This window comes from Bombina bombina, chromosome 4 (genome assembly GCF_027579735.1).
Source record: "Bombina bombina isolate aBomBom1 chromosome 4, aBomBom1.pri, whole genome shotgun sequence".
Lineage (NCBI taxonomy): Eukaryota > Metazoa > Chordata > Amphibia > Anura > Bombinatoridae > Bombina > Bombina bombina.
In genome coordinates, this window is record NC_069502.1 from 300,065,007 (window position 1) to 300,353,364 (window position 288,358).

Here is a 288,358-nt window from a genome sequence, read left to right on the forward strand (position 1 = left end):
TGACAGAAGGTCTGGTCTTAACGGAAGAGTCCACGGTTGGCAAGAGGCCATCCGGACAAGATCCGCATACCAAAACCTGTGAGGCCATGCCGGAGCTACCAGCAGAACAAACAAGCATTCCTTCAGAATCTTGGAGATTACTCTTGGAAGAAGAACTAGAGGCGGAAAGATATAGGCAGGATGATACTTCCAAGGAAGTGATAATGCATCCACTGCCTCCGCCTGAGGATCCCGGGATCTGGACAGATACCTGGGAAGTTTCTTGTTTAGATGGGACGCCATCAGATCTATTTCTGGAAGTTCCCATATTTGAACAATCTGAAGAAATACCTCTGGGTGAAGAGACCATTCGCCCGGATGCAACGTTTGGCGACTGAGATAATCCGCTTCCCAATTGTCTATACCTGGGATATGAACCGCAGAGATTAGACAGGAGCTGGATTCCGCCCAAACCAAAATTCGTAGCCAGAAGGACTTTCATAGCCAGAGGACTGTGAGTCCCTCCTTGATGATTGATGTATGCCACAGTTGTGACATTGTCTGTCTGAAAACAAATGAACGATTCTCTCTTCAGAAGAGGCCAAAACTGAAGAGCTCTGAAAATTGCACGGAGTTCCAAAATATTGATCGGTAATCTCACCTCCTGAGATTCCCAAACTCCTTGTGCCGTCAGAGATCCCCACACAGCTCCCCAACCTGTGAGACTTGCATCTGTTGAAATTACAGTCCAGGTCGGAAGCACAAAAGAAGCCCCCTGAATTAAACGATGGTGATCTGTCCACCATGTTAGAGAGTGTCGAACAATCGGTTTTAAAGATATTAATTGAGATATCTTTGTGTAATCCTTGCACCATTGATTCAGCATACAGAGCTGAAGAGGTCGCATGTGAAAACGAGCAAAGGGGATCGCGTCCGATGCAGCAGTCATAAGACCTAGAATTTCCATGCATAAGGCTACCGAAGGGAATGATTGTGACTGAAGGTTTCGACAAGCTGAAATCAATTTTAGACGTCTCTTGTCTGTAAAGACAGAGTCATGGACACTGAATCCATCTGGAAACCCAGAAAGGTTACCCTTGTCTGAGGAATCAATGAACTTTTTGGTAAATTGATCCTCCAACCATGATCTTGAAGAAACAACACAAGTCGATTCGTATGAGATTCTGCTAAATGTAAAGACTGAGCAAGTACCAAGATATCGTCCAAATAAGGAAATACCACAATACCCTGTTCTCTGATTACAGACAGAAGGGCACCGAGAACCTTTGTAAAAATTCTTGGAGCTGTAGCTAGGCCAAACGGCAGAGTCACAAACTGGTAATGCTTGTCCAGAAAAGAGAATCTCAGGAACTGATAATGATCTGGATGAATCGGAATATGCAGATATGCATCCTGTAAATCTATTGTGGACATATAATTCCCTTGCTGAACAAAAGGCAAGATAGTCCTTACAGTTACCATCTTGAACGTTGGTATCCTTACATAACGATTCAATATTTTTAGATCCAGAACTGGTCTGAAGGAATTCTCCTTCTTTGGTACAATGAAGAGATTTGAATAAAACCCCATCCCCTGTTCCGGAACTGGAACTGGCATAATTACTCCAGTCAACTCTAGATCTGAAACACAATTCAGAAATGCTTGAGCTTTTACTGGATTTACAGGGACAAGGGAAAGAAAAAATCTCTTTGCAGGAGGTCTCATCTTGAAACCAATTCTGTACCCTTCTGAAACAATGTTCTGAATCCAAAGATTGTGAACAGAATTGATCCAAATTTCCTTGAAAAAAACGTAACCTGCCCCCTACCAGCTGAGCTGGAATGAGGGCCGCACCTTCATGTGGACTTAGAAGCAGGCTTTGCCTTTCTAGCTGGCTTGGATTTATTCCAGACTGGAGATGGTTTCCAAACTGAAACTGCTCCTGAGGATGAAGGATCAGGCTTTTGTTCTTTGTTGAAACGAAAGGAACGAAAAACGATTATTAGCCCTGTTTTTACCTTTAGATTTTTTATCCTGTGGTAAAAAAGTTCCTTTCCCACCAGTAACAGTTGAAATAATAGAATCCAACTGAGAACCAAATAATTTGTTACCCTGGAAAGAAATAGAAAGTAGAGTTGATTTAGAAGCCATATCAGCATTCCAAGTTTTAAGCCATAAAGCTCTTCTAGCTAAGATAGCTAGAGACATAAACCTGACATCAACTCTGATAATATCAAAAATGGCATCACAGATAAAATTATTAGCATGCTGAAGAAGAATAATAATATCATGAGAATCATGATGTGTTACTTGTTGCGCTAAAGTTTCCAACCAAAAAGTTGAAGCTGCAGCAACATCAGCCAAAGATATAGCAGGTCTAAGAAGATTACCTGAACACAGATAAGCTTTTCTTAGAAAGGATTCAATTTTCCTATCTAAAGGATCCTTAAACGAAGTACCATCTGACGTAGGAATAGTAGTACGTTTAGCAAGGGTAGAAATAGCCCTATCAACTTTAGGGATTTTGTCCCAAAATTCTAATCTGTCAGACGGCACATGATATAATTGCTTAAAACGTTTAGAAGGAGTAAATGAATTACCCAATTTATCCCATTCTTTGGAAATTACTGCAGAAATAGCATTAGGAACAGGAAAAACTTCTGGAATAACCACAGGAGCTTTAAATACCTTTTCCAAACGTTTTGAATTAGTATCAAGAGGACCAGAATCCTCTATTTCTAAAGCAATTAGTACTTCTTTAAGTAAAGAACGAATAAATTCCATTTTAAATAAATATGAAGATTTATCAGCATCAACCTCTGAGACAGAATCCTCTGAACCAGAAGAGTCATCAGAATCAGAATGATGATGTTCATTTAAAAATTCATCTGTAGGGAGAGAAGTTTTAAAAGATTTTTTACGTTTACTAGAAGGAGAAATAACAGACATAGCCTTCTTTATGGATTCAGAAACAAAATCTCTTATGTTATCAGGAACATTCTGCACCTTAGATGTTGAAGGAACTGCAACAGGCAATGGTACTTTACTAAAGGAAATATTATCTGCTTTAACAAGTTTGTCATGACAATAAATACAAACAACAGCTGGAGGAATAGCTACCAAATGTTTACAGCAGATACACTTAGCTTTGGTAGATCCAGCACTAGACAGCGATTTTCCTGTAGTATCTTCTGACTCAGATGCAACGTGAGACATCTTGCAATATCTAAGAGAAAAAACAACATATATAAAGCAAAATTGATCAAATTCCTTAAATGACAGTTTCAGGAATGGGAAAAAATGCCAAAGAACAAGCTTCTAGCAACCAGAAGCAATGAAAAATGAGACTTAAATAATGTGGAGACAAAAGCGACGCCCATATTTTTTAGCGCCAAATAAAACGCCCACATTATTTGGCGCCTAAATGCTTTTGGCGCCAAAATGATGCCACATCCGGAACGCCGACACTTTTGGCGCAAAATAACGTCAAAAAAATGACGCAACTTCCGGCGACACGTATGACGCCGGAAACGGAAAAAGAATTTTTGCGCCAAAAAAGTCCAAGCCAAGAATGACGCAATAAAATGAAGCATTTTCAGCCCCCATGAGCCTAACAGCCCACAGGGAAGAGTCAAATTTTTGAAGGTAAGAAAAAATGATTAAATCAAATGCATTATCCCAAATATGAAACTGACTGTCTGAATAATAAGGAAAGTTGAACATTCTGAGTCAAGGCAAATAAATGTTTGAATACATATATTTAGAACTTTATAAACAAAGTGCGCAACCATAGCTTAGAGTGTCACAGAAAATAAGATTTACTTACCCCAGGACACTCATCTACATGTTTGTAGAAAGCCAAACCAGTACTGAAACGAGAATCAGCAGAGGTAATGGTATATATAAGAGTATATCGTCGATCTGAAAAGGGAGGTAAGAGATGAATCTCTACGACCGATAACAGAGAACCTATGAAATAGACCCCGTAGAAGGAGATCACTGCATTCAAATAGGCAATACTCTCCTCACATCCCTCTGACATTCACTGCACGCTGAGAGGAAAACCGGGCTCCAACTTGCTGCGGAGCGCATATCAACGTAGAATCTAGCACAAACTTACTTCACCACCTCCATCGGAGGCAAAGTTTGTAAAACTGAATTGTGGGTGTGGTGAGGGGTGTATTTATAGGCATTTTGAGGTTTGGGAAACTTTGCCCCTCCTGGTAGGAATGTATATCCCATACGTCACTAGCTCATGGACTCTTGCTAATTACATGAAAGAAATTGCTATGGGAATAATTTGGAAAAATAGGCACAACATCATCAGTTCATCCCTGATGATCTAGTTTCTTAAAATGTTTTTGCAATGTCAATTTTCTGATAAATTTATTGACATCTATTATGGTATTAAAAATGGTTAAACCCAGTATCAGGGCAAAATCCTAAACCATAATTCAAAACTTTTTCCTCAACAGGTGTCAATATATGTGATGACAGGTTGATTATACTGCCTAAGTGTGTCTTTTCCCATTTTTTATTTCCTTCAATGAGTATCTGTGTTTGCTGATGATATCTGTCCCTCCCCCTGTCTGTGGTTTTAGGACTGACCGAAAAACCTGCGTATTATCTTTGTTCCCATTGCTTGTTGCCATACTGGTAGAGGATATGTCTTTGTTAATAATAAGTATATCTTTAGACATATTACCTGGAGCATTAGGCCTAGCCCCCAGATTGTCACTAGTAGAACCATAACTATTGGTAGTAAATTGGTTCTCTTGTATAGGTGTATCTGCAGTAGAAGCAATGAAAGTTGTTTCATATTCTGAACCTGAATTTTCCTCACCAAAGGTGGAGGCTGCAAAAGATGTTAATTCTGCCTCTGATACATTAATGTCTACAAAGCTGACCTTTTTCTTGTGTTAATTCTTTCTCTGTTTACAATAAGAGTTATTAGGCTTGTCACTGATTGAGTTATCACTGCTTTCACTGATATCCGTATTAGTTTCATTACCCTTATTGGTTTTATTATTATTGTGATTTCTGGGATTTCTACCCCTGAACCTACCCAGTTTTTGCCAAATGAATAATTTGCCTTCCTGATAATCCCTTTGATCTCTTAAAAAAAGGGAATTTATTCTTACCTGATAAATTGATTTCTTCTACGATACGACGAGTCCACGTATTTCATCCTTACTTGTGGGATATTAACCTCCTGCTAACAGGAAGTGGCAAAGAGCACCACAGCAGAGCTGTATATATAGCTCCTCCCTTCCCTCCACCCCTAGTCATTCGACCGAAGGTTTAGGAAGAGAAAGGAAAAGCTAAAGGTGCAGAGGTGACTAAAGTTGAAAAAATAAAATATAATCTGTCTTAAAATGGCAGGGTGGGCCGTGGACTCGTCGTATCGTAGAAGAAATCAATTTATCAGGTAAGCATAAATTTCCCTTTCTTCTACAAGATACGACGAGTCCACGGATTTCATCCTTACTTGTGGGATATAATACCAAAGCTACAGGACACGGATGAAACGGGAGGGACAAGACAGAGACCTAAACGGAAAGCACCACTGCTTGAAGAACCTTTCTCCCAAAAACAGCCTCAGAAGAAGCAAAAGTATCAAATTTGGAAAATTTGGAAAAAGTATGAAGGGACGACAAAGTCGCAGCCTTACAAATCTGTTCAACAGAAGCATTGTTTTTAAAAACCCATGTGGAAGCCACAGCCCTAGTAGAATGAGCCGTAATTCTTTCAGGAGGCTGCTATCCAGCAGTCTCATATGCCAGGCGGATGATACTCCTTAGCCAAAAAGAAAGAGAGGTAGCCGTAGCTTTCTGACCCCTACGCTTTCCAGAATAAACAATGAATAATGAAGATTATTGACGGAAATCCTTGGTTGCCTGTAGGTAAAACTTCAAGGCACGGACCACGTCCAGATTATGTAACAGAAGCTCCTTCTTAGAAGGATTAGGACACAAGGAAGGAACAACAATTTCCTGATTAATATTCTTATTTGAAACAACCTTAGGAAGAAATCCAGGTTTGGTACGTAAAACCACCTTATCAGAATGAAATATAAGATAAGGCGAGTCACATTGTAATGCTGAAAGCTCAGAAACTCTTCGAGCAGAAGAAATAGCAACCAAAAACAGAACTTTCCAAGATAACAATTCAATATTTATGGAATGCATGGGTTCAAACGGAACCCCTTGAAGAACTTGAAGAACTAAATTCAAACTCCAGGGAGGAGTAATTGGTCTAAATACAAGCTTAATTCTGGTTAGAGCCTGACAAAAACATAATTTATGTAAGAACTTACTTGATAAATACATTTCTTTCATATTAGCAAGAGTCCATGAGCTAGTGACGTATGGGATATACATTCCTACCAGGAGGGGCAAAGTTTCCCAAACCTCAAAATGCCTATAAATATACCCCTCACCACACCCACAAATCAGTTTAACGAATAGCCAAGAAGTGGGGTGATAAGAAAAAAGTGTGAAAGCATAAAAAATAAGGAATTGGAATAATTGTGCTTTATACAAAAAAATCATAACCACCACAAAAAAAGGGTGGGCCTCATGGACTCTTGCTAATATGAAAGAAATGAATTTATCAGGTAAGTTCTTACATAAATTATGTTTTCTTTCATGTAATTAGCAAGAGTCCATGAGCTAGTGACGTATGGGATAATGAATACCCAAGATGTGGATCTTCCACGTAAGAGTCACTAGAGAGGGAGGGATAAAATAAAGACAGCCAATTCCGCTGAAAAATAATCCACACCCAAAACAAAGTTTAAATCTTATAATGAAAAAAACCCTGAAAATATAAGCAGAAGAATCAAACTGAAACAGCTGCCTGAAGTACTTTCCTACCAAAGACTGCTTCTGAGGAAGAAAACACATCAAAATGGTAGAATTTAGTAAAAGTATGCAAAGAAGACCAAGTTGCTGCTTTGCAAAGCTGATCAACCGAAGCTTCATTCCTAAATGCCCAGGAAGTAGAGACTGACCTAGTTGAATGAGCTGTAATGCTTTGAGGCGGAGTTCTATCTGACTCAACATAAACATGATGAATCAAAGACTTTAACCACGATGCCAAAGAAATGGCAGAAGCATTCTGACCTTTCCTTGAACCAGAAAAGATAACAAATAGACTAGAAGTCTTCCGGAAATCTTAGTAGCTTCAACATAATATTTCAAAGCTCTAACTACATTCAAAGAATGCAACGATCTTTCCTTAGAGATCTTAGGATTAGGACACAATGAAGGAACTACAATTTCTCTACTAATGTTGTTAGAATTCACAACCTTAGGTAAAAATTTAAATGAAGTTCGTAAAACCGCCTTATCCTGATAAAAAATCAGAAAAGGAGACTCACAAGAAAGAGCAGATAATTCAGAAACTCTTCTAGCAGAAGAGATGGCCAAAAGAAACAAAACTTTCCAAGAAAGTAATTTAATTTAACAGGTTTTATACGAACCAAAGCTTGTACAAAACAATAAATATCAGGAAGACTAGCAATCTTTCTGTGAAAAAGAACAGAAAGAGCAGAGATTTGTCCTTTCAAGGAACTTGCAGACAAACCTTAATCCAAACCATCCTGAAGAACTGTAAAATTCTAGGAATTCTAAAAGAATGCCAAGAAAAATGATGAGAAAAACACCTAGAAATGGAAGTCTTCCAGACTCGATAATATATCATCCTAGATACAGGTTTACGAGCCTGTAACATAGTATTAATTACGGAGTCAGAGAAACCTCTATGACTGAGAATCAAGTGTTCAATCTCCATACCTTCAAATTTAAGGATTTGAGATCTTGATGGAAAAAAGGACCTTACGATAGAAGGTCTGGTCTTAACGGAAGAGTACACGGTTGGCAAGTAGCCATCCGGACAAGATCCGCATACCAAAACCTGTGAGGCCATGCTGGAGCCACCAGCAGAATAAACGAACGCTCCTTTAGAATCTTGGAAATCACTCTTGGAAGAAAAACTAGAGGCGAAAAGATATAAGCAGGATGATACTTCCAAGGAAGTGACAATGCATCCACTGCTTCCGCCTGAGGATCCCTGGATCTGGACAGATACCTGGGAAGCTTCTTGTTTAGATGAGAAGCCATCAGATCTATTTCTGGAAGTCCCCATATTTGAACAATCTGAAGAAATACCTCTGGGTGAAGAGACCATTTGCCCGGATGTAGCGTTTGGCGACTGAGATAATCCGCTTCCCAATTGTCTATACCTGGGAAATGAACCGCAGAAATTAGACAGGAGCTGGATTCCGCCCATACAAGTATTCAAGAGACTTCTTTCATAGCCAGGGGACTGTGAGTCCCTCCTTGACGATTGACATATGCCACGGTTGTGACATTGTCCATCTGGAAACAAATGAACGACTCTCTCTTTAGAAGAGGCCACAACTGAAGAGCTCTGAAAATTGCACGGAGTTCCAAAATGTTGATTGGTAATCTCCTCCTGAGATTCCCAAACCCCTTGTGCTGTCAGAAACCCCCATACAGCTCCCCAACCTGTCAGACTGGCATCTGTTGAGATCACAGTCTAGGTTGGAAGAACAAAAGAAGCCCCCTGAACTAAACGATGGTGGTCTGTCCACCACGTCAGAGAGTGTCGAACAATAGGTTTTAAAGATATTAATTGAGATATCTTTGTATAATCCCTGCACCACTGGTTCAGCATACAGAGCTGAAGAGGTCGCATGTGAAAACGAGCAAAGGGGATCGCGTCCAATGCAGCAGTCATAAGACCTAGAATTTCCATGCATAAGGCTACCGAAGGGAAAGATTGAGACTGAAGGTTTCGACAAGCTGAAACCAATTTCAGACGTCTCTTGTCTGTCAGAGACAGAGTCATGGACACTGAATCTATCTGGAAACCTAAAAAGGTTACCCTTGTCTGAGGAATCAACTAACTTTTTGGTAAATTGATCCTCCAACCATGTTCTTGAAGAAACAACACTCATAAAAGACTGGAAAGGTTCTTTCTATTGAAAATGAGCAAAGGGAATTGAATCCAATGCTGTGGCCATAAGACCTAAAACTTCTATGCATACAGGGAGTGCAGAATTATTAGGCAAATGAGTATTTTGACCACATCATCCTCTTTATGCATGTTGTCGTACTCCAAGCTGTATAGGCTCGAAAGCCTACTACCAATTAAGCATATTAGGTGATGTGCATCTCTGTAATGAGAAGGGGTGTGGTCTAATGACATCAACACCCTATATCAGGTGTGCATAATTATTAGGCAACTTCCTTTCCTTTGGCAAAATGGGTCAAAAGAAGGACTTGACAGGCTCAGAAAAGTAAAAAATTGTGAGATATCTTGCAGAGGGATGCAGCACTCTTAAAATTGCAAAGCTTCTGAAGCGTGATCATCGAACAATCAAGCGTTTCATTCAAAATAGTCAACAGAGTCGCAAGAAGCGTGTGGAAAAACCAAGGCGCAAAATAACTGCCCATGAACTGAGAAAAGTCAAGCGTGCAGCTGCCAAGATGCCACTTGCCACCAGTTTGGCCGTATTTCAGAGCTGCAACATCACTGGAGTGCCCAAAAGCACAAGGTGTGCAATACTCAGAGACATGGCCAAGGTAAGAAAGGCTGAAAGACGACCACCACTGAACAAGACACACAAGCTGAAACGTCAAGACTGGGCCAAGAAATATCTCAAGACTGATTTTTCTAAGGTTTTATGGACTGATGAAATGAGAGTAAGTCTTGATGGGCCAGATGGATGGGCCCGTGGCTGGATTGGTAAAGGGCAGAGAGCTCCAGTCCGACTCAGAAGCCAGCAAGGTGGAGGTGGAGTACTGGTTTGGGCTGGTATCATCAAAGATGAGCTTGTGGGGCCTTTTCGGGTTGAGGATGGAGTCAAGCTCAACTCCCAGTCCTACTGCCAGTTTCTGGAAGACACCTTCTTCAAGCAGTGGTACAGGAAGAAGTCTGCATCCTTCAAGAAAAACATGATTTTCATGCAGGACAATGCTCCATCACACGCGTCCAAGTACTCCACAGCGTGGCTGGCAAGAAAGGGTATAAAAGAAGAAAATCTAATGACATGGCCTCCTTGTTCACCTGATCTGAACCCCATTGAGAACCTGTGGTCCATCATCAAATGTGATGATTTACAAGGAGGGAAAACAGTACACCTCTCTGAACAGTGTCTGGGAGGCTGTGGTTGCTGCTGCACGCAATGTTGATGGTGAACAGATCAAAACACTGACAGAATCCATGGATGGCAGGCTTTTGAGTGTCCTTGCAAAGAAAGGTGGCTATATTGGTCACTGATTTGTTTTTGTTTTGTTTTTGAATGTCAGAAATGTATATTTGTGAATGTTGAGATGTTATATTGGTTTCACTGGTAAAAATAAATAATTGAAATGGGTATATATTTGTTTTTTTGTTAAGTTGCCTAATAATTATGCACAGTAATAGTCACCTGCACACACAGATATCCCCCTAAAATAGCTATAACTAAAAACAAACTAAAAACTACTTCCAAAACTATTCAGCTTTGATATTAATGAGTTTTTTGGGTTCATTGAGAACATGGTTGTTGTTCAATAATAAAATTAATCCTCAAAAATACAACTTGCCTAATAATTCTGCACTACCTGTATATAGCAACTGAAGGAAATAATAGAGACTAAAGGTACCGACAGACGGAACCCAATAAAATTGTCCCTTGTCTGATAGAGACAAAGACAGTGAGATAAACTATCTGGAAACCTAAAAAAGGTGACCCTTGCGTGAGGAATCAAGAGCTTTTGAAAAAAAGATCCTCTAACTATGTCCTGAAGAGCAAAGTGAATCATATGAGATTCCGCATCCTTAGAAAATAATCTGAATGAAAACAGAAAAATGAAAATATGCATTTATTGTATCTAATGAAAACAAATAATGCTATCAATGACCATAAAAAGGCAGAATAGTTTGAATAAAACTCCAAAACCCAGTTCCTAAAAAAGGAACTGGAATTAATACCCCAGAAGATTCCAGGTCTGAGCAGCGCTTGAACCCCATGGGAGCCCAGCCATGCTTCAACAGTACCCAAAATATATAGGACAGAAACACACTTAAAGAAAGTGTTAGCCTTACTGGAATAAAATCAAAGAAATTTGGACCAAACAGAACCAAATAAATTTCAAAGAAGTCTTAACCTGCCCCTTACCAGCCAAGCTGGAATAAGGCATGTACATCGCAATATTAGGGAGCTGATTTCGAACTGAAAAATTTCCAATTATAAACATGTTACTTGGGAAGAACTCAGGAATTCGTTCCTTAATAAGAACAACCAAACTAGTATAAGATTAAAGTTTTAGTCTTAGAACTCAATCTTGAAGCCCAGAGTAACAGTTAAGAATTGAATCCAATTATAAAACAAATAATTGATTATCTTAGAACAAAAGAAATATGGATTTTTTTAAAAATCACAAAATTCTTCTAGCTAAAATAGCTAAAGACATAGATTAACCCTCATTTGCGAAAATATTCAATAAAATGAAGACACAAATGTAATTATTAGCATGATAGTGCAGTTTAAAGGACCAGTCAATACAGTGGACTTGCATAATCAATAAATGCAAAACAACAAGACAAATGCAACAGCACCTAGTCTAGTAAATGTTGTCCCTTTAACAATGCTAAAATAAATCATAATCTGATACTTGATCTTAAAGTAAACAGAAAAAATGAAGCAATTGCAATATCCAAATAAATCACAGACCAAGAAAAGTACCTGAAACTAAATAATTTTCCATAAATAAGATACAACTATCTAAAGGAAAATAAATACTATTTTGCTATAGAAACAATAGCATAATTAGTAGGAGAAGAGATAGCCCCAGTAAATTGGAGAACCCTCCAAATTGAATTTAACTGCTGGCAAAGAAAATAGTTTAAAACCTTTGAAGAAGGAATAAAAGAAAATTCTCAGCCTATTCCATTCCCTAGTATGGGGAATTGGAAAGAAAACCTCTGAAAACACAGAAGAATAAATAGGCAGAAATAGTGTCAGCTAGTCTTAAAGAACTAGTTACCTTAATATCCAAAATAATCAACACCTTTTCAACAAAGAACAAATGTACTTTAATAATAAAAAATAAAAAAAATAAAAAAAGATTTGTTAGTGTCAATATCTGATGAAGAGAATTTCTGAAAGAGAAAAAAAAACATCATCAGAGAAGGATAACTCAGTATGTTGTTGGTCATTTGAAACTTCAATAATTAAAAAAGAAGTGAAAAAGACCTAAAAATTTTATTAGAAGGCACGAAGTCAGACAAAGCCTTTAAAATAGATTCAGAAATTTTTTTCTTATAAATCTTCTAAACATTTCTTGTACATAAGATGTAAGAATGGATTCTGCATGTAAAAGTATATCATAATAACTTATTACAAACCATAGCTAAAGATAAACATTTATAACATTTAAAATAAATGAACTTAGCTTTGGTAGAACTGAAACTCAGTTAAGCGCTTTTCCAGAAGTGGCTTCTGATTCAGGGTCAATCTGAGACATCTTGCAATATGTAATAGAAAAAACAACATATAAAGCAAAATTGATCAAATTCCTTAAATGACAGTTTCAGGAATGGGAAAAAAAATGCCAATGAACAAGCTTCTAGCAACCAGAAGCAATAAACAATGAGACTTAAATATTGTGGAGACAATAATGACGCTCAAATTTTTTAGCGCCAAAAAAGCCGCCCACATTATTTGGCGCCTAAATGCTTTTGGCACCAAAAATGGCGCCACATCCGGTAACGCCGACATTTTTTGGCGCAAAAAAAATGACGCAACTTCCGGCGACACGTATGACGCCAAAAATGACAAGAAAATTTTTGCGCCAAGAAAGTCCGCGCCAAGAATGACGCAATAAAATGAAGCATTTTCAGCCCCCGCGAGCCTAACAGCCCACAGGAAAAAAGTAACATTTTAAGGTAAGAAAAAATTGATTGATTCATATGCATTATCCCAAATATGAAACTGACTGTCTGAAATAAGGAACGTTGAACATCCTGAATCAAGGCAAATAAATGTTTAAACACAAATATTTAGAATTTTTTATAAAAGTGCCCAACCATAGCTTAGAGTGTCACAGAAAATAAGACTTACTTACCCCAGGACACTCATCTACATGTAGTAGAAAGCCAAACCAGTACTGAAACGAGAATCAGTAGAGGTAATGGTATATATAAGAGTATATCGTCGATCTGAAAAGGGAGGTAAGAGATGAATCTCTACGACCGATAACAGAGAACCTATGAAATAGACCCCGTAGAAGGAGATAATTGAATTCAAATAGGCAATACTCTCTTCACATCCCTCTGACATTCACTGCACACTGAGAGGAAAACCGGGCTCCAGCCTGCTGCGAAGCGCATATCAACGTAGAATCTAGCACAAACTTACTTCACCACCTCCATGGGAGGCAAAGTTTGTAAAACTGATTTGTGGGTGTGGTGAGGGGTGTATTTATAGGCATTTTGAGGTTTGGGAAACTTTGCCCCTCCTGGTAGGAATGTATATCCCATACGTCACTAGCTCATGGACTCTTGCTAATTACATGAAAGAAAAACAGAATATCCACAACATTGATAACTCTTATTTATCAACAGTTCAATGCTCATTGCTCCGTACTTGACACAAGTGTTTTTGACAGACTTTTTAATAAATAATGCCGTTGTATCTAGATTCGGGTCAGCAATGTCTGGCGAGTCTATTGACTCCAGCGAATGTGCCAAGATTGACGCTTTGATAAAATCGGCCCCATAGTCTAGGATTAAAACCTGGTAAACAATAAACAATATAAACAAAATAAAATAAAAAAAAATATAAAAGAGGGAACACAAAATACAGAGGGGACAAATGACAGACACAAAGGACAAATTACACTGAGACCAGAAGGGGTTAACATAACGTTTGTTATAAAATCCACAGCATTATACAGACAAGTATATTTACTTCCTACTAATACATAGTGTCCTTATATTGGACTAGTGCTGAAATATAATACAATTAAATACATTTACTTATTTTCTTAAAACAAAATTATTTGAAAGAAGTAATTTATAATAATAATTTTCTACAACTGCACATCTGTCTCTATGGGTCCCATAAACTGACGTGACAGAATGAATCTTATCACAACAGTTTATTTGGTGCTGGTAAATGAAGCAGGTTTCATATTGCAAATTATATACTGCTAAATCTCTTAGTACATTTATGTAATAGTTATTTTATTATGAAAGAGGTTTGGTTACTGTATTCTTACACTTGATGCATTATTTTAAGGTTGCATGAGTTTGAGATTCAACTGCTTGCCATTACTACTGTGTTATGAATTCTGAGATTTCCAATACACTATTATTAATAATTTGTATTTCAATAATTTTTATGAATGTCTTTATCTTATCCCAATATAGGGCCAGATTATGAGTAGCACGTTAACAGTTAAACTTACACACTAGTGGCAAAGGGTTTATAGCAGCTGTTTGTGCCCGTCAGGTTTTTCGCTCACTAACAGTGGTAAAAGATTGAGTGTTCTGTTTCTGTTGAATCCCTCAGAAAGGGTATCACACCTAGTGGATTGGAATATACCATTGGAATATGATAAACTCAAGCCTTCAAGGCAGTGAAGAGTGCCGGAGTTCCAATCTATTGATCGGAAGGGAGGACTCCTCTGAGTCCACAGTCCTTGTGCCTTCTTGGTACCCCAAACGGCTACCCAGCCAGAAAGGCTTGCGTCCGTAGTCACAATCTTCCAGGAAGGTCTCAAGAACCACGTGCTTTGGAACAGATAATCTGGACATAGCAACCGAGAGCGAGTCTCTCGACAGGTTGTCCAGCACGATCTGTTGAGACAGATCTGAAAAGTCGCCATTCCATTGTCTCAGCATGCATAGTTGTAAGGGTCTGAAATGGAATCTGTCCATACAGGACACCATGAGTCCAATCACCTCCATACACTGAGCCACTGAAGGTCTCAAGGAGGCCTGGAGGGCAAGACTTGCAGAAGTTAGCTTGCAAAGTCTGATCTGTGAGGAATATCCTCATGGATATGGAGTCTATTATTGTCCCCAGGAAGTTCACCCTTGTATTTGGAGTAAGAACTTTTCCTAGTTTATCTTCCATCCATGTGATCGTAGATTGAGAAGGGACTCCGAATGTTCTTCCGCTAAATGAAGAGATGGTGCCTGTACCAATATATCGTCCAGGTAGGGCTCTACAGCAATACCTTGTGTTCTGGCAACAGCTAGTAAAGCCCCCAGAACCTTAGAACCTATCCTTGGAGCAATAGCTAGGCCAAACTGAAGAGCTATGAACTGGAAGTGCTGGTACAGAAAAGCAAACCTCAGGAACTGAAAATGTTCCCTGTGTATTGGGAGGTGAAGGTATGCATCCTTCAGGTCTATTGTGGTCAAACTGTCCTTCCTGAACCAGAGAAAGGATTAATCGTATTATCTCCATATTGAAAGAGAGAACACTCAGAAACTTGTTTAGGTACTTTAGGTCCAGAATTGGACGAAAAGTTCCCTCCTTCCGTAGAAATAAAGGAGTCCAGGTCTGGACTGAATACAATATTCCCCTTGAACAGAAGAGAAAGGAGTCTGGATTTAGAAGTCATATCCGCAGACCAAGACTTCAACCAGATCTGGTTAGGACCCCAAAACAATAGGCTTTGCATTTATGCGAATAATCTGCATATTCACATCACAGATGAAGGAGTTAGCAATTCTCAGAGCCTTCATTCTCTCCAGAATATCCTCGTGGTGAGTCTCCACCTCAATGAGCTCAGAGTGTCGCATCAGTAGGTAGCTGCTCCAGCAACCGCTGGTTGAAATTAAAACCCTGTATGTTGAAACTTCTTCCTTTAGAAAGGTTTCCATTTTCTCATCCATAGGCTCTCTAAAAGAAGAACCATCCTCTAGAGGGATAGTAGTGTGCTTAGCCAGCATAGAAATAACCATATACCTTAGGGATGGAACCCCACAAGTCTAATTAAGAGTCAGGTACAGGGAATAATTTTTTAAAAAGTAGGAGGAGGGTGAAAAAGAAGTTCCTATTCTTTCCCATTCATTACTAATGTTCACAATCTTAACTGGCACAGGAAAAGTTGGAGGCCCCTTCCTGTCCTCATAAACCCTGTCCTAATTTAGGGATCTTTGGTTCCTCAGGGAGTGTAGCCTCTGGAACCTCTAGCACAGACAGAACCTCCTTTAATAAAAAAACGCAGATGCTCAATATTAAATCTAAAGGAGGGTTCCTCCGCTGAAGGAGGTTTAGAAACTGAAGTCTCCGACTCAGAAAGTTCACCCTCTGAAGCTACAGAGGTTAACTCATCCTCGGATAGCTGGGACTTAATAGCTAAATCCAACGAATATTTAGAAGACTAAGTCAGGAGAACTATGTTTAACCTTTCTCTTGTGTTTGCTAGACCGAGGTAAGGCACTCAGGGCCGCAAACTCTGCCGATTGTAACTGCACGGTAAAGTCAGCAGGAAAAAAGCCCCTACAGATGGAGGATTAGATGAGCCACGGGGAAATGCATGTGGAGCAGGTACTGTAGAAAGGGTAGTAATCTCTCGGGACCCAGATTCCTGAGAGGTAGACTGCTCAGAGGGGCTAATAGTGCTATAAATATTAGCAGGCTTATTTCTCTTCTTAGACTTTAGAACAGTGTTTAGGCAAATGAAACAAAATTGAGCAGGCGGGCAAATCACGGCCTCCTCACAATATAAACAGGAATTATTAATCAGTACAGAAGGAGCGGAACCTTCTAATGTAATAGTCTTCCAGAGCTAGGATACATTCACAGGAGGACAAAAAAACAAAAACACCTTTATTAAAAAAAAAACTCACCTTTATAACCCCCACTTCCCTCATCCCCCATTCATTCTGCCGAGGGAACAAGGAACAGTAGGAGAAACATCAGGGTATAAATGGTGCCAGAAGATTAATTAAATTTAGGTCCGCCCATCAGAGATACGAGCCGTGGACTCTCCTCCCCTTGATGGAAATGAAATCAGGTAAGCATAATTTATGTTTTCCATCTAAAGGGGAGGAGAGTCCACGACATCATTCATTACTGTTGGGAACATATACCCAAGCTATAGAGGACACTGACTGAAACTGGGAGGGTAAAATGCGGACCCTAATCTGAGGGCACCACAGCCTGCAAAACCCCTCTCCCATAAACAGCTTACGCAGAAGTAAAAACATCAAATTTGTAAAACTTTGAAAAAGTGTGTAAGGAGGACCAGGAAGCTGCCTTACAAATTTGCTCCATAGAGGCCTCATTCTTGAAGGCCCAAGATAAAGCCACAGCTCTAGTTGAATGAGCCATGATCCTCTGAGGTGGCTTATGTCCCGCTGTCTCATAGGCCAAGCGAATCAAGCTCCTCAACCAAAAGGACAAAGAAGCAGAAGAGGCTTATTGCCCCTTGCGCTTCCCTGAATACACCACAAAAAGAGACGTAGACTGTCTGAAATACTTTGTAGCCTGAAAATAGAACTTTAAGGCACAAACTACATCCAGGTTATGAAGTAACCTCTCCTTAGAAGAAGGGGGGTTAGGACAAAGAAGGAACAACTATTTCCTGATTGAGGTTACGGTTAGACACCACCTTGGGAAGAAACCCCAAACCAGTGCGAAGCACAGCCTTATCCGCATGAAAAAACAGATAAGGATGTTCACATTGCAAGGCAGCCAGTTCAGAAACTCTGTGTGCCGATGCAATGGCCAACAGGAAAAGAACCTTCCAGGACAGAATCTTAATGTCAGTGGAGTGCATAGGCTCAAACTGAACCTTCTGCAATACCTTAAGGACCAAGTTTAAGCTCCATGGGGGAGCAGACCGTCTAAAGACAGGCCTGATCCTAGACAGAGCCTGAACAAAAGATTGTATGTCAGGGAGCTCAGCGAGTCTCCTATGCAACAAGACTGATAATGCCGAAATCTGTCCCTTTAAGGAACTGGCGACAAGACCCCTCTCCAAACCCTCTTGGAGAAAGGATAGAATCCTGGATACCTTCACCTTATGCCAAGGATATCCATGCTTCTCACACCAGGACAAGCAATTCCTCCACACCTTATGGTAGATGCGACGAGTGACTGGCTTCCTTGCCTGAATTAGCGCAATCAATCACACTTTCAGAAAAGCCTCTCTTGGCCAAGATTAGGCGTTCAATTGCGGAGAGGATGACAACCCCACCAGATCCGCAAACCATGTCCTCCGCAGCCATGATGAAGCAATCAGAATGGCCGAAGCTCGCTCCTGTTTGATGCGTGCCACTACACGAGGTAGAAGTTGTATCGGTGGAAAAATGTAAGCTAGGCTGAACCCCAAAGGCACCAACAAGGCATCTATCAGCTCTGCCTGGGGATCCCTGGACCTCGACCTGTATCGGGGTAGCTTGTAATTGAGTCTGGATGCCATGAGATCCATCTCTGGCGATCCCCATCGAGACAAATCTCCACAAACACTTCGTGGTGGAGAGACCATTTCCCAAGATGGAAGGATTGCCTGCTGAGAAAGTCCTCTTCCCAGTTGTAGTTGTCCACAACTGGAACGTGAATTGCTGAGAGCGAGCAGCTGTGGGACTTCGCCCACTCCAAGATCCTAGACACCTCCCTCATGGCTAGGGAGCTCCTCGTACCACTCTGATGGTTGATAATAGCCACCGAGGTAATGTTGTCAGTCTGGAATATGATGAAGTAGAATGACCCCAGAGGAGGCATGCCTTCAGAGCATTGTAGATTGCTCGGAGTTCAAGAATATTTATCGGAAGGAGAGACTCCTCCCGGGTCCATTTTCCTTGTGCCATCCTGGCACCCCAAAAAGCTCCCCATCCGGCCAGACTCAAGTCCGTGGTCACGATCTCCCAGGATGGTCTCAAGAAGGATGTTCCCATGGACAGTTGCTCCGGACGGATCCACCAAGAGAGGGAGATCCAAGTCCGAGCTTCCATGGATATCTGCTGTGATAGATCTGAATGATCGTCGTTCCACGGTCTCAACATGCACAATTGAAGAGGTTTGAGATGGAACCTGGTGAATGGAATGATGTCTATGCTGGAAACCATGAGTTCGATCACCTCCGTACACTGAGTCACCGAAGGGCTTGAGGAGGACTGAAGGGCAAGACAAGAGGACGCAATCTTCCTGCGTCGATGGTCTGTGAGAAATATTTTCATGGACAGAGTCTATTATCGTGCCCAGGAACTCCACCCATTGCTGGGAACCAGGGAACTTTTTCCTGAGTTGATCTTCCAACCGTGATATTGGAGCCAAAGAAGAGCAATCGAATGATGCTCTGCGAGACTGTGCGACAGCGCCTGAACTAGGATGTCGTCCAGATAGATTGCCACAGCAATGCCTCTGGCTTTGGCCACTGCAAGTAGCACCCCCAGAACCATCGTGAAGACTCTCGGGACCGTAGACAGACCAAAGGGGAGGGCCACAAACTGTTGGTCCAGAAACGCAAATCTTAGGAACTTGAAGTGGTCCCTGTGAATTTTCACATTAAGGTAAGCATCCTTCAAGTCTATAGTTGTCATGAACTGTCCCTCTTGAATTAGGGGCAGAATAGATCTGTTTCCATTTTGAACGATGGAACACTCAGAAATTTGTTTAAAAACTTTAGGGCCAGAATCAAGCGGAATGTGCCCTCCTTTGAAACCACAAAAAAATTTGAATAGTACCCTAGACCCCTTTCTGCTTGGGGTACTGGTACGATAACGCAGAGAGGAGAGATCCCTCACACACTAGAAAGGCTTCTCTCCTTTTCTGGTCTTGAAGACAGGTTTGACAGGAGGAATCTGCCCCCGGGCAGATGGGATCTGAACCCTATCCGGTAACCCTGGGCGACAACCTCCAGAATCCAAGGGTCCTGAACGTCCTGTAACCAGGCTTCTGAGAAGAGATAATCTGCCCCCTACTTGGTCCGGAGACTGGTCGGGGCCGCCCCTTCATGCAGATTTTGTGGCAGTCTTCTTGCTCTGCTTAGACTTGTTCCAAGAATGAGCCAACTTCCAAGTTCCCTTGGACTAGCCCACTTTCGCGGCGGGTTGCTGGCGCTGGGCTTTGTCTGCACGAAAGAAACGAAAAGTACATCCTTTAGGCTTAGCCTCCTTATTCTGCGCTAGGAAAGCTCCCTTGCCTCTCGTAACCGTGGATATGATCGAATCCAATCCTGGACCGAATCGAATCTTTCCTTGAAAAGGCAGGGACAATATATTCGATTTAAAGGTCATGTCAGCAGACTAAGACTTAAGCCACAGAGCCCTGCGAGCTAATAACGGAAAAACCTGACACCTTAGCGTTCAGGCGAATAGTTTGCATATTAGCATCCCAGATGAAAGAATTGGCGACCTTCAGCGTCTTAATCTTATCCTGTATCTTGTCGATGGAAGTCTCCCCCTCGACCATTTCACACAGGGATTATCACCAATATGTCGCAGCTCCGGTTACCGCGGCTACGGCCGCTGCCGGATGAAAAACAAACCCCATGTGTTGAAATATTTTCCTTAACATGTTTTCCAACTTTTTATCCATGGGCTCTTTAGACGACGAACTATCCTCAAGGGGAATAGTTGTCCGCTTCGCGAGCATGGAGATAGCACCATCCACCTTAGGGACAGTACCCCACAGCTCAAGCTGAGGGTCCGGAACGGGGAACAGTTTCTTAAAGGAAAAAGGGGAAAAGGAAGAACCTAATCGCTCCCATTCATTCTTAATAATATTAGCCATCTTAACAGGAACAGGGAAGACCTGAGGCACCACCCTGTCCTCATATACCTTATCAAACTTAGGATTGGCATGTTCCTCCGGAAGTTTTGGTTCCGGAACCTCCAGAGTAGCAAGCACTTGCTTCAGCAAAAATGGCAAATTCTCTATCCTAAACCTAAAGTCAGGCTCCTCCGCAGCCGGAGATTTAGATCAGTGTTTTTCAACCAGTGTGCCGTGGCACACTAGTGTGCCGTGAGAGATCCTCAGGTGTGCCACGGCAGACTGACAAAAGTGTGACATATTTTTTAAACTTTGCTGTTTTTTACTCCCAGTGCAGGGGTAGTTTGTAGGAGGCATGGCATAACAGCACAATACATACAGTATGTGTGTGTGTGTATATATATATGCTGTATTAGGCTACAATGTGTGATTTTTTTTTTTTATTTTGGGATGGTGGTGTGCCACAGGATTTTTTAATGTAAAAAAGTGTGCCACGGCAAAAAAAAGGTTAAAAATCACTGATTTAGATGACACGGACTCCGACCCAGAAGGGGCCTCCTCCAAAGAGTCGGAGTGGGCCTTGTCATCGTATAATGCCTCTGATATTTCCATAGGCGTAGACAACCCCTGGGCCGGGCCGCCATGATATGCCCTACGCTTGTGCTTAGCAGAACATGGTAAGGCATGGATAACTTTCGATACCGCCATTTGCAGTTGATCCGCAAAATCTGACGGCCAACGAATCTCTCCAACAGGAGTAATGGTTGGACCCTGGGGCACTGCATGTGCAATTGGAGATGAATGCAGGGAACACACCTCACGGAACGGGGATCCCTCAGAGGTGGACGGCTCAGTAGTACTAGACATCCGTTTACTTTTAGATGTCATAACTTTATTAAGGCATGCGGAACATAGTTGAACAGGCTGTTCTACCAGAACCTCCTCACAATAAACACAGGAAGGAGACCTTGTTAAAAAGAGGGAGAACCCGTTAATGCATCAGAGTCTTCCATAGCTTGTGCTGTTATTACAGACTAGATTAACTTAATAAAATAGGCACCTTTATTACCTTCAATGGCCCGGGCACTCACCACCGCCTATGACCCGGACTACAGAAACCGTTTTGTCTCCTGCGCCGCTGATCAGAGGAAGAGAGATAGCCACACCCGGTCATTGGAATGCCTGAAAGGACCGCCCATGCCTAAGGAGAAAACGTGCCAAAAAAGGGCCGCGCAATAGTCCTTAAGTCACCTGAAAGTTCCACACATTGCCAGAGCCTCATCTTGCACATTACGCAGCAATGACGCAATAAACATCATGTATAAACCCCCCTGTTCAATAATCCCCTTTCCAGGAATATTAACCCTTGATTCTTTAAAGATAAGAGGTGTCACACTGTGACCCTGTCTTCCGTGTTATCATTATGTAATAAAAAAGAAAATGATCTAACCAAAATCTACGCCGTGGAACAGGAACATGGCCCTTCAAGTGTGACAGGTTAGTAGCCTCTCTCCTGACATGGACTTAAGTGTAAAAAACAGGCAGCGAAACTCGTCAACGCTGACTGTTAGTGGAGCTGTTATTAGTCGGGATGGTTTCGCAGAAAGACTCTCCCTGCATCTCCAGACTAACTTTCGCCCAGGCTCTCACTGAGAGGCTGACAGGACTACTTAAAACTCCAGTCCCAATGCGAAGAGTACTACCCTCCATAAGAGGCTACTCCGATCTTCGGCACTTCTCTGTCATCCTCCTATGACGAAGGCAAAGAATGACTGGGGGATGAGGGAAGTGGGGGAGGTATTTAAGCCTTTGGCTGGGGTGTCTTTGCCTCCTCCCGGTGGCCAGGTTCTGTATTCCCAAAAGCAATTTATGAAGCCGTGGACTCTCCTCCCCTTTAGATGGAAAGGGACATGTAACCTAGAAGCTTAATTACTTGAAACGTATGCAGTATTACTGTCAAAAAAGACGGGAAAACGTCACAAAAACATTGCTATGTAAAAAAAAAAAAAAAAAAACACAAACAGAATTTATGCTTACCTGATAAATTTCTTTCTCCTACGGTGTGTCCGGTCCACGGTTTCATCCTTACTTGTGGGATATTCTCTTCCCCTACAGGAAATGGCAAAGAGAGCACACAGCAAAAGCTGTCCATATAGCCCCCCCTCTGGCTCCGCCCCCCAGTCATTCGACCGACGGTTAGGAGAAAAAGGAGAAACCATAGGGTGCCGTGGTGACTGTAGTGTATAGAAAGAAAAAATTTGAAACCTGACTAAAAGCCTGGGCGGGCCGTGGACCGGACACACTGTAGGAGAAAGAAATTTATCAGGTAAGCATAAATTCTGTTTTCTCCTACATTGGTGTGTCCGGTCCACGGCTTCATCCTTACTTGTGGGAACCAATACCAAAGCTTTAGGACACGGATGAAGGGAGGGAACAAGTCAGGTTACCTAAACGGCTTGCAAAACCTCTCCCCCAAAAATAGCCTCCGAAGAAGCATAAGTATCGAATTTGTAAAATTTGGCAAAAGTGTGCAGAGAAGACCAAGTCGCTGCCTTACATATCTGATCAACAGAAGCCTCGTTCTTGAAGGCCCATGTGGAAGCCACAGCTCTAGTAGAGTGAGCTGTAATTCGTTCAGGAAGCTGCCGTCCGGCAGTCTCATAAGCCAATCGGATGATGCTTTTCAGCCAAAAAGAAAGAGAGGTAGCAGTAGCTTTCTGTCCTCTCCTCTTACCAGAATAAACGACAAACAAAGATGAAGTCTGTCTAAAATCCTTTGTTGCATCTAAATAGAATTTTAAAGCACGGACCACATCTAAATGGTGTAACAAACGTTCCTTCTTCGAAACTGTATTCGGACACAGAGAAGGAACAACTATTTCCTGGTTAATATTCCTGTTGGAAACCACTTTTGGAAGAAAAACCATGTTTGGTACGCAAAACAATCTTATCTGCATGGAATACCAGATAGGGTGGATCACACTGCAAAGCAGACAATTCAGAAACTCTTCTAGCAGAAGAAATAGCAACCAAAAACAGAACTTCCCAAGATAGTAACTTAATATCTATGGAATGTAGAGGTTCAAACGGAACCCCTTGAAGAACTGAAAGAACTAAATTTAGACTCCATGAAGGAGTCATGGGTCTGTAAACAAGCTTGATTCTGACTAAGGCCTGTACAAAAGCTTGTACATCTGGCACAGCTGCCAGGCGTTTGTGTAACAAAACAGACAAAGCAGATATCTGTCCTTTTAGAGAACTCGCTGACAACCCTTTATCCAAACCCTCTTGGAGAAAGGAAAGAATCTTAGGAATTTTAATTTTCCTCCAAGAGAATCCCTTGGATTCACACCAACAGATATATTTTTTCCATATTTTATGGTAAATTTTCCTAGTCACAGGATTTCTGGCTTGGACCAGAGTATCTATAACTGAATCTGAAAACCCACGCTTAGATAAAATCAAGCGTTCAATTTCCAAACAGTCAGCTGCAGAGAGACTAGATTTGGATGTTCGAATGGACCTTGTACTAGAAGATCCTGTCTCAAAGGTAGCTTCCCTGGTGAAGCCGATGACATATTCACCAGGTCTGCATACCAAATCCTGAGTGGCCACGCAGGAGCTATCAGAATCACCGAGGCCTTCTCCTGTTTGATCCTGGCTACGAGCCTGGGAAGGAGAGGAAACGGTGGAAAAACATAAGCTAGGTTGAACGACCAAGGCGCCACTAATGCATCCACCAGTGTCGCCTTGGGATCCCTGGATCTGGACCCGTAGCAAGGAACCTTGAAGTTCTGACGAGACGCCATCAGATCCATGTCTGGAATGCCCCATAATTGAGTTAACTGAGCAAAGACCTCCGGGTGAAGATCCCACTCCCCCGGATGGAAAGTCTGACTCCTCAAATAATCCGCCTCCCAGTTGTCTACTCCTGGGATGTGAATTGCAGATAGATGGCAGGAGTGATCCTCCGCCCATTTGATAATCTTGGATACCTCTCTCATCGCCAAGGAACTCTTTGTTCCTCCCTGATGATTGATGTAAGCTACAGACGTCATGTTGTCCGACTGAAATCTTATGAATCCGGCCTTCGCTAGTTGAGGCCAAGCCCGGAGCGCATTGAATATCACTCTCAGTTCCAGGATGTTTATCGGGAGAAGAGACTCTTCCCGAGACCATAGACCCTGAGCTTTCAGGGAGTCCCAGACCGCGCCCCAGCCTAATAGACTGGCGTTGGTCGTGACAATGACCCACTCTGGTCTGCGGAAACCCATTCCCTGAGAAAGGTGATCCTGAGTCTTTAGAAGCTTTAATTTTCTGACCTCTGTCAGAAAAATCTTCATTTCTACAGAATCTATTATTGTTCCCAGAAAAGGAACTCTTGTAGACGGGGACAGGGAACTCTTTTCCATGTTCACCTTCCACCCGTGAGACCTGAGAAAAGCTAATACAATGTCTGTATGAGCCCTTGATCTGGAAAGGGACGACGCTTGGATTAGGATGTCGTCTAGGTAAGGTGCCACTGCAATGCCCCTCGGTCTTAGAAATGCTAGAAGGGACCCTTAGCACCTTTGTGAAAATTCTGGGAGCAGTGGCTAAACCGAACAGAAGAGCCACGAACTGGTAATGTTTGTCCAGAAAGACGAACCTTAGGAACTGATGATGATCTTTGTGGATAGGAATATGTAGGTACGCATCCTTTAAATGCACGGTAGTCATGTATTGACCCTCCTGGATTGTTGGTAAAATCGTTCGAATGGTTTCCATTTTGAACGATGGAACTCTGAGGAATTTGTTTAGAATTTTTAAATACAGAATTGGTCTGAAAGTTCCCTCTTTTTTGGGAACTACAAACAGGTTTGAGAAAAACCCCTGACCTTGTTCCACTGTTGGAACTGGGTGTATCACTCCCATCTTTAATAGATCTCCTACGCAATGTAAGAATGCCTGTCTCTTTATCTGTCTGAAGATAAGCGAGACATGTGGAACCTTCCCCTTGGAGGAAGTTCCTTGAATTCTAGAAGATAACCCTCAGAGACTATTTCAAGTGCCCAGGGATCCTGAACATCTCTTGCCCAAGCCTGAGCAAAGAGAGAAAGTCTGCCCCCTACTAGATCCGATCCCGGATCGGGGGCTACTCCTTCATGCTGTCTTGGTAGCAGCAGCAGGCTTCTTGGCCCGTTTACCCTTGTTCCAGCCTTGCATTGGTTTCCATGCTGGCTTAGCCTGGGAAGCGTTATCCTCTTGTCTAGAGGCTGCAGAGTTAGGAGACGGTCCGTTCCTGAAGTTGCGAAAGGAACGAAACTTAGATTTGTTCTTAGCCTTGAAAGGCCTATCCTGTGGGAGGGCATGGCCCTTTCCCCCAGTGATGTCTGAAATAATCTCCTTCAATTCTGGCCCAAATAGGGTCTTACCTTTGAAAGGAATATTAAGCAATTTTGTCTTGGATGACACATCCGCCGACCAAGATTTTAGCCAAAGCGCTATGCGCGCCACAATTGCAAAACCTGAATTTTTCGCCGCTAATTTCGGCAATTGCAAAGCGGCATCTAAAATAAAGGAATTAGCCAACTTTAGTGCGTGAATTCTGTCCATGACTTCCTCATATGGAGTCTCCTTATTGAGCAAATTTTCTAGTTCTTCGAACCAAAAAGACGCCGCCGTTGTGACAGGAATAATGCACGAAATTGGTTGGAGGAGGAAACCTTGCTGAACAAATATCTTTTTAAGCAATCCTTCCAATTTTTTATCCATAGGATCTTTGAAAGCACAACTGTCCTCAATGGGAATAGTCGTGCGCTTGGACAACGTAGAAACTGCTCCTTCAACCTTAGGGACTGTTTGCCATGCGTCCCTTCTGGGGTCGACAATAGGGAACATTTTCTTAAATATAGGAGGTGGGACAAAAGGTATACCTGCTTCTCCCACTCCTTGTTCACTATGTCCGCATCAGCGTGCACAGGGACCTCAAGGAATTTGTCCATTTTGCACAATTTCTCTGGAATAACCAAAGAGTCGCAATCGTCAAGAGTAGTTAGCACCTCCTTAAGCAGGGCGCGGAGACGTTCTAACTTATATTTAAACGTCACGATATCAGGTTCTGCCTGCTGAGAAACTTTTCCTGAATCAGAAATTTCTCCCTCAGACAGCCCCTCCCTCACTGCCAATTCAGACTGGTGTGAGGGTATTACAGATAAACTATCATCAGCGCCCACTTGCTCATCCTCTGTATTCAAAACTGAGCAATCACGCTTTCTGGGAAGTGTTGGCAGCTTGGATAAAAGATTTGCTATAGAATTATCCATTACTGCAGTTAATTGTTGCATAGTAACAAGCATTGGCGCGCTGGATGTACTAGGTGTTGCCTGCGCGGGCATAACTGGTGTTGACACAGAAGGAGAGGATGATGAACTATCCCCACTACCTTCATTAGAAGAATCATCTTGGGCAACCTTATTAAATGTGACATTACTGTCCTTACTTTGTTTGGAAGCCATGGCACAATTTTCACATACATTTAAAGGGGGAATCACCTTGGCCTCCATACACACAGAACATAATCTATCTGAAGGTACAGACATGTTAGACAGACTTAGTCAGGCTATTAATGCAAAAAAAATGTTTTTAAACAAAACCGTTACTGTCTCTTTAAATAATAAACAGAGTACACTTTATTTCTGAATGTTTGAAAAACTATGAAGGAATTATCCGATTATTGCACAAGAAATTTCAAGTCTTTAACCCCTTAAATGAGCAAACCGGAGCTAATTGTTCAATTTAGCAGTTTAAACCCACTACAGTCCCTGCCACAGCCTTTTGCTGCGGCTTTACCTTCCTTGGGGGTTATTCACCACAGAAATAAGCCTCTTAGAATCGTTTTTGTGGCCACAGGACCCTCTCACATGAAGCTGCATGCCCTGCTTCCAGAAGTAACTGCACAATTAAGGCGCAAAAATGAGGCTTCCTCCCTCTGCATACCAGAGTGAAGGGGACTTCCTGACTAGATTAGGTGTCTAACAAACTGCCAGGCGTAATAAAACGTTCCCAAAGGTGTTTCCAAGTCTCAAAACACTACAAAAATCATATAAATATTATATAAATCAATCGATTTAGCCCACAATAGTGTCAACCAGTATATAGCCCATTTATAAGCCTTCATTCTGTTATGAGTCTAAGAAAATGGCTTACCGATCCCAAAAGGGAAATGACAGTCTTCTAGCATTACTATGTCTTGTTAGAAAAGAGACTGGTCATACATGGAGCAGAAAAGTCTGCAAACTGTTCCCCCCAACTGAAGTTCTCTGGGCTCAACAGTCCTGCGTGGGAACAGCAATGGATTTTAGTTACTGTTGCTAAAATCATACTCTTTTAACAGAACTCTTCATCACTTTCTGTTGCAGAGTAAATAGTACAAACCGGCACTATTTTAAAATAACAAACTCTTGATAGAAGAAATAAAACTACAACTAACAACACATACTCTTTACCATCCCCGTGGAGATGCTACTTGTTCAGAGCGGCAAAGAGAATGACTGGGGGGCGGAGCCAGAGGGGGGGCTATATGGACAGCTTTTGCTGTTTGCTCTCTTTGCCATTTCCTGTAGGGGAAGAGAATATTCCACAAGTAAGGATGAAGCCGTGGACCGGACACACCAATGTAGGAGAAAATACTTCACCTCAAAATGTCCTCAGTAGAAACATCCTATTGCAAAAGGATGCTTGTTCTCCAACATTCATGTGTGTATGTAGCATGTTAGACAGTGACCATATTTCCCTAAGGCAACCCCCCCCCCCAAGAACTTACTATTGGTTATGTTAATTTGGCTGCTTATTTTTTCACCATGCAGATGACCATACAAACTGTAGCTCAGAGTCACAAAAAAAGGAAGTTTGAGGTAAAAGATCATGTAATATTTTCTAGTCAGCTTTTTACAGATATGCTGCATCACTGATAGATTGCATATACCCAAATAATTTATTTCATAAAGGATACTGTGAAAATGAAATACTTTTTTTTTTTTTTTAAAAGAATGTTACACTGATTGGCATTTGCCTTTAACGTTAAGTGACTAAAGCTGTGTTTTTTCCAGGGACTTTTAGACAGTTTACACCTAAAGGCATCTTTAACAATTAAGAAAAAAACTAAACACACACACATGTATCAAATTATTCTTTATTAAACGATTGCATTAAAAGTTGTAGAAACGGCTTTCTTTCAATATAAAGGCACAGGAAGGCCGCTCCAATGACAGTGACATGAAACAATAATTTACAATATAAAAGACACAATATGGGTGCACATACATTTTCTATAAAATAAAAACATTTGTGCCCAGCTACTACAAATCTGAACTGTCTTTCACCTTGTACATAAACTATATATAATCTGGCACAAACTGAACAAAAGATTTATTGCTTTTTCCATAAACTATTTTTCTCCCTGTAGGTATGTATTACTGTTCTAAATTGCTTGCAGAATTGGTTTTATTAGAATATTTCAGTTTACTGTATGAAGTACACATCAAATTTAGCAGGAAAATATTTGGCAGTAACAAACCTGCCATGAGTAGTAATCAGTGTTGGCAGTGTGTTCTCTTCAGTGGTTTAGTAATCGCACAAAATGCTCAACCTGTTCGTCATAAAAGGTGCACATTTAATTTTTCAATCATCTCTTTGATAAAGCAAGACGTTCAAGCATGCACATATATTGCTAGGTTGGTTAGAAATGCATCCTCTTTGCTTTGTGAACAGCTTTTCTCTTCTTTGAAAAATGCAGCTGCAGCAGTTCAACCTTCCTAAAGATTAATCGCTGCAAACTGTGGCACTGTATAAGGAGTTTTATGTTGTCATGGAAACTTATTTGTCATGACTGCAAGGCTAATTAAGCAGATTTAATTGTTAACCGATTTAAAGAATGCAGCACATTAGCAGGTTCATTTGACCATTTCCCATTTGCTGAATTGTAAAGAAAAAAACAAAACAAAAACACAACCCCAATAACCACAAAAAACACAACCTGCAGCTCCAGCAATAAAAGTTCTACTAGACACTTGTCCCTTTGGTTACTATTTTCTTGTACCTATATTATGGGAATGATTGTTCTCTGCTCCTGTAATTCAGGAATTCCAAGCAAAGGACTGAATGATCTTTCTATTTTAGCAAAGGTAAACCAGACTGGAAATCTGAGCGGAAACAGAAAGATCAATAAATTAAGGCTTGACAAATTCTTGTTTGTGAAGAAGCCACGGATCCTTGCAGTCCACCTTAAATCGTCTAGCACAAATTACAGATACAACCATTTTTTTAAGTGGGGCCTACCCAAAGAATTCAGGCAGAGAAATAACGACCATTACAGATGAGCAATGGCTCTAAGTCTTTCAATATATTTACATAGCTTATTTGTTATTTCTGTACACCCTGAAAAATGCACCCTCTAATTTGCACAGTAACACAGATCTACTCAATATATGTGTATGTATAAATCTGCGTGGTAATTTCTGCTGAAAAATCCAAACCAATTCTTACTAAATCAATAGTACTTACTGAAAAGGAATTCAAGGAGACCAGATCGTTGCTAGTTTAATGCAAATTAACAGTAACTCAAATGTAGTAACTTGGTGAAAGTGTTTAAACATTAAACACAATTTAAACCTGATATTTTAAAACATGGACAACTTGGTTTCAGTCAGTTTCAATGGTAGACTATACAACTGTAATGTGGGAATGTAAACAAATTATTAAGTGCTATCTAGTTACGCTACTTAGTACTTTTCATACAGTACTGGAGATACCAGTACACCTACTTGATTTGTCAAACAATCAATATTTGGACATAAGGACTTTTTAATTTATCTACATTTTCTGTTGAATTTAGAATTTGGGGAGGGGGGGGAGGACAAGAACGCAAGCACTATTTATAAATGTTCCAGAACAAGCTAGGCCAGGAAACACTGGTGCTTTATATTGACAGTAAACACAAAATAAATGCTAGATAGAATGATGCATTAAAAGAAAAGATTAGTTTGAGAACATGTAGATGCATTTTTTTTTTTTTAAATGTCATAAGCTGTTTAAATATTGACAAAATAAGTGTAAAGTCTTAGTGTCTATAAAACAATGGGAGCTGCCAAGTTGTAACTTAGGTTACTTTCTCTGCTGTGGCCAATTAGGGACAGTTATAAATAGGTCACTAGAGTGTGCAACCAATGGCTTTGTGGAATATAAAAGTGTTCTGAACTTCCATTTCTAACAGAAACTGAAAAACTCACAATTTAGAATGGAATTACAGGAAAGGGGGGGACAAAATAAATATTTAAATTATATTGCATACTTTTTAATATATGCAATTTATCATTTTATATTACTTACTATCTCAAAGTGTTTAATGTCCATTTAAGAATTTCATAAAAAGGCATTAAAATTGTAACATGAGAAATTCTCAATGGGAACATTTAATATTCTTTCCCCTTTAACAAAAAGATATATTCACCTCAGCGACCACTGTTCTAAGCTTCAACCAGGTTGTGTTGAGGAAGCAGAATTCAACCTCCTAATCCAATCCATGATTACAAACTATCAAAATGCAGTCCTGCCACTGAATTTTATAAAAACATAATTTATGTAAGAACTTACATGATAAATTAATATCTTTCATATTGGCAAGAGTCCATGAGCTAGAGACGTATGGAGTATACAATCCTACCAGGAGGGGGCAAAGTTTGCCAAACCTCAAAATGCCTATAAATACACCCCTCACCACACCCACAATTCAGTTTAACGAATAGCCAAGTAGTGGGGTGATAAAATAAGGAGAAGAAAATTATACAAAAAGAGGAACTGGAAAAATAATTGTGCTTTTATACAAATAAATCATAACCACCATAAAAAGTGTGGGCCTCATGGACTCTTGCCAATATGAAAGAAATTACATTTTTCAGGTAAGTTCTTACATAAATTATGTTTTCTTTTATGTAATTGGCAAGAGTCCATGAGCTAGTGACATATGGGATAGAAATACCCAAGATGTGGAAGTCCACAGAAGAGTCACTAGAGAGTGAGGGATAAAATAACTATTTCCACTGAGAAATTAAATTCACACAATAATTCTCTCAAATTCTCACACAATAATTTCTCAAAAAAACTAATCAAAAGCAGTAGAATCAAACTGAAACAGCTGCCTGAACAACTTTTTCTACCAAAGACTGCTTCAGAAGAAGCAAATACATAAAAATGGTAAAAACAAAAGTATGCAAAGAAGACCAAATTACTGATTTGTAAATTTGATCAACCTAAGCTTCATTTTGAAAAAGCCCAAGAAAAGGCAACTGAGCTTAGTAGAATGAGCTGTAAAACTCGGAGGTGGAAAGAAATCCAAAAAGAGTAGCAGCAAAAATTAGTGTTTATTAGGTACAACACAACATTATCAGCACCTAATAAACACTAATTTTTGCTGCTACTCTTTTTGGATTTCTTTGGACTGATGTTTCAGAGACTGGAGTGGGTCTCTTGAGTAGCTGGCAAAGGGGGCCATTGTGTGCTGGGTCATTGATTTTGAATTTTGGAAACTCGGAGGTGGAGCCTGCCCTGCCTCGAAATAAGCCTTGAAAAACAAAAGCTTCAATTAGGATGCCAAATAAATGGCAGAGGCTTCCTAACCTTTTCTGGAACCAGAAAAACAGCAGATAAACTATAAGTCTTCTGAAATCCTAGTAATCTCGATATAGAATTATAAAGTTCTTACCACATCCAAAGGATGTAAAGAACTCTCAAAGAATTCTTTAGGATTAGGACACAAAGAAGGGACAACAATTTCTCTAATGTTGTTCAAATTTACAACCTTACGAAAAAAAGAAGTCCACAAAACAACGTATCTAGATGAAAAAAAATCAGATAAGGAGACAAAAAAGAACTGATAAATCAGAAACTCTTGTAGCAGAAGAGATAGTCAAAAGAAACAACACTTTCCAAGAAAGAAGATAATCTTCAAAGAAAATATAGGCTCAAAAGAAGAGCCTGCAAAATCTTTAAACCAAATAAGACTCCAAAAAAGGAGAAATTAATAAATGAACAGGCTCGATACCAACCAAAGCCTGAACAAAACAGTGAATATCAGGAAGTTAACATTTGCAGACAAACCATCCTGAAAAACTGTAAAATCCTAGGAATTCTAAAAGAATACCAAGAGAATTTATGAGAACTACACTATAAAATATCGGTTTTCCAAACCTGATAATACATGTTCCTTGAAAGACTTATAAAGCCTGCAACATAGTGATAAAAACTGAGTCAGATAAACTTCAATGACTAAACAATCAATTTCCATACTCCCAAATAAGTCATTTGAGAGCCCGATGGAAAAATAGCCCCTAAAACAAGAGGGCTGGCCAAAGAGAAGCGGCCAATGAGGGCAACTGGACATCCAAACAAGATCCACATACCAAACCTGTGAGGCCATGCTTTTACAATCAGAAACACGACACTGTTCCAATATAATCTTGAAAATCACCTTTGGAAGAAAAAAAAAAAACAAAGGCGGAAAGATGTAGTCAGGTTGCAAAACCAAGACATTGCTAATACATTCACCATATCCACCTTAGGATCCCTGGACCTGAAAAGGTACCTGGGAAATTGAGAAAACACATCTGTATAGAGACGCCACTCTCCCGGATGTAAAGACTGATGGCTGAGATAATCCACCTCCCAAATGTCTAAAATCGTAGAAAATAGACAGAAGATGAATTCCATCTAAGAACTACGAGTCCCTATTGTCGATTGACATATACCACAGTTGTGATATTGAATGTCTGAAAGCAAAAAATGAAAAAAAGTTCTCTCATAAAAGAGGCCAAGCCTGAAAGAGCTCTGAAAAATAGCACAGAGTTCCAAAATATTGATTGGAAACCTCGCCTCTTGAAGTTTCCAAACCCCTTGTGCTGTCAAAAGGCCCTCAAACAGCTCCCCAACCTGTAAGACTTGCATCCATTAAGAATACCGTCCAGAAAGGACGAACAAAAATTAGGCCCCGTAAATAAAATGATGATAGACTAAATCGCCAAAACAGAGAGAGTAGTGTTATGATTTAAAAATATCAACTGTAATATTTAAAAACAAACCCTGTATCATTGATTCAGTATGCAAATCAAAAAGAGATCTCAGATGAAAAACGAGCAAAGGAAACCACGCCTGATGCTGCAGTTATGAGACCTAAAAACGTCCATGCACATAGCCTCTGAAAGAAATGTTCTAGACTGTTAGACAAGCGAACGTCAAAATTGACTTTTGTCCGATAAAGACATACACAAAATCTATCTAGAAACCCAAAAAGAAGTGATCCTTGTCTGAGGAAATACGAAACTTAGATAAATTAAATCCTCTAACCAAGTCTTGAAGAAACAAAACTTAGTTGATTCATGAGGGATTCCACAAAAAGAAAAGTCCATATATTTTTTAATAATGCTCTATTTCATATGTATGTATTGGGTACTTGTAAAGCACGTCTAAATCACCCGTAAGGGACTCAGAGCTCAGTCACAGTGCATTACCATGCTGAGCTATATGTCTGACTTTAGTAAAAGAAAAGTTTAAGCCAATAACAAGATACCATCCAAATAAGGAAGCCCCACAATACCCTACTGTCTGAAGACAGAAAGAAGGGTACCAAGAACCTTTAAAAAGATTCATAAAGCTGTCACTAAACCAAATGGAAAGCGACAAATTGGTAAAGCTTAAAAAGAAAATTTCAGAATCCACAAGTGGTCTGAATGAAATAAAATGTAAGGATAAACATCATAAAAAATGGAGTGGACATAAAATGACCTTAACAAAAAGGCATAATAGTCCTTAGATCCAAGAATGGACTGAATAAATCTTTCTTCTTAGAGACAAAGAATAGAATTGAAATAGAAACCCAAATCCTGTTCCTGCAAAAAGAACTGGCATAATCGCTCCTGAAAAAAATAAATTCACAGAGTGTACTGAGAAAGAAAAATTCTTCTCATATGAGGTCTCATTTTAGAAATCTATTCAAACTCAAAAAATAATATAGAATTTGGACCGAGTTCATCCAAAAGCAATTTAATCTGCTCCCCACCAGAAGCACTGGTTTGAGAACTGCACCTGCAGTCTAATAACTAGTAATTATATAGAGTTTTTCTCCCAGGAGGATACAAAAAAACGCTTCTTCAGTGCTTACACTCTGACTTAACCAAATTAGCAGCTGATAAAAACAGTAGTTATTACCCAAATAAATGGTATAAAATAAATTGACCTCAAAGGCAAAAAGGGCTGTATTAACCCTGCCGGGAAATTAATCTATGACCCTTGGGTCTAGAACAAGCGTTTGTAGTCAGGACATTCACCAACTGATCTACATCACCGGACTAAAAGTAAGGCAGAAAAAAACCCTCTAAACCTCCAGAAATAGTGGAGATAATAGAAATCAAATAAATAATCCTAACAAGAGAGAGATAAAATATATTTGAAATCATAATAATAGATATAGTAAACATAATTAAATACATACATCTAAAGTAAATAAACAGAGTTATATACTTAAGAATCTGAAAACTGCTTATGCGAACCGTTCATGGATGAGAGAACAGTAATGTCAGCCACAGATAAAGCTAAGCTGAGCTAAAAATATAAACAGTACATGAATATGCTCTACTAAGGTTATATTCAAATTCTAAAGAATCCTTAAAACAAGTACCAATTTCCATAGAAAGTAGTACAGTCCCAAGAGGGAATCAGAATAACAATTCTCTAGCATATAATACATTTAGTATAATGAATAGGAAAATACCTCAAAAGCAAAAAAAATTAAAATCCAGATTTGAAAAGGATTATTAACAGTTAATAGGACTAGACTATAAATAGAAAAATTCCCTTAAAGGGACAATCAACACCAGAATTTTTGTTGTTTAAAAAGAAAGATAATCCCTTTATTACCCATTCCCCAGTTTTGCACAACCAACAGTTATATTAATATACTTTTTACCTCTGTAATTATCTTGTATCTAAGCTTCTGCTGACTGCCCCCTTATTTCAGTTCTTTTGACAGACATGCAGTTTAGCCAATCAGTGCTCACTCCTAGGTCCCTTTACGTGCATGAGCTCAATGTTATCTATATGAAACATGTGAACTAATGCCCTCTAGTGGTCAAAATGTATTCAGATTAGAGGTAGTCTTCAAGGTCTAAGAAATTAGCATATGAACCTCCTAGTTTTAACTTTTAACTAAGAATACCAAGAGAACAAAGCAAAATTGGTGATAAAAGTAAATTGGGAAGTTGTTTAAAATTGCATGCCCTATTTAAATCATGAAAGTTTTTTTTGGACTTGACTGTCCCGTTAAAGAACAAAAAAATTTCAAATGAAAAATAGGACGAATTTTTCAACAAACTGATACGGGAGAATTTTTCAACAAACTGATACAGGAGCCTTTGAACCAAAAAACCTTAATCAGTAGAATAAACTTAAATATGCTGTTGGTCAGAACAAAATGAATTAAAACAATTTTGAAAAGACCTCATAAATTTACTTAAAGGCATAATAGCAGACATAACCTTTTATAATATAAGCAAGTACATGAACGGAATATGTAAAAAGCAGTAAATGTCATTGTACATGTAGACACATTGCTAGCATAAAACATGATAAATAAATGCCACACAATTGAGCTGAAGAAATAATAACAGCTTAATAATGAAAAGAACACAGCTTTGTAGAATTGTGTTCCAGGGCATCATAGTTTCTACAGTAACATCAGAGTCAGGATCAGAATAAGACATCTTGCAAAATGTAACAGAAAAAGAAAAACAACAGGCAAAAGATTAAATTTCCACAAAGTAACAGTTTCAGTAGAGAAAAACAAAAGCAGGCATAATAGCTTTCAAAGTTCATGAAAACAGCGAGCAATAGAGGGAGAGGGGTAAAATAACTAAATTTTGGCGCCAAGAATAGCACATTATACAAAAAGTTAAAAAAACACCAGGAAATGACAACCCGCCTCATAACAAACGCGATTTTGCGGCAAAACAACTAGCGTCAAATATGCAGGAAATTACGAAATTTGCATCAACAAAGGCGCAACTTCACAGCAAACATTTTTACACCAAAAATAATGCAATGAAAAACAGCATTTTGCGCCCAAGCAAGCCTAGATTTGCCCGCAAAAAAAAAGTCAAATTAGAAAAAGACTGAACCCCAGGTAAGAAAAAAAGTTTAAATAAACTTCCCAAACATTATTCCTATACTGAAACTGTTTAGCATGTAAAAGGGAAATACACAGACCTGACTCATGGCAAATATAAGTAGAATACATATACAGGTGGCCCTCGGTTTACAACGGTTCAATTTACACCGTTTCAGAATAACAACCTTTTTTTCCAGTCATGTGACTGCTATTGAAAAGCATTGAGAAGCAGTGCATTGATTAAAATAGCCAGTAGGTGGAGCTGTCCGCTTGTGTTGCAGCAAAGCCAAGCAAGCTGAAATGAATCAGTTTAACCAGACCTGAGCTATCGAGCAGATTTCAAAGGAACAAGATCTTCCTGTCTTTAAATCAGTCCAGATTGGAATACATAGAAAAGAACTGTTTGTAGAAAATTGCAAGTGACGTCTGTGTTGTGTGATTATTTTATTAGGTTGTTAATGCTGTTTAGCAAATGTTTTTGTTCATTTAACTTAGTTTAATTATATATTCTGTGTTGTTTGATTATTTTAGGTGTATAATGCTGTTTAACATTTAAAGTCTTCATTTCAAAGCTTTAAAAATAATGTATTAGGTGTTACTTATGACAATTTTGAGAGGGGCCTGGAACCTAACTCCCTCACTTCCTATTGACTTACATTATAAACTGGGTTTCAATTTACAACGGTTTCGTTTTACAACCATTCCTTCTGGAACCTAACCCTGGCGTAAACTGAGGGCTACCTGTATTTAAAACTTTATATTAATACATAAAGCGCCAAACCATAGCTGAGAGTGTCTTAAATAAAGATACATACTTACCGAAAGACACCCATCCACATATGCCAGATAGCCAAACCGGTACTGAAAACTATCAGCAGAGGTAATGGTATACAAGAGTATATCGTCGATCTTGAAAAGGGAGGTAGGAGATTAATCCCTACGACTGATAACAGAGAACCTTGAAAAGATTTCCCGCAAGGAAAACCATAAAATAAATAGGCGATACTCTCTTCACATCCCTCTGACAAAATACTCTGAGAGGAATTGGGCTTCAGAATGCTTGGAAGAGCTTATCATAGAAGAAATCATAAAAAAAAAAATCAAGCACAAACTTACTTCACCACCTCCATAGGAGCCAAAGTTTGTAAGACTGAATTGTGGGTATGGTGAGGGGTTGAGGTTTGGAAAACTTTGCCCCTCCTGGTAGGATTGTATATACCAAACGTCACTAGCTCATGGACTCTTGCCAATTAACCATCAGCAACAATTGATTTCTTTCATGTATACTTCCCAAGTGCTTCTATAAACCATTCTGAAGAATTACACACATTATCCACCCAGGATTTCTTATAGTAGCAATAACTAAAAAAAAAACAAAAAAAAAAAAACAAAAAAAAAAAAACAACTTTCTTCAAGATGGTAATTAATGCATATGCCCTGGTTATTTAACCAGTCACAATACAGGATTTCTATAATGAAGATTAGAGGTTTTAAAACAGTTTCTTTGGTGCGTGCTTTGCTATTGTGAATACTCCTTACAGTTGTCACAGAAATGTTCACTTTCTGCCTAGATACCATTGAATATTACTATTTAAGTGTTGCGATTAGTTTTTTTATATACATGCACTGGATCATGTAATTAATAATTGAAGAAACGGAAAGTAAATCAAACAATGTGTAATTGTATATGCTGTTAAAAAATGACTGAAATTTAATACAATGCTGATGGTATATCTAAAGATATATACAACACAGACTGGAGACTAAAGTAAACAGATATAGGGGAATCCTGCCCTTAAAAAATAAACATGTACCATACTCCATTTGTGAAAAGAACTGGAAAAAAAAAAGGATTCAACGCATTGACAAATGTTAAAACAAAAGATCAGAAATGTATATTTTTTAAAAAATACAAATATGAAATGACTTAAGAAAAAAAGCCTTTAAAACAGGCTAGAAGTCTTAACTTGATTTTCCAAGTAAAGGCATCAGCTTCACAAAAATTGTGATACTAATGTAATGTCATGTCAACTACTTTTTGACACATGAATAATTGATTAAGCTATAAAAAGTCTATTATCTCCAGCCATCTGGAGATCCTCACCTGATCCACCACTCAGGTAATCAGTGAGAAAAATCAATAGTAGTTTCAGTAGTTTTAATTAGATAAGAACACGTATGTTGCAAGATTGCAAAGGATTTTATACATCCTCTGTGCTATTTAAGCTGAATTTCATGGCAACCACAAAATATACTTATATTCATAACTGTATATACAGTAGTAAAAAAGTTGTACGTGTTCTACCTAATTAAATGTTTATTACCTAGCCGCCTTATAAAAATAAAATAAAAACGTATGGACTACCTCACATTATTGCTCAATTCTGCAAGATACTCTCTTAATTCCTTAGCAGCTTTATATCTGCCATATCTTTTCTTTGGATTAGCACATTCGTCCAACAATGCCTCAAGGCGTCCATTTTTGGCAATTTCTGCCGGGGGATCATGAAGAAGCCCTCCGGACGTCCCACGCCAAGTGGCATGTTTAGATAGGAGGTTCTGACAAATAGCATAATAATTGTGGTCCACAGTTGTACGGGAGCAAAGAATCTCTTTTGAGAAGGACAAGCATGCTTCCTTGTCGCAGTCATCAAACTTGCTTTCATACCATATGTCCCAGTTTTCTGGTTTATCTGAAAAAGGACAAAATGGAATAGTTTTACATATTAGGTAAGAATCATTTTAGCAAATGCACATTAATCTTAAAACAATTGTGCATACATTAAGAAAAATAAAACCTAGCAATACACATTATGTTGGCTTCTGCTATAAGAATGTGCTTCTGAGAGAGGCTGAAGCTAACATTCTGTACACATGTATGCAAGACATTTTTGAAAACTGAATTAAAGGGACACATGCGCAAAAAGAAAATGCTGTAATTATCTTATAATTGCACTGCTGCTTGCAGAGAGCTTAAACAGTTGAAGTCAGCTATGCACTACTGAGGGCTAACTGAACACATCGGGTGAGCCACTGAAAAAGAGATGTGCATAGCCACTAATCACCAGCTAGCTCACAGTACTGCATTGCTGCTGAGCCTACTAGCTATACTTCTCAACAAATGATACAAAAAGAATGAAGTTAAATAGGAGTAAGCTGAAAATTGCATGTGCCGCCTGAACCATAAAACTGTAATCTTAACTTTGATCTCCTTTTATAATAAAGTATTTCTCCAACATATAATTAATGATAGGTCATTTTACACTATTTTCAATTGTATTTATTTCTTAATTCTGACTGGTATTGCTTTACATTATTATAACTTCTATTAGTTCTGTTACAGGGACAATCAAGTTTAAAAAAAAAAAAAAACGATTCAGAGAGAGTATGCAGTTTAAGATACTTTCCAATTTATTTCAATTATCACATTTTGAGTTTTGTGTCCTTTTATTAAAAAGACAATAAGTTAACTCACAAAGCACTGTTCTACTACAAATATCCAATTAGTTCAAGCAGAAATTGCAAAGCCCACATACACAAAGCTATATTTCTTTAATAATCACAGTGCAAAGTTATACTTTATGTAGTTTTTTTTTTTTTAAAGGGACAGTCAAGTCGAAAAAAACCCTCATGATTCAGATAGGGCATGTAATTTTAAACAACTTTCCAATTTACTTTTATCACCAATTTTGCTATGTTCTATTGGTATTCACGTGTGTCATATAGATAACATTGAGCTCATGCACATTAATTTACCATGGAGACAGCTCTGATTGGCTAAAATGCAAGTCTGTCAAAAGAACTGAAATATGGGGGCAGGCTACTGAGGCTTAGATACAAGGTAATTACAGAGGTAAAGGTAAAACGTGTATAATTATAACTGTGTTGGTTATGCAAAACTAGGGAATTGGTAATTTTTTTCTTTCATGATTCAGATAGAGCATGCAATTTTAGGCAACTTTCTAACTTACTTTATTAATTTTTATTCGTTGTCTTGCTATCTTTATTTGAAAAAGAAGGCATCTAAGCTAAGGAGCCAGACAATTTTTGGTTTAGCACTCTGGACAGCACTTTAATGGTGGGTGCATTTAGCCACCAATCAGCAAGCACAACCAAGGTTGTGAACCAAAAATGGGCTGGCTTCAAAACTTACATTCTTGCTTTTCAAACAAAGATAGCAAGAGAATGAAGAATATGAGTAAATGAGAAAGTTGCTTAAAATTGCATGATCTATCTGAATCATTTAAGAAAAAATGTGGGTTCAGTATCCCTTTAAAGATTTTGTTTCCTTAATTATATATTTTGTTTGCGAATTAAGTCTATTTTTAATTTTGACCCTTGTAGCGGTCATTACATGTGTGAAAAGTCTCCATTATGATATTGCATACATAGTCATTTACATTGGAATTATATTCCCCAATCACACAATTTATCACGTGCATCAGCTCTAATTCAAGTGTGCTTGGGTTCATAGATAAATGGTGTAATAATCAGTACAAATGTATTCAAAGTTTATTCCGTTTTCAATACACTTTTTTAAATTAAGTACACTAAACTGAGAACTCATATTTAAATTATTTCATTTTGGATTACCGTTTCGTTGTCATACGGTTTTTATAAAATTTTAGTAAACTAGGAAGAATGTCTATGCTGTTCTTATATTGTCCTGGCAAGCCACTTTAAGAAAAAAAGCACCCTGTGATTTAGGGAAGTGCTTGATAAGTGTCAGGTTGCTATGGAAACAAAAAAGTTGTGACTTGGCACCTGTTATATTTCCATAGCATTCTGCCTCTTATTACGTGTATAGTGCGGGTGGGAAGGGAGAAGAGAAGCAGCCTTCTCAATGTGAGCTAAAAAAAAATAAATGAAGAGGGTGAGGAGTGACATCATTCACTTGTAGAGCGCCATCAGATAAGGCAGTGCTATAAACATAGGTATATACAAACGTAGAATTTAAGATACAAATTATGGACCAGATGAGTCGTTAGAGGGAAATGCAAAGAGTTGTTTTTAAGAAGTTGCTCTACAGGACTGCTGGGCTTGTAAACCTACAAGCTAAGGGGGTGCAAGGGACTGACAAAAGAAGAAAAAGGAACCGAGGTAAGAAGGGAAAGCAAAGATTGTATGCATCCCAGTAGAGTCTTTAGGGAATGCTTTAAACTTTGAAAGCTAGGGCAGTCTCTTATGGAGCAAGTTCCACAAGATTGGAGCCAATCTGAGTCCTGTATATCGGAATGTAAGGAGGTAAGGTGAGAAGGTGGTCATGGGTAAAGCGAAGGGGACAGGAGGAAGTGTATCTGGAGACAAAGGCAGAGATATAGACGATAGCAGTGTTAGAGGGCTTTGAATGTTGCATTTTATTCTGCAGGCTAAAGAAAGCCAGTGAAGGGATTGGTAGAGAAGAGCAGCAGATGATGAGCAATGTGTAAGAAAGATCAACCTGGATTATGGATTAATTATGGATTGTAAAAGGAAAGTTGCAATAGACAAAAAAATGATTTAATCTTAGTTGTGGGTTGTGTGAGAAAGCAGCGAATTCTGGAGATGTTTTACAGTTGAAATGGCAGGGAGTGGTCAAGGACTGGAAGTGAGGAGTGAATGAAAGATCTGCGTCAAGTGCAACTCTAAGGCATCCGGCATGATGGCCTGGAGGGTTGCTATTTTCTCCAGTAAGAGTTGGGGGTTACTAACTATTACTTAAACCCATGGGACTTTAATGAACCTAAGGACAAGAAAGTCAACAGTATAAAAGGATACAGAAAGCTTGAGGATTAATAGGGGGAAATGGTACTTAGATTTTGCTGTAAGTAGGTTATAATTAACCTTAATGATTCCTTTCTCTGGAGTGTTGGGGCCAAAATCCAGATTGCAATGGATCAAGGAAGGAATCCGTTGTGCGGAAATATGTTAAACATTTAAGTACAGCCCTTAGCAGTCTTTGTGAGTCAAGGGGAAGCAGGGATTAAGGGAGGAAGTTGGAAGAGAACGTTGAAGCGAGAAAAAACAATTTATGTAAGAATTTACCTGATAAATTTTCCATGAGCTAGTGACGTATGGGATATACAATCTTACCAGGAGGGGCAAAGTTTCCCAAACCTCAAAATGCCTATAAATATACCCCTCACCACACCCACAATTCAGTTTAACGAATAGCCAAGAAGAGAGGTGATAAAGAAAGGAGTAAAAAGCATCAACAAAGGAATTTGGAAGTAATTGTGCTTTATACAAAAAAATCATAACCACCATAAAAAGGGTGGGCCTCATGGACTCTTGCCAATATGAAAGAAATGAATTTATCAGGTAAATTCATACATAAAGTATGTTTTCTTTCATGTAATTGGCAAGAGTCCATGAGCTAGTGACGTATGGGATATCAATACCCAAGATGTGGAACTCCACTCAAGAGTCACTAGAGAGCGTGGGATAAAAATAAACAGCCATTTCTCGCTGAAAAAATAATCCACAACACAAAATATAAGTTATTCTCATAATGAAAAGAAAAACTTAAAACATCAGCAGACGAATCAAACTGAAACAGCTGCCTGAAGAACTTTAATACAAAAACGGCTTCTGACGAAGCAAATACATCAAAAAGGTAGAATTTTGTAAATGTATGCAAAGAAGACCAAGTTGCTGCTTTGCAAATCTGATCAACTGAAGCTTCATTCTTAAACACCCACAAAGTGGAGACTGATCTAGTAGAATGAGCTGTAATTCTCTGAGGCGGGGCCTGACCCGACTCCAAATAAGCTTGTTGAATCAAAAGCTTTAACCAAGAAGACAAGGAAATGGAGGCCTTCTGACCTTTCCTAGGACCAGAAAATCTAACAAATAGACTAGAAGTCTTCCTGAAATTTTTAGTAGCTTCAAAATAATATTTCAAAGATCTTACCACATACAAAGAATGTAAGGATCTTTCCATAGAATTCTTAGGATTAGGATACAAGGAAGGGAAAACAATTTCTCTACTAATGTTAGAATTCACAACTTAAGGCAAAATTTAAATGAAGTCCGCAAAACCGCCTTATCCTGATGAAAAATCAGAAAAGGAGATTCACAAGAAAGAACAGATAGCTTAGAAACTCTTCTAGCAGAAGAGATGGCCAAAAGGAACAACACTTTCCAAGAAAGTAGTTTAATGTCCAAAGAAGCAAAGGCTCAAACGGAGGAGCCTGTAACGCCTTCAAAACCAAATTAAGATTCCAAGGAGGAGAAATGGATTTAATGACGGGCTTAAAGGGACACCCAGGTTTTATAAAATTTTCATGATTCAGATACAGCATGTAATTTTAAACAACTTTCCAATTTACTTCCATTAAAAAAAATGTGCACAGTCTTTTATATTTACAATTTTTGAGTCAGCAGATCCTACTGAGCATGTGCAAGAATTCACAGACTATACGTATATGCATTTGTGATTGGCTGATTGCTATCACATGGTACAGGGGGAGTGGAAATAGACATAACTTTGAAATTTGTTATAACAAAATCTACTACTCATTTGAAGTTCAGACTAAGTGCTATTGCATTGTCTTGTTATCTTGCATTTGTTGATTATGCAAATCTAATGTGTTGACTGGTCCTTTAATACGAACTAAAGCCTGTACAAAACAGTGAATATCAGGAAGTTTAGCAATCTATGAAATAAAAAAAAAAAAAAGGGCAGAGATTTGTCCCTTCAAGGAACTTGCAGACAGACCCTTATCCAAACCATCCTGAAGAAACTGTAGAATTCTAGGAATTCTAAAAGAATGCCAAGAAAATTTATGAGAAGAACACCAGGAAATGTAGGTCTTCCAAACTCGATAATAAATCTTTCTAGAGACAGATTTACGAGCTTGTAACATAGTATTAATTACTGAATCAGAGAAACCTCTATGACTTAGAACTAAGCGTTTAATTTCCATACCTTCAAATTTAATAATTTGAGATCCTGATGGAAAAACGGACCTTGAGACAGAAGGTCCGGCCTTAACGGAAGTGGTCAAGGTTGGCAACTGGACATCCGAACAAGATCCGCATACCAAAACCTGTGTGGCCATGCTGGAGCCACCAGCAACACAAACGATTGTTCCATGATGATTTTGGATATCACTCTTGGAAGAACTAGAGGCGGAAAAATGTAAGCAGGATAACACCAAGGAAGTGTCAGTGCATCCACTGCTTCCGCCTGAACATCCCTGGAACTGGACAGGTATCTGGGAAGTTTCTTGTTTAGATGAGAGGCCAAAACTGAAGAGCTCTGAGAATTGCACGGAGTTCTAAAATATTCATTGGTAATCTCGCCTCTTGAGATTTCCAAACACCTTGTGCTGTCAGAGATACCCAAACAGCTCCCCAACCTGAAAGACTCGCATCTGTAGTGATCACAGTCCAGGTTGGCCGAACAAAGGAAGCCCCTTGAACTATACGCTGGTGATTTGACTACCCCGTCAGAGTGTCGAATATTGGGATTTAAGGATATTAACTATGATATCTTTGTATAATCCCTGCGCCATTGATTCAGCATACAAAGCTGGAGAGGTCTCGTGTGAAAACGAGCAAAAGGAATCGTGTCCGATGCTGCAGTCATGAGGCCTAAAACTTCCATGCACATAGCCACTGAAGGGAATGACTGAACCTTTAGGTGCCGACAGGCTGCAACCAATTTCAAACGTCTCTTGTCTGTTAGAGACAGAGTCATGAACACTGAATCTATCTGGAAACCTAAAAAGGTGACCCTTGTCTAAGGAATCAAGAAACTTTTTGGTAAATTGATCCTCCAACCATGTTTTTGAAGAAACACTAGTTGATTTGTGTGAGATTCTGCAGAACGTAAAGACTGAGCTAGTACCAAGATATCGTCCAAATAAGGAAACACTGCAATACCCTGCTCTCTGATTAGAGAGTAGGGCACCTAGAACCTTTGAAATGATTCTTGGAGCTGTTGCTAGGCCAAATGGAAGAGCAACAAATTGGTAATGCTTGTCAAGAAAATAGAATCTCAGGAACTGATAATGTTCTGGATGAATCGGAATATGAATGTATGCATCCTGCAAGTCAATTGTAGACATATAATGTCCTTGCTGAACAAAAGGCAGAATAGTCACCATCTTGAAAGTTGGTACTCTTACATAGCGATTCAAAAGTTTCAGATCCAGAACTGGTCTGAATGAATTTTCCTTCTTTGGGACAATGAATAGATTTGAATAAAACCCGAGACCCTGTTCCTGAAAAGGAACCGGCATGATTACCCCTGAAGACTCCAGGACTGAAACACACTTCAGGAAAGCCTGAGCTTTTACTGGATTTACTGGGATACGCGAGAGAAAAAATCTTCTCACAGGAGGTCTTACTCTGAATCCTATTCGATACCCTTGAGAGACAATGCTCTGAATCCATTGATTTTGGACAGAATTTATCCAAAAATCCTTGAAAAACCTTAATTTGCCCCCTACCAGCTGAGCTGGAATGAGGGCAGCACCTTCATGCGGACTTAGGGGCTGACTTTGGTTTCTTAAATGGTTTGGATTTATTCCAATTTGAGGAAGGTTTCCAATTAGAAACAGATTCCTTGGGGGAAGGATTTGATTTTTGTTCCTTATTTTGACGAAAGGAACGAAAACGGTTAGAAGCCTTAGATTTACCCTTAGGTTTTTTTATCCTGAGGCAGAAAAAAACCCTTTCCTCCAGTAACAGTTGAAATAATAGAATCCAACTGAGAACCAAATAAATTATTACCTTTGAAAGAAAGATAATAATCTGGACATAAATCTCATATCAGCATTCCAAGATTTAAGCCACAAAGCTCTTCCAACTAAAATAGCTAAAGACAGGGCTCGACAAACCCAGGAGCCTGGTAGCCACTGGCTCCTAGAATTTTACCCCTGGCTCCTAACTTTTTGGGTTATTCTCCATATGTCTATATACAAATCCAACGGTCTGGCTCCTAAATTTTCTATAATTTCTTACTGGCTCCTAATTTGTAAACTCATTTGTCAAGCACTGGCTAAAGACATGGATCTAACATCAATTTTGATAATACCAAAATTGGCATCACAAATAAAATGATTACCATGTTGCAGTAAACAAACAATGCTAGATATGTCAGAATCCAATACTTGTTGCGCTAAATTATCCAACCAAAAAGTTGATGCAGTCGCAACATCAGCCAAAGAAATTGCAGGCCTGAGAAGATGACCTGAATATAAATAGGCTTTCCTTAGATAGGATTCAAGTTTCCTATCTAAAGGATCTTTAAAAGAAGTACTGTCTTCTATAGGAATAGTGGTACGTTTAGCAAGAGTAGAAATAGCCCCATCAACTTTGGGGATCTTTTCCCAAAACTCTATAGAAATTGCTGGTAAAGGATACAATTTTTTAAACCTTGAAGAAGGAATAAAAAGGAGTACCTGGGCTTATTCTATTCCTTAGAAATCATATCAGAAATAGCATCAGGAATAGGGAAAACCTCTGGAGTAACCACAGGAGGTTTAAAAACACCTTTTAAACTCTTACTAGTCTTAATGTCAAGAGGACTAGCTTCCTCAATATCCAAAGTAATTAACACTTCTTTTAACAAAGAACGAATATACTCTATTTTAAACAAATAAGTAGATTTGTCAGTGTCAATATCTGAGGAAGGATCTTCCGAATCAGATAGATCCCCATCAGAGGAGGATAAATCATTATGTTGCCGGTCATTTGAAATTTCAACAACTTTATGAGAAGTTTTAAAAGACCTCTCACATTTATTAGAAGGCGGAAATGCAGACAAAGCCTTCTGAATAGAATCAGTAACAAATTCTTTAAAATTCATAGGTATATCATGTACATTAGAAGTTGAAGGAACTGCAACTGGCAATGTACTATTACTGATGGATACATTCTCTGCATGTAAAAGTTTATCATGACAACTATTACAAATGACATTCAGAGATATAATTTCCACAATCTTACAACAAATGCACTTAGCTTTAGTAAAACCGATGTCAGGCAGCAACGTTCCAACAGATACTTCTGAGGCAGGATCAGAATGAGAAATCTTGCAAAATGTAAAAGAAAGAACAACATCTAAAGCAAAATTATCAATTTCCTTATATGACAGTTTCAGGAATGGGAAAAAAAATGCAAACAGCATAGCCCTCTGACATAGAGAAAGGCAAGAAGCAAACAGCAATGGGGTATAAAACTACTGAAAAATTTGGCGCCAAGTATGACGCACAACGTGAGAGAAACATTTTTGGTGCCAACAACATCCGGAAATGACGAACTTGCCTCAACGGACGTACTTTTCGCGCCAAAAAGTCTTGCGCCAAGAATGACGCAATAAAGTCTAGCATTTGGCGCACCTGCGGGCCTAATGCTGTCCGCAATTTGAAAGAGTAAAAAGTAGTCAATTTGAAAAAAAGACTAAACCCCAGGTAAGAAAAAAATATTTAATATGTTTTATTTCCCAAATATGAAACTGATAGTCTGCACAAGGAAATACATGAACCTGACTAATAGCAAATATAAGTAAAATACATATATTTAGAACATCAAAAGAAATCCAGCAAACCTTCCAGGCATGTATATCTTCAAAACAAAGTTAATTGTGGAAAACCGAGTTGACAATAAAATAAGTATATAAACAAAAGTCCCAGCATCCTAGGATTAACAATACATGGATCTACGCGTTTCAGCAGTATAGTATATTGCCTTAATCATGGACATAACTGAACAAGAGAATACAAGCTATTTAAATAAAACTGGGGGTCCTCAGGTGCTACAAATCCGAGGTGAATGTCTTAAAGGGACAGGCCATTTCATACTTATACATTTCATGGACATTAACAGAGATATATACCCAACATGTTTAGAAAACTGGGTAATATATTAATCACACATAGTAAAAATGAGTTAAATAAATGAATAAATATAACATATGGGTAAGACAGCCGTTAATTGACAGAAAAATAAGACTCAAAATGGTCAGTACAAATCCATACTATTTAATATATGTGTATAAAAAAAGGACCCCAATGGTGGTATGTCCGATTCATGGGGAAGTCAGAATAATAAATCTCATAGTCATTTCCAGTCATTAAACAGATAAAATAAACACAATAAAACCAATCAGACATCTCTGTTAAGAACATCCAGCAACTTTTATCTAATGAGTATACAGGAATAGTATCCACCTAACTAGAAGGTAATATTGAATATAAATATATATATATAAGAATATAAATGTCTCATAGATGATTCAGGTATGCTTAATATTTAAGTTATAAATTATAGTATATATACACTAATCCATTGGAGAGATACCCAACATGAATATTAGTCTAAAATGACCTTAGGGGAAATTATTTTAAATCTCCTTAGAATAACTGAAATAACTTTAAAAATAATCTGTCATATTGAGGTATATGATACAAGGGTAAGATGGATACTTAAAAGGGACAGTTCACCCTAAAATGTTATACAGAAAAAATTAATACTGGAGTATAGGCTATTGAATAGCCTAAGTAAACACAGTCAGCAGAAGTAGTTACACTCTCAGTGGGATACAGGATAGTTAAATGGATATTATACACTCATTTTTTCTTTCAATACATTTTTTGAAGATGATCTATTTATATAGGCCATACATTTGTTTAATTTATATAAATATGTATACTTTTGATTATTTTTAAATAACATTGCTCTGATATTCAGACTCATAACCAAGCCCCAAAGTTTTATGAGAATACTGTCAGCTACCTTCTCCAGCTTGCTCCTGTTTGTGTAAAGAGTCTTTTCATATGCAAAAGAAGGGGGGGGGGGTGTCTTATTTCCCATCCCACTTGCAGTGGGCTTTCCAGCTACCTTGTCAATAGAGCTAAACAGAGAGCTTATAAGTAAGTTTTTAAACAGTTTTATACTGTATTTTTATATCAGTATCTGTGCATCTTATTCTTTATAGTAGTGTCTATTACTTGCAGTTATATAAAAGTTGTGTATACTGTCCCTTTAAGCTGGCATTAAAGGTTATCATGTTCAATTCTCCTTAGAATAAATGAGCTATAGCTACATAAGTAATCTGTCATGTTAACATTTGTGACTCCAGAAGTTAATTATGTCACTTACAATATTGAACCTTTTGGGAACCCTGGTCTGCATTTTGAATATCCAAAATGCCTCTTTGCACAAAAGTTTGGCTGATCTATCACCCCCACGAATGGAGGGTCTGATATGGTCAATTATTTGCCATATAAGGCTTGTCACTGTTTTATTGTGAACATAAATTAAATGTCTGGCTAGGTCAGAGCATTCAATAACATTTTCTATGTTCTTAAGATGCTCTCTGATCCTACTTCTACCTTCCCTAGAGGTACATCCAATATATTGTTTTTGACACTCACTGCAATTTATTAAATAAATCACAAAGGTGGAACGACAATTGGTATAGGAATCTAAATCAGACTTTTTGAGTGATGTATGACTGAAAATTCCGTGCGACATACGTAAAGCCAAACGAGATGCAGTTACTAAAATGGCATTTATAAAGCCCTGTTACTTCTAGCCAACTACTCTTTCTTGGTTGATGGTTACGTAGTAAGCTAGGAGACAGAGCATTACCTATCGTATAACCTCTACGTGAAACAAAATTGCAGCCTTTGGCTACAAAGTCTTTAAGGCTGTCTTCAGCCATAAGGATTGGAAGATGTCTGTTCACAATATCACATACTTCATTAAATTGGGTACTATAGGTAGTTATGAAGGTTGGCTTTGAAGCATTAAACTTTTGTTTGGTTGTGACTGAAAATTTTGTTCCATAAGTAGACTCTTCCTATCTAATCGACTAACTTCTAGAAGTGCCCAATTAACTGTTTTTTTTATTGTAGCCTCTTTCAAGTAAATTATTCGTAATTTTTACACTTTCTTTGACAAAATCCGCATCATCGGTACAGTTCCTTTTTATCCTGATGAACTGACCTTTAGCAACACCGAAGCCCATGTGTTTCAGATGGTTACTATGACCATGAAGAATGGCATTAGAGGCAATAGGTTTTCGATATAGGGTGGTTTTAACACTATGTGTATCTATATCACCTATAAGCAAGAAGTCTAGATATGGTATAGACACCAAATTACTTGCATATGTAAATTGAAGATTGGCATCATTAGTGTTCAAATAATGAACAAAATCTGTCATTCTCTGTAGACCTCCTGTCCAAATGAACAGGAGGTCATCAATGTATCTTTTATACATCTGAATATCATTTCTAAAGGGGTTTGTATCTCTAAAAACGTGGCACACCTCCCACCAACCCATAAAAAGGTTGGCGTAGGCAGGGGCAAACTTAGCCCCCATGGCTGTGCCACACTTTTGGAGATAGAAAATACCCTCAAACTGAAAGAAGTTGTGAGTGAGTAAAAAATCTAACATCTGCAACAAAAAAGATTTAAGGTTATCATCATAGTTACTGAAAGTATTTAACATATATGTTACTGCCTCTAAGCCTTTTGAATGTGGGATGGCTGAATAGAGGCCAACTACATCAACAGTTAGCCATTCTGATTGATCATTCCAAGTTATCTGTTGCAGGCAATTAAGGAGATGCTTGGTGTCCTTCAAATAAGAGGGGAGGTTATAGACAATAGGTTGTAACAAAGACTCAACCCAAAAGGACATATTTTCGAATAGGGATCCTATCCCTGCCACAATGGGCATCCCTTTCACCTCCTCCAAAGTTTTATTGACCATGGGGAGGTGATGTAAAAATGGGGTAATCGGATTCAGGACATAAAGAAAGTCAACTGTATCTTGGTCTAGGATCCCTAACCCGAGTCCATCATCAAGGAGGGACTCAAACTCTCTACTAAATTTCTCAGTGGGATTACATCTCAAGATTTCATACACTTCTGAGTCATTTAGCTGTCTATTAGCTTCTTGCAGATAAGCAGACATCTTGCACCACCACACAGCCGCCCTTATCTACTCTTTTAATAACAATGTCATCTCTTGACCTAAGAGTTTCAAGAGCCGTAGTTTGTGCACTATTGAGGTTAGGGCGGGGGTGTCTAGTTTCAGAGGAGAGTTTGATAAGATCTTCCTCTACCCTATGATGAAAAGCTTCAAGGAACGGGCCTTGTTATTTAGTGGGGTAAAATAATGGACTTTTGTTTATATCCCCCATGCGTAAATTTAAGAAATGCTTCATCAGTTAATGATTCTTTAGCAAGATCATGTATATTAAGTAAATCACATGCTTCATTAAAATCAAATAGATCGTATACCTTAGGTAGATCATCATTTATAGAATATCAATATCTCCATTAAGCTCAGCTCTTTCACTATTCCAAAAGAATTTCTTGAGTGTGAGGTCACGTATCATTTTATTGACATCCACTATTGTATTAAACAAATTAAATTTATTAGTGGGAACGAAACCTAGGCCTAGACTCAAGACTTCTTGTTATTCTTTTGTTAGTGAATGGCTTGAGATATTAATGACATTTAAATCGCATATTTCTTTCTGCTTCCTCTCCTGTACCTTCTTGCCCCTCTGCCTCTTCCTATATTTCCTCCCCCTTCTCTTAAGGTGGGGTCCCTGTGAAAAACCTGTGGTTCATTACTCATTCAAGTGGGAACTGAATCCTGAGTGATAGATCTAGAATCAATAGTATCACTGAGAAATTCCTGTCTCCTCGCATCTATCTGTGAGATAGCAGTATTTTCACTTGCTGATTTTTTTACTATTGTAATTCCTTGTGATAATAGGATCTAAGCGGATGCTACTTCCAGTTTTAGGTCTCACTACTTGGTCCCCCTGTGTATTGGGGTGTGCATAAGATATCTCTGTGGGGGCCCTGTTGTGTAGTTTTTTCCTCCGAAGTTTGTGTGTTACGTAACCATCAACCAAGAAAGAGCAGTTGGCTAGAAGTAAAAGGGCATTATAAATGCCATTTTAGTAACTGTATCTCGTGTGGCTTTACGTATGTCACATGGAATTTTCAGTCATATGTCACTCAAAAAGTCTATGATTTAGATTCCTATACCAATTGTCGTTCCAGCTTTGTGATTTATTTAATAAATTGCACTGAGTGTCAAAAAACATAATTTATGCTTACCTGATAAATTCCTTTCTTCTGTTGTGTGATCAGTCCACGGGTCATCATTACTTCTGGGATATAACTCCTCCCCAACAGGAAATGCAAGAGGATTCACCCAGCAGAGCTGCATATAGCTCCTCCCCTCTACGTCAGTCCCAGTCATTCGACCAAGAAACAACGAGAAAGGAGTAACCAAGGGTGAAGTGGTGACTGGAGTATAATTTAAAAGATATTTACCTGCCTTAAAACAGGGCGGGCCGTGGACTGATCACACAACAGAAGAAAGGAATTTATCAGGTAAGCATAAATTATGTTTTCTTCTGTTATGTGTGATCAGTCCACGGGTCATCATTACTTCTGGGATACCAATACCAAAGCAAAAGTACACGGATGACGGGAGGGATAGGCAGGCTCATTATACAGAAGGAACCACTGCCTGAAGAACCTTTCTCCCAAAAATAGCCTCCGAAGAAGCAAAAGTGTCAAATTTGTAAAATTTGGAAAAAGTATGAAGCGAAGACCAAGTTGCAGCCTTGCAAATCTGTTCAACAGAGGCCTCATTCTTAAAGGCCCAAGTGGAAGCCACAGCTCTAGTGGAGTGAGCTGTAATTCTTTCAGGAGGCTGCTGTCCAGCAGTCTCATAGGCTAAACGTATTATGCTACGAAGCCAAAAAGAGAGAGAGGTAGCAGAAGCTTTTTGACCTCTCCTCTGTCCAGAGTAAACGACAAACAAGGAAGAAGTTTGGCGAAAATCTTTAGTTGCCTGCAAGTAGAACTTGAGGGCACGAACTACATCCAGATTGTGTAAAAGACGTTCCTTCTTTGAAGAAGGATTTGGACACAAGGATGGGACAACAATCTCTTGATTGATGTTCCTGTTAGTGACTACCTTAGGTAAGAACCCAGGTTTAGTACGCAGAACTACCTTGTCTGAGTGAAAAATCAGATAAGGGGAATCACAATGTAAGGCTGATAACTCAGAGACTCTTCGAGCCGAGGAAATAGCCATTAAAAACAGAACTTTCCAAGATAACATTTTTATATCAATGGAATGAAGGGGTTCAAACGGAACACCCTGTAAAACGTTAAGAACTAAGTTTAAACTCCATGGTGGAGCAACAGCTTTAAACACAGGCTTGATCCTAGCTAAAGCCTGACAAAAGGACTGGACGTCTGGATTTTCTGACAGACGTCTGTGTAACAAGATGGACAGAGCTGAAATCTGTCCCTTTAATGAACTAGCTGATAAACCCTTTTCTAAACCTTCTTGTAGAAAAGACAATATCCTAGCGATCCTAACCTTACTCCAGGAGTAACCTTTGGATTCGCACCAGTATAGGTATTTCCGCCATATTTTATGGTAAATCCTTCTGGTAACAGGCTTCCTAGCCTGAATCAGGGTATCAATAACCGACTCAGAAAAACCACGTTTTGATAAAATCAAGCGTTCAATTTCCAAGCAGTCAGCTTCAGAGAAGTTAGATTTTGATGTTTGAATGGACCCTGTATCAGAAGGTCCTGTCTCAGAGGTAGAGACCAAGGCGGACAGGATGACATGTCCACTAGATCTGCATACCAAGTCCTGCGTGGCCAAGCAGGTGCTATTAGAATTACTGATGCTCTCTCCTGTTTGATTTTGGCAATCAATCGAGGAAGCAGCGGGAAGGGTGGAAACACATAAGCCATCCTGAAGTTCCAAGGTGCTGTCAAAGCATCTATCAGAACTGCTCCCGGATCCCTGGATCTGGACCCGTAGCGAGGAAGTTTGGCGTTCTGGCGAGACGCCATGAGATCTATCTCTGGTTTGCCCCAACGTCGAAGTATTTGGGCAAAGACCTCCGGATGAAGTTCCCACTCCCCCGGATGAAGAGTCTGGCGACTCAAGAAATCCGCCTCCCAGTTCTCCACTCCCGGGATGTGGATTGCTGACAGGTGGCAAGAGTGAGACTCTGCCCAGCGAATTATCTTTGATACTTCCATCATTGCTAGGGAGCTTCTTGTCCCTCCCTGATGGTTGATGTAAGCTACAGTCGTGATGTTGTCCGACTGAAACCTGATGAACCCCCGAGTTATTAACTGGGGCCAAGCCAGAAGGGCATTGAGAACTGCTCTCAATTCCAGAATGTTTATTGGAAGGAGACTCTCCTCCTGATTCCATAGTCCCTGAGCCTTCAGAGAATTCCAGACAGCGCCCCAACCTAGTAGGCTGGCGTCTGTTGTTACAATTGTCCAGTCTGGCCTGCTGAATGGCATTCCCCTGGACAGGTGTGGCCGATGAAGCCACCATAGAAGAGAATTTCTGGTCTCTTGATTCAGATTCAGAGTAGGGGACAAATCTGAGTAATCCCCATTCCACTGACTTAGCATGCATAGTTGCAGCGGTCTGAGGTGTAGGCGTGCAAAAGGTACTATGTCCATTGCCGCTACCATTAAGCCGATCACCTCCATGCATTGAGCTACTGACGGGTGTTGAATGGAATGAAGGACGCGGCATGCATTTTGAAGTTTTGTTAACCTGTCTTCTGTCAGGTAAATCTTCATTTCTACAGAATCTATAAGAGTCCCCAAGAATGGAACTCTTGTGAGAGGAAAGAGAGAACTCTTCTTTTCGTTCACTTTCCATCCATGCGACCTTAGAAATGCCAGAACTAACTCTGTATGAGACTTGGCAGTTTGAAAGCTTGAAGCTTGTATTAGAATGTCGTCTAGGTACGGAGCTACCGAAATCCCTCGCGGTCTTAGTACCGCTAGAAGGGCACCCAGAACCTTTGTGAAGATTCTTGGAGCCGTAGCCAATCCGAATGGAAGAGCTACAAACTGGTAGTGCCTGTCTAAGAAGGCAAACCTTAGATACCGGTGATGATCTATGTGGATCGGTATGTGAAGGTAAGCATCCTTTAAATCCACTGTGGTCATGAACTGACCCTCTTGGATCATGGGTAAAATAGTCCGAATAGTTTCCATTTTGAATGATGGAACTCTTAGGAATTTGTTTAGAGTCTTTAAATCTAAGATTGGCCTGAAAGTTCCCTCTTTTTTGGGAACCACAAACAGGTTTGAGTAGAACCCTTGTCCTTGTTCCGACCACGGAACCGGATGGATCACTCCCATTGTTAACAGATCTTGTACGCAGCGTAGAAACGCTTCTTTCTTTATCTGGTTTGTTGACAACCTTGACAGATGAAATCTCCCTCTTGGGGGAGATAATTTGAAGTCTAGAAGGTATCCCTGAGATATGATCTCTAGTGCCCAGGGATCCTGAACATCTCTTGCCCAGGCCTGGGCGAAGAGAGAGAGTCTGCCCCCTACTAGATCCGGTCCCGGATCGGGGGCTCTCGGTTCATGCTGTCTTTGGGGCAGCAGCAGGTTTCCTGGCCTGCTTGCTTTTGTTCCAGGACTGGTTAGGCTTCCAGCCTTGCCTGTAACGAGCAACAGCTCCTTCCTGTTTTGGTGCAGTGGAGGTTGATGCTGCTCCTGTTTTGAAATTCCGAAAGGGACGAAAATTAGACTGTCTAGCCTTAGCTTTGGCCTTGTCTTGAGGTAGGGCGTGGCCCTTACCTCCCGTAATGTCAGCGATAATTTCTTTCAAACCGGGCCCGAATAAGGACTGCCCCTTGAAAGGTATATTAAGTAATTTGGACTTAGAAGTAACATCAGCTGACCAGGATTTTAGCCACAGTGCCCTGCGTGCCTGTATGGCGAATCCTGAGTTCTTAGCCGTAAGTTTGGTTAAATGTACTACGGCCTCCGAAATGAAAGAATTAGCTAGTTTAAGGACTCTAAGCCTGTCCGTAATGTCGTCTAGCGTAGAGGAACTAAGGTTCTCTTCAAGCGACTCAATCCAAAATGCTGCCGCAGCCGTAATCGGCGCGATACATGCAAGGGGTTGTAATATAAAACCTTGTTGAACAAACATTTTCTTAAGGTAACCCTCTAATTTTTTATCCATTGGATCTGAGAAAGCACAGCTATCCTCCACCGGGATAGTGGTACGCTTAGCTAAAGTAGAAACTGCTCCCTCCACCTTGGGGACCGTTTGCCCTAAGTCCCGAGTGGTGGCGTCTATTGGAAACATCTTTCTAAATATTGGAGGGGGTGAGAACGGCACACCGGGTCTATCCCACTCCTTAGTAACAATTTCAGTTAGTCTCTTAGGTATAGGAAAAACGTCAGTACTCGCCGGTACCGCAAAGTATTTATCCAACCTACACAGTTTCTCTGGTATTGCAACAGTGTTACAATCGTTGAGAGCTGCTAAGACCTCCCCTAGTAGTACACGGAGGTTCTCCAATTTAAATTTAAAATTTGAAATATCTGAGTCCAATCTGTTTGGATCAGAACCGTCACCCACAGAATGAAGCTCTCCGTCCTCATGCTCTGCGAGCTGTGACGCAGTATCAGACATGGCCCTAGCATTGTCAGCGCACTCTGTTCTCACCCCAGAGTGATCACGCTTGCCTCTTAGTTCAGGTAATTTAGACAAAACTTCAGTCATAACAGTAGCCATATCTTGTAATGTTATCTGTAATGGCCGCCCAGATGTACTAGGCGCCAAAATATCACGCACCTCCCGGGCGGGAGATGCAGGTACTGTCGCGTGAGGCGAGTTAGTCGGCATAACTCTCCCCTCGCTGTTTGGTGAAATTTGTTCACATTGTACAGATTGACTTTTATTTAAAGTAGCATCAATACAGTTAGTACATAAATTTCTATTGGGCTCCACCTTGGCATTGGAACAAATGACACAGATATCTTCCTCTGAGTCAGACATGTTTAACACACTAGCAAAAAACTTACAACTTGGTTATAATCTTTTTTAGCAAAAAACGTACTGTGCCTCAAAGAGGTACTAACGATTAAATGACAGTTGAAATAATGAACTGAAAAACAGTTATTGCATCAAATTTTAAAACAACACAACTTTTAGCAAAGGTTTGTTCCCATTAGTAAAAAACAACACTAATTAAATTTGTACATAAGAAAACAAAACAACGTTTTTTTTTATACACAGTCACTATAAGAATTCTCACAGCTCTGCTGAGAGAATTTACCTCCCTTCAAAGAAGTTTGAAGACCCCTGAGATCTGTCAGAAATGAACCGGATCATGCAGGACATATAAAAGTAGCTGACTGGAATTTTTTGATGCGTAGCAAAGAGCGCCAAAAACGGCCCCTCCCTCTCCCACACAGCAGTGAAGAGAAACGAAACTGTCACAATTAAAGCAAAAAACTGCCAAGTGGAAAATAATGCCCAAACATTTATTCACACAGTACCTCAGCAATGTAAACGATTCTACATTCCAGCAAAAACGTTTAACATGAGAATAGTTATTAAAAGGATTAGTGACCTTAACACAGTAGTTCCGGTGAAATACCATCCCCAGAATACTGAAGTGTATACATACATGTCATTTTAACGGTATGGCAGGCTTTTCTCATCAATTCCATTCAGAAAATAAAAACTGCCACATACCTCAATGCAGATTCATCTGCCCGCTGTCCCCTGATCTGAAGCCTTTACCTCCCTCAGATGGTCGAGAACAGCAATATGATCTTAACGACTCCGGTTAAAATCATAGTAAAAAATCTCTGTCAGATTCTTCCTCAAACTCTGCCAGAGAAGTAATAACACGCTCCGGTGCTATTTTAAAATAACAAACTTTTGATTGAAGTCATAAAAAACTAAGTATAATCACCATAGTCCTCTCACACATCCTATCTAGTCGTTGGGTGCAAGAGAATGACTGGGACTGACGTAGAGGGGAGGAGCTATATGCAGCTCTGCTGGGTGAATCCTCTTGCATTTCCTGTTGGGGAGGAGTTATATCCCAGAAGTAATGATGACCCGTGGACTGATCACACATAACAGAAGAAACAATATATTGGAAGTACCTCTAGGGAAGGTAGAAGTAGGATCAGAGAGCATCTTAAGAACATAGAAAATGGTATTGAATGCTCTGACCTAGCCAGACATTTCATTTATGTTCACAATAAAACAGTGACAAGCCTTATATGGCAAATAATTTACCATATCAGACCCTCCATTCGTGGGGGTGATAGATTAGCCAAACTTTTGTAAAAAGAGGCATTTTGGATATTCAAAATGCAGACCAGGGTACCCAAAGGGTTCAATATTTTAAGTGACATAATTAACTTCTGGAGTCACAAATGTTAACATGACAGATTACTTATGTAACTATAGCTCATTTATTCTAAGGAGAATTGAACATGATAACCTTTAATGCCATCATAAGTATCCATCTTACCCTTGTATCATATACGTCAATATGACAGATTATTTTTAAAGTTATTTCAGTTATTCTAAGGAGATTTAAAATAATTTCCCCTAAGGTCAATTTAGACTAATATTCATGTTGGGTATCTCTCCAATGGATTAGTATATATACTCAAATTTATAACTGTTAAATATTAAGCATAATGAGACATACACACACACACACACATACACACATTATATATATATATATATATATATATATATATATATATATATATATATATATATATATATATATATATATATATATATATATTACCTTCTAGTTAGTTGGATACTATTCCTGTATACTCAGATAAAAGTTGCTGGATGTTCTTAACAGAGATGTCTGATTGGTTTTATTGTGTTATCTTATCTGTTTAATGACTGGAAATGACAGATTTATTATTCTGACTTCCCCATGAATCGGACATACCCCCATTGGGGTCCTTTTTTATACACATAGATTAAATAGTATGGGTTTGTACTGACCATTTTGAGTCTTATTTTTCTGTCAATTTATGGCTGTCTTACCCATATGTTATATTTATTCATTTATTTAACTAATTTTTACTGTGTGTGATTAATTTATTACCCAGTTTTCTAAACATGTTGGGTATATATATCTGTTAATGTCCATGAAATGTATAAGTATGAAATGGCCTGTCCCTTTAAGACATTCACCTGGGATTTGTAGCACCTGAGGACCCAGGTGTATTTAAATAGCTTGTATTCTCTTTTTCAGTTATGTCCATGACTGCTGAAACGCGTAGGACCATGTATTGTTAATCCTAGGATGCTGGGACTTATGTTTATATACTTATTTTATTGTCAACTCTGTTTTCCACAATAAACTTTGTTTTGAAGATATACATGTCTGGAAGGTTTGTTGGATTTATTTTGCTGCTCTATGGTTTATGGTCATTGTTCCAGCTCAAACCTTGGCGTTCCAAGGACCCAGCGTGTTTACGAATTTCACCTGTAGCACAGACTGCTGGATGACATCATCGGTACACGTCCCTGCAAAGATCTGCTTACCGCGTAGGCAGCAGGAGTGAGAACGGATACCTCCTGCACCCACCCAGAGTAAGAGCGTGGCGTTGAGGAGTTTGTCGGCCCAGGGAGGCTCACTGAGCGTTCCTGTGGTGAACTATCCGTTGGCCGCTCGCATCATTCGCTTGCCACAAAGTAATTCAGTGCTGGGGTGAGTGTTATCTCTGCAATTTCAACTTGACTGGTCACTTTGAACTTTGACGTGTATAAGGTCTGGAGCTGTAAAGGGGGAACTTTTGTATATATAATATTGCATTGACATATTTAGAACTTTATATAAATGCATAAAGTGACAGACCATAGCTGGGGTGTCTTAAGTAATAAAAAACACTTATCAAAAAGACACCCATCCACATATAGCAGATAGCCAAACCAGTACTGAAACAGTTATCAGTAGAGGTAATGGTATATGAGAGTATATCGTCAATCTGAAAAGGGAGGTAGGAGATGAATCTCTACGACCGATAACAGAGAACCTATGAAATAGACCCCCGTTAGGGACATCATTGCATTCAATAGGTTAAACTCCGTTCACATCCCTCTGACATTCGCTGTACTCAGAGGAATCGGGCTTAAAAATGCTGAGAAGCACATGTCAACGTGGAAATCTTAGCACAAACTTGCTTCACCACCTCCATAGGAGGCAAAGTTTGTAAAACTGAATTGTGGGTGTGGTGAGGGGTGTATTTATAGGCACTTTGGAGGTTTGGGAAACTTTGCCCCTCCTGGTAGGATTGTATATCCCATACGGCACTAGCTCATGGACTCTTGCCAATTACATGAAAGAAAGGCTTTTTTGAGGATAGTTGTGACTAGTGCATGTTTAAGAGATGAGGGAAAGATAGAAATGTGTGCGAGGATATGAGTAAGAGCAGGTTAGATGGAGGTCAGTAGTTTCGAGGGGATGGGATGAAGTTGATAGGTATTGTGGTGGCAGGAAGATTAAAGGCCAGAAACTTAATTCTCAGTAATAGGCTTTGATAAGGCCAAGCCCTTGCTACAGCTGTCTGCCATAAGTATGATGGTAGATAAGTATGAAGAGAGCTTGATTAATAAGCAAAGTACTGTATTGGAATAGCAGTTAATATACAAGATAAAAATCTGGTATTACATAACTAGTATCTGTGACTGTGTTCAGTATAATGATGGAGAGTTTACCCACAACAGTCGCATTCCAAGGGCGGGCGGCGGAGAGTGACCGATCGGCACCGGGTGCCGACAAGAAGAGGGGTGAACAAGGACATTTTCTTTTTATGCACCCTCACAATGCCTGATGTCAGCATGAAGAGGTCTCAGTATGTAAAGGGGAAGAGATCTCTTCATGCTGGTGACACCGAGCATGCATAGAAGCAGGTAATGATTACTTAGCAGTCTTCCAAGCATAGCACTGCGCTCGGCAGTAGTACAAGTAATTCTGTTCTGTACATATGAGCAGAGACACTAGTTGTCTATAAAACTTCTCATGGTCTCACAATTCCTGTACAGACAGAGAAAGTTGTTTTTTTCTGCTTGTTTAGTACAGTACTTGACGAACAAAGAGCGCTCATGTTTGTTTAGTACAGTACTTGAACAGAGTGATCATGCTTGTTTAGTACAGTACTTGATGAACATAGAGCTCATGCTTGTTTAGTACAGTACTAGATGAACACAGAGCGCTTATGCTTGTTTAGTACAGTACTAGATAAACAGAGAGCTCATGCTTGTTTAGTACAGTACTAGATGAACAGAGAGCTCATGCTTGTTTAGTACAGTACTAGATGAACAGAGAGCTCATGCTTGTTTAGTACAGTACTAGATGAACAGAGAGCTCTTGCTTGTTTAGTACAGTACTAGATGAACAGAGAGCTCTTGCTTGTTTAGTACAGTACTAGATGAACAGAGAGCTCTTGCTTGTTTAGTACAGTACTAGATGAACAGAGAGCTCTTGCTTGTTTAGTACAGTACTAGATGAACAGAGAGCTCCTGCTTGTTTAGTACAGTACTAGATGAACACAGAGCTCATGCTTGTTTAGTACAGTACTAGATGAACAGAGAGCTCCTGCTTGTTTAGTACAGTACTAGATGAATAGAGAGATCCTGCTTGTTTAGTACAGTACTAGATGAATAGAGAGCTCATGCCCGTTTAGTACAGTACTAGATGAACAGAGAGCTCATGCCCGTTTAGTACAGTACTTGATGAACAGAGAGCTCATGCTTGTTTAGTACAGTACTAGATAAACAGAAAGCTCATGCTTGTTTAGTACAGTACTTGATGAACAGAGAGCTCATGCCCGTTTAGTACAGTACTAGATAAACAGAAAGCTCATGCTTGTTTAGTACAGTACTAGATGAACAGAGAGCTCATGCTTGTTTAGTACAGTACTTGATGAACAGAGAGCTCATGCCCGTTTAGTACAGTACTAGATGAACAGAGAGCTCATGCTTGTTTAGTACAGTACTAAATAAACAGAAAGCTCATGCTTGTTTAGTACAGTACTAGATGAACAGAGAGCTCATGCTTGTTTAGTACAGTACTTGATGAACAGAGAGCTCATGCCCGTTTGGTACAGTACTAGATGAACAGAGAGCTCATGCTTGTTTAGTACAGTACTAGATGAACAGAAAGCTCATGCTTGTTTAGTACAGTACTTGATGAACACAGAGCTCATGCTTGTTTAGTACAGTACTTCAGAGTGATCATGCTTGTTTGGTACAGTACTAGATGAAGAGAGAGCTCATGCTTGTTTAGTACAGTACTAGATGAAGAGAGAGCTCATGCTTGTTTAGTACAGTACTAGATGAACAGAGAGCTCATGCTTGTTTAGTACAGTACTAGATAAACAGAAAGCTCATGCTTGATTAGTACAGTACTTCAGAGTGATCATGCTTGTTTGGTACAGTACTAGATGAAGAGAGCTCATGCTTGTTTAGTACAGTACTAGATGAAGAGAGAGCTCATGCTTGTTTAGTACAGTACTTGATGAACACAGAGCGCTTATGCTTGTTTAGTACAGTACTAGATAAACAGAAAGCTCATGCTTGTTTAGTACAGTACTAGATAAACAGAAACTTGATGAACACAGAGCTCATGCTTGTTAAGTACAGTACTTCAGAGTGATCATGCTTGTTTGGTACAGTACTAGATGAAGAGAGAGCTCATGCTTGTTTAGTACAGTACTAGATGAAGAGAGAGCTCATGCTTGTTTAGTACAGTACTTGATGAAGAGAGAGCTCATGCTTGTTTAGTACAGTACTTGATGAACACAGAGCTCATGCTTGATTAGTACAGTACTTCAGAGTGATCATGCTTGTTTAGTACAGTACTAGATGAAGAGAGAGCTCATGCTTGTTTAGTACAGTACTAGATGAAGAGAGAGCTCATGCTTGTTTAGTACAGTACTTGATGAAGAGAGAGCTCATGCTTGTTTAGTACAGTACTTGATGAACACAGAGCGCTTATGCTTGTTTAGTACAGTACTAGATGAACAGAAAGCTTATGCTTGTTTAGTACAGTACTAGATAAACAGAAAGCTCATGCTTGTTTAGTACAGTACTAGATGAACAGAGAGCTCATGCTTGTTTAGTACAGTACTAGATAAACAGAAAGCTCATGGTTGTTTAGTACAGTACTAGATGAACAGAAAGCTCATGCTTGTTTAGTACAGTATCAGATGAACAGAGAGTTCCTGCTTGTTTAGTACAGTACTTGATGAACTGAGAGCTCATGCCCGTTTAGTACAGTACTTGATGAACAGAGAGCTCATGCTTGTTTAGTACAGTACTTGATGAACACAGAGCTCATGGTTGTTTAGTACAGTACTTGATGAACACAGAGCTCATGCTTGTTTAGTACAGTACTTGATGAACAGAGAGCTCTTGCTTGTTTAGTACAGTACTAGATGAACAGAGAGCTCATGCTTGTTTAGTACAGTACTAGATGAACACAGAGCTCATGCTTGTTTAGTACAGTACTAGATGAACAGAGTGTTCATGCTTGTTTAGTACAGTACTTGATGAACAGAGAGCTCATGCCCGTTTAGTACAGTACTAGATGAACAGAGTGCTCATGCCCGTTTAGTACAGTACTAGATGAACAGAGAGCTCATGCCCGTTTAGTACAGTACTTGATGAACAGAGAGCTCATGCCCGTTTAGTACAGTACTAGATGAACAGAGAGCTCATGCTTGTTTAGTACAGTACTTGATGAACAGAGAGCTCATGCCCGTTTAGTACAGTACTAGATGAACAGAGAGCTCATGCTTGTTTAGTACAGTACTAGATGAACAGAGAGCTCATGGTTGTTTAGTACAGTACTTGAACAGAGTGATCATGCTTGTTTGGTACAGTACTAGATGAAGAGAGAGCTCATGCTTGTTTAGTACAGTACTAGATGAAGAGAGAGCTCATGCTTGTTTAGTACAGTACTCGAACAGAGAGTTCCTGCTTGTTTAGTACAGTACTTGATGAACTGAGAGCTCATGCCCGTTTAGTACAGTACTTGATGAACACAGAGCTCATGGTTGTTTAGTACAGTACTTGATGAACACAGAGCTCATGGTTGTTTAGTACAGTACTTGATGAACACAGAGCTCATGGTTGTTTAGTACAGTACTTGATGAACACAGAGCTCATGGTTGTTTAGTACAGTACTTGATGAACACAGAGCTCATGGTTGTTTAGTACAGTACTTGATGAACACAGAGCTCATGGTTGTTTAGTACAGTACTTGATGAACACAGAGCTCATGGTTGTTTAGTACAGTACTAGATGAACAGAGAGCTCATGCTTGTTTAGTACAGTACTTGATGAACACAGAGCTCATGGTTGTTTAGTACAGTACTAGATGAACAAAGAGCTCATGGTTGTTTAGTACAGTACTAGATGAACAGAGAGCTCATGCTTGTTTAGTACAGTACTTGATGAACACAGAGCTCATGGTTGTTTAGTACAGTACTTGATGAACACAGAGCTCATGGTTGTTTAGTACAGTACTTGATGAACACAGAGCCCATGGTTGTTTAGTACAGTACTAGATGAACAAAGAGCTCATGGCTGTTTAGTATAGTACTTGATGAACATAGAGCTCATGGTTGTTTAGTACAGTACTAGATGAACAAAGAGCTCAGGGTTGTTTAGTACAGTACTTGATGAACAGAGTAGTTTTTAAATATGAAGGATTTGTATTGCCACTAGTCAGGGCATGTGTGCCATTTTTCCTGCAATTGATTAACTCCTTAGCTGACAAGCCAAGAAGTTAAATATTTGACATGAATTGTGATTTTTTTTCCCCACTCTTGATAACATTTGTATGTATAGTGCCTTGCAGCATAATTATATACAGTCATGGGCAAAAATATTGGCACCCCTGCATTTGTCAGATAATGCACCACTTCGCCCAGAAAATTTTTGCAATTACAAATTTTTAGGCACTCTGTTTATTTTTTCTTGCATTGGTATGACACAAAAGTAGAGAGATATATTCAAATCAAACGAAGAAAAAGAATCAAGCAAAAGGTTTTCACTTTTACTTACACCGGAGGTTCCCTTTAGAAGCGATATCTTCCTCTTAAGGCGTATCCCAGTTGCAATTGGCAGCTGAATCAGTTTCCACAATTGTGATACGGTATTAGCAGCGGCTTTGGACAGATCCTTCTTAATACAGATGCATTTTACAAGAGCACCACAGAATACCTCCAAATAAGGAAAATGCTAGGTGGATTTTGGCTTATAGTGGTGCTGTAACCAGTTATAACTCTACTGCTTCTGTTGCCAGGGCTGAGACTATGCACTCTATAGATTAATTGTGAATACTGGATGTTGCCTGACAGTACTCTGCGAATTTAGAAATAACAGAATTATGATAATTCTGTTATTTCTAAATTTGCAGAGTACTGTCAGGCAACATCCAGTATTCACAATCTATAGAGCACATAGTCTCAGCCCTGACAACAGAAGCAGTAGAGTTGTAACTGGTTACAGAACCACTATAAGCCAAAATCCACCCAGCATTTTCCTTATTTGGAGGTATTCTGGGGTGCTCTTGTAAAATGTAATTTCATCCAGTGCTGCACTGATGTTTCTGGATTCTGGGGAAAGCAAAAGAATTGTCAAAGGATCTGCGGGAAAAGGTAGTTGAACTGTATAAAACAGGAAAGGGATATAAAAAGATATCCAAGGAATTGAGAAATGCAAATCAGCAGTGTTCAAACTCTCAAGAAGTGGAAAATGAGGGGTTCTGTTTGATAACATACTGCATTCATCTTGCCATCAATTCTGACCAAATTTCCTGTGCCTTTGTAGCTCACACATCCCCAAAACATCAGCGGATCCACCTCCGTGTTTCACAGTAGGAATGGTGTACCTTTCATCATAGGCCTTGTTGACTCCTCTCCAAATGTAGCGTTTATGGTTGTGGCCAAAAAGCTCAATTTTGGTCTCATCACTCCAAATGACTGTGCCAGAAGCTTTGAGGCTTGTCTCTGTGCTGTTTGGCATATTGTAAGCGGGATACTTTGTGGCATTTGCATAGTAATGGCTTTATTCTGGCGTCTCGACCATGCAACCCATCTTTCTTCAAGTGCCTCCTTATTGTGCATCTTGAAACAGTCACACCACATGTTTTCAGAGAGTCCTGTATTTCACCTGAAGTTCTTTGTGGGTTTGTCTTTGCATTCGGAACAATTTTCCTGGCAATTTTAGTTGGTCTTCCTGACCGTGGTTTGGTTTCAACAGAAGCCCTCATTTTCCACTTCTTAGAGTTTGAACACTGCCGATTTTAATTCTCAATTCCTTAGATATGTTTTTATATCCCTTTCCTGTTTTATACAGTTCAACTACCTTTTCCCGCAGATCCTTTGACAATTATTTTGCTTTCCCCATGATTCAGAATCCAGAATCGTCAGTGCAGCAACTGGATGAAAGATGCAAGGATCTGTCAGGAGTCCAGAAACTCATTGACCTTTTATACACACACACTAATTACAAGGAAACAGATCACAGGTGAGGATGGTTACCTTTAATAGCGATTCAAACCCCTTTGTGTCCACTTGGGTATATCACCAGGGTATATAAACTTTTGATCAGGGTCATTTGGGTAGTTTCTGTTGTCATTATGATTTAAAGAGAGTAAACAAAGTTGATTGATAATAAATGGCTTCAGCCAAACACTAACCATGAGTGAAAGTAAAGTGTTTGTGTTATTCATATTCTCTGAAAAATGGCCAAAAAATCATAAATTCTGCCTGGGTATGTAAACTTATGAGCACAACTGTATTTTACTCTGTTTTCTGCCTTTTATACATACGTCTGGTCAGCGTATTCCTTGTACCTTTTTTTAATAAATTGTGCTTTTTGATACATTTAACTTGAGAGTTAGCCGTATTTCTTGATTTGCAACATATTGCTACTATTTGATGTACCCAATTTGATTCATCTGATTGAAGCTTAGTGCTGCAGGTAGAGTTATCTATTACTTGGTAGTAGTTATCTCATTAGCATTTACGGTTAGACATAACCTTGGGAAGAAATTCCAAACCAGTGCGAAGAACAGCCTTATCAGCATGAAAAATCAGATACTCTGCGTGCCGATGCAAGAGCCAACAGGAAGAGAACCTTCAAAGAAAGAATCTTAATGTCAATAGAGTGCATGGGTTCAAACGGAAGCCTCTGCAACACCTTAAGAACCAGGTTCTAGCTCCAGGATGGAGCAGAATGTCTAAAGACAGACCTGATTACGGACAGAGGCTGAACAAAGCTCCACAAGCCTCTTGTGCAACAAAACAGATAACGCTGAAATATGTCCCTTCAAGGAACTGGCGGCAAGCCCCTCCTACAACCCATCCTAGAGAGAAGCTAAAATCCTGGATACCTTCACCTTGTTCCAAGGATATCCATGTTTTTCACACCAGGAGAAGTCCTCCACACCTTATGATAGATGCGACGAGAACAAGAGTATCAATCACTCTCTCAGAGAATCCTCTCTTGGGTAAGAACAAGCGTTCAATCTCCACAGTGTCAGCTTCAGAGAATCTAGATTTTGATGTTGGAAGGCACTCTGTACCAGCAGATCCCTGCGACAGGGTAAGCTCCATGGTGGAGAAGATGACACCACCAGATGTGCAAAAAAACGTCCTCCGCAGCCGTGCCGGAGCAATCAGAATAGCCAAAGCCAGCTCCTGCTTGATGCAGGCCACTACACGAAGTAGAAGTGGCAACTGTGGAAAAATGTAAACTAGGTTAAACCCCCAAGACATCGACCAGCTCTGCCTGGGGATGCCTGGACCACGACCCAAATTTGGGTAGCTTGCAATTGAGTCTGGACGCCTTGATGTTCCCCATCTGAGACAGATCTCTGCAAACACCTCGAGGTGGAGAGACCATTCGCCCAGATGAAAGGATTGTCTGCTGAGAAAACCCGCTTTACAGTTGTCCACACCCGGAATGTGGATTGCTAATAGCGAGCAGTTGGGGGACTCTGCACATACCAATATCCGAGATAGCTCTGCCATTGCTAGAGAGCTTCTCTCCCCCCCTCAATGGTTGATGTAGGCCATTGAGGTAATGTCTGTCTGGAATCTGATTAAGCTAAAATGACTCCAGGAGAGGCCAAGCTTCCAGAGCATTGTGGATCGCACGAAGTTCCAGAATATTGATTGGGAGGAGAGACTCCTCTCAAGTCCACCTTCCCTGTGCCATCCTGGCACCCCAAACAGCTAACCATCCTGCCAGACTTGCGTCTGTGGTCAAAATCTCCCAGGACTGTCTCAGAAAGGGTTTCCCTTGGGACAGTTGTTTTGGACGGATCCACCAAGAGAGGGATTCCCTCATCCGATCGTCCAGAGAAATCTGTTGGGATAGGTCTGAGTGATAGCCGTTCCACTGATTCAACATACACAGCTGAAGAGGGTCTGAGGTGGAACCTGGCGAATGGAATGACATTGATGCTGGATACCATGAGCCCAATCACCTCCATGCACTGAGCCACAGAGGGTCTTGAGGAGGACTGAAGGGCAAGACAGGTGGACGCAATTGTCCTATGTTGCTGGTCTGTGAGAAATATCTTCATGGATATAGTCTATTATCGTGCCCAGGAATTCCACCCTGTTGCTGGGAACCAGGAAACTCTTTCTTGAGTTGATCTTCCATTCGTGAGATTGGAGAAGAATCACCACCCTTGAGTGTTCCTCTGCAAGACTGAACGACAGCGCCTGGACTAGGATGTCGTCCAGATAGGGCGCCACAGCAATGCCTCTTGATCTTGCTACAGCAAGCAGCGCCCCCAAAACCTTTGTGAAGACTCTCTGGGCCGTTGCCAGGCTGAAGGGAAGGGCCACAAACTAAAAGTGCTAGTCGAGAAACGCAAATCTCAGGAACCTGAAGTGATCCCTGTCGATTGGCACATGAAGGTAGGCATCCTTCAAGTCTATTGTTGTTCTGAACTGTCTCTCTTGAACAAGGGGCAAAAAAGAGCTGATCATTTCCATCTGGAACGATGGAACGGCCAGAAACTTGTTTAAACATATTCGGTCCAGAATCAGGCGAACGTGCCCTCCTCCTTTGGGACCACGAAAAGGTTTGAATAGTACCCTAGACCTCTCTTTGCTGGAGGTACTGGTACAATTACTCAGAGAGAAGAGAGATTCCTCACACATTCTAGAAAGGCGTCCCTCTTCTCTGGTCTTGAAGACATGTTTGACAGGAGGAATCTGCCCCTGGGCGGATAAGATCTGAACCCTATCCTGTAACCCTGAGCGATAACCTCCAGAACTCAAGGGCCCTGAACATCCTGCAACCAGACTTCTGAGAAGAGAGATAATCTGCTCCCTACTCGGTCCATTGACCAGTTGGGGGCCGCCCCTTCATGTCTATTTTGTCTCGGCGGGCTTCTTGTTCTGCTTTGACTTGTTCAAAGACTGAGCTGGCTTCCAAGTTCCCTTGGACTGCTCTGCTTTCGCCGCAGGCTGCTGGCGATGGGCTTTGTTCGAACGAAAGGGATGAAAAGTAGATCCCTTAGGTTTAGCCTTCTTATCCTGTGGCAGGAAGGCACCCTTGCCTACCGTGATCGTGGATATGATAGAGTCCGGTCCTGAACCAAATAGGATCTTTCCCTGAAAAGGAAAGGATAGAAGCCTAGATTTAGAGGTCATGTACGCAGCCATGACTTCAGCCACAGAGCTCTACGGGCTAGGACGGAAAAAAGTAAATTTATGCTTACATGATAAATTACTTAATTTTTACGATATGACAAGTCCACGGATTTCATCTTTACTTGTGGGATATTAACCTCCTGCTAACAGGAAGTGGCAAAGAGCACCACAGCAGAGCTGTAAATATAGCCCCTCCCTTCCCCTCCAGTCATTCGGCCGAAGGTTATAGAAAGAGAAAAGGAAAGGCTAAAAGGTGCAGAGGTGACTAAAGTTTACAAAAAATAAAAACTGTCTTAAAAGAACAGGGTGGGCCGTGGACTTGTCATATCGTAAAAGAAATTAATTTATCAGGTAAGCATAAATGTAGTTTTCTTTTACAAAGATATGACGAGTCCACGGATTTCATCCTTACTTGTGAGAAACCAATATCAAAGCAATAGGACACGGCTGAAAGGGAGGGACAAGACAGGAACCTAAACGGAAGGCACCACTGCTTGAAGAACCTTTCTCCTAAAAATAGCCTCAGAAGAAGCAAAATTATCAAATTTGGAAAACGTAAGAAGGGACGACCAAGTCGCCGCCTTACAAATCTGTTCAACAGATGAATTGTTTTCAAAAGCCCATGTTGAAGGCACAGCCCTAGTAGAATGAGCCATAATTCTTTCAGGAGGCTGCTGTCCAGCAGTCTAATATGCCAGGCGGATGATACTTCTCAGCCAAAAAGAAAGAGGTAGCCGTAACTTTCTGACCCCTACACTTTCCAGAATAAACAAGGAACAATGAAGATGACTGACGGAAATCCTTAGTTGACTGTAAGTAAACCTTTAAGGCACGGAACCGTGTCCAAGTTATGTAACAGACGCTCCTTCTTGGAAGGATTAGGACACAATGAAGGAACAATAATTTTCTGATTAATATTCTTATTCGAAACAACCTTAGGAAGAAATCCAGGTTTGGTACGTAAAACTACCGTATCAGAATAAAAAATGAGATAAGGAGAATCACACTGTAGTGCTGAAAGCTCAGAAACTCTTCGAGCAGAAGAAATAGCAACTAAAAACAGAACTTTCCAAGATAACAATTTGATATCCATGGAATGCATAGGTTCAAACGGAACCCCTTGAAGAACATTAAGAACTAAATTCAAACTCCAGGGAGGAGTAATGGGTCTATATACAGGCTTAACTCTAGATAGAGCCTGACAAAAAGACTGAACATCTGGCATATTTGCCAAACGCTTGTGAAACAGAATTGACAAAGCTGAAATTTGTCCCTTTAAGGAAATCTCTGATAACCCTTTCTCCAATCCTTCTTGGTGAAAAGACAGAATCCTAGGAATCCTAACTTTACTCCATGAGTAACCCTTGGATTCACACCAATAAAGATATTTACGCCATATCTTATGATAGATCTTTCTAGTGACAGGCTTTCTGGCCTGTATCAAAGTACTGATGACTAAAACAGAGAATACTCGCTTCGAAAAAATCAAGCGTTCAATCTCCACGCAGTCAGCTGCAGAGAAATTAGATTTGGATGTTGGAAAGGACCTTGAATGAGAAGGTCCTGTCTCAATGGAAGTTTCCACGGTGGCAGAGAGGACATGTCCACTAGATCCGCATACCAAGTCCTGCGTGGCCACACAGGCACTATCAGGATCACTGATGCTCTCTCCTGTTTGATTCGAGCAATCAAGCGTGGGAGGAGAGGAAACGGTGGAAACACATAAGCTAGGCTGAACAACCAAGGCATCTATCAGTTCGGCCTGAGGATCCCTTGACCGGGATCCGTATCTTTTGTAGAGATGCCATCAAATCAAACTCTGATTTGCCCCATCTGAGAATCAATGAGGCAAATATCTCCGGGTGAAGTTCCCACTCCCCCGGATGAAAAGTCTGTCGACTTAGAAAATCCGCTTCCCAGTTCTCTACTCCTGGGATGTAGATCACTGACAGATGACAAGAGTGTGCCTCCGCCCAACGGATTATCTTGGATACTTCTATCATCGCTAAGGAACTCCTTGTTCCCCCCTGATGATTGATAAATGCCACAGTCGTAATATTGTCCGACTGGAATCTGATGAATTTGGCCAAAGCCAACTGAGGCCACGCCTGAAGCGCATTGAATATTGCTCTCAGTTCCAGAATATTGATTGGAAGAAGAGACTCCACTTGAGTCCAAACACCCTGAACCTTCAGGGAGTTCCAAACTGCACACAATCCCAGAAGGCTGGCATCTGTTGTCACTATCACCCACGAGGGTCTGCGGAAACAAGTCCCTTGGGACAGATGATCCGGCGACAAACACCAAAGAAGAGAGTTTCTGGTCTCTTGATCCAGATTTATCTGAGGAGATAAGTCTGCATAATCCCTATTCCACTGTCCGAGCATGCACAGCTGCAGTGGTCTGAGATGAAAGCGAGCAAACGGAACTATGTCCATTGCCGCTACCATTAATCCAATTACCTCCATACACTGAGCCACTGATGGCCCGAGGAATGGACTGAAGTGCTTGGCAAGTATTTAGAATCTTTGACCTCTGTCAGAAATATTTTCATGGCTACCGAGTCTATCAGAGTTCCCAAGAAAGAAACCCTTGTCTGTGGAACAAGTGAACTCTTCTCCATGTTCACCTTCCAGCCGTGAGTGCTCAGAAAAGACAAGTGTCCGTGTGAGATTTTGTCAGATGATATGTTGACGCCTGAATCAGAATATCGTCCAGATAAGACGCCACCACTATGCCTCGCGGTCTGAGAACCACCAAAAGAGACCCTAGAAACTTTGTGAAGATTCTGGGTGCTGTAGCCAACCCGAAAGGAAGAGCCACGAACTGATAATGTTTGTCCAAGAAGGCAAACTTTAGAAACCGATGATGATCCTTGTGAATTGGAATATGAAGGTAAGCATCCTTCAAGTCCACGGTAGTCATATATTGACCCTCCTGGATCATTGGTAAAATTGTTCGTATTGTCTCCATCTTGAATGATGGAACTCTTAGAAATTTGTTTAGACACTTGAGGTCTAAGATGGGTCTGAACGTTCCATCTTTTTTGGGAACCACAAATAGGTTTGAGTAAAACCCCTGTCCCAATTTTGGGACTGGACAAATTACACCCATAGTCGAAAGGTCTTTTACACAGCGTAAGAACGCCTCTCTTTTTATCTGGTTTGCAGATAACTTTGAAAGATGAAATCTCCCTCTTGGGAGAAAGTCCTTGAATTCCAATTGATAACCATGGGTCACTATTTCTAGTGCCCAGGGATCCTGAACATCTCTTACCCAAGCCTGAGCAAAGAAAGAGTCTGCCCCCTACTAGATCCGGTCCCGGATCAGGGGCCGCCCCTTCATGCTGTCTTAGGAGCTGCAGCGGGCTTTTTGGATTGTTTACCCTTATTCCAGTTCTGATTGGGTCTCTAGACTGACTTAGATTGGGTAAAATTCCCTTCCTGCTTTGAGGAAGAAGAAGCGGGGGTCCTCCTTTAAAGTTCCGAAAGGAACGAAAATTAAAAGGGACAGTCTAGGCCAAAATAAACTTTCATGATTCAGATAGAGCATGTAATTTTAAACAATTTTCCAATTTACTTTTATCACCAATTTTGCTTTGTTCTCTTGGTATTCTTAGTTGAAAACATAACCTAGGAGGTTCATATGCTAATTTCTTAGACCTTGAAGCCCACCTCTTTCAGATTGCATTTTAACAGTTTTTCACCACTAGAGGGTGTTAGTTCACGTATTTCATATAGATAACACTGTGCTCGTGCACGTGAAGTTATCTGGGAGCAGGCACTGATTGGCTAGACTGCAAGTCTGTCAAAAGAACCGAAAAAAGGGGCAGTTTGCAGAGGCTTAGATACAAGATAATCACAGAGGTTCAAAGTATATTATTATAACTGTGTTGGTTATGCAAAACTGGGAAATGGGTAATCTATCTTTTAAAACAATAAAAATTCTGATGTAGACTGTCCCTTTAATCTGTTTACCCCTCATTTTAACTGACTTATCCTGAGGTAGGGCATGGCCTTTACCTCCTGTAATATCAGAAATGATTTCCTTCAATTCTGGAACGAAAAGGGTCTTACCTTTAAAGGGAATAGCTAAAAGCTTATGCTTTGATGACACACCAGCAGACCAAGATTTGAGCCACAATGCTCAACGTGCTAAAATAGCAAATCCTGCATTCTTTGCCGCTAATTTAGCAATTTGAAAAGCAGCATCAGTAATAAAAGAATTAGCTAGCTTGAGAGCCTAAAATGTCATCTAATGGAGTCTCAACCTTAAGAGACTCTTATAGAGCCTCAAACCAAAAAGCTGCTGCAGTAGTTACTGGAACAATGCAAGCCGTAGGTTGTAAAAGAAACCCCTGATTAACAAATAATTTCTTTAGTAGAGCCTCTAATTTCTTATCCATATGGTCTTTAAAAGCACAACTATCCTCAATGGAAATAGTAGTACTAGGGTAGATATAGCTCCCTCTACCTTAGGGACCATTTGCCAAGAGTCCCGAATGGTATCTGATATGGGGAAAATTTTCTTAAAATTAGGAGGGGGAGAAAACTGTATACCTGGTCTATCCCATTCCTTTTTAATAATTTCTGAAATTCTTTTAGGAACCGGAAAAACATCAGTGTAAGTAGGTACTTCCAAATATTTATCGATTTTACACAATTTCTCTGGAGGAATCACAATAGGGTCACAATCATCCAGAGTCGCTAAAAACTCCCTAAGTAACAGGCAGAGGTGTTCAAGCTTAAATTTAAATGACCGTGTCTGAATCTGTCTGAGGTAAAACATTCCCTGAATCTGAAATTTCACCCTCAGACAGTAATTCCCTGATCCCCAACTCAGAGCACTGAGAGGGAACGTCGGAAATAGCTAATAAAGCATCAGAGGATTCAGTATTTACATTAAAATACCTGACCTACTGCGTTTACCCTGCAACACTGGTAATTTAGACAATACCTCTGTAAGGGTAGTTGACATAACTGCAGCCATCTCCTGCAGAGTAAAAGAATTAGACGCACTAGAAGTACTTGGCGTCGCTTGTGTGGGCGTTAAAGGTTGTGACACTTGAGGAGAATTGGATGGCATATCCGGATTCTCTTCAGACTGAGAATCATCCTTAGGCACACTTTCTTGACCCAATATATAGTCTTTACAATATAAGGCTCTTTCAGTACAAAGGTTACACAATGTTAGAGGGGGTTGCACAATAGCTTCTAAACACATAGAACAATTAGAATCCTCAATGTCAGACATGTTGAACAGACTAGTAATAAGCACAAAAGTCGTTGAAACACTTATTTATTGCATAAAATAAACTTTAGAAAAAGCGTGTACTGCGCCTTTAAGAAAAGAAAAAGTGAACAATTTTTCCACAATGCTCCAAAAAACGTTAAATTATCTCAAAATTTAACCTAAGATAGTTGGTTTATCCAAAAATTACTGCACCCTGAAGCAAGGGCAGAAAATAAGGTTCTAAAGTACTTATATCAATAATTAGTCATTTTAGAGACAAAAATACCCTCTGCACCCAGGGTAATAACTTTCCAATACTTAAGACCAGCTTGCACAGTCCAGGAGCCACCAGAGTTACTGCTTGCTGCTGCCTAGCCTGAAGGAAGTGCGCATCTGAGCGTGCAAAAATAGGCCACGCCCCTTGAGGTCAAATGCCGATCTAGGCCCAAACACAACCGCATGGAAAGCGGTTTCACACCTAAGTTTAAACAGCTAATGCCTACAACCCCTCAAATGCACCAGTAAACAAACATATGCATGACAGAAATAAAAAAAGTTATAAAAGGTTTTTCAGTGAATGCCCATAAGTCAACCATTAAATAAAATCAGGGACTCCAGTAATACCCTTTATATAAAATAGCAATACTGCTTACCCCATTCCCATTCAGGGAAATAAATGCCAGCCAGTTCTGATATATCAAGTCTCATCAGAATAAAAAAGGTTGCACATACCTTAATGCTGCTTGTAGCATGAAACTGGTCTCCACACTGAAGATGTCTCATGGTTACCTTCAGAAGTCTTGTGGGAACCAGCATGGATCTTAGTTACAACTGCTAAGATCATCAACCTCAGGGCAGAAATCTTCTTCCATATCCCCCTGATAAAAATAGTACTCACCGGTACCATTTAAAATAACAAACTTCTTGATTGAAGAAACTAAAACTAACACTTCACTTTACCACGTCTTCCTAGTATAAAAATGGCAAAGAGAATGACTGGGGGTGGAGGAGAAGGGAGGGGCTATATATATATATACAGCTCTGCTGTGGTGCTCTTTGCCACTTCCTGTTAGCAGGAGATTAATATCCCACAAGTAAGGATGAAATCCGTGGACTCGTCATATCTTTGTAAAAGAAACCTGATATTTTTGCATTCAGGGGAATAATCTGCATATTGGCATCATAAATAAAAGAATTAGCTACCCTCAAGGCCTTAATTCTATCCTGTATCTCGTCAAGAAGCGTCTACCTCTCGACCATATCACAAAGTGATTCGCACAAATATGTCGCAGCTCTGACTACCGCCGCTGCCAGCTGAAAAGCAAACCTTGTGTGCTGAAACATCTTTCTCAACATGTTTTTTTTTTAAACTTTTTATCCATGGGCTCCTTAAACGACAAACTATCCTCAAGAGGAATCGTCGTATGCCTCGCAAGCATTGTGATAGCACCATCCACCTTAGAGACGGTCCCCTATAGCTCAAGCTGAGAGTCTGGAATGGGGAACAGTTTCTTAAAAGAAGAGGAAGGGGAAAAGGATAAACCCAATTTATCCCATTCATTCTTAACAATGTTAGCCATCTTAACAAGAACCAGGAAGGTCTGAGGCACCACCCTGTCCTCATATACTTTATCAAGTTTAGGAATCGAAGGTTCCTCCGGTAGTTTCGGTTCCGGAACCTCCAGCGTATCAAGCACTTGCTTCAGTAGAAAGCATAAATTTTCCATCCTAAACCTAAAGTCTGGCTCCTCCGCAGCCGGAGGTTTAGATGACACAGACTCCGACCAAGAAGGAACGTCCTTCGAAGAGTCGGAGTTGTCCTCATCAGTGGATAATCTGTCCGAGATATCCATTGGAGTAGATGACCCCTGGGTCGGGTCGCAATGTTTTACCCTACGCTTACGCTTAGCAGAACGTGGTAAGGCACTAATCACCACAGACACCGCCGTTTGCAGTTGATCTGCAAAATCTGACGTGCCTTGGGGAGCTGCATGTGTAATCTGAGATGAATGTAGGGACTGCACCTCACGGGACGGAGAACCATCAGAGGTGGATGGCTCAGTAGTACTAAACATCTTATTCTTTCTAGCTGTGGTAATCTTATCAAGACATGTGGAACAGAGTTGAGCAGGCAGATCTACCAGGACCTCCTCACAATAAACACAGGTATTAGACTTTAAGGAGAAACTACCCTCCAACGTAGTCCACCATTGCCAGAGCCTCATCTCACAAATATCGCAGCAATGACGCAACAAACATTATGTACAAACCCCCCCCCCCCCCCGTTTAATAATACTAACCCTTGATTCTATAAACATAAAAAAGTTGTTGCACTGTGACGCTGTCTTCTTGCATTATTATGTTAATAAAAATGAAACGATCTTACCAGAATCTATGCCGTGGAACAGGAACACGGCCTCTCAAGTGCGACAGTGTAGTAGCATCGCTCCTGACATGGACTTGAGTGTAGGAAGCAGGCAGCAAAACTCGTCAACGCTGATTGCTTAAGGAGCTGTTAATGTGAGTCGGGATGGTTTCGCAGAAACTCTCCCTGCATCTCCGGACTCTAACTTTCACCCATGCTCTCACTGAGAGGCTGACAGGACTACTTTAAACTCCAGTCCCATTTTGAAGAGTACTACCCTCCATAAGAGACTACTCCGAATCTTCCGACACTTTTCTCCCAACCTCCTATGATGAAAGGCAAAGAATGACTGGGGGATGAGGGAAGTGGAGGAGGTATTTAAGCCTTTGGCTGGGGTGTCTTTGCCTCCTCCTGTTGGCCAGGTTCTTAATTCCCACAAGTAATGAATGAAGCCGTGGACTCTCCTCCCCTTTAGATGGAAAAAGCCAAAACTAACATTCCACGCAGAACGAACACCAAAAATGGACTGGACAAAATTATTGGCACCCTCAACTTAATATTTGGTAGCACACCCTTTGGAAAAAATAACTGAAATCAATTGCTTCCTGTAACCATCAATGAGTTTCTAACACCTCTCAACTGGAATTTTGTGTCACTTCTTTTGCCAACTGCTCCAAGTTCTCTCAGATTGGAAGGGCTCCTTTTCCCAACTGCTGTTTTGATCTCTCTCCACAGGTGATTTGTAATTGCGACAATTTTCTGGGGACCGTGTGTACACATAAACACGCAGTCAGGGTTTCCTAAATAGATTGGAAATATACCATTCATCACCTTTTTAAAAATTATTATATATGAAGCATTTTTTATTTCCACCAAATAGAAGACATGCAGCAAAGGGTTTCCTAGAATTTGTTACTTTGTAGACCTGATAGCCAAGGGGTTAATTAAGCAAGGTGGGGGGTTCTGTCTGATAAAGAGATACAAATGTGCAAAAGAATATACTGTTAATATGTTAGAGCATTTCATTATTGCACTATCGCTTGTAGTTATCCATGTGCTTAATTCCTGCAAAAGGTATTAAAACACATAGTTAAAGTCAGCTCCATAACAACAATGCACTACAGGGAGCTATATGAACATATCTGGTGATCCAATGACAACCAATCACCAACTAGCTCCAAGTAGCTTATTATATGTACTTATTTTTCAAAAAAGGTAGCAGGACTCATGATTTTAAATATACAAAGTTCAATAAGATATTTTACCAGACTGCATTTATTTTCTGACCTATATTATTCCTCCTAATTTTATTATTGTTAATGAAAATTGTCACACACAATATGGGGGGGGGGGGAGGGTCACAAAATTATCGGCCCCTGTGTCAAATACCCTATGTACTCCCTTGAATGAAAACTGTAACAGTTTCTTTTTAAGCAAATTATGACCGTTAAAAACAAAGAAAGTAACATTGTAAAGATGATGGCTATTCAGTATTCTCTCAAATTAAAAAGGATACATTGTATGAAAACCAAACTCAAACAGAAATTAATAGCTACAATAAAGAGCAAAATGTATGAAAAATAATGAGTTACTTTTTATGAACAACTACAAGCCAATAGACACATTGGTTTTGCTGTAATAAACCAATTTTTTTAGCTACACCCTAACCTGTTGTGAACCCTCTAGAGAAGTGATGGTGAAAATTAGCACTCTAGATGTTTCGGAAATACATTTCCCATGATGCTTAGGCCCTCTGAAGTCCAGACGAGCACCTTGGGAAATGTAGTTCTGAAACATCTGGAAAGCTCTAGAGGATGTTCAGTATACTTGATCTGCTTCCAATTAAAGCTGGGGGCAGATGAGTGGAGGCTGGTATTACTAGGTTATTACTGGGGGGAACCCAACATCTCAGCATGCACCTGAAGGTTGCAACTAAATTGTAAAAATAAATTATTACATGGCTTGTCAGAATAAATGTTACATGCACATCTTATTCAGAAATTATTTTCGGTTTACATTTGCACACCCTGATAAAAGAGATTCTGTTTTGTGTTTTACTTTTTTTTTTTTTTTTTATAAAGGCTTTACTATTGTTTCTTATTCTTACAATTAGGGACTTCATGTCTGTATTGTAGTTCTTAAAGGGACACTGAACCCAAAAAATAATAATTTGTGGGCATGCAATTTTAAGCAACTTTCTAATTTACTCCTATTATCAATTTTTCTTCGTTCTCTTGCTTTCTTTATTTGAAAAAGGCATCTAAGCTATTTTTTGGTTCAGAACCATGGAAAGCACTTGTTTATTGGTGGGTGAATTTATCCACTAATCAGAAACAACACAGTGTGTTCACCAAAAATGGGCCGGCATCTAAACTTACATTCTTGCATTTCAAATAAAGATACCAAGAGAATGAAGAGAATTTAATAGGAGTAAATTAGAAAGTTGCTTAATATTGCATGCTCTGAGAATCACAAAAGAAATTTTTTTTGAGTCCATTGTCCCTTTAACCCCTTGAGTGCTAATAACGGCTCTGAGCCATCACAAATTGTCTCAGTCAGCTGCTAATGATGTCACTAGCACTCTCCCGATTTGAGGGAGATCTGGGGGCTCCCAACGGCTCCTACCGCGGCGATCTGGCCTGCATAGTGACAGGCATCGCCGGGGCTTCACATTATGTGTGGTGACGTCAGGCGCAATGACGTGATGACGTCACTGTGCAACTTTATTTAACATGAACAATGTTAAATATAGGAGCAGCGGGCATGCTGCTTAGAAGCCTGTATCTCAGGCATCTAAGCAGCTACAGACCTCCAAGACCCACCGTTGGAAAGGTAAACGCCTAACCTTTCCAACAGTGTAAGTCTTGGGGATCTGAAAAAAAAGAAAGAAAAAAAAAGTTTAAAAAAGAAAATTTATGCTTACCTGATAAATTAAATTTCTTTTTTGACACGAGTCGACGGATCATCTTAATTACTAATGGGATACTCACCTCCTGGTCAGCAGGAGGCGGCAAAGAGCACCACAGCAGAGCTGTTAAATAGCTCCTCCCTTCCCTCCCTGAAAGAAAAAACAACCTCAGGATCAAATAAAATAATGTTCCATCTGAGTTTGAGAATTCTCTCAGGTAATCCCTAAGTATCTTCCTCTTTCAGGTAACAGGGAAGAACCATTCGGAATAGAAACTACTGAATCTCAATCTGTGTGCTCAAGATCCATCCTAAGTCACAAAGGATGAATTAAACCAATAAACATGTTAAATTTTGTAATAAAAGTTAACCATAAAGAAACGTTACTGTCTCTTTAAGACATAAAGAGACTTTATATTTTTTAGAGCAGCAAAAGTATAAGATCGTGCATAACTATATCAGAACATATCTACACCTCAGCCTAACCATTGCTGAGGTGTCCATCAGTCTGTGAAACCAGAAGAAAAAAACAAAAAAAAAAAAACTTTATTTAGAAAAGTGACAAGTAATAAAGATATTGGGTCTTATTTATATGTAAAACAGATCCGGAAAGCAGCAGTTGCGCTGTCCGGTCCCACATGAGTAACAACAGAAAGTACTGTGCTACTAAGCTTCCTTTCCGATATCTGAAGGAAAATAGTAATTGCGCCATCCAAACCAGCGCCAAACATAGCTCCGCCCCCGTAGGTGTGTACTAGAAACTCTCTCTAGCTTGAAAAACGGAGTATCTTCCACTGTTTAACACTCAGCCCTGCACCCTCAATAAAAAAACCAGAGAAGCTGCTGGGAACTGTTTAGGTGTACTGAGAAGCACAATGCAAACAGACCCCGTACTAACTAGGCAATACAGACTTAGTTGTCCAACACTGGCAATGTAAATAAAACAGTAGCATGTGCTCAAACCAGGCTCCGCCCATCGTGGGTGTTACTGCTATTGATCTCCCGGTCACCATTGTCATATTAAGCTAAAAATAGCTACCGGGAGAAACTTAGGCAGCATAAAGAGCGAGAGTGAAAATAGTACTACCGCTGACATGTAGCCTCTTAGCCCAAAAACAAAACGATTGGGATGTAATCAACTGAACCAGCCACAAAAACACTTGACCCTCCTGAGTTCTCTATAATCAGATATAGATATAAGCCCTTGGCCCAGTGCCTGCATAGTAATTGCTGTCACAAGGTCCTCCTCCTTACAGAAATGAAGCTATGTCCCCTGAAATATAATAAAGTGCTCCACTCCTCTGAGATCTTCCCAGACCCAGAATAAAAGGTTAGCACTTACCTTGACCTCTGCCCGACTGCAGGGCAGCTCAGCAGGATTAGGAGGTCCTCTCCCTCCCATAGCCCTGTGGAAAATGATAAAGCCTGAGTTAAGTGTGCTTAGGCCATCAGGATAAGGGCAGCATAAATGTATGGGAGGCGCAGTGAGAATTATGTCCCACAAGTTCCCATTGCTCTAAAGCCACCAAAAGCTCTACTGAAGAGACTCATATGGACTATGGCTACACCCTAGAACAAAGCAGCACAATCTTGCACTACTTTAAAAATAATTAACTCTTGATTGAAGAATCTAATCTAACGCCTCACTTTACCTCTTCCTATCACTAACATAGGCAAAGAGAATGACTTGAGTGGGAGGGAAGGGAGGAGCTATTTAACAGCTCTGCTGTGGTGCTCTTTGCCTCCTCCTGCTGACCAGGAGGTGAATATCCCAATAGTAATTAAGATGATCCGTGGACTCATCGTGTCTTAAAAAGGAAAAAAAAATATTTAAAAAAATATAAAATAAAAAACTCCCTTAAAAAACCTTAGCACTCAAAGGGTTAACACATGACAAAGTGTAGCATTAATGAGTAATATTTTAGATGCATTCAAGTATTTCCTTTAAAATATTCCAGAAAAATAAATAAATATTCCAATGACCCAATGTGCATTTTTCAAAGTAAACTAAATCTAGCTATGGTATCTTCCTTCACATATTGAAGTGTGAAAGATAAATTCATCCAGCTTCAGTCAATCAATCACAGTTGTCTCTAGAATAATAAGGTGTTGAACTCACAGGACAAGATAAATATAGGAATCGCACAATGACAAAAAAATGGGGAAATAAGACTTCAAGCAATTTTCCCAGTAAGACTGCACATTACATTTATAAATTTGAGACTATGTTCAACTTAAACCTTCATATTTAACTATGGCTTGGGACAACAATTTGTTGCTAGACAAAGTTAGCTATTTTATTTTTTTAAATGATAAAATCTCCTTTCTCTTTAGGACCTTATTGAATGGGTACACTACCTGGATGATTTTACTGACCACTCAACTAACATTTAAGCTAATATTAAGATAAAAATAAGCTTAAAAAGGGACAGTTTACATTAAATAGTTTTTTGATCAAAATGATAATATTGCAAAGTATTACATTGCCCCCACTCAGCTACTTCATAATGACACCTGTTTGACAACATTTTCTGTACACATCATTTAGGAGCCACATGAAGGATCAGCACATAAATGCAGTATTCTCCCAAAGACATATTTAATGGGCACACCACTTGGCTCATTTTACTGACCACCCAGGTAAAATAAGCCAATATTAAGCTAAAAGTAGCAAATATTAAATTGTATTCAATGAGTGTTGCACAAATTATCATTAAATCAGTGCATGTTAAATTAAGCAATTAATTTAGGCTTTAGATAAACATTTATTAACATAATGCCACCCAGCTGGCAATTTTCTGTGGGAAACACTGAAGTGCATATGTATAAAATATGATTATGCAAGGGCCTATACCAAGATCATACATACATATGCACATTTACCCTTTTTATTAAAATGACCTACAAAGTCCTGGCGACATCCCTCTCCAGCTTTGCATGTTTGGAACTGGTATACATTAACAACCTAAAATATATAATACGTACTTTGTTTTATTAGCTTTTTGTCAGCCACCAAAACATTCTCCGCATCCACTATGATCACTTTCCCATCCCGAGGTCCAACTGCAAAGTTGTCAAAGCTGACATCCAAGAGGTAAAGTGCAAATTCAAAGTCATTGTTGGTAAGTTGTTCAGCAATTTCCATAAGCTGCCAAGCCAGGTCCACTCGTTTCTCCCACGGAGCATTGAAGAAACTCCAGAGCTCTTCTCCAACATAATTTACAGCCACCATTCTACCACAAGCTCCAAGATATTTAGCAAAAGGCCAGCCCTCATCTGATGGGAAGCTCTAGAAGAAAATACATTTGGAAAAAAGAAGAGTATTATTGTGAGGAACTAGAAACACAGATGTAAAATGTAAAACTCCTAGTCAAGTTAATATTCCCCTACTAAACCACATTGCATGCATTTTTCTTTACGCAAAAACTAAGGTTTGGTTTTTTTTTTTTAAATCTGCATAAACAGTGTCAGCTCATGCTTCTTAAAGTTGCTTAAAACATTTTACATTCTTCAGTTTAAATTCAATGTACACAAACTTCACTACAATATAGCAAGCAAAGTGCAATTGCACACAAGGCAAAGATGCCCTGCATTTATCACTAAGGAGTTTGAAACATACAGGATAGATAAACTTTAAAACAAACTTTATTTATAATAAAGAATAAACACAACAAAAAAAGTGTATGAAAGCACCAACCTATTATAAAAAAAAGATGATACATTTTAAGCATGATTAAATAATAGCTTAATGAAATAGATACTGAAATAAACGGGAAATACACGTGTGTGGGATACCCAGGGACAAAACTTTATAGTAGAATTAGATTAGGATGTTTCTCTTTAAATATGACAAAAAAAAAAACATAATTTATGCTTACCTGATAAATTCCTTTCTTCTGTTGTGTGATCAGTCCACGGGTCATCATTACTTCTGGGATATAACTCCTCCCCAACAGGAAATGCAAGAGGATTCACCCAGCAGAGCTGCATATAGCTCCTCCCCTCTACGTCAGTCCCAGTCATTCGACCAAGAATCAACGAGAAAGGAGTAACCAAGGGTGAAGTGGTGACTGGAGTATAATTTAAAAGATATTTACCTGCCTTAAAACAGGGCGGGCCGTGGACTGATCACACAACAGAAGAAAGGAATTTATCAGGTAAGCATAAATTATGTTTTCTTCTGTTATGTGTGATCAGTCCACGGGTCATCATTACTTCTGGGATACCAATACCAAAGCAAAAGTACACGGATGACGGGAGGGATAGGCAGGCTCATTATACAGAAGGAACCACTGCCTGAAGAACCTTTCTCCCAAAAATAGCCTCCGAAGAAGCAAAAGTGTCAAATTTGTAAAATTTGGAAAAAGTATGAAGCGAAGACCAAGTTGCAGCCTTGCAAATCTGTTCAACAGAGGCCTCATTCTTAAAGGCCCAAGTGGAAGCCACAGCTCTAGTGGAGTGAGCTGTAATTCTTTCAGGAGGCTGCTGTCCAGCAGTCTCATAGGCTAAACGTATTATGCTACGAAGCCAAAAAGAGAGAGAGGTAGCAGAAGCTTTTTGACCTCTCCTCTGTCCAGAATAAACGACAAACAGGGAAGAAGTTTGGCGAAAATCTTTAGTTGCCTGCAAGTAGAACTTGAGGGCACGAACTACATCCAGATTGTGTAGAAGACGTTCCTTCTTTGAAGAAGGATTTGGACCCAAGGATGGAACAACAATCTCTTGATTGATATTCCTGTTAGTGACTACCTTAGGTAAGAACCCAGGTTTAGTACGCAGAACTACCTTGTCTGAGTGAAAAATCAGATAAGGAGAATCACAATGTAAGGCTGATAACTCAGAGACTCTTCGAGCCGAGGAAATAGCCATTAAAAACAGAACTTTCCAAGATAACAATTTTATATCAATGGAATGAAGGGGTTCAAACGGAACACCCTGTAAAACGTTAAGAACTAAGTTTAAACTCCATGGCGGAGCAACAGCTTTAAACACAGGCTTGATCCTAGCTAAAGCCTGACAAAAGGCCTGGACGTCTGGATTTTCTGACAGACGCCTGTGTAACAAGATGGACAGAGCTGAAATCTGTCCCTTTAATGAACTAGCTGATAAACCCTTTTCTAAACCTTCTTGTAGAAAGGACAATATCCTAGCGATCCTAACCTTACTCCAGGAGTAACCTTTGGATTCGCACCAGTATAGGTATTTACGCCATATTTTATGGTAAATCCTTCTGGTAACAGGCTTCCTAGCCTGTATCAGGGTATCAATAACCGACTCAGAAAAACCACGTTTTGATAAAATCAAGCGTTCAATTTCCAAGCAGTCAGCTTCAGAGAAGTTAGATTTTGATGTTTGAATGGACCCTGTATCAGAAGCTCCTGTCTTAGAGGTAGAGACCAAGGCGGACAGGATGACATGTCCACTAGATCTGCATACCAAGTCCTGCGTGGCCATGCAGGCGCTATTAGAATCACTGATGCTCTCTCCTGTTTGATTTTGGCAATCAATCGAGGAAGCAGCGGGAAGGGTGGAAACACATAAGCCATCCCGAAGTTCCAAGGTGCTGTCAAAGCATCTATCAGAACCGCTCCCGGATCCCTGGATCTGGACCCGTAGAGAGGAAGTTTGGCGTTCTGGCGAGACGCCATGAGATCTATCTCTGGTTTGCCCCAACGTCGAAGTATTTGGGCAAAGACCTCCGGATGAAGTTCCCACTCCCCCGGATGAAAAATCTGGCGACTCAAGAAATCCGCCTCCCAGTTCTCCACTCCCGGGATGTGGATTGCTGACAGGTGGCAAGAGTGAGACTCTGCCCAGCGAATTATCTTTGATACTTCCATCATTGCTAGGGAGCTTCTTGTCCCTCCCTGATGGTTGATGTAAGCTACAGTCGTGATGTTGTCCGACTGAAACCTGATGAACCCCCGAGTTGTTAATTGGGGCCAAGCCAGAAGGGCATTGAGAACTGCTCTCAATTCCAGGATGTTTATTGGAAGGAGACTCTCCTCCTGATTCCATAGTCCCTGAGCCTTCAGAGAATTCCAGACAGCGCCCCAACCTAGTAGGCTGGCGTCTGTTGTTACAATTGTCCAGTCTGGCCTGCTGAATGGCATCCCCCTGGACAGGTGTGGCCGATAAAGCCACCATAGAAGAGAATTTCTGGTCTCTTGATTCAGATTCAGAGTAGGGGACAAATCTGAGTAATCCCCATTCCACTGACTTAGCATGCACAATTGCAGCGGTCTGAGGTGTAGGCGTGCAAAAGGTACTATGTCCATTGCCGCTACCATTAAGCCGATCACCTCCATGCATTGAGCTACTGACGGGTGTTGAATGGAATGAAGGACACGGCATGCATTTTGAAGCTTTGTTAACCTGTCTTCTGTCAGGTAAATCTTCATTTCTACAGAATCTATAAGAGTCCCCAAGAATGGAACTCTTGTGAGAGGAAAAAGAGAACTCTTCTTTTCGTTCACTTTCCATCCATGCGACCTTAGAAATGCCAGAACTAACTCTGTATGAGACTTGGCAGTTTGAAAGCTTGAAGCTTGTATTAGAATGTCGTCTAGGTACGGAGCTACCGAAATCCCTCGCGGTCTTAGTACCGCCAGAAGGGCACCCAGAACCTTTGTGAAGATTCTTGGAGCCGTAGCCAATCCGAATGGAAGAGCTACAAACTGGTAGTGCCTGTCTAAGAAGGCAAACCTTAGATACCGGTGATGATCTTTGTGAATCGGTATGTGAAGGTAAGCATCTTTTAAATCCACTGTGGTCATGTACTGACCCTTTTGGATCATGGGTAAGATTGTCCGAATAGTTTCCATTTTGAACGATGGAACTCTTAGGAATTTGTTTAGAATCTTTAAATCTAAGATTGGCCTGAAAGTTCCCTCTTTTTTGGGAACCACAAACAGGTTTGAGTAGAACCCTTGTCCTTGTTCCGACCGCGGAACCGGATGGATCACTCCCATTAATAACAGATCTTGTACACAGCGTAGAAACGCTTCTTTCTTTATCTGGTTTGTTGACAACCTTGACAGATGAAATCTCCCTCTTGGGGGAGATAATTTGAAGTCTAGAAGGTATCCCTGAGATATGATCTCTAGCGCCCAGGGATCCTGAACATCTCTTGCCCAGGCCTGGGCGAAGAGAGAAAGTCTGCCCCCCACTAGATCCGGTCCCGGATCGGGGGCTCTCGGTTCATGCTGTCTTTGGGGCAGCAGCAGGTTTCCTGGCCTGCTTGCTCTTGTTCCAGGACTGGTTAGGCTTCCAGCCTTGCCTGTAACGAGCAACAGCTCCCTCCTGTTTTGGTGCAGTGGAGGTTGATGCTGCTCCTGTTTTGAAATTCCGAAAGGGACGAAAATTAGACTGTCTAGCCTTAGCTTTGGCTTTGTCTTGAGGTAGGGCGTGGCCCTTACCTCCTGTAATGTCAGCGATAATTTCTTTCAAACCGGGCCCAAATAAAGACTGCCCCTTGAAAGGTATATTAAGTAATTTGGACTTAGAAGTAACATCAGCTGACCAGGATTTTAGCCACAGCGCCCTACGTGCCTGTATGGCGAATCCTGAGTTCTTAGCCGTAAGTTTGGTTAAATGTACTACGGCCTCCGAAATGAATGAATTAGCTAGTTTAAGGACTCTAAGCCTGTCCGTAATGTCGTCTAGCGTAGATGAACTAAGGTTCTCTTCCAGAGACTCAATCCAAAATGCTGCCGCAGCCGTAATCGGCGCGATACATGCAAGGGGTTGCAATATAAAACCTTGTTGAACAAACATTTTCTTAAGGTAACCCTCTAATTTTTTATCCATTGGATCTGAAAAAGCACAGCTATCCTCCACCGGGATAGTGGTACGCTTAGCTAAAGTAGAAACTGCTCCCTCCACCTTAGGGACCGTTTGCCATAAGTCCCGAGTGGTGGTGTCTATTGGAAACATCTTTCTAAATATTGGAGGGGGTGAGAACGGCACACCGGGTCTATCCCACTCCTTAGTAACAATTTCAGTTAGTCTCTTAGGTATAGGAAAAACGTCAGTACTCGCCGGTACCGCAAAGTATTTATCCAACCTACACAGTTTCTCTGGTATTGCAACGGTGTTACAATCATTGAGAGCTGCTAAGACCTCCCCTAGTAATACACGGAGGTTCTCCAATTTAAATTTAAAATTTGAAATATCTGAATCCAATCTGTTTGGATCAGAACCGTCACCTACAGAATGAAGCTCTCCGTCCTCATGCTCTGCAAGCTGTGACGCAGTATCAGACATGGCCCTAGTATTGTCAGCGCACTCTGTTCTCACCCCAGAGTGATCACGCTTGCCTCTTAGTTCTGGTAATTTAGACAAAACTTCAGTCATAACAGTAGCCATATCTTGTAATGTTATCTGTAATGGCCGCCCAGATGTACTAGGCGCCATAATATCACGCACCTCCCGGGCGGGAGATGCAGGTACTGCCGCGTGAGGCGAGTTAGTCGGCATAACTCTCCCCTCGCTGTTTGGTGAAATTTGTTCAAATTGTACAGATTGACTTTTATTTAAAGTAGCATCAATACAGTTAGTACATAAATTTCTATTGGGCTCCACCTTGGCATTGGAACAAATGACACAGATATCTTCCTCTGAGTCAGACATGTTTAACACACTAGCAATAAACTTGCAACTTGGTTATAATCTTTTTTAGCAAAAACATAATTTATGCTTACCTGATAAATTCCTTTCTTCTGTTGTGTGATCAGTCCACGGGTCATCATTACTTCTGGGATATAACTCCTCCCCAACAGGAAATGCAAGAGGATTCACCCAGCAGAGCTGCATATAGCTCCTCCCCTCTACGTCAGTCCCAGTCATTCGACCAAGAATCAACGAGAAAGGAGTAACCAAGGGTGAAGTGGTGACTGGAGTATAATTTAAAAGATATTTACCTGCCTTAAAACAGGGCGGGCCGTGGACTGATCACACAACAGAAGAAAGGAATTTATCAGGTAAGCATAAATTATGTTTTCTTCTGTTATGTGTGATCAGTCCACGGGTCATCATTACTTCTGGGATACCAATACCAAAGCAAAAGTACACGGATGACGGGAGGGATAGGCAGGCTCATTATACAGAAGGAACCACTGCCTGAAGAACCTTTCTCCCAAAAATAGCCTCCGAAGAAGCAAAAGTGTCAAATTTGTAAAATTTGGAAAAAGTATGAAGCGAAGACCAAGTTGCAGCCTTGCAAATCTGTTCAACAGAGGCCTCATTCTTAAAGGCCCAAGTGGAAGCCACAGCTCTAGTGGAGTGAGCTGTAATTCTTTCAGGAGGCTGCTGTCCAGCAGTCTCATAGGCTAAACGTATTATGCTACGAAGCCAAAAAGAGAGAGAGGTAGCAGAAGCTTTTTGACCTCTCCTCTGTCCAGAGTAAACGACAAACAAGGAAGAAGTTTGGCGAAAATCTTTAGTTGCCTGCAAGTAGAACTTGAGGGCACGAACTACATCCAGATTGTGTAAAAGACGTTCCTTCTTTGAAGAAGGATTTGGACACAAGGATGGGACAACAATCTCTTGATTGATGTTCCTGTTAGTGACTACCTTAGGTAAGAACCCAGGTTTAGTACGCAGAACTACCTTGTCTGAGTGAAAAATCAGATAAGGGGAATCACAATGTAAGGCTGATAACTCAGAGACTCTTCGAGCCGAGGAAATAGCCATTAAAAACAGAACTTTCCAAGATAACATTTTTATATCAATGGAATGAAGGGGTTCAAACGGAACACCCTGTAAAACGTTAAGAACTAAGTTTAAACTCCATGGTGGAGCAACAGCTTTAAACACAGGCTTGATCCTAGCTAAAGCCTGACAAAAGGACTGGACGTCTGGATTTTCTGACAGACGTCTGTGTAACAAGATGGACAGAGCTGAAATCTGTCCCTTTAATGAACTAGCTGATAAACCCTTTTCTAAACCTTCTTGTAGAAAAGACAATATCCTAGCGATCCTAACCTTACTCCAGGAGTAACCTTTGGATTCGCACCAGTATAGGTATTTCCGCCATATTTTATGGTAAATCCTTCTGGTAACAGGCTTCCTAGCCTGAATCAGGGTATCAATAACCGACTCAGAAAAACCACGTTTTGATAAAATCAAGCGTTCAATTTCCAAGCAGTCAGCTTCAGAGAAGTTAGATTTTGATGTTTGAATGGACCCTGTATCAGAAGGTCCTGTCTTAGAGGTAGAGACCAAGGCGGACAGGATGACATGTCCACTAGATCTGCATACCAAGTCCTGCGTGGCCAAGCAGGTGCTATTAGAATTACTGATGCTCTCTCCTGTTTGATTTTGGCAATCAATCGAGGAAGCAGCGGGAAGGGTGGAAACACATAAGCCATCCTGAAGTTCCAAGGTGCTGTCAAAGCATCTATCAGAACTGCTCCCGGATCCCTGGATCTGGACCCGTAGCGAGGAAGTTTGGCGTTCTGGCGAGACGCCATGAGATCTATCTCTGGTTTGCCCCAACGTCGAAGTATTTGGGCAAAGACCTCCGGATGAAGTTCCCACTCCCCCGGATGAAGAGTCTGGCGACTCAAGAAATCCGCCTCCCAGTTCTCCACTCCCGGGATGTGGATTGCTGACAGGTGGCAAGAGTGAGACTCTGCCCAGCGAATTATCTTTGATACTTCCATCATTGCTAGGGAGCTTCTTGTCCCTCCCTGATGGTTGATGTAAGCTACAGTCGTGATGTTGTCCGACTGAAACCTGATGAACCCCCGAGTTATTAACTGGGGCCAAGCCAGAAGGGCATTGAGAACTGCTCTCAATTCCAGAATGTTTATTGGAAGGAGACTCTCCTCCTGATTCCATAGTCCCTGAGCCTTCAGAGAATTCCAGACAGCGCCCCAACCTAGTAGGCTGGCGTCTGTTGTTACAATTGTCCAGTCTGGCCTGCTGAATGGCATCCCCCTGGACAGGTGTGGCCGATGAAGCCACCATAGAAGAGAATTTCTGGTCTCTTGATTCAGATTCAGAGTAGGGGACAAATCTGAGTAATCCCCATTCCACTGACTTAGCATGCATAATTGCAGCGGTCTGAGGTGTAGGCGTGCAAAAGGTACTATGTCCATTGCCGCTACCATTAAGCCGATCACCTCCATGCATTGAGCTACTGACGGGTGTTGAATGGAATGAAGGACGCGGCATGCATTTTGAAGTTTTGTTAACCTGTCTTCTGTCAGGTAAATCTTCATTTCTACAGAATCTATAAGAGTCCCCAAGAATGGAACTCTTGTGAGAGGAAAGAGAGAACTCTTCTTTTCGTTCACTTTCCATCCATGCGACCTTAGAAATGCCAGAACTAACTCTGTATGAGACTTGGCAGTTTGAAAGCTTGAAGCTTGTATTAGAATGTCGTCTAGGTACGGAGCTACCGAAATCCCTCGCGGTCTTAGTACCGCTAGAAGGGCACCCAGAACCTTTGTGAAGATTCTTGGAGCCGTAGCCAATCCGAATGGAAGAGCTACAAACTGGTAGTGCCTGTCTAAGAAGGCAAACCTTAGATACCGGTGATGATCTTTGTGGATCGGTATGTGAAGGTAAGCATCCTTTAAATCCACTGTGGTCATGTACTGACCCTCTTGGATCATGGGTAAGATTGTCCGAATAGTTTCCATTTTGAACGATGGAACTCTTAGGAATTTGTTTAGAGTCTTTAAATCTAAGATTGGCCTGAAAGTTCCCTCTTTTTTGGGAACCACAAACAGGTTTGAGTAGAACCCTTGTCCTTGTTCCGACCACGGAACCGGATGGATCACTCCCATTGTTAACAGATCTTGTACGCAGCGTAGAAACGCTTCTTTCTTTATCTGGTTTGTTGACAACCTTGACAGATGAAATCTCCCTCTTGGGGGAGATAATTTGAAGTCTAGAAGGTATCCCTGAGATATGATCTCTAGTGCCCAGGGATCCTGAACATCTCTTGCCCAGGCCTGGGCGAAGAGAGAGAGTCTGCCCCCTACTAGATCCGGTCCCGGATCGGGGGCTCTCGGTTCATGCTGTCTTTGGGGCAGCAGCAGGTTTCCTGGCCTGCTTGCTTTTGTTCCAGGACTGGTTAGGCTTCCAGCCTTGCCTGTAACGAGCAACAGCTCCTTCCTGTTTTGGTGCAGTGGAGGTTGATGCTGCTCCTGTTTTGAAATTCCGAAAGGGACGAAAATTAGACTGTCTAGCCTTAGCTTTGGCCTTGTCTTGAGGTAGGGCGTGGCCCTTACCTCCCGTAATGTCAGCGATAATTTCTTTCAAACCGGGCCCGAATAAGGACTGCCCCTTGAAAGGTATATTAAGTAATTTGGACTTAGAAGTAACATCAGCTGACCAGGATTTTAGCCACAGTGCCCTGCGTGCCTGTATGGCGAATCCTGAGTTCTTAGCCGTAAGTTTGGTTAAATGTACTACGGCCTCCGAAATGAAAGAATTAGCTAGTTTAAGGACTCTAAGCCTGTCCGTAATGTCGTCTAGCGTAGAGGAACTAAGGTTCTCTTCAAGCGACTCAATCCAAAATGCTGCCGCAGCCGTAATCGGCGCGATACATGCAAGGGGTTGTAATATAAAACCTTGTTGAACAAACATTTTCTTAAGGTAACCCTCTAATTTTTTATCCATTGGATCTGAGAAAGCACAGCTATCCTCCACCGGGATAGTGGTACGCTTAGCTAAAGTAGAAACTGCTCCCTCCACCTTGGGGACCGTTTGCCATAAGTCCCGAGAGGTGGCGTCTATTGGAAACATCTTTCTAAATATTGGAGGGGGTGAGAACGGCACACCGGGTCTATCCCACTCCTTAGTAACAATTTCAGTTAGTCTCTTAGGTATAGGAAAAACGTCAGTACTCGCCGGTACCGCAAAGTATTTATCCAACCTACACAGTTTCTCTGGTATTGCAACAGTGTTACAATCGTTGAGAGCTGCTAAGACCTCCCCTAGTAGTACACGGAGGTTCTCCAATTTAAATTTAAAATTTGAAATATCTGAGTCCAATCTGTTTGGATCAGAACCGTCACCCACAGAATGAAGCTCTCCGTCCTCATGCTCTGCGAGCTGTGACGCAGTATCAGACATGGCCCTAGCATTGTCAGCGCACTCTGTTCTCACCCCAGAGTGATCACGCTTGCCTCTTAGTTCAGGTAATTTAGACAAAACTTCAGTCATAACAGTAGCCATATCTTGTAATGTTATCTGTAATGGCCGCCCAGATGTACTAGGCGCCAAAATATCACGCACCTCCCGGGCGGGAGATGCAGGTACTGTCGCGTGAGGCGAGTTAGTCGGCATAACTCTCCCCTCGCTGTTTGGTGAAATTTGTTCACATTGTACAGATTGACTTTTATTTAAAGTAGCATCAATACAGTTAGTACATAAATTTCTATTGGGCTCCACCTTGGCATTGGAACAAATGACACAGATATCTTCCTCTGAGTCAGACATGTTTAACACACTAGCAAAAAAACTTACAACTTGGTTATAATCTTTTTTAGCAAAAAAACGCACTGTGCCTCAAAGAGGTACTAACGATTAAATGACAGTTGAAATAATGAACTGAAAAAACAGTTATTGCATCAAACTTTAAAACAACACAACTTTTAGCAAAGGTTTGTTCCCATTAGTAAAAAACAACACTAATTAAATTTGTACATAAGAAAACAAAACAACGTTTTTTATACACAGTCACTATAAGAATTCTCACAGCTCTGCTGAGAGAATTTACCTCCCTTCAAAGAAGTTTGAAGACCCCTGAGATCTGTCAGAGATGAACCGGATCATGCAGGAAATATAAAAGTAGCTGACTGGAATTTTTTGATGCGTAGCAAAGAGCGCCAAAAACGGCCCCTCCCTCTCCCACACAGCAGTGAAGAGAAACGAAACTGTCACAATTAAAGCAAAAAACTGCCAAGTGGAAAATAATGCCCAAATATTTATTCACACAGTACCTCAGCAATGTAAACGATTCTACATTCCAGCAAAAACGTTTAACATGAGAATAGTTATTAAAAGGATTAGTGACCTTTAACACAGTAGTTCCGGTGAAATACCATCCCCAGAATACTGAAGTGTATACATACATGTGATTTTAACGGTATGGCAGGCTTTTCTCATCAATTCCATTCAGAAAATAAAAACTGCCACATACCTCAATGCAGATTCATCTGCCCGCTGTCCCCTGATCTGAAGCCTTTACCTCCCTCAGATGGTCGAGAACAGCAATATGATCTTAACGACTCCGGTTAAAATCATAGTAAAAAATCTCTGTCAGATTCTTCCTCAAACTCTGCCAGAGAAGTAATAACACGCTCCGGTGCTATTTTAAAATAACAAACTTTTGATTGAAGTCATAAAAACTAAGTATAATCACCATAGTCCTCTCACACATCCTATCTAGTCGTTGGGTGCAAGAGAATGACTGGGACTGACGTAGAGGGGAGGAGCTATATGCAGCTCTGCTGGGTGAATCCTCTTGCATTTCCTGTTGGGGAGGAGTTATATCCCAGAAGTAATGATGACCCGTGGACTGATCACACATAACAGAAGAAAAACTTACTGTGCCTCAAAGAGGTACTAAACGATTAAATGACAGTTGAAATAATGAACTGAAAAACAGTTATAGCATCAAACTTTAAAACAACACAACTTTTAGCAAAGGTTTGTTCCCATTAGAAAAATAACAATAATTAAATTTGACATAAAAATTACAGAGCAACGTTTTTATTCACAGTCAATATAAAATTCTCACAGCTCTGCTGAGAGAATCTACCTCCCTCCAAAGAAGTTTGAAGACCCCTGAGATCTGTCAGAGATGAACCGGATCATGCAGGAAATATAAGAGTAACTGACTGGAATTTTTTGATGCGTAGCAAAGAGCGCCAAAAACGGCCCCTCCCCCTCACACACAGCAGTGAAGAGAAACGAAACTGTCACAATTAAAACCAAACAACTGCCAAGTGGAAAATAATGCCCAAATATTTATTCACTCAGTACCTCAGAAATGTAAACGATTCTACATTCCAGCAAAAACGTTTAACATGATAAATACTTATTAAAAGGATTAGTGACTTTTAACAGAGTAGTTCCGGTGAAATACCATCCCCAGAATACTGAAGTGTATACATACATGTCATTATAACGGTATGGCAGGATTTTCTCATCAATTCCATTCAGAAAATAAAAACTGCTACATACCTCAATGCAGATTCATCTGCCCGCTGTCCCCTGATCTGAAGCTTTTACCTCCCTCAGATGGCCGAGAACAGCAATATGATCTTAACTACTCCGGTTAAAATCATAGTAAAAAACTCTGGTAGATTCTTCCTCAAACTCTGCCAGAGAAGTAATAACACGCTCCGGTGCTATTGTAAAATAACAAACTTTTGATTGAAGTCATAAAAACTAAGTATAATCACCATAGTCCTCTCACACATCCTATCTAGTCGTTGGGTGCAAGAGAATGACTGGGACTGACGTAGAGGGGAGGAGCTATATGCAGCTCTGCTGGGTGAATCCTCTTGCATTTCCTGTTGGGGAGGAGTTATATCCCAGAAGTAATGATGACCCGTGGACTGATCACACATAACAGAAGAAAAAAAGTTTTACTCAGGACCACAAACCATTTCTCAAAACTAATTTATTCTAAAGCAAACTATTTTGGAGATTTACAACAATTCTGGGAACAGTGTCGTCCCTGTGACATTTGCATAATTCAGCAGCTAACTCATGATTACTTGACAGACAAAATGGAAAACTAAGTTTGTCACAAAATCAGTTGCACATTTCTTCAGAAAATATTCGTGTGCATCTTAATGATATTTTACCTTATCTTTTGAGAATACCATTAAAATATAATGGCAGACTGTACACAGCTTGAAAGCTTGGTCTGCATCCTGGCAGGAAAAACCTGACACATCATGGAGTGTTTATTACTTGTCCTGATCAATAGTGGAATCTTGCTCACCTTTAATAAACTTATCCCACTGGTTTATAGAAATAGATATGTAATGTATAAAGTGGCGCAAAAAACTTGCCGATTCCTTTTTAGTACAGTTTAGAATATGTATATACGTTCCTATTTTTTTCAGTATTTGTTTATAATGTAATATTTATATTACAGGGGAATGGTATTGTTATGATGAAGTGAACACATAAAATAAGGGAAAATCAATACACACACGTATTTATAACACTTAGTGCAAGGTAGTTCTATTAACTGTCTCAATACTTTGCTTTTCCCTTGATCTCTAAAAAGGTACACTCTTATATTAATTAAAAGAACACTTTGTTGTTATGATCCACATATACATTTTTTTTATACTAGACAGTCTTATGACAATCTTTAAAAACATAAATATTTTTTTTTTTAAATTACTAAAGACACACCAGTGTCTAAATATATTATGTCTCCTTTTAGACTCTCTTCATAAAACCTTCTCAATTGGTAACTTACTTATTACATACTATCATAACATTTCTTTCATAAATATACAATCTTATAATTTATGATACAATATTTTGGCAGTGTTCCGTAAGAAATATTTTGACCACTTTGGCTTATTCTATTCATACAATATTTTTTTGATACATTATTTTAACAATGTTGCGTTGGAATTATTTGATCACTTTTGACTTGTTTCTATTAAGAGCTAAATTTATCAACGCTGAGGCGTACAGGGGCGCATATGGCGGGGCAAAATTACCCGCAGGTAATTAACATTGCACACGAGCACAATGTTGCGCTCGCATGCAATCCCGCCCCCTGCCCGCGCACAGCCAATTACGCGTGGGCAGGAGCTGTCAATCTCCTCGGTCGGACTCGACCGAGGAGATTTAATTTCGCCACAATAGAGGTGGCGAATATGTTAGGGAAGCAACGGTCTGGTGACCGCTGCTTGATAAATCACGGCGAGCAAGTTCTTGTGAGAACTTGCTGCCGCAGGGGCTTGATAAATCTAGCCCTTAGTAGTGTTTCGTTAGGAATGATTTTGCAATTTTGCTTAAATATTAAATACCATCTTCAATGTGTTTGGATTGTCTTTAGGGAAAATGTGCAAATGCAATGTCCTTTTTTAAGGTGTATTGTGTGGCTTCTCAGGTTTTTTATTCTAAGAAACAGTATTTGGTTACTATTTGGATAATGATATACTTGTATAGAACACTCAAAAGGGCTAGAAGCCACTGAAAGATACATAAAGAAAGATATAGATATGTCTGACACACAACGAGGATTTATTTTAGACTGTATGTACTTTATTCTGCGTAACAATTATTTTAAATTCAATGGTAAATACTACCTATAAATGAGAGGAACAGCTATGGGCACGAGATTCATACCCAGTTATGCAAATTTATTTGTCTGACACTTTGAAGAAATTTTTTGTCAACACCACCCATGGGGTGCGGAATCTCGTGCTCTATAAAGCATTTTATAGATGATGTGTTCATCATCTGGAGAAGAGATCAAGGACTGTTTGAACAATTCATAGAAGATTTAAATAATGACTTAGGGCTTAGATTCACTCATGAATCAAGCAAACATAACATCAGTTTTCTGGATCTGGAGATAAAAATACTTGATAAGATCACAACCACTACTTTTTTAAAAAGTGGATGCCAATAACTATATTGACTATAAAAGCCGTCACACCATGACAAATGGAAACAAAATATACCAAAAGGGCAATTCTCTAGCATCAGAAGAAATTGCACTGATATATCAGACTATGATAAATGATCATTAATTTTACAGGAAAGATTTGAGGAGAAAGGTTACAATCTAACTAAAATAATAGATACAAAAAACAAAGTGAGAAAAATAGAAAGAGAAGAATTACTACAAAATGGTCATAAAGAAATAACAAAATGGAAAATGGGGACACATTTAACATTCCTTTTATCACAACCTTTTCGGCACAACAGACAAATTCAAAGCATTATTAAAAAACATTGGCACCTAGCTAGAAGTGACCCACTGATTGGTAAGAGATTTAAACACAAACCAGATATAATTTTCAAAAAAGCAAGAAACTTGAAAAACATACCATCACCCAGTGAATATAAAACCTAGATTATCAAATGGACAATGTGACTTAAAGGGTAAGAAGCTAGCAGGGTTTTCCCTTGCCATGACTGTAAGTCATGCAAATACAGCACTAAAACTAGTAAAGTAAAATCTACCACCACAAACAAAACATTAGAAATTGGTGATATAATCAGATGCACGGATAGAAATAGAATATATTTATTGCAATGTTAATGTAAACTACAGTACTTGGGCCAAACGAGTAGGAGACTCAAAGACAGGATCAGAGAGCACATTAGCAGCATTGAACTAGAAAAGGATAACACTAGATTATATACACATTTTAAGGTACATCACAAGGGAAATATAAAAGAAATTACATATTGGGGCATTAAAAAAGTAAAGGAAGATGGGAGGGGTGGTAACATAGAAAAGAAATTACTGCACCAAGAAGCGGAATTTATTTACACAATGGGCACATTATACCGAAAAGGACTTAATAGTGAACTAGACCTAAACTCAATATTTAGATAACAACATCAGCTAATACTTTATAGAATTACATATATTTGAACACAATATTGATAATAAACGAAATAGACACAGAAGGTAAATTTATATGCATTTCCAGAAAATATCTAACAAAATATCATTTATTTAAATTTCTCCATTAGAAATTATCATTTTTTTAATTTATTTTTTTACTAAAATGGACTAGAATATTAGTGCCCAAATTTATAGATACAAAGGAAGAATAAATATAAACATTAGTATTGGCTAATGAGATTAGAAATAAATTACAAATATAAGCATTCAGGACAGTTCAAAACATCTAAAATTGAACATATTCTAACTAAATGAAATTGATCAAAAAAGGGAATTTAAGGAAACAACCAGACAGCTATAAATAGATAATTAAAGCATGGAATAACTATTCAAATATATCTCAGGGTAAATTTTAGGATAAGAACATAAAAAATTAACTATAAATAACATCCTGTAAAGAAACAGAAAAATCAAAGTTTGTTCCTTCTCTATAGTATGTAATTATATAAGTTCCCTATTTTAAAGTGTATACATATATGAGAAATGGGCAAAAATAAGAAATAATGACATTTGCAAAAAGAACTGGCAAAGAAACGGTTAACAAGAAGGCGGTAAAAACTAGGCTTTAAAAAAGGTACAGAATCGACCATTTCAGGTATTTTGAAAAAGGCTGACCAGCCGAAACGCGTAGAAACCTAAAAGCAAACTATCAGCTACACGCTGCTTTTACCTAGAAATCCGGTATACCAAAAATCGTGAAGAACGGATTGATTACTACTAGCTCCGGTTACTTTGCCAGGCACAGAAACGGGGAGAGAATTACGACTGTTGACAAGAAGTCCGTGAGTTTTCTCACAAGGGGAGCAAGTTGATACAGACCAGCAGTACCCGCAGGAGAGTCTGAATCCCCAATTCTTTTGTCCGGTAAAAACAGAGGCTGGAAGACACAGAGCACTACCGGATTTTATCTACCTGGGGGAAAGCATCTTATCGAAAAAGTGCACTGTTTACAGGAAGAAGAACAAGGAAAAGTAAAAAAAAAAACACGTATGTAAACTCAGTTTTTTGGAAAAAAAGCCAATACTGCTATATGGGTTTTAAATGAACTTCCTCCTACTGCCAATACGAAGTATCGTAACCAAATACCATTTCTTAGAATAAAAAAACCTGAGAAGCCATAATACACCTTAAAAAAGGACATTGCATTTGCACATTTTCCCTAAAGACAATCCAAACACATTGAAGATGGTATTTAGTATTTAATATTTAAGCAGAATTGCAAAATCATTCCTAACGAAACACTGCTTAATAGAAACAAGTCAAAAGTGATCAAATATTTCCAACGAAACATTGTTAAAATATTGTATCAAAATAATAAGATTGTACTTGTGCAATAGAATAAGCCAAAGTGGTCAAAATATTTCTTACGGAACACTGCCAAAATATTGTATCAAATTATAAGATTGTATAACTATCTTTATGAAAGAAATTTTATGATAGTATGTAATAAGTAAAAGTTACCAAATGAGAAGGTTTTATGAATAGAGTCTCAAAGGAGACATAATATATTTAGACACCGGTGTATTTTTAGTAATTAAAAAAAAAAAAAGAAGAAAGTTTATGTTTTTAAAGATTGTCATAAGACTGCCTAGTATAAATAAAATGTATATGTGGATCATAACAACAAAGTGGTTTTTTTAATTAATATAAGAGTGTACCTTTTAAGAGATCAGGGGAAAAGCAAAGTATTGAGACAGTTAATAGAACTACCTTGCACTAAGTGTCATGATAAAGTGAACACACAAAATAAGGGGAAAACAGAATTTATGCTTACCTGATAAATTACTTTCTCCAACGGTGTGTCCGGTCCACGGCGTCATCCTTACTTGTGGGATATTCTCTTCCCCAGCAGGAAATGGCAAAGAGCCCAGCAAAGCTGGTCACATGATCCCTCCTAGGCTCCGCCTTCCCCAGTCATTCGACCGATGTAAAGGAGGAATATTTGCATAGGAGAAATCATATGATACCGTGGTGACTGTAGTTAAAGAAAATAAATTATCAGACCTGATTAAAAAACCAGGGCGGGCCGTGGACCGGACACACCGTTGGAGAAAGTAATTTATCAGGTAAACATAAATTCTGTTTTCTCCAACATAGGTGTGTCCAGTCCACGGCGTCATCCTTACTTGTGGGAACCAATACCAAAGCTTTAGGACACGGATGATGGGAGGGAGCAAATCAGGTCACCTAGATGGAAGGCACCACGGCTTGCAAAACCTTTCTCCCAAAAATAGCCTCAGAAGAAGCAAAAGTATCAAATTTGTAAAATTTAGTAAAAGTGTGCAGTGAAGACCAAGTCGCTGCCTTACATATCTGATCAACAGAAGCCTCGTTCTTGAAGGCCCATGTGGAAGCCACGGCCCTAGTGGAATGAGCTGTGATTCTTTCAGGAGGCTGCCGTCCGGCAGTCTCATAAGCCAATCTGATGATGCTTTTAAGCCAAAAAGAGAGAGAGGTAGAAGTTGCTTTTTGACCTCTCCTTTTACCAGAATAAACAACAAACAAGGAAGATGTTTGTCTGAAATCCTTTGTAGCATCTAAATAGAATTTTAGAGCACGAACTACATCCAAATTGTGCAACAAACGTTCCTTCTTTGAAACTGGATTCGGACACAAAGAAGGCACGACTATCTCCTGGTTAATGTTTTTGTTAGAAACAACTTTCGGAAGAAAACCAGGTTTAGTACGCAAAACCACCTTATCTGCATGGAACACCAGATAAGGAGGAGAACACTGCAGAGCAGATAACTCTGAAACTCTTCTAGCAGAAGAAATTGCAACCAAAAACAAAACTTTCCAAGATAATAACTTGATATCAACGGAATGTAAGGGTTCAAACGGAACCCCCTGAAGAACTGAAAGAACTAAATTGAGACTCCAAGGAGGAGTCAAAGGTTTGTAAACAGGCTTGATTCTAACCAGAGCCTGAACAAAAGCTTGAACATCTGGCACAGCCGCCAGCTTTTTGTGAAGTAAAACAGATAAAGCAGAAATCTGTCCCTTCAAAGAACTTGCAGATAATCCTTTCTCCAAACCTTCTTGAAGAAAGGATAGAATCTTAGGAATTTTTATCTTGTTCCATGGGAATCCTTTAGATTCACACCAACAGATATATTTTTTCCATATTTTATGGTAGATTTTTCTAGTTACAGGCTTTCTGGCCTGAACAAGAGTATCAATGACAGAATCTGAGAACCCTCGCTTTGATAAAATCAAGCGTTCAATCTCCAAGCAGTCAGTTGGAGTGAGGCCAGATTCGGATGTTCGAACGGACCTTGAACAAGAAGGTCCTGTCTCAAAGGTAGCTTCCATGGTGGAGCCGATGACATATTCACCAGGTCTGCATACCAAGTCCTGCGTGGCCACGCAGGAGCTATCAAGATCACTGATGCCCTCTCCTGATTGATCCTGGCTACCAGCCTGGGGATGAGAGGAAATAGGTGGGAATACATAAGCTAGGTTGAAGGTCCAAGGTGCTACTAGTGCATCTACTAGAGTCGCCTTGGGATCCCTGGATCTGGACCCGTAGCAAGGAACCTTGAAGTTCTGACGAGAGGCCATCAGATCCATGTCTGGAATGCCCCACAATTGAGTAATTTGGGCAAAGATTTCCGGATGGAGTTCCCACTCCCCCGGATGAAATGTCCGACGACTCAGAAAATCCGCTTCCCAATTTTCCACTCCTGGGATGTGGATTGCAGACAAGTGGCAGGAGTGAGTCTCCGCCCATTGAATGATTTTGGTCACTTCTTCCATCGCCAGGGAACTCCTTGTTCCCCCCTGATGGTTGATATACGCAACAGTCGTCATGTTGTCTGATTGAAACCGTATGAATTTGGCCTTTGCTAGCTGAGGCCAAGCCTTGAGAGCATTGAATATCGCTCTCAGTTCCAGAATATTTATCGGGAGAAGAGATTCTTCCCGAGACCAAAGACCCTGAGCTTTCAGGAGTTCCCAGACCGCGCCCCAGCCCACCAGACTGGCGTCGGTCGTGACAATGACCCACTCTGGTCTGCGGAAGCTCATCCCCTGTGACAGGTTGTCCAGGGTCAGCCACCAACGGAGCGAATCTCTGGTCCTCTGATCTACTTGTATCGTCGGAGACAAGTCTGTATAATCCCCATTCCACTGACTGAGCATGCACAGTTGTAATGGTCTCAGATGAATTCGCGCAAAAGGAACTATGTCCATTGCCGCGACCATCAAACCTATTACTTCCATGCACTGCGCTATGGAAGGAAGAGGAACAGAATGAAGTACTTGACAAGAGCTTAGAAGTTTTGATTTTCTGGCCTCTGTCAGAAAAATCCTCATTTCTAAGGAGTCTATAATTGTTCCCAAGAAGGGAACTCTTGTTGACGGAGATAGAGAACTTTTTTCTACGTTCACTTTCCACCCGTGAGATCTGAGAAAGGCCAGGACAATGTCCGTATGAGCCTTTGCTTGTGGTAGGGACGACGCTTGAATCAGTATGTCGTCCAAATAAGGTACTACTGCAATGCCCCTTGGTCGTAGCACCGCTATAAGGGACCCTAGTACCTTTGTGAAAATTCTTGGAGCAGTGGCTAATCCGAATGGAAGTGCCACAAACTGGTAATGCTTGTCCAGAAAGGCGAACCTTAGGAACCGATGATGTTCCTTGTGGATAGGAATATGTAGATACGCATCCTTTAAATCCACCGTGGTCATGAATTGACCTTCCTGGATGGAAGGAAGAATTGTCTGAATGGTTTCCATTTTGAACGATGGAACCTTGAGAAACTTGTTTAGGATCTTGAGATCTAAGATTGGTCTGAATGTTCCCTCTTTTTTGGGAACTATGAACAGATTGGAGTAGAATCCCATCCCTTGTTCTCCTAATGGAACAGGATGAATCACTCCCATTTTTAACAGGTCTTCTACACAATGTAAGAATGCCTGTCTTTTTATGTGGTCTGAAGACAATTGAGACCTGTGGAACCTCCCCCTTGGGGGAAGCTCCTTGAATTCCAGAAGATAACCTTGGGAGACTATTTCTAGCGCCCAAGGATCCAGAACATCTCTTGCCAAGCCTGAGCGAAGAGAGAAAGTCTGCCCCCCACCAGATCCGGTCCCGGATCGGGGGCCAACATCTCATGCTGTCTTGGTAGCAGTGGCAGGTTTCTTGGCCTGCTTACCTTTGTTACAGCCTTGCATTGGCCTCCAGGCTGGCTTGGTTTGAGAAGTATTACCCTCTTGCTTAGAGGATGTAGCACTTGGGGCTGGTCCGTTTCTGCGAAAGGGACGAAAATTTGGTTTCTTTTTAGCCTTGAAAGACCTATCCTGAGGAAGGGCGTGGCCCTTACCCCCAGTGATATCAGAAATAATCTCTTTCAAGTCAGGGCCAAACAGCGTTTTCCCCTTGAAAGGTATGTTAAGCAATTTGTTCTTGGAAGACGCATCCGCTGACCAAGATTTTAGCCAAAGCGCTCTGCGCGCCACAATAGCAAACCCTGAATTTTTCGCCGCTAATCTAGCCAATTGCAAAGTGGCGTCTAAAGTAAAAGAGTTAGCCAATTTGAGAGCATGAATTCTGTCCATAATCTCCTCATAAGAAGAATCTTTTTTGAGCGACTTTTCTAGTTCATCGAACCAGAAACACGCTGCTGTAGTGACAGGAACCATGCATGAAATTGGTTGTAGAAGGTAACCTTGCTGAACAAACATCTTTTTAAGCAAACCCTCTAATTTTTTATCCATAGGATCTTTGAAAGCACAACTATCTTCTATAGGGATAGTAGTGCGTTTGTTTAGAGTAGAAACCGCCCCCTCGACCTTGGGGACTGTCTGCCATAAGTCCTTTCTGGGGTCGACCATAGGAAACAATTTCTTAAATATAGGGGGAGGGACAAAAAGGTATGCCGGGCCTTTCCCATTCTTTGTTTACAATGTCCGCCACCCGCTTGGGTATAGGAAAAGCTTCGGGGGGCCCCGGGACCTCTAGGAACTTGTCCATCTTACATAATTTCTCTGGAATGACCAAATTCTCACAATCATCCAGAGTAGATAACACCTCCTTAAGCAGAGCGCGGAGATGTTCCAATTTAAATTTGAATGTAATCACATCAGGTTCAGCTTGTTGAGAAATTTTCCCTGAATCTGAAATTTCTCCCTCAGACAAAACCTCCCTGGCCCCCTCAGACTGGTGTAGGGGCACTTCAGAACCAATATCATCAGCGTCCTCATGCTCTTCAGTATTTTCTAAAACAGAGCAGTCGCGCTTTCGCTGATAAGTGGGCATTTTGGCTAAAATGTTTTTGATAGAATTATCCATTACAGCCGTTAATTGTTGCATAGTAAGGAGTATTGGCGCACTAGATGTACTAGGGGCCTCCTGTGTGGGCAAGACTGGCGTAGACGAAGGAGGGGATGATGCAGTACCATGCTTACTCCCCTCACTTGAGGAATCATCTTGGGCATCATTTTCTCTAAATTTTGTGTCACATAAATCACATCTATTTAAATGAGAAGGAACCTTGGCTTCCCCACATACAGAACATAGTCTATCTGATAGTTCAGACATGTTAAACAGGCATAAACTTGATAACAAAGTACAAAAAACGTTTTAAAATAAAACCGTTACTGTCACTTTAAATTTTAAACTGAACACACTTTATTACTGAAAATGTGAAAAAGTATGAAGGAATTGTTCAAAATTCACCAAAATTTCACCACAGTGTCTTAAAGCCTTAAAAGTATTGCACACCAAATTTGAAAGCTTTAACTCTTAAAATAACGGAACCGGAACCGTTTTTATATTTAACCCCTATACAGTCCCTGGTATCTGCTTTGCTGAGACCCAACCAAGCCCAAAGGGGAATACGATACCAAATGACGCCTTCAGTAAGCTTTTTCTATGTATCTGAGCTCCTCACACATGCATCTGCATGTCTTGCTTCCCAAAAACAACTGCGCAATAGAGGCGCGAAAATGAGGCTCTGCCTATGATTAGAGAAGGCCCCCAGTGAAAAAGGTGTCCAATACAGTGCCTGCCGGTTATTTTACATAATTCCCAAGAATAAAATAACTCCTCAAAACTATGAAGTATTAAAAATGCTTATATATCAATCGTTTTAGCCCAGAAAAATGTCTACCAGTCTTTAAAGCCCTTGTGAAGCCCTTTATTCTTATTTAATAAAAACGGCTTACCGGATCCCATAGGGAAAATGACAGCTTCCAGCATTACCAAGTCTTGTTAGAAATGTGTCATACCTCAAGCAGCAAAAGTCTGCTCACTGTTTCCCCCAACTGAAGTTAATTCCTCTCAACAGTCCTGTGTGGAAACAGCCATCGATTTTAGTAACGGTTGCTAAAATCATTTTCCTCTTACAAACAGAAATCTTCATCTCTTTTCTGTTTCAGAGTAAATAGTACATACCAGCACTATTTTAAAATAACAAACTCTTGATTGAAGAATAAAAACTACATTTAAACACCAAAAAACTCTAAGCCATCTCCGTGGAGATGTTGCCTGTACAACGGCAAAGAGAATGACTGGGGAAGGCGGAGCCTAGGAGGGATCATGTGACCAGCTTTGCTGGGCTCTTTGCCATTTCCTGTTGGGGAAGAGAATATCCCACAAGTAAGGATGACGCCGTGGACCGGACACACCTATGTTGGAGAAATCAATACACACACGTATTTATAACAATACCATTCCCCTGTAATATAATTATTACATTATAAACAAATACTGAAAAAATAGGAACGTATATACATATTCAAACTGTACTAAAAAGGAATCGGCAAGTTTTTTACGCCACCTTATACATTACATATCTGACACATCATGGACCCTGATTAAATGACATAAAATAAAACAAGGGCTCCTACATCAGACCTTCACAAACCAACATGCCCTAATTCTCAAGAAACAAAATATAAAACATATACAGCTCTCTTTTATAACCTGTTTGTCTGCTCAATACATGTATTAGTTAGCATTCCCAACAGCTTTGGAGTATGTGCCAAAAAAGAAAATAATCTCAGTTGTTCCCTGAAGCACTAACTGATATAACAGTATTTTCCCCTTCTTATTCTTTACCATCAAATGGCTTATAAACCACTCGAAAATATTGAAGAAAAAAAAGGGGGGGGGACCCAGTAAAGATAAAGTATACACAGATTTACTATTTTATTTACATACACAGACAGACCATAGCCATATAACAAACTATTGAACTGGTGTTTGTTACTGAGAGTGTGCTTCTCTTTCTGTATGGATGTAGTCTACCTAAGGAAGAAAGGGGCAACTAGATGTGACCACCTCCTTGCCCAATGTGCTTAGAGGAATATGGATGCATCTCACTGACGAGGCACATTGAAGGCGGCCAAATTGATGTGGGATTGCCATGTTCCTTGATAAGAGAGGGATTGACTAGTATTTCAGGGCTGGACTGACCATATTCAGCTGGATCAGACTAATACACTTCAGGAGAGTTGATCTCTGTGAAAAGCATCATTGACATAGAATATGCTAACAAGTTATTGAGCTGGTGTTCATTCCTGAGAGAGCCAGTGTTTTTAGGAGTCAATCAAAGGTGGTTGTGATATACATGGTTTCAACTTTTTAGGATTATTTAACATGTAAAATTCTAGAAGCTGTGGTTCCTGGGATTTGTAAGCCCTGTTCCATGGTGTTATTTATCCACCCCTGCTAATACTGCTGTACAGTGAAAGATTTGTGAGATTTGAAAATGCTCTATCATGTAAGCCTCATTAGCTATTCAAACATATCCTACAGCTACAATACCCAGGAAGTCAACATCTTTTCATGCAAATATTAGCTAACCACAAACAAAAATATATAAAAGAAAACCAATAAGGATGAATGAATGAATTATTGTAAGACAGGTGTGCATAGGATTAAACAATGGCTTTCAGAATTACACTGCAATGTAAACATTTACACCCATTAATGCATCCCTGACTATCCATTTTAGTTGTTAAATTTTAAATTGATTACAAATGGTTCTTTTTATTTTATTTAGCCTTTTAAAACAGCTGATTTTACCAACCTCCTAGTAGCAACGGGAAAGAGATAATTGTCCTGTCCATTTGAAAGGTTTTCCCTGCAACAGCTTTGAATACAAGGACACCTTCACAGCTGATTGCCTGCGGACCTTTGCCCTTTTAGTGCAAATATTCTGTTTTGAGAGCATCATTGTACTGCTGCCTGCATGTGTTTATCCCCTGAAAAAAAGGGTTTAATAAAAGGCAGCACCACAGCAGCATTGATCATTGGTTGACCAGATATGTTCAGCTAGGTCAATGCAGTGTACTTGAAGGGGTAACACACAGGTATATGAGCGCAACAATAAAGAACACTTTACAGCATTTGCTTTTTGCATCTTTATATCCCTTTAATTAATACAAATAGACTTGTACATTTGTTAAACTGTCAAAGTTATCACCTACCTGCCACATTCATTAGTGATGAAAGGTGACATTCATCAGAAACAGTTTGATGTATGCTTCTCTATTTTTAAACATGCATTATAGCATCATGACTGCATAACATCACACACAGCATCTGACATCCTAAACAAACATTTGAAAATGGGAAAAAGAAAACATTTTCTCACTCAGACATCAGATCACATATTTGTTAATAATTTATCACTAGAATATAAAACAATCTATACAGACATCTCCATAGTAAAGATACTAACATCTAAGGCATGTTATTGGTAAAAGACAGTATAAAGATAACGTCTTGAAGGATGATATAACCCAGAAGACAAAGACGACGCATTATTATTATTTATTATTATCCAAATGCATTTTATTTTGCTTTATCACCCTGTAACATGATTAAAGTCTTCTCTGGTCATCTCGTTTATTAGGTGAATTATTAATTTTGCGCATTAGTTTTTGTTTTTTTAGGGTTCGAAGAGTTGTAACAAGTTGATGGCACTGACAAGATAAATATAGACAAGCATGCATTGTCCAGTGTAGCAGTGCCATTATGTGCTGCTTGGATAAATGTCACTTTTTATTCAGTTCCAGAATGATCACTTCACTTGGCACTCACAAGATAAATATACTCTGTGTATGTCTATTGTGGACTACAGCTCCCTCCATGCTCTACTACTTGGGTAAATGTCACATCCAGTTTCTAGTATATCCATTTCCAAGGAACTCACTCTGTTGAAGTGGCCCCCATGGGAAAAGACCACTTGGCCAGTGGCCCCCCAGATACAATGATCTTGATACCCCTGGTATATACCATCAATTAAAGGGACACTCAAGTAAAAATTAAACTTCATGATTCAGATAGAGCATGCAATTTTAAACAACTTTCCAATTTACTTCAATTAACAAAATGTGCAGTCTTTTTATATTTACACTTTTTGAGTCACCAACTCCTACTGAGCATGTGCAAGAATTCACAGCATATACGTGTATGCATTTGTGATTGGCTGATGGCTGTCACATGATATAGGGGGAGTGGAAAGAGACATAACTTTGCAATTTATTTAAAGGGACAGTCAAGTATAAATTAAACTTTCATTATTCAGATAGGACTTTTAATTTTAATCGACTTTCCAATTTACTTTTATCATCAAATTTGCTTTTTTCTCTTGGTATTCTTAGTTTAAACTAAACATAGGTAGACTCATATGCTAATTTCTAAGCCTTTGAGGGCTGCCTCTTATCACATGCTTTTTAAATCTCTTTTCAACACAAAGAGACAGAAAGTACACGTGGGCCATATAGACAACACTGTGTTCAGGCACAGAAAGTTATTTAAGACCTAGCACAACACAATGCTAAATTTAAGACAATAGATAATAAACAGTCACAGTCATGTGATCAGGGGGCTGGAAGAAGGTTTCTAGATACAAGGTAATCACAAAGGTAAAAAGTATATTAATAAAACTGTTGATTATGCAAAACTGGGGAATGAGTAATAAAGGGATTATCTATCTTTTAAAACAATAACAATTCTATGGTTGACTGTCCCTTTAACAAAAATCTACTACTCATTTGAAGTTCAGACTAAGTGCTATTGCATTGTCTTCTTATCATGCATTTGTTGATTATGCAAATCTACTGTATTGACTGGTCCTTTAAGCATTTGCACTGCAAAAGATCTGCATACAAAATAAATGTTTTATAAAAACTTCAGACTCATTTTGTAAGAAAAATGTTAAATATTTTACAGTTCAGGCATTTACCTTTTGACTAGCTTCTTAAAGGAACATAACAGTCCAAACTAAAAATGTGCATGAATGTTTTTCATTTTTTTTTTATTTATTTTTTATTGGAATAGATTTTTAAATTTGCAAAAATGTATCTAGTAAAGGCTGCCACTATTTCAAGGGCATATGTACATATGCTGCTCGTGCCCTATGCACCCTAACTCAAACACCATACCTGCTATTAGGTGCTTACATGACCAAATCAGGTTATTTTCCCTGTGTGTTCACATACACTTTGAGAACTAGCACCGTTACATCACTGAGGTAGGTGCCCTTTGCTTGATAGGCAGAAAGCTCCTTTACAGAAGAGGGTCAAATGCCCAAGTAGTAGCTGATCACTACAGTAATGGTTATTGACTGAACTGCTAAATGCCATGGAGCCAGGCAAGAGTTTGTTATAGGTACAAAATATAAATAAAAAGAAAGATTTTAAAAAAAAAAAAAAAAAGGGAAATTCTCAGGTCTTGGTAATCGTCATGCCCCATTATGCTAAATATTAATATTGCAATCTTTAACCTTAATTAACTTTTCAACCACAAAGATCATGAAAAAAAAAAATATATAGTGTAGGGCTAGATTTATTAAAGCTGAGGCGTACAGGGGCGCGTATACGTGCCCCGGTACGCCTCCGCTCGCCTGTGGCGGGGGGAAAATACCCGCAGGTATTCGGCATTGCACACGAGCGCAATTTTGCGCTCGTGTGCAATCCCGCCCCTGCAGGAGCTGTCAATCTCCTCGGTCTGACTAGACCGAGGAGATTGAATTTCTCCACATTAGAGGTGGCGAAGAAGCTAAGGAAGCAGCGGTCTGGTGACCGCTCTTTGATAAATGACAGCGAGCAAGTTCTTGAGAGATCTTGCTGCCGTATGAGCTTAATAAATCTAGCCCATAGTAAGTAGATCATGAAAAAAATATATAGCAAGAATGCATTATATCAGAGCAACCAATCACACAATTTGCAAGATAGCCCCAAATTGTTTTTTGCCGCTCCATTTTCTCTTAAAGAAACCTAGAACCAACCAAACCACTTGTTCAGTAATGGGGGGGGGGGGGGAATGTAAGCATCTGCACAAACTAGCAACAATCTTCTAAAAATAAATACACAAATGAAAGATAATGGTTTTCTAGGCATTATGATGCTTGTGGCAGGCAGTATGGTTGTAGACCAGAGGGCAACTTAGCAAAATTATCTGCCTAAGTTACATGGCAAATAAACACATTTTTTCCAATAATTAAAAAATAAAAAAATAAATAAATTGCAAATTGCACTAGTAAAATAATGTTATTTAAAAGGGAAAGCAAGTACAAAAAAACTTTCATGATTCAAATAGGGCATGAAATTTTAAACAACTTTCCAATTTACTTTTAGCACCAATTTAGATTTGTTCTCTTGGTATTCTTAGTTAGAAAGCTAAATCTAGGAGGTTCATATGCTAATTTCTTAGACCTTGAAGGCCGCCTCTAATCTAAATACATTTTGAGAGTTTTTCACCACTAGTTGTTAGTTCATGTGTTTTATATAGATAACATTGAGCTCATGCGAGTGAGCATGGATTGGCTAGAAAGCAATTTTGTCAAAATAACTTAAATAAGGAGGCAGTCTGCAGAGTCTTAGATACAAGTTAATTACAGAGGTAAAATGTGTATTATAACTGTGTAGGTTATGCAAAACTGGGGAATGGGTAATTAAGGGATAATCTATCTTTTAAAACAACAAAAATTCTGGTGTTGACTGTCCCTTTAATATCCCACTTTATTTAAGTTTTCAGATGTCTATCAAATGTCTATCAAATAGCAAAATTAGAAATTGTGTACAAATGTAAACAAAAAAAGAAAATTTGAATGAGCAACTGATCCAATCATAAGTTTTTTTTAAATCCAAATTAAGTCGTTGCAAGCTGCAACAGAAGGCAACACGAGTATGGTTGAATGATGTAATACACCTCTACCTCTAGTTACAACAACAGATAATGCAAACTCATCCATTAAATGGACTTTGCTTTATGGATTGCTAGAGATCTGCATTCGGCAGTTCTGTTCACTATCTTAGTGTGTTTCGTTTGCACAGGAGGATATTCGGCTCTGAAAAGAGAATACAGAAAACAGACTCCTCCTCCTGCATTCGGCAGTGAAGGAAACTGCTGAATGCACATCTCTATTGATTACTGAGAAACAAAGAAAATTGCAGTCCAGGACTTAAAGTGATGGTAAACATTACATGTTTTAAAATCTAGCCGTGCCATTCTAATACCCAGCGCTCTGGCCGCCACTTCGAAAGTATTTTTTTTTAGGTGTGCTATTTGAATTGTTCTCCAATCTGCACTATAAATACAAAAAAAAAATTGATGTACGGCTAGAGCACCAATTAGAAAATAATTCAGACACTGCAGTTTGCAACTGCAAAGAAAAGTCTGGAGGAAATTCATTTATGCCACCATGAGGTATTGGAGCAGGGGTACAAACTCCATCATGTCAAGGATTAGGGCCCGCAGAAAGACTGGAGAACAGAAGCCAAGCAAGTGCTGCAGAGTTGTCCCCTCCCCCCTTAGACAATAACATTTCATGGCCAACAAACCCTGATTGCTCCATGTTGCCTAAATCACTCACTGTGACGAGTAAAATTAAAGTCACCCACAAGGGTTAAATAAAGTAATGTTTGGATGATGAGCACAGAAAATGAGGAAAACGACTTTCCCTGCTAAGTAGAATGCCTCAGTTCTCAAGACGGTACGCGTATCCTAAAAAATTCTAAATACACCAAGATAATTGTCAACAGTATCTAATCTCACCCCCTAATGGTCCAGTTAAGGTCTCTTACCCCCTTCTGGAGAACGATGAGGTCACAGTCCACTCGAACATCCAAAAGCCACTTCCAGCGTGAAGGAAGAGGCTGAGTGCATGCTGAAACTCCTGTGGCGGGGGAACGAAAAAAAAAAAAAAAAAAAATTAACCTGAACCACCACAGGACATACACTATAAGCTCTGGTTTCCGCCTCCAAACACACACCGCTATTACCGGCAGTGCTCAAGTACCGCTTTTAGCAGATCAGAGCACTGTCAACTGGCATTCTTAAAGGGCCATGCGATAAAGTAAATGACACCCTATGGCCCTACAAGTGTTTAAAACAAGTACACTGCCTTCCCAAACACTTCCCAAAGCCCATGTGACATAGGCACTGGCCATCAGTAGAAAGGAGCTAGGATCACCACCAGTGTGCACAAACCTGTGAACACATTGTCTCACCCATGTAATTTCAGAAAACTAGCCTATATAATGGGAAAAAGGGAAAGGGTCAAGCCTGAATGAAACTTACTAGTCTGTCTCCAAAGAGGATAAACCCTCCAGCAGACTCACTGTACATAAACCCTGTAACAGTACCACAGGACACGTCTGCACTGTAATTGAAAGACTAGGACCACATATGGGTGTGCATCACTGGCTCAAAGGAGGCAGCTTGGGAACTTCCCAGCAACACCCATGGCCTGCCAATACACATAATTCTACAGAAGAGATTTACATGTTCAGTTATACCTCCTCTAACCCTCTCTTCCGGGAACTATCTATTGAGGGTTTAAAAAAAGAAATATATCTTGCAGAGCACATCTATCTCTGCCTTCTCCTACACAAAGGCAAAGAACTACTGGGAGGGAAGGGGAGGAAGTAGGAGGGATAGTTAAATGCTCTGGTAGGGGTGTTTTGCCTCCTCCTGGTGACCAGGTGATGTATTCCCTTATGTAAGAATGATGATTTTGTGGACTCTCACCACCATTAGAAAAATGTTAATGTCCAGTTCTTCTTTCCAAGTATTAGTTTTTAGTATACAAACAGAGATAAGCATGTGTGTGTGATAACATACAAAAGATATGCAAACTCAACCCATTTTGATTTGTTTGTAGTGTCAAAGAACAAAACCAGCTATTTAATATGCAAAATAAAACCTAAAGAAGCAATTAATCATTCTGCTGCAGGTATAACAAGTAATTAGAAAAAAAAATTACAGCATACTTGCCCCTTTAGGATCCTGGACAATTTAAATTTTTTTTTTACGATTTATAAAAAAGGAATGTAAAGTATTACAGATACAAAAAAAAAAAAAAAAATTAACTAGTTTTCCTAAAACAAAATTAATCTGAGACAGCTGTAAAAGCACAAGTTGTATATAGAGATCATAGGTAAAACTGCAATACAGAAGGATAAAGGAGTTACAAAAAAACAGCTAACTAGATTCTTCAACATGACAAAGTAGCTATTGTAAGGTGGAACGTTAAGAGGGACTTAAACTTGCTGGAAGAACTATTTTTACTTTTCTAACAAAGAAACCATTTAGTTCAGTAAACTATGTTATGCTTTAATGTGCACCATCATTTTGCCTTGTGCTGTCAAAGCTCTTCAACTGCTTTAGCTTTATTAAAAGACTCCTTTGTGCTATTCAAACATCCTAAATTGAGGATGTGATTAAAAATTATCCAAACAAATAAGAAAAAGTACCCCACAGTAAGGAAAAGCTTTACATGAGCATCGATAGACGGAATCTAAACAGTTCTACAGTATAAGAAAAATGTGTGACCCTTTTAACATTGAAAGGTAGCACATAAAGAAGCATTCAAATAACAATTTAGGTTCCCTGCCCACTTCAAGTAGGTCAAGACATTGTAGATTAAAAACAACAGAGCTTCAGCAAGAAAACTGCACTCAAATATCTATAATAATTTATAATAATTTGCGATTTATATAGCGCTTTTCTCTCTGTGAGACTCAAAGCACTTTACAAATATACCAACATAAGACATAAAAGTTAGGAGTTTCTGAAGGTCAGATAAGCAGACTGAATGCCTGATGGAAGAGGTGGGTCTTTAGCTTTTTTTTTAAAAGTCTGTAAGGACGGTCCCTCTCTGATTGCACATGGTAAAGAGTTCCAGAAAGTAGGGGCAGCGTGGCAGAATGCTCTGGAGCCTGAGTTTGTCCTTATTCTTGGCACTGAGAGGAGGGATGTGTTGGCAGACCTAAGTGAGCGGGATGGGATGTAGGGTGTCAGGAGCTCTTTCAGGTACTGTGGGCCTTGGTTGTTTAAGGCTTTGAAGGTCAGCAGGCCAATTTTAAAATATGTTCGCCATTTAATTGGAAGCCAATGCAGGGATTGGAGAACAGGTGTTATGTGGCAGGAGCAAGTTTGATTGGTCAATAGTCTGGCTGCTGCGTTTTGTACTGTCTGAAGGCGATGGAGTTCTTTTTTTGGGAGGCCCAAGTAAAGTGCATTGCAGTAATCTAGCCTAGAGGATACAAATGCATGGATTAATGTTGGCATATCATCCGGTGGAATCAAGTGTTGTATCCTGGCTATGTTTTTCAGATGAAAGTAGGCAGATTTTATTAAAGAGGAAATCTGCTGTTTAAAAGATAGTCCAGCGTCAATCAGCACTCCCAGGTTTCGTACCTTTGCTGAACTAATGAGTTCAGAGCCTCCAAGCTCCGGGCCAGTTGGGTGATCGTGGGATATTTTTGATGCCCGGGGTCCCCTCACCAAGAGTAACTCTGTTTTGTCCGGGTTCACTTTGAGACAGCTAGCATTCATCCATTCTATGAGGTCTGTTAAGCAACTGTTTATGCTGCATGCTGGGTCTGTAGTATCTGGAGCAAAGGAGAAGTAGAGTTGTGTGTCATCAGCGTAACAATGATACCTTAGGCCATGTCGGTTAATGATGTGCCTCAGTGGTAGTAAGCAAATTGCGAATAGCATGGGAGACAGGATAGATCCTTGTGGAACTCCGCAGGCCAGTTCTGTTGGTGCTGATGAGCTTGATCCTGATATTACTCTCTGTGTGGAAAAGTGATCGGCTTGGACCAATAATGCACCAACCATAACGAGCAGTTTGTCAAATGTGATTGTTTTATGGACAGCAGTTCTGCATTTATTTTACAACTCTGAAGATGGCATTTCAGTGTCCTGACAAGGAATTGCAGGTTCTTTAGGGAGCGGTTATTAAGGAACGCAATTGCTTTTTAAATAAATTTTTACACAATAAAATAATTAGTATTTTTATACAATTGGAACAAATTCTTTTTGAAGCTCCTTACAAGTGTATCTCAAGTTTAATATTGTTTTCCCAAGAAGCTCTTTACGCAGCACAGACACACACTGAAAGAGTAAGGATTTTATTGCAAGACAGGAGGCGAGTATTTTGCTTTACTTCCTTTACTAAAATCTCCAGCAGTAAAGACATAAAACATTGAAACAAAGTAAAACCCCTCAACCATTGGAGGCACAGCAACCATAGTATATATAGGACAGACAGTCCTCTTTCTTTACTGCTTCAGCAGAAAGGTGATGTGATTTATTACTCAATTTAGGTTTGCAGTTTATACTTTTATTCTTTTTTTTTTTTCTTTTTCCATCCACTCATTCAATGAGAGCGGACTTACTTTTCTATCGATCTACCATTTCTATCTTTGATTTTTCAGCACTTCTGAAATTAACTTTTATTTGCCAACGATTTTTAATCCCTTTTTATAATCCGTTTGGTTTTCCTATTTAGGATTGTATGTTTAGTAATATGTGTTTTTCGTATATATTTTACCTTCTTATTGAAATGTATGCCAACGTATCTCACGAGTAGCCTTTTCTTCTCCTATAATCCTAATACGGCCGCCATCTTGGATCACGTGACGCAGCACAACGTTTTTGTGCAACGTCACGTGACCGCAGCCATTTTGTTTTGTATTTTCACTACGATTACACCGGTTTTGCATCCCTTGCAATCCGGTGTAATCCTCCATTTTATTTTTCTTGAAAAATATTATTTGATATGCACTAGATTAATTTATCGTTACACCATTTGTGAGTATTTTTGCATTGTGTATTTATTGCAGGTATCAAAATTCCTGCACTTTGCCCACACACAGATCTGCCTTTATTACAAGAATCAATATCAATCTGAAACATATCCTCTTAAATAAGTTATTTTATATATATTATTTATATTACTAAATTAGGATCATGACATTATTTCAATAGTTTTGTTTACATTGCGGTACTCATACGAGCTCCGCTGCAGGCTTATACAAATACTGCTGATAACCCTTAACAACTTATTCAGATTCATTATGTCTGATTCAGAACAACCTCAGGACATACAGTCCATGATTTTGGACTCGGTTGCAAAGGCTATATCATCTGCTATGGATGATATGCCAGCCCTGGTAAAAAATATAATACAAGAGTCCTTCCGAGATCAATTAGATTCTGATCAACCTAAAAAGAAAAACTAAAAAGACTCACCACCTGAAGAGCAACCTCTCTTCCAGTGATAATTTGCCTGCCTTGAACCCCACCCCTGGGGTAATAAGGGAGAATGAAACCTCAGCAGAGGATATGTTGAAGAGGACTATTTGTCCGACGTATCAGACCACAACCCCTCTAATGATGTTATACCTTTACCAGAGAACACTGAGGTCACAGATAATGCTATTTTAGACCCCCTGGGACAACCCATGTTTGATCCGGATAATTTGAGGCACCCTAGGTCCTCTGAATAGTCCCCTGCCCCACAAATTGCAAAATTCCTACAATACTGGTTACGTAAACCCCTGTCTAATCCAGCCAGGAATAAATTACAGGCTGAATGCCCCATCCGATCCTTCCGGACAAAGAAGCCCATACCCCAGAGATTGACCCTAATATAGTCACTTTCTTGACCAGAACCTAGTAGGACCACTAACAAATACTTCAGTTAGCGGACACCACTATTTTATCCTCTGTTATTAGATCCTGTCCAAATAAGAGAGTGGGCACAACGGGCAATCTGTCTTCTGGGAAATACAAATGTGTCCACAGGGTGGCTCTATCTCGCCTCGACCCTAAATTGGCAGAAATGCCCCGCTCAGAAGGAGACTCTGCAGTGAAAGGGCTGTTATTCGGCGAATCATTTATTAGGGAGGTTAGCCGTTATGTTTTGGCTTTTACGACTCTTGACAGGGCCCAATCCCAATGAGGCGTTTTTGCCAGGGCTGGCAGGTTCAGGAATCGCCTGTCCAGCCGTGCTAACTTCAGAGGTTCCTTCAGACAAACCTACACGGCGCCTCAGATTAGGCCTCTCTTCCCCACCAGAGGTAGAAACTTCAGAAATAGAGATGTCCCTCGACAGCGGCAAATGCCCCCAGCAGGCCCTGAACCAGGTGAACACTTTACCCCTTATTGTTTTCAACAAAAAGTTAGGAGGCAGACTTGACCATTATATTTCAACATGGTCAGCAGTCACATCAGACCCATGGGTACTCCAGACGGTACAGGGTTTCCGACTGGAATTTGTTCAATTACCTTACCAACCAAACCCTATCTTATTTCCACCACAAATGCAGCGCCTGATGGACTCAGAACTAAACCAGTTATGGCAAAAAGGTGCTATAGAGGAATCCCAGTCTCAGGGTTTCCTCAGCAACATGTTTATAGTCAAAAAGAAAGATGGGGGTGCCCGTCCGGTCATAAACTAGAAAGAACTCAATCGATTTCCGACATAGACATTTCAAGATGGAGGGCATCCATCTCCTCAGGGACATTCTCCAATTGAAAGATTGGATGGTCGCTTAGACCTAAAGGACGCTTATCTAACAGTCCCAATGCACAAGTTATTTCACCATTATCTTCAGTTCCTCTGACGGGGTCAAATATGGCAATTCACCTGCCTTCCCTTTGGCTTCAGTTCTGCTCCCTGGTGCTTCACAAAGATCATGAGACCGGTTACAGCTTACCTCAGATCCAGAGGAATTCGCCTGATAATATATCTAGACAATATTCTCATTTTAGCCCAGGACAAATCCATCCTATTGCAACACCTAGCAACCACAGCCGATCTCCTACAAAAACAGAATTTATGTTTACCTGATAAATTGCTTTCTCCAACGGTGTGTCCGGTCCACGGCGTCATCCTTACTTGTGGGATATTCTCTTCCCCAACAGGAAATGGCAAAGAGCCCAGCAAAGCTGGTCACATGATCCCTCCTAGGCTCCGCCTTCCCCAGTCATTCGACCGACGTAAAGGAGGAATATTTGCATAGGAGAAATCATATGATACCGTGGTGACTGTAGTTAAAGAAAATAAATCATCAGACCTGATTAAAGAACCAGGGCGGGCCGTGGACCGGACACACCGTTGGAGAAAGCAATTTATCAGGTAAACATAAATTCTGTTTTCTCCAACATAGGTGTGTCCGGTCCACGGCGTCATCCTTACTTGTGGGAACCAATACCAAAGCTTTAGGACACGGATGATGGGAGGGAGCAAATCAGGTCACCTAGATGGAAGGCACCACGGTTTGCAAAACCTTTCTCCCAAAAATAGCCTCAGAAGAAGCAAAAGTATCAAATTTGTAAAATTTGGTAAAAGTGTGCAGTGAAGACCAAGTCGCTGCCTTACATATCTGATCAACAGAAGCCTCGTTCTTAAAGGCCCATGTGGAAGCCACGGCCCTAGTGGAATGAGCTGTGATTCTTTCAGGAGGCTGCCGTCCGGCAGTCTCATAAGCCAATCTGATGATGCTTTTAAGCCAAAAAGATAGAGAGGTAGAAGTTGCTTTTTGACCTCTCCTTTTACCAGAATAAACAACAAACAAGGAAGATGTTTGTCTGAAATCCTTTGTAGCCTCTAAATAGAATTTTAGAGCACGAACTACATCCAAATTGTGCAACAAACGTTCCTTCTTTGAAACTGGATTCGGACACAAAGAAGGCACGACTATCTCCTGGTTAATGTTTTTGTTAGAAACAACTTTCGGAAGAAAACCAGGTTTAGTACGCAAAACCACCTTATCTGCATGGAACACCAGATAAGGAGGAGAACACTGCAGAGCAGATAACTCTGAAACTCTTCTAGCAGAAGAAATTGCAACCAAAAACAAAACTTTCCAAGATAATAACTTGATATCAACGGAATGTAAGGGTTCAAACGGAACCCCCTGAAGAACTGAAAGAACTAAATTGAGACTCCAAGGAGGAGTCAAAGGTTTGTAAACAGGCTTGATTCTAACCAGAGCCTGAACAAAAGCCTGAACATCTGGCACAGCCGCCAGCTTTTTGTGAAGTAAAACAGATAAAGCAGAAATCTGTCCCTTCAAAGAACTTGCAGATAATCCTTTCTCCAAACCTTCTTGAAGAAAGGATAGAATCTTAGGAATTTTTATCTTATTCCATGGTAATCCTTTAGATTCACACCAACAGATATATTTTTTCCATATTTTATGGTAGATTTTTCTAGTTACAGGCTTTCTGGCCTGAACAAGAGTATCAATGACAGAATCTGAGAACCCTCGCTTTGATAATATCAAGCGTTCAATCTCCAAGCAGTCAGTTGGAGTGAAACCAGATTCGGATGTTCGAACGGACCTTGAACAAGAAGGTCCTGACTCAAAGGTAGCTTCCATGGTGGAGCCGATGACATATTCACCAGGTCTGCATACCAAGTCCTGCGTGGCCACGCAGGAGCTATCAAGATCACCGATGCCCTCTCCTGATTGATCCTGGCTACCAGCCTGGGGATGAGAGGAAACGGTGGGAATACATAAGCTAGGTTGAAGGTCCAAGGTGCTACTAGTGCATCTACTAGAGTCGCCTTGGGATCCCTGGATCTGGACCAGTAGCAAGGAACCTTGAAGTTCTGACGAGAGGCCATCAGATCCATGTCTGGAATGCCCCACAATTGAGTTATTTGGGCAAAGATTTCCGGATGGAGTTCCCACTCCCCCGGATGAAATGTCTGACGACTCAGAAAATCCGCTTCCCAATTTTCCACGCCTGGGATGTGGATTGCAGACAAGTGGCAGGAGTGAGTCTCCGCCCATTGAATGATTTTGGTCACTTCTTCCATCGCCAGGGAACTCCTTGTTCCCCCCTGATGGTTGATATACGCAACAGTCGTCATGTTGTCTGATTGAAACCGTATGAATTTGGCCTTTGCTAGCTGAGGCCAAGCCTTGAGAGCATTGAATATCGCTCTCAGTTCCAGGATGTTTATCGGGAGAAGAGATTCTTCCCGAGACCAAAGACCCTGAGCTTTCAGGGGTTCCCAGACCGCGCCCCAGCCTACCAGACTGGCGTCGGTCGTGACAATGACCCACTCTGGTTTGCGGAAGCTCATCCCCTGTGACAGGTTGTCCAGGGTCAGCCACCAACAGAGTGAATCTCTGGTCCTCTGATCTACTTGTATCGTCGGAGACAAGTCTGTATAATCCCCATTCCACTGACTGAGCATGCACAGTTGTAATGGTCTCAGATGAATTCGCGCAAAAGGAACTATGTCCATTGCCGCTACCATCAAACCTATTACTTCCATGCACTGTGCTATGGAAGGAAGAAGAACAGAATGAAGTACTTGACAAGAGCTTAGAAGTTTTGATTTTCTGGCCTCTGTCAGAAAAATCCTCATTTCTAAGGAGTCTATTATTGTTCCCAAGAAGGGAACTCTTGTTGACGGAGATAGAGAACTTTTTTCTACGTTCACTTTCCACCCGTGAGATCTGAGAAAGGCCAGGACAATGTCCGTATGAGCCTTTGCTTGTGGTAGGGACGACGCTTGAATCAGTATGTCGTCCAAGTAAGGTACTACTGCAATGCCCCTTGGTCGTAGCACCGCTAGAAGGGACCCTAGTACCTTTGTGAAAATTCTTGGAGCAGTGGCTAATCCGAATGGAAGTGCCACAAACTGGAAATGCTTGTCCAGAAAGGCGAACCTTAGGAACCGATGATGTTCCTTGTGGATAGGAATATGTAGATACGCATCCTTTAAATCCACCGTGGTCATGAATTGACCTTCCTGGATGGAAGGAAGAATTGTCCGAATGGTTTCCATTTTGAACGATGGAACCTTGAGAAACTTGTTTAGGATCTTGAGATCTAAGATTGGTCTGAATGTTCCCTCTTTTTTGGGAACTATGAACAGATTGGAGTAGAATCCCATCCCTTGTTCTCCTAATGGAACAGGATGAATCACTCCCATTTTTAACAGGTCTTCTACACAATGTAAGAATGCCTGTCTTTTTATGTGGTCTGAAGACAATTGAGACCTGTGGAACCTCCCCCTTGGGGGAAGCTCCTTGAATTCCAGAAGATAACCTTGGGAGACTATTTCTAGCGCCCAAGGATCCAGAACATCTCTTGCCAAGCCTGAGCGAAGAGAGAAAGTCTGCCCCCCACCAGATCCGGTCCCGGATCGGGGGCCAACATCTCATGCTGTCTTGGTAGCAGTGGCAGGTTTCTTGACCTGCTTACCTTTGTTCCAGCCTTGCATTGGCCTCCAGGCTGGTTTGGTTTGAGAAGTATTACCCTCTTGCTTAGAGGATGTAGCACTTGGGGCTGGTCCATTTCTGCGAAAGGGACGAAAATTTGGTTTATTTTTAGCCTTGAAAGACCTATCCTGAGGAACGGCGTGGCCCTTACCCCCAGTGATATCAGAAATAATCTCTTTCAAGTCAGGGCCAAACAGCGTTTTCCCCTTGAAAGGCATGTTAAGCAATTTGTTCTTGGAAGACGCATCCGCTGACCAAGATTTTAGCCAAAGCGCTCTGCGCGCCACAATAGCAAACCCTGAATTTTTCGCCGCTAATCTAGCCAATTGCAAAGTGGCGTCTAAAGTAAAAGAGTTAGCCAATTTGAGAGCATGAATTCTGCCCATAATCTCCTCATAAGAAGAATCTTTATTGAGCGACTTTTCTAGTTCATCGAACCAGAAACACGCTGCTGTAGTGACAGGAACAATGCATGAAATTGGTTGTAGAAGGTAACCTTGCTGAACAAACATCTTTTTAAGCAAACCCTCTAATTTTTTATCCATAGGATCTTTGAAAGCACAACTATCTTCTATAGGGATAGTAGTGCGTTTGTTTAGAGTAGAAACCGCCCCCTCGACCTTGGGGACTGTCTGCCATAAGTCCTTTCTGGGGTCGACCATAGGAAACAATTTCTTAAATATAGGGGGAGGGACAAAAGGTATGCCGGGCCTTTCCCATTCTTTGTTTACAATGTCCGCCACCCGCTTGGGTATAGGAAAAGCTTCGGGGGGCCCCGGGACCTCTAGGAACTTGTCCATCTTACATAATTTCTCTGGAATGACCAAATTCTCACAATCATCCAGAGTAGATAACACCTCCTTAAGCAGAGCGCGGAGATGTTCCAATTTAAATTTGAATGTAATCACATCAGGTTCAGCTTGTTGAGAAATTTTCCCTGAATCTGAAATTTCTCCCTCAGACAAAACCTCCCTTGCCCCCTCAGACTGGTGTAGGGGCATTTCAGAACCATTATCATCAGCGTCCTCATGCTCTTCAGTATTTTCTAAAACAGAGCAGTCGCGCTTTCGCTGATAAGTGGGCATTTTGGCTAAAATGTTTTTGATAGAATTATCCATTACAGCCGTTAATTGTTGCATAGTAAGGAGTATTGGCGCACTAGATGTACTAGGGGCCTCCTGTGTGGGCAAGACTGGCGTAGACGAAGGAGGGGATGATGCAGTACCATGCTTACTCCCCTCACTTGAGGAATCATCTTGGGCATCATTTTCTCTAAATTTTGTGTCACATAAATCACATCTATTTAAATGAGAAGGAACCTTGGCTTCCTCACATACAGAACATAGTCTATCTGATAGTTCAGACATGTTAAACAGGCATAAACTTGATAACAAAGTACAAAAAACGTTTTAAAATAAAACCGTTACTGTCACTTTAAATTTTAAACTGAACACACTTTATTACTGAAAATGTGAAAAAGTATGAAGGAATTGTTCAAAATTCACCAAAATTTCACCACAGTGTCTTAAAGCCTTAAAAGTATTGCACACCAAATTTGAAAGCTTTAACTCTTAAAATAACGGAACCGGAGCCGTTTTTATATTTAACCCCTATACAGTCCCTGGTATCTGCTTTGCTGAGACCCAACCAAGCCCAAAGGGGAATACGATACCAAATGACGCCTTCAGTAAGCTTTTTCTATGTATCTGAGCTCCTCAGACATGCATCTGCATGCCTTGCTTCCCAAAAACAAGTGCGCAATAGAGGCGCGAAAATGAGGCTCTGCCTATGATTAGAGAAGGCCCCCAGTGAAAAAGGTGTCCAATACAGTGCCTGCCGGTTATTTTACATAATTCCCAAGAATAAAATAACTCCTCAAAGCTATGAAGTATTAAAAATGCTTATAAATCAATCGTTTTAGCCCAGAAAAATGTCTACCAGTCTTTAAAGCCCTTGTGAAGCCCTTTATTCTTATTTAATAAAAATGGCTTACCGGATCCCATAGGGAAAATGACAGCTTCCAGCATTACCAAGTCTTGTTAGAAATGTGTCATACCTCAAGCAGCAAAAGTCTGCTCACTGTTTCCCCCAACTGAAGTTAATTCCTCTCAACAGTCCTGTGTGGAAACAGCCATCGATTTTAGTAACGGTTGCTAAAATCATTTTCCTCTTACAAACAGAAATCTTCATCTCTTTCCTGTTTCAGAGTAAATAGTACATACCAGCACTATTTTAAAATAACAAACTCTTGATTGAAGAATAAAAACTACATTTAAACACCAAAAAACTCTAAGCCATCTCCGTGGAGATGTTGCCTGTACAACGGCAAAGAGAATGACTGGGGAAGGCGGAGCCTAGGAGGGATCATGTGACCAGCTTTGCTGGGCTCTTTGCCATTTCCTGTTGGGGAAGAGAATATCCCACAAGTAAGGATGACGCCGTGGACCGGACACACCTATGTTGGAGAAATCTAGATTTTGCGATAAACTTAGAAAAGTCCTATACCTCTCCTTCCCAGTCCATGGAATTTCTGGGTTTTGCAGTGGACTATCTGCTGGCTTCCCTAGCCCTTCCACAAACCAAGTTGCAAATCATTAGCAAAGAACTCAGTTCTTCCCAAAAGAAGTCACACATTTCTCTTCGTCTTCTAGCCAGAATCATAGGTCTCTTTTCAGCCTTGATTTAGGCAATGTACCACTTTATTACAGAGCCATGCAGAGACTCAAGCATTCTCATCTAGCTCTAAATCACTCTTATTCACAATCCATTGCCCTGATCCAAGAGGTCAAACAGGAAATGTCATGGTGGATTCACAACATGGAAGCATGGAATGGCAAGGCTATTTTCGGATCCCTACCAGACTTTGTAATATAATCAGACGTCAGCCTTATAGGCTGGGGAGGTTCTTGCAACTTCCAGTCCACAGGAGGGAAATGGACTCTGGAAGAATCCTCCCTTCATATCAATTGTCTGGAGCTCATTGCCGGCTCTTTTGCAATACGTTCCTTTGCAAGTTCCTTGACAAACTGTTGTGTCCTCCGCATGGACAACATATCAGCAGTTCAATACATCAACCGCCTAGGTGGCACCAGGTCTCAGACCCTGTCCTCTTTGGCAAAACAATTATACCAAATCTGCTTCAATCACAGAATATCAGTAATAGCGGAATACTTACCGGGCCAGTCTAACGTTGTAGCAGTTACGCCTTTCCCCCCCTTTTCCATGATTCCCAGGGTGATTCTCCACATGCGGAGATTACAGATTCAATTGACCCTGATCACTCCTCATTGGCCATCCCAAGCCTGGTTTCCAGACCTGCTAGAATTCTCAGTCATCCCCCCAGCCCTCCCTCACCAGCAGGACCTTCTCACAGACTCACGGGGGTCTCTTCATCCCTTAATTCTCAGCAACAGTCTCCAATTGCTGGCTTGGACGATTTCCGGGGTTCCTGGGACTCCGCAGGCCTTTCAGTCCCAGCTCGAGAGTTCCTACGGGATACTCTTGGGCCCCAGGAACTAGAAGATCTTACCTTGCAGTCTGGTCAGTATGGCTACGCTGGTGTATGGCAGAATGTGCCGATCCCTATTCTGCCACTGTAACTGATAGCAAATTTTCTGGCTCATCTCTTCCAACAAGGGAAAGCATTTCGCTCTATTAATGTCTACAGATCAGCTATCTCGGCTGCTCACTATCCAGTAGAAGGTTTCCCCATGGGTAAGCACCACTTCATTTGACGCATTATGAGGGGAATCAGATTAAAGATTCCGCCTCAGACCAGGTACAAATATCTCTGGGATGTTTCCCTTTTTTCCTTCTTTAGATCCTGGCCTCAGAATCCTCAACTTTCTCTTAAACAGTTATCAGCCAAATTCGCTGTTCTCCTGTCTACTTTTTTTTTTCCACGCAGAGTCTCAGACGTACAGGCTCTAGACAGAGATGGTTTTCTCTTTTCCCCTGAAGGGGTTCTTTTCTCCATTCATAGACGTACCAAAACCTTTTCCTCTGAGATCTCCTATCCATATTTGGAGTAGGAGCCTCAATTGTACGTAGCAGCACGTCTTAAAGCGTATCTAGCTCGAAAAGTTCCTATGGCTTCCTCTGGCAATGGTCCTCTCCATCTCTTATGTTCATCCTTTCAAACCAGTTTCAGCTCCCACAATAGTAAGATGGGTCAGATGGATTATGTCCTTGATTCTGGTTCCGTTGTCCTTCGGGGCTCATTCACTAAGGGGAGCATCAGCTTCTAGAGCTTTCCTTTTAGGCTGCTCTCTCCAGGACCTTCTTCTGACATCCGCCGATTGGTCACCGGATTATGTATTTTGAAAGTTTTATTTTAAACCTATATCTCATGCAGCTCTGACTCTATTAGAAGTGTAGCTTTAAAAAAGCAAAATAGGAGCCTCCCGTCTTGCAATAAAATTATTATGTTAGCCTTGGTGACACAATAGTCACAATTTTATTAAAGACAGGAGGCGAGTATTTTGCCCCCCCTTTGCTTCCCATCCCATTTAAAAAAATAAATTAGAATTCTTATATTTCATGACTTTAACTTGTCTTTTTTGATTTATTTATTCATTATGACTAGACTATTATGCAGTGTCTCATTTCATTTTCAGTGTAACCTCTCTCCATGAGGTTTGGATACGAGTTTGTATCGGATTCCTGAGTCCTATCATCAGCACTGGTCCCGCCCAGTTGTGCCGTTAAACGTTCTGTTTGGATTAGCATCAGTTCTGGGTGTCATTTGGATCCAGTAAAGAAAGAGGAAGTGAAAGAGGACTGTCTGTCAAATATATACTATGGTTGCTGTGCCCCAATTGGTTGAGAGGTTTTACTTTGTTTCAATGTTTTATGTCTTTACTGCTGGAGATTTTAGTAAAGGAAGTAAAGCAAAATACTTGCCTCCTGTCTTTAATGAAATTGTAACTATTGTGTCCCCAAGGCTAACATAATCTTCATTCATTCTGTGAAAGATCAGCCCTCCAGAAGCCATGTGATCTGATTGGAGAGAGCTGAACAAGCCCAAGATGAATCTACAGCCCAGAGAGAATAGCAGTGATCTACCGATGGCAACAGCCAACTATGCTAAGATGCCATTCCTCTGCCCTCATCATACAAACAGAGGTATTTGCTGCTAAAGCCGAGAGACTTGTTCTTCCAGCTAAGGACCTGATATCACCTCCTATACAGGGACCAGTCACTAGTGTGCCTTTCCTATATCGCCATTGTTTATGATGATCTAATCTACTACAGTAACGTATCACTTGTACGCTAGATTCTTATTACATTTTGTTTTCATAACATATTGTACTCACTGTTTGTAGGATTTATATAATTTCGCATACGATTGTTATCTAGTTTTTTTTTTTTTTTTTTTAAGCTAATTTGATGCCGGCATCTTATTTGATTTCTTTGAGGTTTTTTTAACCTAGTCTCAGTTCAGCTACCTCATATTGTGCATATTTTGTTATCGGTTTTTATACCTAGTAGTAGTGTCTAAATTAACTTGACTTTTTCTATAAACTATTTTTATTTATTATAAACTTAGACAGTAAGCTCCTTAGGAGCGCATATCCATTTTTTGTTTTCTTGTACATCAGCTGTTTCACATATTTAGTGATTATTGTGAAGTTTGTAGATATAGCCTACTGTCAAACACTAAGAGCACTCACACTTTTTTCACTAGCAACACTGAGGCTGTGGGTGGAGTTGAGTCCCACCAACTTTTATGAAGGGGCTGTGCAATGTGATATTTCAACCAGATGATTCTAGCTGCTCTGGATGACCTGCAATCTCTGTCTCCCTAATTTTTAGGGGAGTTCGCTACCATTCTACCCTTTATGTCACCCCATATGGCCCCTACTAAGAATTACTGAATATGACATAATCGTCTAGTCTGTCTCTATTGTAGCACCGGCCCTTTTTTATTATGCAATTGTACAGTATTTAATTGTCCTTTAAAAACACAGGTAAGCTGCAATAGAAATTAGATTTGCCAAGTGAGCCACAGTCTGAAGAAAAAGTTTAAGAACTACAGATATAGATTTCTGATTATTACCCTCTGTGCATACATTTCTAAGTCTACATACCTATGTACATTATTAAAAGAAAATAAGTATTGATTTTGTTTTCCCTGAAAGTACAGCTTTAAAAATAAGCATACAAAATATTTTATTTACATATAAAAAAAAAAAAAAATATATATAGGAAAATAATTTTTAAAATGTATATTTTTAAATAAGGCTTTGAAAAAATAAAAAACATACTGCAATACGTGCACAGGAGATGTGCTTAGGCAGACATTGACAAGTCTCCACTGCCCTTGCTGTGCTCAATTGTTTTAACAGAAGGAAGTTAAGAAAATTGGAGTGTGATGAATTTTTTTTTGTGAAAAGGCTACATCTAACAAGCACTAATCGCACCTAATTTGTCTGGCATCCTAAACATAGTAAAATAAGATGTCTAGATTGTTAAGTGTGTCACAATTTTTATTCTAGCACTTTTTCCCTTCTGCTATCCTGATTAGTTAGAATAAAATTTCATTACGTTGTTATTTAGACCTTGTGGAACAGCAGGGTTTATTACTAGAGATACATCTCAAAGTCATTTGAGGTCAAAATAATACACATCTATTGCTGGGACAGTTAAGACATTCCGTTAAAAAGACCCACGATACCCATGTACATTAAAAGAGGCAGAGGGGAGCACCAAATTACTTGATAGTTGGCACTAAACCATAGACCATGGTATGCACGTCTGCTTACTGATCTAGGTTAATGAATTTTGTTTTACCAAGATTTTCATTAGTAAGGGGCTTGATAATAGAGATCTGCATTCAGAAGTTTTAAGAACCTCTGAACATGAAAGAAGGCAGCTTTTTGTGCCGCTTGGCTAGTGCCTCAAGTACAGAGTGGCTGAAATATTTAACCTTCTGTGAAATCTCGTGCATATACATAAACACAGGAACATTATATACACACACACACACATCTATATATACGGGTAATAATTACACAATGTGAAAAAAATCATGCAATACATAGAAAGCCAAGGGAGGTGCAGAGTGCTGGGAAAAACTACCACTATGATTCAGTCACAAACACTACTTTGTTGAAGTGGGGGCCATTACCGGTGGGTAGATGCATAGGGCTCGATTTATCAAGCAAGGGAGGACAGGGGTGTACATATTCACCCCTGTCTGCCCCAGCTCTACTCAGACAGGCAGCAATCCGCTGCCGGGAATTTAAGATTGCAAACTAGCGTTATTTTGTGCTCACGTGCAATCCTGCCCCCTGTTCGTGTAGAGCCAATCGCACACGGGCAGGAGCTGTCAAATCACCCCAGTCAGACGAGACCAGGGAGATTGAAATAATCCACCTAAGAGGAGGAGAAGGATAGGGAAGCAACGGTGACCGCTGCTTGATAAATCGTGACTGCAGGTTCTCTTGTAGAGCTGCAACAACTAATTGTCATAATCGATAATAATAGATTATGAAAATAGTTGTCAACGAATCTCATAATCGATTAGTTGGTTTGCAATTAGTTGGTCTGTGCACAACACCAGCTGCTTCACTCCAATGAACTCCTGCACATGGTATTGTGTTTTATGGTTATGTCCTTGGCCTAAAGGACGTCTACTTTTCACTTTTTCAGGACAGTATACGTTTACAACTACCCCTGGCTTATGTGCAACCCAGATATAATAGTCATCATTTGGATTGTTTATATTAAATCAGGTGATTTGGAACTATGCTTTTCATGATATAGTGCCAAGCTTGTTATTTACATCTAGCTCTAGATTGATGGGAGTTATTTACATTGATGTGCACTATTATCTGTTTGCACAGTTATTAGCGTATTGCTTGCTATTGCTGATTATATGTACTGTAAAAATAAATGTGTAAGGCTTTGTTCTGTTATTGATATACAATCCTTAGCACTTTTTTTTTATATTTTTAATAAATTGTGATATGTACCAGATTCAACCTTTATAAGTATATATCTTATTTTTAGAGCGGACTAGATATTTTCCCCTAACATTATAGCTGGTTGATTACCATTGCATATAGATATTCAAGATATTTTTTATACAAGAATGAAGTCAAGGGTTACTTTATTGAGAGGCCCCTTGCCAAGGTGAAAACCCCTTTGCATTGGTGAAGAGCTAACAAAGATAAATATTCCACTTTGGTGAAATGGGCAAAACCCTACTTATACATCTCAAGCACCTCAACACCATCTGTGTGCCTTTTCTCTGCTGCAGGAAATAAAGCTGCAAACAGAGAACCAGCCTTAGCCAGAAGCATGTGGACCTGTTAAGATTTTTGCATTTCAATGCAAAGTTTCTGAAAGAGTGAATAACAGAATGTTATTAAAGGGACAGTATACACTCATTTTCATATAACTGCATGTAATAGACACTACTATAAAGAATAAGATGCACAGATACTGATATAAAAATCCAGTATAAAACTGTTTAAAAACTTACTTAGAAGCTTTCAGTTTAGCTTTGTTGAAAAGGTAGCTGGAAAGCCCACTGCAAGTGGGAGATAAGACTTCCCCCCCCCCCCCCCTTCTTTTGCATATGAAAAGACACTTTACACAAACAGGAGCAAGCTGGGGAAGGTATACATCAGTACTCACATAAAACTTTGGGGCTTGGTTAGGAGTCTGAAAATCTGAGCAATGTTAATTTAAAAATAAGCAAAACTAAACTTTTTTTAAAAAAAACTTCATGGGCTATATAAATAATCTACAAAACATTTATGCAAAGAAAAAATGAGTGTATAATGTCCCTTTAACAGTGATAGTCTCTTTCTAGTTCTACCGCTTTTAAAACAGGTTTTGTTTTTGTTTTGTTTAATTATAAAACTGTTCTCTGCTGCTTAAAAATTGGACAAACAGTTGCGTTAATGCAAAGTTTTAGTCTGAAGTTTATATTTGTAACACTCAGTATGTGGATTTTATTTAAAATATAGGAAACAATTCTTGATTCTTTTTTTTATCCGATTAGTCGAAAAAATAATCGGTCAATTAATAGATTATGAAAATAATCGTTAGTTGCAGCCCTATTCTCTTGTGAGAACCTGCAGTCATACGGAAGAGAAGGGCTTGATAAATACAACCCATTGTGGCAGCCTACACCAAGAAAAGAATTCCCGGCACTATTAATGAATATGCATATAAACTGAACCAGTCAACATATTGAACCTATATATAGTGCTTTTGAAATTATAGTTTATTAAATGTATCCCACGAATACTGTAACTATTAAAGTACAGTGTGTTATATCACACTATGTGAATATTGCTAGTGTTGTATCTCAGACATCCATAATAACACGCATCGCTACCCATCTGCTGGTGTCAATGTGATCAAACACAGCCCATGCATCCATTCACCCAGCTCTCACCTGCCCTCTCCCAGGAAATGTATCTTCCCATACGGTTTTACTCTGAACCACACATACTATCTCAGGTGCTCTAGCTTCCAGGTTATTCAGGTAGTCCTTCCAAAGCCTGCATTTAACATTTAAATGTGCCCACTGGCACTAATTATGTTGCGATAGTGGTTGAGCACAAACAGAGACTATCTGCTAGTTCTTCTGAGCGACTTCCAGCTGAGCCAATCATAGAACACCTATGTAACAGGAAATCTTATCCCTATGGAAACTGGTACTTTATAGAGGGTGGTGCTCCTCAAAATATAAAGCAGCTGAAAGCAAATGTGTATGTAATAAACCCTCCAGTGTTGTGTGGGCCGATGTGCTGCCTGTGCTACACCGAGAGGGAAAGTGTGCGGCCATGCACCTTAGGGGGAGACACTGTTGTGGACTAAAGCCCAGATTGGCTTCTCAAAATAAAGAAAATGGTGGGTGGAGTGTGGGTGGAGTGTGGCTATTAAAGTAATTGCAATTAAAAAAAACAGAATTTATGTTTACCTGATAAATTTCTTTCTCCAACGGTGTGTCCGGTCCACGGCGTCATCCTTACTTGTGGGATATTCTCTTCCCCAACAGGAAATGGCAAAGAGCCCAGCAAAGCTGGTCACATGATCCCTCCTAGGCTCCGCCTACCCCAGTCATTCGACCGACGTTAAGGAGGAATATTTGCATAGGAGAAACCATATGGTACCGTGGTGACTGTAGTTAAAGAAAATAAAATATCAGACCTGATTAAAAAAACCAGGGCGGGCCGTGGACCGGACACACCGTTGGAGAAAGAAATTTATCAGGTAAACATAAATTCTGTTTTCTCCAACATAGGTGTGTCCGGTCCACGGCGTCATCCTTACTTGTGGGAACCAATACCAAAGCTTTAGGACACGGATGAAGGGAGGGAGCAAATCAGGTCACCTAAATGGAAGGCACCACGGCTTGCAAAACCTTTCTCCCAAAAATAGCCTCAGTAGAAGCAAAAGTATCAAACTTGTAAAATTTGGTAAAAGTGTGCAGTGAAGACCAAGTCGCTGCCCTACATATCTGATCAACAGAAGCCTCGTTCTTGAAGGCCCATGTGGAAGCCACAGCCCTAGTGGAATGAGCTGTGATTCTTTCGGGAGGCTGCCGTCCGGCAGTCTCGTAAGCCAATCTGATGATGCTTTTAATCCAAAAAGAGAGAGAGGTAGAAGTTGCTTTTTGACCTCTCCTTTTACCTGAATAAACAACAAACAAGGAAGATGTTTGTCTAAAATCCTTTGTAGCATCTAAATAGAATTTTAGAGCGCGAACAACATCCAAATTGTGCAACAAACGTTCCTTCTTTGAAACTGGTTTTGGACACAGAGAAGGTACGATAATCTCCTGGTTAATGTTTTTGTTAGAAACAACTTTTGGAAGAAAACCAGGTTTAGTACGTAAAACCACCTTATCTGCATGGAACACCAGATAAGGAGGAGAACACTGCAGAGCAGATAATTCTGAGACTCTTCTAGCAGAAGAAATCGCAACTAAAAACAAAACTTTCCAAGATAATAACTTAATATCAACGGAATGTAAGGGTTCAAACGGAACCCCCTGAAGAACTGAAAGAACTAAATTGAGACTCCAAGGAGGAGTCAAAGGTTTGTAAACAGGCTTGATTCTAACCAGAGCCTGAACAAAGGCTTGAACATCTGGCACAGCTGCCAGCTTTTTGTGAAGTAATACCGACAAGGCAGAAATCTGTCCCTTCAGGGAACTTGCAGATAATCCTTTTTCCAATCCTTCTTGAAGGAAGGATAGAATCCTAGGAATCTTAACCTTGTCCCAAGGGAATCCTTTAGATTCACACCAACAGATATATTTTTTCCAAATTTTGTGGTAAATCTTTCTAGTCACAGGCTTTCTGGCCTGAACAAGAGTATCGATAACAGAATCTGAGAATCCTCGCTTCGATAAAATCAAGCGTTCAATCTCCAAGCAGTCAGCTGGAGTGAAACCAGATTCGGATGTTCGAACGGACCCTGAACAAGAAGGTCTCGTCTCAAAGGTAGCTTCCAAGGTGGAGCCGATGACATATTCACCAGATCTGCATACCAAGTCCTGCGTGGCCACGCAGGAGCTATCAAGATCACCGACGCCCTCTCCTGCTTGATCCTGGCTATCAGCCTGGGGATGAGAGGAAATGGCGGGAACACATAAGCTAGTTTGAAGGTCCAAGGTGCTACTAGTGCATCCACTAGAGCCGCCTTGGGATCCCTGGATCTGGCCCCGTAGCAAGGAACTTTGAAGTTCTGACGAGAGGCCATCAGATCCATGTCTGGAATGCCCCACAGGTGAGTGACTTGGGCAAAGATTTCCGGATGGAGTTCCCACTCCCCCGGATGCAATGTCTGCCGACTCAGAAAATCCGCTTCCCAATTTTCCACTCCTGGGATGTGGATAGCAGACAGGTGGCAGGAGTGAGACTCCGCCCAAAGAATAATTTTGGTTACTTCTTCCATCGCTAGGGAACTCCTTGTTCCCCCCTGATGGTTGATGTACGCAACAGTCGTCATGTTGTCTGATTGAAACCGTATGAACCTGGTCCTCGCAAGCTGGGGCCAGGCTTGGAGAGCATTGAATATCGCTCTCAGTTCCAGAATATTTATCGGTAGAAGAGATTCTTCCCGAGACCAAAGACCCTGAGCTTTCAGGGATCCCCAGACCGCGCCCCAGCCTATCAGACTGGCGTCGGTCGTGACAATGACCCACTCTGGTCTGTGGAACATCATCCCTTGAGACAGATTGTCCAGGGACAGCCACCAACGGAGTGAGTCTCTGGTTCTCTGATTTACTTGTATCTTCGGAGACAAGTCTGTATAGTCCCCATTCCACTGACTGAGCATGCACAGTTGTAATGGTCTTAGATGAATGCGCGCAAAAGGAACTATGTCCATCGCCGCCACCATCAACCCGATCACTTCCATGCACTGAGCTATGGAAGGAAGAGGAACGGAATGAAGTATCCGACAAGAGTCCAGAAGCTTTGTTTTTCTGGCCTCTGTTAGAAAGATCCTCATTTCTAAGGAGTCTATAATTGTTCCCAAGAAGGGAACCCTTGTTGACGGGGATAGAGAACTCTTTTCCACGTTCACTTTCCAGCCGTGAGATCTGAGAAAGGCCAGGACAATGTCCGTGTGAGCCTTTGCTTGAGGAAGGGACGACGCTAGAATCAGAATGTCGTCCAGGTAAGGTACTACTGCAATGCCCCTTGGTCTTAGCACCGCTAGAAGGGACCCTAGTACCTTTGTGAAAATCCTTGGAGCAGTGGCTAATCCGAAAGGAAGCGCCACGAACTGGTAATGTTTGTCCAGGAATGCAAACCTTAGGAACCGATGATGTTCCTTGTGGATAGGAATATGTAGATACGCATCCTTTAAATCCACCGTGGTCATGAATTGACCTTCCTGGATGGAAGGGAGGATAGTTCGAATGGTTTCCATCTTGAACGATGGGACCTTGAGAAATTTGTTTAAGATCTTGAGATCTAGGATTGGTCTGAACGTTCCCTCTTTTTTGGGAACTATGAACAGATTGGAGTAGAACCCCATCCCTTGTTCTCTTAATGGAACAGGATGAATCACTCCCATTTTTAACAGGTCTTCTACACAATGTAAGAACGCCTGTCTTTTTATGTGGTCTGAAGACAACTGCGACCTGTGGAACCTCCCCCTTGGGGGAAGTCCCTTGAATTCCAGAAGATAACCCTGGGAGACTATTTCTAGCGCCCAAGGATCCAGAACATCTCTTGCCCAAGCCTGAGCGAAGAGAGAGAGTCTGCCCCCCACCAGATCCGGTCCCGGATCGGGGGCCAATATTTCATGCTGTCTTGGTAGCAGTGGCAGGTTTCTTGGCCTGCTTACGAAAATTAGGTCTATTTTTTGCCTTGAAAGGCCGATCCTGAGGAAGGGCGTGGCCCTTACCCCCAGTGATATCAGAGATAATCTCCTTCAAGTCAGGACCAAACAACGTTTTCCCCTTGAAAGGAATGTTTAGTAGCTTGTTCTTGGAAGACGCATCAGCCGACCAAGATTTCAACCAAAGCGCTCTGCGCGCCACAATAGCAAACCCAGAGTTCTTAGCCGCTAACTTAGCCAATTGCAAAGAGGCGTCTAGAGTGAAAGAATTAGCCAATTTGAGAGCATTGATTCTGTCCATAATCTCCTCATAAGGAGGAGAGTCACTATCGAGCACCTTAAGCAGTCCATCAAACCAGAAATATGCGGCAGTAGTGACAGGGACAATGCATGAAATGGGTTGTAGAAGGTAACCCTGCTGAACAAACATCTTTTTAAGCAAACCTTCTAATTTTTTATCCATAGGATCTTTGAAAGCACAACTATCCTCTATGGGAATAGTGGTGCGTTTGTTTAAAGTAGAAACCGCTCCCTCGACCTTGGGGACTGACTGCCATAAGTCCTTTCTGGGGTCGACCATAGGAAACAATTTTTTAAATATGGGGGGAGGGACGAAAGGAATACCGGGCCTTTCCCATTCTTTATTAACAATGTCCGCCACCCGCTTGGGTATAGGAAAAGCTTCTGGGAGCCCCGGCACCTCTAGGAACTTGTCCATTTTACATAGTTTCTCTGGGATGACTAAATTTTCACAATCATCCAGAGTGGATAATACCTCCTTAAGCAAAATGCGGAGATGTTCCAATTTAAATTTAAATGTAATCACATCAGATTCAGCCTGCTGAGAAATGTTCCCTAAATCAGTAATTTCTCCCTCAGACAAAACCTCCCTGGCCCCCTCAGATTGGGTTAGGGGCCCTTCAGAGATATTAATATCAGCGTCGTCATGCTCTTCAGTAACTAAAACAGAGCAGCCACGCTTACGCTGACAAGGGTTCATTTTGGCTAAAATGTTTTTGACAGAATTATCCATTACAGCCGTTAATTGTTGCATAGTAAGGAGTATTGGCGCGCTAGATGTACTAGGGGCCTCCTGAGTGGGCAAGACTCGTGTAGACGAAGGAGGGAATGATGCAGTACCATGCTTACTCCCCTCACTTGAGGAATCATCTTGGGCATCATTGTCATTATCACATAAATCACATTTATTTAAATGAATAGGAATTCTGGCTTCCCCACATTCAGAACACAGTCTATCTGGTAGTTCAGACATGTTAAACAGGCATAAACTTGATCAGAAAGTACAAAAAACGTTTTAAAATAAAACCGTTACTGTCACTTTAAATTTTAAACTGAACACACTTTATTACTGCAATTGCGAAAAAACATGAAGGAATTGTTCAAAATTCACCAAATTTTCACCACAGCGTCTTAAAGCCTTGAAAATATTGCACACCAATTTTGGAAGCTTTAACCCTTAAAATAACGGAACCGGAGCCGTTTTAAGCTTTAAACCCCTTTACAGTCCCTGGTATCTGCTTTGCTGAGACCCAACCAAACCCAAAGGGGAATACGATACCAAATGACGCCTTCAGAAGTCTTTTATAAGTATCAGAGCTCCTCTCACATGCGACTGCATGCCATGCCTCTCAAAAACAAGTGCGCAACACCGGCGCGAAAATGAGACTCTGCCTATGCTTTGGGAAAGCCCCTAAAGAATAAGGTGTCTAAAACAGTGCCTGCCGATATTATTATATCAAAATACCCAGATAAAATGATTCCTCAAGGCTAAATATGTGTTAATAATCAATCGATTTAGCCCAGAAAAAGTCTACAGTTTAAATAAGCCCTTGTGAAGCCCTTATTTACAATCGTAATAAACATGGCTTACCGGATCCCATAGGGAAAATGACAGCTTCCAGCATTACATCGTCTTGTTAGAATGTGTCATACCTCAAGCAGCAAGGGACTGCAAACTGTTCCCCCAACTGAAGTTAATTGCTCTCAACAGTCCTGTGTGGAACAGCCATGGATTTTAGTTACGGTTGCTAAAATCATTTTCCTCATACAAACAGAATTCTTCATCTCTTTTCTGTTTCTGAGTAAATAGTACGTACCAGCACTATTTGAAAATAACAAACTCTTGATTGAATAATGAAAAACTACAGTTAAACACTAAAAAACTCTAAGCCATCTCCGTGGAGATGTTGCCTGTACAACGGCAAAGAGAATGACTGGGGTAGGCGGAGCCTAGGAGGGATCATGTGACCAGCTTTGCTGGGCTCTTTGCCATTTCCTGTTGGGGAAGAGAATATCCCACAAGTAAGGATGACGCCGTGGACCGGACACACCTATGTTGGAGAAAGGGTGTCAATTGGTTTTAAAAACAAACTTGGCTATATTGTATTCTATAGCAAGACAAAAAAATTACAAGTTGCTTACTAAACATGGGCGTTTCTCCAGAATCCGGCAAATTATTTGCTAAACTAAATTTCGAATATGACCACAGGCAGGATCACATGGTTCTTCTTGGTGCAGAAAATCATTGTGAAAGTATAAGGCAAAGATCTAGAAGTGCACAGATCTTTCAGTGTTGCACTTCCACACTTTTATATCCAGTTAAAGGGACAATCCAGCAAAAAAATCAAATGCACATAGGTGAATTACATTATTGAATATAAACCTATTTGCAATATACATGTATTAGCAAAAATGCTTTTAATAAAAGTTATCACTTTTAGTATCAACATCTTTCTCTTCATGTGAAGCATAGCTAGATATTCTCAGTGCACAAGCATTTTAAATACTGCAGCTGCTCAGATCTCCAGTGGGGCTCTGAGCAAGTCCTGTGTGCATGGTGCATCCTTAAAGGGAAACTAAACCCTAAATTTTTTCTTTCATGATTCAGGTAGAGAATACAATTTTAAACAATATTCCCATTTACTTCTATTATCTAATTTGCTTCATTCTTTAAATATCCTTTTTAACCCCTTAATGACCGGACCATTTTTCAATTTTCTTACCCTTAATGACAATGGCTATTTTTACATTTCTGCAGTGTTTGTGTTTAGCTGTAATTTTCCTCTTACTCATTTACTGTACCCACACATTATATACCGTTTTTCTCGCCATTAAATGGACTTTCTAAAGATACCATTATTTTCATCATGTCTTATAATTTACTACAAAAAAATAATAAAATATGAGGAAAAAATGGAAAAAAAACACACTTTTCTAACTTTGACCCCCAAAATCTGTTACACATCTACAATCACCAAAAAACACCCATGCTAAATAGTTTCTAAATTTTGTCCTGAGTTTAGAAATACCCAATGTTTACATGTTCTTAGCTTTTTTTGCAAGTTATAGGGCCATAAATACAAGTAGCACTTCGCTATTTCCAAACCACTTTTTTTCAAAATTAGCGCTAGTTACATTGGAACCCTGATATCTGTCAGGAATACCTGAATATCCCTTGACATGTATATATTTTTTGTTAGAAGACAACCCAAAGTATTGATCCAGGCACATTTTGGTATATTTTATGCCACCATTTCACCGCCAAATGCGAGCAAATAAAAAAAAAAAAAAACTTTACATTTTTCACAATTTTAGGTTTCTCACTGAAATTATTTACAAACAGCTTGTGCTATTATGGCACAAATTGTTGTAAAAGCTTCTTTGGGATCCCCTTTGTTCAGAAATAGCAGACTTATATGGCTTTGGCATTGCTTTTTGGTAATTAGAAGGCCGCTAAATGCTGCTGCGCACCACACGTAAATTATGCCCAGCAGTGAAGGGGTTAATTAGGTAGGTTGTAGGGAGCTTGCAGGGTTAATTTTAGCTTTAGGGTAGAGATCAGCCTCCCACCTGACACATCCCACCCCCTAATCCCTCCCAAACAGCTCTCTTCCCTCCCCCACCCCACAAATGTCCCCGCCATCTTAAGTACTGGCAGAAAGTCTGCCAGTACTAAATAAAAGGAGTTTTTTTTTTTTATATAAAAAAAATAAAAAATTTTAGCTGTGATGGACTCCTGCCTTAGCCCCAACCTCCATGATCCCCCCCCCCCCCAGCTCTCTAACCCTCTCCCCTATCTAATTGCGGCCATCTTGGGTACTGGCAGCTGTCTGCCAGTACCCAATTTGCCCCAAAAACAAAAGTGTTTTTTGCTCTTTTGCTTTTTTTTATGTTTTCTGTAGTGTAGCAGCCCCCCACAATACACCCCTATCCCCCTCCGCCTCCCAGATCCTTTTATATTATTTTTTAAAAAAATCTTTCCCCCCCCTCTTCCCTCCTCATTGGTGTCAGTGGCCAGCTAATGCACGAGCGCCCCCTGCACGCTCCCGGCACCCGGCGTGCACATTGCACTTCTAGGAACCGGATGCCGGGTAGCGATGGGCCGCCCACCCGCCTCCCTGTTACGCTCCCACCCACCAACGAACCGGCACCATCGCTACCGGTGCAGAGAGGGCCACAGAGTGGCTCTCTCTGCATTGGAGTCTTCTAAAAAGGTATTGCAGGATGCCTCCATATGGAGGCATCACTGCAATATCCTGAGAGCTGCTGGAAGCGATTGCGATCGCTTCCAGCACTCTCTTAGACAACTGACATACCAGGTACGTCAATTGTCATTAACTGCTTGTTAATGCATGACGTACCTGGTACGTCAGTTGTCATTAAGGGGTTAAAGAAATAATGCACATGGGTGAGCCAATCACACAAGGCATCTGTGTAAAGCCACCAATCAGCAGCTACTGAACTTATCTAGATATGCTTTTCAGCAAAGGATATCAAGAGAATAAAGCAAATTGGACAATAGAAGTAAATTAGAAAGTTGTTTAAAATTACATGCTCTTTCTAAATCATGAAAGAAAAAAAATGTGGGTTTCATGACCCTTTACACTTCTGAAAAAGCTAACAAAAACATAATTTATGTAATAACTTACCTGATAAATTCATTTCTTTCATATTAGCAAGAGTCCATGAGCTAGTGACGTATGGGATATACATTCCTACCAGGAGGGGCAAAGTTTCCCAAACCTCAAAATGCCTATAAATACACCCCTCACCACACCCACAATTCAGTTTAACGAATAGCCAAGAAGTGGGGTGATAAAAAAGTGCGAAAGCATATAAAATAAGGAATTGGAATAATTGTGCTTTATACAAAAATCATAACCACCCCAAAAAAAGGGCGGGCCTCATGGACTCTTGCTAATATGAAAGAAATGAATTTATCAGGTAAGTTCTTACATAAATTATGTTTTCTTTCATGTAATTAGCAAGAGTCCATGAGCTAGTGACGTATGGGATAATGATTACCCAAGATGTGGATCTTTCCACGCAAGAGTCACTAGAGAGGGAGGGATAAAATAAAGACAGCCAATTCCTGCTGAAAATAATCCACACCCAAAATAAAGTTTAATGAAAAACATAAGCAGAAGATTCAAACTGAAACCGCTGCCTGAAGTACTTTTCTACCAAAAACTGCTTCAGAAGAAGAAAATACATCAAAATGGTAGAATTTAGTAAAAGTATGCAAAGAGGACCAAGTTGCTGCTTTGCAAATCTGATCAATCGAAGCTTCATTCCTAAACGCCCAGGAAGTAGAAACTGACCTAGTAGAATGAGCTGTAATCCTTTGAGGCGGAGTTTTACCCGACTCAACATAGGCAAGATGAATTAAAGATTTCAACCAAGATGCCAAAGAAATGGCAGAAGCTTTCTGGCCTTTTCTAGAACCAGAAAAGATAACAAATAAACTAGAAGTCTTTCGGAAAGACTTAGTAGCTTCAACATAATATTTCAAAGCTCTAACAACATCCAAAGAATGCAATGATTTCTCCTTAGAATTCTTAGGATTAGGACATAATGAAGGAACCACAATTTCTCTACTAATGTGGTTAGAATTCACAACTTTAGGTAAAAATTCAAAAGAAGTTCGCAACACTGCCTTATCCTGATGAAAAATCAGAAAAGGAGACTCACAAGAAAGAGCAGATAATTCAGAAACTCTTCTGGCAGAAGAGATTGCCAAAAGGAACAAAACTTTACAAGAAAGTAATTTAATGTCCAATGAATGCATAGGTTCAAACGGAGGAGCTTGAAGAGCCCCCAGAACCAAATTCAAACTCCAAGGAGGAGAAATTGACTTAATGACAGGTTTTATACGAACCAAAGCTTGTACAAAACAATGAATATCAGGAAGATTAGCAATCTTTCTGTGAAAAAGAACAGAAAGAGCAGAGATTTGTCCTTTCAAAGAACTGAATTGTGAAGAAACTGTAAAATTCTCGGAATTCTAAAAGAACGCCAAGAAAAATGATGAGAAAGACACCAAGAAATATAAGTCTTCCAGACTCTATAATATATCTCTCTGGATACAGATTTACGAGCCTGTAACATAGTATTAATCACAGAGTCAGAGAAACCTCTTTGACCAAGAATCAAGCGTTCAATCTCCATACCTTTAAATTTAAGGATTTGAGATCCTGATGGAAAAAAGGACCTTGCGACAGAAGGTCTGGTCGTAGCGGAAGAGTCCACGGATGGCAAGAGGCCATCCGGACAAGATCCGCATACCAAAACCTGTGAGGCCATGCCGGAGCTACCAGCAGAACAAACGAGCATTCCTTCAGAATCTTGGAGATTACTCTTGGAAGAAGAACTAGAGGCGGAAAGATATAAGCAGGATAATACTTCCAAGGAAGTGATAATGCATCCACTGCTTCAGCCTGAGGATCCCGGGATCTGGACAGATACCTGGGAAGTTTCTTGTTTAGATGAGACGCCATCAGATCTATTTCTGGAAGCTCCCACATTTGAACAATCTGAAGAAATACCTCTGGGTGAAGAGACCATTCGCCCGGATGCAACGTTTGGGGACTGAGATAATCCGCTTCCCAATTGTCTATACCTGGGATATGAACCGCAGAGATTAGACAGGAGCTGGATTCCGCCCAAACCAGAATTCGAGATACTTCTTTCATAGCCAGAGGACTGTGAAGTCCCTCCTTGATGATTGATGTATGCCACAGTAGTGACATTGTCTGTCTGAAAACAAATGAATGATTCTCTCTTCAGAAGAGGCCAAGACTGAAGAGCTCTGAAAATTGCACGGAGTTCCAAAATATTGATCGGTAATCTCACCTCCTGAGATTCCCAAACTCCCCACACAGCTCCCCAACCTGTGAGACTTGCATCTGTTGAAATTACAGTCCAGGTCGGAAGCACAAAAGAAGCCCCCTGAATTAAACGATGGTGATCTGTCCACCACGTTAGAGAGTGTCGTACAATCGGTTTTAAAGATATTAATTGAGATATCTTTGTGTAATCCTTGCACCATTGATTCAGCATACAGAGCTGAAGAGGTCGCATGTGAAAACGAGCAAAGGGGATCGCGTCCGATGCAGCAGTCATAAGACCTAGAATTTCCATGCATAAGGCTACCGAAGGGAAGGATTGTGACTGAAGGTTTCGACAAGCTGAAATCAATTTTAGACGTCTCTTGTCTGTTAAAGACAGAGTCATGGACACTGAAACTATCTGGAAACCCAGAAAGGTTACCCTTGTCTGAGGAATCAATGAACTTTTTGGTGAATTGATCCTCCAACCATGATCTTGAAAAAACAACACAAGTCGATTCGTATGAGATTCTGCTAAATGTAAAGACTGAGCAAGTACCAAGATATCGTCCAATTAAGGAAATACCACAATACCCTGTTCTCTGATTACAGACAGAAGGGCACCGAGAACCTTTGTAAAAATTCTTGGAGCTGTAGCTAGGCCAAACGGCAGAGCCACAAACTGGTAATGCTTGTCCAGAAAAGAGAATCTCAGGAACTGATAATGATCTGGATGAATTGGAATATGCAGATATGCATCCTGTAAATCTATTGTGGACATAAAATGCCCTTGCTGAACAAAAGGCAAGATAGTCCTTACAGTTACCATTTTGAACGTTGGTATCCTTTGGTACAATGAAGAGATTTGAATAAAACCCCATCCCCTGTTCCAGAACTGGAACTAGCATAATTACTCCAGCCAACTCTAGATCTGAAACACAATTCAGAAATGCTTGAGCTTTCACTGGATTTACTGGGACACGGGAAAGAAAAAATCTCTTTGCAGGAGGTCTCATCTTGAAACCAATTCTGTACCCTTCTGAAACAATGTTCTGAATCCAAAGATTGTGAACAGAATTGATCCAAATTTCTTTGAAAAAGCGTAACCTGCCCCCTACCAGCTGAGCTGGAATGAGGGCCGCACCTTCATGTGGACTTAGAAGCAGGCTTTGCCTTTCTAGAAGGCTTGGATTTATTCCAGACTGGAGATGGTTTCCAAACTGAAACTGCTCCTGAGGATGAAGGATCAGGCTTTTGTTCTTTGTTGAAACGAAAGGAACGAAAACGATTATTAGCCCTGTTTTTACCCTTAGATTTTTTATCCTGTGGTAAAAAAGTTTCTTTCCCACCAGTAACAGTTGAGATAATGGAATCCAACTGAGAACCAAATAATTTGTTACCCTGGAAAGAAATGGAAAGTAGAGTTGATTTAGAAGCCATATCAGCATTCCAAGTTTTAAGCCATAAAGCTCTTCTAGCTAAAATAGCTAGAGACATAAACCTGACATCAACTCTGATAATATCAAAAATGGCATCACAGATAAAATTATTAGCATGCTGAAGAAGAATAATATTATGAGAATCGTGATCTGTTACTTGTTGCGCTAAAGTCTCCAACCAAAAAGTTGAAGCTGCAGCAACATCAGCCAAAGATATAGCAGGTCTAAGAAGATTACCTGAACACAGATAAGCTTTTCTTAGAAAGGATTCAATTTTCCTATCTAAAGGATCTTTAAACGAAGTACCATCTGACGTAGGAATAGTAGTACGTTTAGCAAGAGTAGAAATAGCCCCATCGACTTTAGGGATTTTGTCCCAAAATTCTAATCTGTCAGACGGCACAGGATATAATTGCTTAAAACGTTTAGAAGGAGTAAATGAATTACCCAATTTATCCCATTCTCTGGAAATTACTTCAGAAATAGCATTAGGAACAGGAAAAACTTCTGGAATAACCACAGGAGATTTAAATACCTTATCTAAACGTTTAGAATTAGTATCAAGAGGACCAGAATCCTCTATTTCTAAAGCAATTAGTACTTCTTTAAGTAAAGAACGAATAAATTCCATTTTAAATAAATATGAAGATTTATCAGCATCAATCTCTGAGACAGAATCCTCTGAACCAGAAGAGTCATCAGAATCAGAATGATGATGTTCATTTAAAAATTCATCTATAGAGAGCGAAGTTTTAAAAGTCTTTTTATGTTTACTAGAAGGAGAAATAACAGACATAGCCTTCTTGATGGATTCAGAAACAAAATCTCTTATGTTATCAGGAACATTCTGCACCTTAGATGTTGAAGGAACTGCAACAGGCAATGGTACATTACTAAAGAAAATATTATCTGCTTTAACAAGTTTGTCATGACAATTAATACAAACAACAGCCGGAGGAATAGCTACCAAAAGTTTACAGCAGATACACTTAGCTTTGGTAGTTCCAGCACTAGACAGCGATTTTCCTGAAGTATCTTCTGACTCAGATGCAACGTGAGACATCTTGCAATATGTAAGAGAAAAAACAACATATAAAGCAAAATTGATCAAATTCCTTAAATGACAGTTTCAGGAATGGGAAAAAATGCCAATAAACAAGCTTCTAGCAACCAGAAGCAAAGAAAAAATGAGACTGAAATAATGTGGAGACAAAAGAGACGCCCATATTTTTTGGCGCCAAATAATACGCCCACATTATTTGGCGCCTAAATGCTTTTTGGCGCCAAAAATGACGCCACATCCGGAACGCCAACATCTTTGGCGTAAAAGGACGTCAAAAAATGACGCAACTTCCGGCGACACGTATGACGCCGGAAACAGAAAAGATTTTTTGCGCCAAAAAAGTCTGCGCCAAGAATGACGCAATAAAATGAAGCATTTTCAGCCCCCGCGAGCCTAACAGCCCACAGGGGAAAAAAGTCAAATTTTTAAGGTAAGAAAAACATAATTTATGCTTACCTGATAAATTTATTTCTCTTGTAGTGTATCCAGTCCACGGATCATCCATTACTTATGGAATATATTCTCCTTCCCAACAGGAAGCTGCAAGAGTCCACCCACAGCAAAGCTGCTATATAGCTCCTCCCCTAACTGCCATATTCAGTCATTCGACCGAAAACATGCAGAGAAAGGAAAAACCATAGGGTGCAGTGGTGACTGTAGTTCAAATGAAAAAATTACCTGCCTTAAAGTGACAGGGCGGGCCGTGGACTGGATACACTACAAGAGAAATAAATTTATCAGGTAAGCATAAATTATGTTTTCTCTTGTTAAGTGTATCCAGTCCACGGATCATCCATTACTTATGGAATACCAATACCAAAGCTAAAGTACACGGATGATGGGAGGGACAAGGCAGGTACTTAAACGGAAGTTACCACTGCCTGTAAAAAACCCTTTCTCCCAAAAATAGCCTCCGAAGAAGCAAGGTATCAAATTTGTTAAATTTGAAAAGTATGAAGCGCAGACCAAGACTCCGTCTTGTAAATCTGTTCAACAGAAGCCACATTTAAAAAAGGCCCAAGTGAAAACCACAGCTCTAGTAGAATGAGCTGTAATCCCTTGAGGAGGCTGCTGTCCAGCAGTCTCATAAGCTAAATGAATTATGCTTTTTAACCAAAAAGAGAGAGGCTGCTGAAGTCTTTTGACCTCTCCTCTGTCCAGAATAGACAACAAACAAGGTGAACGTTTGATGAAAACTGTAGTAGCTTGTAAGTAAAACTTTAAAGCACAAACCACGTCCAATATTGTGTAATAGACGTTCCTTCTTTGAGGAAGGATTAGGATACAAGCATGGAACAACTATCTCTTGAGTGATGTACTTGTTAGATACCACCTTAGGAAAAAACCCAGGTTGGTACGCAGGACTACCTTATCCGTACGAAGGACCAGATAAGGAGAATCACATTGTAACACAGATAACTTGGAGACTCTACGAGTCGAGGAATTAGCTACCCAAAAGGAACTTTCCAAGATAAAGATTGATATCTATGGAACAAAAAAGGTTCAAACGGAACTTCTTGAAGAACCTTAAGAATCAGGTTTAAGCTCCATGGCGGAGCAACAGTTTTAAACACAGGCTTGGATCTAACCAAAGCCTGACCAAATGCCTGAACGTCTAGAATACCTGCCAGACGCTTGTGCAAAAAAATAGACAGAGTAAAAATCTGTCCCCTTTTAAGGAATTAGCTGACAACCCTTTTCTCAAAAACATCTTGGAGAAAAGATAATATCCTAGGAATCCAGACTTTACTCCATGAGTAACCCTTGGATTCATAACAATCAGATATTTACACCATATCTATGTTCAATTTTCATATAGATAACACTGTGCTCATGCACATGAAGTTATCTGGGAGCAGGCACTGATTGGCTAAACTGCAAGTCATTCAAAAGAACTGAAATAAAGGGGCAGTTTGCAGAGGCTTAGATACAAGATAATCACAGAGGTTAAAAGTATATTATTATAACTGTTGGTTATGCAAAACTGGGGAATGGGTAATAAAGGGATTATCTATCTTTTAAAACAATAAAAATTCTGGTGTAGACTGTCCCTTTAACATGAAATCAGTACATCTGGTACACATTCTAAGATGGGGTTCCACCATGGCTTTAAAACATAATGAACACAGAGCTTCCTCTATGTTAGACATGTTAGAACAGACTAATAATGAGACTAGTAAGCTTGGAAAACACTTTAAATCAAGTTAACAAGCAAATATATAAAACGTTACTGTGCCCTTAAGAGAAACAAATTTTGTCAAAATTTGAAAAACAAACGAAATTTTTACAGTACATGTAATAAGGTAACAGAGCATTGCACCCACTTGCAAATGGATGATTAACCCCTTAATGCAAAAAACATAAAAAAAAAATAAAAAAAAAATGACAGACGTTTTTAAAAACAGACACAACAAACTGCCACAGCCAACAGTGGGAAGCTTCAGTTAACTGTTTCTATGCAAAATTTAAGCCAGCCATGTGGAAAAAACTTAGGCCCCAATAAGTTTTATCACCAAACATATGTTAAAAAACGATTAAACATGCCAGCAAACGTTTTAAAACACATTTTTATAAGAGTATGTATCTCTATTAATAAGCCTGATACCAGTCGCTATCACTGCATTTAAGGCTTTACTTACATTACTTCGGTATCAGCAGTATTTTCTTAGTCAATTCCATTCCTAGAAAAATATTTTACTGCACATACCTTATCTGCAGGAAAACCTGCACGCCATTCCCCCTCTGAAGTACCTCACTCCTCAGAATGTGTGAGAACAGCAAATGGATCTTAGTTACGTCTGCTAAGATCATAGAAAAACGCAGGCAGATTCTTCTTCCAAATACTGCCTGAGATAAACAGCACACTCCGGTGCCATTTAAAAACAACAAACTTTTGATTGAAGAATAAACTAAGTAGAAAGCACCACAGACTCTCACGACCTCCTATCTATGTTGAGGCTTGCAAGAGAATGACTGTATATGGCAGTTAGGGGAGGAGCTATATAGCAGCTTTGCTGTGGGTGGACTCTTGCAGCTTCCTGTTGGGAAGGAGAATATATTCCATAAGTAATGGATGATCCGTGGACTGGATACACTTAACAAGAGAAAAATGATTGATTCAAATGCATTATCCCAAATATGAAACTGACTGTCTGAAAATAAGGAAAGTTGAACATTCAGAGTCAAGGCAAATAAATGTTTGAATACATATATTTAGAACTTTATAAATAAAGTGCCCAACCATAGCTTAGAGTGTCACAGAAAATAAGATTTACTTACCCCAGGACACTCATCTACATGTTTGTAGAAAGCCAAACCAGTACTGAAACGAAAATCAGCAGAGGTAATGGTATATAAATAAGAGTATATCGTCGATCTGAAAAGGGAGGTAAGAGATGAATCTCTACGACCGATAACAGAGAACCTATGAAATAGACCCCGTAGAAGGAGATCACTGCATTCAAATAGGCAATACTCTCCTCACATCCCTCTGACATTCACTGCACGCTGAGAGGAAAACCGGGCTCCAACTTGCTGCGGAGCGCATATCAACGTAGAATCTAGCACAAACTTACTTCACCACCTCCATAGGAGGCAAAGTTTGTAAAACTGAATTGTGGGTGTGGTGAGGGGTGTATTTATAGGCATTTTGAGGTTTGGGAAACTTTGCCCCTCCTGGTAGGAATGTATATCCCATACGTCACTAGCTCATGGACTCTTGCTAATTACATGAAAGAAAAGTATTCTATTCAAAAAAAGCATCCATGTGGATTCCAATTTTGTCTGGAATTACCCTTTAAACTTTACAATGTACTTTTGTTATCAATTTAACATTTTTCTCTGTGTACTTTGTTAAAAAGTAATGTGAGGAGAGCTCAGGAGGGTGCGTGTTCTTTAGCCATTTGGCAGTGTTTGCAACTGTGTTTATAGCGATATTATTCATAGTAGCAAACATTACTGCCATAGAATGCTAAAGATGCATGCATGTTTCTAAGCTCTTATCAGCCCATCTAGCTTTACTCTTCAACAAAGCATATAACGAGAACAAGGCAAATTTGATAACAGAAGTACATTGGAAAGTTGTTTTAAACTGCACAGTATCTGAATCGCAAGTTTAATTTTGTGTTTAATGTATCTTTAAAAACCAAAGAAGAAGTTATGCTTCCCAAATTACTAAATGGTAAAAACTCCAAATGCAAGGTCTCTTCAATTCCTATGCAAAATGCCTTTAATGGCCTCTCACACAAATATAATATAATCATGTAATGCTTGCAATTCACCAAGAGAACAAAATGCAATGAGCCATTTTATAATGTCTCCCTTTTAGGTGTAGGCGGTCATGGATGTAAGGGTTAATGTGAATAGCAAAGCAGTGTGTGTGTGTGTGTGTGAGAGAGTGAGTGAGTGAGTGAGTGTGTGTGTGCGAGAGAGAGAGCGAGAAAGCGAGAGAGAGTCCCTGCTACATGCCCCAACAGCTCAGTTCATCAGAACAGAATTAGAAAAAATGAGAATTAACACATTTTATTTTAGATATAATTTTTACCAAAAAATGCAAAATGTATCAATTTCTGTACAATAGTTTCATTTTAACAACTGAATATGTATTTGTGTGTCGATACGTCCTTTCCATTTACTAACAAGTCCTGTGTTAGTTTAAAATATATATAACAGAATTTATGTTTACCTGATAAATTTCTTTCTCCAACGGTGTGTCCGGTCCACGGCGTCATCCTTACTTGTGGGATATTCTCTTCCCCAACAGGAAATGGCAAAGAGCCCAGCAAAGCTGGTCACATGATCCCTCCTAGGCTCCGCCTACCCCAGTCATTCGACCGACGTTAAGGAGGAATATTTGCATAGGAGAAACCATATGGTACCGTGGTGACTGTAGTTAAAGAAAATAAAATATCAGACCTGATTAAAAAAACCAGGGCGGGCCGTGGACCGGACACACCGTTGGAGAAAGAAATTTATCAGGTAAACATAAATTCTGTTTTCTCCAACATAGGTGTGTCCGGTCCACGGCGTCATCCTTACTTGTGGGAACCAATACCAAAGCTTTAGGACACGGATGAAGGGAGGGAGCAAATCAGGTCACCTAAATGGAAGGCACCACGGCTTGCAAAACCTTTCTCCCAAAAATAGCCTCAGAAGAAGCAAAAGTATCAAACTTGTAAAATTTGGTAAAAGTGTGCAGTGAAGACCAAGTCGCTGCCCTACATATCTGATCAACAGAAGCCTCGTTCTTGAAGGCCCATGTGGAAGCCACAGCCCTAGTGGAATGAGCTGTGATTCTTTCGGGAGGCTGCCGTCCGGCAGTCTCGTAAGCCAATCTGATGATGCCTTTAATCCAAAAAGAGAGAGAGGTAGAAGTTTCTTTTTGACCTCTCCTTTTACCTGAATAAACAACAAACAAGGAAGATGTTTGTCTAAAATCCTTTGTAGCATCTAAATAGAATTTTAGAGCGCGAACAACATCCAAATTGTGCAACAAACGTTCCTTCTTTGAAACTGGTTTTGGACACAGAGAAGGTACGATAATCTCCTGGTTAATGTTTTTGTTAGAAACAACTTTTGGAAGAAAACCAGGTTTAGTACGTAAAACCACCTTATCTGCATGGAACACCAGATAAGGAGGAGAACACTGCAGAGCAGATAATTCTGAGACTCTTCTAGCAGAAGAAATCGCAACTAAAAACAAAACTTTCCAAGATAATAACTTAATATCAACGGAATGTAAGGGTTCAAACGGAACCCCCTGAAGAACTGAAAGAACTAAATTGAGACTCCAAGGAGGAGTCAAAGGTTTGTAAACAGGCTTGATTCTAACCAGAGCCTGAACAAAGGCTTGAACATCTGGCACAGCTGCCAGCTTTTTGTGAAGTAATACCGACAAGGCAGAAATCTGTCCCTTCAGGGAACTTGCAGATAATCCTTTTTCCAATCCTTCTTGAAGGAAGGATAGAATCCTAGGAATCTTAACCTTGTCCCAAGGGAATCCTTTAGATTCACACCAACAGATATATTTTTTCCAAATTTTGTGGTAAATCTTTCTAGTCACAGGCTTTCTGGCCTGAACAAGAGTATCGATAACAGAATCTGAGAATCCTCGCTTCGATAAAATCAAGCGTTCAATCTCCAAGCAGTCAGCTGGAGTGAAACCAGATTCGGATGTTCGAACGGACCCTGAACAAGAAGGTCTCGTCTCAAAGGTAGCTTCCAAGGTGGAGCCGATGACATATTCACCAGATCTGCATACCAAGTCCTGCGTGGCCACGCAGGAGCTATCAAGATCACCGACGCCCTCTCCTGCTTGATCCTGGCTATCAGCCTGGGGATGAGAGGAAATGGCGGGAACACATAAGCTAGTTTGAAGGTCCAAGGTGCTACTAGTGCATCCACTAGAGCCGCCTTGGGAACCCTGGATCTGGCCCCGTAGCAAGGAACTTTGAAGTTCTGACGAGAGGCCATCAGATCCATGTCTGGAATGCCCCACAGGTGAGTGACTTGGGCAAAGATTTCCGGATGGAGTTCCCACTCCCCCGGATGCAATGTCTGCCGACTCAGAAAATCCGCTTCCCAATTTCCCACTCCTGGGATGTGGATAGCAGACAGGTGGCAGGAGTGAGACTCCGCCCAAAGAATAATTTTGGTTACTTCTTCCATCGCTAGGGAACTCCTTGTTCCCCCCTGATGGTTGATGTACGCAACAGTCGTCATGTTGTCTGATTGAAACCGTATGAACCTGGTCCTCGCAAGCTGGGGCCAGGCTTGGAGAGCATTGAATATCGCTCTCAGTTCCAGAATATTTATCGGTAGAAGAGATTCTTCCCGAGACCAAAGACCCTGAGCTTTCAGGGATCCCCAGACCGCGCCCCAGCCTATCAGACTGGCGTCGGTCGTGACAATGACCCACTCTGGTCTGTGGAACATCATCCCTTGAGACAGATTGTCCAGGGACAGCCACCAACGGAGTGAGTCTCTGGTTCTCTGATTTACTTGTATCTTCGGAGACAAGTCTGTATAGTCCCCATTCCACTGACTGAGCATGCACAGTTGTAATGGTCTTAGATGAATGCGCGCAAAAGGAACTATGTCCATCACCGCCACCATCAACCCGATCACTTCCATGCACTGAGCTATGGAAGGAAGAGGAACGGAATGAAGTATCCGACAAGAGTCCAGAAGCTTTGTTTTTCTGGCCTCTGTTAGAAAGATCCTCATTTCTAAGGAGTCTATAATTGTTCCCAAGAAGGGAACCCTTGTTGACGGGGATAGAGAACTCTTTTCCACGTTCACTTTCCAGCCGTGAGATCTGAGAAAGGCCAGGACAATGTCCGTGTGAGCCTTTGCTTGAGGAAGGGACGACGCTTGAATCAGAATGTCGTCCAGGTAAGGTACTACTGCAATGCCCCTTGGTCTTAGCACCGCTAGAAGGGACCCTAGTACCTTTGTGAAAATCCTTGGAGCAGTGGCTAATCCGAAAGGAAGCGCCACGAACTGGTAATGTTTGTCCAGGAATGCAAACCTTAGGAACCGATGATGTTCCTTGTGGATAGGAATATGTAGATACGCATCCTTTAAATCCACCGTGGTCATGAATTGACCTTCCTGGATGGAAGGGAGGATAGTTCGAATGGTTTCCATCTTGAACGATGGGACCTTGAGAAATTTGTTTAAGATCTTGAGATCTAGGATTGGTCTGAACGTTCCCTCTTTTTTGGGAACTATGAACAGATTGGAGTAGAACCCCATCCCTTGTTCTCTTAATGGAACAGGATGAATCACTCCCATTTTTAACAGGTCTTCTACACAATGTAAGAACGCCTGTCTTTTTATGTGGTCTGAAGACAACTGCGACCTGTGGAACCTCCCCCTTGGGGGAAGTCCCTTGAATTCCAGAAGATAACCCTGGGAGACTATTTCTAGCGCCCAAGGATCCAGAACATCTCTTGCCCAAGCCTGAGCGAAGAGAGAGAGTCTGCCCCCCACCAGATCCGGTCCCGGATCGGGGGCCAATATTTCATGCTGTCTTGGTAGCAGTGGCAGGTTTCTTGGCCTGCTTTCCCTTGTTCCAGCCTTGCATTGGTCTCCAAGCTGGCTTGGCCTGAGAAGTATTACCCTCTTGCTTAGAGGACGTAGCACCTTGGGCTGGTCCGTTTTTACGAAAGGGACGAAAATTAGGTCTATTTTTTGCCTTGAAAGGCCGATCCTGAGGAAGGGCGTGGCCCTTACCCCCAGTGATATCAGAGATAATCTCCTTCAAGTCAGGACCAAACAACGTTTTCCCCTTGAAAGGAATGTTTAGTAGCTTGTTCTTGGAAGACGCATCAGCCGACCAAGATTTCAACCAAAGCGCTCTGCGCGCCACAATAGCAAACCCAGAGTTCTTAGCCGCTAACTTAGCCAATTGCAAAGAGGCGTCTAGAGTGAAAGAATTAGCCAATTTGAGAGCATTGATTCTGTCCATAATCTCCTCATAAGGAGGAGAGTCACTATCGAGCACCTTAAGCAGTTCATCAAACCAGAAATATGCGGCAGTAGTGACAGGGACAATGCATGAAATGGGTTGTAGAAGGTAACCCTGCTGAACAAACATCTTTTTAAGCAAACCTTCTAATTTTTTATCCATAGGATCTTTGAAAGCACAACTATCCTCTATGGGAATAGTGGTGCGTTTGTTTAAAGTAGAAACCGCTCCCTCGACCTTGGGGACTGACTGCCATAAGTCCTTTCTGGGGTCGACCATAGGAAACAATTTTTTAAATATGGGGGGAGGGACGAAAGGAATACCGGGCCTTTCCCATTCTTTATTAACAATGTCCGCCACCCGCTTGGGTATAGGAAAAGCTTCTGGGAGCCCCGGCACCTCTAGGAACTTGTCCATTTTACATAGTTTCTCTGGGATGACTAAATTTTCACAATCATCCAGAGTGGATAATACCTCCTTAAGCAAAATGCGGAGATGTTCCAATTTAAATTTAAATGTAATCACATCAGATTCAGCCTGCTGAGAAATGTTCCCTAAATCAGTAATTTCTCCCTCAGACAAAACCTCCCTGGCCCCCTCAGATTGGGTTAGGGGCCCTTCAGAGATATTAATATCAGCGTCGTCATGCTCTTCAGTAACTAAAACAGAGCAGCCACGCTTACGCTGACAAGGGTTCATTTTGGCTAAAATGTTTTTGACAGAATTATCCATTACAGCCGTTAATTGTTGCATAGTAAGGAGTATTGGCGCGCTAGATGTACTAGGGGCCTCCTGAGTGGGCAAGACTCGTGTAGACGAAGGAGGGAATGATGCAGTACCATGCTTACTCCCCTCACTTGAGGAATCATCTTGGGCATCATTGTCATTATCACATAAATCACATTTATTTAAATGAATAGGAATTCTGGCTTCCCCACATTCAGAACACAGTCTATCTGGTAGTTCAGACATGTTAAACAGGCATAAACTTGATCAGAAAGTACAAAAAACGTTTTAAAATAAAACCGTTACTGTCACTTTAAATTTTAAACTGAACACACTTTATTACTGCAATTGCGAAAAAACATGAAGGAATTGTTCAAAATTCACCAAATTTTCACCACAGCGTCTTAAAGCCTTGAAAATATTGCACACCAATTTTGGAAGCTTTAACCCTTAAAATAACGGAACCGGAGCCGTTTTAAGCTTTAAACCCCTTTACAGTCCCTGGTATCTGCTTTGCTGAGACCCAACCAAACCCAAAGGGGAATACGATACCAAATGACGCCTTCAGAAGTCTTTTATAAGTATCAGAGCTCCTCTCACATGCGACTGCATGCCATGCCTCTCAAAAACAAGTGCGCAACACCGGCGCGAAAATGAGACTCTGCCTATGCTTTGGGAAAGCCCCTAAAGAATAAGGTGTCTAAAACAGTGCCTGCCGATATTATTATATCAAAATACCCAGATAAAATGATTCCTCAAGGCTAAATATGTGTTAATAATCAATCGATTTAGCCCAGAAAAAGTCTACAGTTTAAATAAGCCCTTGTGAAGCCCTTATTTACAATCGTAATAAACATGGCTTACCGGATCCCATAGGGAAAATGACAGCTTCCAGCATTACATCGTCTTGTTAGAATGTGTCATACCTCAAGCAGCAAGGGACTGCAAACTGTTCCCCCAACTGAAGTTAATTGCTCTCAACAGTCCTGTGTGGAACAGCCATGGATTTTAGTTACGGTTGCTAAAATCATTTTCCTCATACAAACAGAATTCTTCATCTCTTTTCTGTTTCTGAGTAAATAGTACGTACCAGCACTATTTGAAAATAACAAACTCTTGATTGAATAATGAAAAACTACAGTTAAACACTAAAAAACTCTAAGCCATCTCCGTGGAGATGTTGCCTGTACAACGGCAAAGAGAATGACTGGGGTAGGCGGAGCCTAGGAGGGATCATGTGACCAGCTTTGCTGGGCTCTTTGCCATTTCCTGTTGGGGAAGAGAATATCCCACAAGTAAGGATGACGCCGTGGACCGGACACACCTATGTTGGAGAAATATATGTTTGTAAATCAACTTATCTTAGCAACAGCATGAATTGCATTCACATGTATAAAGTTAGAATATTCAAATGAGTTTTATGGTGAATATTTTTTTAGAAACCTTGTATATTCTTTTAAATTGGAACATAAAGAATGACTTCCTCCAGAGAAAGGAGGGCAGGGATAAAATGATGCACAGTGTAGTAAAAATATAGCAGACTTTTCTGTCAACAAAGCAGATGTGACCCAATAAACCTGTCTGAGCAGCTCAGCTCTCAAAGACTCCCTATTCACAGCACAGACACTTCACTTAAATTATTAGGTGTTTGTTCTCAGACATGTTGACAGTTTTCTTCCAGTCTAACACCTCAAAACTCTGCTAAGAAGCAGCATTCCATTGCATTGCAGTAAGCATGTGTGTGACACACTCCACTGCACCCTAACATGAGTCAAACATAGCAGAGGTTAAATAGAGAACTTACAAAAGGAAATGTTTGATTCCGTGGATCACAAACACCACTAACAATAATGAATGATAAAAGAATAGAAGAGTGTGTGGCATAGGTCTCAGCTGTGTCAGTTACACAACAGACGTGAGAAGCAATAACAGACAATAAAGATGTTATATCGCTGCAGCATGGATTACTCAGCAGTTTAAGCCCTTGATTGACATGTGTTTGGGGCAACCAAAGGGTTCAATTACTACAGCATCACAAAGCACTGTATTGCTTTATGTAGAAATCAAACTGTCCCTCCTATGTTCATAACATGAAAATGTATTATGAAGTGACTACGCCTTATGTATGCTGTTTGTGAATAAGGACATTATAATAAGAAATACAGGCAGATAAAATGGTGTTAAAAGTGGAAGGTGAAACCAAGTTTTTATTAAACAAGACAAACATACGTAGAGCAACAGGAAAAATTGAAATTCAGTTCTACGAGCTTGAATTAATACAGCTGTATTTGTTGGCTATGATCTGTACTGGAAACTTGCATGTAAAAAAAAAAATCTGTTCTTTGTCAAGAGAACTAGTAGCATGTTCTCTTCTGACTAGAAAGCATTTCCCTAAGACTTCCCCTCAGTGATTTCAAAGCCCTGCCCAAAGGCATGTGTATAAAAAGGGACATTAAAGGGACACTGAACCCAAAATTTTTCTTTTGTGATTCAGATAGAGCATTATTAATTATTAAGCAACTTTCTAATTTACTCGTATTATCAAATTTTCTTTATTCTCTTGGTATCTTTATTTGAAATGCAAGATTCTAAGTTTAGATGCCGGCCCATTTTGGTGAACAACCTGGGTTGCCCTTGCCGATCGGTGGAAAAAATCCATCCACCAATCAAAAAGTGCTGTCCAGAGTTCTTAACCCAAAAAAGCTTAGATGGCTTTTATTTCAAATAAAGATAGCAAGAGAACAAAGAAAAGTGGATAATAGGAGTAAATTAGAAAGTTGCTTAAAATTGCATGCTCTATCCGAATCACAAAAGAAAAAAATTGGGTTCAGTGTCCCTTTAAACTCTGAACACATTTTATGTACATCCCTCTAATGATGGGTGCTGCCATTTTGTAATGTAGGATTACACTGCAGGTATATGAAGGAGAGTTGCTGCACAAGTCCAAACCAGTCTGCACTGGAATACAGTGAAAGCTAGATTTCAACATGGCGGCACTCAAGACTAGAGGGAGATGGGAAATATCCTCAATATTATGATTCAAACGTGTACTTAGTATTTAATATCCCTTTAACATTCACTAGAAAAAAACCTCTAGAAAATTATGCTCTAGCATCAGTTTTTACCTTGGTTGCTAGAAAATTCTAAAGATCCATGTCTAGTATAGTTAAACTAAAAGGGACATTATAGTGCAAACATTGAATGTGCCAATTCTTTGTAGCAAATGTATAGCCTATGTGTTTAACCCTGCAAAGTGTATAAACACATAAAAATGGCAAGTGACCCAAATCAGCAGCAGCTGTGGTTCTTGGGCCAAATTTCAACACAGGGACTTGCAGGGTTGCTAATGTTAAACAAACAAAAAAAATCAGACCATGTGACTTTTGCATTATATAGTTACATTAAATGGTAAAAGTGTATAAAAAAACACAATCAGTATAAATATAAATATTATAAACAATAAAAAAAAGGAATAGGCACACACATATATAGCTACAAACAATATATACTTTAGCATATGCAGTAAAGACAAGCTATGCTCACCTCTTGTTTCTTCAAACTAAGCAAGAAGTTGTAGGAGACTGAATCAATTCAAGATGATCTACTAGTTTAAAGCAGGTCTATAATGCATTACAAGTTTATAATTTAACATCAAGTCACAAGGGAACTAGAATTCTAATTTAGTTAACGCAGAAGAAAAATACGTTTGACAGCTGTGTTTAGTTAGAGCTTACGTGAAACAAAAGCTCTCAGAACAGCCTGTAATGTAAATGCAATCTGCATTCATTCACTGCCAGAATAGTGGGGAAAATAAATTCCTCTAAAAACTGAAGTCACAGGTTTGTGTGTGCCCTTCCCTCCTAGGCAACATGAGTGACTACAATATTCCCTTGCTATTCTCAACAAAGTTGTATTACTTTGATCATTATCCATTTGAGACTGCATGTCTTTATTTCATAAATCATACGGTCTCTTAGTACATTAAAAGGATTAATATATAATTCCCTAACAGTTCAAAAACTGTTAAATAGGTATTGTTAAAATACAGAAAAGAAATAGCCATTATAGATTAGTTTTAAATTAGCTATTTATATAATTGGTTACTCTCCATCCTCCTCTGAGCATCAAAGATAAAAATCATAATTGTCAAAACATTTTGACGTATGCAGTTCCTAAATAATGTTTTAAATAAAGAAAAAGCTCTGTTTTTCGCCTCTAATAGTAAAACTATTTTTTTTCTAAAGGCATTGTCACAAATGTGTATGTGATAAAGGAGCAGTTAGTTCACTTAGTTGCGGAAAATATATTGTAAACACCAGCCATACAGAAGTAAAACTGGATGCACAACCATAAATATATCAATGTATAAGCTGTAGTTTATTACCTTGTAATTTTTATCAGGAGCTATTGGGCATGTAGTTCCTACATGCCCTTATAAAAGGGATCGGCAAATAGACAGTAGCACACCCACCACGCAATCTAGAAGGTATTTAAATAAGGCAAATTCCACAGTGCACATGTGCAATTGGAATCAAACACTCAAATTAGTGTAAGTTTAATTTGTGTAATTCCTCTGTGAGTTAACTACACAATTGCAATTTATAAAATAAAGTCCATATTCATACATAAAAAAATAATATAGAATGTAGTTTAAAAGGGACAGTCTAGGCCAAAATAAACTTTCATGATTCAGATACAGCATGTAATTTTAAACAATTTTCAAATTTACTTTTATCATCAATTTTGCTTTGTTCTCTTGGTATTCTTAGTTGAAAGCTTAACCTAGGAGGTTCATATGCTAATTTCTTAGACCTTGAAGGCCGCCTTTTTTCAGAATGCATTTTAACAGTTTTTCACCACTAGAGGGTGTTAGTTCATGTATTTCATATAGATAACACTGTGCTCGTGCACGTTAAGTTATCTGGGAGCAGGCACTGATTGGCTAAACTGCAAGTCTGTCAAAAGAACTGAAATAAAGGGGCAGTTTGAAGAGGCTTAGAAACAAGATAATCAGAGGTTAAAAGTATATTAATATAACTGTTGGTTATGCAAAACTGGTGAATAGGTAATAAAGGGATTTTCTATCTTTTAAAACAAAAAATCTGGTGTAGACTGTCCCTTTAAATATAGCATTCAAGTGTGCAATACATCTACATTGATACCATTGTCTTGGGCCTGCACGATTACAAATATATTCTTGCCAAACACTTTTAATGATATACCTCTGTTATTGTACATATCAAAAAAACTATTTATACAGGAACCCCCCACCCCCAATTGTTATATTAAAAAAAAAAAAAAAAAGTATGGGTCACCAACTTCCACAAATATTTAAGTAACATCGGTTTATTTTGCAGAAAATGCTAAAACTAAAGCATCACAATCAACCACCACTAAAATATGACCATGATTACATAAACAAGTACATCAGGCTATTTGGGTTAAAATTACTGGTTGTGTTGCATTACAACATGACCTAAAATCATATAAGATTAATATAAATGGTGTGCGTTAAACATACATCTCAACGCTAAACATTCATTGATGTCAACGTCTGTTTTTCAGGTCTTGCTATAAAACTATATGTTGTAATAGAATTTCTAGTCAATAGTGTAAAACCAGGGTGGATAAAAAAAAAAAACAACACTATCTAAAGATAGTTTTTATTTATAGATACATTATAATTTAAAAGTTATTCATGCTGAAATATAAGTTAGTTTTTAATTATATATAGCAAGACGCCATATTCGTGGCTGTAAATGTGCTGGGTACATTAATTGTATTAATCTATTCATTATGTCATGCTCTCCCAGAGCTTGAAGATATTATCACAGATTATTGGTTTTGTAGTTCTCAAAACTGTGAATTTGTGTCTGCAGAAATAACATGCCCCTTCACAGAATTGTCTTTATAAAATAAACAGAGTTGAGAAATAGACCTTAAAGGGACCAAATCATGAAAGAAAACGTTTGTGTTTCAGATAGAGCATACAATTGTCAGATTTAGTTATATTATCAAATTACCTTCATTCTCTTGGTATCATTTGTTAAAAGGAAAGCAATGCTATACTAGGACCTAGCTGAAAACTCTGGGTAAGACAGTGACAAGCAGCTAGCTCACAGTAGTGCATTGTTTCTGAGCCTACATATGAATGCTTTTCAAAATGGATACCAAGAGAACGAAGCAAATTAGTTAAGTAATTTGGAAAATTGTTAAACATTGCATGTTCTTTATGAATCATGAATGTTCAATTTTGATTTTACTATCTGTTTTACGCCATTCCTACCCTGTAAATCTTTATACACAGAATCAACCCATCCTAAGTTACAAGAAGCTCAATGAACAGAATATTGTTTGGAATGGAATAGTTCTGCACAAGTAAAAGTGTGAGAATGGGGGACGACGACAATCATTAAAAAAGTAAAATATGTTATTTGATTAGTTAAATAAAATTATTTAGAATGCTATTAAGGTAATCATTTTTCTCCTTCCAATAAAGTACAACTGAAAAGTTGATCAAGTATGAATGATAGATCATTGAATGAATGAGAGGTGAACTATCTATACATATAAAATTATATATAAATGACCAAATAAGTAATGGTCTGATGTAACCAGAAAAATAATCTGACAAGTTATTACAAAAATGAAAACCTGATTTAAATTGGTTTTACTGACTACAGGTGTAAACTGTAAAATACTATAAATGTATGGTTAATTACACAAAAGTGCAGCATTAACAAAAAGGTGTGCTGCAACAGCAATTTGCATTTCAAGTATGCCACAGTGTGAAAGTTTGAGAACCAATGCTCATTATGAGGGTTTATCAGATATTCTGAGAATTGCCCAAAACAGCTGTACAGTATATCACAAGTTAGCTAGTAAACCAAGGCAAGGCACTATGCTTTAATTATTCCAGTCTGTCAAATATACGGAGGATAATCTCCTCTTAGGATAGGGAGATCTCAGACAGCAGATGTCAAAGATTTGTACATTAGCCGTAAAAGCTGAATCAATCATTTCCTGATGCTGCAGAATTGGCAAGTGCTAGCAATTATAAGCAATAAACTCCAGTAAATTATGCAGATTGGAGATATTCAGGAAGCTTGGTATGCAAGCCTTACAATCAGTTTATCAGATATTAGTTCTTTAGAAAACCTAAAACAAATTCTAAACATGTTAGCATGTTGTAAAGGTTGCAACAAGTCTTTTTATTTTTCTTTCATTCTACAAATCACTCTTTGTCCCCAATGGGAAACTGCCTGTAGATCTTTAAACAGATTGTGTGTGAGGCAAGTCAGTTTTTGGATTAATTACAACACCTTGCTACATACACCATCTAATTTCTTTCTGCATTAATCACACTTGCCTTGTTTGCATTAAAGAGACTTTTCCTTTACTCATCTTCAGAGAATACATTTTACACTATGACTGCAATGTGCTGCAGCCATCTCTGGAAGCAAAGTTATTCCCCAAGCTGAGATAAGTAGTGCTTACACACTGGCAGGTACTCATTGCTACGGACGTCAAAACACACACACAAGATCTGTCAGAACCGTCTTTACAAAGATTAGAAACGAATTGCTCAGAATTGGCCTATGAGGCTTCCGTTGTTTGGACTGACTTAACGTCTAACATAGCACCTGCATCTCCTTATTTCGGGGTCTTGATCTACAGGTCGTCACGGGAGCGGAGTTACTGACGACATTAATCACTAGTGTGGTGATCGACTCCATACGTTTCAGATATATATATATACAGATATGTTGTAACCAAAGTCTGTATAAGCTACACCTAAGGAAAGTTTGTTCTATCTTTTTTTTCTAGTGCAATTGGGATGTGCTTCAAGAACTTTTAAATTGTTTGTCAACAACTTTGGTGTGAACTCGCTTTTGGATTCATGCTCATGTCATGATTTGGGGTTTTAATATATATTTTTATTAAGGTTTTTCAACAAATACAATGATATAATCATGTACAATGGATATAAGAAATTACCTATTGCTGATTGTTACATTGCGAAAATATCTTGATAAAAAAAATTGAGAACAGCATACATGAAATAGTACATATTAAAGTTAGAACCTCTTTTTAACATTCTTTCCTATGTTTAAGTTATATAATAAAATATGTAGGTATATTGCGTTGGGTATAATGTGGGGTTTTAACCTTTTAATGCCGTTATGCCGTTCTATTCCGTCATAATTACACTGGGCTTTAAAGCAGTTATGACGGAATAGAACGTCATAGCTAACGGCTGTCCTGAAGCCTTCTGTGCTTTCAGGATTTGATCGTGGTCTGGAGGGCATTCCTAGGCTTGTAGGGACGCCCCCCAGGAGCGATCCAATAATTGAAATCTTGCGATCGTGTGGTTACAATTTGTCTACATCGGAACAGTTGTTCTGATGTAGGCACTTTAGCCCTGACACGAAAGGGTTAATATTTGAAGATTGTGTTAAATGTTTACTTTTTAAAATTGTATGAAGTTTATGATGCAAGTTTAGCTATGTAATCAGTATAGCCTCCACTGGTTTTTAACGCTTTAGCATTTGTTTGTTGCTTTCAGACTTTCAGGAACCTTCTACAAAAGCGCCATTCACAAGAAAAACATTTGGCATAATGAAAAAGCTTCATAGATTAGAAGTGTTGTGAAAGGAGGCTTTTTAAAGGGACAGTCTAGTCAATATTAAACTTTCATGATATGGATAGGGCATGTCATTTTAAAAAACTTTTCAATTTACTTTTATCATCGCATTTTCTTAGTGTTGTCTTGGCATTCTTGATTAAAAGCTAAACCTAGGTAGGGCTCATATGCAAAATTTCAAAGCCATTGAAGGCCGCCTCAGTGAATTTTGAGTTTTTCACAGCTAGACAGCGCAAGTTTATTTGTGCATATACATAACATTGTGCTTACTCCTGTGGAGTTATTTATGAGTCAGCACTGATTGGTTGAAATGCAAGTCTGTCAAAAGAACTGAAATAAGGAGCACAGTCTGCAGAGGTTTAGATACAAGGTAATGACAGAAGTAATAAGTATATTAATATAACCATGGGTTATGTATAACTGGGGGACCAGTAATAAAGTCATTATCGTTTTAAATAATAAACATTTTGGAGTAGACTCTTTAAAAAGGGACAGTAAACACCATGTTATTAAAAAACATTTCTATTGTGTTGCTATAAATCATCATATTAGCCTATTCTAATTCTAAAAACATTTTTAAACTTAACTGCCAATTATATATTATACAAACTCCAGCGATCATTTTCCTTATTTGGAGGAGCAAATCTAGACTTTAGATGACAGACAAGTCACAGTGATTACCTGCATTGTTTTGCTATCATCTGCTAAATCCAATTAGGGCTACACATATGGTTAGGTTTAAGAATTAAAATAAAAATTGGAACTTTTGATCAAACTGATCAGCATCATACACAGTTAAGAGTTTGATGGTTACCAAGGTTTCCAGACTTTTAGATGGAGGAAGCGGATCAATGTACTATAAAAAGAATAAATTCAAATTCATCTACAGTAGCAAAATGTCAAAGAAAAGGGCATTTTCAATAATGTCAGTTCTGCAAGTAAACCAGTGGTGTATAACACAGTAAGAACATTTTAAAATACCTTCTGGCTTAAAGGGTCAATATACACCAATTGTCATAACTGCATGTAATATGCATAAAAATTCACTATAAAACCTTTTAAAAACTTACTTAGAAGCTCCCAAAATTAGCACTGTTGATGAGGTTAGCTGGGACACCCACTGAAAGGGGCTGAAAATGCAGGTAGAACACAGATTACACAAAACAGGATAAGGCAGAATTGTGTAGACATCGGTATACATCTAAAACATGGAGCTTGGTTAGGAGTCTGAAAATCAGCACAAAGTTATTTGAAAATAAGCAAAACTACCCATTTAAAAAAAAAAACACACACACACACACACACACACCAGATTTGCTATTTAAATTGAGTGGACAATGTTCCTTCAAATTTTAATAATACAAAGGTAAAATAATAATGGACATAACATTTGAATGCTGACAAACTTCTGAGAATTAAATTTGTATGTTAATTCTCTATATACAAGGCTATGAAAGTCAACAATCGGACATTTCATGATCTGTTTGTGAGGTCTTGTTTTAGAATACAGCAGCTAATTTAAAAAAACTGAATTTATGCTTACCTGATAAATTTCTCTCTCTTGCGATGTTTCGAGTCCACGGATTCATCCATACTTGTGGGATATTCTCCTTCCCAACAGGAAGTGGCAAAGAGAGCACCCACAGCAGAGCTGTCTATATAGCTCCTCCCTTAGCTCCACCCACCAGTCATTCGACCAAAGGTTAGGAAGAAAAAGGAGAAACTATAGGGTGCAGAGGTGACTGAAGTTTTTTAAATAAAAATATACTACCTGCCTTAAATAGACAGGGCGGGCCGTGGACTCGATACATCGCAAGAGAAAGAAATTTATCAGGTAAGCATAAATTCTGTTTTCTCTTGCAAGATGTATCGAGTCCACGGATTCATCCATACTTGTGGGATACCAATACCAAAGCTTTAGGACACGGATGAAGGGAGGGACAAGACAGGTACCTTAAACGGAAGGCACCACTGCTTGTAGAACCTTTCTCCCAAAAATAGCCTCAGAAGAAGCAAAAGTATCGAATTTGGAAAATTTGGAAAAAGTATGAAGCGAAGACCAAGTCGCCGCCTTACAAATCTGTTCAACAGAAGCCTCATTTTTAAAAGCCCATGTGTAAGCCACTGCTCTAGTAGAATGAGCAGTAATCCTTTAAGGAGGCTGCTGGCCAGCAGTCTCATAAGCCAAACGGATGATGCTTTTCAGCCAAAAAAGAAAGAGGTAGCCGTAGCCTTTTGAATCTCCGCTTACCAGAATAAACAACAAACAATGAAGATGTTTGACGGAAATCTTTAGTTGCTTGTAAGTAGAACTTTAAAGCACGAACCATATCAAGATTGTGCAACAGACGTTCCTTCTTTGAAGAAGGATTAGGACACAGCGAAGGAACAACAATTTCCTGATTGATATTCCTATTAGAAACAACCTTAGGAAGGAATCCAGGTTTGGTAGGCAAAACCACCTTAGCTGCATGGAAAACAAGGTAAGGTGAGTCAAACTGTAAAGCAGATAACTCAGAAACTCTTTGAGCCGAAGAGATAGCTACTAAAAACAGAATCTATGGAATGCATAGGTTCAAACGGAACCCCTTGAAGAACTTTAAGAACCAAGTTTAGGCTCCATAGCGGAGCAACAGGTTTAAACACAGGCTTGATTCTGACTAAAGCCTGACTAAATGCCTGAACGTCTGGGACATCTGCCAGACGTTTGTGTAAAAGAATAGACAAAGCAGATATCTGTACTTTTAAGGAGCTAGCTGATAATCTCTTCTCCAATCCTTCTTGGAGAAAAGACAATATTCTAGGAATCCTAATCTTACTCCATGAGTAACCCTTGGATTCACACCAATAAAGATATTTGCGCCATATCTTATGATAGATTTTCCTGGTGACAGGCTTTCTAGCCTGAATCAGGGTATCAATGACCGACTCAGAGAAACCACGCATTGATAAAATCAGGCGTTCAATCTCCAAGCAGTCAGACGAAGAGAAATTAGATTTGGATGCTTGAATGGACCCTAGATTAGAAGGTCCAGCCTCATTGGCAGAGTCCACGGTGGAACAGATGACATGTCCACCAGGTCTGCATACCAAGTCCTACGTCAAAATCACCAAAGCTCTCTCCTGCTTGATTCTGGCAACCAGACGTGGAAGGAGAGGAAACGGTGGAAATACATAAGCCAGGTTGAAGGACCAGGGCACTGCTAGAACATCTATCAGTACCGCCTGGGGATCCCGGGACCTGGACCCGTAACAAGGAAGCTTGGCATTCTGACGGGACGCCATCAGATCCAAGTCTGGTGTGCCCCATAGCTGAGTCAGCTGGGCAAATACTTCCGGATGGAGCTCTCACTCCCCCGGATGAAAAGTCTGGCGACTTTGGAAATCCGCCTCCCAGTTCTCTACCCCTGGGATATGGATTGCTGAAAGATGGCAAGAGTGAGTCTCCGCCCATCGGATTATTTTGGTTACCTCCATCATCGCTAGAGAACTCAGTGTTCCTCCTTGATGATTGATATAAGCTACAGTCATGATGTTGTCCGACTGAAATCTGATGAATTTGGCCACAGCCAGTTGAGGCCACACCTGAAGCGCATTGAATATCGCTATCAGATCTACAATGTTTATTGGGAGGAGAGCCTCCTCCTGAGTCCATAAACCCTGTGCTTTCAGGGAGTTCCAGACTGCACCTCAGTCCAGTAGGCTGGCATCGGTCGTTACTATGACCCACTCTGGCCTGCGTAAACACATTCCCTGGGACAGGTGAACCTGTGACAACCACCAGAGAAGAGAATCTCTGGTCTCCTCATCCAGATGTATCTGAGGAGATAAATCTGCATAATCCCCATTCCACTGTTCGAGCATACATAGTTGCAGTGGTCTGAGGTGTAGGCGAGCAAATGAAACTATGTCCATTGCCGCTACCATTAGTCCGATTAACTCCATACACTGAGCCACGGACGGCCGAGGAATGGAATGAAGAGCTCGGAAGGTGGTTACAAGCTTTGATTTCCTGACCTCCGTCAGAAATATTTTCATTTCTACCGAGTCTATTAGAGTCCCTAGGAAGGAAACTCTTGTGAGAGGGAAGAGAGAACTCTTATGTTCACCTTCCACCCATGAGAAAAGCAAACACGATGTCAGTGTGAGACTTGGCTAGCTGGAAAGTCGACGCTTGAATTAATATGTCGTCTAGATAAGGCGCCACTGCTAGCACCTTTGTGAAAATTCTGGGAGCCGTGGCCAATCCGAAAGGAAGGGCCACAAACTGGTAATGCCTGTCCAGAAAGGCGAACCTGAGAAATTGGTGATGATCTCTGTGAATAGGGATGTGTAGATATGCATCCTTTAAATCCACGGTAGTCATATATTGACCCTCCTGGATCAGTGGCAGAATAGTCCGTATAGTCTCCATTTTGAAAGATGGGAATTTGTTTAGAAGTTTGAGATCCAAGATTGGTCTGAAAGTTCCTTCTTTTTTGGGAACTACAAACAGGTTTGAGTAAAACCCTAGCCCTTGTTCCGCTTTTGGAACTGGGCGGATTACTCCCATGGTATGTAGGTCTTCTACACAGCGTAAGAACGCCTCTCTCTTTGTCTGGTTTGCAGACAATTGAGAAATGTGAAATCTCCCCCTGGGGGGGGGGGGGGGGAAGGAGAGTCTTTGAAGTCCAGAAGATAACCCTGGGTAACAATCTCTAAAACCCAGGAATCATGAACATCTCTTGCCCAAGCCTGGGCGAAGAGAGAGAGTCTGCCCCCTACTAGATCCGGTCCCGGATTGGGGGCTACCCCTTCATGCTGTCTTAGGGGCAGCAGTAGGCTTCTTGGCCTGTTTACCCTTGTTCCAAGCCTGGTTAGGTCTCCAGACTGACTTGGATTGGGCACAGTTCCCCTCTTGCTTCGCAGCCGGGGAAGAGGAAGAGGGACCACCCTTAAAGTTCCAAAAGGAACGAAAATTATATTTTTTGGTCCTCATTTTATTTGTTTTATCCTGAGGGAGGGCATGGCCTTTCCCTCCAGTGATGTCTGAAATCTCTTTCAGTTCAGGCCCGAATAGGGTCTTACCTTTGAAAGGGATGGTCAACAGCTTAGATTTTGATGACACATCAGCAGACCAGGACTTAAGCCATAACGCTCTGCGCGCTAAAATGGCAAAACCTGAATTCTTTGCCGCTAATTTAGCCAGTTGAAAAGCGGCATCTGTAATGAAAGAATTAGCCAGCTTAAGGGCCTTAATTCTATCCATAATATCCTCTATTGGGGTCTCCATCTGAAGAGCCTCAAACCAGAAAGCAGCTGCAGTAGTTACAGGAACAATGCACGCAATAGGTTGGAGAAGAAAACCTTGATGAACAAAAATTTTCTTCAGGAGACCCTCTAATTTTTTTATCCATAGGATCTTTGAACGCACAACTGTCTTCTATAGGTATAGTTGTGTGTTTGGCGAGAGTAGAAATAGCTCCCTCCACCTTAGGGACCGTCTGCTACGAGTCCCACATGGTATCAGATATGGGAAACATTTTCTTAAAAACAGGAGTGGGAGCGAACAGTATACCTGGTCTATCCCACTCCTTAGTAACAATGTTCGCAATCCTCTTAGGGACTGGAAAAACATCAGTGTAAACAGGAACCTCTAAGTATTTGTCCATTTTACACAATTTCTCTAGGACCACTATAGGGTCACAATCATCCAGAGTCGCTAATACCTCCCTGAGCGGCAAGCGGAGGTGTTCAAGCTTAAATTTAAAGGCCGTCATATCAGAATCTGTCTGAGGGAGCGTCTTCCCTGAATCAGAAATCTCTCCCTCAGACAGCAAATCCCTTACCCTACTTCAGAACATTGTGAGGGTATATCGGATACGGCTACTAAAGCATCAGAAGGCTCAGCATTTGTTCTTAACCCAGAGCTGTCACGTTTCCCTTGTAACCCAGGCAGTTTAGATAAAACCTCTGTGTGGGTTGTATTCATAACTGTGGCCAGTTCTTGTAAAGTAAACGAAGTCGACGCACTAGAGGTACTTGGCGTCACTTATGCGGGCGTTACTGGTTGTGACACTTGGGGAGAGCTAGATGGCATAACCTCTCTTTCTGTTTGAGAATTATCTAGCGATATATCTTTAAGTGCTATAATATGATCTTTAAAATTTATAGACATATCAGTGCAAGTGGGACACATTCTAAGAGGGGGTTCCACAATGGCTTCTAAACACATTGAACAAGGGAGTTTCCTTGATGTCAGACATGTTAACAGGCTAGTAATAAAAACAAGCAAGCTTGGAAAACACTTTATTCAAAGTAATATAATATTTAGAAAAAAAACGGTACTGTGCATTTAAGAGAAAAAAAAAATGCACTAACTCTGCAAAACAGTGTTAAAAAGGAGCAAACTTTTCGAAATTTTTACAGTGGAATCATAAAGCCTTATTAAACTTGCACCACCAGTTAAAACGATTAACCCCTTAATGGAAAAACCGGATTGACAAAACGTCAAAAAAACGGTATAAAAATGTTCAGCACCTTGCCACAGCTCTGCTGTGGCGACTACCTGCCCTTAGAGATAGATTTGTGGGGAAAAAGCTTCCTCTAGGCCCTCAAGAACAGCAGGACCCTCCGGAGAAGCAGCTGCATTTCTTGTGAGTGAAAGAAACTGCGCAACTGAAGTGCGAAAATAGGCCCCTCCCACCTAACTCGATGATATAGGGGCCTAAAAGAAACACACCAAAGTGTTTAAACACACCATGTGGTTTAATAACCCTGAAATAAGCCATAACCACCCCTCAAAAACGTTAATCTTGTAATAAAAAAAAAAACGTGTCACCAGTAACAACTTGGCCCTTTATGCAAGCTGGGATTCCATACCAAGTCTCTGAATACAGCTTACCCTTCCCTCATGGGGATACTGTCAGCCTTTTCTAGAAATATTACAGTCTGTCTAGAAAAAAAGTGACAGAACATACCTCAATGCAGTTTAGCCTGCAAACCGTTCCCCCAACTGAAGTTTTCCTGTACTCCTCAGCCCCTGTGGAAACAGCAGTGGATCTTAGTTACAAAGTGCTAAGATCATCATCCTTGCAGAAATCTTCATCCCTTTTCTGCTAGAGAGTGAATAGTACACACCGGTACCATTTAAAATAAACTTTTGCTTGAGAAAATAAAAACTAACATTTTTGTCACCACACTCACTTTACCCTTCCTATTGCTTAGAGCCGACAAAGAGAATGACTGAGGGGTGGAGCTAAGGGAGGAGATATATAGACATCTCTGCTGTGGGTGCTCTCTATGCCACTTCGTGTTGGGAAGGAGAATATCCCACAAGTATGGATGAATCTGTGGACTCTATAAATCTTGCAAGAGAAAAGAAAGTAAACACCTAGTAATTAATTACAAGACATTTATGTTGTGTTGCTATAGAACTTATCAGGCAGGTCTAAACATTTTTTTTTTTTTTTTTTTTTAACAAATGAGCATCAATTTTACTGAAAGGTTTTCAATAGCCAATTCCACCCTCCATTTGCCTTATTAAGACGAGCCAATCTGGGCTTTAGTCTGCAGGCAAGAAGTACATTATTTTGTGGTTATTAGTTAAAGCGTGTGTAACAGGGCTAGCCTTGATAAGTCAGTAGGGTGCATTTCAAGTTTTGGAAATATAATGCTGCTCATAACAAAGTATATTGCAAAGTTGTTTCATTTTGCATAACTAAACATTTTACACTGAAATCTCAAAGTGCTTACTGTTCCTTTAATACTAAGCACAATATTAGTGTCAGGAGGTAATGAAAAAAAAAAAAAAAGGTATAAAGGTTATTGGCCTAGAGCAGATCTCCTCAATTTCAGTTCTCAAGAAGCCATAAGGTATATTCCTTACAGGCTTCTCAGTAGCCCAATCACTATGATTCTCCCTTCTGTGCGGAAGTAACTGACCAATCATATTTGGCATAAAGTGTATTTAAAAGGCAGAGAAGTGCATTTGTGTGACAAGTAACTCTGCAAATTTAAAATGCTTGATGTCAACAGTACTTAGAGCAAGTGCTACAACAAATGTGCAGGTAATGTGCGGTTTAGGTATGCACACTAAGGGCTAGATTTATTAAAGCCCTACGGCTGCAAGTTCTCACAAGAACTTGCTCGCCGTCATTTATCAAGCAGCGGTCACCAGACCGCCGCTTCCCTAACCCCTTTGCCACCTCTAATGTGGTGAAATTCAATCTCCTCGGTCTAGTCAGACCGAGGAGATTGACAGCTCCTGCCAGCGCGTGATTGGCTGTGCGCGGGCAGGATTGCACGCAAGCGCAAAATTGCGCTGTGTGCAATGGCGAATACCTGCGGGTAATTTTGCCCCGCCACAGGCGAGCTGAGGTGTGCAGGGGCACGTATACGCGCCCCTGTCCGCCTCAGCTTTAATAAATCTAGCCCTACAGGTTCTAAAAGTAGAGAGAAATACTTCCTAGAAAACTTAACTGTTCTGATGGCATTTGAGATGCAGTGCTGAGCTTGTCAAACACCACTAAACGCGAGTGATAAAACTCAAAATGTGTCCCACATACAGTAATGGTGAATCATTCAGCGCAATGAAAGAAAGAGAATTCAGCACTCAAAAATATCAAGATTACACATTTATTAAGAATTGAAATTCACAAAAAAATGCAAGCACATCATATTGCTAGAATTGTGCAATTGGTTGCTGCAGCCTCAGAACAAAATGTGTATATATCATATAAAGGCTACACAAACAAGTAAAGATAAACAGAATAGACCCATGACAATACCTTAAACAGATGCACTGTGGTATTTGCACCAGCCTATTAGTAAAAAGTTGAGATTTGGACAGTTCTAAATTTGAGTAATTATTCACCACTAAAATGTACCATTAAAGTTTTTCATGTTGCTTAAAAAAAAAAAAAAATTGTATTATAACGTGATTTCACTCAAATTAAGGGGGCTTCATGCTTGATCTTAAAGCATTGGGGACAACTTTTACAATACAATGAAGGACATATCTAAATTTAAATTTGCATATATCACACACCGAAGGCAGCTTTCCTGAACCTCATAATTCTTTATTTAAAAACTAACAATAATAAAAATAATAAATGATGAGGATGATGGTGGTGGTGTGGGTAATGAACCCCAATTCAACCGAAAAAAAGGTGTTTTAAAATGCAAAATTGACAGTTATATAACTGCCTAAATATATATATTTTTTTTTATCTTGCTCAGTCATTTGTACATAGAGTATATTATTATTATCGGTTATTTGTAGAGCGCCAACAGATTCTGCATCGCTATTAAAGGCGGAGTACAACAAAACAGTTATAGGGATCAAATGGGTAGAGGGCCCTGCCAAGAGTTGCACTGTTGTAGTCCGCTCTTGAGAAGGTGATCAACAAACAGTTGGACTCTTAGATTATATGCTAAGGGGGTTCAGGGGATAGCAATGGAGTAGAGGAACTGGTATAAAGAAAGGTTAGCGTAGGTTGTATGCATCCCTGAACAGTAGAGTCTTTAAAGCGCACTTTAAGCTTTTAAAACTAGAAGAGAGTCTTGTGGAGCAAGGCTGAGAGTTCCACAAGATGGGAGCCAGTCTGGAGAAGACCTGTAAACAGGTGACAAGAGAGGAGGAGAGGAGGAGGTCGTGAGCAGAGTGAAGGGGACGGGAGGGAGAGTATCTGGAGACAAGGTCTGAGATATAGGGGGGAGCAGTGCAGTTGAGGGATTTGTATGTCAGAGTGAGAATTTTGTGTTTGATCCTAGAGGAAGCCAGTGAAGAGATTGGCAGAGAGGTGCAGCAGATGAAGAGCGACTTGTAAGGAAGATGAGTCTGGCAGAGGCATTCATTAAGGATTGTAAAGGAGCTAGGCGGTAGTATAGACCCTATTATAATCTGTATCTTTGGTGCAACAGAAATATTACAGTGCGTGGCCCCGAGTTCTCCTGGGACTCCGGGTAGCACAATACATGCATTCAAAGTTACAGTAAATACACATAGAAACTGGCGCTCCAGCACCTTTGTTGTGCTATAAAGCAGGTGTCAACAAATCTGTTTAGATTACAGGAGCCAGCAAGAAAACATATTAGCCAGACAGTGGTATCTGTATAAAGATATATGGAGAATAACCCAAAACATTAGGAGCCGGGGTAAAATTCTAGGAGACAGTGGCTCCCTGGCTTCTGGATTTGTCCAGCCCTTCTATACTGAGTCCCATGAGAAATAAGTAACACAAAATGCAATAGACTGATGGATGGGCAGACTTATGAGTCCTGATTAGCTGTAACACCCATCTGCAAAGAAGGAAAAAAGGCAATTGTGCGCTGAAAAGATTCAAAATTGTATTTGAAATGCTGCATTTTAAAAACCCTTATAGTTTTTAAAGACTCCCCCATATATCAACATGATGACTGGAGGTAAATCATTTAAAAAAAAAGGGTTTTTATTGTTTGTTTTTTAAAGTTTTCTGTCCATTTAATTGGTACCATATAAACTATAGGCTTTAAGCATATTATGCATCCATTAATATGCCAAAGCCTGGCTATAAGTTGAATTTCCACTAAAATCCTGGTAACAGTAGAATGCAAGCAGAAAAAGCATTAAAAACGAACCATAAAACATGTTTATATAGCCAGTTGTGATGCAACAAATTAAACAACTATCAAGCAAAATTACAAAAATATAAAAGCAGCAACATACAGACTGGCAGATAACTACGGCCCAGCTAGCCTGTTAATTATTTTATCTAAACGGGAAGGCTTAAAAACAATCCTCAAGATAGCCTTATTCATTATTCCAGAGATTATTTACTGTATTGCCTATAATCACTTATGCAGCAGGATAATCCAAGAAATCAGTGTAGCCAGCTTCAGTTTTCAAGAGAAGCAAACAGACCAGGATTTTCGGCTCTATGTTTCAACAGTGGAAATCAAAGTGATTGAGCAAGATTAATACATCTGTGTCCATACAGTGATCAAATGCAAACCCCTTTTGTGGCTCAAAAAGACTGAAGATGGACAGCCCAGTATCGCTATTAACCACTGCAATTTTCTGTATTTTTTATTTATTACATTTAGTTTACACATTACCTTAAATATTACCCCTCACTGAAAACTCTTAACTTGTAGTATTTTTACATTAAAAAGGGACATGAAACAGATTTTTAAATTATGTAAAAGTAAAATACTTTAATTATTTTGTCCCATTTCCCATAATGCACACTTACCCTGCTACTTATCTGACCTCAGCAGAGGTGATAAGATAAAGCAAATCAATGCAAGTTTTGCCAACAAAATGAAAGTAACAAGCCATGTTGGCTCTAGTATAAAGTTGAGATTGGCTCCTCCAAAAAAGGCAATAGGTGGGGAAAGTTTTTGTTAGTTATTGTACATAAATTGACAAAAGACACTGTGTTCACCTACTCAGACATTTTTTCACACTCAAAAAAATATTAAAAGGTATAATATTGCAAGACGGACTACAGAAAATTGTAATACAATGTATTTCATGAAATTTTAAGACGTATGTGTGTTTTCTACAAAAGTAGAGTATATCAGCAAACCCTGCAAACAATATTTACACAAAACAAATGGTTTAAAGGCAGTGAAGACCCCAGAAATTTCTTCGGGGGGGGGGAGCACTTCTAGGAGGCCCACTGGTGATTTATGGACAGGTCCTCGACCGTAGGGCAAGACTGGGTGTGTGTCGCAGGCAGGGCCCTACACATCATAGGTGGGGCTTGGCATGCAGCAAGCAGGGCCTGAGCTGTTGCAGAGCCTGGGCAGAGTGGTGGTGGGAAGACACCATTGGAGGGGTCAGCCATTAGGCTATGTTGGGGGGCTAGCGGCATCCATGGTAACAACACTATTTAAAGAAAACTTTATAAAATAATTTTTAGCAGTTTTTAAGGGTTTTCCCCCCCATTTCAAAACAGTCCAGGGAGAGGGAACTTGTAAGAGGGAACGTGTGCATTTTGTGGCTAGAGATCACTTGAAACACTGATCAAAACTAGCTGCTCAACAGAAGTTTTGTAAAGAAAAGAATATTTTCATTGTCAGTAACAGCATTAGTAAAAATAAAATAAATTAATGCAAAAGTAGTGCAATTAACCAAGGTGAATTAGAGAAAAGGCAAAGTAACTAAATGTAGATTGCATTACACATTTTCTATCAAATGTAGGTTTGTGTTACAAATGTTTTCGTTATGTTTGTGAATGTGACTTGTGAACTTTACTATTATCTGTTACCTTTCTTTAAAAAAGGGTAAAGTTTGAAGAACGTAAACAACAATGTACAACTAAACGAGGAGTTTAAAAAAGTGGTTAAATAAACAGGGGTGGATAACTAGTACCCAGTAGGCACCAATCCTCAGATCTCAGACAAAAAGCGAACAGCTACAATAACATGAATACAATGTATAATGCACAGCCCCAGCATATCATTTTAGTAACTTTAAGAGTTTACTTTTTTCCATGTGTTTTTATGGCAAATGATTATTACGCAGTGACTACTGCACCACTTATACCTATCAATCAATACTAAACCTTCAATATTGGATTTATTGTCTGTAATGCACAAAGTGCCCACAGTGTTTAATCTGAGCTAGTGCAGTTTCTTAAAAAAGGTATTAAAGGACATGTTTACTTGTCAGCAAATACAATTTCAGTTTCTACAGATTACCTGTCAAAGCACACAGGTTTGTGGATCTCAACAGTTGCATATAACAAAGCCTAAAAGTCTTGCATATCAGATATATATGGGGAATTTAGAACCTTATATGAAAAAAATAAATAGGCAGCATACAAAGTATACACTGCATCTCAAAATACAAGTAGAAAAATGTTTGAAAACTATTTAAATCATTTTGTTAATTTGCAGGGCTTTCCAAAGACAGAAGCAGTCCATTAATAAATCCCTTGCAATACTGTACATGTTGTACCTGGTCTCACTTGCTACAGCCAGGGGCACGGTCATAAAGTAAAATTCCTTGTAGCATTGTGATATGCAGAAACAATCTGGGGACAATTACAGTATGTACTCAAGGTCTCAAGTCTCTAAAGGGAAGGCACAATTTGCTTAGTGGAGTAACAACAAAATAAATGATGAATGTACACTGCATAGTATTTACGTTTAGTTTTTTTGTTTTTTAGCTATACATAAAACATGATTTAAAATGTAATGTCCACTGAATCTTAAACTAACAGGAAATCCATGTTCATGTCCAGGGAAAAACTGCTAACTAGCTAATGACGACAAATAGTTTAATGCATGACAAATTACTACTTTTAAAAATACCCTTTTTTAGATGCAAAGAAAAAAATTTTTTACTATCACTTACGAAATAACCAGAATTATAATTAAAGGGACAATGTACTATAAAAAAATGTTTTCCCCTTAAGGGCCATGAATTTGGGAGAAAAACTTGCCCAAAAGACTGTAGAACCATTAGCAATTTTGGTACCACTCTATATAAAGTGAAAGTCAATCCTAGCGTTTGTGAAACACTAGGATTGACCATTGAAACAAATAAAGAGGGCTTTCATTCATGAAGTATAACATACTTCATGCAGAAAGCTCCTTTATTTGTTTCAAGCGTTCGCCATTTTGAGCTGCTTAGGCAGCCCACGGCAGAATGCTGTTTTGCCAAGAGGTGACGTTTCCACCTCCTAGCAAATAGCGTGCGGGAAATCCGGCACCACAGGGAGACAAGCCGGATTTAGCACACAGCTATTGACTAAGAGGTAAAAACGTCACCTTCTCAAGCAAAACAGGATTCTGCCGTGGGCTGCCTAGCGTTTCACAAACAAAACTGAAATAGAGCCCTGTTTTTTGGTTGACAACCCAAGGTATTGATCTAGACCCATTTTGGTATATTTTGTGTCACCATTTCACCATCAAATGCGATCATAATAAAAATAAAAATGTGGGGGGGGGGGGATTAACTTTTTCATAATTTCAGTGAGAAGTCCAAAGTTTACATACTGTGTGTACAGTCATAACACAAATTGTTGTAAAAGCTTCTCTGGGGTCCCCTTTGTTCAGAAACAGCAGACATGCATAGCTTTTGGATTTTTTTTTGGTAATTAGAAGGCAGCTAATTGCAGCTGTGCACCACACTTCCAAAATTCCCAGGAGCAAAAGGGGTTAATCAGGTAGCTTGTAAAGTTAATTTTAGCTGTAGTGTAGAGATTACCCCACCACTTGATCCGCCCAAAACAGCTCTCTTCCCTCCCTCACCACCCAATGGTCACCACCATCTTAGGTACTGGCAGACAGTCTACCAGTATGCACATTTAGGGCTTTTATTTTTTTAATTTTTGTGTGTGTGTCGCAGCGGTCACGCGCTCTCCGGTGATGGGCCATCCACCGGCACAATGTTATCTATGTAGCACACATGATTTAGCACTGTCTAGCTATAAAAACTGTCTAAAAGCATTGAGATAAGAGGCAGCCTACAAGCACTTAGAAATTAGCAAATAAACAAACCTAGGTTTAGCTTTCAACAAAGAATACCAAGAAAAAGAAAGTTTGATAAAAGTACATTTTGAATACAGTGCCTTTAAAAGTAAAAAAACATGCAATTTTAAACAAAATTCCAATTTACTTCTGTCAACGCATTTGCTTAATTTTCTTGGTTTCCTTTTTTTTTTTTTAAAAAAAAAACAAAAACAAAAAAAGCATACCTAGGTTTTCTTCTCTATTGAATGGTAATTAGCAATCATCATTTTCCAAATATTTTTCAACACCTATTTATGATCCAACAGTTAAAAACAGTTCACCTTGTCATCACACCAAAAATACAGATGTCGCAGAATGTAGTGGCCTCCTTCCATTTTTTATTTTTTTTTTAAAAAAGGAAAGAAAAGAAAATCTGAACAAAGCAAAAATTGCCTAAAGTATTTGGTATCCACCATTCTTTATATCAAATGTATTAGAACAAGCTTCACTTTTGATTTAATTACTTCACATATTACTTTAAAAGGGACACTGAACCCAAATGTTTTCTTTCGTGATTCAGATAGATCATGCAATTTTAAGCAACTTTCCAATTTACTCCTATTATCGTTTTTTCTTTGATCTCTTGCTATCTTTATTTGAAAAAGAAGGCATCTAAGCTTTTTATTAGTTCAGACCTCTGGACAGCACTTTTTTATTGGTGGATGAATTTATCCACCAATCAGCAAGAACAACCCAGGTTGTTCACCAAGAATCGGCCGGCATTTAAACTTACATTCTTGCATTTCAAATAAAGATACCAAGAGAATGAAGAACATTTGATAATAGGAGTAAATTAGAAAGTAGCTTAAAATGTTATGCTCTATCTGAATCACAAAAGAAAAAAATTGGGTTCAGTGTCCCTTTAAACAGTAAAGCAAATGAGATTGGCAATCAAGCTCTTTCTGTAGATCTGAATAAGAGTTCTACACTTAGCCCACTCTTCTTGAGCAAACTGCCCCACTTATCTCAGGTTTGATGGGTGCCTTTTCCCAACTATGAGTTTCAGCTCTTTCCACAGATGTTAAAGGGACAGTAAAATGAAAATTAAACTTTCATGATTCAGACAGAGCATGCAATTTTAACAACTTTCCAATTTACTTCTTGCAACATTATTTATAGCTTTGTTATAAAATGTTGCAAAACACTACTGCCATATAGAGTACTAAAGACATGTGCACTCTCCTGAGCCTACCTAGTTTTACTCTTCGATAAAAGATATCAAAAGAACTAGGCAAATTTGATAACAGAAGTAAATTGGAATTTTTTTTTTTTTTTAATTTGAATGCTCTTGACACATAAAAGTTTAATTTTGACTTTACAGTCCCTTTAAATGGGACCCATATCAATGCCTTGATAGTCTATCATCATGCCATGCAAAGATTATAGACAACCAGTGTCAGAAGCACCCAAAAACATCACCAGGACTCCTCCATTTTTCACAGGAAGCTTCATCCCTTTGAAAGATTTTTTTTCCTTCTGTAAACATGATGTAGTTGCAATTTGCCAAAAATCTATGCTTTTGTTTTTGTCAGTCTAGCCATGGGTTAAACACTCGTATGTACTAGACCCAGAAAATGCTCCATCCCTCCTTTAAGGGTCACAGTGCTATTAAACATAAAGGCACAAAGCAACAGTTTTTAAAATAAAGGGACACTAAACCCAAATGTTTTCTTTCATGATTCAGATAGAGCATGCAATTTTAAGCAACTTTCTAATTTACTCCTATTGTCAATGTTTCTTCATTCTCTTGCTATCTTTATTTGAAAAGCAGAAATGTGATGCATAAAAGCCAGCGCATTTTTGGTTGAGAACCTGGGTTATGCTTGCTTATTGGTAGGTAGATGTAAGCCTTCCATTAGCAAGCGCTATCCGTGGTGATGAACCTAAAATGGGCTGGCTGCTTAGATTTACATTCCTGCTTTTAAAATAAAGATAGCAAGAGAATAAAGAAAGATTGATAATAGGAGTAAATTAGAAAGTTTATTAAAAAGTCATGCTCTAACTGAATTATGAAAAAAAAATTGGGCTCAGTGTCCCTTTAAAAAGGGGTAAAAAACAGAAGCTAATGTACTAGCTTAGATATCTGTTTCCAAGGGAGCTTGGCAAGAAAAGATGGTCACTTTTCCTCCCATGTAGAATGACATTATCATCAAGCTGAAATCACAATTAAAGGGACATTCCGGTCACAATTTAAATTCACATAGATTAATTACATCTTTGAATAGAAACATTTTTGCAATATGTATTGGTAAAAATGCTTCTAGTTAAAGATAGTGTTTTAGTGTAAACAAAATATGTGCATGTGAAGCATAACTAAACATTCTCAGTGCACCAGCATTTTAAATACTGCAGCTGCTCTGAGTGCCAGTGAGGCATGTAATCATGTCAGCAATTACCAAATTGAGTCATTTCCAGATGGTGCAAGCACCTTAGGCAAGTGCTTTATTTAAAAAGCTGGTGCATAGTTAAAATCAGCCGTAGTTTTTATTAGAAGTTTTTTTTGCCAATACATGTTTATTACAAAAATGTTTCTATTCAAGACTGAAATGCATCCATGTGGATTCCAATTTTGGATGGAATTTCCCTTTAACCCCTTAAGGACCAACGACGTACAGGGTACGTCCTACAAAAAAAAAAAAGGTCCTTAACGACCAAGGACATACCCTGTGTTTGAAAGCGGTGGAGGCGATCCTGATCGCTTCCAGCCGCTTTCATGTTATTGCAGTGATGCCTCAATATTAAGGCATCCTGCAATAACATTTTCTAGCAGTCTGATGCAGAAAGAGTCACTCTGTGGCCCTCTCTGCATCGGCCATCGATGGCCGTGATCGTTGGTGGGTGGGAGCTGATGAAGGGAGGCGGCCATCGGTAAAGGAGGGGGGCGGGGGAACCCTACACTATGGCACAATAAAGGTTACTAACAAGGTGGGAAAGAGGACTGGGGAGGGTGGGAGTTTTCAGTTAAGGGATCTGGGAGAGGGTGAGGGGTTGGATGTTGAGGGGGGGCAGCTACACTACAGAAAATAGAGTAATTTGTTAATAAAATATTTAAAAAAAAGGCAGTACCCAAGATGGCGCACAATAAGTTAGAGAGAGCTGTTTGGGGGGATCCTACACAGCAGAATTATGGGGGGGGGCGGTTTAATGCATTATTGGATTAAAATGCAAGGCTACTAATATTTTCAGCCCTATCAGTGTATCAATAAAAAAAAAATAAAGATAATAATCTGGGCAAGATAGTCCATTATTATTATTATTATTATTATTATTATCCTCCAACAAGACACTGGCATATATTTGGATTTAATTGTAATATTTATATATATGTAGAACATTGTTCAAAGATCAAATCTTAATGTTTTAAAAAAAAACTGCACCTATTTGAGTCCTTGAGATTGGCACTAGGAGCAATTAAAAGGTGCACATAAAAGCGCAAATGAATATGTTGATATTTGGATAAGCACTGTTTGTAAGCAGCTGAAACGCAATACTGTGCAGGGTGCTTTTGGAGTTACCACCCTTCTGGATTGCAGTTCTCACGGGAATAGGGCCCTCAATCCCTCCTGTATTTGTCAGTCAAATTTTGTCTGGTCTCTTACAAGTTTTGTATCATTGTTTTACTTAAATGAATTGTACCCATGGACAGCGCTGCAGAATATGTTTGGTGCTTTATAAAAAAAAAAAAAAAAAAAAGAATAAGAATACTAACCAGTGGCATAAAACTCAAGTATACTTTCAAATGTACAAAAACACAGTAGAAATAAAAATGGTGATAATGATCAACTGCTGTTGCTTCTAGAAAACATTTAAAAAGGAAATTAAAACACTAGATTTTTCTTTGCATAAATGTTTTGTAGATGATCCATTTATATAGCCTATACAGCTTTTTTTTTTTTTTTTTTTAGTATAGTTTTGCTTATTTTTAAATAACATTGCTGATTTTCAGACTCCTAACCAAGCTCCAAAGTTTTAGGAGAATACTGATGTATAGCTACTCCAGCTTGCTCCCGTTTGTGTAAAGGGTCTTTTCATATGCAGAGGAAGGGGGAGTGTCTGTTTTTTTCAATAGAACCACTTACAGTGGGTGTTCCAGCTAACCTTTTCAACAGTGGTAAACTGGGAGCTTCTAAGTAAGTTTTTAAACGGTTTTATCCTGGATTTTTAGATTAATATATGTGAATATTATTCTGTATAGTAGTGTCTATTACATGCAGTTATATGAAATTTGGTGAAAACTGTCCCTTTAAATAGGGTATTTAAATAGAGCCTTGTGTCAGTTTATTCTAGACAGCATAAGAACTCAACAGTATCATTAAATGGGACAAAGTAAAAAAAACAAAAAACTCATGATTCAGACAGTGCATGAAGGTTTTAACAACTTTCCAATTTACTTCTGTTACCTTATTTGCTTAGTTCTCTTGGTATCCTTTGTTAAAATTCATAATTAGGTAGGCTCAGGAGCAGCAAATGTCTATATACTGGCTCACAGCTAGCTCCCAGTATTGTTACTCCTTCAACAAAGGCTATCAAGAGTGTTGCAAATGTTATGCTCTACCTTAATCATAGAAAAAAAAAAATTGTGTTTCATGTCCCTTTAATAAATGTATCTTACAATTTCTATAAAAAATAGTAACCATACATCAGTGTCAAACTTTAGAGTGAGCAGTAATATCAAAATGGAAAAATTAAAGAACAATGATCAGAGTGACAACTTGTAAAATCAAAAGTAGCTTTTATTTAGTGCTATAATTCTTAACCTGGAGATACTTTTAGAATTAAAGGGACACTAAACCCATTTTTTTTATGATTCAGATAGAGCATGCAATTTTAAGCAACTTTCTAATTTACTCCTATTATCAAATGTTCTTCATTCTCTTGGTATTTTTATTTGAAAAGCAAGAATGTAAGTTTAGATGCCGGCCCATTTTTGGTGGACAACCTGGGATAAATTCACCCAACAATAAACAAGTGCTGTCCAGGGTCTGAAGCAAATATTGGCTGGCTCCTTAGCTTAGATGTCTTCTTTTTCAAATAAAGATAGCAATAGAATGAAGAAAAACTGATAATAGGAGTAAATTAGAAAGTTGCTTAAAATTGCATGCTCTATCTGAATTATGAAAGAAAACAAAATTGGGTTCAGTGTCCCTTTAAGGAAGGCAACCTGTAAGGAGATGTTATATAGGTACACCTCACTTTACATTGTGTTATCACTCAGTTGCATACAGCACAATATAAAGAATCTTGGTATAAATAAAGAAAAGGCTCAACGGTTTCTAGCCAGACAATCTCAGATCATAGAACTATACTATAAACTGCATCTTTTAAAATGATTCTACTTCTTATTCTACATAAGTAATGTCTGACTCCTAACAAAACTGTTCTGGTGCCTCAAATGTCTGTCTATTAATAGAAACATGTCAGGCCCTGAGAAATCATCAACCAGCATAAAGTCAAACCTGAAATATGTTAGGTTTACAAGTTGTGATGTAATGAGAAAATTGAATGGTATCAATCGTCTTTTCCCATTAGCATGGGCTTGGCAAATCCCAGAAGTTAGAGAGATGTGGCTCATAGCGTTTAACTTGTAGCTCCTAACTTTTTGGATTATTTCTCATGTTTATATTCCAAATTCCTTAAAACGTGCATTGAAAAACGGCAGCATAGTTCTGAAATACACTATAGGCACACACATACACACATAAATATATATATATATATATAAAAATCATCATACACCTCTATATTACAGGGATAGAACGGTCAAAATCAAAATGTGCATTTAAATTTTAAAATAGAAGCATTTGTGTAATAAATTTTCATTAGCAAAAATACTTCTAATAAGTTATTACTGTTTATCAGCAGCATAAGACATATGTTTTCAGTGCCCCGTCTGCCATTCCAACACTACATTCTCAGAGTCCAAAGAGGCTTGTAATGAGACAAATTAAAGTGACAGTGCAGAATTATGAAACATATTAACCAATGTTTACTTGTCCCTTTAGTGACAATACACACCACCTACAGCACTCCGAGCAGACACGGTGTTAGAATCCTAATCCTCTAAACCCAAATATGGAGGCATATTGGAAAATGTTTCTATTCAAAATTGAAATGTATTCATGTGTATTCCAATTTTGACCTATCCCTTTAATGAAGGTGACATTTATATCACATATAGGAGACGTGAAGCGTATTAAAGAGACAACCACACAATCTTAGAAACCAAAATATGACTATTACGATTAATAGAACAAAATGATCTAAAAAGGAGCAGAACTAGAGTATTTACCACAAGATGGACAATCAATCCTGAAATAGAAATATTCTTTAGACTATAAATTATGCTTTCTTGGTACATATGCATAGCACATAAATGAAGGGTGTCATCCTAAAGAACATACAATTTAGAACAGACTAATGTGTCGGGCACAACGCACACACATATTACATTAATAATAGTAAGCTTAAACATGTTTTGGATATCAAAATGTATTATGTGAACAGAAAGAACAACAAGAACTTAAAGACACATCAAACATTACTTTAAGCCAGAAGAAAAACAAAAGGAGTCTACTCATCAGTAAGATAAAAAAAGGTTTATAGCCAGTCTTAAATCATATATTGATTCCTTGTCAATACAACATACTTAACTACAGAAAGGAAATACGTTCCTGTATTCGTTAACAGCAGGTCAGTCTGATGCAGATCATTCCTATTATAATGTATCATATTGCACCTAGGTTCTTAGATTGTGATACATTAAACCAACATAGCCCCAAAATAAAATACTGCTTTCCATAAGCTTTCATAACCTCACAGATTCTTCAAACAATCCCATGGAATGCTGTGCATTCTTACAAAATATAAATAAATTAAACTGTCAAGTTAACAGACAAATCTTCAGATGCAATATACAGCCCACGTTATTACACAAAGAGCTCAGTGTATTACTAAACCATTTGCAAGCAAGCAACTGCAGAGAATTGCAATATTATACATCAGGCAGAAAGTTAATATATTGCTTCCTATCGACTACTGAAGAAAAACTTAAAAACTATCTCCCATTATAAACACAAAGGTTGAGTCATCTTTAACGTTATTATGGAAAACCTAGATAATGTATACCGCTTTCATTACATAGGAGAAAGCTGTCAGAATGGCACACCCACTAAGAGGGCATAAAAGAAATTTCCCTGCACATGAAAAAGAATGTTTAATGCATTCATTATTTTTGACTACATCCAACATTGTGTATATAGCATTAGATGAATAAACTAATGAATAAAACTGTTAGTGTGTACGTAAATTAGTTATTCAGCTATCTGTTCACACTATTGCCAGGGGCAAAGAACTCATCACTAAAGATAGAGACCAAAATAAACAAGTGTCTGTGTTCAAGAAAGTGTGTCTTACAGAAATCACTCAAATTTGTGTGACACAAGGTTACTCAATAGAGATCATGTTGTTCTAAAGTTTTAACATAAATGCATTTAATTTTTATATATGTGATTCTGTATTAACAGCACAAGGTTTTCCTGCTCTTTCACACTAAAAAGTATGCTTAAAAAACTATTACAAAGAAATCTTAGTGTGACAATATACTGAGTGAGTGCCAAAGCCAATGTATCTGTATCTTACCTTGCCTTTATGTATAAATTTTAGAGAGTTTAATTAGGATACTAAATCACATGACCATGGCTGTCAGAGGAGTAAGAAATAAAGTTGGGATAATTTCTTATTCAGAGAGTGTATACGTTTTTCTCAATGCAGAAATGGCAAGAGATGTACCCCAACCACACACAAATTAGGTAAAGTTGCTCACTAGCAAAACTAGCATTAAACTCGTTTCTAAGATGAGACAAATAAATGTTGTTAGTTTATTTGTTGATTTAAAAAAAAAAACCCTTGCAAAGGAATTTACAATGTATTGAATAAGCAAGCTATAAACATCGGTAAGGAATCGGATAAGGGATTTGGTTCACTTGAGTTCTTGATACAATATTAGAAAATAGGTCAATATCTCTCAGTCAATAGCCTAGATCTCAAATAAACAAATCTGTTACCCAATGGTGCAAGGAGAGATCCTCAATGAATTAGCGAATCAGCAACAGGAGACATCTGGTTCGCTTGAGAGTTTAGTGAATCTAGTGGAAATCCTATGTAATCAACCTCTAACATTAAATAGAGAAGCTAATGCTACAAACAAGCAGAAAGAAAGAGATGGAAAAGCAGTGAGAAGTCTGAAAAAAATGAAACCTGCCCGGGTACCTACCTGCAGCACAAGAGGCTCCGGGTTGAAAGCTAGCGTAAGAAGCAGCTGCATACGCTCGGTGTCCTTGAGGTTCTTAAGCAGGAAGCTGCCCGAGTCCTTAGTCTCTGCATACCGCCGTACGAGCCTGTCCAGCAGCCGCTGCGAGGGGCAGTGCACCAGATCCGACCATCCCTCAACCACATCTGGGGTAAGCAGTCTAACATCCCCATTGAGCCGGGCGAAGTGCGTCTTCTGCATGGCCTGGATGAGATCACAGCGCGGCCGCCCCGTGGCTCTCTTGCAGATCTTCTGGTCTAGCTCCGATAGCTCCTGGTTAGAGCCCAAGCGCTTGAGTACCACTCTGCGGCTGCCCTCCCGAGGTTCCCCGTACTGGGCGAAGTGCACGTTCTTGACGTTGAAGAAGTCGAGGAGTCGCAGACGCCCCCAACCTTCGAAGCTTAGCTGTCCGTTCATGAACTTCCGGCACCAGCTGGTCCCAAAACATGCCGGGCACTTATTTAGGCTGAGAAAGCGTCGGTCAGTGAGCTCGTTACGCTGGAAAGAGGCGAGCAGGGAATGTGTGTTAAGCAACATCACCACCAGCAAGCTGGCCACAAACAACAGCTTCACGTAGCGATACAAGCGGCCGAACTTCAGCGAAACAAGGCGCAACATGGTCCCGCTCTCACTCCGCTCCCAAGGAAGGGGAGCGGCAGCTGTGCCTCCCCCCTCTGGAAGTCTCTGAGAGCCGGCGGGGCCAGCTCGTAGAAGTGGGACACGTTCAATACGGCGATGTTTTGCAGTTACCCCTATCAGCCAGTGTCTAACGCTTATACTCCAGCAGCTCACAACTTACTAAGGTAGGCAGCTCTGGAAATCCGGAGCCGACTGAGGAGGGAGAATAGGCGTGACCAAACACTCTAAGGGGGCGTTCTTGTTGTGTCACGTGACATGGATGGACGGAGCTAGGTGTAGCTTCGATGCTGACGTCCACAGTAATGCCGCCATCTTGGAATGGGCTGGGCTAAGGCTATTATCGATGGATTAGATAGAAGAATAATACTCGTAAAATGTGTTTAAGGGAAAATACTTGAGTTTTAGTTGTTAATGTTTTGTTTTTTAGATACATTTATATATTTGTATTGCTTTGTATGCTGGATTGTAAACGTCCACGAACGCTCTTTTATAAAGTAGTGACAGACAGCAAGTAAGTAAATTATATGTATGACAGTTGTGTTGACGAGAACCCTGTCCTTATGGATACATCAGCGAAAGAATACAGCAAAAGGATTATGAATACAATGGACACGTCAAGATCTGTATTTTAGTTTTGATTCGAAGAACCGCATTGTAAAGCATGTAGGTTACAATGCTTCTATTAAAACTAAGAACGGTTTAAACTCAAGACACCCGAAGTATACGTCCGTATGCCTCATAAATTCACATAGCGTCATTGCTGATGCTGCAACACTAGTCCCTGCATCCTGAGCAGGCATGTTGTCTGAATGCAGTTGCACATAGCATACAGATGTATCATCGGTATATCACTTGCTTTGTAAAAGGTATCTCTGAAACAGGTAGCTTTTACCAGAAGTATTTTCTTTGAATATAGGTGTATTGAAACAGTGTTTCTAATCAAAATTGAAATCCTGTGTTGGAGAAAATATTAGGTCACTCAGTGTTAAAGGTAAACTTTGATTAAAGGGACAGTCTAGTCAAAATTAAACTTTCATGATTCAGATAGGGCATGCAATTTTAAACAACTTTCCAATTTACTTCTATTATCTAATTTGCTCAATTCTTTAGATATCCTTTGTTGAAGAAATAGCAATGCACATGTGTGAGCCAATCACACAATGCCTCTACGTGCAGCAACCAATCAGCAGCTACTGAGCATATCTAGATATGCTTTTCAGCAAGTGATATCAAGAGAATGAAGCAATGCTCTTTCTAAATCATGAAAGAAAAAAATTGGGTTTCATGTCCCTTTAATCAGTGCCCTGTTTTTAAAAATACTATTAACAACAGGGGCACTTTCATTCATCAAAGTTTACATTTCACAGTTTTTGTAAAAATACCTTTTATTCTGGAAGCCGCTCCAGCGCTTCCCCCGCCCATCGCAAGTCTTTTCATACCTTCATACCAATTACGAATCAGGCTTCCTCTAATCAAGGCTTCCAACCCCCCCCCCCCCAATCAAACATTGCCTGAGGTCACGCCATGATTGGAGGAAGCTGGATTCTCCATTGGTGACGCAAGAAGAGATTTGCAACGGGCGGGGGAAGTGCTGGAGCGGCTTCCAGAATTAAAGGTATTTTTATAAAAACTGTGAAATGTAAATTTTGATGAATGAAAGTGCACCTGTTTTTAATAATATTTTTAAAAACAGGGCACTAATTTATCAAACTTTATCTTCACTTTTAAGGGACAGTTAATACAAAAATTGTTATTGTTTGAAAAGATAGATAACGCCTTTTTTTAAGTTGACTTTAAATGTGAAAGAATACCTACTTTCTTACCCACTGGAATTTTATTAGTCTGAACTACAGCTATTTTTTTTATTTGAGGTTTGTAAAAAGGCATACATAGGCTATGAAATTCCGATTATCCTAATATTTTGAAGGTATAATCTAGATTTTATTAAAGACACAGAGACGAGTATTTTTTTGCATTCTCTTTCTTTACTACTCAATGCAGCTTTTAAAAGTAACAGAATGACATAAACAAACATATTAAAACAGCATAGAAAACAGATAACCACAATAAGTAGCTAGAGATAGAGCTAACTTATAACTCCAAGAAAAAAGTGACCAATCAGAGAAGGAATAGTGACCATAAACTGTCCAATAAGCAGCCAGACCTCCTCTTTCTTGACTGATGCTCACCAATGGAAAATATTTTAGAACTAGCAACAGTCCAAAAAGTCCCAAACAGAACAAAACATATGCATAACTGTTGAAAATTTGATTGAAGAGAAACTTGGGAGATAAGAACTTGATTGCAGAAGATGACTTGGATCTAAGGGTACTTGCAAGGTGAAAATCCTCTTGAACAGAAGGTAAAAATCCTGATTTAAGGAAAGGATTTCTTTCAGATGGAAACTGTCGAAATAAGAAAAAATAAGTAATAATAACAATATAAAAATTCTTAAAGGGAGGGTATCATACATAATTGAGGTGGGAAAATACTCGTCTCTGCAGTGATGTGCAGTCACTAGAGGCAGGTGAGGCAGTGCTTCACCTCTCATATGGACAAAAATATATATTTTTTTTATTGACTTTAAAAAAAAAAATAAAAAAAAAAAATGTATTTTTTTTCCCCAGCATTTTTTTTTTCACAGCTATATGTTGTGCAATGAAGAGGCACAAGCAGGTCTGCCCACCATTACACAACATGCTGCGCCATCTACTGGATGCAAGTGGTTAAGATCATTGCATGGCCCATTAACTGCTTATTTGAGGCAGTCCTATTTGGGCTGAACCAATCCAGTGAGAGGCATTAGTAAATGGAACTTAGGGTTGGGGCTGGATGTTAAATGATATAAAATAAAACAAAAACGGAAAAAAACAACTTTCATTTATTTTGTTGCTGTCCTGTGAACCTGCTAGCTTTGCTAAAGTGAAAAAGAAAGTTTTGTTCTTCCCCTCTAAGTGCAGTGGAATGTGCCACTGTCACTTCCTGAATCCTTACAGAGCAGGAAGAGAGAGAGGCACAGAGAGCACTGTTTCAGCCCCATCTTATTAACGTAAGATTTTACTGAAAAGGATTCTGTTAGTGAAAATGATAATTCAATGAATGTGGTTTAGTGTTTTTTTTACTCTTTTACAGCAAAGGATCGTTTTTGTATTTTGTTTACTCAAACTTTACACCCACTAACTTAGCAGCTTGCCTCTGTACTGCACACTAATGTATGGTCTCATTTAGTTATAGTCTCACTTAGTCTCTGTAGCTTTGCTGTTTTATTACTTAAAAATGCAGTGGTCCCTCTCCCCCCCCCCCCCCTTGTGTGTGTGTGTGTGTGTCTCTCTCTCTATCCATCTCTCTCCTTATGTGTTGTTCTCCCCCATGGTCTCTTTCTCTCTCTGTCTCTCTTCCTCCCCCTCAGACTCTCTCATCCCTTATGTGTCTCTCTCACCCTCTGTGTGTGATTGTGTCTCTCTCTAACCCTCTGTGTGTGATTGTCTCTATCTCTAACCCTCTGTGTGTGATTGTGTCTCTCTCTAACCCTCTGTGTGTGATTGTGTCTCTCTCTCTCTTTCTCTCTAACCCTCTGTGTGTGATTGTGTCTCTCTCTAACCCTCTGTGTGTGATTGTCTCTCTCTCTCTCTCTAACCCTCTGTGTGTGATTGTGTCTCTCTCTCTATCTCTAACCCTCTGTGTGTGATTGTGTCTCTCTCTAACCCTCTGTGTGTGATTGTGTCTCTCTCTCTCTCTCTCTCTCTTTCTCTCTATCTCTAACCCTCTGTGTGTGATTGTGTCTCTCTCTAACCCTCTGTGTGTGATTGTGTCTCTCTCTCTCTCTTTCTCTCTAACCCTCTGTGTGTGATTGTGTCTCTCTCTTTCTCTCTAACCCTCTGTGTGTGATTGTGTCTCTCTCTCTTTCTTTCTCTCTCTAACCCTCTGTGTGTGATTGTGTCTCTCTCTCTCTCTTTCTCTCTCTCTAACCCTCTGTGTGTGATTGTGTCTCTCTCTAACCCTCTGTGTGTGATTGTGTCTCTCTCTATCTCTAACCCTCTGTGTGTGATTGTGTCTCTCTCTAACCCTCTGTGTGTGATTGTGTCTCTCTCTCTCTCTAACCCTCTGTGTGTGATTGTGTCTCTCTCTCTCTCTCTTTCTCTCTAACCCTCTGTGTGTGATTGTGTCTCTCTCTCTTTCTTTCTCTCTCTAACCCTCTGTGTGTGATTGTGTCTCTCTCTCTCTCTTTCTCTCTCTCTAACCCTCTGTGTGTGATTGTGTCTCTCTCTAACCCTCTGTGTGTGATTGTGTCTCTCTCTTTCTCTCTCTCTAACCCTCTGTGTGTGATTGTGTCTCTCGCTCTCTCTCTAACCCTCTGTGTGTGATTGTGTCTCTCGCGCTCTCTCTAACCCTCTGTGTGTGATTGTGTCTCTCTCTAACCCTCTGTGTGTGATTGTGTCTCTCTCTCTTTCTCTCTAACCCTCTGTGTGTGATTGTCTCTCTCTCTTTCTTTCTCTCTCTCTCTAACCCTCTGTGTGTGATTGTGTCTCTCTCTCTAACCCTCTGTGTGTGATCGTGTCTCTCTCTAACCCTCTGTGTGTGATTGTGTCTCTCTCTTTCTCTCTCTCTCTCTAACCCTCTGTGTGTGATTGTGTCTCTCGCTCTCTCTCTAACCCTCTGTGTGTGATTGTGTCTCTAGCTCTCTCTCTAACCCTCTGTGTGTGATTGTGTCTCTCGCGCTCTCTCTAACCCTCTGTGTGCGATTGTGTCTCTCTCTTTCTCTCTCTAACCCTCTGTGTGTGATTGTGTCTCTCTTTCTCTCTCTCTCTAACCCTCTGAGTGTGATTGTGTCTCTTTCTCTCTCTCTCTCTAACCCTCTGTGTGTGATTGTGTCTCTCTCTAACCCTCTGTATGTGATTGAATCATTGTGTCTCTCTCTCTTTCTCTCTCTCTAACCCTCTGTGTGTGATTGTCTCTCTCTCTCTTTATTTCTCTCTCTCTAACCCTCTGTGTGTGATTGTGTGTCTCTCTCTCTTTCTCTCTCTAACCCTCTGTGTGCCACCTGATGGTGTGGCTTTATTTAAAGGGGTGAGGCCAAGCGCCCCACCATCTTTAGATTTCACCAGCCGCCACTGGATCAAGACATTTTTATATTTACTGCATAATGAAAGAATCTATAAGCATAATTTGCAGCATTAAAGTAAAAAGTATGTTTTAAACATATTTTAATGGGCATGGATTTCTAGATCTCATAATAAGAGCAAGCCTTGTGTTATCTGGCAAGAGTTTCTGTTACAATCCTTTTAGACTAAAATCAGATGTTTACTAAGTTGACCAGTTTTCCAAGACACTATTTAAAAGGGACATGAAACCCATATCAATCCCATATGCAAATTTAAATAACTTTCCAATTTACATCTAATATCTATTTTTTTCATTCTTTTGATATCCTTTGTTGAAAATCATATCTAAATATGCTCAGTAGCTGCTGATTGGTGGCTGCACATAGATACCACATGTGATTTGCTCACCCATGTGCATTGCTATTTCTTCAACAAAGGATATCTAAAGAATGAAGGTGTATCCTAGCCACTGCCTCACCAGCCTCTGACGTCACTGCACGTCACTGCGTCTCTGTGTCTTTAATAAAATCTAGATTATACCTTCAAAATATTAGGATAATCAGAATTTTATTACAAGACCAGAGACTCCTATTTTTTGCAAGTTTAAAGCACATTAATCATAGCATAAACCATTTAAGAAAATAAGTTAAGCGAGGCATGTTGAATGGGTCTGAAATAAAATTGTTTAAAAGTAGAGTCTGAAGACCAATCTGCCGCATCCAAAATCCGCTGAAGCGGAGCAGACTTCAAAAAGGCTTTAGAAGCAGCAGAACCTCTAACTGAATGGGCTGAGAAAGAAATATCGATCCCAGCTTCTTTCATGACCCATTTAACCCATCTCGCTATAGAAGTAGAGGATACAGCAGCATGAGGGGGAATAAAGGATATTAAGAGTTGGTTATTAAAAGGTTTTCTAAAAGGTAAAGTTCTGGATTCATAAGATTTCAAACATTCAACCACACAAAGGGTAGGTTCAGAAGGAAGGTAAGGGTAAAAGATAGATGTGGAAAGGGTTTTAGTTCTTCGTGAAATGAAAAAGGTAACACCCTCCGGAGGGAAACGTTTAGAATTCCAATCTAGGGCTTTAACGTCAGAAACTCTTCTGAAAGAAATTAGGCAAAGAAGAGTGGCGAGTTTAGCTGTGAGTTGTTTAAAAGATAATGAAGCATTATGTGGCCAAGACTTAAAAAGGGAAAAAATTAAATCCACATCCCAGAAAAATTCATGTTTAGGAACTGGAGGTCGTTTTAGTCTCATGGCTTTGAGGATCCTACAAACTAAAGGATGTTTATCTACAGAAACATTGTTAATCAAATTATGTCTAGCAGAAATAGCTGAGCGATGGACATTGATAGTTCTATATGCTAAACCTAAATCAAAAAGGTGTGATAAATAATTAATAATGTCAGTTAAATCTGAAGAAATGGGATCCAGATTCCTTTGCAAGCACCAGCTAGACCATTTAGACCAAGCGGCAAAGTAGCATCTACGAGTGCCCGGTGCCCAAGATTCCTGAATGAGGGATCTTGCTCCAGCCGAAAGGCCTCGGAGAGCCCAGGGTCCCCTGAGATCATCCATGCTACCAGGAGAAGAGAACCTTGAAGGACTAGATCGTGATAATTGCCCTCTGGATCTGTGAGAAGATGGGGAAGACAAGGAAGAAGAATCGGGAGATCGATGGACATTTTCAGAAGGGATGGATACCATGACTGTGTCGGCCAAAGAGGGGTCACAATCATTAGACGAAGGAGATCCCTGCGGACAATTGAAATTGTCCTCGGGATCATCGAGAAGGGAGGAAACGCGTAGACCCCTTGACGTGGCCATGGATGGAGAAAAGCATCTATGGCAGCTGCTTCCGGGTCCGGGCGCCAGCTGAAATAAGGAAGAATCTGAAAATTGGTCCTGGATGCAAAAAGATCCAAACAAAAGGGACCCCTGAGAGATTGGAGAGAGAGAAAAAGACTCCTGTCCAATTTCCAATCGCTGAAATCCGTCAAATGACGAGATCCCCAGTCCGCCATCGAATTCGCTTGTCCTGGAATATATTCTGCTCTGACTGAAATGTTCCTGTCCAAACAAAGATGAATAAAATCTTTGGTGATATTGGACAGGTCCCTGGACTTGGTGCCTCCCAAACGATTGAGATACTGCACCGCAGATATATTGTCCATGCGCAGTAAAATAGAAACTGGAGAAGAAAACTTTGCAAAACTCTTGACTGCAAACGAGCCAGCCAATAATTCTAAACAATTTATGTGAAAGCGTTTTTCTTCCAGAGTCCATTTGCCACCTGTGATGGAAGGACCGCAACGAGCTCCCCAGCCTGAAAGGCTGGCATCGGATTCGATGATGAAATCCGGCGTTTTGCCAAAAATGGCTCTTCCGTTCCAGGCCTCTAAATGAGAAAGCCACCAAGAAAGTTCTTCTTTCGCTTCTGGAGATATGGGAATCAAATGAGAGTAGGAAAAACCTTTTCTCAAATGAAGGATTTTCAATCTTTGAAGTTCGCGATAATGAAGAGGGGCAGGAAAAATAGCCTGAATAGAGGATGAAAGTAACCCTACTATCCTGGCTATAGTTCTGATGGGAACTGACTCTTTGGATAAAGTTTTGGAAATCTCTTTCTTTATATTCTTCACTTTGTCTAATGGGAGACTCAAAGTGGAAAGGATTGTATCTATCTTGAAACCTAAAAAGATTAAAGATTTGGTAGGAACCAGAACTGATTTCTGTTTGTTTACTATGAAACCTAGAGATTCCAAAAGGGAGATTGTGGAAAGCAGATGATTTTGGAGTGAGAGAAAATTCTGGTCCATAATAAGAATGTCGTCCAAATAAATAATTAGACGGACACCTCGAAGTCTCAACCAAGCTATTACAGGTTTGAGTAATTTTGTGAAAATCCAAGGAGCAGAGGATAGGCCGAAAGGAAGACAGGTGAAATTCCAAAACTGATCTTCCCAACGGAAGGTTAAAAATTTCCAGTGCTCTTGAGCGATTGGTACGGTTAAATAGGCGTCTGTGAGATCTAAACGAACTAGCCAATCGTTTTCCCTTAGACATTCTCTTAATAAATGAATGCCTTCCATCTTGAAATGATGGTAAACAACTTAAGCATTTAAAGATTTTAGATTTATAACAGGTCTGAATTGGTTGTTTTTCTTTTTGACAAGAAAAAGATTGCTTAAATAACAATTTTGAGGATGATGGACCGGAAGAATAGCTTTTTTGGAAAAAAGGGGAAAAATTTTTTTTTTTTTTTTTTGAACCAGAATTTTGTCTTTTTGGGAAAAATGAATTGGTTGTGGAAATTTTATTTGAATGGGAAGGGAAATAAATTCTATGAAAATTCCTGACACCGCTTGAAGAACCCAAGGGGTCGGAAGTGATTGAAGCCCAGTTTTGGGCAAACAAAGCAATTCTGCCACCAATTCTGTTTTGGGAAGAAGGAATCTGAGAGGGAACCAATAATCTTACCTGGAGCTTGTCTTGATCTTGATCTACCCCTGAAGCCTCTTTGGTTCCAAGGGCGGCTCCTTGCTGGGAAGAAAGTTGTTGAGGTTGAAGACTCTTGGAAACTTCTGTTGAATTGATACTGATGTTGGGTAGAATAATAGGGTTGATGGGATTGGTTATAATGAGACCTGGATAGGAATGGTTGACGGCCGGGAAAGCGGCCTCTGCCTCTCCCGGCCCTGTCAGAGAAACTCTGATTAGGGTAAAAAATCTTTTTTACAGAAGTTTTAACCTTATTGAGATTTGAAAAGGTGTTCACATATTGATTGAGCTCTTTCAAATAAGAGTCACCAAATAACAACCCATTGTCGTCCGGGGATGTTTCATTGGAAGCAAAATCTGATATTTTTGGATCGATTTTTCGCAATATATTTCGTAGTCTCTCTAGGGTCATGGCAGCATTTGTATTACCTATAAAACATAGGAGCCGTTGGACCCATTCTCTGACAACATATGGGTCCAATGGGGCATCCTCTGCAACACCCTGTTCTAATAATTCGAATAACTTGGTCAGGGGACCTATGGAGTCTAACAATTTGTCCTGACAAATCCTCCAGGATCTATCAATTCCTTTTTTAACCTTGTAACCTGGGGCACCAATGAACTTAAGGATTTTAGGGTCAACCTCAGGGGTAATTGATGCATTTTTAGGGAGTAAGGGGCGAGGGCATTCCGCCCTCATCTTATTGCGAGTCTGCTTCTTTAAAGGTTTCCTGAGCTGGAAATCGATAAATTTTGCCACCCCTATATTGGGGCACCATTCCGCAGAGCGGGGATGGTGAAGTTCATCAGGATTAAATCTTGGTATACCCAGACAATCAGTGAATTCTGTCTCCTCCTCAATATAATCTTTTAATTTTTTATGCATTTTCTTATGCCTTTTAATAGCAGGGGTATAATCTGAGTTTTCAGATTCCACATCTATAGAATCTGAGTTTAAATCTGTATAACTACCATCCTTAGAGTTGTTATCATCAGAGGATGATTTTTCAACATTATTTACATTTTCTTTAAATATTGTACTTGTGTTAGGATCTCCCATTTGGACACCCTTGGGATTCAGGGTTCTTTTGACAGTAGTTTTTGTTCCCATGCTGCGAGGAATTGCGGTGTCAGACAAAAGCTGACGAGATTTTGTTATAAGCTTTTTGCTGGCAATTACAGAAATTGAGGGATTTTTTCTCTTTAAAGATTTTTTAGTTTCTTTAATGCCCATTAATGAAGACATTTTATTGAAAAGATTGTTCATTGTAGAATCAATCATAATTTGAACAGTCTGTGCTGTTAAAGGAAGAGAACTTTCTGGGTTTTCAGACATTTTATAAAAACTAAAAAATTTTATTTATAATTTAAATAAAACTTTTATAAAGTTCCTTAATAAATTAAAAATACAAAATTTAAATATATTAGGTAATACTTTGAACAATATATGAAAATACCATTAATTTATATGTAATAATACTTAAAGTGTTTTAACATATACTAAAACCGCTTAACAATTAAATAAATAACCTGTTAATAAAAGGTTTACCACAAGATGGCAATGCAAGCAAAGAAATGGTTTGCAAAAATAACTTGATTTAGTCTCTGAGGGAAAATGGCAACAAATGTTGCCGGTCGTGAGGTGAGACTAACTCAGACTGACTGAGAAGGCAAGACACATCAGACTGAGGGGGCGGGAAGGGAAGTCCGGCCCACAAAATGGCGACCGGAACATTTAGTGAGAGTGAGAAGATGGAGGGGAGTTGACTTACTGAAAAACACTTCAGCAGGAAAAACGGAAAAAACGGAGGTAATGGGGAGTTTTATTAGGGAAAGGCAAAACCGGAGGGGATGTAAAACGAAGGCAAACAGTTAAAATAGCAAAAGCCCAAAAACGGAGGCAAATTTAAAACATTTTCTGAATACAGGCATAAACAAAACAGTAAATTGGGGCAAACTTTTACAAACTATGAGTCCTAGGATTAAATAAAAGAAAAAATATAATATATATTGAAAAGAAATAACAAACTGAATAAAACTTTAAACTTTATTAGAGATAAAATTTATAATACTTATCTTGACTGAGCAGCAAAAAGAAAGAGGAGGTCTGGCTGCTTATTGGACAGTTTATGGTCACTATTCCTTCTCTGATTGGTCACTTTTTTCTTGGAGTTATAAGTTAGCTCTATCTCTAGCTACTTATTGTGGTTATCTGTTTTCTATGCTGTTTTAATATGTTTGTTTATGTCATTCTGTTACTTTTAAAAGCTGCATTGAGTAGTAAAGAAAGAGAATGCAAAAAATAGGAGTCTCTGGTCTTGTAATAAAATCACAGAACACATTAGTAATGTTGGAATATAAACATCAAGTAATATTGTGAGCTGGTACCATACATTTCTGGAAAAAGACAAAAGAAGATGACAATATGCAGATATTATGCCTATAGATCTTTACACCTCCAGAATGATGAATGAGGCCACTTTTGAACCACCTCTCTGGTTGATCAAGTTATTGGAGGTTGAAACCAACAAAGATGACCACTTTTGGGCCCTGACTGCAAAACCTCATTAAAGTTTTTGATTACTGTAAAACGTTCAAACCAAGGTAAAAGTAGTGCTACTTAAGTAGCTGTTAGTTAATACTGAGGGGGGGGGGAGAAAACTTTCTATCTGGTAATGCTAGTTTACCGGAGGAGTTTAACACTTAGGAACACTTCTTAAATCATACTATACTCACTATACTATAGATGACAATCTATCGCCACAAAAATTTGAAGGGACCATCTATATGAACATATGCGTGGGTGAATGAATGAAGCTAAAGCTAGGCTCCTAGAATTATCTATTTATAATTGTATAGACCCATGTGATGAGAAGTAGTACCCATACATTATGTACTCTGCTTACTATGAGATACCATGAATACCCTTGCCACGTAATTTATATTATTGAAGTGGATTGTGGTCACTAAGTTTGGATTTTTTAGTGTCTGCCCTCTTAATCATGAGATTAAATGCTAAGTATCCTCTTCTTAAGGGGGTTAGGAGCCTGCTATCCCAGCCGCAGACAGCGACATCCCAATTCCCCCCACAGTAAAGAATGAGTGGCTTGTACTTTTAGTCATTGCTGGGGGTATCCATATATAATATTGCTTGAGGCAAAATTACTACTTTTGAGTTAGCAGAGCTATACATGGATATCATACGTGTAGATGGAAATTATATCCACAACTTTTATATTAACCAAGTAACTTTTAGAACTGCGAATAAAACCAACACAAATAGGGTGTTACACATAAAAAATAAAATCTTTAACTAGCTGAATTTATCTCTGCACCAGCCCGTCATCTAGTGTGAGCAGGGTAAATGTGAACAGGAAATATCTAGTTTTTGCATAACCAGAAATGATTACAGCAATTTTAAAAGGTTGTCTACTTGAAGTCTAAAACATTCTAAGTTCTCGGGTACATGGTGAGAAGTATGTGTGGCTTAAGATGAACAAATATTTGGGAGGAGTTCTAACCCACCCCGGTTTTTAGCGTATCTATGTGCGGCATGGGGCATAAAGGACCAAAGCAGAGACTTAAGCATGTTTGCCTGTATGTCTGGATTTACCACCTCAAAGCCAACGGTCTTGAGTCAGAAACTCCCAACATGTTATCCTCATAATAGTGCAGAATTTAGTTTCATTATATACCTCAGGAGGTAGTCGACCTTCTCTCTTTAATGGCGGCTTAGCGTTTTGTAAGGTCTGAGCGCTTGTCGGTGAGATATGTTGCTGTACTGCTTGATTTTTCTGGTTAGGTCGATTCGGAAGTCCCATGCGGTCTGGGTATAATGCGGTAGCATGTTTGGTTGGTGTGGCGAGATTTGTCCCGGCTATTTTATCCAAGTGCTTGTTGTCATCCTGTACTTGCTATCTCTTCGGAAGTAGTCCATCTGAGAGAGGTGTTTCAGTCAGCCTCTGTGCTGGGAGATTACTGTCCCTGACAGGCTCCAAACTGGATGCTGCTGCGTTCTCCATGTCCGTGTTGTCCTGCTGGGTTGTGTCGGTGCCATTTCCCCAGGCTATAACTACTTCTCTCCTGAGCCGTGAAAAGTGATCATCCAAGATTCTAGTGATCTGTGCAAGTAGGATAGTATCCTCGGGCTTCATCCGTAATGTTTAATGATTAATTCCCACGCTGAAAGGTAGGTAGGAGCAGAACTTACCAGGTTCTTTCTTTCTGACAGGGGGGTTAGGTGTGAGGCGGAACCTCAAAAAGTCTCCGGTCAATTGCAGCTGGCCTTGATCAGAATGATAGTTAATATCAGTTGATGGGCTTCTTCAGCTGCGTCTCTTGCAATATGTTTGGTTAGGTGATGAAGAGTTTAAAAGGTGATTTTAGCAGATTAGTGAAGAAGCTTGTAGCAGCTAACAAGTAAGCAAGCTATCATGGCCGCCACCCGGAAGTTCCCCCTGAACTACAGCAAATGTAACCCTTTAACTGCTGAGCCATGTGCACCCTATGCTCAGCTCTTTTGAAGTTTCAAGATGCTGACATTTAAAGGGACATAAAACCCCAAAAAATATTTAATAATTCAGATAGCGCATACAATTTTTAACAACTTTCTAATTGATTTCAATTATCTATTTTGCTTTGTTCTCTTTGTATCTGTTGTTGAAAAGCATGCATAGGTAGGCACAGGAGCTGGCAGCATTGGATATACCGTTTTGCATTGGCTTACCAATCTGTTCAGCTAGCTCCCAGTAGTGCATTGCTGCTCCTTCAATAAAGGATATCAAGAGAATGAAGCAAAATTGATAATAATATTGTTTAAAATTGTATGTTATAGAGTTCTGGGGGAGGAGCCTAAGCACAGGTCACATAGCTCTTACTCTACGAGTTCACATCCAGAGCTGTTGGCGGAGAATTCCCACGCCGAAGTCCTGTACACCAGGGCAGCTGGTTGATTGAGCGTGTTACACTACTGGAGCTCCTGCTGTGCAGCAGCATCGCACTGTGCTGTCTTTACAGCCATTTTAAAGGTCTACAACTTATCATCGATATCCCTCAAGAGAAAGGCCCCCTCCTCCCACTGGTGCTGCGTGAGGGGGGTTGACAGCCTGCTTCTGTCAAAGATCCATCACCTGTAACTTTGGAGAACGTATTCAGGTCCACGGCAGCGATGTTAGGCGATCTTAGGCGAGCGTATTGGTGCCGGCAAATGCAAGTAAGTTGACGGGTTGATAAATAGGGGCAGAGGTCTTAAAATTAAAATGATCATGGGTTAAAGAAGTTTTTGCTTCCCCTAGTATGGAGAGGAAAAGAGGGGTTGCAATTGTGTTAGGAAAAAAGACCGGTTACAAGATTTTACATACCAATGTGAACACAGAGGGTAGATTTCTAATGCTGAAAGTGAAAATAGCAAATTCCTTATACACACAATGTAATGTTTATGCACCAAATGTATTCAACCCACTGTTTTGATATTCTCTACAATCAAACATTTTGTTATACACAGAAGGTAATTTGATAATGGGGTAGATTTTAATATGGCCCCACAATATCTATTAGATAGGCTTAGACAGGACCCCAAATATCTTTAAAAATAAAAGAGATAACTTAGAATCAAAAATGGTTAAAAAGATTTCCCAGAATCTTATGGTCAGGGACATATGGAGAGTTCAAAATCCTGAATCTAGGGAATTAACTTGCTTATCAAAAGCACACAAAACACTCTCTATGATTGACTTATTTCTTTTAGCTGAAAGGCTATGTAAATTACAAGTTAAAGCGGGTTTATCTCCCATTTTTATCTTGGATCATGCCCCCATTTTTCTGGAATTTCAGGTTTACAATTTTAAACTCAAACCTCGTTTTTACTTTCCCACATTTCTCTCTACAAACTTGAAATTTAAAAACTTGCTTAATTCAAAATACGAAGAATATGCTTATTTTAACCAAGACTATGTAAATAATTCAGCTGTTTTCTGGGAAGCTGCTAAAGCGGTCCTACAGCATATACTATTAGTCTGATGAATAAATTTAAAGCAAGAGAGAAAGAAGTATTGAACTCAGTAATCCTATAATATAAAAGGCCAAGTGTGTTTGTCCGAAGCTGTCATGCGCAGTAGAGACTGCGCAAGGACAAACACACCTGGCCTTCAACAGACTGACCTGGCAAGCATCTGGGGCCGACCGGGTTTGAGGGGGGTGATGGGGACGGGCGTGACGCGGGAGGGGCGGGTGTGACATGGGCGGGGCTGTGCGGACGACGTAAGGGAGTTCAAAAGAGGTGGGATAGAGAGAGCAAAAGAGAGGGGGGGAGGAGAGCAAAAGATGGGAGATAAAGAGAGGGAGAGAGACGGCAAAGAGGGGGGAGAGAGGGAGAGCAAAAGAGAGGGGGAGAGCGCAAAAGAGAGGGGGAGAGAGAGCAAAAGAGAGGGGAGAGAAAGCAATCGCAAAAGAGAGGGGGGAGTAAGAGAGAGCAAAAGAGAGGGGGGAGAGAGAGCATACGAGAGGGGGATAGAGAGCAAAAGAGAGAGGGAGACATACAGCAAAAGAGAGGGGGGAATTTAGCAAAAGAAAAGGGAGAGAGAGCACAAGAGGGAGGATAGAGAGAGCAAAAGGGGGATAGAGAGAGAAAAAGAGAGGGAGAGAGGCAGCAAAATAGAGGGGGGAGAGAGAAAGAGCAAAAGAGGGGGGATAGAGAGAGCAAAAAAGGGGGGATAGAGAGAGCAAAAGAGGGGGGATAGAGAGAGCAAAAGAGGGGGGATAGAGAGAGCAAAAGAGAGGGAGAGAGAGCAAAAGAGAGGGGGAGAGAGAGAGCAAAAGAGGAGGGATAGAGAGCAAAAGAGAGGGGGAGAGAGCTCAAAAGAGAAGGAGAAAATGAGGTGGAGAGAGAGCAAAAGAGGGGGATAGAGAAAGCAAAATAGGAGGAGAGAGAGCAGAAGAGAGGGGGAGAGAGAAAGAGAGCAAGGTGTGGAACTGCTGTACTGCAAAAAATGGCCCGTGTACACAGGCTTTAGGACTAATTCATATAATCGCTATTTGTTAGAAAAGACACCAGAAAGTTGGTTCAAATACACTAGAGCAAAAAAGGAGAGAGACACTTTTCTAACTTAGGTAGCTACACAAAAATATTTAAAACTTTAAGCTAAGCTATATAGATATGGAAACAAAGCAGGGAATTCCTGGCAAACCTGGTTAAATGGGTTAAAAGACCCCCCTTGATTGAATGTCTTAAAAATGAAGGTACAACTCTTACAGAAGCAGGAGCTATCTTCGAGGCTTTTACAGACAACTGCAAAGATGTGTACTTTTAAAAATTCAAATAAATTTAATCGAGAAGATAAGCCACGATAAGCAAAGTTTTGTTAATCATCGATTAATTTAAGAACATGGAGATACCAGAGATGGAGAGGAGAACAGGCACCTCTGATTTAGCAATTATCTCTATAGAATCTGAGAAAGCAATTGACTGTTCATTATGACCATTTATTGTTTTCTTTATCACAATTTGGCTTTAAAGGCAAATTCCTTATTTTATTGTTAATCTCTATAATAAACCATAAACAAAGATGATAGTTAATAATAATGAATGACCTAAGATAACCATCAATGGAAGAACTCGCCAAGGCTATCCTCTTTCTCCCCTCCTATTTGATGTCTCCATTTAACCCCTTGCAATTATGATTAGGCAGCAATTAGATGGTATAAAAATAGGCAAGAAGGAACTAAAAATGTCTCTTTATGCTGATGGCATTCTTCTATATTTCACACCAGGATCAATATACCAAAGCTCCTTACAATAGTCAAATTATTTGGTTCCTTCTCAGGATACATGGTTAATGCCTCAAAGTCTGAGTTAATCTGGATTAGAGAAAACGAGGAATCCAGTACAAATATACCTTTTAGGATAGTCTCTAACGCATTTAAATATTTGGGCATTAATATTTCTGCAATTCCTGATAATTGTTATGATTTTAACATCCCCCCAATCCTGGCAAAAATCAAGGAAAATATAAAAAATTGCCAAAGCTTGCCGCTCTCTATCTCAGGTTGCATTGCCCTGTTTAAAATGTTCCTTCTACCAAAAAATGTGTATATTTTTCATAGTACTCCAGTTATTTTGAAGGGGAAAGATCTTAAGATGTTAAATTCTGTGTTAAGATCTTTTATTTGGCAGCATAAGAAACCCAGAATATCTCTCACTAAACTTTCTTTACCTAGAAAATACAGTTGGTTTGCCCTTCCAGATCTGCGTTTATATAATCTGTTATTTTTGGCACGTACAATGTTTGACTAGATTCTTAACAGTGACTACTTTACAGACAATGAACTTGAAAAGAATATAACTTATCGATTTCTTCCCACAGCTTTTATTCATTGTAATCCTAAACTAGTACCTCAAAATGTGAAACAACTTAAATCTATCTATAATCCAATTCAGGCATGCAAAGGAATCCCAGTCAAATAAAAAAATTAATAATATGGTTATCTTAGCTGCTAGATATTTCATGTTCAAGAAATGGAAAAGGAATTCCATACCTAACATTGTAATGACTCACACAAGGATTTAAAAGGTCTAGCTTTGTTTTTGTATAAAGCAGCTTTGTTGCTCTTGTATATATATACCCAAATAATAGTAGCTTTAATTGGGTGGAATAGATTGAGCAAATTACTTAAATATTGGTAACGTCTGATTATTGGCTAGAGATTATTACTATAAATCCAGAATATAGGTCAGGTAAGCAAATAGTTAATTCGACAATATTAATCATATGCTTATGGTCTAAGTAGTATATGTCTCAAATGATACACCCACTTGTGAAACGATATGCAGCAGGCTGGTAATTAGAAGAACACAGAGATGTCCACACACCAATGGGAAGTAAAGTGTAACTGATTAAAGGGCAGAGAAATACTAGTTCTCATTCCATTGGGAATCAGACGCTCACCTCTGTCAAGCCACTTGCCAGATAATCTATTTTCTGGTTAAGGTTGGCGAATTCATTATTGATCTCATTTGGATCCATGTCCTCACAATAGTCAAAAAATATTTTGTGGCCTGAAAATTATGTAATGACTCACACAAGGATTTAAAAAGTCTAGCTTTGTTTTTGTATAAAGCAGCTTTGTTGCTCTTGTATATATATATATATATACCCAAATAATAGTAGCTTTAATTGGGTAGACTAGATTGAGCAAATTACTTAAATATTGGTAACGTCTGCCATGTTTGGATCAGAAATGCAAGTTAACCCAAATAATGCAGAGAATAGATTGGAGGTGAATACTGATTATTGGCTAGAGATTATTACTATAAGTCCAGAATATAGGTCAGGTAAGCAAATAGTTAATTCAACAATATTAATCATATGCTTATGGTCTAAGTAGTATATGTCTCAGATGATACACCCACTTGTTTAACGATATGTAGCAGGCTGGTAATTAGAAGAACACAGAGATGTCCACACACCAATTGGAAGTAATGTGTAACTGATTAAAGGGCAGAGAAATACGAGTAGTTCAAAAATAGACAGATACACAGGAACAGCTGATATTATGCTGATAAAAGGTTAACGGTTATGTAACTCACATTACCTTTTAGATGACTTGATTTACTTTCAGTTCAATCCTATGTGGAGAGAAAGAGAAAAGTACCTTCTTTTAGTTCCGGAGCTTGTATGATCCTCCGTGCTGACAAGGCAGAGAGTTGTTTGCATCCGGTAAGTGATCAGGTGGTTCCGGTATCGTTGTTCCCTGAACAACGGTAGTATCAGCAGAGTACACAGAGCCTTGACTGTAGCTGCAGAGGTTGTTGTTAGTAACAGCCTTGGCTGGATAGCAGGTAAGACGGGTGGAATCCAAAGTTAAGTTGCTCAGCTGAAGATGTCAAAAGACAAGCGAAAAACGGCAGTGCTTGTAACACTACCTAAAATGACCTGAGAAGAAAAGGTGAGGCTCACACAGAGAACAGCTGCGAGAGGAATGAACTTCAATTTTCAGGCAACAAACTCAGGAGGGAGGGTGTTTATATAGCAATAAGAAGTGGATAGGAGGAGATATACCTTAAAGGTATATCACATATCCACCTCCTCAAGGAATCAACCCCGGGGATTTCAAGTGTGGCTTCGAAGGGTGCTTGCGATGGAAAGCAGCTAGTGAAAGTGGAGCATGCACATCTAAGTGAGATTGCCAAGAGTTTTCTTCCGGTCCATACCCTTTTCATTTGATTTAATATTCTAGTCTGTGTCTTCTAACTCGAGAGTCAAGTACTTCTTCAACCTCAAACTCTTCTTGGTTATCAAGGATGATCGCAGGTAGTGGAGCTTGGGAAGAAACCTGGAGGTTAATCTTATACGGTTTTAGTAAAGACACATGGAACAAGGAGTGTATTCTGTAGTCTTTAGGTAGGTTTAAACCGACTGCATTTGAGTTTATGATCTTGTTAATAGAAAAAGGACCTATATATTGGTTGGCCAATTTCTTACTTGGTAGCTGTAATCTAAGATGTTTAGTGGATAACAGAACCAAATCTCCGATCTTATAATCAGGACACGGTCTGTGTCGTAGGTCATATTAATGCTTTTGTCGTTCTTTAGCCTCTGTAAGATGAGTCTTGAGAATTTCCAATCTTTGTTTTAGAGTCATGGAAAATTCAGAGGCACTTGGAGAGTTAACTGTAGTTTTGGAGATGGATATAGTAGATGGATGGTACCCGTAAGTAGCAAAGAAAGGTGTCATTTTTGAGGATGATGAAATTGAGTTGTTATAGGTGAATTCTGCCATTGGTAGGTAAGTAACCCAGTCGTCTTGTAAATGTGTTATATAACATCTTAGATATTGTTCCAGAGTTTGATTTAACCTCTCCGTTAAACCATTAGTTTGTGGATGAAAAGAGGTGGAAAACCTAGCATCTATCTTCAGTATTTTACACAGAGACCTCCGAAAAGTGGAGGTAAATTGTGTACCTCGATCAGTAATTATGGTTGTTGGGAGACCATGTAAGCGTACAATCGAATTTAGGAAAACTTTTGCTGTGATCATGGCGGTTGGTAGTCTTTTGAGTGGTATGAAGTGTGCAAGCTTTGTTAAGTGATCAATAACAACAAGAATACTGTTGAATTGTTGTGAAGTTGGTAATTCAACTATGAAGTCCATTGAGATGGTAGACCATGGCATTTCAGGAATAGGTAAAGACGTTAAATACACAATGGGTTTTTTTGTGATCTAATTTGTTTCTTGCACATGTATCACAAGTTGTGACGAATTCATGGATTGATTGCTCCATTTGAGGCCACCAGAAATATCTTTTAATTAAATCTGTAGTCTTTTGAACACCTGTATGACCTAAGAGTACGTTGTCATGGAAATGAGATAATATGAGATTTCTGAGGGTTTTGGGTACGTAAAGTTTCTTTTCATGATAGAGTAATCCAGATGTTGGATCATTAATACAATTTGTAGGATGATGACCTTCTGTCCTTAAAACTTCAAGTATCTCCATTTCTAAGGTAGAAAGTGTACCTAAAAACTTTTCAGGAGGAATTATGAGGTTCAATGAATCTTTTTCAGATAGAAAGTCATGCATTCTGGATAAGGCATCAGCTTTTGTATTGTGTGACCCGGGTCTGTAAGTAATGCGAAAATTGAAGCGGTCCATGAATAGAGCCCATCTAACTTGTCAAGCTGATAAAGTTTTATTCTTCTTCAGATACTCAAGATTCTTATGATCTGTATAAATCATAAAAGGTTCTGTGGAGCCCTCCAATAGGTGTCTCCAATGTTCCAGGGAGCATTTGATAGCCAACAATTCTTTGTCTCCGGTGCTGTAGTTGCGTTCTGCTGGAAGAAGTGTTCTGGAATAGAACACTATGGGATGTAATTCTGAAGTAAGCTTATCTTGTGATAGAATGGCCCATATCCCAGAGTTAGATGCATCGACTTCTAAAATAAATTGAAGGTCATAATTGAGTAACTTTTGTATGGGTGCTGTAGTGAAGTTTTGTTTAAGTTGAGTAAATGCTTGAGCATCAGTAGTCCAGGAGAATCTATGATTTTTGCTATTGAGTTGTGTTAGAGGTTTAACTATGGATGAGAAGTTTTTAATAAACTTCCTATAGAAATTCAAAAACCCTTGGAGAGTTCTTACTGAGGTAGGACGGGGCCAGTCAATGATTGTAGTAATTTTATCTGGATCCATTTGAATCTTGTTGGGAGAGATTATGTAACCTTGGAATTTGATTTGGTTGACATGGAAACTACATTTTTCGACTTTAGCGAAAAGTTTATGTTCTCTTAACCTTGTGAGAACCCAGTGGACGTGTTTTTCATGTTCATGAAGATTCTTGGAATAAATAAGAATGTAATTGAGATATATAATAACATACGTCAGTTAGATCTCAAAATATCTCATTAATGAAATGTTGGAAAGTTGCCGGGGCGTTACAAAGGCCAAAAGTCATTACATTATACTGGAATAAACCATATCTAGTTCTAAAAGCGGTCTTCCATTCGTCCCCCTTTTTGATTCGAATAAGGTTATACGCGCCTTTCAGATCTAATTTTGTGTATATAGTTGCATTTGTGAGGCGTTCAAGTAACTCTGGTATAAGAGGTTAGAGGATAACGGTTTTTAACAGTAATGGCATTGAGAGCTCTGTAGTCTATTATTGGCTTTAAAGTATCGTCTTTGTTTTTAACAAAAAATATTCCGGCAGCTGCCAGAGACGTAGAATGGGAAATAAATCCTTTTCTTAGATTCTCATCTAAGTAAGTTCGTAGATGTGTGAGCTCCTTCTGTGATAAAGGATAGATCTTGCCATATGGAATTTGAGAGCCTGGAATAATGTCAACTGGGCAATCAAAAACCCTGTGAGGTGGAAGGAACTCTGCCTCCTTCATGTCAAATACGTCTAATAAATCCTGGTATGCCTTTGGTACTACAGTCTCGAGACTGAATATGGAACAGTGAGGGTAACAGGTGTTGAGACAGTAATCGGATTGCAGAGTAATCTTATTAAGAGTCCAGTCTATGGAAGGATTGTGTGTAATCAACCAGGTATAGCCCAATATGACAGTATGTGTTGCTATTGGTATGATGTCAAAGGAAACTTATTCAATGTGTCCATTTAGTGTAGAAAGAAGTAATGGTATTGTGTGATGAGTTATCGGTCCTTTTTGTATAAAGGACCCATCAATTAATTTGACAAAAACTGGATTATGCTTACACACAGTGGCTATTTTATTATTTACAACAAACTTAGCGTCAATGAAAATCCCAGATGCCCCTGAGTCTATCAGTGCCTTAGTCTGGATGAGTTGCTGATCCCACTGTAAAGAAAGAGGCACTGTAAGTTGAGTAGATTTAGTAATATTACATATGTGATCAATAACTTTGTTCTTACCCTTCTTCTGTTTTGCCAATAGAGGACAAGAGGACAATGTATGTTCCTTGTTGGCGCAATAAAGACAAAGGTTAGACAATCTTCTCCTTGTCTTTTCCTCCTGAGACAGAGGTCCTTTGATTGTACCGATCTCCATTGGGGCGGGATAGGTATGAGTCTTTTCCAGACTAGCGGAAGGAGCATATGTGCGTTTTGGTGTGGAATCATTAGAAACTTTTTCAGCTTTTCTCTCTCTTAACCTCCTATCCGAAGTGGTACTCAATGTAATTAGGCCAGTGAGAGTCTCAGGAATATCAAGGTGAGAGAGCTCATCCTCTGAGAGTCCTAGACGGAATTGATTCCTCAAACTTATCTCATTCCATTGGGAATCAGACGCTCACCTCTGTCAAGCCACGGGCCAGATAATCTATTTTCTGGTTAAGGTTGGCGAATTCATTATTGATCTCATTTGGATCCATGTCCTCACAATAGTCAAAAAATATTTTGTGGCCTGAAAATTATGTAATGACTCACACAAGGATTTAAAAGGTCTAGCTTTGTTTTTGTATAAAGCAGCTTTGTTGCTCTTGTATATATATATATATATACCCAAATAATAGTAGCTTTAATTGGGTAGAATAGATTGAGCAAATTACTTAAATATTGGTAACGTCTGCCATGTTTGGATCAGAAATGCAAGTTAACTCAAATAATGCAGAGAATAGATTGGAGGTGAATACTGATTATTGGCTAGAGATTACTATAAGTCCAGAATATAGGTCAGGTAAGCAAATAGTTAATTCAAAAATATTAATCATATGCTTATGGTCTAAGTAGTATATGTCTCAGATGATACACCCACTTGTTTAACGATATGTAGCAGGCTGGTAATTAGAAGAACACAGAGATGTCCACACACCAATTGGAAGTAAAGTGTAACTGATTAAAGGGCAGAGAAATACGAGTAGTTCAAAAATAGACAGATACACAGGAACAGCTGATATTATGCTGATAAAAGGTTAACGGTTATGTAACTCACATTACCTTTTAGATGACTTGATTTACTTTCAGTTCAATCCTATGTGGAGAGAAAGAGAAAAGTACCTTCTTTTAGTTCCGGAGCTTGTATGATCCGCCGTGCTGACAAGACAGAGAGTTGTTTGCATCCGGTAAGTGATCAGGTGGTTCCGGTATCGTTGTTCCCTGAACAACGGTAGTATCAGCGGAGTACACAGAGCCTTGACTGTAGCTGCAGAGGTTGTTGTTAGTAACAGCCTTGGCTGGATAGCAGGTAAGACGGGTGGAATCCAAAGTTAAGTTGCTCAGCTGAAGATGTCAAAAGACAAGCGAAAAACGGCAGTGCTTGTAACACTACCTAAAATGACCTGAGAAGAAAAGGTGAGGCTCACACAGAGAACAGCTGCGAGAGGAATGAACTTCAATTTTCAGGCAACAAACCCAGGAGGGAGGGTGTTTATATAGCAATAGGAAGTGGATAGGAGGAGATATACCTTAAAGATATATCACAAACATAATGAAAGTTAAAAACTTTTTGAAAAAACAATGTATGTTAGAACAGCTAGACATTAATTTGAACAATGAACGAGACATTGGGCAGTTCTTTAAGAAATGGTCAGTATTTATTAAAACACTCTCTCCTAATGAGATAGACTATTTGATTTACCCATTTAGAAACGCAGAGCTGGTGCTACTGGGGATCCACTCTATTCATTTTTAAAGGTATATCACATATCCACCTCCTCAAGGAATCAACCCCGGGGATTTCAAGTGTGGCTTCGAAGGGTGCTTGCGATGGAAAGCAGCTAGTGAAAGTGGTGCATGCACATCTAAGTGAGATTGCCAAGAGTTTTCTTCCGGTCCATACCCTTTTCATTTGATTTAATATTCTAGTCTGTGTCTTCTAACTCGAGAGTCAAGTACTTCTTCAACCTCAAACTCTTCTTGGTTATCAAGGATGATCGCAGGTGGTGGAGCTTGGGAAGAAACCTGGAGGTTAATCTTATACGGTTTTAGTAAAGACACATGGAACAAGGGGTGTATTCTGTAGTCTTTAGGTAGGTTTAAACCGACTGCATTTGAGTTTATGATCTTGTTAATAGAAAAAGGACCTATATATTGGTTGGCCAATTTCTTACTTGGTAGCTGTAATCTAAGATGTTTAGTGGATAACAGAACCAAATCTCCGATCTTATAATCAGGACACGGTCTGTGTCGTAGGTCATATTAATTCTTTTGTCGTTCTTTAGCCTCTGTAAGATGAGTCTTGAGAATTTCCAATCTTTGTTTTAGAGTCATGGAAAATTCAGAGGCACTTGGAGAGTTAACTGTAGTTTTGGAGATGGATATAGTAGATGGATGGTACCCGTAAGTAGCAAAGAAAGGTGTCATTTTTGAGGATGATGAAATTGAGTTGTTATAGGTGAATTCTGCCATTGGTAGGTAAGTAACCCAGTCGTCTTGTAAATGTGTTATATAACATCTTAGATATTGTTCCAGAGTTTGATTTAACCTCTCCGTTAAACCATTAGTTTGTGGATGAAAAGAGGTGGAAAACCTAGCATCTATCTTCAGTATTTTACACAGAGACCTCCGAAAAGTGGAGGTAAATTGTGTACCTCGATCAGTAATTATGGTTGTTGGAAGACCATGTAAGCGTACAATCGAATTTAGGAAAACTTTTGCTGTGATCATGGCGGTTGGTAGTCTTTTGAGTGGTATGAAGTGTGCAAGCTTTGTTAAGTGATCAATAACAACAAGAATACTGTTGAATTGTTGTGAAGTTGGTAATTCAACTATGAAGTCCATTGAGATGGTAGACCATGGCATTTCAGGAATAGGTAAAGACGTTAAATACACAATGGGTTTTTTTGTGATCTAATTTGTTTCTTGCACATGTATCACAAGTTGTGACGAATTCATGGATTGATTGCTCCATTTGAGGCCACCAGAAATATCTTTTAATTAAATCTGTAGTCTTTTGAACACCTGTATGACCTGAGAGTACGTTGTCATGGAAATGAGATAATATGAGATTTCTGAGGGTTTTGGGTACGTAAAGTTTCTTTTCATGATAGAGTAATCCAGATGTTGGATCATTAATACAATTTGTAGGATGATGACCTTCTGTCCTTAAAACTTCAAGTATCTCCATTTCTAAGGTAGAAAGTGTACCTAAAAACTTTTCAGGAGGAATTATGAGGTTCAATGAATCTTTTTCAGATAGAAAGTCATGCATTCTGGATAAGGCATCAGCTTTTGTATTGTGTGACCCGGGTCTGTAAGTAATGCGAAAATTGAAGCGGTCCATGAATAGAGCCCATCTAACTTGTCAAGCTGATAAAGTTTTATTCTTCTTCAGATACTCAAGATTCTTATGATCTGTATAAATCATAAAAGGTTCTGTGGAGCCCTCCAATAGGTGTCTCCAATGTTCCAGGGAGCATTTGATAGCCAACAATTCTTTGTCTCCGGTGCTGTAGTTGCGTTCTGCTGGAAGAAGTGTTCTGGAATAGAACACTATGGGATGTAATTCTGAAGTAAGCTTATCTTGTGATAGAATGGCCCATATCCCAGAGTTAGATGCGTCGACTTCTAAAATAAATTGAAGGTCATAATTGAGTAACTTTTGTATGGGTGCTGTAGTGAAGTTTTGTTTAAGTTGAGTAAATGCTTGAGCATCAGTAGTCCAGGAGAATCTATGATTTTTGCTATTGAGTTGTGTTAGAGGTTTAACTATGGATGAGAAGTTTTTAATAAACTTCCTATAGAAATTCAAAAACCCCAAAAACCCTTGGAGAGTTCTTACTGAGGTAGGACGGGGCCAGTCAATGATTGTAGTAATTTTATCTGGATCCATTTGAATCTTGTTGGGAGAGATTATGTAACCTAGGAATTTGATTTGGTTGACATGGAAACTACATTTTTCGACTTTAGCGAAAAGTTTATGTTCTCTTAACCTTGTGAGAACCCAGTGGACGTGTTTTTCATGTTCATAAAGATTCTTGGAATAAATAAGAATGTAATTGAGATATATAATAACATACGTCAGTTAGATCTCAAAATATCTCATTAATGAAATGTTGGAAAGTTGCCGGGGCGTTACAAAGGCCAAAAGGCATTACATTATACTGGAATAAACCATATCTAGTTCTAAAAGCGGTCTTCCATTTGTCCCCCTTTTTGATTCGAATAAGGTTATACGCGCCTTTCAGATCTAATTTTGTGTATATAGTTGCATTTGTGAGGCGTTCGAGTAACTCTGGTATAAGAGGTAGAGGATAACGGTTTTTAACAGTAATGGCATTGAGAGCTCTGTAGTCTATTATTGGCTTTAAAGTATCGTCTTTGTTTTTAACAAAAAATATTCCGGCAGCTGCCAGAGACGTAGAATGGGAAATAAATCCTTTTCTTAGATTCTCATCTAAGTAAGTTCGTAGATGTGTGAGCTCCTTCTGTGATAAAGGATAGATCTTGCCATATGGAATTTGAGAGCCTGGAATAATGTCAACTGGGCAATCAAAAACCCTGGGAGGTGGAAGGAACTCTGCCTCCTTCATGTCAAATACGTCTAATAAATCCTGGTATGCCTTTGGTACTACAGTCTCGAGACTGAATATGGAACAGTGAGGGTAACAGGTGTTGAGACAGTAATCGGATTGCAGAGTAATCTTATTAAGAGTCCAGTCTATGGAAGGATTGTGTGTAATCAACCAGGTATAGCCCAATATGACAGTATGTGTTGCTATTGGTATGATGTCAAAGGAAACTTATTCAATGTGTCCATTTAGTGTAGAAAGAAGTAATGGTATTGTGTGATGAGTTATCGGTCCTTTTTGTATAAAGGACCCATCAATTAATTTGACAAAAACTGGATTATGCTTACACACAGTGGCTATTTTATTATTTACAACAAACTTAGCGTCAATGAACATCCCAGATGCCCCTGAGTCTATCAGTTCCTTAGTCTGGATGAGTTGCTGATCCCACTGTAAAGAAAGAGGCACTGTAAGTTGAGTAGATTTAGTAATATTACATATATGATCAATAACTTTGTTCTTACCCTTCTTCTGTTTTGCCAATAGAGGACAAGAGGACAATGTATGTTCCTTGTTGGCGCAATAAAGACAAAGGTTAGACAATCTTCTCCTTGTCTTTTCCTCCTGAGACAGAGGTCCTTTGATTGTACCGATCTCCATTGGGGCGGGATAGGTATGAGTCTTTTCCAGACTAGCGGAAGGAGCATATGTGCGTTTTGGTGTGGAATCATTAGAAACTTTTTCAGCTTTTCTCTCTCTTAACCTCCTATCCGAAGTGGTACTCAATGTAATTAGGCCAGTGAGAGTCTCAGGAATATCAAGGTGAGAGAGCTCATCCTCTGAGAGTCCTAGACGGAATTGATTCCTCAAACTTATCTCATTCCATTGGGAATCAGACGCTCACCTCTGTCAAGCCACGGGCCAGATAATCTATTTTCTGGTTAAGGTTGGCGAATTCATTATTGATCTCATTTGGATCCATGTCCTCACAATAGTCAAAAAATATTTTGTGGCCTGAAAATTATGTAATGACTCACACAAGGATTTAAAAGGTCTAGCTTTGTTTTTGTATAAATACCCAAATAATAGTAGCTTTAATTGGGTAGAATAGATTGAGCAAATTACTTAAATATTGGTAACGTCTGCCATGCTTGGATCAGAAATCCAAGTTAACTCAAATAATGCAGAGAATAGATTGGAGGTGAATACTGATTATTGGCTAGAGATTACTATAAATCCAGAATATAGGTCAGGTAAGCAAATAGTTAATTCAAAAATATTAATCATATGCTTATGGTCTAAGTAGTATATGTCTCAGATGATACACCCACTTGTTTAACGATATTTAGCAGGCTGGTAATTAGAAGAACACAGATGTCCACACACCAATTGGAAGTAAAGTGTAACTGATTAAAGGGCAGAGAAATACGAGTAGTTCAAAAATAGACAGATACACAGGAACAGCTGATATTATGCTGATAAAAGGTTAACGGTTATGTAACTCACATTACCTTTTAGATGACTTGATTTACTTTCCGTTCAATCCTATGTGGAGAGAAAGAGAAAAGTACCTTCTTTTAGTTCCGGAGCTTGTATGATCCGCCGTGCTGACAAGACAGAGAGTTGTTTGCATCCGGTAAGTGATCAGGTGGTTCCGGTATCGTTGTTCCCTGAACAACGGTAGTATCAGCGGAGTACACAGAGCCTTGACTGTAGCTGCAGAGGTTGTTGTTAGTAACAGCCTTGGCTGGATAGCAGGTAAGACGGGTGGAATCCAAAGTTAATTTGCTCAGCTGAAGATGTCAAAAGACAAGCGAAAAACGGCAGTGCTTGTAACACTACCTAAAATGACCTGAGAAGAAAAGGTGAGGCTCACACAGAGAACAGCTGCGAGAGGAATGAACTTCAATTTTCAGGCAACAAACCCAGGAGGGAGGGTGTTTATATAGCAATAGGAAGTGGATAGGAGGAGATATACCTTAAAGATATATCACAAACATAATGAAAGTTAAAAACTTTTTGAAAAAAACAATGTATGTTAGAACAGCTAGACATTAATTTGAACAATGAACGAGACATTGGGCAGTTCTTTAAGAAATGGTCAGTATTTATTAAAACACTCTCTCCTAATGAGATAGACTATTTGATTTACCCATTTAGAAACGCAGAGCTGGTGCTACTGGGGATCCACTCTATTCATTTTTTCACCTTTCCATTTTTTATGCCCCTATTTCTGTTTTTCCTTCTCTTTTCTTGATTTAACCCCTTAGTGACCAGAGCACTTTTCCATTTTCCGACCATCTGCGACCAAGGCTATTTTTACATTTCTGCAGTGTTTGTGTTAGGGTTTCTTCCCTGTTTTGTTTGCAATGTGCTGCTGGCAGCAATTTTACTCACCTCTGTTGCTGACTCTGGTGCATACTGTGTGATGCTGCTCATTTCCTGCACTTCCTTTTATGGCCAGACTGGTGTACATCATTCATGTGAGAAAGGATGCAGTCTCAGAATTGTGATGTTATCGCTTATTATTTAAAGGGCCTCTATTCAGTATGCTTTGCCCTTGCGTTGTCTCAGACCTGTTTGTGAGAGCTCCTGTGTATTACCTGGCTGTCTGACGTCCCTCCTGGTTCCTGATCTCTGGCTTGTTCCTGACTCTGCTGTTCTCCTTGTTCCTGATTCCGGCTTGTCTGACTACTCGCTTTGGCTCCTGACTCGGCTTGTTATTTGACTTTTTATTATTTTTTGCTATTAATAAAGGTGTGATTATTTTTGCACTTCTCGTCTCAGTCTGATGCCTGGCACCCTGACAGTTTAGCTGTAATTATCCTCTTACTCATTTACTGTACCCACACATTTATATACCGCTTTTCTCACTATTAAATGGACTTTCTAAAGATACTATTATTTTCATCATATCTTATTTTTTACTATAAAAAATATATAATATATGAGGGGGAAAATGGAAAAACACACTTTTTCTAACTTTGACCCCCAAAATCTGTTAGACATCTACAACCACCAAAAAACACCCATGCTAAATAGTTTCCAAATTTTGTCCTGAGCTTTTTTCGCAAGTTATAGGGCAATAAATACAAGTAGCACTTTGCTATTTCCAAACCACTTTTTTTCTAAATTAACGCTAGTTACATTGAAACACTGATATCTTTCAGGAATCCCTGAATATCCCTTGACATGTATATAGTTTTTTTTAGAAGACATCCCAAAGTATTGATCTAGGCCCATTTTGGTATATTTCATGCCACCATTTCACCGCCACTGAAATTATTTACAAACAACTTCTGCAATTATGGCATAAATGGTTGTAAATGCTTCTCTGGGATCCCCTTTGTTCCGAAATAGCAGACATATATGACTTTGGTGTTGCTTTTTGGTAATTAGAAGGCCGCTAAATGCTGCTGCGCAGCACACGTGTATTATGCCCAGCAGTGAAGGGGTTAATTAGGGAGCTTGTAGGGTTAATTTTAGCTTTAGTGTAGAGATCAGCCTCCCACCTGACACATCCCACCCCCTGATCCCTGAACCCCCTCAATCTGCTCTCTTCCCTCCCCCACCTCACAATTGTCACCGCCATCTTAAGTACTGGCAGAAAGTCTGCCAGTACTGAAAAAAAAAACATTTATTATTTGTTTTTTACATACAGTCTGCAGTGATGGATCCCCCCAGGTACGTCAATTGTCGTTAAGGGGAGTTTTTTGGATGACGTACCTGGCAAAAAAAACTCCCAATAGATTATAAGATTAAAAGTGAATATTTATACTTATACAAATAGTTGTAGGTAAATCATGGGTTAAATGATACATTATTATTTTGTATGTAAACAATAATTTTTTGATATGCCCTGTGTGGTGGAAAAATGTTGATTTGTTTGAAATGCTATGATTTACCAGTGCTACAAATAAATAGGTGGCTTTCAGGCATGAACAGTGTTCCCTCTAAAGCCAGTTTTGTGAGCGGCCCAGCAGTGAAACAGTTAATTAAAGCAATTAGAAAACGCTTCACAATGCAGACTGCAAGTTATGGTTTCCTTATTAATGGTTTCACTGCTGGGCCACTCGCAAAACTGGCCTTACAAGGAACACTGGTCATGAAGTATAAAAACTTCTTGCTGAAAGTTATTTTATTTGCGGGGAGTTGAGCGCCTTCGGCCAGCCTCAGCAAAACACTATTTCCTTAATAAGTTGACGTTTTCACCTTTAAGTCAATAGCATGCTAGCCATCTAGCATAATGCTGATTGGCCAGCACGGTTATTTGCTAAGTGGTGGAAACGTCACCTCACTGAAAAAAACATAATTTATACTTGATATACCTGATAAATATTTTTCTTTCCTGGCATGGAGAGTCCACAAATCCATTCAATTACTAGTGGGAATTCAACTCCTGGTCACCAGGTGGAGGCAAAGAACACGCCAGCAAATCTTAAAGTATCCTCCCACTACCCACTACTCCCAGCCGAGGAATTATGGAAAGAGAAGAAGACACAAAGGGTATAGAGATGCCTGAGGTTTAGAAAAATGACAAAAAGCCGTCTTAAAATAAGGGCGGGTCGCGGACCATGCTGTGAAAGAAAAGAATTTATCAGGTAATTATAAATTATGTTTTCTTTCCAATGGCATGGAGACTCCACAAATCCATTCAATTACTAGTGGCAACCAATACCAAAGCTAGAGTCCACAGAATGGAAGGGAGGGATACACAAGACAGGCAAACCTAAACAGAAGGCACCATCACTTGAAGAACTTTCCTCCCAAAAGAAGCCTCAGCTGTGGCAAAAACATCAAATTTGGAAAAAGTATTCAATGATGACCAAGTGGCTGCCTTGCAAATCTGTTCCATAGAAGCATAATTTTTAAATGCCCAAGAAGAAGCGACAGCCCTAGTGGAGTGAGCCATAATTTTATCTGGAGGCTGCTGTCTAGCTGTCTCATAAACCAATCAAATAACACTTCCCAACCAGAAGGAGAGAGTAGAAGAAGTAGCCTTCTGACCCCTCCGTTTACCAGAAAAGACAACAAAAAGAACAGAAGATTGATGGAAATCTTCTGCATGCTGTAAATAGAACTTCAAAGCACGCACAACATCTAGATTGTGCAACAAGCGATCCTTCTTAGAGGAAGGAATAGGACAAAATGAAGGAACAGCAATTTCTTGGTTAATATTGCATTCCCGAAACCACCTTAGGTAAAAATCCTAATTTTGTACGAAGAACCGCCTTATCCACATAAAAAATAAGAAAAGGAGAATCACACTGTAGAGCCGAAAGCTCTGAAACTCTACGGGCAGAAGAAATTCAAGGAGGAGCAATTGACCTAAATGTCGGCCTGATTCTAACCAAAGCCTAGGCAAAAGATTGAACATCTAGCACAATTGCCAGATGCTTCTGTAAAAGAATTGACAGAGATGAAATCTGACCCTTTAGGGTACTGATTGATAAACCCTTCTGCCACTGATGGACGAACAGAGGACTGAAGAGAACGACAGACCTCCAGAAGATTAAATCTTCTGACCTCCTTCAAAAAAATCTTCATAAATGCTGAGTCTATGATTGTGCCAAGAAAACATACCCTGGTACTTGGCACCAAGGAACTTTTCCCTATATTCACCATCCACCCGTGTGAGCAGAGAATAGCTAACAGAGAATCTGTATGGGATCTTGCTAACTGAAAAGATGGCGCCTGGACTAAGATATCGTCCAGGTAAGGAGCCACTGCAATCCCTATATATCTGGCCACAGTCAAAAAAGCCCCTAGAATCTTCGTAAAGATTTGAGTAGCAGTGGCGAGGCCAAAAGGCAGGGCTACAAATTGGAAATGTTGATCCAAAAAGCGAACCTCAGGAACTTGAAATGTTCCCTGTGGAGAGGCAGATGAAGATACGCATCCTTTAGGTCTATGGTGGTCATAAACTGACCCTCCTGAACTAGAGAGAGAATAGAACGAATAGTCTCCATTTTGAAGGACGGGGCCTTGAGAAACTTGTTGAGAGACTTGAGGTCTAGAATGGGTCGAAAAGTTCCCTCTTTTTTGGGAACCACAAAAATTTTTGAATAAAATCCCTGACCCTGGGGGGGCGGAGCCAGTTCTGATACTGAACGGTCGCATGCTACCATAGCTATGGCAATATTCTACAATTAAAAATATATATCACCGTTCAGCTTAAATTAACTTGCAGGTAGATTACAAGTTATGCGCGCTATAGGGAAATTAACAAACGCAACAAAAGTTACGTTATTTAACCCGCTATAGCGCAGCCATTACAAGTTTTGAAACAGCTGGCATGTGCGTGCGATATGGTGGTTTCAAGCTCCATACCCCACAAAATACAAGTGCTGTTTTGACATGCTCATGCACACATTGCCCATTGATATCAATGGGGAGAAGGTGTCTGAAAAAAACCTAACACCTGCGATCGCGGAATGAAAAGTTCTGTAACGCAGCCCCATTGATGTCTATGGGGAAAAAAAAGTAACATTTAAACCTAACACCCTAGCATAAACCCCACCTCTAAACACCCCTAACCTGCTGCTCCCGACATCGCCAACACCTACATAAAATGATTAACCCCTAATCTGCCGCTCCTGATATTGCAGCCATTAAAATGAATCTATTAACCCCTAATCTGCCACTCCTGATTTCGCAGCCACTATACTAAAGTCATTAACCCCTATTCCCCTGCACCCCAATATCGTCCACACTAGAATAAATCTATTAACCCCTATTCCGCCGCTCCCGACATCACCGCAACTAAATAAAGCTATTAACCTCTAAACCTCTGGCCTCCTACATCACTACCACTAAATAAATCTATTAACCCCTAAACCGCCAGCCCTCACATTGCAACAACCTAAATTAAACTATATTAACCCCTAAACCTAACCCTAACACCCCCTAACTTTAATATAATTAAAATAGAGCTAAATTAAAATTACAATTATTAACTAACTACCTATTTAAAACTAAATACATACTTACCTGTGAAATAAAACCTAAGCTAGCTACAATATCACTAATAGTTATATTTTAACTAGCTTAGGTTTTATTTTTAATTCACAGATAAGTTTGTATTTATTTTAACTAGGTAGACTAGTTAGTAAATAGTTATTAACTATTTAATAATTACCTAGTTAAAATAAATACAAACTTACCTGTGAAATAAAACCTAAGCTGCCTTACACTAAAACCTACCATTACAAAAAATAAAAATTACAAAAAATAAAAAAACTACCATTATAAAAAATAACAAATGAAATTTTCCAAAATAATAAAAAATATTCCTATTCTAATAAACTTTAAAAAATAAATAAAAAACCCACCCCAAAATAAAAAAGCCTAATCTAAAATAAACTACCAAGGGCCCTTTTTGTTGGAATTGCCCTAAAGTAAACAGCTCTTTTGCTACAAAACAAAACAAACACCCCCTAACAGTATACAAATAGTGATGTCGCGAATTGTTCACCGGCGAATAGTTCCCGGCGAACATAGCTTGTTCGCGTTCGCAGCGGCGGGCGAACATATGCAATGTTCGATCCGCCCCCTATTCGTCATCATTGAGTAAACTTTGACCCTGTATCTCACAGTCTGCAGACACATTACAGCCAATCAGCATCAGACACTCCCTCCCAGCTCCTGGGCAGCAGCCATTTTAGATTCATTCTGATCCTGCATTGTTAGTGAGAGGAGGGACAGTGTAGCTGCTGCTGATTTTATAGGGAAATTGATAGCTAGGCTAGTGTATTCAGTGTCCACTACAGTCCTGAAAGACTCATCTGATCTCTGCTGTTTGGACAGCACCCCAAAAAGCCCTTTTTAGGGCTAGAACATCAGTCGTTTTTTTTTTTTTTTTAGCCTGTGTAATTTTGACTGTAAAACATCAGTCTGCTACTGTACTCTAATTGCAGTTGCCTGTCTCCAGTGCCACCACTCATATCTGTTGTAACAGTAGTGTAAATTTAAAAAAAACAAAACTTTTTTGACTGTGAAACATCAGTCTGCTCGTGTAATCTAATTGCAGTTGCCTGCCTGCCAGCGTGTGTGCCAGGCCCACTTGCCAACTAGTGCCACCACTCATATCTGTTGTAACAATAGTGTAAATTTAAAAAAAAAAAACTTTTTTGACTGTTAAACATCAGTCTGCTAGTGTAATCTAATTGCAGTTGCCTGCCTGCCAGCGTGTGTGCCAGGCCCACTTGCCAACTAGTGCCACCACTCATATCTGTTGTAACAGTAGTTTAAATTTAAAAAAAAAAACTTTTTTGACTGTGAAACATCAGTCTGCTAGTGTAATCTAATTGCAGTTGCCTGCCTGCCAGCGTGTGTGCCAGGCCCACTTGCCAACTAGTGCCACCACCACTCATATCTGTTGTAACAGTAGTTTAAATTTAAAAAAAAAACTTTTTTGACTGTGAAACATCAGTCTGCTAGTGTAATCTAATTGCAGTTGCCTGCCTGCCAGCGTGTGTGCCAGGCCCACTTGCCAACTAGTGCCACCACTCATATCTGTTGTAACAGTAGTGTAAATTTGCAGTTGCCTGCCTGCCAGCGTGTGTGCCAGGCCCACTTGCCAACTAGTGCCACCACCACTCATATCTGTTGTAACAGTAGTGTAAATTTAAAAAAAAAAACCTTTTTTGACTGTGAAACATCAATCTGCTAGTGTAATCTAATTGCAGTTGCCTACCTGCCAGCGTGTGTGCGTTTCAGGGCCTGCTAGGGCACATTGTCACACTAGTGCAACTCATATCTGAACAGTAGTGTACATTTAAAAAAAAAAAAACTTTTTTGACTGTGAAATAATAGCAGTCAGTTTCCTTCACACGTGTGCGTTTCAGGGCCTGCCAGGGCACATTGTCACACTAGTGCAACTCATATCTGAACAGTAGTGTACATTTTAAAAAAAACTTTTTTGACTGTGAAATAATAGCAGTCAGTTTCCTTCACATGTGTGCGTTTCAGGGACTGCCAGCAGTTCCAAAATAAATAAAAAAGTATGCTTTACACAGCGTATAAGGGTGATGTCACAGCACAATGGGAATCTGACAGGGGAAGAGGTGAAAGTAATCTTCCTCCTCCCGCGACCACGCCTGCAAGGACAGGACGCTTTACAGACGTGTTGTTGATGGAGGACATGCAGAGCTTTTTTTTTTTTTTTTTTTTTTTTATAAACAAAAAGTGTTTTTTTATTTGACATGTTACAACACAACAGAATACACACAAGAAAAATATTAACAAAATCTAGCATAAAAACACACAAACATTTTATGTCAAAAACTGCTAAAATATAAAAACACAAACTTGCTATTGTCTTATTACTTTTAAATATCCCAGTAAACCATTTATGTTGTAAACTGTACATGAACATTTTTTTGTGTCCGAAAGAAGAGTTCCATACAAAATGGCAGCTCACTATACACAGATAAGTGTGCTTCACTAAACAATTAGAAGCGGTAATGGAAGACGCAATTAAAAAATGATCAATAAAATAAAAATAGAACCTTGTCTGCAATACATGTTTTAGAAGGGCATACAAATAATATATAAAAGCAAATAGTATGTAAATACAATTGCTTCTCCAATTTAGTCTTCAGTAGAAACCTGTAAACCAATATTTAAATGATACAACATTAAAAGGGCATGTTATATTTCAACAGAACATAGGATTGAACTGGCTCTTCTATATAAATACAATTTTAATCCCAGCAAAGTTGTTAAATATGTAGTTAAAGGGACATTAAACCCCCAAAAAATATTTCATGATTCAGATAGAAAATACAATTTTAAACAACATTCCAATTTACTTCTATTATCTACTTTGCTTCATTCTTTAGATATCTTTTGTTAAAGAAATAGCAATACACATGGGTGAGCCAATCACATGAGGTATCTATGTGCAGCCACCAATTAAAAGCTACTGGGCCTATCTAGATATGCTTTTCAGGAAAGAATATCAAGAGCATGAAGCAAATTTGATAATAGAAGTAAATTAGAACATTGTTTAAAATGGTATTCTCCATCTGAATCATGAAAGAAAAAATTCGGGTTTAATGTCCCTTTAAAGCCCCATTCAGAACTTATGCTATAGAGGATGCAGTGAATTAGGATCCTATAGACACATGTGGTGGGACTGCAGAGAAATTCAGGGGATCTGGCAGAACCTATCCACTCTGATTAGCCGATTGTTGGAGGAAGAGATCACACTTACCATTCAGCAGGCATTATTACACGAACATATAGACAACTTTCATAGATACATTAATACATTCATTAGAATCCTTTGCACAGTGACAAGGATCTGCATTGCAAGATATTGGAAGGTGGGATCACCCTCATGGTCGGAAGTATACAATAAAATAGGCTACACCTATACTATGTATGAAATTGCAGCAGATACGTTAAACAATAGGGCCTCTTTCCAGAAGATATGGTACTATTGGATTAGCAACTCAACATCTCCCAGACCCAAACAGGTGGCTGGATCTGATTCCTAAACACTACATCTAGACGGTATCTGTGGGGCTCTGGGGGTCGCCGGGAGGGGGGACACTACTCTCCCCCCCCTCTTTTCTTTTTTCCCCTTCCCTCCCCTCCTCCCTCTCCTCCCTGGACTCTAATCAGTCGAAAGGGGATTTGGGAAAAGTTATTTGTCTGTTTTTCCTTTTTCTTTCTTATTTAGAAAACCTACTTGATCACTACTATGCATAGGAAGCCTCCAGCCTACACTACTCTCTCTGGGCTCCTCATCAGGCAAAGAGTTCATGTGATAATATTTTGGTTGTAACCTTCCTGGGGTAGAGTCCAATAATAGATGACCAATTTGTAAAATCTGAAACTTGACCCCCCTTTCTTTTTTAGCAGGGTCCTCTACAATCCGAGTTGCTTCTCTGGGACATGTGCAGCACTTTAAATTGTATAGGTGGTATCAGGGAGGGAATATTATTTGGACACGTTAGAATTGTTATCCCCTAATATCCTAAAATATGTCTCATTGAAATTCTGGCTGGAAAACTTACTTTCTTTTCTTTTTCCTTTTGTATTGTAAGTATACTGGTGATTTCTCAATAAAAATATTTAAACATAAAGCCCCATTCAGAAGCAGGAAGTCTGTCATGTTCAGAAACGGCAACAGATGATTGGCTAGGTTGTGAAACCTACTGATTGTGGACCGGTTGTGCCCTGCACAGGAGCTGCATATAGAAGTGGGACTTTACCTATACATTTAACCCTATCGTGAGAGATCAATAATATCAGGTAATAAAATTCAAGGGTCACTACAAAGACATTTAAAAATATGGGCTGGTTTATTGTTTCTCCCACAATGATTATCATTGGTAGTACATCTGAAAATGTTATGTCTGTTAAAAAGAAAGGTTCTTTTCACAAAATTAGGTTATTTTTCTCAGATGCAACTGTCACTATACATTTATACTGCAGAAATAGGTGTCTGCTAGGCCAAGGTAGGGGAGATGCAAGTACAAAGTAAAGACATTGATAAACATAAAAAATAACAAATAAAACGTTTTCCAGCTAACACTGAAACTGTTTAAAATGACCAGTAAAGTCAAAATTACACCTCTATGATTCTGACAGAGCATGCAATATTAAACAACCTTTCAATTTACCTTTAATAATAATCTATAATGTGCCTTATTTTCTTGGTATCCTTTGTTGAAGAGTAAACCTAGGCTCATGAGCAGCAATGCACTACTGGGAAGCTAGCTGGTAATTGGTGTTGGCGCATATAGGTTTTGTTCTAACAGCAAAAGTCTATTTGAAACTCTTATTGCCGTCAATAGATTGATTATGCACTTAACTTTAAGCTATGTGGGCTAATTTTGCCTTAGTTTTCCCCCAATCTCTATATAAGTTGGTGGGAGCTATCAAGTTTTTTCAACAATAAACTCCTTCAGAATAAAATGAACGCATACAAACTATATATATATATACTGTATATATATATATATATATATATATATATATACACACACACATATGTGTTGGTGTGTATATTTATCTTTTATACCCAAACTGGAGGCCAGGGAATTTTTAACATATCTTAATTCTAATTATAAGGGTCTTAAAGGGATAGTCTAGTCAAAACCAAACCTGCACGGTTCACATAGAGCACGCAACTCCAAGCAACCCTCCAATCTACTTCCCTTATCAAACCTTCTTCGTTCTCTTGGCATCTCCACTTGAATGTAAGCCTAGGAGACGGTTCATCCCTGGTTCAGAACATGGGCAGCGCCTGCCTACCGGTGGCTACATTTAGACACCAATCAGAAAGCACCACCCAGGTGCCGAACCAAAAACGGTCCAGCTCCCATACGCACATTCCTGCTTTTTCAAACAAAGATACCAAAAGAACGAAGAAAAATCAACAACAGGAGCAAACTAAAAAGTTGCTCAAAATTGCGTGCCCCATCCGAACCACGAAAGTTCAATCTCGACTTGACTGTCCCCTTAAGTTTTACCAATGAGTATAATAAGATGATGATACCATACCTGGATGTATCTTTGGAAGGTTAAAGTGAATGTAAATCTTCATGCCAAAGTGCCCAGTCCTTTTAAAAATCTGACCAAAAACAGGGGCACTCCCATGCGTAGGTTGTGCAAATGGACTGTTTGCGGTTGTTTGCGGTGCGTTAAACGGGAAGTTTGGTCTGTCACTGTGAAGCGGGCATAACCCTTACACTACCTGATCGATACAACATCATACCTGATGTTTTAAAGCACGTTATTCCAAACAATTTAGGAATTTTAGGTGATTTATGCCCTTTATGGATTAAAACCAGACTCTGCATCAACTATGTAATTTTCCATGGGAGTTTCGCCATGGATCCCCCTCCGGCATGCCACAGTCCAGGTGTTAGTCCCCTTGAAACAACTTTTCCATCACTATTGTGGCCAGAAAGAGTCCCTGTGGGTTTTAAAATTCGCCTGCCCATTGAAGTCTATGGCGGTTCGCCCGGTTCGCCGGTTTGCGAACATTTGCGGAAGTTCGCGTTCGCCGTTCACAAACGCTAAATTTTAGGTTCACGACATCACTATATACAAACCCACAAAATAAAAATAAAGTAAAACCGAATCTACCCATTGTATGGGCATTGCCCTTAAAAGGGCATTCAGCTCTTTTATGAAATCCCCAACCCCTAATCTAAAAATAAAAACCCACCCTAAAACAAAAAAAATTACACAAAATAACAAACGAATTATCAAAAATAATAAAAAATTATTCCTATTCTAATACCCATTTAAAAAAAAAAAAAACACCCCAAAATAAAAAAACCTACAGCTAGATTACGAGTCTTATGAGTAAAAAAGCAGAGTTAAGCCTTATAACGCTGCTTTCTTTACTACCGCTGGTATTACGAGTCTTGCAGATTTAGGGGCACCGCACATGTCACAGATTCCAGATAGCTAAGGCTACCCCCCACCCCCCTACGGCCTCACCCCTTTTGTTTCTCAGTAGTGATGTCGCGAATTGTTCGCCGGCGAATAGTTCCTGGCGAACATAGCATGTTTGCGTTCGCCGCGGCGGGCGAACATATGCGATGTTCGATCCGCCCCCTATTCGGCATTATTGAGTAATACTTTGACCCTGTACCTCACAGTCAGCAGGCACATTCCAGCCAATCAGAAGCAGACCCTCCCTCCCAGACCCTCCTACCTCCTGGACAGCATCCATTTTAGATTCATTCGGAAGCTGCATTCTTAGTGAGAGGAGGGACAGTGTAGCTGCTGCTGATTTAGTAGGGAAATCTATAGCTAGGGTAGTGTATTCAGTGTCCACTACAGTCCTTTTTAGGGCTGCTTTTTTTTTTTCCTGTGTAATCTAATTGCAGTTGCCTGCCTGCCTGCCAGCATGTGTGTCAGGCTCACAGCGTATACTGTGCCCACTTGCCCCGTGCCACCACTCATATCTGGTGTAACAGTAGTGTAAGTTTTTAAAAAAAAACTTTTTTGACTGTGAAACATCAGTCTGCTTGTGTAATCTAATTGCAGTTGCCTGCCAGTGTGTGTGCCAGGCTCACAGCGTATACTGTGCCCACTTGCCCAGTGCCACCACTCATATATGGTGTAACAGTAGTGTAAATTTAAAAAAACAAAACTTTTTTGACTGTGAAACATCAGTCTGCTTGTGTAATCTAATTGCAGTTGCCTGCCTGCCAGCGTGTGTGTCAGGCTTACAGCGTATACTGTGCCCACTTGCCCAGTGCCACCACTCATATCTGGTGTAACAGTAGTCTTGCAGATTTAGGGGCACCGCACATGTCACAGATTCCAGATAGCTAAGGCTACCCCCCACCCCCCTACGGCCTCACCCCTTTTGTTTTTCAGTAGTGATGTCGCGAATTGTTCGCCGGCGAATAGTTCCTGGCGAACATAGCATGTTTGCATTCGCCGCGGCGGGCGAACATATGCGATGTTCGATCCGCCCCCTATTCGGCATTATTGAGTAATACTTTGACCCTGTACCTCACAGTCAGCAGGCACATTCCAGCCAATCAGCAGCAGACCCTCCCTCCCAGACCCTCCTACCTCCTGGACAGCATCCATTTTAGATTCATTCGGAAGCTGCATTCTTAGTGAGAGGAGGGACAGTGTAGCTGCTGCTGATTTAGTAGGGAAATCTATAGCTAGGCTAGTGTATTCAGTGTCCACTACAGTCCTTTTTAGGGCTGCTTTTTTTTTTCCCTGTGTAATCTAATTGCAGTTGCCTGCCTGCCTGCCAGCATGTGTGTCAGGCTCACAGCGTATACTGTGCCCACTTCCCCCGTGTCACCACTCATATCTGGTGTAACAGTAGTGTAAGTTTTAAAAAAAAAACTTTTTTGACTGTGAAACATCAGTCTGCTTGTGTAATCTAATTGCAGTTGCCTGCCTGCCAGCGTGTGTGTCAGGCTTACAGCGTATACTGTGCCCACTTGCCCAGTGCCACCACTCATATCTGGTGTAACAGTAGTGTAAATTAAAAAAAAGAAACTTTTTTGACTGTGAAACATCAGTCTGCTTGTGTAATCTAATTGCAGTTGCCTGCCAGCGTGTGTGTCAGGCTCACAGCGTATACTGTGCCCACTTGCCCAGTGCCACCACTCCTATCTTGTTTAATAGTAGTGTACATTTAAAAAAAAAAAAAAACTTTTTTGACTGTGAAACATCAGTCTGCTTTTTTGTGTCAGGCTCACAGTGTATACTGTGCCCACTTGCCCAGTGGCACCACTCATATCTTGTTTAATAGTAGTGTAAGTGTACATTTTAAAAAAAACGTAACAGGGATTAAAATGATAGGAATAGTACTACTTAACACACCTTATAATAACGCAGAGAGAGGCAATGCAGAGAGAGGAGTCTGAAGAAGAGGATTCAGAGGAAGGTGGCTTTGAGGAGGTGGAAGACCAAACACAGCAGGCATCCCAGGGGGCTTGTTGTCACCTTTCGGGGACCCTTGGTGTTGTATGTGGCTGGGTGGATGAAGAGACCTTCAATGAGATCAGTGAGGACAAGGAACGGGACATGGCTAGCTTGGTATCCAACCTTGTGCAAATTGGGAGTTTGCTGTTGTGCAAATGGACTGTTTGCGGTTGTTTGCGGTGCGTTAAACGGGAAGTTTGGTCTGTCACTGTGAAGCGGGCATAACCCTTACACTACCTGATCGATACAACATCATACCTGATGTTTTAAAGCACGTTATTACAAACAATTTAGGAATGTTAGGTGATTTATGCCCTTTATGGATTAAAACCAGACTCTGCATCAACTATGTAATTTTCCGTGGGAGTTTTGCCATGGATCCCCGTCCGGCATGCCACAGTCCAAGTGTTAGTCCCCTTGAAACAACTTTTCCATCACTATTGTGGCCAGAAAGAGTCCCTGTGGGTTTTAAAATTCGCTGCCTATTGAAGTCAATGGCGGTTCGCCTGGTTCGCCCGTTCGCAAACTTTTGCGGAAGTTCAGGGATCGCGAACGCAAAATTTTATGTTCGCTACATCACTATTTCTCAGTGGTTTTGGGCTCTTCAGAGCAACCACAATCCCTGGAAGCTTTTGTTTGCTTGTCTTGTGAAGAGCTGGTGTATGACCAGGAAAACCCTCCTAGGCTGGCCGGGCTCCTGGAACTCCTGGTCGGCCGCCTCACAACGGACACCCGCCTAACCCCTCTCAGGCTTCCCAGGCTCCTGGAACTCCCGGTCGGCCACAGGACAGCAGGACACCCGCTAACTTTACCCCTGGTCGCTCCAGCAACCATGTACCCCAGAGCTCCGCTCTTTTGGGGATTAGTAGCCCCTAGGGAGGACAAAAGGTGGATGAATTACCGGAGGGGAGCTCCTTTGGGAACCGTGGGTTTTGGACACCCCTATCCCCATATCTTCAATGGACTGTAACTCCGGTCCCCAGAAACGAATCATGCTGATTTTTGGACTGTGACATCTGGGGACCAAGTGCTTTAAAATGACATCCTAGAAGTCCACCGGGATCACCCCAAAACCGTCACCACTGTGTCCTGGGATTCTGTGGGACTAGGGTTGCTATGGAGACTATGGAGGGGCGGGAATGGCGGGAAAACTGTGGCATTGTCTTCTGTTCTTATCAAGATAAGTGTGTGTATAAAAGATGTGTGTTTTGCTCAATAAAATCAGTTCCTGTTTCACCTGAATGCTAGTATGTCTAGTTATTTGGGTGGGCTCCTGCTAGAATCACTTTCCTGAGCTACATAGCAGCCTGTTCCAGGCAGAGGAAGGACACTCTGGAAGAGCTACCTAGTCTGGATAGCTGGAGTCTGCCACAGGGTGGGACCCTGAGTACCGGTGCTGTCAGGCATCAGGGGTGACTACAGGCTGTGGTCACTTGCCAGCTACATAGCTGCAGTCAGCAGGGAGGAAGCAGGACCCGTTTGGCGGAGCTACCCAGTCGGGGTATCCGTCACATTGGCTGGCAGCGGTGGGATCTGCTTCTTTCACACAGTTTCTGCTGACAGAGGAGACGTACCACAGTAGCCGGTAAATATGAAGGCAGAGTTCCTAGGGAGAGTACAAAAGATGCTGACCGGAACAAATTATCCTTGTTCGGAACAGGACGTTCTGGCATGGAGGAACCTTGTCCTCTGAGACCTCTGGTGGGAGGCTCTTCAACGGGAGCAGGAAAATGGAAAGGTCCTCCCCATTAATGACACGAGATTCCGGGTTCGGTGGACTGTGAGACTGCCTTTCCTGGGAGAATAGCCAAAGAAGGAATGGCTAGCTGTTCTACATAGACTGATCCAGCAAAAGATGTGGGTGGAGGCTGGCTAGTGGGCCCTCCAATGGCTCGCTATGCAAGCGCAGCCATGGATGGAGGAAGGCTCCCCCACAGAGGGCTTTGGCTTCGGCCGCCCTGGATTGCTGTTTACAAAAAGGACTCCCTTAATAAGTGCATGATTAGGGGTGTTTAGACTCGGGCTTCATGTTAGGGTGTTAGGTGTAAATATAAATTTTATTTCCCTATAGGAATCAATGGGCTGCGTTAGTGAGTTTTACACTGCTTTTTTGCAGGTGTTAGACTTTTTTTCAGCCGGCTCTCCCCGTTGATTCCTATGGGGAAATCGTGCACAAGCACGTTACACCAGCTCACCGCTGACTTAAGCAGCGCTGGTATTGGAGTGCGGTAATGAGTAAAATTTTGTTCAACGCTCACTTCTTACCTTTTAACAATGGGTTTCTGAAAACCTGCAATACCAGCGCTGCAGGTAAGTGAGCGGTGAGACAAAACTGCTCGTTAGCACTGCATAGCCTCTAAAGCAAAACTCGTAATCTAGGTGTAAGAGACATATCCATACAATATTACATGAAGATTGTTTCTGTTTTCTTCTAACATTGTTTAATAATATGCATGTAACATATCTTAAAAGTGTGTGTGTTTGTATAAATATATATGCACCTACTGTATATAGTATATATTAGAATATGTCTGCTCATTTAGGCCTAGATTTGGAGTTTGGCGGTAGATGGGCTGTTAACGCTACGCGGGCTTTTTTCTGTCCGCACCATAAAATTAACTCTGGTATCGAGAGTCCCAAAAAATGCTGCGTTAGGCTCCAAAAAAGGAGCGTAGAGCATTTTTACCGCAAATGCAACTCTCGATACCAGAGTTGCTTACGGACGTGGCCAGCCTCAAAAACGTGCTCGTTCACGATTCCCCCATAGGAAACAATGGGGCTGTTTGAGCTGAAAAAAAACCTAACACCTGCAAAAAGCAGCGTTCAGCTCCTAACGCAGCCCCATTGTTTCCTATGGGGAAACACTTCCTACGTCTGCACCTAACACTCTAACATGTACCCCGAGTCTAAACACCCCTACCCTTACACTTATTAACCCCTAATCTGCCGCCCCCGCTATCGCTGACCCCTGCATTATATTATTAACCCCTAATCTTCCGCTCCGTAAACCGCCGCTACTTACATTATCCCTATGTACCCCTAATCTGCTGCCCCTAACACCGCCGACCCCTGTATTATATTTATTAACCCCTAACCTGCCCCCCACAACGTCGCTGCCAGCTACCTACAATAATTAACCCCTAATCTGCCAACCGCAAAGCGCCGCCACCTACGTTATCCTTATGTACCCCTAATCTGCTGCCCCTAACACCGCCGACCCCTGTATTATATTTATATAACACTTATTAACCCCTAATCTGCCGAGCGCACCTGAGCGCTACTATAATAAAGTTATTAACCCCTAATCCGCCTCACTAACCCTATCATAAATAGTAATAACCCCTAATCTGCCCTCCCTAACATCGCCGACACCTAACTTCAATTATTAACCCCTAATCTGACGACCGGAGCTCACCGCTATTCTAATAAATGTATTAACCCCTAAAGCTAAGTCTAACCCTAATACTAACACCCCCCTAAGTTAAATATAATTTTAATCTAACGAAATTAATTAACTCTTATTAAATAAATTATTCCTATTTAAAGCTAAATACTTACCTGTAAAATAAATCCTAATATAGCTACAATATAAATAATAATTACATTGTAGCTATTTTAGGATTAATATTTATTTTACAGGCAACTTGGTAATTATTTTAACTAGGTACAATAGCTATTAAATAGTTAAGAACTATTTAATAGTTACCTAGTTAAAATAATAACAAAATTACCTGTAAAATAAGTCCTAACCTAAGTTATAATTAAACCTAACACTACCCTATCAATAAATTAATTAAATAAAATACCTACAATTACCTACAATAAAACCTAACACTACACTATCAATAAATAAATTAAATACAATTTCTACAAATAACTACAATTACATAAACTAACTAAAGTACAAAAAATAAAAAAGAACTAAGTTACAAAAAATAAAAAAATATTTACAAACATAAGAAAAATATTACAACAATTTTAAACTAATTACACCTACTCTAAGCCCCCTAATAAAATAACAAAGACCCCCAAAATAAAAAAATGCCCTACCCTATTCTAAATTAATAAATTTAAAAGCTCTTTTACCTTACCAGCCCTGAACAGGGCCCTTTGCGGGGCATGCCCCAAGAAAATCAGCTCTTTTGCCTGTAAAAAAAAACATACAATACCCCCCCCCCCAACATTACAACCCACCACCCACATACCCCTAATCTAACCCAAACCCCCCTTAAATAAACCTAACACTAAGCCCCTGAAGATCTTCCTACCTTGTCTTCACCTCACCGGGTATCACCGATCGGTCCTGGCTCCGATATCTTCATCCAACCCAAGCGGGGGCTAGACATCCACTGAAGAAGTCCAGAAGAGGGTCCAAAGTCTTCCTCCTATCCGGCAAGAAGAGGACATCCGGACCGGCAAACATCTTCATCCAAGCGGCATCTTCGATCTTCTTCCATCTGGTGCGGAGCGGGTCCATGTTGAAGCAGCCGACGCGGATCCATCCTCTTCTTCCGGCGTCTCCCGACGAATGACGGTTCCTTTAAGGGACGTCATCCAAGATGGCGTCCCTCGAATTCCGATTGGCTGATAGTATTCTATCAGCCAATCGGAATTAAGGTAGGAATATTCTGATTGGCTGATGGAATCAGCCAATCAGAATCAAGTTCAATCCGATTGGCTAATCCAATCAGCCAATCAGATTGAGCTCGCATTCTATTGGCTGATCGGAACAGCCAATAGAATGCGAGCTCAATCTGATTGGCTGATTGGATCAGCCAATTTGATTGAACTTGATTCTGATTGGCTGATTCCATCAGCCAATCAGAATATTCCTACCTTAATTCCGATTGGCTGATAGAATACTATCAGCCAATCGGAATTCGAGGGACGCCATCTTGGATGACGTCCCTTAAAGGAACCGTCATTCGTCGGGAGACGCCGGAAGAAGAGGATGGATCCGCGTCGGCTGCTTCAACATGGACCCACTCCGCACCAGATGGAAGAAGATCGAAGATGCCGCTTGGATGAAGATGTTTGCCGGTCCGGATGTCCTCTTCTTGCCGGATAGGAGGAAGACTTTGGACCCTCTTCTGGACTTCTTCAGTGGATGTCTAGCCCCCGCTTGGGTTGGATGAAGATATCGGAGCCAGGACCGATCGGTGATACCCGGTGAGGTGAAGACAAGGTAGGAAGATCTTCAGGGGCTTAGTGTTAGGTTTATTTAAGGGGGGTTTGGGTTAGATTAGGGGTATGTGGGTGGTGGGTTGTAATGTTGGGGGGGGGTATTGTATGTTTTTTTTTACAGGCAAAAGAGCTGATTTTCTTGGGGCATGCCCCGCAAAGGGCCCTGTTCAGGGCTGGTAAGGTAAAAGAGCTTTTAAATTTATTAATTTAGAATAGGGTAGGGCATTTTTTTATTTTGGGGGTCTTTGTTATTTTATTAGGGGGCTTAGAGTAGGTGTAATTAGTTTAAAATTGTTGTAATATTTTTCTTATGTTTGTAAATATTTTTTTATTTTTTGTAACTTAGTTCTTTTTTATTTTTTGTACTTTAGTTAGTTTATGTAATTGTAGTTATTTGTAGAAATTGTATTTAATTTATTTATTGATAGTGTAGTGTTAGGTTTTATTGTAGGTAATTGTAGGTATTTTATTTAATTAATTTATTGATAGGGTAGTGTTAGGTTTAATTATAACTTAGGTTAGGACTTATTTTACAGGTAATTTTGTTATTATTTTAACTAGGTAACTATTAAATAGTTCTTAACTATTTAATAGCTATTGTACCTAGTTAAAATAATTACCAAGTTGCCTGTAAAATAAATATTAATCCTAAAATAGCTACAATGTAATTATTATTTATATTGTAGCTATATTAGGATTTATTTTACAGGTAAGTATTTAGCTTTAAATAGGAATAATTTATTTAATAAGAGTTAATTAATTTCGTTAGATTAAAATTATATTTAATTTAGGGGGGTGTTAGTATTAGGGTTAGACTTAGCTTTAGGGGTTAATACATTTATTAGAATAGCGGTGAGCTCCGGTCGTCAGATTAGGGGTTAATAATTGAAGTTAGGTGTCGGCGATGTTAGGGAGGGCAGAATAGGGGTTAATACTATTTATGATAGGGTTAGTGAGGCGGATTAGGGGTTAATAACTTTATTATAGTAGCGCTCAGGTCCGCTCGGCAGATTAGGGGTTAATAAGTGTAGGCAGGTGTCGGCGACGTTGTGGGGGGCAGGTTAGGGGTTAATAAATATAATATAGGGGTCGGCGGTGTTAGGGGCAGCAGATTAGGGGTACATAAGGATAACGTAGGTGGCGGCGCTTGGCGGTCGGCAGATTAGGGGTTAATTATTGTAAGTAGCTGGCGGCGACGTTGAGGGGGGCAGGTTAGGGGTTAATAAATATAATACAGGGGTCGGCGGTGTTAGGGGCAGCAGATTAGGGGTACATAAGTATAACGTAGGTGGCGGTCGGCAGATTAGGGGGTTAAAAAAATTTAATCGAGTTGCGGCGATGTGGGGGGACCTCAGTTTAGGGGTACATAGGTAGTTTATGGGTGTTAGTGTACTTTAGGGTACAGTAGTTAAGAGCTTTATGAACCGGCGTTAGCCCAGAAAGCTCTTAACTCCTGCTTTTTTTCGGCGGCTGGAGTTTTGTCGTTAGAGCTCTAACGCTCACTTCAGAAATGACTCTAAATACCGGAGTTAGGAAGATCCCATTGAAAAGATAGGATACGCAATTGACGTAAGGGGATCTGCGGTATGGAAAAGTCGCGGCTGAAAAGTGAGCGTTAGACCCTTTAATCACTGACTCCAAATACCGGCGGTAGCCTAAAACCAGCGTTAGGAGCCTCTAACGCTGGTTTTCACGGCTAACGCCAAACTCCAAATCTAGGCCTTAGTTTTTAGCCTCTCAAATCTGTTTTTCTCTACCATTCCCCACCACTGTAGCTATAACTCTTATTTGGTCATTGCAATTTGTATATTTCACCTTCCTTGGTACGAATACATTTAAAGGGACATTATACACTAGAGTTTTCTTTTCATAGATGTTTTGTAGATGATCTATTTATATAGCCCAGACAGATTTTTTTTTTTTTTTTTTTAAATGGATCATTTTGCTTATTTTTAAATAACTTTGTTCTGATTTTAAGACTCCTAACCAAGCCCCAAAGTTTTAGGAGAATACCAGCGTATACCTACTCCAGCTCCAGGGGAGTGTCTGCTATTTCCCACTTGCAGTTGCAGTGGGTGTTCCTCTAACTTTTTAAACAGAGCTAAACTGGAAAAAGTAAGTTTTTAAACGGTTTTATACTGGATTTTTATATCAGTATTTGTGCATATTATTCTTAATAGTAGTGTCTATTACATGAAAATTGGTGTATTCTGTCTCTGTAAGCCTTTACACATCCATCAAAACTTTGGAGGAATAATGTGTATACAATGTTATCAAATAATCAATTCAATACACATCAATAATTCCAATAAAATATACATTTTTAAAGGAAAACTACATCAATCTTTGGTATTGCACTCTGGGAAATAGCAATGAAGTTAGTCTGGAATGCAAATGTTTGTGTGTATATCTTCTTTGCACTAACAAGAACCGGACTAAACAAACTCCAATTGAACTTGTCTTTCCAGGGTTAACAAATTACACAGTGATATACAATGGTATCAGTTTCATGTTAACATCACACAGACTCAGTGTTGCATTGGCTTCATTAAAGCACACCGCTAATTACTCATCAGGTCACTTGTAGCAAATCCAGTACATATTCTTTTGTCAAAAATGTAGTTGCAGCCAAGAAAGCTTTACATCTTTTGACAAAACAAATCTTGAAAGCAACTCCTCTTACACAGCCCAGTTGTTTATGAATAACAGATAGTTTATATAGCAGAGCATACTGACTTTCTTTTCCTCTTTGCTGAAAAGGCATCCATTTATGTACAGCCATAATATAGGCACAGAGAGCTTTTGTCTTCTTCAGTCTGTGCCAACATAACAGACCTCAGCTTGACTAAGCACACAAAATAAAATGTGTGCAAAACGTTGCCAATTACTTTTATAATAACATGAACACAAACGTAACAATCGGCTAGATTACGAGTTGTGCGTTAGGCTGAAAAATCAGCGTTAACAGGTCCTAATGCTGCTTTTTCCCTACCGCTGCTATTACGAGTCTTGCAGGTTTAGGGGCACCGCACACTTCTTTGGCCTTACCGCAAAATGACTTACGTAAACTTCGTAAAGTCTTTTTTCCATGGGAGTTCCATAGCGCCGGTATAACGAGTCTGTCCTGGGAGGCCAAAAAGGGTGCAGTACACCCTACCCTGTCAAGAGTCCTAATGCCTAAAAAGTAAACTAACACCCATAAACTACCTATAAACCCCTAAACCGAGGCCCTCCTGCATCGCAAACACTATAATACAATTTTTCACCCCTAATCTGCCGCTCCGGACATCACCGCAACTATAATAAACATATTAACCCCTAAACCGCCTCACTCCCGCCTCGCAAACACTAGTTAAATATTATTAATCCCTAATCTGCCGTCCCTAACATCGCCGCCTCCTACCTACATTTATTAACCCCTAATCTGCCGTCCCCAACATCGCTGCCACTATACTAAATGTATTAACCCCTAAACCTAAGTCTAACCCTAAAACCCGCTAACTTAAATATAATTACAATAAATCTAAATACAAATACTATCATTAACTAAATTATTCCTATTTAAAACTAAATACTTACCTATCAAATAAACCCTAAGCTAGCTACAATATAACCAATAGTTACATTATAGCTATATTAGGGTTTATTTTTATTTTACAGGTAAGTTTGTATTTATTTTAACTAGGTAGAATAGTTATTAAATAGTTATTAACTATTTAATAACTACCTAGCTAAAATAAATACAAAAGTACCTGTAAAATAAAACCTAACCTAAGTTACAATAACACCTAACACTACACTATAATTAAATACATTAAAGGGACATTAAACCCACATTTTTTCTTTCATGATTTAGAAAGAGAATGCAATTTTAAACATCTTTCTAATTTACTTCTATTATCTAATTTGTTTTATTCTCTTGATATTCTTTGCTGAAAAGCATATCTAGATATGCTCAGTAGCTGCTGATTGGTTGCTGCACATAGAAGCCTTGTGTGATTGGCTCACCCATGTGCATTGCTTTTTCTTCAACTAAGGATATCTAAAAAATGAAGCAAAATAAATAATAGAAGTAAATTGTAATGTTGTTTACATTTGTATTCTCTATCTGAATCATGAAAAAAAGATTTTGGGTTTAGTGGCCCTTTAACTAAATTAACAGCAATTAAATAAATTAAATTAGCTAAAGTACAAAAAAACTCCACCAAATTACAGAAAATAATAACAAATTACAAGATATTTAAACTAATTACACCTAATCTAATAGCCCTATCAAAATAAAAAAAGCCCACCCAAAATAAAAAAAAACCCTAGCCTAAACTAAACTATTAATATCCCTTAAAAGGGCCTTTTGCGGGGCATTGCCCCAAAGTAATCCGCTCTTTTACCTGTAAAAAAAAAATAATACAAACAACACCCCCAACAGTAAAACCTACCACCCACACAACCAACCCCCCAAATAAATTACTATCTTAAAAAACCTAAGCTCCCCATTGCCCTGAAAAGGACATTTGGATGGGCATTGTCCTTAAAAGGGCAGTTAGCTCTTTTGCAGGCCTAAACCCTAACCTAAAAATAAAACCCACCCAATACACCCTTAAAAAAACCTAACACTAACTCCCTGAAGATCGACTTACTGTTCTGAAGACCTGACATCCATCCTCAAGGAAGCGGCAGAAGTCTTCATCCAACCGGCCCGAAGTTCTCAACGAAGCCGGGAGAAGTCTTCATCCCAGCCGGGCGAAGTGGTCCTCCAGACGGGCAGAAGTCTTCATCCAGACGGCATCTTCTATCTTCAAGATGGTGGGTTTTACTGTTGGGGGGGTTGTTTGTATTTTTTTTCTACAGGTAAAAGATCTGATTACTTTGGGGTAATGCCCCGCAAAAGTCAATTTTAAGGGCTATTGATAGCTTAGTTTAGGCTAGGGTTTTTTTTATTTTGGGGGGGGCTTTTTTATTTTGATAAGCCTATTAGATTAGGGGTAATAAGTTTAAATATCTTGTAATTTGTTTATTATTTTCTGTAATTTAGTGTTTGTTTTTTTGTACTTTAGCTAATTTAATTTATTTAATTGTTGTATATTAGTTAATGTATTTAATTATAGTGTAGTGTAAGGTGTTATTGTAACTTAGGTTAGGTTTTATTTTACGGGTACTTTTGGATTTATATTAGCTAGGTAGTTATTAAATAGTTAATAACTATTTAAAAACTATTCTACCTAGTTAAAATAAATACAAACTTGCCTGTAAAATAAAAATAAACCCTAAGATAGCTACAATGTAACTATTAGTTTTATAGGTAAATATTTAGTTTTAAATAGGAATAATTTAGTTAATGATAGTAATTTTTATTTAGATTTATTGTAATTATATTTAAGTTAGGGGGTGTTAGGGTTAGGGTTAGACTCAGGTTTAGGGGTTAATACATTTAATATATTGGCGGCGACGTTGGGGCTGCAGATTAGGGGTTAATAAATGTAGGTAGATGGCAGCGATGTTAGGTATGGCAGATTAGGGGTTAATAATATTTAACTAATGTTTGCGAGGCGGGCGTGTGGCGGTTTAGGGGTTAATATGTATATTATAGTGACGACGACGGTGGCGGCAGATTAGGGGTTTATAAGTGTAGTTAGGTTGCGGCGACATTGGGAGAGGGAGATTAGGGGTTAATAAATATAATGTAGGTGTCTGCGATGTTGGGGGCAGCAGATTAGGAGTTCATAAGTATGATGTAGGTGGCGGCGATGTCGGGGCGGCAGATTAGGGGTTAATAAGTGTAAGATTAGGGGTGTTTAGACTGGGTTCATGTTAGGTTGTAGACATAAATTTTATTTCCCCATAGGAATCAATGGGGTTGCGTTACTGAGTTTTACGTTGCTTTTTTTGTAGGTGTTAGACTTTTTCTCAGTTGGCTCTCCCCGTTGATTCAAATGGGGAAATCGTGCACAAGCACGTACGACCAGCTAACCACTGACTTAAGCAGCGAAGTATTGGAGTGCGGTAAGGAGCAAAATTTTGCTCAACGCTCACTTCTTGTCTTTTAACGCCGGGTTTGTAAAAACATGTAATACCAGCACTGCAGGTAAGTGAGCGGTGAGTAAAAACTGTTTGTTAGAGGACTTCCGGTGGGCGGGCAAAGAGTGAGGACGCAGGTAGAAGGAGCTCCGGAGACATAGACTGACAAACTCCTAAATCCTACACCTCAATAGCCCACAAAGCTCGCCAACCTTGACAGGTGACCTACTGGACCTGTCCGGACATTATTGCAGCACGGAGTCAAAGCCAACGGCTCCCCCACCGGAACGAGATATGGCTAATAAGAAAAGTCGCGGCCGCGACGAAACAACTGCTAACACCTCACTGCTGCTCAGATTTCACCGCACTCAGATAACCTACCGTACCGGTCTTATAAGCTGCCAAGACAAACGCTATTAAGACCGAGGAGTGGCGGAGTGAGAGACCGGAGAAAAGCATAGAGGGGAGCCGCCATCTTGGAAACACCGCGGGTAAGAAACCGGGGCACTTAACATACAGCAAAACACATTTAAGGGCTGCGAACTGAACATAGCCAGACTCCCCTGCTGTGTGGTGCACATAAACTCTGGCATTGCTACCCGTACAGCCATACGACAGGCCAATCTTAAACACTTTTAGGCAAACTCTAAGCCACGTGGGCTGGCCTACACTGAGTACAGAGACGCTCCAAATACATGCACCGACCCGGTGTTACTACACATTGGGGAAATAGAAGTCCTATCACTGAGGAATGACAAGCGGGAATAAAAGTTTAAAAGCAGACACCCTCAGGCGTAGGGATCGACTATAAGCCACATCCGAATGGACAATAAGACAAGTAAAGAGAGAAGAGGGCTGACTATGCCGACTTTCTATATGGCCCTGAAAGATACTGAGAATAATGCACGATTTCTGGTTATGAAATAAGCCTTTCACACTGCGCTGCACCCCCCGCAATCCATACCTTTTTACGGCACCTAGAGCCACTTACAGCGCAAACCACTTTCCCTGAGTGGAGGCACATTGCATGCAGAGGTACTACTCCAGTTTTGTGAAGACCACTGGTACAATGTCGAGCAGACAGAAACACCAAGACAGAAAAACCAAGGCTGTAGCAGAAATTCATACTGCTGAGGTTATGGCCACAGATGCTGCAGATGAAGAGACATTGGAAACCCACCCTATAGTGTCCCAAATATCAGCCCTGTTCCTGCCTAAAATAGAACAACTACAAACGGGAATGGATACTCTGTCATCTGAGTTTAAATCGTTCTCCTCAAGGCTCCAACATGTGGAACAAAGGGTGGGAGATGGAGAAATTAGGCAGCGAGAAAACTCCAGCAAAATAATAGCGCTTGAGGCCCAAAACAAGTTATTAACTGACAAACTCGACGACCTCGAAAACCGCTCAAGGCGGAACAACCTGCGCATTGTGGGACTGCCAGAAACTATCTCAAGCACTGACCTCCTAGAATTTGCAGAAAAAACCTTGCCCATTCTCTTGCACCTCTCATCTGAGGATATACCATGTGTAGCTGAGAGAGCCCACAGAATAGGGATCATTAACCAAGACCCAAAGACAACCAGGGGACCCAGACAAGTGATGATACGCTATCTTAATTTCAAAGATAAAATCACGATCTTGAGAGCCTATCGTCAATGTTCCCCACTGCTGTTTGAGGGGAAAAAAATCCTCATCTTCCAAGATTACTCTGCCGAGATCTCCAGGAGAAGAAGGGAGTTCTCTCCCTACTGCAAATCGCTGATTGAGGCAGGGAGATCTGTGTCCCTGCTGTTCCCAGCAAAACTTAAACTACAGACTCAGCAGGGAATTAAGTTTTTCGATGACCCTAAACATCTGCGAAAGTTCCTGAGACTTGAACAAGAGCTAGCTGACAAGGAAGCCTGAAAGGATGGAGAACCCAATCTGAGGGACTGGTAACATGCTAAGACCTGTTGATAAGCACTGAGAGGGAGGAAAATTAGAAAAATTTACTATTGAGACACCCACATTTACATGAGTCTACCTCACTAAAAGACTTTATGGAAGGGAACACCCCTCTCCCTCATTATGTTAATAGCTTTTGTTGTCTTTCAGTGGTTAATATGGTAACATGAACGCCTTTGGGAATATGTTTGTTCATTTGTTCTGTTTCATACTGCAAATACCCTTTAGCTTATAATTTTGGTGAGCGGCCAGTAGAAAAGTATTAGAGGCTACCGAATGACATGATTGATTACCTAGCTCTAGCTCCCAAGCTCCCCCACTATGAAGGTCATTCACCTAAGGAGAGGGTACCCTCCAGCACACTACTAGTACCAGTGCCCCTATACATTATACTCCCCTCCTATGCTGGCCCCCGCTGGCAGGCGGGCGGAGAGGATCACATGCTAGAACTGATAGGCTGATTTCCACCAATACAAATTACACATACGGGAGACACGTACTCTGAGGAGAGGTGACCCTTTCTGGCCCTAGATAATAGAGGGATGCGAAACACGAAGATAGTCACAACCACATCATTAAGGTAGAGACCTGACCTGAACAACTGAGGGGAAAATCATTCTCAACATACCAAAGTAGAACAACTAAAGGGGATAAAGTGCAGCAAAGTAATGAATACGTTTATACACAGTTATTGATTTAGACGCTAAGTGATTGCTATTTCAATGGAAAGAAAAAACCAATTGGTTCTGTTTTCTAAAAGCTATCTGTTGAAATGTCTGTTTAATTTGTTTTCAATGTTGTTAATCGTGTTGTTTTTATTTTTAGTTAGCTGGCAGGATGCTCTCCTCTTCCCCCGGGACTCTCCGACAAAGGGAAATGTTCTTAGTCTGAAATCTGGTGGTAAAGTACAAACAAGACACCTAAAATGTTTCTTACACATTGTGTTATCGGACCTACGTGTAATCAATTTCTTACCCTACATCCCATCCACAAACCGAGTTACAGATGACACATAACCTACATATTATGAGCTGGAATGTGGGAGGCATAACCTCTCCGCAAAAACGCAGATCTATCCTGCGTTACCTAAGATCTAGAAAAGTTGACATAGCCATATTAGAGGAAACACATTTGACGAACCTTGAACACAAAAAATTGCAACAGGGCTGGGTGGGAGAAGTTATATATACCCCATACGAACTGAGACGAGCTAGAGGTGTGGCTATACTACTTAGAAAACACCTGACGTACACTATCACTAAGACCGACATAGATCAGGAGGGGAGATTTGTAATGCTTCAATTAGAGGTCATGGGAGTCCCCTTTGCTCTGGTAGGAGTGTATGGGCCACAAAGACAGAAACAACATTTCTGGAGGGGATTGCACGCTAAGATAATGCAGTTTACCACGCTGCCCACTGTTGTCGGAGGAGATTTCAATATTGCTCCTCAGGTCCCTGCCGATAGATTCTATAACCCAGATAAGAAAGCCGCTACCCCTCAGAGTTTTAGAAACTCCAAAAAAGAATCCCTAATACTTCATAATTTCAAGAAAACCTTAGGGCTACAAGATATCTGGAGAGCCAGATACCCGGAGCAGAGGGATTTTACCTGCATGTCAGTAGCAAAGGACACCATGGCCAGACTCGATTATTTTCTGATATCCACAGAGCTATGCCCCAGAGTGTTGGGAGCTGAGATAGACCCAATAACGATCTCAGATCATGCCCCAGTAGCAGTCAAGATCCAACTTAGTCCCGGGAGGGGGAAAACCAATAGGTGGGTGTTCCCAGCGTATTTATGTAAAGACCCCAACTTCTATAGACACATCCTAGGGGAATGGCTGGCATTTGCAGAGACCAATCAATTGCATGCAGGTGACCCTATACTGTTCTGGGAAACAGCTAAGGCTGTCTTGAGGGGGGTTATCTCGGCTTACGCCGCAAACATCAAGAAAAAGAGCAGGGCACAGTCAGAACTCCTACTAGCACAGATCTTAAATGCGAGGAATAAATATCTTAGGAACCCAAACACAATCAACAGACTCAAATACAAGGACATTAAGCGAGCAAGAGATGACTATATACTCCAACAAACCAACAAAACTCACTCTAAAATACAGGCTAGGTACTATAGGTTCGGAGGCAAGACGGGAAGACTGCTAGCGAGAATGACGAAATTATCGACAAAAAGAAATCCTATACTGGCTATTAAGCGGGGCGACGTAGTTTTGAATAGGGAGGAAGACATCCAAAGGGCATTTACTGACTTTTACAAAGATCTCTACTCACCACAGGAGGTACTGCCAAGGGATATGGACAGATTCTGGGAACAGTTGCGGATACCAACGATTGACAGAGCCCAACTTGACAGCCTCAATAGCCCAGTTACTTTGAACGAAATTCTGACCATAATTAAGGATCTAACATTAGAGAAAACTCCAGGGCCTGATGGCTTGCCAGCAGAGTTTTATAAAATAATGGGAACCGATATAGGCCCGACTTTGACGCAGCTGTTCAATGGTCTCCTCAGTGGTGAAGTTAGACCCTCCCCCAGGTTTGCGGAAGCCAATATCAGTATTATTCCAAAGGAGGGTAGAGACCCCCTTTTAACACAGTCATACCGTCCTATTTCCCTGCTTAATCAGGACTACAAAATCCTAACTAAACTCCTTGCAAACAGGCTAGCAAATATACTCCCGACATTAGTACACGAGGACCAGACGGGTTTCGTTAAGGGGAGATCTTCAGTACTTAACATTCGAAGAGTCCAAACAATTATCCAACACTATTGGAACATAACGCAACATAACCAGAACATAGAGACACATGACGAGGCAGCCCTACTATTCTTAGACGCTGAAAAAGCCTTTGACAAGGTCTTGTGGGAACATTTATACACCACCATGGGCAAGATGGGCATCGAAGGTGCATTTGTCAGGGCAATTGAGAATCTTTATAGAGAACCCCAAGCATCCCTCCTAATCAATGGCACACCTACCAGAACCTTCACACTCCATAGAGGCACTAGACAGGGCTGCCCTCTCTCCCCACTCCTTTTTGACCTGGCCATAGAGCCCCTGGCAATAAAAATTAGGCAGACAATGCAGGGGATGCGCATAGGCGAGTCGACCTTGCATGTCTCGCTCTTTGCTGATGACATGGTGTTATACGTACAAGACCCTCAAAAAAATATTCCAAAATTGATGGAAATAATCAATGAATTCGGCTTAGTCTCTGGATACAAAGTCAACACTGACAAAACTGAACTACTCTGGTTATTGTCAAAAGGTAAAAAACAAATTCCCGGCTATGACTTTAGGATAGTGAAGGGTAACTTCAAATATTTAGGTATTACACTACACACAGACCCACGCAGATGGTACTCTATTAACTATGGTCCCTTGCTTAAACAATTAGACAGCCTGATTGGGGGGTGGACTTCGCTGCCCTTGAACCTATCGGGAAGGGTGGGACTTATAAAGATGATCTATTTCCCCAAACTGCTTTATTTTTTCCAGACTCTGCCAGCAATACTGCGAAAATCAGATTTAAATCACATTAAGGGAAAGGTGCTTAAATTTATTTGGAACAACAAGAAACACAGGGTCAGTTTTCTCAAGCTTACCGCCCCAAGGGAGATGGGGGGATTAGCACTACCAAACTTTGAACTATACAACTGGGCGGCCCAATGTAAATTTGTTATTGACTGGCTGACGGGACGGGGAAAGTTCTCTGACCCTAGGTTGGAAAATGAACTGACGAAACCATGGGCTTTAGAGATGATCCCACACATGACCCAAACCCAAGCGACCAAACACTTAAAAGACATGGAGCTCCTGGCCCAACCGGCGAGAGCTTGGAGACAGTTTTGCAAGACACTAGGGGGCAACCACAGATTGACCGCATATTTGCCATGGTGCGGCAACCCTGAGTTCCCTGCAGGTATATCGACTAAAGCTTTTCTTCAGTGGAAGAGCCAGGGACTTCGCACAGTAGGTCAAACAATGACAAGGGAGGGGGGACTCATGCAGACTTTTGAAACCCTAAGAACCACGTTCGACCTGCCCAGAACACATCACTACGCTTACTTGCAAGCCAGACATTACTTTGACACACTACGGAGGGAGGGGAACAACAAAGACCAAACAGCTATAAAACAAAGCATAGAATTAGCTCGACATGGCATCACCTCTATAGCACCATTGTACACAAAGATGAACAGACTAGCGGGGACAACCTGCATAGACAAGATAGCCTCCATTTGGAGTGATAGGCTTGCAAAAGATGTGACAGCGGCGGAAGTTGAGAAAAGCATCAGTAGAGTAAAGTTAGCAACTCTCTCCTCAGAGGTGAGAGAATCCCATTTTAAGCTAATACACGACAGCTATGTTACCCCTGGGAAATTCCAGAGATGGAAGGCAGACAGGGACAGTAAGTGTCCTAGGTGCAGTCTGATAGACGCGGATATTGAACACATGGTGTGGAACTGTCCTAAACTAGTCAGATTCTGGAAGATGACGGCACACTGGGTAAAGACAAAAATACAATGTCCCTGTGGGGATTGGACATTTCAGAATGTAGTATTCCTTGACTTTTTAGGCCTACCCAAACATATTAAACTACTTATCTCTAATATAGTATTGATGGCGAGACATCTGATCTTCCAAAATTGGCTCAAACGAAATCCACCCACTGTTACACAGCTAAAGAAGGCGTTGCTAAAGCAACTTTTTATTGAGCAAGCAGACGGCTTAGGAGACATGAATGCTAGGGTTCGGTCCTTCTTTAACAAATGGGGACCCTTTATTCACACACTACCAGATACTTCGCGTACTATAATCATTGCACCATTTAAGAACACAGAACACGTTTTAGAGGCAACATTGCGAGGAGACTGGTAGACTAGTTCGGAGAAGTTCCCGGGGGGGGGGGGGGGAGGAGGTTGTCGGAGAGTGAATTATGCCAGCTGAGAGTTAGGAAGTTAATATTATTTTGTGTTTAAGGTAAAAAGAAAAATTGTGCACGATGGAAATTTGTTTTTGTTTTTTCTTTTTTTTTTTTTTTTTTTTCTTTTGCTCCTTTCTTTTATCACTTTTCAAGATCCAGGCTACAGTATTGACATGACAACTGTTTTATAATTGATGTTATCATTTGCCATGTAATCATATACTACGTAAATACTACCGAATGTAATTACTTCCATCTGTCCGTTGCACTTGAAAAATAAAGATATTTAAAAAAAAACAAAAAACTGTTTGTTAGCACCGCACAGCCTCTAACGCATAACTCGTAATCTAGCAGATAGTTTTCTATTTGCTGACTGGCCAATAAACATTAAGGAGAATAAGATTATTGCAGATACCGGACATATTATGATATATTGTACACTTAAAGGGGCATAAATGCATTATATGCAACAATATATTTTTGTGTTCGTAAAAAATCCTCTCGGGTTATATTTATGCTGAAGTTCACCCATTACACACATAGCAACCTTGAGACTCCATGCAATACAGTTCTACAAAGAGCTCTTTTTGCTACACTAAATGTAAAAATATAGGCCTCGATCACATACTTTGGGTTGTGTGCAAAAACCAGCGTCGCCAATTTTTTGTGGTTCATCCATTACACACATAGCAACCTTGAGACTGCATGCAATCCATTTCTAGAAAGAGCTCTTTTTGCTAAACTAAATGTAAAAACATAGACCGCAATCACATACCCGGCCCAGCAGACAAGTTACATGCATTGTTTTCTTATGGTATGCACAGTTTTTACTCCCATAAACTAACATATAACTGGCGTCGCCAGTCGGTATCACAAAGGCAGCGCATGGACTTATTACGCGCGCAGAATGGAGATATTTTACTCTATTTTTAGCTCGCCACACATAGGCAGGCGCAGCAACTCTTGCGCACAGTAAAAAAACAGCGTAAATCCATTGAAGCCATAACAAACACCTAACGCATGCGCAAATCAACCCCTAAACTGCCATCCCCCACATTGCAATCAAAATAAAAGTTATTAACCCCAAACCGCCACCCCCCTTACGGCAACTACTAAATCAACATATTAATCCCTAAACTGCCACCCCCAACAACTCAAAGTATCTATTAAACTGTTAACACCTAAAATGCCACTACCCCCACAATGCAAAGTATCTAATTAAACTATTAACACCTAAAGGCCACCCCCACAACGCAAACTATCTAATTAAACTATTAACACCTAAACCTCAATCCCCCCACAATGCAAAGTATTAAACTAATAACTAAACCTCCTAACCTAACACCTACTTAATCCCAATTAAAATACACATAAATAAAATTAAACATATACTAACTACAGTGGGATGGGGCTACAGAGGTATTTTGTATTTAGCGATGTTCTCAGGGGCATATTTAGGCCAAGGCAAAGAAGGCAGTTACCTAGGGCAGCAGATTGGAAGGGGGCAGCACTTTTTTGTGGCTATATTTGTAAGAAGCCTTAGTTATTTTATACAGTATACAAGTATTATACAGGTATATAATGGGAGATTTTGCCCAAAGAGCTTACATTCTAGGGGGTATAATAAGAGATTGCTCATGGAGCTTACAGTTTAGAGGTAACTCTGAACCTTTCATTTATTCACTTAGCTATTACCTTTAGTTCTGTTGGATTTCAGCACTTAGTATTGTGTTTGGGAAGTGTTGTTTCAATAAATCTGTGATCTGATCTCTAGTTAATTTTCTAAAAGTGCCCCAATGCCCTCAAAATAGAGGGCATTATAGTTTTGTATTAGTTTTGGTGCTTTAAAGTTGGTGGGACTGGGGTGTTAGAAAAAAACAGCACTGAAAAGTGCCTTTACATTGCGATCTATGGGATCTGTGTGTTCCCATAGACCGCAATATAAATATATATGTATATTACTATATACACATTTTAACACATAAATATATATGTATATCATCATATACATATATTTTTAAGTATAGCTAGCTCACGTTCGCATTGTGATTTACTTGTAATAACAGCGCACATTATCGTGCACAGGTATTACAAAGTGGGGAGCTAATATCGTTTGCATGCAAGCGATATTTAGCACTCCACTTGTAATCTAGCCCTTTATGTTTAAAAAATAAATGTGAAATTGTTACCTTTTTTGTTTCACTTATTTGTTGTTGTGACATGGGTGCTCAGATGAAGAATCAGTGCCATAAAACACATGTAACATATGTAATCCAGCACCCACTCCAGGTGCCTGGTTTCAGGGAAACAGCACAGTCCTCTAGGGTATAAATAACATAGCCTTAATAAACTTAAAGTCAGCTTTATTTTCACTGTGCAAGTGCAGATTACAGCAATGTGTGTTTTATACCAATTAAACAACAAAAGCCTAGCTCAGTGTGAGCTCTTACTGACATAGTTTTCATCCCTTACTAAACCAAGGAAAACTAAACAACAAAACATGCTGTTTTTTCCAACCACACTTTATAGCAGCCTTTCTTAGCTCAACTGCAATGTGTGTCTCTCCAAGTCAGAAACACTCTTGAGGCTCTCTCTCCACCTAGCAGCTGGAGAATAAATTACCCTCATTTGATTAAAGAAAGGTGAGGAAAAAACCCTTCCTGATTCATCACTTTCAGCTATGTGCAAACTGATGAGTGGAACACTGGCCCGCCCTCTCTCCAGTGTTCCACCCGGGATCCAAAAATACAGCAGCTTCATTCCTAGCCACATTTTATACAATACATTTCCCTGGGGTTTATAAATCAAATACACATTTCATTTTTAGGAGAAATATAAACCTTGTTACTCAAAACTCCCTGTTCTCTGTCACACATCCTTCCCCCCCCCCCCCCCAGCTAAGACCTATTGGGCTGAGCGGCCTTAGACTATAAACAATGAACTTGAGAAAGACCATCAGCGTTACCTTTTTTCTTTACCAGCCCTATGCTCTATAGTATAATTAAAAGGCATTAAAAAGAACCACCTGGTCACTCTGGCACCTTGTTTTGCCTCATCCATGTAAATGGAGCATGGTGAGTAACTAGTCTAAACTCTCTCCCAAGCAGGTAATATCTCAAAGTTTCCAAAGCCCATTTGATGGCTAAACAATCTTTCTCTGCTACTACCTCTGTTCATGGGAATTCATTTTTCTACTTAAATACATAACTGGGTGTTCTTCTCCCCTATGCACTTGAGATAGTACTGCTCCCAAGCCCACATCAGATGCATCAGTCTGTACTACACATTTTTTAGAGAAATCTGAAGTCATTAATACTGGGGTCAGCACACAATGCCTCTTTTAAAACACAAAATGCATGCCCTACTTCAGCGTTCCATTTCAACATTACCAAACTTTTAGCTTTAGTGAACTCTATCAAAGGATTAGCAATAGTAGAAAAATTAGGGATGAACCTGCGATAATAGTCTGTTATCCCCAGAAATGCCCTTACTTGTCTCTTAGTCACAGGATGTGGCCAGCCTGAAATAGCCTCAACTTTATTCTGTTGTGGTTTAAGGAGCCCTCTACTGATTGTATAACCCAAATATTTGGCATCTTCTAATCCTAGAGAGCATTTTCAGGTTTTAACCCTGCAGCCCACAATGCATCCGCAACAGCCTGAACATGGGGAAGATGTGTTTCCCAGTCCACACTGAGAATTCTTACATCATCCAGATAGGGAGCTGCATATGCTCTATAAGGCCTAAGTATGTTATTCATCATACTCTAAAAGGTGGCTGGAGCCCCATGCAACCCAAATGGCAACACTTTGTACTGAAATAGGCCCTCAGGTGTAGAAAAGGCTGTTTTCTCTTTTGCTCTGTCTGTCAGTGGGACTTGCCAATAACCTTTAATCACATCTAAGGTGCTTAGATAGCCAGATTTACACTTGTCCACTCGAGGTAAAAATGTCATTCAGCTTGCAAAAATCATTACAAAACCTTATTTCACAATTCGGCTTAGGCACCAAAACAATTTTGTTGCTCCACTCACTTTGTGGAACCTCTAGTACTCTAACTGTAGCATGAGTAAATTTATCTTTTATTATCATCAAGACCTCTCTGTCTACCCATGGTTTAAGTAGATTTATGTGATAGATCTGTTCTGGTTTTCTTCTACCAGGTTGACTCACTTTATAATTAACATTATTGACCTGTTCAATAATCTCATACGGCCTTTGCCAACTTGCCAGGAATTTACCTTCAACTGTAGGTACCAGAACTAGAACTCTATCTCCAGGTTGAACAACCCTTAACCTTGCATTCTTATCATAACTGGCTTCCTGAGATCTCTGTGCTTTCTGCATATTTTCCCTTACTATTGGTATTATAGCTTCTATTCTTTGTGCTACATGCTCTAAAACACTATTGGTGTATATTCCTCCTCCCATGTTTCTTTTGCAATATTAAGTATTCCCCTGAGATGCCTACTGTATAACAATTCAAAAGGTGAACAACCTTTGGAAGCTTGGGGCATATCCCTAATGGAAAGCATAAGGTATGGTTGCAAACAATCCCAGTTCTTTCCATCCTTGTCTACTACTTTACATAACATGCGTTTTGGAGTTTTATTAAACCTCTCAACCAACCTATCAGTATGGGGGTGATACACAGATGTTTCAGTTGTTTAATTTTAAGAAGTTTACATAACTCTTTTCATAATAAAATAATTGTATAAGAATTCTTTCTCTGGTCTTTTTAATACCAAGGTGCCCTCCTAGCACATGACTATGGGCTAGTTTCAAAATGGTATTTCGGTAAGGCTTGGGAACCAATAATTTCTCCATCTATTCAAACCCTTTCTTTTCTATTCTTTTCTATTCTATTTTCTGTTTTTCAGGATCTATGACAGTGCCTTCAATTACTTGAACATTTTCCCTTGCCATTATCAGAGTCAGGTCCTACCATTGGGCAGCTCGGAAATTAACTAGAATTAATTCCTAGATACTCAAATTCTATGTCTTCTCTAGAAGCATTACTCTGAGGAGGTTCTGCCTTATTACCCAGACACACCAGCTTCCTGCACAGTGTCTAGTACCCAATCAATATTGGAGAATGGAAAAATTGTTTACATTCCCTCGACCTCCTGTTCCTTCCCAGGATTAATTCCATGACATACTGAAGGTTTCTCCCACACTTGACGAAAGTGAGGAAAGTCTCTTCCCAATACTATATCATAGAGCAGCACAGGGACTGACCCTACATGACACTTAACTGTACCAATATATTTGATAACCTCAGCTGTAGGGTATGAGTGTGTTTCCCCATGTATACAGAAAGTATCAAGCATTTGATCTCTATCTAACTTTTCTGGCTGAAGCAAAACACTTTTTACCAAAGTAACTTCACTCCCTGAATCAAGGAGCGTTTGTACACTCTTACCCTCCACATTCACAGATCTTAAATGACTAGAACACAATGCACTGGAAACAAAAGACATTTTGGTAGAGGTTCAGATTGTACTATGTGTGTCCCTTGCACCCATATTACATTGAATTGGCTCCTCCCCCTGTGTACAGTTACATGCAATATGCCCTAACTCTTGACATTTAAAACACCTTATTTGTTCATCAGTTTGGCCTTTTGGTCATAATGTTTCCTTAGGGAGCCATTTCCCACCATAGTCATTTTGTCCCTGGTTAGGAATAGACCTCTGTGCTTCTGTTTTTCCACTTGTTTTTTTTTATAAGGCAGCTTTGATTTAGGTTGAGGATCATTGCTGTGCAATTCCTTAGCAGTCAAATATCTCTCAACCAGGCTCATCATTTCTTCTGGGTCTTTAGGGTCCCCTTGACTGACCAACTGTCGAAGTCCAGCTGGCAGATTCCTGAAAAATCGATCCATTACAACCATTTCTATGACTTTTGTGGGTGAATTAATGTCCGGCTGCAGCCATTTCTGAGCAAGTATCAGCAGCTCATACATTTGTGCTCTTATAGGTTTTCCCATCTCAAACACCCAATTATTAAATCTTTTGGCACAAATTGCATATGTTACTCCCATACGTGTTATAATTTCAGTTTTTAGTTTCTTATAATCTTGAGCTTGGCTGTGAGACAAATCCTCATATGCTTTCTGGGCTTCTCCACTAAGACAAGTGTGAGTAGCCTGCCCATTCTTCGTGTGGCTACTTTTCTCTGGCAGCAATCCTCTCATAAGTTGTGAGGTAGGCCTCAATATCATCCGTCTCTGACAACTTATGCAGAAAGTAATTTGCTTGGATATAGCGCCCCCTATCCACAGTGGGGGTAGCTGCAGATGGCTGTAAAACTTGCTACAATACATTAACAAGTGTAGCTCTATCCTCTCGCTGGGCATCCATTATGCTGATACCTTGTGCAGTCAGTAAGCGATTTGCCTCCTGCTGTACAGAAGTAGCTTGCACCAAAGCTTTCACAAGCTCCTCCATTTTGTAAAATTAGAAGTAACAGGTAACACCAAGGCAGTTATAAGTTTTAAAGGCGCAGTGTTACTTTTGTTTCCAACAGTTTATAGCAAAAGTTTTTGTTGTTGTACTTTAGTGCATCTTGAAGTAAACTTTTATACCCACAGACCCTATTTGTGCTATGTCCACATTCGCCACCATAGTGTAATTCAGCACCCACTCTTGGTGTCTGATTTCAAGAAAATAGCATGGTCCTCTAGGGTATAAATGACACAGCCTTAATAAATTTAAACAGTCAGCTTTATTTTCACTGTGCAAGTGCAGATTACAAAGATATGGGAGAAAGAGTTAGTGTGGTTGCGCCTTAAATGTTAGCCAATACAGGCCAACAAAAAAGTCTGAAAATGGATAATACAAATACTAACTAAACTAATATGAAAATAGATGGTCTTGGTATAATTCATGTTTATTGTTAATGCATTATATGTAGTAACAGTAATTTAAGGTGATAGTAATTATGCGGTTAAAAGATATCATATAGACCTATACCGTCTGATTAACTTATAGACCTATATATTCTATCTCTTAAAAAATCTATATAATTACTTAAATATGAATGACTGGCCAGTCAAAGTGTAATATAATAATTTGGGTTATTAAAAACCAAATAATGGCTTAAAAAGTGTGGCTTAAAAATATGACTATCGCCATAAATAGTTAAATGTGTAAAGAACTATTATTTCTTCTATATACAAAGCTTAATTAGCACTATAAACAAAACATAGCAGAAATCAGATGGTCATCAAGTTAGCTAAATTGTCCTTTTTGATATATGTAAGGTGTAGACAATGTCTTCAGAGTGAGGCAAAGCTTTCCATATCCAAGGCGGAAAAATTGTGCACAAAAATGTTCCAAACGTTTTGTGAAAAACTTCTTTGCAAATACCGGTAGATGCTATTATTGTAATCCTTCCCTTATTTTATTGTCGGGTTATACCAGCTTCCAGATAAAAACAACAAAGTCTTACTTTGTAATGAGAACTCCTCTGCTACGGCCTCTTTGCAGTACCTCTGCTCTTTGTGTATCCAGCGCCCCTTGGAACGCTAGCGGATATATTTTAACCGCATAATTACTATCACCTTAAATTACTGTTACTACATATAATGCATTAACAATAAAGATTAATTATACCAAGACCATCTCTTTTCATATTAGTTTAGTTAGTATTTGTATTATCCATTTTCAGACTTTTTTGTTGGCCTGTATTGGCTAACATTTAAGGCGCAACCACGCTAACTCTTTCTCCCATATCTTTGTCACATTATTATCAATTTTTTAGGTTTTATTGATATTGAATGGTTGTTTAGTGGATATACTACAATACACTATTTTACTGCTTTTTATATTGTTTACGCAAGTGCAGATTACAGCAATGTGTGTTTTATACCAATTAAAAACACTTAAACTTACAAACAAAAGCCTAGCTCAGTGTGAGCTCTTACTGACATAGTTTTCATCCCTTACTAAACCAAGGAAAACTAAACTTAACAAAACATGCTGTTTTTACCAAACTCACTTTATACCAGCTTTTCTTAGCTCTCTCCAAGTCAGGCTCTCTCTCCACCTAGCAACTGGAGAATAAATTACCCTCATTTGATTAAACACAGGTGAGGAAAAATTCCTTCCTGATTCCTCACTTTTGGCTATGTGCAAACTGATGAGCAGAACATTGGCCCACCCTCTCTCCAGTGTTCCACCCCAGGGACCCAAAAATACAGCAGGTTCATTCCTAGCCACATTTTATACAATACATTTCTCTGGGGTTTAGAAATCAAATACACATTTCAACATAGTAGGATAAATATAAACCTGGTCTCTCACAATTCTCTGTTCTCTGTCACACATAGTAGATGAGGTTGAAAAAAGACAGATGTCCATCGTTTTAAACCTAAACAAATCTTAATTTATCTACAATAAAAGCTCCAGTTGATCTTAAATTAATCCCATTAAAAATGTGACTGATTTAACACAAGCAATTATATCCCTGAATTATGTTTCTAGCCAGAAATTTATCTAAACCCTTTTTAAATGTATTTAAGTTATTTACTACCTCCTTAGGTAAAGAGTTCCACAATTTAATTGCTCTTAGAGTGAAAAAACGTTAACGTTGCTGAAGATTACATTTCTTTTCCTCCAGCCTTAAATTGTAACCTCTTGTCACAAACAATTTTCTTGGAATAAACAGAGCTTCTGTCATCTCTGTATATGGGCCTTGAATATATTTATGTATAGTAATCATGTCACCTCTCAAGCGCCTTTTTTTCTAGAGAAAACAGACCCAGTTTGGTTAACCTCTCCTCATAGCTTAAATTCTCCAACCCCCTTATTAGTTTTTTGGACCTTCTCTGAACTTTAGTCAAAGTCTGAAAAGTCTTTTTTAGAGATTGGTCCCCAGAACTGCACTCCATACTCAAGGTATGTAGATAATCTTTTTTTCTGTATTTGGTGTTGTTTTGGCTGTTGTGCCCAATTGCTTACAACTGAGTTTGATCAAGAGCAAATTTGTGTGGCTGAGACACATGCAAGCCGGGACTGGCCATCAGGCATTCCGGGCAAATTCCTGGTGGGCTGACCAATTAGCTGGCCCGATTGGGTTAGCTTATCCCCTCCCACCAGTTAACCTGATAATTAAAGTTCCCGTGTTGCAGTGGGGACTATAATTACCAGCCCGGTCTTTGTATAGTGGGGAGGAGCGCCATCAGAGAGCACTACAAATGGGTGGGCCACAAGTTTACATGTGGAACTGGGATTGTGCGAGAGACGAGAGACTCTGAGGGGGCTGGCTGTCAGCTGAATGTACAGTGGATGAAGAAGCTGTAATTTTGAGGTAGCTAGGCAGGCCAGCAAGCCTGGCGCCTGTTTGTAACTATGCTAACAGTAAAAAGTTGTTATGTAGGGTAACAGCCAACTGCCCTTCACGCAGTTAAACTAATGTATTTTTTCACATATACATTAGTTAAAGTTAAAGCTTTCCTGTCCCCACATGCTGTAGAAAGTCTGTCAGCAAAATGTTCTGTGTTTTACTGTATGTGCATCATTGCATGTGACTAGCTTGTTTTGTGTGTGTGTGTGTGTGTGTATATATATATATAATCCACAAGTAGGGGAATCAGTAGTCACAGCTACAATCTTAATATACATGCATTCATATGCCCACTGTACATCACAGTATGTGTAAATGAGAAGCTGCACTCACTGGACTTTTTTCACACAAGTCAGCGCTGCGGAATCTGTTGGCGCTCTACAAATACCTGATAATAAATAAATAAATAATATTAAACTTGTATGAAAAAAGTCTGGTGAGTCCCGCTTCCCATTTACACACACTGTGATGTACAGTGGGCATATGGATGTATGTGTATATATATATATATATATATATATATATATATATATATATATATATATATATATATATATATATACAGTATATGTCAAAAGTGACATAAAATTGGAATTTGTATATATATTATACGTTATTTAAAATTCAAAACCTAGTGATGATACTATATATTGTTCTTAAAACCACATTTCTAAACATTTTAAAATTTCTTTATTTTGGAGCATTTCAACGCTCATGAGTCTGTTTATATATACACATTCGATATATAAGCAAACATAAAATTTGTTTAAGTATAAGTGCTAGACTTTTAGTAGTATGTTATCTTTTCACCCCCCAGCAGAGGTGCTATCAATTTAGAGTATAAAGTAGGACGCAAGAACTACAGCTGAATAACGCCCTGACGAAGCCCGGTCTGAATTACAGACGAGCGGGTGAAACGCACGTCGGCATTGGCTAAGCCGATCAGGTAATGTGATGCACGCAAGTACCGCATTTGTTTGGTCCCGGTTATGGAGACCACTCTTGGAATAGACCATACAAGAAACTGGTACCTGATGGAGATGAAGGCATTTGTTGCTGAGACAAGTGTGGAGTTATATGGATACTCGGAATAGAGTGCTTCAAAAACAAGGTTGTATGAACTTTAATTGCTGACACCCAAGAAATCAAGTAGCCAGCTATCATACTGGGTAGTATCCGTTTTGGATGATTTTCCCTTTCGAGGGATTTTTGCTTGTGGAGTCGCAATACTAGTCAACTGAAGTCTGGATGAGCAGGTTTTTGCTTAGGATCACACGTATGCCTGCAAAGACTATACATTGAAGAACTTGTTCTTGCTTTGCCTATGCCTATTAATTGCAATAACCTGCATGCTGCTTGCACCTTTCTTTAAGACTCTGCATCTTGTTTAATGATTCCAAATCTGAGCTGTGCATGAATGCAACAATGTTGCTCTATTAAATAACGAATGTAGCACTGTTCAGTATTAGTAACCATTGCACGCCTGTCTTGCTATGTACATATTTAGAGGGTCCACCTACCTGTCTACTTAGATCCCTATACGTACCTGCCCAGCGTTATACCTCTATACCAAGGGGTGCTGTGTGCAGCCGGGTGTAGTTAGACTTGAAGTGGTCCCTCTTGATATAACGAATATCTTTGTATTTTTAATAATCCACTGCATTTATAAGCATAAGATTATCAGTCTAAATTTATTCACAGATTTTGTATTTAGCATCTTAGATCCCATTTTCTACCTGCCCAGGGTATACCTCATTGTCTCATTAACAGGGGGTTCTGTGTGCAGCAGGGTGTAGCAGGCTAAAAAACTTTTTCGATCTCTGTGACATATCTAAGCCATATAGACTGTTTACTATTGTTGTACTTGTATATACCCCTGACCGGTCAGGTTCAACTTTATCATCAAAAGGTTTCAATTCTATATATTTATATTTACCATCCTATATGAATATTATTGCCAAGAATTTCTGCATGGCTGTGCTCTCTTGGTGTGAAGAACTACTTTTCACAATTACAAAACAAATATTAATATTGGAAATATTTTCTGTGAGCTTTTTTCAAAAAGTGTGCTGAATTCCCTGTCTTTCATTACCAGGATTTCATTCCTGGAATTTCTTTTTATCTTTTCATGACATATAATTTTACACACACACACACATATAGCCACACACAGTATATGCCCAGGCTTATTTTTGGTCCCAGCCTGGCCCTGTGCACATGTTTTTTAAATAAAAACAAAGATGCTACCTAGAGCTATTAGGGGGCGCTCCTACACAATAGTGATCGGTCTCAATGAAACCGATAATAATAGATCAAATACCAATTAAACCGAGAAAGCAAATAATAAAAAACAACAAAAGATGACAATAGTAAAGTCCTAATACTAATGTATCATAAAATTCCTTTTGCTGTGATAGGCGGTTGCTCTCCTCTTCTCCCTTCAAATGGCCCAAATCTTGAATAGTAAAAAGACAGAGGGGCGACTCATGTGTATATCAGTCAATCTCTCAGATGGCGCAAGGTGTAATCAATACGAGTGGGTACTCACATTTGGTAAGAGCACCCTTATGTGCTTTTGGACGCTAGCTGATAGATTCAGGTGTATTAGCTCACCTATTCCCAATGATCTGGAACACTTCAAAGGACGACCAAAAGTAGTTTGCGCAAAAAACACTGTTTGAATCATAAGTTTTCTATTCAAACAGGGCAAACTAGTACTCCCTTACAACATGCAATGCGTTTCTCAACCCTAAACAAGTGGCCGTTTCATCGGGCATGACATATACAATTGTAATGATCCTTTTAAACAAATTTAAACCAATTAGATGTGGTTTTTAATATTAACACACATATTACTCATATTACAGTGCAATTTGGAAATCAATTACTGTGAAGCACATAAAGTTTGTAATGATGATTCTTTGGGAACAAATATTTATATGCCAAAGTTGCTAAATATATTCTACCTACTGTTGATCATTAATTCAGATATACTATAAGATATATATTAACCCATAGGTTTTCTATGTATTTATTATGGTTCATAGTATGATCTATATATCTTATTTTGTTTTATAAGTTGTTATAACACACAAACACACATAATTATCTTAACGGAAAATACTTTCATGTCTATTCCTCTATTTTTTAAGTCAAGCAGAAAATACCTTTACATAGACGTATACAACCAAATTGTAATTTTACTTCCTTGTTCACTATGTCATATGGTCACATGATAAATTTGAACCAATCCTCCTCCATTTACTTGATCCATTATCAAATTGTTATAGTGGGTGTGTTCAGTAGTCTTAGCCAGGGCCAGACTGGGAAATCATACCGGCCCTTGAAATTTGTATGGCCCGGCCCCGACCCCTCCGGCTCAGCCCCGCCCCCCTCCAGCTCATGGCCCAATCCGGCTCTGAACAGAAACAAGCCAACATAACGGAGGTTCAACATCACTGGTGAGCATGAATGTTGCTTTTGCTCACCAGACAGTGTGACCACCGGCTAGCCTCACTGCAGCTTCTTGCCACACTCCCTGCCTCAGCTTGCTGCTTCCCTCTCATCTCTGGGACTCAGGGTGGGAGCCAGAGGAAGAGGAAGTGAGTCTCAGGGAGTGCCGAGTGGGAGATTGTTGCAGCATCACGTGAGGCCTGCCCCTGCCCTATTCATCTATTTGATTCCCACCCCCTGAACCCCGGCCTGTAGAACTTGTCAGAATTTCACTCTATCTCTCCACATACAGCAACCGTTGATGCACAGTCTCACAGATCATGGCCGCTGTATGCAATTACTGTCCCCTGCTCTGCTCTGTCTCTCAGTCACGGGTGCGCTGTCCCATAAAGGCGATGCGGTGGCAGCCCAGTCACTGAATCAGAGCCTGAGCTCTCTCTCTTTGTGTAGCCGCCAACTGCCAGCCCTGGTGGGTGGCGGCCCACCCGGATTTTTCTCGGTATCCCGGCGGCCCTATCCGGCCCTGGTCATAGTGATGGTCTTGTTAGTATAGTAATATTAGTAGCAGTTTGTGCTCGTGTTTGTACAAAACTATATCTCTAATCAGATTGATACAAAGTGACAACGTGTTCAATACCACAAATACTCCAATAGTCTAAGTGTTTGTACTGACCGGTCTGGCTATTTAGACACTACCACCCAGAGATCTAATGTTAAGTAAGATTTACTTGTCTCAACATTTCAAGAAATTTTTAAATAAAACTAAAACTAAAAAAAAATACCTAATAAAAAAATGAAAATAGGAATAAATATATAGAAAAATATATATATGCATATTAAATAACAGCAAATTGAATTTGATATTTTGTGTTGGCTGACGCCGTGTAATATTGAATTTATAATAGACAAAATTAATAAAAAGGAGTTAATAATGAACATACAATATATATTCATAAAAATATGCTAAATGTGAAAAATGTGTATACTAATTAAATGTGAATATACTAATGTAAATGTGTACTACAAAAAATGTGTGTACTGATGGAGATGTACTGAAATATAGTAGTCTAGTCATTGCAACAATGAATGAGGTATCTATATCTCCTCATCATTGTGGCTTAAAAAACTGCTGAATCGATTACTTCTTTCAGACCTGTAGGAAAAAAACGATTGAAATCTAAATATACAGTAAGTTTCGCGTTGGTGTAGTCTAGTATATCTTCTAGTATATCTATTGTAAAAAGAGGATAATGGAATACTTTCAAGGGGGTAATTTTAAAAGAACACTGGTGTAAGACTCGTGGGATATTTCCCTATCAGACCAAACTTGGCCAGTAGTCTTCTTATCTCGGCGTCAAGTGGAAGGATAAGGAAATATTCCAGAACAAACTGAGTTTAAGAAATTAGGTAAGTACTCATAGTAGACAGGGTAGTCCTTCATGGCAATAAGGTTAAGGCAGAGAATGGTCAGGGATAGGCAGAGTCTGGCAACAGAAAGGCAATCCAGCAGTTTAGCAGTTCAGGGCTAAACCGGTAGAATGGTCAGGAACAGGCAGAGGTCAGCAACAAAAGGAAATCCAGTGGTTCAGGGGTAAACCAGTAGAATGGTCAGGAACAGGCAGAGATCAGCAACAAAAGGAAATCCAGCAGTTTAGCAGTTCAGGCATAAACCAGTAGAATGGTTAGGAACAGGCAGAGGTCAGCAACAAAATGTAATCCAGCAGTTTAGCAGAAGAAACACCCATGAACACACACAGTAAGTCCTATACTTGAGCAGTGTATGTAAGTTATGCAGGTAGATATATTTAGAAAAGAACTCATGCTGCTAAGCTCATGAGTCATGATTAATTCACAATATTATGATTCTTTCATATGGAAGGAGGTGCAGATCCTTTAATCTTATTTGTATGTAAAGAGTATAGAAAGAAACAAGTGAACAACTATCCTAGATAAAGGATATTACTCATAGAGACAGGGAATTCAGCAGTTTTTTAAACCAACACCTGGTTTCAACTTTTTCTTTGTGCACATAGAATACAAAAACATTTATAAAACACATCTTTCCTATAAAATTTATATACACATCATTCTAGTTCCTAAAAGTATTGCAAATATAAACTCAAGAAACTGCCATTACAAAAGTCCTTGATATGACTTGCCGGACTTGAATGCAAGATGTAATTGTCAGGCAGCTGTTAAAAGTTCATGCATGTTAGAATGGTTTAAGAAAGCACCTTGCAGTGGTAGTTGTTAATTCAAAAATCCAGTAAGTGACAAACGATCAGTCCTTTCTTATGGATGCAAACATGGATGTGATTCATCTCACAAGCAAGGCTTACGTGTGTGCAAGTAAAGAAGCATAGATGTCCTGCAAAGTGTTTGTAGTGGGTGTATACCTCTCTTCCCAGCATGTTGTTAAGTGAAGCGGATTTACCTTTGCTTTTCAGCTATACTTAGAATGCTCAACCGCACATGGGCTAGGCTTACTAATGCTCTTTTGGATCGATTCTGGAAATAGCGCAACCTCCGTTGCCTTCCTGACCTCTTATCTTATTATATAGGGTTCTCTTTAGTCGCCAGTACCGTCTTCATCCCTTCTACGTCTCTGGTTGGGTATACAACAGTCTGGAGCCGGTTTCTCACTTTGGCCTCAGGTTTGCTGCTAGCTACTTATTGGTCACACCTCCTTTCCTTTAAGTTATGCAGGTACTTACATAGGTGCTGATTCACGCCAAGGAGGACTTCAAAGGATCCAACCGGCTTGAGAGGGGAATAGACGTGCGGCGATGACGTCATCGCTGCACACTCACAGCAACCGCCCAGTCCCTGACAACAGCCAGAGCGGCGCAATGGAGCAGCATGACAACTGGCCTTTAATATGTTTAACTGTGTTTTGTCTTGAAACACTATGTTTTAATGATCCTTTTGTAATATTGCGGAGGTGCTCACTCCATCTAGTTCTTATCTTTCTACAAGTGCGCCCCAAATATTGGAGTCCACAACTGCAGGTCAGCACATAAATTATAAAACTTGTGTTTTAGGTAATGTGTGTTTTAATCATAACATTCTCACCTGTGTTTTTACATTTAATGGTGCTAATCCCGTGTGTTAGAAAACTGCACATGTTGCATCTAGGATGACTACAATTAAATAATCCACAGCTTGGCCTATTCTCCTTTATACGTGTATGCAATGTATTTTTAAAACTTCGAACCCTATTCTTTTTGGAGATCACCACTTTACTGGGAGCCAGTTTCTGTTTGAGTGTTGGCGCCCTCCTATAAACAGTTTTGGGATTTATATCCAAATTTGTTTTAGGGTAGGAATCTTTACGTAAGATTGGCCAATGTTTACGTAGGGCGTTTTTAATCCTATTATGTTCCGAATTAAATTGGGTGATGAACAGGGGGGCAGATGTTTTGCTCTTTCTCTGTGGGTCATTTATTTTAGTAGAATGTTTGACACTCAAAGTTACTGCTGTGTCTAAGTTCCTTGCCTTTTGATAATTATCGTTAATCAGAGAAGGGGGATATACCTTCTCGTTAAATCTGTCCTTTAATATATTGGATTGTTTGTCAAACATTTCTATGGTGCTGTAATTTCTACGAATCCTTCTGAACTGGATTCCAGCTGCTCAGATGATTGCTGGAGAAATGTAGCAAATTGCTATTCATTGATTTGAAAAAAGTAGATGAAATAACCTGTCCCCCAGTGCTCCACTCCAAAACCACGTCCAAAAACTCAATCTTATCCGGGTTCACATAATGAGGCCAATTTAACAAATGTCTTGTGGACCTGATCCGACAGTGCAGATCAGGTCCGCAAGACATTGTTGTATGCGGAGAGCAATACGCACTCCGTATTCAGCATTGCACCAGCAGCTCACAAGAGCTGCTGGTGCAACGCTGCCCCCTGCAGACTCGCGGCCAATGGGCCGTCAGCAGGGGGTGTCAATCAACCCGATTGTACTCAGAGCAGGTGGACAGGGTTATGGAGCAGCGGTCTTTGTGACCGCTGCTCTATAACTTGTGTTTCTGGCGAGTCTGAAGACTCGCCAGAAACACAGGCCTCTATTCGGAGCTTGATAGATAGGCCCTTATGTGTAAAAGAGATACCCATATTGTCCACATTCAGATGAGAAATAAAATCAATGACTTATTCAGGAGTACTTTGCCAAACCAAAATAAGATCATCTATGTAACGGCCATAGAATACCAGGTTGTCCCTCCAGTGTGAATGATAAATATAACAATTCAAGACATATGAAAGCTATTTTAAGCAATGCAGTCTTTAAAAATATTTACTGAAGCATGAATGTGTCTGAAAAGATCTGTGAGAAAATGCTAAATCACATTTACCCATTAATTTGGAAATCATTTTTAATACAAGGGGTTTTCATTTACTGTGGTAATCAGTGTTTATGTAACTTATGAGAAATACATAAAAGGTGAATTGCATTTGTTTAAACCTTGTTTCTAATTTATCAAAGTCTATGAAAATTGTACTAAATTGCTTTGCTGCTCTACTGGATTTAATCATTTCCATGGTAAATTAGAGCAATAATGGGCTCACCAATAGAATTTTTTGCTGCCATAGTAAGGAGTAATTGACAAAGTCCACATATCACTTCTATGAAATGGGACATTAATCTCAGTATAATATGGGAGAGACAAGAGATAAAAGCTGTTCACTTCTAAAACCTTGATAACAATGTTGATGTGAACCAAAATGTAAAAAAAACATGCACTGTATTCCATTGATAACTTGTGTACTTTCTTATTTATATAAGTGTATTATATATAGATATAGTATTAATGTTATATTGTTCAAGCTATTATAAATGACAATAAGGTACACATGGCATTTGTTAATAAACAAAATAGGAAACAGATACAATCAGTATAGTGGGCTGAACTAGTTTAATGCTATAAAGCTATATTTTAATAGTGACAATCAGAATTTGAATCCTGTGATGTGTACTATATGCTCTTCTGGCTGGGGGTTTCATAACATTGCAAAACAGTTCCCTATTACATGTCTGATTAGTGACCTTAGTATTGAGTTGATAGTTACAGTTGTTCATGCAGTACCATGTGATCACACAGAATTTTAGGCTCATATGTGAGTCTGCCACTTCACAGGTACCAGTTGTATAGCCTATTAATTAACCCTAACTATAACTATAACAGTTAACCTTTACCACTGCTGACCCACCCCTCAAACTGCTTTCAGATATAATAACCTAGTCTTGTAAACTACAGCTTAACCTTTCTGCCACTCACCTGACCCCTCAAACTGCAATTATCTTGAACAGTGAACTCCCTCTACCACAAACAACCCTATGTTAAACCTAACCCCGCCAATTCAATACATTGCCTTTACACACTGTAACAACACACCCTTTCAATTTTATTCCCCTTTTAAATGATTCGTCATTGCTATAACCAAATTACAAAAAAATAAAATCTATATGCGACCACATCTCTACTATGATCATTTCACCCAATATATCCATCAGAGAAATTAAAAGAACAGGACGTAAACTTGAGAGAAAGTGGCGCACATGATCCAGAGGATAAAGCCGCTCTTACCAAACATCTAAATAAATATCAATCCAAGATAACTAAAAAAATCTTCACTTTTATTATGCAAAATTGCACTCTCCCACAATAGACCCAGGCAACTGTTTTGCACAGTAGAAAGGCTCTGCAAACCAGCATGCCTGCTTTGCCCCACCAACTTTTCTCAGGATAAATTTTTAAGCATTTGCAAACTTCTTCAGAGACAAGATTTCCTCAATCCGAACTGCTATCACAGCAGGCCAAACAGTTACACACCAGAACCACTACAATGGAATGCCAGATTGCCCCAGTTTATGGTCCACTTTTACAAATGTGGATATAAAAAGAGTTAAAAACACCATACAAAAGTTGCACCCTACTACATGTGACTTAGACCCCACTCCAACTCAGCTCATATCTGGATGCATTGAAACACTTGCCCCAGTCCTCACAAAAAATAGTGCAGTGTTCACTAAAAACAGATGACTTCCCACATCCTCTAAAAGAAGCTGTGGTAAAACCACTACTAAAGAAACCTTTATTAGACCCAGACTGCATGACTAATTACAGACCAGTATCCAACCTCCCATTTCTGGGAAAAATAATTGAAAATAATTGAAAAAGTAGTGGCAACTCAACTGGAAGCCCATCTATCACGCCTGAACATATTCGATCCTTTCCAGTCAGGCTTCAGATGCCGCCACAGGACTGAAACAGCACTAGTCCGAGTGCTAAATGATCTCCTCATGGCAAGAGACAAAGGTGATTATTCCATCCTAATCCTCCTAGATATCTCAGCTGCAATTGACACCATTGGCCATAGGATTCTAATAGAGCGCTTGCAGCACATCTGTGGTCTAGGAGGCACAGTCCTTAACTGGTTTAAATCCTTCCTTGCTGGTAGATCACAGAGAGAAATATCAGGATCAAGCTCATCAGTACTGACAGAACTGGCCTGCGGAGTTCCACAAGGATCCACCCTGTCTCCCATGCTATTCGCAATTTACATACTACCACTGAGGGAAATCATTAACCGACATGGCCTAAGGTATCATTGTTACGCTGATGACACACAACTCTACTTCTCCTTTGCTCCAGATACTACAGACCCAGCATGCTGCATAAACAGTTGCTTAACAGACCTCATAGAATGGATGAATGCTAGCTGTCTCAAAGTGAACCCAGACAAAACATAGTTACTCTTGGTGAGGGGACCCTGGGCATCAAAATATCCCACGATCACCCAACTGGCCTGGAGCTTGGAGGCTCTGAACTTGTTAGTTCAGCAAAGGTATGAAACCTCTGAGTGCTGTTTGATGCTGGACTATCTTTTAAACAGCAGATTTCCTCCATAATAAAATCTGCCTACTTTCATCTGAAAAACATAGCCAGGATACAACACTTAATTCCACTGGATGATATGCCAACATTAATCCATGTATTTGTATCCGCTAGGCTAGATTACTGCAATGCACTTTACTTGGCCTCCCAAAAAAAGAACTCCATCGCCTTCAGACGGTACAAAATGCAGCAGCCAGACTACTGACCAATCAAACCCGCTCCTGCCACATAACACCTGTTCACCACTTCCTGCATTGGCTTCCAAAGTCTTAAAAAAACAAGGCCCACAGTACCTGAAAGAGCTCCTGACACCATACATCCCATCCCGATCACTTAGGTCAGCCAACACATCCCTCTTCTAAGTGCCAAGAATAAGGATAAACTCAGGCTCCAGGGCATTCGGCCACACTGCACCTACTTTCTGGAACTCTTTACTATGCACAATCAGAGAGGCATTGTCCTTACAGACTTTTAAAAAAAGCTAAAGACTCACCTCTTCCATCAGGCATTCAGTCCGCTTCTCTGACCTTCAGAAACTCCTAACTTTTATGTCTTTATGTTGGTATATTTGTAAAATACTTTGAGTCTCACAGGGAGAAAAGCGCTATATAAATCACAAATTATTATTATTATAATTACCCCCCTAGAGCTCGCTTCCATTGAGCTGTAATTCCGTTTGTGTGCACTCGCAAACCGATAAATATGCTGTCGGAAGCAATATTGTTTATCGACTGCTTCCAACAGCTTGTTATAACTCAATTTCGGCAACCGGACTCCAGCTGCCGAAAACATTATCGTGTCCCATACAAAGTATAGGAACCGTACCTTTAGTGTAGCCTTCTCTGGGGCCTCCTCTGCCCCGTCACCATTTTCTGTCAGAGTACCGCAAGGCTCTGTCCTCGGTCCCCTTCTCTTCTCAATCTACACATCATCATTAGGTTCCCTAATAAAGTCCCACGGTTTCCAATATCATTTGTGTGCCGATGACACCCAAATCTACTTCTCTGCACCAGACCTATCTCCTTCCTTGCTAACCCGTGTCACTAACTGACTTTCTCAAATCTCTTCCTGGAGGTCCTCTCACTCCCACAAGCTAAATCTCTCCAAAACTGAGCTTATTTTCCCCCCTTCTTCCAAAATTTTCACCCCCAATCTCTCTATAACTGTCGACAACTCCATCATTACCCCTACCCCGCATGCCCAATGCCTCTGGGTCACATTTGACTCAGATTTTTCTTTCACTCCACACATTCAGTCCTTGGCTAAAGCCTGCCGCTTCCACCTCAAAAATATCTCTAAAATTAGACATTTCCTTACACAAGACACAACTAAGATTTTAATCCACTCTCTCATCCTTTGCCACCTCGATTAATGCAACTCTGTCCTCTCTGGTCTCTCCACCTGCCGCCTAGCTCCATTAAATCCAAAATGAATGCCTCTGCCATGCTCATCTTCCTTACACGTCGCTCTTCATCTGCTGCACCTTTCTGCCAATCCATTCACTGGCTTCCTCTTGCCTCTAGGATTAAACACAAAATTCTCACTCTGACATACAAAGCCCTCAACTGCACTGCTCCCCCCTATATCTCAGACCTTGTCTCCAGATACTCTCCCTCCCGTCCCCTTTGCTCTGCTCTGCTCATGACCGCCTACTCTCCTCCTCTCTTGTTACCTCATCACACTCCCATTTACAGGACTTCTCCACACTGGCTCCCATCTTGTGGAACTCTCTGCCTTGCTCCACAAAACTCTCGCCTAGTTTTGAAAGCTTCAAGCGCTCCATAAAGACTCTACTGTTCAGGGATGCATACAACCTACACTAACCTTCCCTTATACCAGTTCCTCTACTCCACTGCTATCCCCTGGACCCCCTTAGCATATAAGCTTAACAGTCCAGCTGTTTGTAGATCACCTTCTTAAGAGCTGACTACAACAGTGCAACTCTTAGCAGGGCCCTCTACCCATGTGATCCCTATAATTGTTTTGTTGTACTCCGCAATTGTTTATAGCGCTGCAGAATCTGTTGGCACTCTACAAATAACCGATAATAATAAAATTAATTATAATAGGAAGCTGCTAATCTTTAAATTATACCCAGTTTCCAATACCCGCGCAAACTGTTAATACACTGTCTGAGGCTGCCGATACATTAACAAAAATAACACCCAGCTCAACTAGGTGTAAAACAGGAAAAAGGTGCTCTTTGAGACCTTTTTCCCATTGAAATCTAACCCGACACGTCAAAACCCCTCTATCCGCAATTCCCCCCATATCGCAACTTATAATAAATGTCTTAACTTCTAAACCGCCATGCCCCACAATGCCAGGAGGGGCAAAGTTTCCCAAACCTCAAAATGCCTATAAATACACCCCTCACCACACCCACAAATCAGTTTTACAAACTTTGCCTCCTATGGAGGTGGTGAAGTAAGTTTGTGCTAGATTCTTTGTTGATATGCGCTCCACAGCAGGTTGGAGCCCGGTTTTCCTCTCAGCGTGCAGTGAATGTCAGAGGGATGTGAGGAGAGTATTGCCTATTTGAATTCAATGATCTCCTTCTACGGGGTCTATTTCATAGGTTCTCTGTTATCGGTCATAGAGATTCATCTCTTACCTCCCTTTTCAGATCGACGATATACTCTTATTTATATACCATTACCTCTGCTGATTTTCGTTTCAGTACTGGTTTGGCTTTCTACAACATGTAGATGAGTGTCCTGGGGTAAGTAAGTCTTATTTTCTGTGACACTCTAAGCTATGGTTGGGCACTTTTTTATAAAGTTCTAAATATATGTATTCAAACATTTATTTGCCTTGACTCAGGATGTTCAACATTCAGTTTCATATTTGGGATAATGCATATGAATAAATCATTTTTTTTCTTACCTTAAAATTTGACTTTTTTCCTGTGGGCTGTTAGGCTCGCGGGGGCTGAAAATGCTTCATTTTATTGCGTCATTCTTGGCGCGGACTTTTTTGGCTCAAATTTTTTTTTTCTGTTTCCGGCGTCATACGTGTCGCCGGAAGTTGCGTCATTTTTTACGTTCTTTTGCGCCAAAGGTGTCGGCGTTCCGGATGTGGCGTCATTTTTGGCGCCAAAAGCATTTAGGCGCCAAATAATGTGGGCGTCATTTTTGGCGCTAAAAAAAATATGGGCGTCACTATTGTCTCCACATTATTTATTGCTTCTGGTTGCTAGAAGCTTGTTCACTGGCATTTTTCCCATTCCTGAAACTGTCATTTAAGGAATTTGATCAATTTTGCTTTATATGTTGCTTTTTCTATTACATATTGCAAGATGTCCCACGTTGAAACTGAGTCAGAAGATACTTCTGGAAAATCGCTGCCTGGTGCTGGAGCTACCAAAGCTAAGTGTATCTGCTGTAAACTTATGGTATCTGTTCCTCCAGCTGTTGTTTGTACTGTTTGTCATGACAAACTTGTTAATGCAGATAATATTTCCTTTAGTACTGTTACATTACCTGTTGCTGTTCCGTCAACATCTAATACTCAGAGTGTTCCTGATAACATAAGAGATTTTGTTTCTAATTCCATTAAGAAGGCTATGTCTGTTATTCCTCCTTCTAGTAAACATAAAAAGTCTTTTAAAACTTCTAATTTTTCAGATGAATTTTTAAATGAACATCATCATTCTGATTCTGATATTGGTTCTTCTGGTTCAGAGGATTCTGTCTCAGAGGTTGATGCTGATAAATCTTCATATTTATTTAAATTGGAATTTATTTGTTATTTACTTAAAGAAGTCCTAATTGCATTAGAAATTGAGGATTCTGGTCCTCTTGATACTAAATCTAAACGTTTAGATAAGGTTTTTAAATCTCCTGTAGTTATTCCAGAAGTTTTTCCTGTCCCTAGTGCTATTTCTGAAGTAATTTCCAGGGAATGGAATAATTTGGGTAATTCATTTACTCCTTCTAAACGTTTTAAGCAATTATATCCTGTGCCATCTGACAGATTAGAGTTTTGGGACAAAATCCCTAAGGTTGATGGGGCTGTCTCTACTCTTGCTAAGCATACTACTATTCCTACGGCAGATGGTACTTCCTTTAAGGATCCCTTATATAGGAAAATTGAATCCTTTCTAAGAAAAGCTTACTTGTGTTCAGGTAATCTTCTTAGACCTGCTATATCTTTAGCGGATGTTGCTGCAGCTTCAACTTTTTGGTTAGAAGCTTTAGCGCAACAAGTAACAAATCATAATTCTCATAGCATTATTATTCTTCTTCAACATGCTAATAATTTTATTTGTGATGCCATCTTTGATATCATTAGAGTTGATGTCAGGTATATGTCTCTAGCTATTTTAGCTAGAAGAGCTTTATGGCTTAAAACTTGGAATGCTGATATGTCTTCTAAGTCTACTCTGCTTTCCCTTTCTTTCCAGGGTAATAAATTGTTTAGTTCTCAGTTGGATTCTATTATCTCAACTGTTACTGGAGGGAAAGGAACTTTTTTACCACAGGATAAAAAATCTAAAGGTAAATTTAGGTCTAATAATCGTTTTCGTTCCTTTCGTCACAATAAGGAACAAAATCCTGATCCTTCACCCACAGGAGCGGTATCAGTTTGGAAACCATCTCCAGTCTGGAATAAATCCAAGCCTTTTAGAAAATCAAAGCCAGCTCCTAAGTCCACATGAAGGTGTGGCCCTCATTCCAGCTCAGCTGGTAGGGGGCAGATTAAGTTTTTTCAAAGAAATTTGGATCAATTCCGTTCACAATCTTTGGATTCAGAACATTGTTTCAGAAGGGTACAGAATTGGCTTCAAGATAAGGCCTCCTGCAAAGAGATTTTTTCTTTCCCGTGTCCCAGTAAACCCAGCGAAGGCTCAAGCATTTCTGAAATGTGTTTCAGATCTAGAGTTGGCTGGAGTAATTATGCCAGTTCCAGTTCTGGAATAGGGACTGGGGTTTCATTCAAATCTCTTCATTGTACCAAAGAAGGAGAATTCCTTCAGACCAGTTCTGGATCTAAAAATATTGAATCGTTATGTAAGGATACCAACATTCAAAATGGTAACTGTAAGGACTATCCTGCCTTTTGTTCAGCAAGGGCATTATATGTCTACAATAGATTTACAGGATGCATATCTGCATATTCAGATTCATCCAGATCACTATCAGTTTCTGAGATTCTCTTTCCTAGACAAGCATTACCAGTTTGTGGCTCTGCCGTTTGGCCTAGCTACAGCTCCAAGAATTTTTACGAAGGTTCTCGGTGCCCTTCTGTCTGTAATCAGAGAATAGGGTATTGTGGTATTTCCTTATTTGGACGATATCTTGGTACTTGCTCAGTCTTCACATTTAGCAGAATCTCATACGAATCGACTTGTGTTGTTTCTTCAACATCATGGTTGGAGGATCAATTTACCAAAAAGTTCATTGATTCCTCAGACACAGGTAACCTTTTTAGGTTTCCAGATAGATTCAGTGTCCATGACTCTATCTTTGACAGACAAGAGACGTCTAAAATTGATATCAGCTTGTCGAAACCTTCAGTCACAATCATTCCCTTCGGTAGTCTTATGCATGGAAATTCTAGGTCTTATGACTGCTGCATCGGACACGATCCCCTTTGCTCGTTTTCACATGCGGCCTCTTCAGCTCTGTATGCTGAACCAGTGGTGCAGGGATTACACAAAGATATCTCAATTAATATCTTTAAAACCGATTGTACGACACTCTCTGACATGGTGGACAGATCACCATCGTTTAGTTCAGGGGGCTTCTTTTGTTCTTCCGACCTGGACTGTAATTTCAACAGATGCAAGTCTTACAGGTTGGGGAGCTGTGTGGGGGTCTCTGACAGCACAAGGGGTTTGGGAATCTCAGGAGGTGAGATTACCGATCAATATTTTGGAACTCCGTGCAATTTTCAGAGCTCTTCAGTCTTGGCCTCTTCTAAAGAGAGAATTGTTCATTTGTTTTCAGACAGACAATGTCACAACTGTGGCATACATCAATCATCAAGGAGGGACTCACAGTCCTCTGGCTATGAAAGAAGTATCTCGAATTCTGGTATGGGCGGAATCCAGCTCCTGTCTAGTTTCTGCGGTTCATATCCCAGGTATAGACAATTGGGAAGCGGATTATCTCAGTCGCCAAACGTTACATCCGGGCGAATGGTCTCTTCACCCAGAGGTATTTCTTCAGATTGTTCAAATGTGGGGGCTTCCAGAAATAGATTTTGATGGCCTCTCATCTAAACAAGAAACTTCCCAGGTATCTGTCCAGATCCAGGGATCCTCAAGCGGTAGCAGTGGATGCATTGTCACTTCCTTGGAAGTATCATCCTGCCTATATCTTTCCGCCTCTAGTTCTTCTTCCAAGAGTAATCTCCAAGATTCTGAAGGAATGCTCGTTTGTTCTGCTGGTAGCTCCAGCATGGCCTCACAGGTTTTGGTATGCGGATCTTGTCCGGATGGCCTCTAGCCAACCATGGACTCTTCCGTTAAGGCCAGACCTTCTGTCGCAAGGTCCTTTTTTCCATCAGGATCTCAAATCCTTAAATTTAAAGGTATGGAGATTGAACGCTTGATTTTTAGTCAAAGAGGTTTCTCTGACTCTGTGATTAATACTATGTTACAGGCTCGTAAATCTGTATCTAGGGAGATATATTATAGAGTCTGGAAGACTTATATTTCTTGGTGTCTTTCTCATCATTTTTCCTAGCATTCTTTTAGAATTCCGAGAATTTTACAGTTTCTTCAGGATGGTTTGGATAAAGGTTTGTCTGCAAGTTCCTTGAAAGGACAAATCTCTGCTCTTTCTGTTCTTTTTCACAGAAAGATTGATAATCTTCCTGATATTCATTGTTTTGTACAAGCTTTGGTTCGTATAAAACCTGTCATTAAGTCAATTTCTCCTCCTTGGAGTTTGAATTTGGTTCTGAGGGCTCTTCAAGCTCCTCCGTTTGAACCTATGCATTCATTGGACATTAAATTACTTTCTTGGAAAGTTTTGTTCCTTTTGGCCATCTCTTCTGCCAGAAGAGTTTCTGAATTATCTGCTCTTTCTTGTGAGTCTCCTTTTCTGATTTTTCACCAGGATAAGGCGGTGTTGCGAACTTCTTTTAAATTTTTACCTAAGGTTGTGAATTCCAACAACATTAGTAGAGAAATTGTGGTTCCTTCATTATGTCCTAATCCTAAGAATTCTAAGGAGAAATCATTGCATTCTTTGGATGTAGTTAGAGCTTTGAAATATTATGTTGAAGCTACTAAGACTTTCCGAAAGACTTCTAGTCTATTTGTTATCTTTTCCGGTTCTAGGAAAGGTCAGAAGGCCTCTGCCATTTCTTTGGCATCTTGGTTGAAATCTTTAATTCATCATGCTTATGTCAAATCGGGTAAAACTCCGCCTCAAAGGATTACAGCTCATTCTACTAGGTCAGTTTCTACTTCTTGGGTGTTTAGGAATGAAGCTTCGGTTGATCAGATTTGCAAAGCAGCAACTTGGTCTTCTTTGCATACTTTTACTAAATTCTACCATTTTGATGTGTTTTCTTCTTCTGAAGCTGTCTTTGGTAGAAAAGTACTTCAGGCAGCTGTTTCAGTTTGAATCTTCTGCTTATATTTTCAGTTTTTTTCTTTCTAAGAGTTAAACTTTATTTTTGGGTGTGGATTTTTTTCAGCGGAATTGGCTGTCTTTATTTTATCCCTCCCTCTCTAGTGACTCTTGCGTGGAAGATCCACATCTTGGGTAGTCATTATCCCATACGTCACTAGCTCATGGATTCTTGCTAATTACATGAAAGAAAACATAATTTATGTAAGAACTTACCTGATAAATTCATTTCTTTCATATTAGCAAGAGTCCATGAGGCCCACCCTTTTTTTTGTGGTGGTTATTATTTTTTTTGTATAAAGCACAATTATTCCAATTCCTTATATTTATGCTTCACACTTTTTTCTTATCACCCCACTTCTTGGCTATTCGTTAAACTGATTTGTGGGTGTGGTGAGGGGGTGTATTTATAGGCATTTTGAGGTTTGGGAAACTTTGGCCCTCCTGGTAGGAATGTATATCCCATACGTCACTAGCTCATGGACTCTAATATGAAAGAAATGAATTTATCAGGTAAGTTCTTACATAAATTATGTTTTTTAAATTTATTAACCCCTAATCCGCACCCCTAATCCGCAATGCCCCCACATCGCAAAGTAGCTATTTAAACTATTAACCCCTAATCCGCCATTAACCCACATTGCAATTAACCTAATAAATCTATTAACCCCTAAACCGTCCAAACCCCACAACGCAAATAACTCATCACTAAACCCCCTAACCTAACACCCCCTAAATTAACCCCATTACATAAATTAAAATAATTCTAAATTACAAAAACATTACTTTATAAATAAATAAAACTAAGTTTAAATTAAGCTAAAATTACAGAAAATAAAAAAGTCTAACATTACATAAAATAATAACAAAATGATAAAAAATTAAAAAATTAAACCTAATCCCTATGAAAATAAAAAAGCCCCCCCAATCTAATACTAAACTACCAATACCCTTAAAATGGCCTTTTGTAGGGCATTGTCCTACGTTAAACAGCTCTTTTACCTTTAAAAGAAACTAAGTTCCCCCTAACAGTAAAATCCCCCACCCACCAAACCCACCAAAATAAAAAAAAACTAACACTATAAAAATCCTAAACTACCCATTTCCCCTAAAGGGGCATTTGTATGGGCATTGCCGTTAAAAGGGCATTCAGCTCTTTTACAGCGCCCAAATCCCTAATCTAAAAAAAAAAAAAAAAGCCTAACTCTAAACCCCAGATAAGTACTCATGGTTTTTTAAGTCCAGCGGTGAAGTCTTCTTCCAAGCGGCGACCTCTTCTATCTTCATCCAGGACCACGGAACTGAAGACCGGCGACAACGGAACTGAAGACTGGCAACTGCGGAGCCATGGAGCATGGAGGATCCTCTTCGTACGATTGCCGCCGTACACTGAATAGTGAATTCAAGGTACGCGATTAAATATGGCGTCCCTTGCATTCCTATTGGCTGATTTGATACTTCAAATCAGCCAATAGGGTGAGTGCTACTGAAATCCCTTTGGGTGATTTGAACAGGTGTTTGATTTTATTATAACAGCGAGCGACATGTAAAACATACGGCACCGCACTTGTATGGGGGGCGATATATGCGATCGAGTGTAGTGTAAGGTCGGGTTACCATAGTAACCTATTAATGTTTTAGAAATCCGGCATCGGGTGAAAGCGTTAACACAACGCTAACTTAGACCTACATGAAAAAGAGCGACCACTCGCAAAGCGGAAACCTTTTCAATGGAAACTAAAATGTAGCCGTAAATTACTTTTAGCTGTCGGCCGTTTCGGTAGCTTACGGCTCCATTTTTAACAGCTCAATGGAAGCAAGCTAATAGATTCTTATGTCTTCTGCCACAGTAGTTTAGCCACTAATCCTGGTGCTAATCCCAAATCAAAGCAGTAGGGGTGTTAATCAGTAAAAATGACAAGCTTGTCCTATATCTGCATTTCAATCACTAGTTAATGTAAAATCCTTTTATGGCTAAACCACTGTCACTAATTTTTGACAAATGCATTGCATTTTTGTAAGTCTGCTAAGAAAATACAGTTTCACTGGAAACTAAAGGAGAATAGTATTTGAAAAGTACTCACTAGTAATCTTTGTGGGCAACATACGCTTATAAAATGTTATATTTTTTTTGTATGCACCATGTTAGCAAAGTGGTAAAATTTAATTAAAACCTAACATTGTAATGTTGCTTTGTCTTTTATCAATACAAAATGTTTCCACTTCCAATGCAATGTAATCACTAAGAAATGTTATACATTCATGGAGTCACAATTAACATCATAATGTCCTTAATGCATTTCCTTCAAAATGTCCTTCTGCAATCAAACTGCTTATTCAAATCATTATTGCTAATGTTTACATTACAATCCAGTCTGATTTTAAAGAGGGTTTCAGATAAATTCAGATTGGCTGGTAATGCTGAAAGACTTATGATACCATTTCTTGCTCAGCATGCACAGTAATACATGACAATAATAAATGTAGATAGTGTGATATTACTGAATGGACTAATTCTTAGTGAATCTAGACATCTATTACTAAATTGAACCTATTACTTTTTGTGATTTAAAAAAATAAATAAAAATATATATATATGAGAAATTGTGCTTTTTATCCCTTTGCGGAGCTACTGTAGACCTGCTGGAAATAAAACTAAAGTCCTCCAAAATATTTATGTTCTGACTTGTGGCCAAGATCTTAACACAAAGGCCCCAATTTATCAAAGTCTGGTGGACCTGATCCGACAGTGGGGATCAGGTCCGCCAGACCTCGCTGAATACGGCAAGCAATACTCTCGCCATATTCTGCATTGCACCAGCAGCTCACAAGAGCTGCTGGTGCAACGCCGCCCCCTGCAGACTCGCGGCCAATGGGCCGCCAGCAAGGAGGGTGTCAATCAACCCGATCGTACTTGATCGGGTTGATTTCCGGCAATGTCTGTCCGCCTGCTCTGAGCAGGCGGACAGGTTATGGAGCAGCAGTCTTTGTGACCGCTGCTTCACAACTGCTGTTTCTGGCGAGCCTGCAGGCTCACCAGAAACACGGGGCATCAAGCATCATTTGGAGCTTGATAAATATGCCCCATTATCTCACAAAAATGTTATGACTTCCATAATACCCCACAATTTCAATAATAAAAGCTAACCCTGACCACCATCACTGCAGTTAGTGTCTAGCCTATCAGTAGAGTATGATGGATAAATTATGACAGTGAGCCCTCCCACCATAATTCTTATTGCTAAATCTTTTTTAACAAATCAGAATGTTTTACAAAATCGAAATAGGAAGGAGTACCTAACTGTCCAAGACTGAAGGCAGGGAAGAGGAATTCTGTTGCTATTGGTGGAAGAGACTGGTTGTTTACCATTTTTGGAGGATGATTTAGGTTAAAGTGATGGTAAATCCTTGCGTTTGTGAAAGGAGACTTTCATTCATGAAGTATAAAATACTTCATGCTAAAAGCTCCTTTATTTGTTCCAAGAGATCACCTTCACTGAGCAGCTAAGGCAGCCCACCGGCAGAACGCTATTTTCGCTATCTGGCAGAGAGGTGACGTTTCAACCTCTTAGCCAATAGCCGTGTGAGAAATCCGTCTTGGTGCCGCATATTGCGTTCTGCCGGTGGGCTGCCTTTGCAGCTCAGTGAAGGCGATTGCTTGGAACAAATAAAGGAGCTTTCAGCATGAAGTATTTTGTACTTCATGAATAAAAGTTCCCTTTATTTGTTCCAATGGTAAATCCTAGCATTTCAGAAATTCTAGGATTTACCATCACTTTAAGGTTGGTAAGCTTTTGGGTTTGTTTAGGAGAGGTAACATGAATTATTGTATAAGGAGGAGGTCAATGTTATTAAGCAGTAAAACTAGTACCTATACAAAATAAGCATTAGTACTTATTGTGGCTGTAGTCAGAGGCTCTTAAGTGTGAAAGAGCAGCTATCAAAATTTTCTGATACAGATTTTTCAATAGTAGCTTCATTTTTGCAGTTCAACATGCATAACACCATTTGCATGATTTATACAAAGCAGTGATTAGCATTTGCAGCTTCCAGTTGACAAATGTGCCACAGTGTACTTATATATTTGCTGTACAGTAGTAGGTACATTTCTTACTTATATGCATGCATACATATTTGTAAGTGTGTGTGTGTATATATATATATATATATATATATATATATATGTAACAGAGACAGATGCACTCTCAGGACTTCCACAAAATTTTGGAGTAACACTTGTTTGGTGAGACACTGTTTGAAACACTATAAATTGTGAGATGTTTGTTTGTAAGTTGATACTGATGAAGGGGTTGTGAACCCCGAAAACGTTCCATTAAAGAATTTTGTGGAAGTCCTGAGAGTGCATCTGTCTCTGTTACATATACTATTCATTTTTGCACCCAGGCTGCTGTCTCTTGGTGGGCTGAACTGGAAATTGTTTGAATATATATATATATATATATATATATATATATATATATATATATATATATATATATATTTGTGTGTGTGTTTACATTTACTATCACATTTACTATAAGAAATCAACAAACTCTCAAATAATTAAAATCTGCCCCTTTCCTAAAACTAAATAATAACTGAAATATGATACTGTGAACTATATGTAAATGTTGTATGACTGAAGGTCAACATGGAAGATGATTTTTGCTATGTTAGATAAGATTTTAGAAATCTAATGTTTGTCCACTCTAGACTGGTGTTTGTAAATATTATTGGCATTCGGCTTGAATACGAGTTTTGAGTTATGAGTGAAAAAGCAGCGTCATGGCTCTTTTTCACTACCGCTGGTATTATGAGTTTTGCAGGTATAGCTGTACCGCACACTTTTTTGGCCGTAACACAACGTAACTACCGCAGCTTTCAAAAATTCCTTTTTCAATGGGACTTCCATAGCGCCGGTATTATGAGTTTGCCTGAGAGACCAAAAAGTGAGCGGCACACCCTATATTGTCAAGATCCATACTGTAAACTGAAAGTCAGTAGTTATGGGTTTTACGCTACAAAGCCGTAACATAAAACTCAAAACTAAAGTGCTAAAAAAGTAAACTAACACCCATAAACTACCTATTAACCCCTAAACTGAGGCCCTCCCGCATGTCAAACACTAAAATAAAATTATTAACTCCTAAACCGCTGCACTCCCGCATCGCAAACACTAGTTAAATATTATTAAACCCTAATCTGCTCTACCTAACATCGCCGCAACCTACATTACTGTTATTAACCCCTAATCTGCTGCCCCCAAAATCCCCCCACTATCCTAAAGTTATAAACCCCTAAACCTAACCCTAAGTCTAACCCTAACACCCCCAAACTTTAATGTAATTAAAATAAATCTAAATAAAAATTACTATCATTAACAAACGGCTAGATTACGAGTTTTGCGTTATGAGCTGTGCGGTGCTAACGTGCAGTTTTTTCTTACCACTCACTTACCTACAGCACTGGTATTAAGGGTTTTTACAAACCCGGCATTAAAAGGGAAGAAGTGAGCGTAGAGCAAACTTGTGCTCCATACCGCACTCCAATACCAGTGCTGCTTAAGTCAGCGTTGAGCTGATTGTACGTGCTCAGACTAACGAATGAAGGTACCTTTAAATGACGTCATCCAAGATTGCATCCCTTAGATTCCGATGGGCTGATAGAATTCTATCAGCCAATCGGAATTAAGGTAGAAAAAAATCCTATTGGCTGATGCAATCAGCCAATAGGATTGAACTTCAATCCTATTGGCTGATTGGATCAGCCAATAGGATGGAGCTCGCATTCTATTGGCTGTTCCAATCAGCCAATGGAATGCAAGCTCAATCCTATTGGTTGATCCAATCAGCCAATAGGATTTTTTCTACCTTAATTCCAATTGGCTGATAGAATTCTATCAGCCAATCAGAAACTTGTGCTCCATACCGCACTCCAATACCAGTGCTGCTTAAGTCAGCGTTGAGCTGATTGTACGTGCTCAGACTAACGAATGAAGGTACCTTTAAATGACGTCATCCAAGATTGCATCCCTTAGATTCCGATGGGCTGATAGAATTCTATCAGCCAATCGGAATTAAGGTAGAAAAAAATCCTATTGGCTGATGCAATCAGCCAATAGGATTGAACTTCAATCCTATTGGCTGATTGGATCAGCCAATAGGATGGAGCTTGCATTCTATTGGCTGTTCCAATCAGCCAATGGAATGCAAGCTCAATCCTATTGGTTGATCCAATCAGCCAATAGGATTTTTTCTACCTTAATTCCAATTGGCTGATAGAATTCTATCAGCCAATCAGAATCGAAGGGACACCATCTTGGATGACGTCATTTAAAGGTACCATCATTCGTCGTTAGTCCGTCGGATGAAGAGGATGCTCCGCGTCGGATGTCTTGAAGATGGACCCGCTCCGCGCCAGAAGGATGAAGATAGAAGATGCCGTCTGGATGAAGACTTCTGGACATCTGGAGGCCCCCTTCTGCCCGCCTGGAGGACCACTTCTGCCGGCTTTGTTGAGGACATCTTGCCGCTTGGATGAAGACTTCTCCCGGTAAGTGAATCTTGGGGGGTTAGTGTTAGGATTTTTTTAAGGGTGGGTTTATTTTTTAGGTTAGAGCTTTAGGCCTGCAATAGAGCTAAATGCACTTTTAAGGGCAATGCCCATCCAAATGCCATTTTCAGGGCAATGGGGAGCTTAGGTTTTTTTATTTAGGCTTTTATTTTGGGGGTTGGTTGTGTGGGTGGTGGGTTTTACTTTTTGGGCGGTTGTTTCATTTTTTTTTACAGGTAAAAGAGCTGATTTCTTTGGAGCAATGTCCCGCAAAAGGCCCTTTTAAGGGCTATTGATTATTTAGTTTAGGCTAGGGGTTTTTTTTTATTTTGGGGGGGCTTTTTTATTTTGATAGGGCTATTAGATTAGGTGTAATTAGTTTAAATATCTTGTAATTTGTTTTTATTTTCTGTAATTTAGTGTTTTGTGTTTTTTGTGATTTAGCTAATTTAATGTATTTAATGTAGGTAATCGATTTAATTGTAGTGTAGTGTTAGGTTAGGTTTTATTTTACAGGTAAATGTGTCTTTATTTTAGCTAGGTAGTTATTAAATAGTTAATAACTATTTAATAACTATTCTACCTAGTTAAAATAAATGCAAACTTGCCTGTAAAATAAAAATAAACCCTAAGCTAGATACAATGTAACTATTAGTTACATTGTAGCTAGCTTAGGGTTTATTTTATAGGTAAGTATTTAGTTTTAAATAGGAATAATTTAGATAATAATTGTAGGTTTTAGTTAGATTTATTTTCATTATATTTAAGTTAGGGGGTGTTAGGGTTAGGTTTAGAGGTTAATAAATTTAGAATAGTGGCTGTGACGTTGGGGGCGGCAGATTAGGGGTTAATAAGTGTAGGTAGGTTGCGGCGACATTGGGGGCGGCAGATTAAAGGTTAATAAATATAATGTAGGTGGCGGCGAAGTCCGGAGTTGCAGATAAGGGGTTAATAAGTATAATGTAGGTGGCGGCGATGTTAGGGGCGGCAGATTAGGAGTTATATTTAACTAGTGTTTGCGAGGCGGGAGTGCAGTGGTTTAGGGGTTAATATGTTTATTCTAGTGGCGGCGATGTCCAGAGTGGCAGATTAGAGGTTACAAATGTATTATAGTGTTTGCTATGCGGGATGGCCTCGGTTTAGGGGTTAATAGGTAGTTTATGGGTGTTTGTGTACTTTTTAGCACTTTAGTTATGAGATTTATGCTACAGTGTTGTAGCGTAAAACTCATAACTACTGACTTTAGAATGTATTAGGAATCTTGGAGATAGAGAGTGTACCGCTCACTTTTTTGGCCTCCCAGGACAAACTCGTAATATCAGCGCTATGGAAGTCCCATAGAAAAAAGACTTTACAAACTTTACGTAAGTCGGTTTGCGGTAAGGCCAACGAAGTGTGCGGTGCCCCTAAACCTGCAAGACTCGTAATACCAGCGGTAGTGAAAAAGCAGCGTTAGGACCTGTTAACGCTGCTTTTTCAGCTTAGCGCAAAACTCGTAATCTAGCCGTAAATAATTCCTATTTAAAACTAAATACTTACCTGTAAAATAAACCCCAAGCTAGCTACAATATAACTAATAGCTACATTGTAGCTATCTCAGGTTTTATTTTTATTTCACAGCTAAGTTTGTATTTATTTAACTAGGTAGACTAGTTAGTAAATAGTTATTAACTATTTACTATCTACCTAGCTAAAATAAATACAAATTTACCTGTAAAATTAAACCTAACCTACAATTAAAAAAAATACATTAATTAAATACAATTAACTAAATTCCTTTCTTTCATATAATTGGCAAGAGTCCATGAGCTAGTGACGTATGGGATATACAATCCTACCAGGAGGGGCAAAGTTTCCCAAACCTCAAAATGCCTATAAATAAACCCCCCACCACATCCACAATTCAGTTTTACAAACTTTGCCTCCTATGGAGGTGGTGAAGTAAGTTTGTGCTAGATTTCTACGTTGACATGCGCTTCTCAGCTTTTTTGAAGCCCGGTTCCTCTCAGAGTACAGTGAATGTCAGAGAGATGTAAAGGGAGTATTACCTATTGAATACAATGGTCATCCTAATGGGGATCTATTTCATAGGTTCTCTGTTATGGTCGTAGGGATTCATCTCCTACCTCCCTTTTCAGATCGACGATATACTCTTATATGCCATTACTATACCATTACCTCTGCTGATTCTCGTTTCAGTACTGGTTTTGCTATCTACTTTATGTTGATGAGTGTCTTTTGGTAAGTATGTTTCCTTTATTTAAGACACTCTCAGCTATGGTTTGGCACTTTATATTTAAAGTTCTAAATATATGTTTGTACTTATATTTGCCATGATTCAGGTTTATCAGTATATTTGGGAAATGCATATATAGAAAATAAATTCTTACCTGAAGTTTTCAAATTGACTCTCTTTTCTAAATTGCCGGCTTTTAGGCTCGCGGGAGAGCAAAATGCTATAACTTATTGCGTCATTCTTGGTGTGAGACATTTTTGGTGCGAGAATTACGTTTGTTGACGTCATTTCCGGCGTCTTAGTTGGCGCCAAGTTTTTCCATGTAGTTGCGTCATCTATGACGCTCGTGTTTGTTGCAGACGTTTTTTGCGCCAAAAAATATTTTGTCAGTTGTGGGCGTCATACTTGGCGCCAGATTTTTGACATTATTTAAGACTTCATTTATTTTTGCTTCTGGTTTCCAGAGGCTTATTTTGTTTTGCATTTCTTTCCCATTCCTGAAACTGTCATATAAGGAAATTGATAATTTTGCTTTATATGTTATTTTTTCTCTTACATATTGCAAGATGTCTCAAACTGACCCTGTTTCAGAATCTACTACTGGAATCCTGCTGCTTGATGTCGGTTCTACCAAAGCTAAGTGCATTTGTTATAAACTTGTGGTAACTGTTCCTCCGGCTGTAGTTTGTGATAGTTGTCATAACAAACTTTTACATGCAGACAATATTTCCATTAGTAGTAGTCCATTGCCTGTTGCTGGTCCTTCAACATCTAATGTTCAATATATTCCTGTTAATGTGAGAGAATTTGTTTCTAATTCCATTCAGAAGGCTTTGTCTGTCATGCCGCCTTCTAATAAACGTAAAAAGGTCTTTTAAAACTTCTCATAAAATTGATGAATTTTTAAATGGCCGACAACATTCTGATTTATCTATTTCTGATGAGGATCTATCTGGTTCAGAAGATTCTGCCTCAGATATTGACACTGACAAATCTTCATATTTATTTAAAATGGAGTATATTCGTTCCTTATTGAAAGAGGTGTTGATTGCATTAGATATGGAGGAGACTAGTCCTCTTGATATTAAAACTAATAAACGTTTAAATTCGTTTTTTAAACCTCATGTAGTTATTCCTGAGGTTTTTCCAGTTCCTGATGCTATTTCAGATGAGATTTCTAGGGAATGGAATAGACTGGGTACTTCTTTTACTCCTTCTTCAAGGTTTAAGAAATTGTATCCTTTGCCGACTGATAGATTGGAGATTGGAGTTTTGGGAAAAGATCCCCAAAGTTGATGCAAAGCGTACTACTATTCCTACGGCAGATAGTACTTCTTTTAAAGATCCTTTAGATAGGAAACTTGAATCTTATCTAAGGAAGGCTTATTTATGTTCAGGTCATCTTCTTAGGCCTGCTATTTCTTTGGCTGATGTTGCAGCTGCTTCAACTTTTTGGTTGGAAACCTTAGCGCAACAAGTACCAGATCATAATGTGTATAGCATTGTTAAGTTAATTCAACATGCTAATAATTTCATTTGTGATGCCATTTTTGATATCATTAGAATTGATGTTAGATATATGTCTTTAGCTATATTAGCTAGAAGAGCTTTATGGCTTAAATCTTGGAATGCTGATATGACTTCTAAATCAACGTTGCTATCTCCCTCTTTCCAAGGTAATAAATTATTTGGTTCTCAGTTGGATTCAATTATTTCAACTGTCACTGGGGGGAAGGGAGCTTTTTTGCCTCAGGATAAAAAATCTAAGGGTAAATTTAAGGCTATTAATCGTTTTCGTTCCTTTCGACAAAATAAGGAACAGAAACCTGATCCTTCCCCTAAAGGAACAGTTTCCAGTTGGAAGCCTTCTTCAGTTTGGAATATGAAGGTGCGGCCCTCATTCCAGCTCAGCTGGTAGGGGGGGCAGACTAAGATTTTTCAAGGATGTTTGGATCAATTCATTCCAAAATCATTGGATTAAGAACATTGTCTCTCAGGGGTACAGAATAGGTTTCAAAGTAAGACCGCCTGTGAGAAGTTTCTTTCTCTCACGCATTCTAGTGAACCCAGAAAAAGCTCAGGCTTTCCTGAAGTGTGTTTCAGACCTGGAGTTGTCTGGGGTAATTGTGCCAGTTCCTTCTCAGGAACGGGGTCTGGGGTTTTATTCAAATCTGTTCATTGTCCCAAAGAAGGAGAATTCTTTCAGACCAGTACTGTATCTAAAAATTTTGAATCGTTATGTAAGAATACCAACATTCAAAATGGTGACTATAAGGACTATTCTGCCTTTTGTTCAGCAAGGGCATTATATGGCCACAATAGACTTACAGGATGCATATCTTCATATTCCGATTCATCCAGATCACTATCAGTTCCTTAGATTCTCTTTTCTAGACAAGCATTACCAATTTGTTGCTCTTCCTTTTGGCCTAGCGACAGATCCAAGGATCTTTTCAAAGGTTCTCAGTGCCCTACTCTCTGTAATCAGAGAGCAGGGTATTGCAGTGTTTAATTATTTGGACGATATCTTGGTACTTGCTCAGTCTTTACGTTCTGCAGAATCTCACACAAATCAACTAGTGTTGTTTCTTCAAAGACATGGCTGGAAGTTCAATTTACCAAAGAGTTTTTTGATTCCTCAGACAAGGGTAACCTTTTTAGGTTTCCAAATAGATTCAGTATCCATGACTTTGTCTCTAACAGACAAGAGACATCTGAAATTGGTTGCAGCTTGTCGCAACCTTCGGTTTCAATCATTCCCTTCAGTAGCTATGTGCATGGAGGTTTTAGGTCTCATGACTGCAGCATTGGACGCAATCCCCTTTGCTCGTTTTCACATGAGACCTCTTCAGCTTTGTATGCTGAACCAATGGTGCAGGGATTATACAAAGATATCACAATTAATATCCTTAAATCCCAATGTTCGACTATCTCTGACTTCGTGGTTAGATCACCATCGTTTAGTTCAAGGGGCCTCTTTTGTTCGGCCAACCTGGACTTTGATCACAACAGATGCAAGTCTTTCAGGTTGGGGAGCTGTCTGGGGATCTCTGACAGTTCAGGGGGTTTGGAAATCTCAAGAGGCGAGATTACCAATCAATATTTTGGAACTCCGTGCGATTTTCAGAGCTCTTCAGTTTTGGCCTCTACTGAAGAGAGAACCGTTCATTTGTTTTCAGACAGACAATGTCACAACCATGGCATATGTCAATCATCAGGGTGGGACTCACAGTCCTCAAGCTATGAAAGAAGTATCTCGGATACTTGCTTGGGCAGAATCCAGCTCCTGTCTAATTTCTGCGGTCCATATCCCAGGTATAGACAATTGGGAAGCGGATTCTCTCAGACGTCAGACTTTACATCCGGGAGAGTGGTCTCTTCACCCAGATGTGTTTTTTCAGATTGTTCAGATGTGGGGGCTTCCAGAAATAGATCTGATGGCTTCTCATCAAAACAGGAAACTTCCCAGGTATCTGTCCAGGTCCAGGGATCCTCAGGCGGAAGCAGTGAATGCGTTGAGACTTCCTTGGAATTATCAACCTGCTTATATTTTTCTGCCTCTAGTTCTTCTTCCAAGAGTGATTTCCAAAATCATAATGGAGCGTTTGTTTGTACTGCTGGTGGCTCCAGCATGGCCACACAGGTTTTGTTATGCGGATTTTGTTCGGATGTCCAGTTTCCAACCTTGGCCACTTCCGTTAAGGCTAGACCTTCTATCTCAAGGCCGTTTTTCCATCAGGATCTCAAATCATTACATTTGAAGGTATGGAGATTGAACGCTTAGTGCTTAGTCATAGAGGTTTCTCTGACTCTCTGAGTGATTAATACTATGTTGCAGGCTCGTAAATCTGTGTCTAGAATTATTTATTATCGAGTTTGGAAGACTTACATTTTATGGTGCTCTTCTCATAAATTCTCTTGGCATTCTTTTAGAATTCTTAGAATTTTACAGTTTCTTCAGGATGGTTTAGATAAGGGTTTGTCTGCAAGTTCCTTGAAAGGACAAATCTCTGCTCTTTTTGTTCTGTTCCACAGAAAAAATTCTAATCTTCCTGATATTCATTGTTTTGTTCAGGCTTTGGTTCATATCAAGCCTGTCATTAAATCAATCTCTCCTCCTTGGAGTCTTAATTTGGTTTTGAAGGCTTTACAGGCTCCTCCGTTTGAGCCTATGCATTCTCTGGACATTAAATTACTTTCTTGGAAAGTATTGTTCCTTTTGGCCATCTCTACTGCTAGAAGAGTTTCTTAATTATCTGCTCTTTCTTGTGAGTCTCCTTTTCTGATTTTTCATCAGGATAAGGCGGTTTTGCGGACTTCATTCAAATTTTTACCTAAAGTTGTGAACTCCAACAACATTAGTAGAGAAATTGTTGTCCCTTCTTTGTGTCCTAATCCTAATAATTCTCTGGAGAGATCTTTACATTCTTTGGATGTGGTAAGAGCTTTGAAATATTATGTTGAAGCTACTAAAGATTTCAGGAAAACTTCTAGTCTATTTGTTATCTTTTCTGGTTCTAGGAAAGGTCAGAAGGCTTCTGCCATTTCTTTGGCATCTTGGTTAAAGCTTTTGATTCATCATGCTTATTTGGAGTCGGGTAAATCCCCGCCTCAGAGGATTACGGCTCATTCTACTAGGTCAGTTTCCACTTCCTGGGCTTTTAAGAATGAAGCTTCTGTTTATCAGATTTGCAAATCAGCAACTTGGTCTTCTTTGCATACTTTTACTAAATTCTACCATTTTGATGTTTTCTCTTCTTCAGAAGCAGTTTTTGGTAGAAAAGTACTTCAGGCAGCTGTTTCAGTTTGATTCTTCTGCTTATAATTTCAGTTTTTTTCATTATAAAGATTAAAACTTTTGATTTGGGTTGTGGATTAATTTTTCAGCGGAATTGGCTGTCTTGCGTGGAGTTCCACATCTTGGGTATTTGCTATC

General features: G+C 39.8%; 1 protein-coding gene across 1 annotated transcript; it reads right to left on the bottom strand.

The window, feature by feature from the left end:
• Positions 1-28,885: 28,885 nt before the first annotated feature.
• Positions 28,886-187,490, bottom strand: DIPK2A (divergent protein kinase domain 2A). The gene is made up of 3 exons (XM_053710010.1): positions 186,619-187,490; positions 83,926-84,229; positions 28,886-39,613 (listed from the first exon to the last, which is right to left on the bottom strand). Exons 1-3 carry the CDS (start codon positions 187,270-187,272, stop codon positions 39,282-39,284), a joined length of 1,290 nt encoding a protein of 429 aa, XP_053565985.1. The 5' UTR covers positions 187,273-187,490; the 3' UTR covers positions 28,886-39,281.
• Positions 187,491-288,358: the final 100,868 nt, after the last annotated feature.

What these genes read in the sequence shown, in the direction of transcription:
- DIPK2A (XM_053710010.1), bottom strand. Translation starts at nt 187,272, where the DNA reads ATGTTGCGCCTTGTTTCGCTGAAGTTCGGCCGCTTGTATCGCTACGTG. An exon ending in CGGAGCCTCTTGTGCTGCAG is followed by an intron (nt 84,230 to 186,618) that starts GTAGGTACCCGG and finishes ATTTTCTTCTAG; the next exon opens with AGCTTCCCATCAGATGAGGG. An exon ending in CAAAAAGCTAATAAAACAAA is followed by an intron (nt 39,614 to 83,925) that starts GTACGTATTATA and finishes GTCCTTTTTCAG; the next exon opens with ATAAACCAGAAAACTGGGAC.